Here is a 215,837-nt window from a genome sequence, read left to right as displayed (position 1 = left end):
TGAGTGGGGCACCAGCTCTCCTCACACCTCTTTGCCCCCCCCGTTAAGATCTCCCTAAAGACAATTGCATGGTACCTTTTCCTTTCAAAGCTTTTACAGTTGGTCACTATGTGGAAAGGGGCCTGAAATCTGAGGAAGGTTTGAAAATTTCAGAAACCTGGGAAACTTCTGCCAACCCTGGTCCATGGAATGAAAGGGCAGCCAGCCTCTCCTCTTAGATCTGGCCTGAAGACACCAACCAGGACAACCATTCATGTTCCCCTTTACCTCTGTATGGCTACATTTGAGCACCTCCCAGTTGGTTTTTCTCACCTCTGTATTTCCTCAGCCTCATGCAGGAATAGCCCCTTTATGGAATGATATTTTAGGAGAGTCACCAAAGAAGTCCCAGTAGGGCCAACTCCTAATCCCCCCTTTCCTAGAATTAGTTGCATGGATTTGGGGTTAAAGAAAGTTGGAACACCAGTAGGGGACCCACAGTCTCTCCATGGTATTCCAGAAAGAGTGGATAAGAGGGCACAGACATTGTGGCACATATGGGGTGGGTACCCCCCAGCTCCAGATCCTTCTTTTGTACTACCACTCCATTTCCACCACCCCACCCAGATGTGAATACCCAGGTGGAGGATACTGAGATATCAACAGAGTTTATAATACAGAAGAGTTGTTGAATTCAACCTTTTAAGAATTTCAGTGTATTGATGGACTCAGTGGGTTTGTCCACTGAGTGGTCAATACACATAAGCCAGTGGGTTTGTCCACTGAGTGGTCAATACACATAAGCTCAGAATCCATTACTTTGAGAGATGGATGTGAGAGGTGTGAGGAATGAAAAGAGATGACCAGAGCTTGACAGGATGGTGATGGGGAATTGAAGCTGGGCACAGAGGTGGGAGAGGCAGGGCAGACTTGACGGACTGACAACTGCTCCCTCTTTTTTTTTTTTTTTTTGCTGAGTTTTATGGTCTTATTAACACAAACAAAATGTGTGCATGAGCTGTCTATTCATTTTCTTCACTGCACAGCCTGGCATTGGGATTGATGACTCTGATGGCCAGCTGGGCTGCTCTTTCCACAATGGCTTTGTGGTTCTTGGAGGAGACGTTGTGAGCAATCTCATCATAGTAAGATTTGTTGCACATCAGCAGCACTTCAAGCTCCTTGACCTTGTGGACCAGGAACTTCCCAAAGCTGCTGGGCAGCATGTGCCTTGTTTTCTTGTTGCCCCCATAACCTATGTTGGGCATCAAGATCTGGCCCTTGAATCTCCTGTGCACTCTATTGTCAATGCCTCTGGGTTTCTGCCAGTTCTGCTTAATTTTGACATATCAGTCTGACCGGTGCCAGATGAACTTCTTGGTCCTCTTTCTGATAATCTTGGGCTTTGTGAGGGGTCTGAGGGTGGCCATGATGCCTAGTAGGAGATGGCTGCCACCTCCAAAGGCAGTGCCGAGGACAAGAGCTCCCTCTGTTTTCTTGATGGCTTCTCAGCCGTTCCCACATACATGACCCCTTGGAACTCTGCTTCCAAAAAACTATTCATAGGGGAAGAAATGGGTTAACCACAGATTCTCCTCCTGGCTTTCCCTCATGCCAAGCAAAGGAGCCCTCTTTGAGTTAAGGGTCTGACTGATGTAATTAAGGGGATGATGGACAAGGCTAACAAAATTGACACAGAATCAAGAGCCTACTCCCAGGTCCAGTTAAGCTTGTCATTAAAACAAAAAACACACCTCTTCAGGGTCTCAGTAGTGAGATCTGGGACCAGCTGGGAAGGTGCTGCTTTCTACAAGGAGAAACTATATCTTTTATTGGAGAAACTACAAAGGTTTAGGAAATCCAACCAGTGTTCCCCACTCTGTTTTTCTGACTCTTCTTCTCTGGTTTGATCCCTCTTGGCCATCCACTTCCAAACTTTCTACTCTGGAGCCATTCCATTCCTCTCTTTTGAAGCAGCCATTCCCTTATACCCCATAAAGCCCACCTTATGTTCTTTTCTTCCCCAACATTTACAGGGGAGGCCTACTCGCTGGGGAACTCACTAGGGCCTGACCAGTTGGTGGAGGGAGGAAGTGGGTCACTGATGTGTCCATCCTCCCTCTCCTAGGCTTCCCATGAATCACCTCTTGCCCATACTGACCCTCCACTATCCCCAAAGGGCTATGAGAACAATGAACCAATCTAGTCAGTGATGAGCAGTCACTTGGTTTCCCCTCTGGATAACTCTCCAGTGATATCCAGGTCAGTGTCCCCTCTGCCTTGGCCCAGGACACTGACCTGGCTATGCTTGGGTCCCCTCTGCCTCTATACCTCCAATCAGCCTTCCCTTTCCTTCCCCCACTGTAGCCTTCCCACGTCCAGCATCAGGGCTCTGTGGGAAGGGCTCTATGCTGGGGAAGGCTCTATGCTGGGGAGGCTCTGCCCCCCAGTTCTGAGGCTCTAGGCTTCTCCTAGAGCCTGTGTGGGGTGGCTTAGGGTGGGACAATGCCCATTTCTCCCTGGTACAAAACAAAAATAATAGAGACTTTGAGAAGACTGCATGTCACCTTGGAATCTGAGTGGCTGCCAAAGCCTGAGGACTTGACACCTATGAAAGACCTGGACAGTCTGCCCCTCCAGAACCTTTAGCTCAGCGAGGCCCAAATGAGGTAGACTGACCTCATTCTTGGTGCAGGCCACCCCCTCACTCCCCTTTCCTCAGCTCTTCACAGCTCCTTCCTTTTTCCTTCATTTCTCAGATAATGGAAAGCTCTGGGAGACCAAATCTAGACGAGCTGTCCCACTGGCTCTACGTTCTGGCTATAATTCTGGTGAGAGGCCCCAAGGGACCTCTCTGTCCTCCAACCTCCAGCAATCACACCTGAGAGCGTCCTCTGCTCTCCAGAGTGAGAGCATTTCCCTGCCTCCCCCAGGTCCCTCTTCCCGTTCCCATCTGTCTGTCTCCTCTCTCTTCTCCTGGTCCAACCTCATCCTTTTACTCATCTCTCTGCCTCTGTCTTTCCTCACCTTTGTTCTTGCTCCTGTGTAGCAACCTTTGGAGCCAGGCCCGGGCTCTCCCTCTGGGAACTAGAGGAGAAACCACTCCAAGGCTTCTACCTACAACTGGTGAGTGACCCTGGTCACTCAGCCCTGACCTCACAGCCTGATTCAGCCTCCCTCCCCACCTGAATTTTTGTTTACCGGCAGAAATGCGGACACATGCAGTAATAGTGTAAGCAGTTTACAGTTCACACAGTCCATTAGCCTTGAAATTGTGATTCTCAAAAAGTTTTATATTTAGGAAGATTCACCTTCATTTCACATTTTGTACATAAAGTGAGACTATTGATTTTGAATAAAGCCCAGCATCTTATTCCTATATTTCAAATTCATGTAAAATATGACCTCACTGTGCCTTCCCAGAAATCTCTGCTGTGCCCTCAACTTCCTCCTCAGTTGGCTCAAATTATCCAGATCAGTCTGGTAGCTAGGGCAGAGTTCCAACCCTGGAGAGGAAGCATCCTGGCAGCTCAGGTCCCTCTTTCTTCTGGGTGATACTGTCCTAGTACAAGACCAGGGTCACTTTGCCTCCCCTTGATTTGCTCCCTGAGTTCTACCCTGACCTCCTCCTCTCCTGCCCTCAGAGAACCTTAATTTACCACCTTCAAAGGCTTCTTCAGTCTTAGTCAAGAAATGGGCAAGTGTGTGCTTGTTTAAGGGTAATGGTGGAGCTGGCGGTGATGACAGTAACCACCAGGGGGCGCCTGTGCCTAAGAAGAGATTGAGTGGGGCCCTGGGGAGCCACTCTGAGGATTTTTCTTCCTTTCTTCCAGGCAGTAAGGGTGCCAGGCATTCCAGCCTGAGGGGGCTCCCTCTAGAGCTGGGGGTCTAGAGCTGCCCCCTCCCCACTCTCCAACTTCCTCTCTTTCCCTGACCACCAAGGGGAAGTGTGAACCAAGTTCTGGTACATTTGTACAGTGTGGAACACTTCCTTAGGACAAGTTCCCTTGATGGCTGGGTCAGGGTATGGGGGGAAAGCAGAGTGGTTTGGATACAGCCCACTCTGGCCACCAATTTCCTACAGGAGAAAGGGATGGGCTTTGATCTCTGGCCTTTGCGGGTTGGAGAAGACTTGGGTTGCTGTAGTCTTTTTTTTTTTTTTAATTATTTTTGCTTGTGTTGGGTCTTCGTTGCTGTACGCGGGCTTTCTCTAGTTGCGGGGAGTGGGGGCGACTTTTTTTTTTTTTTTTTTTTGCGGTACGCGGGCCTCTCACTGCTGTGGCCTCTCCTGCTGCTGCGGAGCACAGGCTCTGGACGCGCAGGCTCAGCGGCCACGGCTCACGGGCCCAGCCGCTCCGCGGCATGTGGGATCTTCCCGGACCGGGGCACAAACCCGTGTCCCCTGCATCGGCAGGTGGACTCTCAACCACTGCGCCACCAGGGAAGCCCGGGGCTACTTTTCTTTGAGGTGTGCGGGCTTCTCTTTGCAGTGGCTTCTCTCGTTGCGGAGCACAGGCTTTAGGCGCGCGGGCTCAGTAGTTATGGCTCGCGGGCTTAGTTGCTCCGCGGCATGTGGGCTCTTCCTGGACCAGGGCTCGAACCCGTGTCCCCTGCATTGGCAGGAGGATTCTTAGCTACTGCACCATCAGGGAAGTCCCGGGTTGCTGTAGTCTTGTGTTCCAGTCATTGGGTGGCATGGAAACTGTGGTCTGTGTCTAAACAGTGAATCTCCTGGTGAGGGAAGGGAATATGGGTGGCAGTAGGGAGATGAAAAAGGGAGGATTGGGCTCCATGGCCATATAGGCAGGTAGAGGAGCCTCAGGATTTGCTTCCTCTCCTTTGCCCAGACTGCATTCTGGTCTTGTGTTGCTTAGCTTCACTTTCAAGCTTTCTAGAGACTACTGCCAAGTGAACTTGAGAGTAGTATGCTCCAAAGATGAGGCATACCTGTGGAAATGAACCTACCCAAGGACCTCAGGCCTTCCTACCACCTCCTGCCCAGGGACTTTGGACCTGGAATCTTGTCCACTGCTCAAAACCTTCAGCCCCAGAACTTCCCCCTTTACCCAGGCACCCAAGATCAAGGAACTCAGAGCTCCTAGATCTCCCATATCCCCAGGTCCCAACATCCTGTCTAGGGACCCTCTCTACTTTCTGATCCTAGAATACTCCCTGCCAACCAAAGACCTCAGACTTGGAATCTCCACTCACCTATTTGGAGCCCTCTGACTCAGGAAGACCACACTGGGCCAGCTCTCTGGTGGTCCTCTCACACATTCCACCAGAACCCAGTCACACAATGATATCTATATCCCCGAGCTGTTCTCCAAAGTCCTGAGACATGGTTGGGGGTCACTTCACCCTCCTCACTGGAGCTGGAGCATGAGCAAGGACAAGAGCAATCAAGTACCAAGTCTGTAACAGCAGGTCAAAGTTCCCATCTAAGCTCACCTGCTCTCCTCAGAGCTGCCAGGCTGGGTGGCTCCCCTACTTGTGGGTGGCTCTGAGGAAATTCCTTGAGCCAAACAATTCCAAGGAAAAACCTGGCCCCCTTCTTTTGCCCATGCCCCCAGAGACCCACTGAGTACAATTCTTTTCCCTCCAAGCACAGAAAGAGGCCCAAGCCAATCTCAGGCTGAGAAGAAACAACAATGAGGAACTTCCCTAGCTGTCCAGTGATTGGGACTCTGCGCTTCCAATGCAGGGGGCGTGGGTTTGATCCCTGGTCAGGGAACTAAGATCCCACAAGCCACGTGGAGTGGCCAAAAAAGAAAACCCAAAAAACAACAACCATGATTCAGCAGGATCATGAACAGGAAACAGATTCCTGCTTTTGTCCATCCCCAGCTCCCCACAGAGGGGCCATAATGGGCCCAGCCTCCAGACTAAAGAGGAGGATGAACCCCACCCAAACCAGGGCTGAGGTAGAGGCCAAGGGATGACCTGTCCCTAGTTCTGGGCCTCTGGGAGGAGCAGAAGCTTAAGGGTCAGTAGCTTGACTCTTGATGTTGGTAGACAACCTGGCTTAAGGGCCAGGACAACAGCCATCCAAATTCTGGATGAGGTCAAGTTACCATCCTTAGACTTTCATGAGGCTGAGGAGCGATCCTAGGACTTGGCTATACACACAAGCTACCTCAGGACCTTCATAAGGCTGAGGAGTAACACAAGCCCTGTATAAGCCTGAGGTGCTGCCCCCTTCCTCGAGACTGAGGAACTGTCCCTAGTCCCATATGAGCCTAAACGGCCACCTTAAGTCCAGGATGAGGCTGAGCAGAACCCAAGCTGCAGGTCCTAGCTGAGGGCAAAGCTAAGTGGTAGTCCTTACCTTGGGCCCAAGCCTTGGACAAGGGATACCTGGGGCCCCAAGGTGATGCTGAGTAGCAGCATCAAGAGTCCTACCCTAAGCCCAGAACCAGCCTGAGGGGTCACTTGGGTAGAAGCGGGCAGAGGGCCTAGGCCTCTTCAAAGGTGGTCCTGCTGACTAAATTCAGATGAACAGAAATATGTTCTGGAGACGCTCTTTTTTCTTAGTTTTGGGAGTCAGCCTCCAAGCAGCCCTCCTCCAGTGACTCTTGTTACTAAGCCAGAGGGCTCTGCAGGTAGCTCTCCTGTCTGTGGTAAATCTTCCCCTTAACAAGTGGCTGCTCCAGAAATCCTGGGGGAGACAAGCATGGGCTCAGGGCCAGCACAGGGAACAGAAGAGTCTTGGGGAAAGGAAGTGTGTACCTCTGCAGATCCCCCTCCTCACAACAGGCTAGAGAAGCTAGCATTGAGCCAGGAATGAGAAGTGCTTGAAGCCCAAGCCGGTAGCAGCTATTGGGCTGTACAGTGAAGTGGTTCAAATCTTAGAGCTACTACTTTCTAGCTGACTGACCTTGGTCGAGTAATCTTTCTAAATCTCTGTTTCCTCACCCGTAAAATGGAGATAATATTAGTACTTTCCAGATGGGGTTATTAGAAACATTAAAAGAGGGACTATTTAAAGACTAACAGAGTGACTGGCATACTTCAAATGCTCATAAATGTTAATTATTTTCATTATTGGAAGTGGTCACTTTAGCCAACAGATTCAGATTTAACCACTCCCTCTATAACCAACTCTATGAGGCCCTCAGCTATTGAAAAACACATCAACCGTGTATGCATTTCTGGAGTGTTTTCCAACACCAACCATCAATTCTCTGTGGACATCAATAGGGTGTGCTACAAGTCAACTCAATTCTCATACTAACTACCTGGAGTTAGCACAGATCCCACAGGTTAAGGGCTCAATCCCACAAGACTGCCCTCACTTCAAATGCCAGTCACAAGTCACTGGTACTTCTGATCAGCTGGCTATAAATTGGGAGTTCCCATGCTATAAATTGGTTTGATAATTTGCTAGAATGGCTAACAGAACCCAGGGAAATACTTATGTTTACCAGTTTATTAAAGGATACAACAGTGAGATGGAAGAGATGCACAGGGCAAGGCATGGTGTGAGGGGTGTGCATGGGGCTTCCATGCCCTCTCTGGGTGCATCAGCACCTTAATGTGTTCACCAAGCCAGAAGCTCATCAAATTTCCCTGTTCAGGAGTTTTTGTAGAGCTCAGTCTCTAGCCCCACTCCCCTCCCAGGAGGTTGAGGATGGAGCTGAAAGTTCCAACCCTTTCATCACTCGGGTCTTTCTGGTGACCAGCCCCATCCTGATGCTAGGGGTCCCCACTTTAAGTTACCTCATTAGTGTGAATGCAGGTTTGGTCTAAAGGGGCTTGTTATAACAAAGACATTTCTTTTTTTTTTTGAATTTTATTTTATTTTATTTTTACACAGCAAGCTCACTGACTGTTAAATTTTATTTATTTTTCCAACACAAAGCATAGGGAGCTGGAATAAGTCCCACCACCTCAAAGAGTTTCCCTATTTAATTTATTTTAATATTTCTTGTAGGCAACTTTTTTCTGTTGAAAACTTTGACCTTTGGGAAGTAACAATTCAAAACTTAAAAAATATTTGGATATAATATTAACTAAATCTCCAGTTCAAATCTGAAATTTTCTGGTAATTTTTTTTAGCTTTTTCTCTCCCCCTGCATCTGTGTTCATTTTTATGATAATGGACACTTTAATTTATCTAATAAATATGTTCCCAAAATAGGAATCAGATCATATTTAAAATGTAGTGAGGATTTGCTGTTTAAATGGCTTCTACTGTAAATTTATTTGCAGTGTAAGTTATTTGACCTTAATTTATCTTTGATGTATGCTTGGATTTTAATCTATTAGGTTTGTCTAAATCAAGGCACATCAATTAACCATTGGATCTATTCCTGTTTATTACTCTCATAAAATCTAAAGCTATCACTTTGAAATTTAAAATCCAGAATCTCCTGTGGTTAGCACCATTACTACTAATAGCAATGTAGAGTTTTTCTTTTTTTTTTATAATTTTATTTTATACAGCAGGTTATTAGTTATCCATTTTATATGTATTAGTGTCTATGTGTCAATCCCAATCTCCCAATTCATCCCCCCCACCCCTACCACCCCGCCAGATTCCCCCTCTTGGTGTCCATACGTTATAACAAAGTTATTTCTATCACTCAGGAAATTCCAAGTGTTTTAGGAGCTTTATGCCAAGAGAGAAACCTGAGGATAAAGACCAAACATATTTATTATACATACATATATATATATATATATATATATATATATATATATATATATAAATTGCTCCAGAAGAGAGAAGAGTATTGTGAGTATTGCACACACAGGTCCCACTCTGGCCCCCTCCAACTCCTAGGCACCTTTCCCTGATCACTGTGTCCTAGAAAAAATTTTCAGCCTGTGTCAGTCACACAGAGGCCCTGTCCAGATGGTGCCCATGCCTCCAGGCCTGGGTGGTCTGATGCCTGGAGGGCTGTCATAGGTCCCCGAGGTGGGGTAGGGGGTGGAGTGCCTGGGTCCCATAGAATGTCCTCATATCGGCTTAGAACTGGGCCAGAGGGTCGTCCTTGAGTCCCAGTCTGCTCCAGCAGGGCTCTGAGCAAGCCCACAGTGAGAGGGGGCTCTGCCCCAGGCTCAGGGAATGGGGCGGGGGGCTCCAACTCATCTGGGAGGTGTGTCCGCAGCAGAAGCAGGAGCTCAGCTGGAGCTAGGTCTGGTGGGCACAGGCGGCAAAGGAGGGGGAGGTGAGCATCAAGCCGGCGGTGCCGGGCAAATTCAGCCAACAGCAGTTTGAAGATCTCACTTCGAAGCAGGGGGCTGGAGGGGCTGAGGGCCAAGCCAGCCTCTAGAGCCCGCTCCCACTCTTCCTTTTGCACCAGCTGCCCCACAGCTTGGAGCACAGCTTTGGGCCTCCCACTGCCCAAGAGCAGGTCTAGCTCCAGTGCTTCAGGCCTAGTCCCCTCCTCACCTAGTACTTCCAGGGCTCGGCGATAGAGGGGCAGCCCTGGGCCCCCTGACCCCCAGCCAGGCCCGCCCTGCTGCTGTGCCAGCTCCACAAAGGGTGGCAGCCATCGTGGCTCCAGCCGGTAGAGGCATCGGCACAGGAGTTCAAAGAGGGGCAGTATCCCACTGGGTGGTTCCTTTCCACCTGTTGTAACGCCCAGTACCTTCTTCCACACGTCAGGGGGAGCTTGGGACCTCAGCCTACCATTCCCATCTGGCTGGAGCTGCAGGGCCCTGAGGATGGCACCCCAGGCCGCTGTAGGGAGGGCTTGGAAAACGGTGTTGAGCTGGGCCAGCTGGTCTCCCATCAACTCAGTCCTCAGCAGCCGTGCCACTTCGTGCTCTGCCAGCTCAGTCCAGCCAGCCTCCTCGTCATCCCCAGCCACCAGCTGGGCTTTAAGCTGCTCTAAGCCCCGGTAATCCCGAAGCTCGGCCCTCAGTGTGGTCAATAGTGTTGATGGGGACACGTGGCCCTGGAGGATGGAAGCCAGGGCCTGAGGTGCCCGGAATGTGCTGTTGTGTCTCAGTTCCTCTGGGGTGAGCCGGGCACCCCGCAGGCTCCGCCGCTGGTAGTACTCGCAGGCCTCCTCAAACACCAGATCTTCAGCTGAAGGCAGCGCAAGGCCTTGTGGGGCTTCCCAGCCTACTCGAAACAGACCCACGGCTGAAAGCAAACGAAGACCCCCTCGGGTCTCCAGCTCTTCCTCATTTTCCATGCCAGGGGCGGGGGGTTCCAGCAGATGTACTCGGTCTGTACTTAGGACCTTCCTTTCTAGCAGCTGCCCACTGCCCATGTCCAGCAGTTCCAATGTGGAGCCCAGCACACAGGCCAGAGTGCCATGAAATGTGCCCAGTGCTGCAGACCCTGCCAGGCTGGCAGGTGCCTCCTGAAGGGTGCCCACAGCCCGGGTACCACCGTGGGGCTGCACCAGGCTCACAGTGCCCCTGAAGTCAAGCCACAGCAGGCCCTGGGGAGTTGGGGCCCAGGTGTGTACAGTTAATGGCTGCCTGGGGGACAGCAGCCCAGGAAGGCCTCGGAGCAGGGTCCTGAAGTCCCATGGGTCCCCTCCTCCAGGATTCAGGCTTTTACTGTGGGAGAGGCCAAGACATGGGGCAGCCACCACCACCTTGCCCTTGCTTGGGCTCCAGATGAGCAGAATGTGGCCCACGCCAGGCCAGGTGGTGGCAGTGGGCACCAGAAAGAGGTCCTTGCGGGAGGTCAGCAGCCCGAAAGGGGGGCAATTGTGCAGCAGGATGTGTGTACGGCCCAGGTTGGTGCCGGCCTCCCCGCTGGGCTCCAGGGTTCGGACGCACACACAGTGGCTGAAAGCCACTGCGGGAGGCCCTTCGCGGTCCTCAGCGCCAGCCTGACGCTCCTCGCACCACACCAGGCGGCCTCGGGGCGCCGCCACGGCCACCACACGGGCTCCACCGCCAGGACACAGCTCGGTGCTCTGCAGCAGCCGCCAGCCGGGCTCCACCCCCGTGCCCCACACCTCGGCTAGGCCACTCTCCCACACTAGGACTAGCGCCGGTCGCGCCGGCCACGGTAGGAAGAAGGCGTCTAGCGGTGAGGGCTGGCCAGCCGGCCAGGCACGTTCCAGTTCCGCGCCGGGTCCACGCACCGCGACCAGCAGTTGCGGGTCCGGTGCCCCCGGAGGTCGCAGCAGCAGCAGGTGGCGGCCGTCCGGGCTGCAGCGAACTCGGACGGCTGGGTCCCCGGCCAACAACTCCCGGAGCCGGGCCGCGCCGCTGAAGTTGTTCAGGTCCGAGAGCAGGCGCAGAGTTCCCGCACGCTTCATGGTGCCGCCCGCGTCGGTGCACGCCCAGGCCCGCCGCCCCGTGGGGCGAGGCCCGGGTCTCGGTGCCGGGTTCCCAAGGGAGGTCAAGACTGGGGTTGAGACTTCCGCTCTTCGTTGATGAGGTGAGCCAAAGCCGGGCTGAGTCGGCCCCGCCCCGCCCCTCACGGCTAGCTCGCGACTGGAGCCGGTATATGCCCTGCCGGCACAACACCGCCCACCAGGGGCGGGGCCGCAGGAGCCTCGCGGGGGTGGAGCCGCGGAGCACACAATCGTCTCAGCGCTCCGACCTCGCGAGTCCTGGGGAAGCTCTCAGAGACGGGACGTAGGCCCGCTGCTTCAGGCCCCAGGAAACCGCGGAGTGGCACAGAGTATGAATAAGGTATCTGGCTTCCAGCCCGCCCAGCATCCAACTACCAAGGCTTCCCTTCCCTCCACACCTCGCTCTCTCATCACAGTTTATTCATGAAATTTTTATTGAGCACCTACTAAGTGCCAGGCTCTGAGTAGACAACCCTGAACAAAAGAGAAAACCTCAACTTCATGGAGATGACAAACTAGTGGAAAAAATAATAATAGCTAGTACTTCCATAGCCCTTACTGTGTGACTCCCCCACCCCACCCCGCCTTTTAAAGATAAGGAAAATGAAGTACAGAGAGATAAAGTAAATTGACCAAGATCACACAGCTATTAAGCAGTAGAGATACAGGTGGGATTTCAACCACAAGCAATCTGGGTCCAGGGTCAATGCATCAAACCACTGTATCAACAGTTCACCCAAACTAACATTTTGCTAGAAAACAAAATTAACACATACTTTAATGGCACTGAGTCTGTGTGTAATCTCTTTAGCACCTACAAATTGATATGCAGGAGTCCTTTCCACCCCAGATTGCCTTCTCAGGTGCTGTGGTATTCCTCTCTTCTCCTCCTCCAGTCCCTCCTTCATTAGCTTGCCCCTCCCCCCCTTTCCACGCAACTTCCCTGAGAACGGCATCCATTTCTGTTTCATCATACTCATTCTGTCCTCTTGCTCTCAGCATGGAAATACTCCCCAGTCTGTCCTGTCTTGGAAGTGACTCTTTCGTTCTCATCTCCCCCAACCTTTACTCCTATCACTCTCTCTCCCTCTCATTTCACAGTCAAGTTTCTGGCAAAGATCTAGCATTTGTTGCCTCTACTTTCTCTCCTTCCATTCATTTCTCAAACCAATACTTACCCGCAGTAGATTTTCCTGAGGTCTTCAAGGCATTTTAATTTCCTTTTCTCTTTTGAGACATTTGACAACTTCCTTATTGAAAGTCTCTCCTGTAGTTTCCACAGCATCTTTCTCCTCTAATTCTCCTCTTTTTTAGATAGCGCTGTCTTCAGAACTTTTATTGCCATTGGTTCCTCTTTCTCCACCATCCTTTAAATGCTGGTTTTAAATGCCATATTGGGCCCTTTTATCTTTTTTTTTTTTTTTGCGGTACGCGGGCCTCTCACTGTTGTGGCCTCTCCCGCTGCGGAGCGCAGGCTCAGCAGCCATGGCTCACGGGCCCAGCCGCTCCGCAGCATGTGGGATCTCCCCGGACCGGGGCACGAACCTGTGTCCCCTGCATCGGCAGGCGGACTCTCAACCACTGCGCCACCAGGGAAGCCCCCTTTTATCTTTTTTCCTCCCCATATTATTAATATTTTTTTAGCCCTCTTCCTAGGCCATTTCTTCCCTTCTCATGGCTTGAACCATTACCACTAGGACAATGGCTCCAAAATATTTATCTACACCCCAGAGATCTCTGCTGAGTTCCAATGAAGGTATCCAAATGTCTACTAAATATTTCTGCCTGGATGTCTCATAGACATTTCAGTCTCAACATGTTCTAAACATCATCTTCCTCCCCAAATTTGCTCTTCCTCCAGCTGTTCCTAGTTGCCATGGGATTTCTTTCATTGTTATAGCCTCACTTAAAAACACTACATTTAGAAAATTGAAGTATTGTTGAGTTATAGTATTGTGTAACACTACATATTTTTGGAGTATTTTTAGCCATATTTCTTTCTTTTTTTAAAGTTTATTTATTTATTTTTGGCTGCATTGGGTCTTCATTGCTGCGCACGGGCCTTCTCTAGTTGCGGTGAGCAGGGGCTACTCTTCATTGTGGTGCACGGGCTTCTCATTGTGGTGACTTCTCTTGTTGTGGAGCACGGGCTCTAGGCGCACGGGCTTCAGTAGTTGTGGCTCGCGGGCTCTAGAGCGCAGGCTTAGTAGTTGTGGTGCACGGGCTTAGTTGCTCCATGGCATGTGGGATCTTCCCAGACCAGGGCTCGAACCCACGTCCCCTGAATTGGCAGGTGGATTCTTAACCACTGCGCCACCAGGGAAGTCCCTTTAGCCATATTTCTGATGGATACACACGTGCATATTTCTGTTGGTTACAAAAGCATGCATATATGTATACGCCACTGTATTTTTAATTTTTTCTTCCCGTTTTATTGAGACATGATTGATGTACAGCATTGTATAAGTTTAAGGTGTACAGCACAATGATTTGACTTACATATTACAATTAATTTAGTGAATATCCATCATCTCATACTGATACAAAATTAAAGAAATAGAAAAAAAAATTGTTTCCTTCTGATGAGAACCCTTAGGATTTACAGCAGTGTTAATTATACTTAACGTGTTGTACATTATGTTGTATCCTCACTTTTAGAGTAGAGCCTGGCACAAAGAAAGACTTCAATAGATGTTTGGTGAAAGAATGAGTAAGCTTGAGTAGGCACATGTTTGTGTGTGTGATATCACTTAGGAACCTTTTGTTTAAGAGTTATAGAATAGTTACAGAAATACAGAAAAAATGAAATATACTAGAAGAACATTGGTGTGGGGTGGGTCACAGAGTCTGTAGGAGACAGGAAGAACAGGCTTGGAAAATGTGCAGGAACCCAAACTCTCTGAAGACCAGGAAATAGGAAGCACAACTGTTTTTCTGAAGGAACCATACAGCCAGGACACCACAGCCCCTGGTGCTGCATGAGTTGGTCACTGCATTTGTGGACGGCACCTGTTATGAATGAGTTCTGACCATCTTTTCATCTCTGCATCTCTTGATCAAGAGCTGAAGCCCTTGGAGGTTGCACCTAGTGGCCAAGCCCAGGTCACATGAGCTCACTTATCTTGGTTGCCCAGGGCCTGGTTTTCCATCAAGACTCTACCCAAAGGAAAAGGCCCCCAGAAAAGGAGGGGAAGGGTTCAGTGCTGGATAACCAAACCAATATAACATAGGCCTTTTATTATCTCTATTTTCCAGATAGGAAACTAAGGCTTAGAGAGCTCATGTAATTGTCTAAAGTCATACAGCTGGTAGGTAGCCAGCCTGGGATTCATTTCCACAGTATCACAGAGGTCACGCTCTTACCTACTCAGTCTGTGGACTTATAAACTTACCCTCTGCTGAATCTGTATTTAATTCACTTCCCACCAGTGTATTGTGTTTCTTCACCTTCACACTTTCACCTTTCCTTTTCTTCTCTAAGACTTGACTTCATCTTCATCTTCTCCCAAAAAGCCTCTGAAGATTGACAGGGAATTTTCCATTCTCTGAATTTTCAGGGCATTTACAGCTTGAGCTTTTCTAAGCTTACCTTCGATAATTCACTGTTTGATATTTAAAACATTTAATTGTATATCTATTTTTCTATCTATCATCTGTCTATCACTTTGTTACAATATAATCTCAGAATTGTAATTGTTTTTCTTTTTACTACTCCCAGAATTGGGTATTCAGTAGGTGCTCAACAAAGATGTGCTAAAAGGAAGTCAGGTATGGAAAGGGTTCTTTCAGCTGTACAGGAGGCTTCTAACTCATGTTCAGGAACAATAGTTCTTAGGGTTCACCTCAAGATGCCTATTACCACTTCTCACTCTTTTTTATATCCTATTAGGGTACAACTTTTTACCACTAATCATGTTTTATGCCACTGTGTAAACAGACAAGAAAAATTAAAAGTTACCTGGGCTTTTGGGCTATTAAGACCTCTTTCCTGATAGATCTGGGTTTAAACTCTTCTTCACCTCTTACTAACTCTAGAGCATTAAGCAAGCTGTTTAATCACTCAAAACCTTTTTTTTTTTTGTTATCTGTGAGGTACCAACTTTATAAAGTCATTATAAGGAGACACATACACACACGCACACACTGCCCGGCATGTGTTTTTTCTTGGGTTTTTCCAGATTCTTTTTTTTTTTAATTTTATTTTCGGCATGTCTTTTTTTAATCTTCCATTTTGCGTGTGAGAAAACTGAGACTCAGAGAGGTAACTTGCCAAGTTGACACAGCTTTACACGGTGCTTTGTACATAGCAGGCACACAATACATATATGTTGATTGAATGAGTTTGTTTCCAATCTTTCACTTACAGAGTTGCAATAAAGAGCTTGGAACATATATCTTTCCAAACTTTGCCAGTGTTTCTAGAGGATATATTTACTCCTGGAAGTGGAATTGCCGATTTCAGGGTCTGCCATATTTAAAGAAACTGCTAATTCAACTTGCATCCAGTAGACTCTTGATACAAGTTTCTTTTGCTAATTTCTTTCTCGTGGTGCATTTCGGGAATCGTAGTCTTTGTGATGGTTGCTGGGAATCGTGGTCCGAGCCAGCCTCAGGCAGTCGGAGCGGGCGAACGTATCACGCGGCAGGCTTTAGGATCCTGCGGGGCACGGCGGGCCGGGGGAAGGGTCTGGGGAGGTTGGGAGCGCGTCCGTGAGCCCGGAGCAGCTGCGGCGTCGGTGGCGTCGGGAGCGAGCCGGTCCGGGAGCGGCGCGGGTGGTGGAGGAGGAGGCAGGGTAAGCGGCGCTCGGTAAGCGGCGCCGGCCCGGGCCGGTCTCCGAACCTGGCCAGCCTCTGCGGGTACTGCCATACTAGGCCTTGGCCCTGAGGCGGCCCTGGAGGCGGGGCCTGCGCTCGCTAGGGCACGACAGGGGTTATGGGGGGAGAGGGAGGGAGGGCAGCTGCTGAGGAGCGCAGAGGCTGCGTGCGGCGGAGCGGAGCGAGAAGCGGCTCGCTACTCCATCTGCCGTTCCCCTCACCCTCCAGTGCCGGTCACACGCCTCTCGCTCCGGGTCCCTGCTGGGCCCTCCTGGCAGCCGAGGCGCTGACCTTTGACCCATCACGAGGCTGACTCCGACCACTCAGGCTACCTTAAAGGCTTTCCTCCCAGGTGTTTCCCACCCGAGTGGCCTTCTGCCCAGCCTGTTTGTGGGGTGAGGGCGTGGGGCAAGACCTCGGAGAAGGGCTAGAGGAAGCCCTGTCTGCCCGAAGTCATCAGGCGTCCCGGAAGGTCCCCGTCTCCTCTTTACAGTCTCTGATCCCCGGGCTTCAGCCCACCCTTTACACACAATCATTGAAGCTACCGTGTTTTCTCTGGTTACTCGGTGTGGACCTGGGAAACGAACCTGTTTCCAGGCAAGTGTAGGGAAGAAACAGGAGATAAAAACTGGTTCCCTCGGGAAGAAGTATCAGAAACTGAGAAGTGTTGCCTTTCGACATGGGGAAGTAGAAACTTGGGCAGGCCCGAATAAATGTGAATCATCCGACCCTCCCCAATTCTTCCTCTCCAGAAAAAGCTTTGAGTTCAATGAGAGCTGTTTCTTTGCTATTCTATACTCTCTTTGACTTTGTAAACCAGGGCAAATAGGGTTTGTGTCCCTGCTCTTAATTTAGCACAAGTTAATTGGAATTATTTTGGGTGTACCTTCAGTTGGTCTTGTGTGCACAGTAGTTCCTATGTGAGGGCTTTTCCAGGTATCAGATCAATCAGTCTAGAGAAAGGTGGATCCTTCTAGTTAGGATTGTGAAGGGGGAACTCTCATTCCTTCCTTAATGAATAGGGGAGCCTTTAAGGTATTTTCATTGGATGTTTAGGCATTATAATTCATACACTTGTTCGACATTTGAATAATAATAATAAAACCTCTTGAAAACTCAAAACAGTGTTATGAAAGTTGGACTTTTACATAGAGCCAAGTTCAAGAATCCATAAAATTTTGGGAAAATAACCAAATAACCAATTGATCCAGGATATATGAGGGCACACGGTATATTAAACACACATTTATTGAGCACTTACTAAGTTTTCTTTTTAATGCATTTTTGGCTGCGCCGGGTCTTAGTTGCGGCATGTGGGATCTTCGTTGCGGCATGTGGCATCTTTCATTTTTATTTTTAATTAATTAATTAATTTATGGCTGCATTGGGTCTTCATTGCTGCGCGCAGCCTTTTCTCTAGTTGCGGCAAGCGGGGGCTACTCTTTGTTGCAGCACGCAGGCTTCTCATTACGGTTGGCTTCTCTTGTTGTGGAGCACAGGCTCTGGGCACACGGGCTTCAGTAGTTGTGGCACATGGGTTCAGTAGTTGTGGCACACGGGTTCAGTAGTTGTGGCTCATGGGCTCTAGAGCGCAGCTTCAGTAGTTGTGGTGCATGGGCTTAGTTGCTCCACGGCATGTGGGATCTTCCTGGACCAGGGCTTGAACCGTTGTCCCCTGCATTGGCAGGCGGATTCTCAACCCATGTGGCATCTTTTAGTTGCAACATGCGGGCTTCTTAGTTGTGGCATGCGGACTCTTAGTTGCGGCACGCATGCAGGGTCTAGTTCCCCAACCAGGGATCGAACCCGGGCCCCCTGCATTGGGAGCACAGAGTCTTACCCACTGGACCACCGGGGAAGTCCCTATTGAGCACTTATTATGTAACTGGCACTGGGGTTAGAAATATGAATATTTTTCTTCAAGAATATCAGAGAGAGATATTCACATGAAAATTGTAGTGCTGTGTGTTACATATCCATTAAAAGGAATTTATATGGTGTGAAGGAATATTACCATTGCCTGGAAAGTCAGGGAAATGTTTGTAGGGAGGAGATACTTGAGTTGGGTGTTGGAAGATGGGTAGGAGCTTGCACAAGTAAAGAAAGGCATTCCAGATGGAGACAACAGCATGAGCAAAGGCATGGTGAAAGTGTGAGGAAAAAAAAACCCATGACGTTTAAGTGTCAGAAATTTGTCCAAAACAGGGTGTGTGGTGGGGAAATTGCCAGGAGGTGAGACTGGAAAGAGAGTAGGGAGCTATTGGAGCGTTTTAATGCTAGGGAGTGACAAGTGCAGATTAAGGTAAGGAGAAATGAGGTAGTGAGACTAATTAGAGTTGTTGCAGCTGACTGAGAGTCTGAATAAAATGTGGCCGTGGGAATGAAGAGGAGGGGAATGGATTTTAGAAGTATTTCTAAGATAGCTGCAATAGGATTTAGTGACTGTTTGGGGAGAGACAGTGGGCTAAGTTTTCTAATTTGAGAAATTGGGTAAATGGGAATTTCATTGACCAGGGTATGGATTAGTAAAAGTAGAGCAGACTTTTTTAAGGTTTGGGTGGCTATAAAAAGAGGTATAGGGGAGATAGTCTGGTATGCTGAAATCAAGTTGTTGTGGGATATGCACATGGAGATGTTACTAGGCAGCTGGAAGTAAGGAGGCCTGGTGAGCTTGATATCTTGGCAATAGCTTGGAGTAAGTGAGGACATATTTGAAAAAAATCCTGGGAAAATAATGTTTATTTTATTTCTTTATAAGGAAATATTAGAATATGCCCTTCTTCCACTTAATAGTGAGCTTCTCAAGGCAGGGACCATATACCTCAATAATTTTGCATCCCTTTTCCCGTTATACAATGCCTGTGTTATTATAAGCTCTCAATAAATGTTAGTTAAGCTAGCAGGAAATCAGTTTACTTGGCCAGGTTGAAGTTACCTTTTGGGCTTTCTTTAAGAAGATTATGGGAGTCTGTCTTATAATTTTCATTTTATACTTAGGTGGTATTCATGAGGCTTGTATGGGTCAACAGGAAAGGAAATGAAGAAGATATGAGTGATGTGTTGCTGCTTGAGGAAGTTCAGGGCTTGAGCAGGAGATAGACAGTATTAATTTATAAGAGGCTCCTGCTCATTGAGAAGAGGATCTTACAATGAATTCTCATTCTGGGAGATGTCAGAAAAATGTGATTTTCAATTAGAGTTTCCTGAAATCCTGTCAATTTGAAGTTGGTTCCTTCTTCTGAAGGTGCAAGTGCATTCCTTCTTGTATAAAATCATTTGAAAGGGAACCTGAGATGGTCATGTTTATTTAAACCTCTTCATCTATATTATTAGTTTGTGAAAGTTGGCAGACTCAGTAGATTCTGATGGGACCAGACTGAATTCTCTTTTGTGAAGCTAGTTCACTTCTAGTAGGTACAGACTATGGCTGATATCCAGAGTAGAGATTGCAGAAGTCCTGGTTTTGCCACTTGCTGTTTAGTCTTGGGAAAGTCCCTGAGTTAATTCCACTTTCAAGTGTAGCCTAAATACTCTGAGGTGAGCGCTGTTCAGAGCACACACAAGATATAGATGCTGCCCCATAGTGGCACATGTGCTTATTACTGAATCAGGCTGGTTCTATCCTAGCATCTAGAAAATAAGGGATGATGCTTGTCAGATGATGTCCTGAGTTGACTGACTTTTCTTGGATCAAGTGGGAATGTTGATATTATGGATATCAGTTTGGAGTTTCTATAGAATTTTAACTGAATCTGGATTTTGAATGTTCTACTAGTTAGCACCTGCTTTTTTTGCACTAACAAGATATTCTCATAGGGAGAAGGGCTACCAGACAGAAAGATTTAGTGGCTGTACCACTTAAAATCCGTTACTTTGGGCAAAGTAACATCCTCATTGTAAAATTATGGTATTAGTACCTACTTCATTTGTTTATTGTAAGGATTAAGTACAGCATATTTAAATCACTTAGAATAGTGCCAAGTACATAGTGACTACTCAGTAGTGTTATTTATTATTATATACCACCTTGAGTGGGAGGCTGTGCTCTGAAAGATTTGGAGGAATGAGTGGTGAATTCCATCCCCAGTAATTAAAAAAAACAGAAATGATAGAACAAAAGGGTGGACAGTTATGGAGCCTGTGGAAGGAAAACCACATTCACAGAAAGATAGCCAAAATGAAAAGGCAGAGGACTTTGTACCAGATGAAGGAACAAGATAAAACCCCAGAAAAACAACTAAATGAAGTGGAGATAGGCAAGCTTCCTGAAAAAGAATTCAGAATAATGATAGTGAAGATGATCCAGGACCTCTGAAAAAGAATGGAGGCAGAGATGGAGAAGATGCAAGAAATGTTTAACAAAGACCTAGAAGAATTAAAGAGGAAACACCTAGAAGAATTACAGAACAAACAAACAGAGGTGAACAATACAATAACTGAAATGAAAAATACACTAGAAGGAATCAATAGCAGAATAACTGAGGCAGAAGAACGGATAAGTGACCTGGAAGACAGAATGGTGGAATTCACTGCCGTGGAACAGAATAAAGGAAAAAGAATGAAAAGAAATGAAGATGGCCTAAGAGACCTCTGGGACAATATTAAACACAACAGCATTCACATTATAGGGGTCCCAGAAGGAGAAGAGAGAGAGAAATAACTGGAGAAAATATTTGAAGAGATTATAGTCGAAAACTTCCCTAACATGGTAAAGGAAATAGCCATCCAAGTTCAGGAAGTGCAGGGTAGACCCAAGGAGAAACACACCGAGACACATAGTAATCAAACTGACAAAAATTAAAGACAAAGAAAAATTATTGAAAGCAACAAGGGAAAAACAACAGGTAACATACAAGGGAACTCCCATAAGGTTAACAGCTGATTTCTCAGCAGAAACTCTACAAGCCAGAAGGGAGTGGCATGATATATTTAAAGTTATGAAAGGGAAGAACTTACAACCAAGATTACCCAGCAAGGATCTCATTCAGATTTGATGGAGAAATCAAAAGCTTTACAGACAAGCAAAAGCTAAGAATTCAGCACCACCAAACCAGCTCTACAACAAATGCTAAAGGAACTTCTCTAAGTGGGAAACACAAGAGAAGAAAAGGACCTACAAAAACAAACCCATAACAATTAAGAAAATGGTCATAGGAACATACATATTGATAATTACCTTAAATGTGAATGGATTAAATGCTCCAACCAAAAGACTGAGGCTTGCTGAATGGATACAAAAACAAGACCCATATATATGCTGTCTACAAGAGACCCACTTCAGGCCTAGGGACACACACAGACTGAAAGTGAGGGGATGGAAAAAGATATTCCATGCAAATGGAAATCAAAAGAAAGCTAGATTAGCAATACTCATATCAGATAAAATAGACTTTAAAATAAAGAATGTTACACAAGACAAGGAAGGACACTACATAATGATCAAGGGATCAATCCAAGAGGAAGATATAACAATTATAAATATATATGCACCCAACATAGGAGCACCTCAATACATAAGGCAACTGCTAAAAGCTATAAAAGAGGAAATCGACAGTAACACAATAATAGTGGGGACTTTAACACCTCTCTTACACCAATGGACAGATCATCCAAACAGAAAATAATGAAACACAAGCTTTAAATGACACAATAGAACAGATAGATTTAATTGATATTTATAGGACATTCCATCCAAAAACAGAAGATTACACTTTCTTCGCAATTGTACGCAGAACATTCTCCAGGATAGGTCACATCTTGGGTCACAAATCAAGCCTCAGTAAATTTAAGAAAATTGAAATCATAGCAAACATCTTTTCTGACCACAACACTGTGAGATTAGAAATCAGTTACAGGGAAAAAAACGTGAAAAACACAAACATATGGAGGCTAAGCAATACGTTACTAAGTAACCAAGAGATCCCTGAAGATATCAAAGAGAAAATCAAAAAATACCTAGAGACAAATTACAATGAAAACACGATGATCCAAAACCTATGGGATGCAGCAAAAGCAGTTCTAAGAGGGAAGTTTATAGCTATAGAAGCCTACCTCAAGAAACAAGAAAAATCTCAAAATAAACAATTTAACTTTACACCTAAAGGACCTAGAGAAGGAAAAACAAACAAAACCCAAAGTTAGTAGAAGAAATCATAAAGATCAGAGCAGAAATAAATGAAATAGAAACAAAGAAAACAATAGCAAAGATCAGTAAAACTAAAAGCTAGTTCTTTGAGAAGATAAACAAAATTGATAAACCTTTAGCCAGACCCATCGTGAAAAAGAAGGAGAGGACTCAAATCAATAAATTTAGAAATGGAAAAGGGGAAGTTACAACAGACACTGCAGAAATACAAAGCATCCTGAGAGACTACTACAAGCAACTCTGTGCCAATAAAATGGACAACCTGGAAGAAATGGACAAATTCTTAGAAAGGTATAACCTTCCAAGACTGAACCAAGAAGAAACAAAATACGAACAGAGCAATCACAAGTAATGAAATTGAAACTGTGATTTAAAATCTTCCAACAAACAAAAGTTCAGGAGCAGATGGCTTCACAGGTGAATTCTTTCAAACATTTAGAGAAGAGCTAACACCCATCCTTCTCAAACTCTTCCAAAAAATTGCAGAGGAAGGAACACTCCCAAACTCATTCTGTGAGGCCACCATCACACTGCTACCAAAACCAGACAAAGATACTACAAAAAAAGAAAATTATAGACCAATGTCACTGATGAACATAGATGCAGAAATCCTCAACAAAATGCTAGCAAACAGAATCCAACAACACATTAAAAGGATCATACACCATGATCCAGTGGGATATATCCCAGGGATGCAGGGATTCTTCAGTATACACAAATCAATCAATGTGATACACCATATTAACAAATTAAAGAAGAAAAACCATATGATCATCTCAATAGATGCAGAAAAAGCTTTTGACAAAATTCAACACCCATTTATGATAAAAACTCTCCAGAAAGTGGGCATAACTCAACATAATAAAGGCCATATACGACAAACCCACAGCAAACATCATTCTCAATGGTGAAAAACTGAAAGCATTTCCTCTAAGATCAGGAACAAGACAAGGATGTCCACTCTTGCCACTATTTATTTATTTATTTATTTTTAAATTTTATTATTTTTTTCCTGTACGTGGGCTTCTCACCGTTGTGGCCTCTCCCGTTGCGGAGCACTGGCTCTGGACGCTCAGGTTCAGTAGCCATGGCTCACGGGCCCAGCCGCTCCGCGGCATGTGGGATCTTCCCAGACCGGGGCACGAACCCGTGTCCCCTGCATCGGCAGGCGGACTCTCAACCACTGCGCCACCAGGGAAGCCCTCTTGCCACTATTATTCAACATAGTTTTGGAAGTCCTAGCCACGACAATGAGAGAAGAAAAAGAAATAAAAGGAATACAAATTGGAAAAGAATAAGTAAAACTATCACTGTTTGCAGATGACATGATACTACCTAGAGAATCTTAAAGATGCCACCAGAAAACTACTAGAGCTAATCACTGAATTTGGTAAAGTTGCAGGATACAAAATTAATGCACAGAAATCTCTTGCATTCCTATACACTAATGATGAAAAATCTGAAAGAGAAATTAAGTAAACACTCCCATTTACCACTGCAACAAAAAGAATAAAATACCTAGGAATAAACCTACCTAAGGAGACAAAAGACCTATGTGCAGAAAACTATGAGACAATGATGAAAGAAATTAAAGATGATAGAAACAGATGGAGAGATATACCATGTTCTTGGACTGGGAAATCAATATTGTGAAAATGACTATACTACCCAAAGCAATCTGCAGATTCAGTGCAATCCTTACCAAATTACCAGTGGCATTTTTTTACAGAACTAGAACAAAAAAATCTTAAAATTTGTATGGAGACACAAAAGGCTCCGAATAGCCAAAGCAGTCTTGAGCAAAAAAAGGTGGAGCTGGAGGAATCAGACTCCCTGATTTCAGCCTACACTACAAAGCTACAGTAATCAAGACAATATGGTCCTGGCACCCAAACAGAAATATAGATCAATGGAACAGGATAGAAAGCCCAGAGATAAACCCACGCACCTATGCTCAACTAATCTATGACAAAGGAGGCAAGGATATACAGTGGAGAAAAGAGAGTCTCTTCAATAAGTGGTGCTGGGAAAACTGGACAGCTACATGTAAAAGAATGAAATTAGAACACTCCCTAACACCATACACAAAAATAAACTCAAAATGGATTAGAGACCTATATGTAAGACTGTACACTATAAAACTCTTAGAGGAAAACATAGGAAGAACACTCTTTGAGATAAATCACAGCAAGGTCTTTTTTGATCCACCTCCTAGAGTCAGGGAAATAAAAATAAACAAATGGGACCTAATGAACCTTAAAAGCTTTTGAAAAGCAAAGGAAACTACAAAGAAGACAAGAAGACAACCCTCAGAATGGGAGAAAATATTTGCAAATGAATCAACGGACAAAGGATTAATCTCCAAAATATATGAACAGCTCATGCAGCTCAATATTAAAAGAACAAACAACCCAATCAAAAAATGGTCAGAAAACCTAAATAGACATTTCTCCAAAGAAGACATACAGATGGCCAGGAAGCACATGAAAAGCTGCTCAACATCACTAATTATTAGAGAAATGCAAATAAAAACTACAGTGAGGTATCACCTCACACCAGTTAGAATGGGCATCATCAGAAAATCTACAAACAACAAATGCTGGAGAGGGTGTAGAGAAAAGGGAACCCTCTTGCCCTGTTGGTGGGAATGTAAATTGATACAGCCACTATGGAGAACATTATGGAGATTCCTTAAAAAACTAAAAATAGAATTACCATATGACCCAGCAATCCCACTACTGGGCATATACCCAGAGAAAGTTGTAATTCAAAAAGACACATGCACGCAATATTCATTGCAGCACTATTCACAATAGCCAGGTCATGGAAGCAACCTAAATGCCCATTGACAGACGAATGGATAGAGATGTGGTACATATATACAATGGAATATTACTCAGCCATGAAAAGGAACAAAATTCTGTCATTTGTAGAGACATGGATGGATCTAGAGACTGTCATACAGAGTGAAGTAAGTCAGAAGGAGAAAAACAAATATTGTATATTAACACATATATGTGGAACCTAGAAAAATGGTACAGATGAACCAGTTTGCAGGGCAGAAATAGAGACACAGATGTAGAGAACAAACGTATGGACACCAAGGGGGAAAAGTGGTGGGGTGGTTGTGGGGGTGGTGGTGGGATGAATTGGGCAATTGGGATTGACATGTATACACTAATTTGTATAAAATGGATAACTAATAAGAACCTGCTGTATAAAAAAATAAGTAAAATAAAATTCAAGGGCCTCCCTGGTGGCGCAGTGGTTGAGAGTCCGCCTGCCGATGCAGGGGATGCGGGTTCGTGCCCCGGTCTGGGAGGATCCCGTGTGCCGCGGAGCGGCTGGGCCCGTGGGCCATGGCCGCTGGGCCTGCGCGTCCGGTGCCTGTGCTCCGCAGCGGGAGAGGCCGCGGCGGTGAGAGGCCCGCATACCGCAAAAAAAAAAAAAAAAATAAAAAAAATAAAATTCAAAAAAACCCCTAAAAGAACAGAAGAGTGGTGGCCTGTCCTGGAGCTCTCTATGAAGGGAATTTAGAGAGGTGGCTTCAAGAATGCCGGCCTCACTTTACTTTAATTTTGGAGGTATAAAAAACTTGGAGTGACTAGCAGTAAAAATCCATTAAAATGGAAAGGAATTATATGCTGGTTTTAGAGCCAATCTATAGAGTGCAATTGAGGGAACCTGTGTCCCATGCTACTGAGAGAAGCTATGGCAGGGAATCATGTGGAACAGCAGTATGTGAATGCAGCAAATGAGCTAAATCCTTGGGGCCTTCAGCAAGGAAGAGGCATGTTAGGAGCTAGTTTGAGAAACGAAGGGCTGGTATTTGGAGGTAGAAATGCCTTGCATTATAGTGCTAGTGTTTACCTTGAGAGTATGGGATGCCTTGCAGAAGAACATAGGGAGCAGATAACTTTTGCCTAAAGATTTTAAAAAAACACCTCGCATCTAGAGGAACTAGGGAACTTTTTTTAGGAGAGTCCTGGAGGAGGCTATTTCTGGCTTTATAAACATATTGCCCCCTCTTGTGTGTTGGGTGAATGGCTCATTGTCAGACAGTGGAATGGTAATACCTGACTCAGCCACATCTCCTGGGCAGACAGGGTTTTCATCTCCTTCACTAGGCATTGTGGATTACTATAGTCAGTGTGTTTTGTAGTGATCCTTCACAGATGGGCAAACTGTGGCTAAGATCCTAAGGAAAGGGGATGCGTTGGTGAGTTAATATGGGGAGAATGAGCTGGAAGTAGGTAAGGATTGCTCCATTGCCTTTTCTAGAGATGGCAGAAGTTTTATTCATCCTCTCAAAATCATCTTCTGTCCAGATGCTCCTTTCTTTTGAAGGCCTGATTTAAGGCTCAGATGAGTACTTCTCAGACTTTAGTGAGCATCAGAATTATTTGGGGTAGAGTTTTGCAACCTCTGCATTATTGACTTATTGGACCAGATAATTCTTTGTTGTGGTAACTGTCCTGTATACTTTAGGATGTTTAGCAGCATCCCTGGCCTCTACCCAGTAGATGCTGGTAGTACCTCCCCTCCCAGTTGTGACAACCAAAAATGTCTCCAGGCATTGACAAATGTCCCCTGGGAGGCAAAATTGCCTCAGTTGAGAACCACTGACTGGAGTGATTATTAAAAATGTAGACCTCTAATCCTTATCTTGAAAAATCTGTTTCAGTAGTGGGGAGGGGGGCTTAGGAGTCTACATTTCCAGGAGGCATGCGAGGAGATTCTGAAGCATGTGATCACAGCTCTGCAGGGGTAAAGCATTTTTTACAATATCTTTCCATTCGTAATGACGTTTTGGTGGAGAATTATCCTCAGAGCACTGACTTAGCTCAGTTAAAATAGTATCAATTAAATCCTGTAGTGGATATCAGTGTATTTCAGCCTTTTTAAAAAATTTTTTCTGTTTACCATATTGAATACATCTGTCAACTTGAATAGAAACTCAGATTCCTCTCTAGTTTTTCCTTCTAAGTTTTCTACTATTTCATTAATTTGTCTGTCTCTTTTTCACTTTACCATTATCAATATTTATATACATATGCATGTATCAGACAGTTATCTTTTACTTCCTACCGTGGCACATCTACCTACGGGCAAACTAGTGATGAAACTCCAGATATCTGGACATTCCAGAGTTTGTTCATTAAGGTCCGCGAGCATATACTTCTCGTCCTCACTTACGTGGAACCTCTTCAGTTTCTCTGCAGATGCTCAGCTTTGTTTATGTGTAGGTTACTCTACTTCTGCTCCTTCCTGCTCAGTATAGTACAGTGGTTAAAGGCTGAACTCAAACATCAGGCTGTCTGGGTTTGAGTCCCTACTTTCACTTATCCTGGCAAATTTTTAAATTTTTGTTTTTTAACCACTTCATGCTTTAGTTTTCTTATTGTTAAGTTCCTGGATCATAGGTTTGTTGTGAGGATGAAATGAATTAATGTATATAAAGTGCTTAGAACAGTGCTCGGTATGTAGCAAGTACAAAATAAGTGTTGGGCTTCCCTGGTGGCGCAGTGGTTGAGAGTCCGCCTGCCGATGCAGGGGACACGGGTTCGTGCCCCGGTCCAGGAAGATCCCACATGCCGCAGAGCGGCGGGGCCCGTGAGCCATGGCCACTGAGCCTGCGTGTCCGGAGCCTGTGCTCTGCAACGGGAGAGGCCACAACAGTGAGAGAGGCCCGCGTACCGCAAAAAAAAAAAAAAAAAAAAAGTCAACTCTTTGGTGGTTATTTTAGATCAGTGTCCTATGTGTGCAAGGTGGGTCGCTATTAGCCTTTGTTCTAGTGTTCTGCATGGGTATTGTTAAATTTTCATATATGTATATGAGCACATGCATTATTTTAGATTGAGGAATAGTGTACATAATGTGAAGTGTATGACTTGATAATTCTTTTACACATGTACATATTTGTGTGACTTCCACTCAGGTCAAGATAAAGCACGTTTCTGGCACCTCAGAAGGCTTCCTTGTGCTCCTTTCCACTCATCTCCCCACCCAGGGTAACTACTATTCTGATGTCTGTCACCGTAGACTAATTTTGCCTTTTTGAGTTTCATATAAATGAAATCATTAGTTTGTACTCCCTCCCTCCCTTCCTGCCTGCCTGCCTGCCTGCCTGCCTGCCTGCATTGGGTCTTTGTTGCTGTGCACAGGCTTTCTCTAGTTGCGGCAAGCTGGGGCTGCTTTTCGTTGTGGTGGCTTCTCTTGTTGTGGAGCATGGGCTCTAGGCATGCGGGCTTCAGTAGTTGTGGCATGCAGGCTCAGTAGTTGTGGCTTGCAGGCTCTAGAGCGCAGTCTCAGTAGTTGTGGCGCAAGGGCTTAGTTGCTCTACGGCATGTGGGATCTTCCCGGACCAGGGCTCGAACCCTGCCTTGGCAGGTGGATTCTTAACCACTGCGCCACCAGGGAAGCCCCACTTCAATAAGTTTTACAAAAACCTTTCAAAAAGGGAATGTTTGTACTATAGGCACTCTGGCATTTCTGTTTCTTGAACATGCCAAGTGTGTTCAAATCTTGGAGCCTTTGCACTTGCCATTGCCTCTGTCTGAACACTTTTCCCAAGATTTTCACATGGCTGTTTTCTTTCTGTTATTCTGATCTCAGTCCACATATCACTTCCCATAGAGGCCTTTAATCTGCAATCTTGTAGTCCCCCTAGACAATTTGTCTTCAAGATACTTATCATTGGGGCCTCCCTGGTGGCGCAGTGGTTGAGAGTCCGCCTGCCGATGCAGGGGATACGGGTTCGTGCCCCGGTCTGGGAGGATCCCATATGCCGCGGAGCGGCTGGGCCCGTGAGCCATGGCCGCTGGGCCTGCGCGTCCGGAGCCTGTGCTCCGCAACGGGAGAGGCCACAGCAGTGAGAGGCCCACATACCGCAAAAAGAAAAAAAAAAAAAAAAAAAAAAAAAAAAAGATACTTATCATTGTCTCAACTTAACTTGTTTGTTGTCTTTCTTCCTCTACTAGAATGAAAACTCTGAGAGCAGGGATCTTTTCTGCTTGTTCCTGCTGTATCCCTAATGCTTAGGTGATCAATATTTGTTGAATGAGCACCTGATCTGTGCATGTTTTTTTCTTCCTAGATGATGGGCACATTTATTTTTATTAATTTTCCTTCTTTCCCCTTCTTCTTTTCTTTCTCTTCTCCTTTTTCTTTTCTTATATACTGGTTGAAATGTTTTGGGATGTTTACCTCAGCATCTACCTACACTAGTGTTTTGGAGCATCCCTGAACAGTGAAGTGAGGGTGATACTTGCTAATAGTGCATTACAAGTATGAACCTAGAACTCCAGACCATTACATTGAAGGCCTATAGAGAGCTGTTCCATGCCCTCCCCCCATTTATTGAAATATAATTTACATATAACATTGTATAATTTTAAGATATACAATATGTTGATTTTATATACATATATATTGTGAAATGGTTACCATGATGACGTTAGTTAACACATCCATTCCCTCACATAGTCACTTTTTTTCCTTTTTTGTGGTGAGAACATTTAAGATTTAATCATAGCAACTTTCAGATATACAATACAGTATTTTTAACTGTAGTCACTGGGTTGTATGTTAGACCCCCAGAACTTATTCGTCTTATAACTGGAAGTTTGTACCCTTTGACCAACATCTCTCCATTTGCCCCATCCCCCATCCCCTGGCAACCACCAATCTAATCTACTCTATTTCTATGTGTTTGACTTTTTTTAGATTCCACATATAATTTTTTTTAAATAAATTTATTTTATTTATTTATTTTTGGGCTCTAGGCTCATGGGCTTCAGTAGTTGTGGCACGTGGGCTCAGTTGTTGTGGCTCATGGGCTCTAGAGCACAGGCTCAGTAGTTGTGGTGCATGGGCTTAGTTGCTCCGCGGCATGTGGGATCTTCCCGGACCAGGGCTCGAATGCCTGTCCCCTGCATTGGCAGGTGGATTCTTAACCACTGTGCCACCAGAGAAGCCCTGGTAGTTTTATTTTTAATATTTGGGGAACCTCCATACTGTTTTCCGTAGTGGCTGTACCAATTTACATTCCCACCAGCAGTGTACAAGGGTTCCCTTTTCTGCACATCTTTGGCATGACTTCTTTTTACAGATTGGCAAATTCAAGCCAGGAAGGGAAAGGAAACTTAAGGTTATAGAACAAGTGTATAAGAATTGGGACTAAAACCAAAGACTTTTTTAAAGATTTTTTTCCAGTTTTATTGAGAAATAATTGACTGACATCACTGTATATATTTAAGGTATACAGCATAATGGTTTGATTTATGTATTTTGGGAAATTATTACCTCATCAGATTTAGTTAACCTCCATCATCTCATACAGATACAATACCAAGACTTTTGATAGATTAACTGGTAACTCTGGAAATCAGAGTGAATTTCTATTAGATTAATTTTCTGATACTAGAGTTGGCATGTATTGTGCTCAAGAAGACAGTAAAATAAATGAATAATTAGTTAAGTGTAACTAGCATTCCTTGCTTGTAAGACATTGGAAGTGTTTGGCTTTAGGTTTTTGACATTTGATTATTTTATCCTGTAGGGATGTGAAGTGATGTGCATTTAAGAAGTGTGTGGCCGGATTGCTTTAAGATATAGTTCTTAAAAAGTTGTATGACTTTGGTCTTTCAGAGAGAAGTTGTGCTGCAGGTCATGGGACCAGCAGTCCTGAGGTTTAGGAATGAAAGACTTCATTGATTTACCATTGAGTTCGGGGGATTTGAAGCCATTCCTAAGTTTGGTGGTAGGTGAAAGTAGTATTGAAAAGTTGCCTAATTCTTTTTTATACTTTGTCTACTGTATGTCTTATTTCTGAGAAACTATGTTAATGTCTAAGATGACATTTCTGTGGGATTGCTGTGGCTTTGCTGTGTTTACTTCTTCGCTAGAAGGATTTAAAAGCCTAGATCAACAGAGGTCATAGCGTACTCATAGAATGCTTCTTTCTCTTCCTTGTAGTCCCATAGCATTTTCTTTGTACTTTTACTCTATTTCTCATGATTTGCCTTGTGCTGTGGGTTATTCTGTGCCTGTCTCCGCTAAGAGATTGTGAGCTCCTAGAGGATCCGGTCTGTAGTTTCCTCTTTGTAACCCCTTAGTGCCTAAACTAGTGCTTTATAATATTTAGGTGTTCCCTGTGTGTTTGTGGTATTTCAGGGATGCTAAGAGAATCATTAGATGATACGTCTAGTCCAGTCCCCTAGTTTTACTTGTAAGGAAACTGAGAAGCACAATGATTTACTCAGTGTCATCTAGTTGGTTGGGAGAGCTGTGTTCTAGTCTCAGTTCTGCTGGTTGTTTGTTCTGTTATGTCTTGCTGCTCCTCAGCTGGTACTCGTTCTCTCTACAGCAGGGGAGGATTGTGAAAGAGGAAAGAAACACTGGGAGGATATAAACAGATTACACTCACATTACTGATGTATTCCAGTTTACTGCTTTACCAGTCAGATATTTTACTTTCAAATTTGGAAGCACAAGCTCAATTTCTGAGACCCCAGAAAGACTTTTGTAAGAGTTCTACACTTCTTCCAGTCTGTTACCCTAGAAACACCCTTCTTTGCTGTGTTCAATGGGTAGAAGTGCTGGCAGAAGGAGGAGACTTTATGTTGTCAGTTTCTAGTCACACTTAAGACAGCTTGGGTGGTAAGTTCCAGGTGCCTGTGATGATGACAGAGAGTAATGTGTTGAGGCCCTTGGTTGAATTTCCCCCTGTTCCAAATGGAAGGAGAGTGATGAAAACAATTTAATTTCTTAGGAAATTTGGTACTTTGGGTTGAAATTGTTTTTCCCTCCTCTCCTATTCCCTTTTGCTTATTAGAAAGTATTGATTCTGAAATAGAGAAAGTGAATTTATTAGATTTGGGCTGGACATTGATTAGCAGTAACCTAATTATAAGTCCTCAGAGGGAGATGTTTGTAAACATGTGCTTTTGACATCCAGGGACTTGTGGTTCCCACTATTCTTGTTAATCAACTGGTTGAAGCTGAGCACATGAAAGGTCTGTATCCACTAAGCTTAGAATTGCATTGCTTTTGATTTATTTTAATAGGATCCTCTTGATTTCCAATTTATTTTCCCCCAATAAGGACATCTTCCTCTTGACAACCTATTTAAAAGACACAAGAATGTTTTGAATGGAGGCTGTATTTCATGCTTTAAGGCAAAGCCATGATCAATATAGTATAAATTGCCTGAAAGAATCTTCTCTTTTTTTGTTGTTATTTTTTCCTTCAGTTTTCTCTGGATCGTAAAGGAATATGAGGGCTTAGTGAGGCTTTGATAGAGACAGGTCTAACTAAAATTTTAGGTCAGACCTAGGACTGCTCAGGTCTCTGCCATTTAGAATCAGTCAGTGATAAGCATACACTGAGCATTTACCATGAGCCAAGTGCTTATGGAAAAAGTGTAAGATATAGTCCCTGTGCTAAGGATGCTTAACATCCAGTTGAAATTTTCTGTGCTTTTAGTGCTCAATAGTGAATCTCCTTTTTGGCTATATGTATTAGAGATAGATGATGTTTGAGATACAGTCTTTTATGCTACTGGATGCATCTCTTCCTTAAACAAAATTTTGATTTTGATTTGAAAGGTAGTATATATTTTCCAAACATCATTGAACAGAATTAATTTTCTGCTGCTTTGGATTTGTCTGGAAGTGAAATCGGTCTCCTCACTACCATCCATATTTGCTACTGGGTGAGATTAAGTTTCACAACTAGAGCTTAGGATTTAAGAGAAAGAGAGGAATTTTGTCAACAATAGAAAGAATCTGGGAAGTGAGAGAATATGTGTAAATCCACATGGAGACCTGTGGGATTTCAAGTTCTCATTTGAAAAAAATTGAGAATTCCTTGAAGCAAGATGGGAAAATTTGAGCATGATTCATGGAACTGCTTTTATATAGATTTAAAAAAATACACTGAAGTTTGATCTGCAGTACAGTGTTACAAATATATGTATAATTAAATTTGAGGGACTTCCCTGGTGGTCCAGTGGTTAAGACTGTGAGCTCCTAATGTAAGGGGCCCGGGTTCCATCCCTGGTCAGGGAACTAGATCCCGCATGCCGCAATGAAGATCCCGTGTGCTGCAACTAACACCCAGTGGAGCCAAATAAATAAATATTAAAAATAGAAACTTGAAAGGAATATATTGTTATTTTTGGTTATTTTGAAATTAAATTTAACTTTTGGTCTTTTAACTGCTGTTTTCTGCCTTGGGTCTCTTTCCAGAGGAATTTCTGAAGATGGTCAAGTGCAGTGTGATTTATGAGGCAGTGAAGGGCAAGTACTTTGCAGTGAGGAGGACCTGCTTACTTTGGGGAAATCAATGGAGCACGTCAGTCTGCAGCACACTTCCTGTCTTAATGGTCCTAAGCTCAATCAATACTTGAAGTTTAACTTCATCATCAGTCTGTGGGCAGCGTGTGCTTTGCAGCCTTCCTTCCATCAACGTCAGATATATGGCCAGACCTATTACAGATGGAGCTAGTTACACTTTCCTGCTTGGTTTTGCATCTTCTTTAAGTCTTGTCCACTGGCATGTTTTAAGGATGTAAAATGTGTTGTGCTGTAAGCCAAGTAATGATTTAAACCTTGAAATTACCTGGTTAGAGAAGGGGGCGTTGGACAGATGCACAAAATCTATAGCATGGTTGTTTATCATTTCTTCTTCCTAAAACATTTCCCACTGAGAGGTATTTCAGTAGATTCTCCAACATCTTAGAGAACATTTCTAGCACTAACTGTGGCTTTCTTTTCACAGGTTCTCTAACCATGGCACAGGTAGAGAAACGAGGGGGCTTGCTCAGGAAATCTTCAGCCTACAAAAAACCACTGAAGGAAAAAGTGGTGCTGATGTATGATGAGATCTTCATGGTAAGGCCTGGAGCCCTGACATTGGGCACAGGTTGACTCCTTAGTTTCTTGTTCCAAAATGAGAAATAACCTCACCTCTGCCTGCTACCTTCTAGTTCTTCAGAGGGAGAAAGAGAGAGAACAAGGGTGAGGGTGAGCTCTCTCATGGTAGAAATTATGATCATGTGTTATTATTATGTTGTTCTTATAGATTGTAGCCTTGAGCTGGGTAAAACAATTGAAAGGAGGGAGGAAGGCTCAGGAAACTTCTTTTCTGATATCTATAAGACTTTTCTTCCTTATGATTTTTAGTTCCCTGGCCAAGGATTGAACCTGTGCCCCCTGCAGTTGAAACGTGGAGTCTTAACCACCGGACCATCAGGGAAGTCCCCTTATGATATGACATAAGGACCTTTCTATCCTAGATGTCCCTTGAATTTCCTTTTGGTCCTAGAATTCTATCTAATTCAGATATTTAAAAAAGATGCACTATTATATTCCATCTCAAGTTGTTAGTGGACAAAACAATTGCTTAGTTAGACTATCTCATCTTCCAATCCTATGAGAAGACTGAGGAATTATTAGCAATTAGATTAGGGGATTTCTTTGGGTCTTCAGAACTGCTTATTGACCATGGTCCAAGCCTGTGTTGTAAAATGTACCCTATCAGAGAAGGTTAGAGTGATTAGATACCCTGCAGATGTACTTGACTTCTGAAATCCTGGTCATTAGTAGTACATGTAAACATTTAAAACATGTAATACTTGTAAAAGGAGTTAGCCATATCTTGTGTAAATCTTGTGGACTCTCTTTCCTAGAAGGAGGATAATGATAATATCTACCCTACTTGGCTCACTGGGCCATTGTATTTCATGTAGTGAATGGGCTTTGAAAACTGAGCAACATACAAATACAGGGGGGATGCATCATAATATGACTAATTGATTCAGATGGCTAGGTTCACTTCTCGCTAAGAAGAGAAAAATTTGAGGGAGATTCTTGAGTTCCTACTATGTGCCTGACATTGTTCTGAATGCATCACCAAATACATTAGCTCTAATTCTGACAAGAATGCTGCAAGAAGGCTATGTTTTTACATGTGCCATGTAAAAGAGCATGATAATGAGAAAACTGGCAGTCACAGCTAGAAAGTGAAAGAGCTGTGATTTGAACCCTAGTGTCTGACTCCAGAGTCCATCCTTGTTCAACTTTGCCACATGGCCTTGGATAAATAATTTGATCAAGTAAAACTCTAATTCTTGGCAAGCCTTAGAGACAAAGTTTGACATGCAGACAGTTAATACAGAATTGCCCAGGGCAGTATAGGTGGCTATACAGAGAAAATGAGTGGTTATTAGGATCCTATTAGGGCTCTTTCTATGTTAAGTACTAAGCTTGGTATACATATGACTCCTGCTTGAGAGAGCTTTGAGCATGGGAAATGCCAGCTCCATGAATTCCCTGTTTCATATATAAACAACAAAATGATATTACAGAAGTGTGAGGGTCAATGTGTGGCCCCTCTTGGGGAGCAGGACTTGAGCGAAAGGGATAGAAAGAATTCACTAAATGAGAACCTTATTAGAAGGCCAGAAATGTTGCTTCTTTATGTCATTCTCAATTAAAAAGCCAGAGGAGATTCCTAGGGTAATATTTTCTTATTTGATGAGAAGTTCTTATCTAATGAAGACATTAGTTCTTGGTAGTAATTTTAAAAGGTCAATTTAAGGTAAGGTGATAGCAGGTAATTGACATACTGGTTTTATGTCATTAGCTTTCCTGTAAAGTAAGGGTTCTCTTTTTCTTATTTCACTCACTAACCAGAAGCCTCTAACTTCCTAGAATTTCTGTTTGAAAATTAGTGCTAAGAAAATTTGGATTTTAGCACCATAATTTTGCTAATTATGGACCAATTTGAAGTAAGAAAAGAGAATATTACAGGCTCTGTACAGAGGACTAAATGCATACGGAAGGGCAAGTAGAAGCAGGATGTTGTAAAAATCATGGCAGTATTACTTAGATGATCTGGGTTCTGGCTCCTGCACTTGTGTAAGTCTTGTGGACTCTCTTTCCTAAAAGGAGGATAATGATAATATCTACCCTACCTGGCTCACTGGGCCATTGTATTTCATGTATGTGAATGGGCTTTGAAAACTGAGTACCATACAAATACAGTGGGGCTATATCATAATATGACTAACTGATTCAGATGGCTAGGTTCTTTTCTTGCTAAGAAGAGAAAGATTTGAGGGAGGTTCTTTGAGCCATTTAACTTTTGGTGCAGGGAATATATATCCATGCACAATGTCTTCCATTTGGGGAAAAACCCCCCAAAACTTGTTCCCCATTATAGCTGTTTGGAATGACCAAGCATTTTCAAAGTTAATTGTGAAAGGTAAGGTTGATTATGTGTAGTGACCCTTTCAAATGTGTTCTTAATGCTTTGGTGTTAGCTGGGGATATTGAATATACTTATCTTCTGGTTTCAGACAGAGGACCCTAGTAAGTGCAGTCCTCGATTTTGGGAGGAGCTCTTCCTTATGAAGGTAAGACTTGGTGACACCTGTGGATTTTCCTGGTAACTGAGATTGCCTTCACATGTGTTCTAGGTGCTGCAGTAAAAATGCACTCAGGCCCTTATTGTTTCCTCGTTAGGTGAATTTAGAGTACCTAGAAGGCAAGCTGGAATCTCTTGATGGTGAGGAGTTAATGAAGATCAAGGACAATATTAATTGCTTATTTCAACACTGCATCCAGGCTCTGGGAGAGGAGCATCCAATTCGAGTGGTCAATGCATTGCAGGTACAAGGCTGGGAGACTGGGGAAGTCTTGTTTAACAGGAGAAAGAAATTGTAATACATCTATTGGAACTTGAGGAACATAAAACTACCCTGAGTATGAGGCTTGCTTTCTTTGTTTTTTCTTTATTTCTTTAAGTAATCAAGCATCTATGCCATGTTTGTTTAGCCATCTTCCTGGTTAAACAAATTGATGCCTATAGTAGTAATCTTGTCCATTTGTATAATTTGATCTAATGCCAAGGCGGATTGTTTGACAGAATTTTTATTATTACTTGAGGACAGGAAGAGAGATAGAGGAAACTCTGGCAAGGTTGATTAGTCTACAGCAAAAATCAGAAGACTTTCTTAATTAAATAAACAGTATTTTCTTAACGTGAGGTTTCAGAAGGTCCTTGACTCCCTGAAGTTATATGTAATATTTTATGTGTAAATGTACGTTATGTGTACATGCACTTTTTTTTGGAGAGAGGGCTTTTGTCAGATTCTCAAAAAGGTCTGTAACTCTAAACACATTAAGAATCACTATTCTTTTTTTTTTTTGCGGTACGCAGGCCTCTCACTGTTGTGGCCTCTCACGTTGTGGAGCACAGGCTCTGGACGTGCAGGCTCTGTGGCCATGGCTCACGGGCCTAGCCACTCCGCGGCACATGGGATCTTCCTGGACCGGGGCATGAACCCGTGTCCCCTGCATTGGCAGGTGGACTCTCAACCACTGCGCCACCAGGGAAGCCCCAAGAATCACTGTTCTTAATGCTAAGTGGCATGATCATGAGGAAGATTCATTATTCTTGAACTACATTCATTATTTCTTGAATTACTGTTACATGCTAAGCATTGAGCTGGTGGGACACATTATAGGCTTTTTGAGGGCAAAGACAGTATCATTCAATACTTTGTTCCTAGTGTGTAGAACAGTGCCTGGCAAATAGCATTCTAGAAGTAAATTTTTTTGAATGGATGATGGGCAAAATTTATAGAGTTTATAGTCTAGTAGCTCCAGTGTAGCCTAGATTGGGCTGAGTATTTAGGGTAGTGATTGACAAGCTTAGAATATGAAGAACTGATGACAGCATAAAGGATTTTGTTGGAACTTTTGGTAGATTGGGTTTAAGTTTCTAACTTACAAGTTGGGCAGATCACTTTGTGAGCCCCAGTTTTCTCATCTGTAAAATGTAGAAATTAGCTCTTGAGCTGATGCCCCAGAAAGAAGGACCATGTTTATCCTGTAGCTTTGTTAACCCTTGGACAGTAAATTCTACATTTCGAGCATCACAGTTGTAGTGACTCATTAACTGAAAGTTGAAATGAAAGTTGGAAATTGTACTTCCTGTAATTACAGTGGCTCACTGTGGGGGCATGAATTATAAACTGATTTTAGTCCAGTGAAAATAAATTGACATTAAGCCACTTGGTGACCCATAAAAATATAGTACATTATTATAATACCTGATATTTATTGAGCTGTAACAAAGTTAAGTTCCAGGCACTATTCCAGGAATTTTAACTAAGTTCCAGGGACTATTCTAAGTGTCTTACAGTATTAATTCACGTAGCCATCACAACATCCCTATGCGGTTAATGCTATTATCATTCCCATTTTATAGCTGAGAAAAATGAGGCACTGAAAAGTTAACTAATTTGTCCAGGCTCACACAGCTAGTAAGTAGTGGATGGGGATTGTAATGAATTTTTAAGATTTGAATTGATTGGTTGTTATCATACAGGGACTTCTATAGTTATTAAAAATGATAAACTATTATGTAAATTCTAAAACTAATTTTAAATAAAGGAAAGCTCCACAAATCCCATGATTCAAACTCAAGAACTGTTTCTTATTTTTGAATATCACCTTCCAGTCTTTGTCTGCAGTGTAATTTTTAAAAAGTGGATGGCCAGAAAAGAATAAAAAAAGAGGATGGCAACAATTTCAGTTGCTGTTCCTCTTTTCATTTCTGGATTTTTCACATATTAAGACCCAGACTGTGTTTTGGAGCTCAGAGAATAGAGCAGTTGAATGTCAGCTGTGTAAGGAGAAGGTTCTGAGGTTGCAGTATGAGGCTACTGATCCAATGCCCTTTGCATTTTGAGACTTCCTTTCTAGAAAGAATTCTTTCTCTCATCTCTGCAGACCTTGTGTGCACTCATTCGAGGAGTCCATCAAAAAAATAAGTCTACCTCTGGGTTTGACATTATCAACATGCTGATGGGCTTTGACAAGGCGGAGCTGTGCATGAAGGTGAGACATAAGCTGTAGTTGTGCCTGTGGATGTCTGCTTCTGACAGCTGTTCATGGATCATCTGCAGACAGTTAGATGCACTAGAAGATTTGGACTCAGACATAGATGATTGAATTTTTTTTTTTTAATTTATTTTTGGCTGCATTGGGTTTTTGTTGCTGTGCGCTGGCTTTCTCTAGTTGTGGCGAGCGGGGGCTACTCTTCATTGCAGTGTGCGAACTTCTCATTGCAGTGGCTTCTCTTGTTGTGGAGCTTGGGCTCTAGGCATGCAGGCTTCAGTAGTTGCAGCACACGGGCTCAGTAGTTGCAGCTCACGGGCTCAGTAGTTGCAGCGCGTGGGCTGTAGGGCGCACGGGCTTCAGTAATTGTGGCTTGCGGGCTCCAGAGCACTGGCTCAGTAGTTGTGGCACACGGGCTTAGTTGCTTTGCGGCATGTGGGATCTTCCTGGAGTAGGGCTTGAACCTGTCTCCCCTGCATTGGCAGGCGGATTCTTAACCACTGCACCACCTGGGAAGTCTCTCATATGGTAATTCTATGTTTAACATTTTGAGGAAATTCTAAACTGTTTTCCAAAGTGGCAGTACCATTTTACATTTACCTCAGCAATGTGTGTGTGTGTGTGTGTGTGTGTGTGTGTATGAAATGTCTATTCAAATCCTTTGACCGTTCGTAGATTGAATTATTTGTCTTTTTATTGTTGAGTTATAAGAGTTCTTTATATATTTTGGATACAAGTCCCTTATCAGATATTGATTTGCAGTATTTGTCACTATCTTGAATGAATGTTGTTCATAATATGAACTTTGAACAACCTGTCTTCTCTCATTCACTACATTTAAAATAAAGAAATCTGTATGCCAAAGAATCCTTATAGTGATTAGTTTATTTTTAAAAGTTACAAATATGTGGGACTTCCCTGGTGGCGCAGTGGTTAAGAATCTGCCTGCCAATGCAGGGGACACGGGTTCGGTCCCTGGTCCAGGAAGATCCCACATGCTGCGGAGCAACTAAGCCTGTGCACCACAACTACTGAGCCTGCGCTCTAGAGCCCGTGAGCCACAACTACTGAAGCCTGCATGCCTAGAGCTTGTGTTCCACAACAAAAGAAGCCACTGCAATGAGAAGCCCGTGCACTGCAATGAAGAGTAGCCCCCACTCCCTGCAACTAGAGAAAGCCCATGTGCAGCAACGAAGACCCAACACAGCCACAAACAAATAAGTAAAATAAATAAATTTATTAAAATAAAAAAGTTACGAATATGCAATTAGGAATACACAAAGATTTAGTACCTGGAGTCAGTTTTTAATTCTAGCCTTCTACAGTCTCTCTCTGTCTGTATATATGGTAAAATCCCAGATATCTTTTTCATTCTTACAGTTTTCACTACTGCCTATATACTGCTGATTACTAAGTCTCTATCTTTAGCCTTAATTCCTCCTGAGTCTCAGACCTGTTCTCTTTAAGCACTTGCTGAATATACCCACTTACACATACCTAAGTACCTCTTGTTTGGCATATCCAAAATGGAACTCATTGTTTTCTCTACTTCTGTTCTTCCTCATTCATTCTGTGTCAGAATGGGGATACCTGTCTTCCCGGTTCCCCAAGCCAAAAACCTGAGAGTCACCCTTGACTCTTTCCTATCCTTCATCTTTCATATCCAGACTATCACCATGTTCAGCTAATTTTACCTCAGCTCATACTTCTCAGATCTGTTTTTTCTTTTTTTCCCCTACTGCCAAAGTCCCCATTATCCCTGAACTGTTGCAGTGATGCCTTCATTCTTTTGACAAACATTTGTTATGCTCCTCTGTGCCAGGCATTGGGGATACAGAGGCAAATAAGACATGGCAACCATCCTCAGAAAATTGATAGGTTAGTCTTCTTTTGTCTCCCTCTCTCCAGCCTTACCATCTTTAAATCTGTCATCCACACTGACAGCAGAGTGATGTAACTTAACACTCAAATCTTCCTTGGTTAAAACCCTTCATTAGTTTCCTATCACTAAAAGGATAAAGACCAAACTCCCTCATTAGCCTTATAAAACTTTTGTGATCTTCTTTCTATTTATTTCTCAAATTGCATCTCTCATCACTGTGCCTCACTCTTTATACTTCTGTAATAACAAACTGCCTGTATTCCAACTGCATGTCCAGGGCCGTTTCATTCTTCATGTGTCTTTGATCATGCTAATGCCTGTCTAGAGTTCCTTTCCTCCTCAAGTTTTAATTAATTCCTACTGATTTTTCAAAATACAGCCTGTCCCTGAGGAGTCCTGGAATAGGTAACTTCTGAGCTAATTCCCTTCCTCCATATATATTACTGTCATAGTAACCATTAAAACTGTTCATTTGTTTTTCTCTCCTATTAGACTAAAAACACCTTGAGAGCAAGGGTCATTGTCTTATTTTTTTCTTATTTTCTTTGAAAGCACAATATGTAGCATATAGTAGACTCTTACTACATATTTGTTGAGTTGAACTGAAGTAGCTTATTTTGAAACTTCACTTGACCTTCCAGCACACTAAATCCTTTTTTTTAAAAGATTTATTATTTATTTATTTATTTATTTTATTTATTTTTGGCTGCGGCGGGTCTTACTTGCAGCATACAGGATCTTCATTGAAGCATGTGGGATCTTTCATTGCGGTGCACAGGCTTCTCTCTAGTTGTGGCCTGCGGGTTTTCTCTCTCTAGTTGTGGTGCACAGGCTCCAGAGCACGTGGGCTCTGTAGTTTGCGGCATGCAGGCTCTCTCATGAGGTGCGAGAGCTCAGTAGTTGTGGCGTGCAGGCTTAGTTGCCCCATGGCACGTGGGATATTAGTTCCCTGACCAGGGATCGAACCAGCGTCCCCTGCATTGTAAGGTGGATTCTTTATCACTGAACCACCAGGGAAGTCCCGCTAACTCCTTATTCTCCGTTCCTTTTCCTCCTTTATTTAATGTAAAATATTTCTTTTTTTCTTCCTTGTAGTATCTAAAGGTTTCGTCTTTTGACTGCATTGGATAAAACAGTTGGTTGTTAGTACAAGTGTTAAACTCTAATCACATTGTCTAGTAGAATCGACCAGGATGGATATGAGCTAGCTTTGTTGGATAGTGCATGTGGCCAGCTGTAGTGAACAGCTAGCTGAATGAACAGCTAGTAGTGATGTTATTTATCTCTTTGTTGTTTGTTCAGTGTGCCTGCATCAAGTGATATGCTTTCTTTATCAAATAATGAAACATACCTGGTTGTTTAACCATTATTATTAACCTTTAACTTAATCATTTGTTTATTATTTAAAATTTATTTAATAGAATTTAATTTTATTTAGTTTATTATTTATTGTTTTTAATTTGTATATTATTTAACTGTTATTAATCTTTTAAAAAATTTCATTCTACTCTGAAGGTTTATATGAGGGTGATAGGCTGCAAACATTCATTTGCTGGAATAGTAAATTCTTTATTTTTCTGTGCGGTTGTTCTAAGCATTTTTCCCGAAATAGCTAGACTTAGTTAGAAGTCTTCCTTTTTTATGTCTAGTCTTGCAAGGCCTAGACCTCAGGGAATGATATGGTTGCTTCATTTTATTTTATTTTATTTTATTTTTTATTTTTTATTTTTTTTGCTGTACGCGGGCCTCTCACTGCTGTGGCCTCTCCCGTTGCGGAGCACAGGCTCCGGACACACAGGCTCCGCGGCCATGGCTCGCGGGCCCAGCCGCTCCGCGGCATGTGGGATCTTCCGGGATCGGGGCACGAACCCGTGTCCCCTGCATCGGCAGGCGGACTCTCAACCACTGCGCCACCAGGGAAGCCCCTTCATTTTATTTTATTCACATTACCCTACATAACATAACCCAGAGTTTGACAAAGACATGGTGGAGATGTTCTTTGATATGGTTTAATACTTAATGTTTCTCTTTCTCAGAACTTGATGGAGAGTTTGGATTCATTGCTTTGTGCAGAAGGTTCTGAAAGTCTGAAGAGCTTATGTCTGAAACTTCTCCTCTGCTTAGTGACTGTAAGTGACTTATCTATATGTTTCTTTGTCAAGGGTGTAAATTGACAGCAGGGGCAAATTTGAATTCTTGAGCCCAGAGTTAGAAAGGAAAAGAGAAAAAAAATCTCTACTGGGCCATTACATCACTCTGTTGTGTTTGTGTAGAAGGAAGTTGTTTGTATGGGCTTTTGCTTCCTAGAAGTTGCTCTTTGGAGCAACTGCTGACATTTTTAACCTGTACCAGTCCTGGAGAAGTGCTGTCTTCTGGATTGTCAGATTTTGCCCTTCTCATCAGGTCTCATTTGGAATCAGTTTTTGTGATTCTGAATATTTTTATTTGTTCTGACTTTGATTTTATAGCTGGAAGCTGGCCCGTACCTTCTAGTGGGAGGAGGGTAGGGTATTATTCATTTACTTCAAGTGGTTTCCTTTCCCGGCCACTGCTTGAAGACTTCTGGATCATAAAGTTCTTCCTGTGCATCTGGGGAATGAAACCCAAGAAACTGTTAAGCAAATGCTTTTGTGAGGGTATGAGACAAACAATGAGAAGTTCAAAGATTTAGGAAGTTTTAATTTGCTATTTTCTTACCCTTCCAATGTCTTGTCTATTCAGGCTCAGGTGGCTTTGGGGGTGCTTTAAAATCTGCTAAGTATCTAGTAGAATGTTTTAACATTTCTGTTTCTCTTAGATACTAGGTGAGGAGATATACATGAGATATCAGAGTGTCTTAGTGTAGACTTTAAATAGCCTTTTATTATATTCAGGTGACAGATAACATCAGCCAGAACACTATCCTGGAGTATGTAATGATCAACAGCATATTTGAAGCAATTTTACAGGTAGGTCAGTTCCCTTGTCACCTCTTTCTTTTTTGGGTAAACCACCTCCTCAAGCACTCTCACCATTTCTGGTTCTGGTTACAGATACTCTCCCACCCGCCAAGTCGTAGGGAACATGGGTATGATGCTGTAGTCCTCTTGGCTTTGCTGGTGAACTACAGAAAATATGAGGTAAGTGGGTCCCTTAATGGAGAGCTGTTACCTTTCTATAATCTTCCTAAATGTGGCCACTCCTAGAGGGTTTTGCTTAATGTAGAAGACATATTCTTGGCAAATGGCTTATAGATTAATTTTGATAAACCAATTCTAGAAGTCCTATATTAGATGCCTGGGGTAGAGGATATAGCTGTTTAAAGGAATCCTGTGGTGTAACTTCTAATAAAGTGAGTAAATCTCTCTTAATGTAATGGTTCCCAAACCCAGCTTATCATTAGAATCACCTAGTTATCTTTTTTAAAATATTTATTTATTTATTTATTTATTTATTTGGCTGTGTCAGGTCTTAGTTGCGGCACGCGGGGTCTTCGTTGTGGTGTGCAGGCTTCTCTAGTTGCGGTGTGCAGGGGCTACTCTTTGTTGCGGTGGCTTCTCTTGCTGTGGAGCATGAGCTCTAGGTGTGCAGGCTTCAGTAGTTGTGGCTCGCGGGCTTCAGTAGTCGTGGCTTGTAGGCTTAGTTGCTCTGCGGCATGTGGGATCTTCCCGGACTAGGGATCGAACTCGTGTCCCCTGCATTGGCAGGCAGGCCGGCAGCCAGCCACTGCGCCACCAAGGAAGTCCCTCAGTAGTTACTTTTTTTTGTGTGTGTGTGTGGTATGTGGACCTCTCACTGCTGCGGCCTCTCCTGTTGTGGAGCACAGGCTCCGGACACGCAGGCTCAGCGGCCATGGCTCACCGGCCCAGCTGCTCCGTGGCATGTGGGATCCTCCCGGACCGGGGCACGAACCCGAGTCCCCCGCATCGACAGGTGGACTCCCAACCACCGCGCCACCAGGGAAGCCCAGTAGTTACTTTTTAAAAAGAAGACATTTCTGGGCCTTACTCTTTATTTATTTATTTACTTATTTGTCTGTGCTGTGTGGCATGTGGGATCTTAGTTTCCAGACCAGGGATCGAACCCATGCCCCCTGCAGTAGAAACACGGAGTCTTAACCACTGGACTGCCAGGGAAGTCCCTGGGCCTTACTCTTTACACACCAAATCAGAATCTCTTAGGGGGTGAGACCTAGATATCTTTCTTTTTTTTTTTAAGATCTCCTTTTGAACATGATGATCAGCCAGGATTGGGAACCACTGACCTAATGCATCTATTTTGAAAGATTGGACTTATATATTGGATTTCTGCAATGCAATCAATCCATTTGTATAAATATCAACTGTTGGTTTGGGAACTCTTTCTGATGTTCATGGGAGTTGAAGACAGAGCCTTGTCCATATTAATTCTGGAGTTCTTTTTGCCACTGAATTAGTCAGGGATAGATTTATAGGTTTTGAGATAAAGAGGTGAACTCAGAGATTTATACTTGGATTGGTGCATCTACTTGATTCCCCTCAAAAGGTAGAATACACAGAAAAGGAAAGGGGCCACTTAGGGAAGACCAGGGACCTCACTGTGCTTTGTAGGAATAGGGAGCACTTGGCACTGGGTCCTGGACACTAGGAGTACTTTACTGAACCCAGAAGTCAGGAGCTGCATTGAGGCAACTTGACTTTCTTCATTTAATAAGTAGTAATACTATGAGGAATGGGCCAGCTGGAGGGAATGTTTTCATTTTTGAGCTTCTGGATCTTCACTTAGTGATTTTTGATATGATTACTAGCCAGGTCAAAAGTGATGGGTAACATAAAATATGGAGCTTATTCTTATAAATAGGTATATGAAAGAAAGGCTGACTGTGAGAAAGGAATACTTAAAGAGGGACTGGGATATGTGGAACAATGTTAACGTGTTATAAATCCCAGGAGTTGATCGCTTTCATTGTCTTGGAGGAACTGACAAATGGTGTACAGCGCTACTAATAAATAAGTAATTTATCACCAACACCTGTTTTGCTGGTGATCTGGAAGGGCCGGCATGGTAGCCATTTTGATCTCTGTCATGTGTAATAGCCTCTGGGGCCTTATTACAACAGCAGGAAAAATAGCTGAGGAAAAATGCTGAAGGTAGTTAAAGCGAGTTATGTGTGAAAGGAAAGAGCCATCATCAGTAATGAATATTTTCGGAACATTCTGCTGGATGCAGGCCACTCTGAGGCAATGGCTTGGCTTCTCTAAATGTGAACTGAACCCTGGTTCAGCCCAGTAAGACTTTCTGAAATGTCAGCCTGAAAAATTGGACATGGCCAAGGAACTGGAGAAAATCATATTTCTGGAGTGGGGTATGCATCTCTAGTCTGTCAGAAACCCCAGAAGAATTAATACAGTAGGCGAGGGCAAGCTGGTAGGCATAATTTATCTGGCTTTGCAGCTTTTGATATGTCAATCACCAGAAACCATTAAGGAAACCTGGTGACCATGGAGCAGGAAGGTTTTTGATAGGAGCATGAGGAATTCCAGATGAACATAGCAAAACCAAAAGCTGGTGAAGTTTTATGCAAAATACGAGAGGGTGTGCTAGGGAGAACAACATTCTAGTTACCACCACAATCGATCCCATGACCAGTGGGGTAAGTTGTAACCTTTCCAGAAAGGTGCAGAGAGCACCAGAGAGGCTTGGTGTCAGCTAAACACAGAGAAGGGAGATTAAGTGTTGGACTTAAGGAATGGAAGTAGTTCTTCCTCACTTCAAATAATGCATTCCATTTTAGTAATTTCATCTCAAGAGATAGAGGAGGCCAAAAAAAAAAAGGTCTAGGGAAGAGCAATGAAATTTGTTAAGTATGGTTTAGATCAAGTAAAGGCTGGGCCCTATTAGAGTGATTCTGTGAAGGCTGACTGAGTCTGTAATCCTGTCTTGCTGATGAAAAGTAGATTGCCTTGAGTTTTAAAACATGACCACAACAGGTATATAGTGTTAAGGAAAATCAGTGTCTGATGGTTAGAAATTTTCACAGCATTAAGATCTTGGCCTTCTGGGTTGGCCAGCTCTTCTGAGATGAAGTGACTCAGCCCCCAACTGCTGCCCTGAACATGATGTTTCCCAGAAATTACAAAATTGTTTATGATGTCCGGTTGTAAGTTGTTCCTTCTCTTTTTCTTTCTCTCTCTCTTTTTTCCCTACAGATCTTCCTTTGACTGTGATAAAAATGTCAAAGGAAAAAAATATAGCTACCAATAATTGAGCCCTTATCATATGCCAGATACTGTGCTAAGGATTTTACTTGATTTAAGTCTCATAGCAACCCCAAGGGAGAAAATATTTTTCCCCATTTTACAGATGAGAAAATGGAGCTTAGGTTTATTAACGTGTCTAACTTCTCACAATTAATAAGTCGAGGATCTAGAACTTAAACCCTTGATTTTAGCCACCTTGCCTTTTTCCTCAACTGTTGCTAATGCATAGGCTGTTCTTGGTAATCAGGTGGTCCTTATTATTACTTAGTCTACTTTTGGGAAGGTGAGTAACTAGGGACTTTTCAAAAATTATGCCAAGAGACAGTGGCCTGTTCTTTCTACTGTTGTTCTCATTTGATGGCATCTCAAGGTCAGCCTACTGCTGATTTTCAGTTCCAAGGATCCACTTGCTTTGGATGTTGTCTGAAGTCTTTAGCGTCAGCAGGATTTGACTGTTAGTTATAGGAAGAAGTATTGAGAGCCTTCCTCTGTCAGATCAAGTAACAAATGGAGTGAGTTTTACCTCCTTGAATTGTATTGTAGAAAACCTTGTAAACATTTGGGCTGTTAAAAAAACAAAGCTTCTCCTTCTCTATTCCAAGTTGGCATTTGAAAGATGCCCTCAGAAACTTGATTAATAAAGTCTGTGGGGCGGGGTGGGGTTAACCTTTCAGTTGGGTTTCCAGGCTTCTCAGTAATGTTTTCTTGGTTGCTGTAAAAACTGCCAATCTGAGAACTATTGTTTCTAGCTTCCCCTGGGTTAGAATTGGTGCCTGATCTGTAGTAGGTCTTTCCTCACATACTACGCAGGGGTTGTTTTCAAGGTGAGCACGTCATTGGTTCTCATCCCACTGGTAGGAGATGGCCCAGTTGCTTAATGAGTTTAAATATATATCTATTTCCATATGCTGCCCAGCTGAGATTGAATCTGGAAAAACTCAAGAAATCTTCCAATATTTTAAGTAATGGGACAATCATTAAATCCTAGTGTCCTGACCAGACTGTAGTTTGGGTAATTACATCTTTTTTTTCAGTTCGCCTGCAGTGTTATTTGGATATTGGATCTATAAATGGCCTCTCTGGCTGTTAAGCAGCTGCCACTTCCCACCCCCAAGGTGGCTTTGTTTTATGGGTGGGTGAATCAGTCCTTGGATATAGTTTGTGGAATGGTTAGGGAGCCTTTGGGATGAGAGTGTAAGTTAGCAACTTATAAATTTGTGCCTTATGGCAAGGGAGCTTTTATGCTCCCCAAAAGACAGCTGTCCCTATGGACTCAGTAAATTATTGGCAGGATAGGACAAAGTGAGTGTTGTGGAGCGTTCACTTACTTCTTAGAAACAAATAAGAGGGAAAGATGGGAGAAGTGGCAGACATAGGCCTGAGCTGATTCAGTCTAGAGGAAAATGTGGGTAGAATAGAAGTGTGTGTGTGTGTGTGTATGTGTGTGTGTGTATGTGTATCTGTGCATGCTTGGTGAATGCCCATGCACACTGAGAGATTTACTGGAAATGGAGGAAGTCACCTGGCAAGACAGTTGGGCATAGGTATTAGGAGCATCACTCTAGAGAGAGCACCTTATGGAAGCATTTTTGTGAACACTTTGTTAAATAGCTAATGGGTTCTTAACTAGGTCACACTCACCTGGAATCTCTTCTCTTGTTTAATAGTCTGTGAATCCTTATATTGTGAAGCTGTCTATTGTGGATGATGAAGCCACGCTCAATGTGAGTATCTGGATCCTTGTGTATTGTTTTAATTACTTGCCTTTGGTGGCCTTACTTTTAGTAGATATTTAGAACAGAGAGTAGGGAGCTATTGTGTTAATTTCATCTGGCTATAAAGAGGGAATAGATATTTCTTTTTAGAGCATCAGTGCCACTGTCTTACTGTTTTCTATTTTCTCATCATGGAAGGAAGGTGTGAGGGGATATTTGCTTGCTAATCATGATGAAATGGTCAGTTATATTTCATGTTGTAGTGTGCTGAGGTTGATTATCCTACAGAGTCAAGAAGTTACATTTCCAAGAATAAGATTTAGATGGTATGTCAAATCACCATAATGTACACTTTAAATATCTTACAATTTTGTGTGTCAATTATACCTCAATAAAGCTGAAATTAAAAAAAAAAGAAGGCTTAGATGACTAAATGTTGTGAGATTTCTTCTTGTAGAACCAGCCAGATTATATTTATAGCCTGCCTTGGTGAAGCTGAAACCTGGAGGATGATATATATCTGCTACATATATCCATGGAGGTTTGGGAAATAACATCTGATCTCTGAATATAGGGAGGAAGAAGATGTCCAGGTGTCTGGCTTTATTTTCTTTCCATCTTGCCCTCTTCATTCTTCTAATTTCTCTTCTGAAAAAAAAGCATACATGATTCATCCTTGTGGCCTTAATTGATCTTTGTGATACGCTGAGCAGTTTCTAGGGGGAAAGTTGATAAATTACTTTAATATTTATTGGATGCTTCTTCCCATTACATTCCTCTTTTCCTGTGCCCTGAGAGTAGCTTGTCTTTGTTTTTTAAAATAAATTTATTTATTTATTTATTGTTGGCTGCATTGGGTCTTCGTTGCTGTGCACGGGCCTTCTCTAGCTGCCGTGAGCAGGGGCTGCTCTTCGTTGTGGTGTGCGGGCTTCTCATTGTGGTGGCTTCTCTTGTTGTGGAGCACGGGCTCTAGGCGTGCAGGCTTCAGTAGTTGTGGCTTGTGGGCTCTAGAGCACAGGCTCAGTAGTTGTGGTGCATGGGCTTAGTTGCTCCGCGGCATGTGGGATCTTTCCGGACCAGGGCTCGAACCTGTATCCCTGCATTGGTAGACAGATTCTTTTTTTTTTTTTTTTAAATCAATGTTGGGGAAGCAACAACAGGTTCTTCTTCTTTTTTTTAAAAAATTAATTAATTAATTAATTTTACTTTTGGCTGTGTTGGGTTTTCGTTGCTGCGCCCAGCCTTTCTCTAATTGTGGCGAGCCGGGGCTACTCTTCGTTGCGGTGTGCAGGCTTCTCATTGTGGTGGCTTCTCTTGTGGCGGAGCATGAGCTCTAGGTGCGCGGGCTTCAGAGGTTGTGGCTCACGGGCTCTAGAGCACAGGCTCAGTAGTTGTGGCGCATGGGCTTAGTTGCTCCGCGACGTGTGGGATCTTCTTGGACCAGGGCTCGAACTCTTGTCGCCCGCATTGGCAGGTGGATTCTTAACCACTGCGCCACCAGGGAAGTCCCTGCACCTTCATTTAACGTGGGACTCATTGTCACTTTTATTATGGGTTGTTTTAGAGACATTCGAGAGCTTTTTGTTTGAAGATTCTAACTCACTCTTTTCTTTTGAGGTGAAAATGATCCCAGTGAAATTGTCAGTGGTCTGAGCTGGTCTGTTTCATCCCTTGTTACTCTATTTTAATTGTATCTGGAACCCTTAAGTAAGATAATTAGATAAGAAAAATCTTTCCAAAGAAGTTCCTTTTGATTCTTTGACAGTGTCTCTCAGAATTCCTGTCCTGTTGCCTACTTTCAGGTAGAACTTCTTGGGCTTGGACCATGGCGCTGTAATTAGTGTTTTCCGTGGTCTAGTCATAGTATCGCCAACAGCCCCTTATCTCACCTGTGCTATCTTTTTTCTCTCTAGGGAATGGGGCTTGTGATTGCTCAAGCTTTATCTGAGTATAACAGGTAAGTCCACCTTTCCAGAAGGGAAGGGTCTAATTTTCATTTGAATTGGTTGAGTAGGAAACAGGTTTGTTAAGAGTTCTTGCGTGAACGTCTCTTACCTATCCTAGAAGAGTATTTAGAGGTACAACTGCTGGCAGATGCATTTATTCTAGCTGGGCTTGATGGCTTTAGCAGCAGTTGTTTTTAATACTGGGGAGAAGTAGCCACCATGTTAGTGTCCATCTTTTGTTTAAGCAACTCTTACATTCAAACATTCTTATGCAACCTTTGGTATTTTATTGCAGAGCATTTTAACTAGTTTTCCAGCCATAAGCAAGCTCTTCCATTTAGCCCAATGTATCATATAAATACCGTTTTCTATGTAAAAAAGGTTGTGAAACACTGCTTTTTGTATGCTTAAAAAAAAAAAAAGAAAAGAAAGCACTGAATTAGTTCTAGTTTGACAGATACTTCTTTTTCATCAGTAATCAACTGCAGCTTCCTAGAGTCCCTGTCTGTTCTGGGGGCTCTTTTCATTGATGCTTGCTTTCCCTCTTGCTGGGGATGGGGAAGGATTTGGTATTCAGTGAATGGAAACCAGAAGTGTATCTAATCCTGGCAAGAACCAGGCAGGATCTTTCTTACTCCCTTCCAGACTTGCCTTATACACAATTGGGTACTGGGATTTCAAATCTGTCCCATCTCCGCAAATAGTTTAGCTCACAGATTTCCCTCCTTTTCCTTCAAAAACAAACAAGATTTTCACTGTTACAGCCTTAATTTTACTGTCACACTTTTCAAGTAATAGTCTGTTTGGGAAATAACTGGATCAGCCATATGTTAGAGCAGTTTCACACTTTTGCAGCTTGCTTTCTAAGACTCTCCCGAAGTAGCTGGGCATTTTGGTACACACTACCTCAAGAGCAGATGGGTGCCTCTTAGCTTGCAGGAGAAACTGCAGTGGCTGGGTTGTCATAACGCTTTTGTTTTTTGGAGTCAGTGAATTCTGCAAATGAGCTGCTCTGATTACCACTTAGTATGCCAAGGACAAAGACATGTGATAAATAATACTAAAGTTGAATTTAGTTATTTTTGTTCAGGCAGTATAAAGACAAGGAAGAAGAACACCAGGGCGGTTTTTTCTCTGCTTTAACAAATATGGTAAGTCCTACTTGTTTTTTCTCTCCTGCTCAGAAATATATGAGATCTGCAGGGGTAGACAAATTTAGACTCAGACGTTTATTTATTTATTTTTTGCGGTACGCGGGCCTCTCACTGTTGTGGCCTCTCCCGTTGTGGAGCACAGGCTCCGGACGCGCAGGCTCAGCGGCCATGGCTCACAGGCCCAGCCACTCCGCAGCATGTGGAATTTTCCCGGACCAGGGCACGAACCCGTGTCCCCTGCATCGGCAGGCGAACTCTCAACCACTGCGCCACCGGGGAAGCCCCAGAAGTTTATTTATTTATTTTTTCTAGTATTTATTTATTTGGCTGCCCTGGGTCTTAGTTGTGGCATGCAGGCTCTAGTTTCCTGACCAGGGATTGAACCCGGGCCCCCTTCATTGGGAGCGTGGAGTCTTAATCACTGGACCACCAGGGTTAGAATTTTTGTTTTTTTCAAATTAATCAATTTTTTAAAGATTACAAAAACAAAAACAAAACAAAAAAAAATGTTCATATTAAGCCAGACTTTTGCTTCCTAAAGAGTTGGCTTTGTTTGAGGACTGATGCTATGGAACACAGAATAGGAGGATTTAGATCCAAGTCCAGCCCTGAGTGATCCTTGGCTGTCTGCAGTGGCCCCTTCATCTCTTGTAGTTGGTCCTGGAGTCGAGGGATTGGTGCAGTGATCTGAGCCACTCATCTAAAGGCTTAAGGTCTGGGCTGAGAGGTCCATAGTTTAGGAAAGTTATTGGTTCAGTTTGCAAGACTCCTGAGCGAGGTATCTCAACCTTAGCACAATAGGCATTTTAGGCCAGATAATCTGGGACTGATTTTTAAGAGATAAATCTAGGAGTCTTGGAACTTAGATTCAGAAAGTCTGTCTTCTTGGGCATTAGTATTCAAGTAATCAGCCCTAGAGCAAGACATTTTGAGTTCATTGCAAGAAACAGCAGTCCCCCCATCTTGTCCCCCAAAAGGCAACTTTTCCCCCACAATATCTATGCCTTCCTCATTCTCAGAGCCTACTGTCAAGGAAAGGACTTGATAAACTCTTTAACTCTGAAGCACAATGGATAATCCCTCAGATGTCAGAGCAGTGTGAGTGCTCTATTGGTGTTTGATTAGATGAATTAGATATAATTATATTGCTCCTAGGGACCTTTGCCTTCTAGCCGAGAAGAAAAAGTTTTCTACCAAATAAATGAAGCTCCAGCTGCATGGTTTTGGGCATCAATAAGTAGGTGGAAAAGGTATTCTTAGATGGATGGGCATCTATCTCAGTGCCTCTGATATCACACATATTGGAGGCAATCTACTCCATTTACTTATTCAGCTGCCCTAGCTAGGACACAAACAAAAGGTTTTATGATGTAAAAGATGGACAGTAGGTTTCATTTAGACAGTTCTGGTCTGAAACCCAGATATTGCCCCAAAGATGGCTCTGTGTTGGATGAACAGCCTGCTTTCCTTGTTCTTTGTGAGTTAGTTCCTGACTTCAAATAAGCAAATTCAAGGACAGATGCAAAGTGATGAGGATGTTTAGGTTGTCGTTTACTTGTTGTCAGTGGTTACTAAACTTACGCATTAAAAAGGAGAGCTGGACAAAAGTACTGGGATTGTTTTTTTGTTTTTTTAAGTCCCTTTAAGTAAAGACAAGTTAGGGAGCTCTCATTGTTTCATTTATTACTTATGATTATTTTAAGGTCTTCAAAGTGAGCTGGTTTCGTTGTGTGTGACTGGTGGGCCAGGGTTCCAAGCAGCTTGTTTTTTGACTGATTAAAGGCTTGTAGGCACAGAGCACCTCTCACATTTCCCTGCTATAACTCTGCAATTCCCCTTTTCTTCCACAGGTGGGCAGCATGTTCATAGCAGATGCCCATGAGAAAATCTCAGTGCAGTAAGTGGCTGACGTTCTTGTGCGGTGACTTGAATATTAGTGTGGGCTCTCTCACTGGATATGAAAGTGTGAAACATTACCTCTGCTAATCTTTTACAGATTCAAACTTTTTTGGTGATTTATCAACTGTTTCTTGAGTTTTGAACAATAACGGAACCTTAGAAAACTCTGCTTCAGTCACATGTATTGAGCCCCAAGAAGCTGAAAAACTGTTCCCAGCTGTCTCTGGAATTAAATGAAAGAGGGCTTGGTGTCTGAGCCAGTTAAAGACTTAACTGGATTGGGGTGGAAAAGCGAGAGGGGGGAAATAGTGAATGAAGTAGATAAGAACTAGTTCTAAGGAATTAAAGTTAAAGCTCTGACTGTATACCCTTTACATAAGCCCCAAAAGGAAATAAAGGGAGTATTAGAAACTCAAAGGGATTTATAATGAGGAGCTGGAGTGAAATGTTATCTTGAGGGTTATACTCTTTTAACTTCTTCATTATAAGAGACTCTCCAATTTGTTCTCTTTTTCTTTAGAACCAACGAGGCCATCCTTCTGGCACTTTACGAAGCTGTTCATTTAAATCGCAACTTTATCACAGTGTTAGCCCAGGTTGGTTATGTTAAAAACTTCAATTCTTTTTCTCCCTGAATTTCATACAGGTTCACTCCGTTGAAAAGCCTATCTGGCTGTGCCATGTAAACCCTACTTTGCATTGGTGAGTGGTAGTTATAAAGAGTTGCATCAGTTGCCTTTGCTTCACGCTCTCCTCAAATATGTATGTTTCCATCTGGTGCTGAAATGGATCTGATAACATGCAAAGTTAATGGTCTTGACCAGTGTACTGATTTTGCTAACCAAATGAGTTGAGATTACTTCATTTTGCTCACCGGAAATCCCTTGGTATTATCTGCCCATATGGATGTATATAACAGGCTTTCTGCTTTCTAAACCTTTGTGGAATTACAACCGGAGATAAAATAGGCCACGTCACTTATCTTATTATCTTACCCATGTCCAAAGAAGAAGAGTACAAAATATATTGTGCAGTGTAAGGTTAGCTGTTAACCAAAAAAAAAAAAAAAAAAAAAAGTTTACAAATACTGAAAGCAGAAAGTCATAGAATCCTGAGTGCTGGATCACTTGCCTAGGGGATAGCCTCGGTAGTTGGTACAGAAGAGAACTTAAACAGGTTGAAAACTTGAGTGATGCTCATGAAAGCTGTCTTAAAAAATTGATAAAGTGTTTTTATTTTAAAGCCAGACTGTTTAGAATATGTATGAAGGTTTCTTTTAAAGGAAAGTTTGCTTATGCTTTTTTCTCAAAGGGCAGATGTGTATGGGATCCACTGAGTTTCAATAACAAAAAAAATAAGGTCAAAAAGCAGTGTGCTGGTTTGAGGGTCTGGCTAAGAGGGACTTATCATTTTTCATGACTGATAACATGAGACTTTACCCACTATTCTCAGGGTGTTCCTTGTCTGCTCTTTGAATTCTATAACTGATTTTAAAGGAAGAAGTGAGATGGGTAAAATTTGGTAAAGTTGTTGGGGAAGAGAAAGGAGTAGCCACAACTCAGCCCAATTTTCAAGAGCTGATGTTGGCAGGGATGGCTAAGGAAGGTAAGGGAAAGAGGAGTCATCTGTTTTGGTCCCCAGTGGATGTCTCGCCCATGTCTCTGCCTCCCAGCCCCACATGCTCTTGTTTGTTGTGAAATGGGAAGGCTGCCCTCTGCATAGCTCTTTTTATAGTACCTGTTATCTCCTTGGCTCACCTGCATTTATTAGTCAACTATGTGGTCATTAGAACAGTCTGTAGATGTGTTTTAGGTTGATCTGATAAGAATAGTCCCTTCTCAGATAGGTTCAAATAGGACAGAAAGTGCCCTTTTGTGTATGTGTGGAATAATTCTGTATATTTGTTTATCCCAGTTTTTTTTTTTTTTTTTTTTTTTTTTACGCTGGCCTCTCACTGTTGTGGCCTCTCCCGTTGTGGAGCACAGGCTCCAGACACGCAGGCTCAGCAGCCATGGCTCACGGGCCTAGCCGCTCTGCGGCTTGTGGGATCTTCCCAGACCGGGGCACGAACCCGCATCCCCTGCATCGGCAGGCGGACTCTCAACCACTGCGCCACCAGGGAAGCCCCTATCCCAGTTTTTTATTCATATGGTTCTGCAGAAAAACTTACGTAATGGGAACTTAGTTGTTTAAAGAAAACTAGCCTGCAGAGCGTCTCATTAGAGTTTAGCAAGCATCAACAGTAATCAGGTACTCATAGGAACTAAATGTAGAAGCAGTCCCTCCTCAGTGAGCTTTCTGTCTAATTATGAGGCCAGGAATACCAGAAAGGATAAGCAGAGGATACCCAGAACTGGATTTTCTCTTTCTTACCCTTATCTGTGCTCTCGTTCAGAGTCATCCAGAAATGGGCTTGGTGACAACCCCCGTCGGCCCTGCTCCAGCAACCCCAGCCACACCGCTGGGGACCACTCCGCCCTCCTCTGATGGTAAGTCCACCATCTCCTTTGTTTTGTGGACGAATATGATCTTGAAACTTCAGGGGTGAGCAGAGTTCTTTTGGTTTTTTTTTGTTTTTTGTTTTTTTTTAACAAAAAGCACAATTGTTAATTCTTTTGCTTAAGAAATTATCTGAAGAACTGTCCTTCAGGATTCATGAAGCTCCAAAGAAAAGTCTGGAAAAGAAAGTCAAGTGCTTTTTTCTGTAAAGAAGCTACATAACTCCAGCTTGTCCTCCTCAGGGAATGGTTGTAGAAGCATAGAATGCTAGATTTAAAAGGGACCTTAGAGGTCAGTGATGTCTGTCCTGCCAAACTGTCAGGGTACTTGTGAGGCTCAGATGAGATGTTTTATGAATATCTCACTGAAATAAATGTAAAATAGTAATATTATCTCTTGTTATCATTTGACAAATGAGGGAATTGAGGCCAGAGAAATAAGAGGTTTGCCTAAGGTTAGTGAGAGTTGAGACTAAAAACCACAACATGGATCAGGGCTGGGACCATGCCTGTTTTGTTTACCACTAATTGCCCAGCACAGTGCCCGGCATGGTCACTGCTTAGTAAATATTTGTTGAATAAATGGATGAGAAAGTGAACCTGGGATTTGCTCACTGTTATGTGTCTGCCAGGTACACCCAGTTAAAAAATGACTAGTGCATAATAATTGGGAGTTTGCTGGGTATTTAAGACCTCCCTCCCTAAAAAAATAACAAAAAAATCTCCACTTACCACTGGCACTTAAGAAAAGGGTAACAGAAAAGAAATAATAAATTTTGCCTGATAGACTTTGTGTCAGCCTGAATTGGTTCTATTGTCAGCTGAGTGTGTTTGATGGAATAACTTAACCTAAAAATAATCTTCATTAATATTTGATGTTTTGCCTCAAATGTTGACCTCATTTTGGATAAAGAAGTACAGGAAATCTAACTTTGATCCTTTCTTTGTGCCTCCCTCCTGTCTGTATGTGACATGACCGTCTTTGATCTGTTTTTTCTCCTTCAAAGTTTCATATAACACCTGTGGCATTAGCATTTCAAGATAATACAAGCATTATTGGTACAAAAGCATGACTGGGAGGTGCCACTGATATTCAAGTCTATGGCAGCAAATTGGATCTGTTTAGAATTGAAAGTCAAATTCCAAAATACAGGTTTCCCCTGCTGTCTGAAAGTAGAGCTCTCTCATATGAAACCTTCTGTAAGCCGAAAAGGCGTAAAGCAAAGAAGCAATTACCTGAGGACACATCTTGCTAACAGGTTTACAAAGGAAATCTAGATAAAGCACAGATGCTCACAGACACAGTTTAAAGCTGTGGCAGCTTGATACTTAGATGCTGCGTGTAGCTCCTGGGGAAGGAATTTGGTGGTGCCACTCTCAACTGCCTGGGATGCTCGCTGCCTCTGTTACAACTTGCTACAAAACAAATGCTAAACACGATGTTCATTTTTTGCCTTTTTTCTTTCTTTCTCCCCACCGCCCCCAACTCCTGTCTCTTGTTACATTCATTTCTAGTTGTTAGTAGGTGGTAGGATTTTTTTTTCTACTTTTCATCGTCTAAATGTGAGGGAAAAAAAATGGAACGTGTATACTTTCTTTAAATTTTTTTTCAGTTTTATTGAGGTGATTTGATATGCATATACATTGTGAGAGAATTCCCCCCATCTATTTAATTAACACATTCATTACCTCACATATTTATCTTTTTATTTTTTGGAGGAGGTGAGAACATTTAAGTTCTACTCTCTTAACAGATTTCAAATACAACATGGTGTTATCAACATAGTCCCCATATTTTACATTAGATCTCCAGATTTTATTAATCTTACAACTGAAATTTTGTACCCTTTTACCAACCGCTTTATATTTCCCCCACCCCTAGCCCCTGGCAACCACTATTCTACTCTCTGCTTCTATAAGTTTGACTATTTTTTTTTAGATTCCACATGTAAATGATGCAGTACAGTATTTGTCTTTCTCTGTCTGACTTATTTCACTATGAGTAATATTCTCTAGTCCATCCATGTTGCTGCAAATGGCAGAGTTTCCTTCTTCCTTGTGACTGAATAATATTCCCTTGTATATATATATATATGATATCTTCTGTATCCATTTATCTGTAGATGAACACTTAAGCTGTTTCCATATCTTGGCTACTGTGCATAATGCTGTAATGAACACGGGAGTGAAAATATCTCTTTGATACCCTGTTTTCATTTCTTTTGTATATATACCTAGAAGTGGGATTGCTGGATCATATGGTAGTTCTGTTTTTAATTTTTTGAGGAACCTTCATAGTTGTGGTTACACCGATTTACATTCCAATCAACAGTGCACAAGGGTTCGTTTTTTTCCACATCCTCACCAATACTTGTTATCACTTGCCTTTTTTTTTTTTTGGGCCATACGGCTTGTGGGATCTCAGTTCCCCGACCAGAGATTGAACCTGGGCCTTCTGCAGTGAAAGCGCAGAGTCCTCACTGCTGGACTGCCAGGGCATTCCCTCACTTGTCTTTTTTTTTTTTTTTTTAATTAATTAATTAAAAAATTGTAGTATAGTTGATTTACAATATTACATAAGTTTCAGGTATACAAATAGTGGTTCACAATTTTTAAAGATTATACTCCATTTATAGTTATATGAAATATAGGCTGTAATCCCTGTGATATATCCTTGTAGCTTACTTAGTTTATATAGTAGTATGTACCTCTCAATTCCCTAACCCTATTCTGCCCCTCCCCACTTCGCCTTTTCTCTTTGTTACTTTTTTTAAAAAAATAAATTTATTTATTTATTTATTTTTGGCTGCGTTGGGTCTTCGCTGCTGCCCGCGGGCTTTCTGTAGTTGCAGGGAGTGGGGGCTACTCTTCGTTGCGGTGTGCAGGCTTCTCATTGCGGTGGCTTCTCTTGTTGCGGAGCACGGGTTCTAGGCGCGTGGGCTTCAGTAGGTGTGGCTCGTGGGCTTAGTTGCTCCGCGGCATGTGGGATCTTTCCGGACCAGGGCTCGAACCCATGTCCCCTGCATTGGCAGGCAGATTCTTAACTACTGCGCCACCAGGGAAGTCCCGCTTTTTTCCTTAAAAGTGGAAATTCTCTTTGGATTTCTTTCCATTAGCAAGAACAGATACTAATGTAGGTTTTTCGTAAAGGTGAAGTGGCTTATGTAAAAATGAGCTTTCGAAAAGCGGGGCACGCCTGTATCTTAATGAGAAGGAACATGTAGCAGGATTGCCTACTTGTCTCTGCTTATTCAGGTCACCAAATATCCCAACGGAAATACTGATCTTTCTCTTTAACGATGCAGCCTGCCTGGTTACCATGGATATCAAAAGGCGTGTATGTAGGTGCATGCGTGCGTGCGTGTGTGTGTGTGTGTGTTTATCTGAGTTCCATGTAATGTTGGGGTTTGGATGCTTCAGAGAACTGCCTTTCAAACTGTTCATTGGGAACACTTCCACCCACACACTTGATTATGCAATGGCAGGATTTGTGCTTACTTACCTACAACCAGTGAGCTTTTATTTTTTCTAGTGGGAAGATTGGAGTCAGCCCACTTTCAAATGACTGTCTCCCTTGACAAAGGCTGCTGGGAAGAATTATGAAGCCAAAGATCAAGGAATAAACTCTTGCTTAGGAAGGAGATTTTAATTTGTGAGGGATTTTATTCTGTCTCTTCTGTTTTGTTCTTTTTCTTCTCTCCTAACTCATTTCCTTTCTGTACGAATCTAAGTATTATAACCCTGTTTTCAAGTTTTGGTTTTAATTGGTTTTTAATATAACTGGTGCTCAGTAGCCTAGTTATATTTAAAGGTATGTCACTGGAGCCATTATTTTTTAAAAGCCAGCAGTTTAGCTGTAACATTTGTTCTCAGTTCAGACTTGACATTTGACAGCTCAGCCTTGGCATGAGAGGACTTTCCGGTAAACTAAAAATACATATACTTCTATATTTCTACATATTATATAAGGCAGTTTTTTAGTTATTGCTGTGTTTGAGTGGGGAAAAAAGTCCCACTAACTAGTTAGATGCCTCTTTGTATTGGACAAAGGAATGATTATGGGCTCTGAGCTTCAGAATAGGCTGTAGATTGAAATGACAGTCTCAGGTCATTAACCCATAACATGAATTAAGACCTTTTAGTCTTTCAACATAAAAATATATTTGTCTTTTATTAGTTCTTGGGGGCTGAACTGTGGGAAAACAGCCAAGGGTTAGGCATGCTAATTTCTCATAACGCTTTTTGCTGTGCTTGCTATGTATTTTGGATCCATAATATGCAAATGTTTCCCATTGTTAATAAATGTTCTCTGTATAGATCGTAATAACTCCAGGGGGATTCATTATGGTTATGAATACATATTATGAATAATATCCCAAACTCAGCTGAGTCTTCGTAGGTGAAAATATAACAGAAAGCTATAGATTCTCTAGTTTGTCTGGGCTATCGTGAGCTTCCTTTTGCTTATATATTATGTCTTCGACAGTGTAAAAGTACTTAACAAGATGTCTGAGTCTCGTGTAAAGTATTAGAAACTTGGGAAATCTATATTAGGGCTGTCCTTTGTGGGTCAGCCTTAGTCTGGTCCCTTACTGTTCACTGGGACTGTGACACAGAGAATGTGAGTAGGGGTAGTTTCTCTTGGAAACATCAAGCAGCTGGTTATATAAAACTCTGTCCCAATCAGTAATGTCCACCTATCTTTAGTCTGGTATTCCTTTTCAGGTTCCCTTTCAAGTGGGGAAGGGATTAAAAAATAGTATTTGAATGTAGTTCTGCCTTAACTTTTTTTCCTTTCCATCTTGGGTATTTCCAGCCTAAAGCCTTATTCTCAAAATTGAGCAATATTTCTCCATATTAGGAATGAATTGTCATTTATTTTAAGCAGTAGACTCATCAAAGCAAGGCTCATTTATATTCAGTACAGCCCTTTCACTTAGGTACAAATTAAATTGCTTTTAAGAAGGGTCTTGAACCCTTTTGGATTACTTGGGGCTAGAAAGTGGAATCAAAATACCTTTCTTAGGATGTTGGGAGAAAAGCACTGTTCTGGAGACTGGCATTCTTAGGTAGGAGAGAAGGGCATTGGGCTTAATCTTGGGGGTAGGAAGGGCTGTAGAGGCCTAGGAAGACTAGATAAAGGTTTTATGATAAGCACTCGGTCTTTCCTCTGTTGTGTAAAAAGATTATTTCGTGATTTCCTTGCCTGCTGGCAAGTTGGCTGTCTGTATAGGTAGAAGTGTTAGATGGAATATGTTATAGGCTAAATGCATTTCATCTGTTTTATTCTAGTTATAAGTTCTGTGGAACTCCCACTGGATGCAGATGTACAGACCAGTAATCTACTGATAACCTTCTTAAAGTATAGCTCGATTGTCATGCAGGACACCAAAGGTAAGGCATGCTACTTTGGGGGCTCAGGAAGCAGGAGGTGGCAGGTAGCTGCTTAGCTAGAGCAAGGGGCAGCATTAATACTTTGAAGCTTGGACAAGATGAACCATTGAGACCTCCTGTGCAAGGTGATGGTCCTGATTACTGGCAAACAGTGATTTCTTATTGCCAGATGACAATTAGATGGTGTTGGGGAAACCTGGAGCTGGAGGGGGAGTGCTCCAAAGTAGAACAGGAAAAAAATTGATCTCTACAAAAACTAGCAAGTCTTCTTAGCAGATTTTGATAAGTGGATGCAGACTCTTGTGTGTGGGAAGTGAGGGGATTAGCATGTTTCAGGGAATTCCCTTTTGAGGACAAGAACTGAAAACATCAGCTCATAGTGAGAATTAGGACTGTTGTACAGAGTACGGTAGGAAGAGGTGCAATTCAGAGGGACTGTGTTCTTTAACACTTAAAACAGGTGTGTCAGTACTCATCCTTGAAATGCAGAATGGAAGTGGGAGAGAAATAGGTATTAGAAAATTTTGAGTTTACTCTGTCTAGTGTCCTGTTCTTCCTCTGTTGATGATTTTTCTATGATCTTTTAATCGGTGGTAGGGTAGTGGAATAGTTGGGCTAGAAGAAGGGATTGGGAGGAAGCCCAGCAAATTCTGTCCAGTATATACATCTCAGGGTTTTTTTTTTAAACCTAGTTTTTTCTTTATACCAGATTTATATGTTTACAATTTTTATTTATTTATTTCTATTATACTTTTTATTGTAGTAAAATTTACCATTTTAACTATTTTTAAGTGGCACTAAGTACGATCCCATTGTTATGCAACCATTACTACCATCCATCTTTAGAGCGCTTCATCTTGTGAAACTAAAACTGTACCCATTAAAAACTTATTCCCTATTCCTCACATTCTCCCCTTTTCCCAACCCCTGGCAACCACCATTCTGCTTTCTGTCTCTTTGGATTTGACTACCTCATATAAGTGGAATATATCCCAGTTTTAAGTTTCTCTGGAAATGAGCCTTTTATTTCATGGTGACACTGAGGTAGCATTTTTCCTCCAATTTTTTTTTTTTTTTTTTTTTTTTGCCGTACGCGGGCCTCTCACTGTTGTGGCCTCTCCCGTTACGGAGCACAGGCTCCGGACGCGCAGGCTCAGCGGCCATGGCTCACGGGCCTAGCCGCTCCGCGGCATGTGGGATCTTCCCGGACCGGGGCACGAACCCGTGTCCCCTTCATCGGCAGGCAGACTCTCAACCAGTGCACCACCAGGGAAGCCGTTTCCTCCAATTTTTTAAATGAAAAAACTCCAGTAAACAGAGAAGCTGAAAGGGTCATACAGTGATCAGTCATACACCCATTAACATTTTGCCATATTTGGTTTATCTTTAAATTTCTGTTATTCTTATTTTGCCTGAATAATTTTAAAGTAAGTTGCAGACGTCATTGTACTTCACACCAGAAGTACTTCGGCATGTATCTCAAAATTAAAGGCATTTTCCTAGGTATCCATCATTAAGGCTAAGAAAATCAACAATAGTTCTTTTTTTTTTTTTGGCCGTGCCACACGTCTTGCGGGATCTTAGTTCCCTGACCAAGGATTGAACCTGGGCCACTGCAGTGAAAACACCGAGTCCTAACCACTGGCCCACCAGGGAATTCCCAACAGTAATTCTCTAATATCATGTAATAGTCCATATTTAGTTTTTCCCAATTGTCCCCAGAATGTTTTCCATAACCGATAGTTGTTTTTTTTCTTTTAAATATATAAATTTATTTATTTATTTATTTATTTTTGGCTGCATTGGGTCTTCATTGCTGTGCGCCAGCTTTCTCTAGTTGCAGCGAGTGGGGGCTACTCTTTCTTGCTGTGCGTGGGCTTCTGATTGCAGTGGCTTGTCTTGTTGTGGAGCACGGGCTCTAGGCGCATGGGCTTCAGTAGTTGTGGCACATGGGCTCAGTAGTTGTGGCTCACAGGCTCTAGAGTGCAGGCTCAATAGTTGTGGCACATGGGCTTAGTTGCTCCGAGGCATGTGGGATCTTCCCTGACCAGGGCTTGAACCCGTGTCCCCTGCAGTGGCAGGCGGATTCTTAACCACTGCGCCACCAGGGAAGCCCATAACCAATAGCTTTTAAACTACACTAGCATTTTATTTTATTTATTTTATTTTTATTTTTTCATTTTTAATAAATAGTTTATTTATCCAACAGTTTCAACCCTGATATTGAAGACTGTTGCAGAGTTTGTTTTTTTTTTAAAATAAATTTATTTATTTATTTTTGACTGTGTTGGGTCTTCATTGCTACACATGGGCTTTTCTCTAGTTGTGGCAAGCGGGGCTGCTCTTCATTGCAGTGTGCACAGGCTTCTCATTGCGGTGGCTTCTCTTGTTGCGGAGCACAGGCTCTAGGTGTGCAGGCTCAGTAGTTGTGGCTCACGGGCTTAGTTGCTCCGCGGCATGTGGGATCTTCCCGGACCAGGGCTCGAACCCATGTCCCCTGCATTGGCAGGTGGATTCTTTTTTTTTTTTTTTTTTTCGCGGTATGCGGGCCTCCCACTGCCGTGGCCTCCCCCGTTGCGGAGCACAGGCTCCGGATGCGCAGGCCCAGCGGCCATGGCTCACGGGCCCAGCCGCTCCGCGGCATATGGGATCCTCCCAGACCGGGGCACGAACCCGCATCCCCTGCATCGGCAGGCGGACTCCCAACCACTGCGCCACCAGGGAGGCCCATGGCAGGTGGATTCTTAACCACTGTGCCACCAGTGAATTCCCGGTGGTGTGATTAAACTTGGTTTTTATTGTTCTTTTTTTGTGCTTTTCTGAATTAAAAAAAAATGTTTATAATGAAATATGCCTTATTTTTGTTTTCAGGAACAATTTTTTTTAAGTGGAGAGATAGCTGCAGGCTTTTCTACAGAGTTGCTTATCAGCTTAAGGGGAAAGGGAAGATAGTGCCAGAGAAACTCTGGCCAGGAATAGGTAGAAGAGTCTTATGAATCTAATTTTGCAGGCAGAGGCATTTCTCTTCTGGCCTAGGGGCTCTGCTGTAAGCTCCTGGGAATGTCAGGTAGGAGCATGTCATTACTCTTTTGCACTGCCTAGCACCAAGGAGAAGCAAATGTATTTCTTTGACCACACCCTCATTATGCCTTCTTATTGTCAGGTTTTAGTTGATAGATTCCATCTTTGAGGAAGTAACAGGTTAATGTCAGGGTGTGTACTGTTGGCTAACTTCTACAGCACTGTAATCCGTTAATAGATCTCTCCAGAATGGACTTTAGTCTGGGTCCCGTCAAAGCTAATTTGAAACATCATAAGCCATTTTTCTGGTTTGGATATGCTGGTATGACCTTCTTTTTTTCTTTTTTAAAAATATTTATTTATTTATCTGGCTTTGTCAGGTCTTAGTTGTGGCATGCGGGATATTTGCGTCAGCATGCAGGCTTCTCTCTGGTTGTGGTGCATGGGCTCTCTAGTTGTGGAGCGCGGGCTTAGTAGTTGCCACTCATGGGCTTAGTTGCCCTGCGGCATGTGGGATCTTAGTTCCCTGACCAGGGATCAAACCCCAGTCCCCTGCATTGGAAGGTGGATTCTTAACCACTGGACCACCAGGGAGTCCCAATGACCCTCTTTTTACCTCCATTTCACCCCCTCACCCACAAAGGTCCTGGAAAGTAAAGAGGTTTTGATGGTTCTGGTAACTGGCAGTGATGGAGTAGCTCTTTCTGGGTCATTTGTTTGGGCTTAGAGCCCTGTTATTGAGGTTGCCTTCTTTTTAAATAACTAGAATGTGAGTTCTGGGAGACCACAGACCTTTGTTTAGTTCAGTGCTATGTCTCTATTGCCTAGCACAGTGCCTGCCACATAGTAGGTACTAAATAAATATTTTAGAGTGAATAGCTTTGGCAGGAAGAAAAATGATCAGCTTTTCTGGTCATAAGTAGTGTTCACAGTGCAAGGAGAAGCATGAGCTGGACCCTAGTCTCCAGTTAATTTCTTTCTGATTCATAGCCAGTTTGCTATGAACAGGTATAAAACTTTTCTGGATTTTGTGGTAGATGGGTAAAGGTGGTGGTGCTTTTAGCTAGTGGATGAGGAGGGGTGGGAAAGGGAATAGGTCTGATTATTCAGAAGCAAAGGGCTGATATGGAAACAAAGGGCATAACCCTGACTTGGGCCATGGTATTAGTGACCATTACAATAATTGGATGGTTCTCAGGAAGATGGTTAGCTATCCATCAGACTACCAGAATACTTACGAAAAAAATCTTATGGGGGAATTCTTTTGCCTAGAAGAAAAGCAAGGATTACTCTAGTAGAACCTTGATTTTCATTCATGAATTTTGTGGGGAGAGAAAGTGTGAATGTTCTTTTTGATGATACACATCTTTATTCTCTATAGAAACATGGTCTGGATGATTTAGAGAGAAGGGTTTATTTTTTCTTTTCAGATGAGCACCGGCTTCACAGCGGCAAACTCTGTCTGATTATCCTTACGTGTATTGCAGAGGTAGGTCTCACCAACCTTCTGGTATTAGCTAATCTCTTAACAAAGTGCTGTCTTTTTCTGCACTTCTTCCAAGTTCCTGTCCCCTGACTTTTAGAGTCCTAAAGTTTAGGAGAGAAAATCTTCCCACTTTGTATTATCTCCTCCACTAGAATGTAAGCACCACTAGAATGTAAGCAATAGGAGGTACTTTGTCTTCTTCACCAGTGTATTCTTAGTGTCTGGCACATAGTAGAGGCTCAGTATTTACTGCATGACCTAATAATGAATTGTGATAGGATAACTGCTATAACTGGAATATTCTAGTTCTTTTTTTATTTTATTTTTTTAAGATTCTAGTTCTTCAGAGTTTGAAACTCTGAAGAGACTTATGCCTCTTCAGAGAAAACAGTCCTGCCCTTTTGAAACTGTTCATGTTGGGTCTTTTGTATTTAGCAAAATGAAAAAAGGAGCTCAGGTTTCTGTGGGGAGAGGTGGAGACAAAAGCCGAAGAGGGGCATTGGAAACTGAGTAAAGTGGGCTGATTGCAGTTTAATGAAGAACAAGAACCCGAGGGGAAAAAAGAAGAGATGCTTGGGCTTTGTAAGGAGACACTTTTGGTTGGATTAATTAGGCCTGAACTCACCCTAGATCTTGGTGGCAACACAGGTATGGCAGAAATTGAGTCAATTTAGAGCTAAGTTTGTAGTTTCAGACTCCTCCTTCACTTACTCCTTATTCTGATCTTTTCTCTCCTAAGAAAAACAGTTAAGGTGTGGTCCATGTGGAGTAGAGACCTCTCTCAGTCTTTCCATTTTTATGTTCTTGGTGAAAAGATGACCTACTTTTCACCAGGTTAGGGGTAGCTGGTTATAGAAGAGCTGCTTATTAGCAGTGGGCCTCGTGTAATTGCTTTTCAAAAATATTTCTAAGAAAATCTTTAAAGGAATTGTTTTTCACAAATGGTAACAGTTCCTGGGAATTGGAGTCTGTAGGCACGTCAGATCTTCAGAAGAGATGTTGGGAAAGGGCCAAGGGATGTTTATTACTGATTCATGGTGAGAGGTTTTTGATTTTCCATCAGTCTTCAGCAAAGCCAGGGAGAGACGGGGTCTTGCCTACTGCCACGTTGCCTGTGTAAGCAGCTTTCTCTTGCTGTGCCAAGCCCGTTCCCGGCGGAGTGTAGACCTTTCTTCTTTTTTTTTTTTTTTTTTTTTTCTTTTTGCGGTATGCGGGCCTCTCACTGTTGTGGCCTCTCCCGTTGCGGAGCACAGGCTCCGGACGCGCAGGCCCAGCGGCCATGGCTCACGGGCCCAGCCGCTCCGCGGCATATGGGATCCTCCCAGACCGGGGCACGAACCCGTATCCCCTGCATCGGCAGGCGGACTCTCAACCACTGCGCCACCAGGGAGGCCCTAGACCTTTCTTCTTAATCGTAGATCCTCATGTGGAGCCTGCACATGTATCCTGAAGTCCCTATGAAAACCTTCAAACTGTCACAAACAGAGCAGGCTCCTTGGGCAGATGGGAAGGAAGAGAGAATAGGAAAACACATTCCTCTCAGCATTTGCCTCAAGTGCCTGTGCCTTAATTTTTATTGTTTGTAATTTGCTTAGAGATTTTTGGCCCGTTAGAGACACACTGGGAAATTGCACCCAAGTGAAATCTCATGGCTTAAGTGGGGCTTGACATAAAGGCTCTAGGCTCATCCCATTAGCTCTCTAACTGGTCCTTGAAAGGAGTTCTTTAAGTCCTACAAATCCTTGGACTTTAAGATTATAGATTATAAACTGAGTTTCTTAAGTATAGCACTCATTCCTTACTTTTTATCTATGTTTCTATTTTTATTAGGATCAGTATGCCAATGCATTTTTGCATGATGACAACATGAATTTTCGAGTAAACTTACATAGAATGGTAAGTGTGACTTTTGCTTCTTGTTTTTTCTTAGAGGAATTTTTCTGCCAACACAAAATGGATCCTACTAGAACAAGTGTGGATGGAAATTTATGCTAAAGGGCTCTTGCTTAACTGCCGTTCAGAAGGCCCATACTAGTTGTTGGGATTTTTTGTGTGTGTCATGGAGGTGTTACCTGCTCAAGAGAGGGTGGAAAGATCCATAATCGTATACCCATGGCAGTAATATTATAATGTATCAGGGGACTTCCCTGGCAGTCCAGTGGTTAAGACTCTGCAGTTCCTCTGCAGGGGGCATGGGTTTGATCCCTGGTCGGGGAACTAAGATCCCACATGCCACCCGACGTGGCCAAAAACAAACAAACAAACAAAAAACAAACAAAAAGGAACTTCCCTGGTGGCACAGTGGTTAAGAATCCGCCTGCCAGTGCACGAGACATGGGTTCGATCCCTGGTCCGGGAAGATCCCACATGCCACGGAGCAACTAAGCCTGTGTGCCACAACTGCTGAGCTCGTGTGCCACAACTAATGAAGCCTGCGCACCTAGAGCCCATGCTCCGCAACAAGAGAAGCCACCCCGATGAGAAGCATGCGCACCGCAACGAAGGGTAACCCCTGCTTGCGGCAAGTAGAGGAAGCCCACGCACAGCAGCGAAGACCCAACGCAGCCAAAAATAAATAAATAAAATAAATAAATTTAAAAACAAACAAACAAAAATACCCCAAAAAGTATATCTTGACTAGAGATATACTTTTATACAAGTATATACAAGATAGAATGTATCAGTAATGTAGATTACAATAAGGAGATGGGCCTAAGCCTTTTGCTTTCAAAATGTAGTATGATCTTTGATTGGTTGATGCTAGATTCTGCTTTGATTTATTCATCTGAGAGGTGGGGGAAATAAGAGTATGAAGGATCAGGGAATTTCCTAAAACTTGGAGGTATGTTCAGAAATATCACATTGAGGTTTATATTAAAACTTTCTTTAAAAAAAACTTTTTTTTTTAACTGCTACTGTTGCTGCCTTTACACAGTCACATTTTCTTTTTTTAAAAATAAATTTCTTTTTATTTATTTATTGGCTGTGCTGGATCTTCGTTGCCGTGCACGGGCTTTCTCTAGTTGCGGTGAGCAGGGGCTACTCTTCGTCGCGGTGCGTGGGCTTCTCACTGTGGTGCCTTCTCTTGTTGCGGAGCATGGGCTCTAGGCGTGCAGGCTTCAGTAGTTGTGGCACACAGGCTCATTAGTTGTGGCTCACAGGCTCTAGAGCGCAGGCTCAGTAGTTGTGGTGCACGGGCTTAGTTGCTCCGTGGCATGTGGGATCTTCCCGGACCAGGGCTTGAACCCGTGTCCCTTTCATTGGCAGGAGGATTCTTTTTTTTTTTTTTTTTTTTTAAACATCTATTTTTCCTCATACTATATCTTTGCCTTTTTGATAATGCTAGGCTTTTTTTTTGTTTGTTTGTTTGTTTGTTTTTTGTGGTACGCGGGCCTCTCACTGCCGTGGCCCCTCCCGCTGCGGAGCACAGGCTCCAGACGCGCAGGCTCAGCGGCCATGGCTCACGGGCCCAGCCGCTCCGCGGCACGTGGGATCCTCCCAGACTGGGGCATGAACCCGCGTCCCCCGCATCGGCAGGCAGACTCCCAACCACTTGGCAGGCGGATTCTTAACCACTGCACCACCAGGGAAGCCCCCAGTAGTGATTTTATTTGCATGAAAAACATGATGGTGAGCCATTGGATGTTAGTTCAGATGTCTACTAGTTTCATTTCTTTTTTATGTGAAGCCTATGAGACACAGGAAGAAGGCAGCAGACAAGAACCTTCCCTGTCGTCCTTTGGTATGTGCAGTACTGGGTGAGTATCATCAAAATTGGCATGTTTCTGGGCCAGCGATAGGTTTTCATGATTAACATGAGGGATAGATCCTTGTTGATGTGCGCTTCCTCCTCAGAGAAGAAGTTACTAGTTAGGTTTCTTCCCTGGCCTAAGAAACCATGTTTCTTGTTGAGTTTGGTAAAGCAATCCCAATGAATATAATGCTCAATTAAAGGGTGCTTTTGTTCAAAGAAAAAGATCTTTGTAGGGAGACAAATGTCTAAGTCTAACCTTGATACATGATTTAAATTTGTAAACTATCTTATACCTGATCAAGATTTCAAATTCTTCCCTCCCTTTCTTGGTCCAAATTGATGTCTCAGCTGGCCAGGAGGCTTAAAGTTCAAGGTTCCGACATACAAAACTTCCTCTGAGTAAATTAAGCTGAGAGGAGGCTGACAGAGCTGACAGCTAGGGGGCTGTATTGTAGGTAATTTAGTCTGCCCAGAATTCTGCATTTTCCTCAGGCAAATGATCTGAACTCTTAATCCCATTTCACCTGGGTATTCAGCCCTACTTCCTAAATCTACTTGATTTTAGAAACAGTAATTAAGGCTATGTAATATTAAGCCTCTATTGACCCAAATCTCCCCAGACCATTTCAGTCAATACCTGTCAAACTGAGTGTGATAGGAAGACGAGATAGACTGACATAGCTTTAGAGTTTGAGTCTGATTACACGGATGTGATCCATAGTTTTTTTCTCTGCTTGCCTCATCACTTGGTTCTCAGAATATGATTTCCCTCTGGCATTTTGCATTAGTGTCATGGTATGAAATATCTGTACAATGAAATCTCCCTTGTATCTGAGTTTATTGGCAGGTCAAAGTATCCTTCTGGAAGTAGGAGAGAACTAATTTTCTTGTTACCTTACAAGTGGCAGGTGGTGAAAGTGTTGCAAAAAGTGCCTTATATAAAATAAAGTGCACTGAGAAGGTTTTTTTTCCCAGCCCAAAGGCAAGCAATGAATTTCATTCTGATTGATCTAATTTTTCTCTTTTTCCCATTCAGACCTGATGGTAGAGTTTATTGTAACACACATGATGAAGGAGTTTCCTATGGATCTCTATGTGTAAGTACCGTGGTTCATTTAATGTGTGCAAATCTGTTTTATAGAATGGAGTGATGGGAAGTTTAATAGTCACAAAATTTTTATGTACACTTCAGGAAAAGCACATTTATATGCGGAGAAGTGTCAGGGAGTGTTTTATGGCCTGTTTTATACATTTTTCCAGAAGGGGGGAAAAGTACAAACTACGTATCTTCATTATCACTTTTAGGCACACTGCATGAAGAACAGGGCTGATGAGTTGAAGCAGTGATCATAGGTGACTCCTGTATCCAAGGATATGGAATACTAGCAGACCACTTAGTCATCCCTGGGCTTTGGCATCAAAGGAGTCACCAGTATTTAAAAGATATGGAAAGGCCAGAGGGATAGATCTTTTGGTTCATTCTTAGCCTACACTGTACTAGCAACATAGTCAGAACTCTGCTAGCTAGGCAGATTATGTATATAGTGGCCAGGCTGGAAGATTCCTGCCTCCTGAGGAGATCTGATTGTCTGTCACAATTCTTTACAAGCAGTATAACTAGAGATGACTGAAAATCTTCATATTTTAATAAAGTTTAAGCCTTTAGGCTTTCTCTCTTCTTTGCTATTTCAGCATTCTTCTTATCGTCAGTGCCTAACAGCTAGCTGTGCCATGTTAGTGTGATCTCAAATGTATGTATTATCTTTATTCCTTAAAATGCATCTGAATTCAGTCTGACAACAGAATTAGTACCTCCACTTTTTTGAGTAAGAGAGAAGTTTGGTGCACAGCAAGCTTAGTATACCTCATTCCAATGCTAGGCCTGGGATCTAGGGAGATATGAAAGATTTTACTCTGACTAGAGTAGATCTCCAGCTTTTTAGACTGTTTGTAGGCTACATATTTTTGGTTTCCTAGATATGAAATAATGATACAAATTTTACTTTTAGGTAAGTAGGTTGTGGTTTGCATTTTTCCATATCTTTTGGGTGTTTAAAAGTTAGTCTGATCCTTTATTTCAACTCAAAGACCATGAAAAGCTGCTTTTTTTAAAAAAATAACACTTACCAGATGAGTTTTCTGCTTGTTTTAGATGGGATCGCTGAACATCAGTACCTCAGGGATCAGATTTGTTTTGCTACAGATTATATTTTTAGCTTGTTTATCTAATGTTCTGGTTCTAGGATATGCTCTTTATTTTGTAGTATATTATTATAGTCTTAGTTTTCTCATTTTCCAAGCAAGGAAACTGAGGCTCTGGAGGTTGGGTTATTCTGTTAGTAAGCACCATTGCCTGGACTTGAACCCAAACTTTCTTAGAGTAAATCCTAAGCTGTTCCCACCCCTTCTCAGGTGTATTATCTATTGCTATGTAACAAACTACTTCAAAACATAGGGGTTTAAAACAAACATTTACTACCTCATAGTTTTTGTGGCTCAGAAATCCTAGCGGCTTAGCTGGGTAGTTTGGGCATAGGGTTTGGCAGAGGCTGCAGTCAATGTGTTAGCTTTACTGGGGCTCTACTGGGCTGTACTGGGGCTGGAGAATTGCTTCCAAGCTCACTTACATGGTTGTTGATAAATCTCAGTTCCTTGCCATGTGGGCCTCTCCATAGGGTTGCTTGACATGGCAGCTGGCTTTCTTCAAAGCAAGTAATCCAAGAGAGAAAGAGAAGAGTGAGAGCCCAGGATGGAAGCCATAATGCCTTTTATAACTTAATCTCAAATGACATGCCATTTCTGTTGGTCATACAGACCAAGCCTAACACAGTGTGGGAAGAGACTCCATAAGGTTGTGAATGCCAGGAGGTGGGGACCATTGGGGGCCATCTTGCAGGCTGGCTACCACAGTTCCCTACCTAGTTAGGTTGCATCACCAAGATTCAAACTCAAGTCTGTCTGACCCCAGAGGCTGTACTCTTTCTTAACTACTACTATGATAAATGACAAAGGAAAGATTTGTACAGGGTGACTAATGCTCACTGGGGCATCAGAGGGGGCTGTGTTTGACCTGAGTCATGAAGAAACAATAGGAGTTTTCCATGCAGAGGAGTGGGGGAGGGACATCCCAAGCAGAGGACCAGCATGTTCAAAAGCTTGGAGACTTGAAAGTGTGGCATGTTTGGAGAATAGAAAGTAATTCAGGAGGATTAGAGTGTAGGGTACATGGAGGAAGGATAAGAGAGTAGAAAAAATGTTACCTGATTTAAGTGGACGATGGGTGTAATAGTAGAAGATGAGGATGACATGATAAGACTGTATATTCAGTACTTAGAGTTATGTCATTGTCCACCCAAACCCTCACATCCCGGCCAGTGAACCTGATCTACACTAAGTATTTTAACTCCCTCTCCCCAGTAGTTCCTGCCTTTTTTTGTTTTGCCTTGCTTTCTCAGTTCTTTTTCCACCTGCTTCCTGATTGAATGTCCTGAGGTTAGGGAAGATGGAGAAGATAACAAGCTGACAGAGGCTGGGCAGAAGTTCCTACCCTCAGGCTGAATTCACTTTCTTCATTACTACCCATGGGCATATTTCCACATCTCCCTCCTGCAACTTCCAGCCTTCTTTCCAATTTTTGGCATTTGGAGCATCAAGTCCTTTTTAGGTGAACTTATCTGCTCCGAGCTGGGCATCAGGCCAGGTTGCTGCTCTCACTTCTCATTATGTAGTGCTTTTCAGCAACATGCAGCGCAATGAGAAATTGAAAGCAAAATGAATTTCTACCATTTCAGATAAGTGTATAATCTTCCTGGTGAAATATGAAGAAATATGGAGCATGGAAAGACTTAATACTCACGTCAGAATCTGTGTCAGAAACGAAATAGTTTCATATCTGTGTATGAATGCTGTAGGTAAAGTAATAATGGGGGAAGGTGCTTATATGAAAAGAAAGAGGGGCTTCCCTGGTGGCGCAGTGGTTAAGAGTCCGCCTGCCGATGCAGGGGACATGAGTTCGTGCCCTGGTCTGGGAAGATCCCACATGCCGTGGAGCGGCTGGGCCTGTGAGCCATGGCCGCTGAGCCTGCGTTTCCGGAAAAAAATGAAAGAAAGAAAGAAAGAAAGAAAGAAAAGTCTTGCCTGGAGCAGTAAGAGGTAGGAAAACCCAACAAATGAATTTCTTCTTCTGGATGTCTACTCTGTGATTCTTGCCGCCACTCCCACTGCTGGCCCAGGATTTGGGAGTTAGGGGAAATAGTCTCTGGGGAGAGTAAATTCTCCTTTAAGTTACTCTTACATGTAAAACTTGGACTCTCTAATCAGGGATTCTCAGACCTGTGGGTAGAGACTTCAGTGGACCCCACAAGAAGATTTCAGGTTAAAATGAAACTGTCTTGTGTTGAAATAGGAAACCACTACATGCATAAAAGAAACACCCTAAGCAGTCAGTTTAGAGTCATTCAGCCAGTATATATATATTTATATATATATATATATATTTTTTAATATAGTTTTAAAATTATTTATTTATTTATTTGGCTGTGCTGGGTCTTAGTTGCAGCATGCGGGATCTTTGTTGCAGCATGCGGGATCTTTAGTTGTGGCATGTGGGATCTTTTAGTTGCAGCATGTGGGATCTAGTTCCCTGACCAGGGATTGAACCCGGGCCACCTGCATTGGAAGCGTGGAGTCTTGACCACTGGACCACCAGGGAAGTCCCCAGAACTGAATTTTTAATTTAACTTTTAATGTAAATAAAATTTAACTTTTATTTAAAATTTAATTTATATTAAAAATAAATTTAAATAGATCTAAAGACTTAAGGTCTTTAATTTTATGTTTTTGCATCCTATGTTTGCAATTTCGAATGGAGTAGTCTAATTTTGGTCTACTGGTGCATCCTTCCTCTCAGGAAAGATACTCAAGGGAATGGTATCAGTAGTGCCTAATTGAATATTGACCTATATGTGGTTATAGCTCCCTTTTCCTAGTGATAGGGGGAATTAGTGCAAGCAGGGTGTGTGGGATGGGGAGAGGGGATTTTTTTTTTTAACATCTTTATTGGAGTATAATTGCTTTACAATGATGTATAGTTTCTGCTTTATAAAAAAGTGAATCAGCTATACATATACATATACCCCCATATGTCCTCCCTCTTACGTCTCCCTCCCATCCTCCCTATCCCACCCCTCTAGGTGGTCCCAAAGCACCGAGCTGATCTCCTTGTGCTATGCGGCTGCTTCCCACTAGCTATCTGTTTTATATTTGGTAGTGTGTATATGTCCGTGCCACTCTCTCACATCGTCCCAGCTTACCCTTCCCCCTTCCCAGGTCCTCACGTCCATTCTCTACGTCTGTGTCTTTATTCCTGTCCTGCCCCTAGGTTCATCAGAACCAGTTTTTTTTTTTTTTAGATTCCATATACATGTGTTAGCATATGGTATTTTTCTCTTTCTGACTTACTTCACTCTGTATGACAGACTCTAGGTCTATCCACCTCACTACAAATAACTCAATTTCGTTTCTTTTTCTGGCTGAGTAATATTCCATTGTATATATGTGTCACATCTTCTTTATCCATTCATCTGTTGATGGACACTTAAGTTGCTTCCATGGCCTGGCTATGGTAAATAGAGCTGCAGTGAACATTGTGGTGCATGACTCTTTTTGAATTATGGTTTTCTCAGGGTATATGCCCAGTAGTGGGATTGCTGGGTCATATGGTAGTTCTATTTTTAGTTTTTTTTTTTTTTGCGGTACGCGGGCCTCTCACTGTTGTGGCCTCTCCCGTTGCGGAGCGCAGGCTCCGGACGCGCAGGCTCAGCGGCCATGGCTCACGGGCCCAGCCGCTCCGTGGCATGTGGGATCCTCCCAGACCGGGGCACGAACCCGTGTCCCCTGCATCGGCAGGCGGACTCTCAACCACTGCGCCACCAGGGAAGCCCTATTTTTAGTTTTTTAAGGAACCTCCGTACTGTTCTCCATAGTGGCTGTATCAATTTACATTCCCACCAACAGTGCAAGAGGGTTCCCTTTTCGGGGAGGGGGGATTTATCTACCAGAAAGCTGCAGGTAGAAGTTCATTTCTTTCCCATGTGTACAGATTCATATCCAGTGTCTTTTGTGGCCTTAGCAAAAGCTGCCTCATTAAAGGGTATCTGTGGTGAGTTGCACCATATTTTTAGGCTTATTCCAGTCTTTCTCTTTTTCTCTTACAGGCGCTGCATTCAGGTAGTACATAAACTACTTTGCTATCAGAAGAAGTGTAGAGTACGCCTGCATTATACCTGGCGGGAGCTCTGGTCAGGTAACTTTCTCTTTTGAATTCATCCTCTTTTCCTATATCTTTTTTTTTTTTTAACAAATTTATTTATTTATTTGTGGCTGCATTGGGTCTTCATCATTGCGCATGGGCTTTCTCTAGTTGCGTCGAGTGGACTTCTCATTGCAGTGGCTTCTCTTGTTGCAGATCACAAGCTCTAGGCGCGTGGGCTTCAGTAGTTGTGGCACACAGGCTCAGTAGTTGTGGCTCATGGGCCCTAGAGCGCAGGCTCAGTAGTTGTGGCGCACGGGCTTAGTTGCTCCGAAGCATGTGGGATCTTCCCAGACCAGGGCTCAAACCCGTGTCCCCTGCATTGGCAGGTGGATTCCTAACCACTGCACCTCCAGGGAAGCCCCTTCCTATATCTTTTATGAACCCCTAGGCCTGGGCACAAGCTGAATTTTTTTAAAAAACTTTTTAGTTTGTTTAGGATGCTTCTATTTTCAACTCTTCTTTTTGTCATTTCAGCCTTGTTCTAATCCAAACCTGGCTGTGTCACATACCATTATTTCATACTTTCTCTCTTGTTCCTTCTCCTCCCTGTATTTTTTTGTCAGCTGGTAGAAAAAATTAAATATTTGAGTTCCATTGATTCTTCCAATGAGGAGTCAGTACAAACTTGGATTCTCCCTTGGTTCCATTTGGTAGCAGCATATGGACTATAGGGAGGCTTCTCTGTGTTTCCTCAGGATGAGTAATCTCAGGAGGGATGTCTTAGGGAGAGGAGGTGGGGAGGGGGTGGAGAGATGGGGGGGAATCCTGTACTTTGTGTTATATCTGGCATTATTACTGTTTACAGACAGTGTCAATTTTACCACTCCTCCTGTGCCAGAGACAAAAACAGCAAATTAGTGTTTACTTTTGTCTTTGTATCCATTTGGTAGCTCAGTAAAGTCACTCCACCCCTGTAGGAGGGAAGTGGCTCTTCTCTAAGGGTACAATTAATGCTGGCTTGCCACCCCTTTCTTTTGTGCAACTAAATTGGAGGTTTCAGAAAAGCAGAGGAGACATTTTTCCTGAGGCATTTGCTTGCTGATAGGTCCTGTGGCTTTTGTGACCTGATGGTACAATAAAGTCTTCTCCAGATGATTATAGTGGTAAATTGTTGCCCCACCCTTGGCAGGGCTTCTCTGTATTCTGAGCAGACAAGGGTGTGTTAGTGTCAGAGGCTTTATGAGAAATGGGCCAGTAACCCCACACCCTCCCATGGAATTCATCTCACTTGTTGTGACACATGGTTTCCTCCCAACCCAATTTGGCTTTCTAAATTTAGTCCTTCATAATGGAAAGTAGAGATCTTTAATTAATGGATTAGCAAGTTTTTTGCAGTTACTGCCTATGGTGGTGAAGGGGGAGTAGGAGAATAACAGTAAGTGGCAATAGTGGCATTTTGATATTTTAGGAGAAGAGTACGATTATGTGAGAGTTTGAAATTGAGGGAATGTCAGAAGAGCTAAAGAGAGATCAAAAGCGATTGAAATGACTACAGTTAGTAGAATTTCTTAGGTCAGAACAGTGCTTTTTAATATTAAGGACTATTTGGTTGCCTATGGATACTTGTATGATTTTTAGGTTCTAAAAATTTAGGATTAAAGAGAAAACACAAAAATGATGCAAATCTCTGGATATTGGTATAATTGTAGGACTTAGAACAAGTACACATGGTTTATGTCTATAACTGGGATGAAGTTATACATTGTAGTACTAAAGAGTTGGTGGTAGTAGTTATTATTTCTGCCTGCCTTTGTTCCTCTTCTGGTTTTATTTTCTGTTTTATTCTATTTTCTTTTCTTTCTATGCTGGCCACCCTGTCTCTGGCCCCTGGGATCTCTCTGGCTTTCCTCCTGTCCTCTTCATCTGTTGTCCTCTTCCTCATTGTCCTGTCATTGCCTTTTCCATTGCAGTCTGCCGTTCACTCTGGTCCGTGTCCCTGGGGCCCAGGGCTTCCCATCACTCTCCTACCTCCACCTTGCATTCTGTCCTTTGTGCTGTTGTTGTCATACATTTTACTTTTACATACGTTATGAACCCCAAAATACATTTCTGTCATTTTTATTTAAACAGGCAATTATCTTTTTTTTTTTGCGGGGCGCGGGCCTCTCACTGTTGTGGCCTCTCCCGTTGCGGAGCACAGGCTCCGGACGTGCAGGCTCAGTGGCCATGGCTCACGGGCCTAGGTGCTCCGCGGCCTGTGGGATCTTCCCGGACCGGGGCATGAACCTGTGTCCCCTGCATCGGCAGGCGGACTCTCAACCACTGCGCCACCAGGGAAGCCTGGCAATTATCTTTTAAAGAGATAAAGAAGTGTCTTTTATATTTATCTTTTCTGGATCTTAGCGTTCACTAACCTAGCTAGAAAACTATGAGGCGAGAGATCATTCTTTATCCTATGTTGGTCAGTTGACTTTATTTCTTTGAGTACTTTATGTCGTGTTCAGCTCTATGTATAATTATTTGCTATCTTGGGACTTCCCTGGCAGTCCAGTGGTTACGACTTCGCCTTCCAATGAAGGGGGTGCGGGTTCAATCCCTGGTCGGGGAGCTAAGATCCTACATGCCTCCGAGCCAAAAAACCAAACATTAAAAAAAAAAAAACTAAAACATTAAAAAAAGCAACAACAACAGAAGCAACATTGTAACAAATTCAGTAAAGACTTAAAAAAAATTATTTGCCACCTCAAGACTGACTGATTGGCATTCTGAGGCCCTTGATACTTTGAGAGGAGGTGTATATGAGTGTCATTGATGAGACTTGGAGGGCTGCTTTTTCCTAAGGCATAGGCATTTGTACTAGAGTTCTTTGCCAAGTGAGGTTAGCTCCTTTTCCTACGTAGACTGGGTGAGCCCTCCTGGAACCTGGCTCCGTGTGTTCATACATGGAGTATATACAGTGAGATGCAGAGCAGCAGGTGTTAAGGAAAGCTGCAAAATACTAGACTACATCTGATGCATCAGAGCCTATAGTAATGTATAATATTGCAGTCAGTGAATATAAATGGGGCTGTGGTGGACCCACCCACTCCTTGGCTGGTACTGCCCCTCATATGTTGGCTTGCCCGTGTTTTCACTCTTTCTTTGCCTTCTAGACTTATGGATTTGAGGGAGGTGTGTGAAACTCATCATGGCAAATATGCTTATGCATACAGATGCTTGCCCATACATGTGCTGCAAACATTAGTTGAATTATACTTATAAATAAAACTGGTAGGGTATGTGTTGTTAGGTCAGACACACGGGAGACCTAGGGTGTCTAGGAAGCAGTGGACTGGGGTGTTATTTGGAATGGGGGCGTTTAGTCTCACTGCACTTTGAGTGGTGATTTTTATTCTTATACTGTTTGACTACAGTAGCTCTTTGTTATTGGGGAGGTAGCCAGAGGTCTCCCTCCAAATTCCCATATGGGATTCTCAGGCTTGGTTTTATGGATGAGGAGGAACCAGCTGTATTAGTTGGGGGTTTAATCCTGCCTGATATGTTGGTTTTATAGATATAATCCGTGACCTACTCCCTGCTGCCACTGTCTATTTATATGATGCCTGTCACCATGGTATCTGAGTACTGCAGAAATATATTTAGACTAACCTCAACTTGAATATAGAAAGGAAGAAGTCTTGCCTTTCTCATTGCCCTATTTTCAGCAGTCACTATTTTCCACCAAGTTATGGAAAGTTCAAAAGCTCTTCTCTGACCTCTAGGCTACCCAGATCTCCTATTTTGAGTAAAAGGTTAGGTCTTAAAACTCTCCTCTGATGAGACAGAAAACTGAGTTTTAGGGTAAGATCCTAGTGAAATAGTTCTTTACCTTGGAGAATATAATGAAAGATATGATCTTTGCATCCAGAAAAATGTCCATTTGCACATACGTATTTTGCATATAATTTCAGAGAGTTCATGGACCTTCTTCTGAAGCCCATCCATGATCCCATGTTAAGAATCCTGTCTTAATTTTAGGTTCCATGGCCTCCCAATTCTGTTTTCACAGAACATCTTAATACTGGGTTAAATAGTTTTTCTTTATTTACTGACTGCTGCATTCCTCCTGGGAACTTTAGCTTAGTATTTTCTCTCAACTTCTGGAGGCTAAAGACCTTGTTAGTCACTATGTTTTGTTTCCTACACAGGAAACAAATACACTCTGTGTGTTTCCTATACATTCTTACAGGACTTTGGGCTTCTATTTTAGCATATCATATTGTTGTGCTATGTTTGCATATGTCTGTACAATGATTTGCTTAAATATCTATCTTTACTCTTAAAAAAAATTCCTGGAGGGCAGGGCCTGTGTTTGTTTGTTTGTTTGTTTTTTGCTGTATGCGGGCCTCTCACTGTTGTGGCCTCTCCCGTTGCGGAGCACAGGCTCCGGACGTGCAGGCTCAGCGGCCATGGCTCACGGACCCAGCCGCTCCGCGGCATGTGGGATCTTCCCGGACCAGGGCACGAACCCGTGTCCCCTGCATTGGCAGGGGGACTCTCAATCACTGCGCCACCAGGGAAGCCCAGGGCCTGTGTTTTAATCATTGTTTTATTCCTAGCATACTACTTGGCTTGTAATAGGGGCTCAGAAGACATTTGAATGAATAAATGAATGGATGCATGGGTATGTAGAATTTCCATTAATGATGAATCAGCATTCTCTTAAAGCAGCACAGTGTTGTGTTTGGACCTCAAAAAAAAAATCAGGATATTTGTTGGCATGTTTCTTTTTCTTTCTTTTTAACATCTTTATTGGAGTATAATTGCTTTACAATGTTGTGTTAGTTTCTGCTGTATAACGAAGTGAATCAGCTCTATGTATACATATATCCCCATATCTCCTCCCTCTTGCGTCTCCCTCCCAACCTCCCTATTTCACCCCTCTAGGTGGTCACAAAGCTCTGAGCTGATCTCCCTGTGCTATACTGCTGCTTCCCACTAGCTATCTATTTTACATTTGGTAGTATATGTAAGACCATGCCACTCTCTCACTTCGTCCCAGCTTACCCTTCCATCATGTTTCTTTTGAGCTGACTTATCACCTTTTTATCTGAGTTGTTGTTGTAAAAGGGAGCTGTGGTAATTTCTCTTTCCTTTGTCTCTTTCTTCCTTACCTACAGATACATGGATTGCTTTTAACCAAGTGAAAATGGAAACTTAGATGGTTTCTAAGCCATTAACCAAGTAATGAACAGAATGTTTAGAGGGAAGCATGTAGTTGTTAGAGAGGGAAATACTTGAACGGAACTTCATGGAGTCAGCTTATTTTACTTCCACTGCAGGCAGAAGGGGCATTGGGGAGGCAGCCTGCATTTAAATAGTGTAGCTTTCCACAGTCTGAAAACATGGGTTGATTTAAAGGCAGGTTTATATTGGCGTTTTATATTTGACATTTATCTATGGATCACAGTCCTTACCCTTTCCCTCTGCTGCATCCCTGGGTGATAAGTCATTATTTTTATCACCATTTGTTGGAGAATGTATAGAAGGATAAGTGACTTGCTAAGGATCATGGAACAAGATACTAAACAGAGTCATGATTAGAACTTAGAGTTTCTGACTCCTAAGCTCAGAAGCAGATCACTAGGCAACATTTGCCTCCCTGCAGAAAGAGGGGCCCCCAAAGCCCCCAAAACAATCTGTTCAGCTTCACTGTGCTAAATAGCATCCAAGCATTCACAGCTTTGTGAAAAAGAGAGAAACTGTACATGGCCTTACCTTTCAGATACCTACTGGGAAAAATAGAAAACCCAGAGAGTGTCACAGCTTTCTGGATCCAGCTGGCACTCTCATCACTGACAGAAGCCTATGACTTCATGGTTAGGTACACCTTGAGACTGGGAATTGAGAGCCTTTCATTGGGAGCTTGTTATACTGTAGTTGTTATACAGGATTGAAAATTATCAAGAGAAAGACTGACCTGAGCTGTAGATTTCTTTGGCAGTTCTTGTATAGGTATAGCTTTGACAGATTGCCAACCCCTCCTGATTTGGGGAGACTATCCTTTGAGTTTTTAATTGTCTGCTTCTTTTAGTTTAGTTACTTTTTTAAGCTATTTATTTTGATATACTTATAGACTCACATGAAGTTGCAAAAATAGTACAGAGAGTTCTTGTACCCTTCACCCAGCTTCTTCCAATGGTGATATCTTATATAACTCTATAATATTGCTTCTTTTAGTTTTGAAGAGGGTATCCAGGTGGGAAAGAACGTAGCAGTAAACAGCTAGAGTATATGGGAAGAGGAATTTCGGCAGCTGTTATTGCTATTTTGTTCTTAAAATTGCTTTTTAAATTGTTCTTCTTATTTCCCCCAAATTTTCTCTGATTTAGGGGAATATGTTACAAGATGTATTCTAGGCTTGGTGTGCCTAATTAAAACTGCTCTAGCTTCCATGTGCAAAAACATGGAGGCTTCTTTCTTCTGTGGATAATCAGTTCCTCTCAAAATTAGAATGTTCTAATATAGGGTCATTAGAAGGTATTTCTCTCTTCATAATTTTATTATGAAAGATTCTGTATAGCAGTGTACAAAGCCCCAGGATTGAAAAAGAATGCCAGGAAACCATTTTTTTCCTTCAAATCATCACATTTGGCTAAATCCAAAATTTATACTATTTTGAATCTTTCTCTTAGAAACTTGGCAAAAGCAAAAGATAAGAATTTCCAATGAGTTTAGCTTGTTAGAGGGAGAAAAAGATTCCCACCTAAAAGCCCCTTAAAAGAGTGAGAAATCTCTGTTCTTTTCTCTGCACATGAAGGCACTTCCTATCCAGAGAAATGTCACCTCTCATAGACCCATTAGCATCTTGTCAACTAAAAGAGGCAGAGGAAAGAATAGTTGTACTTTTGTTGCTCTGTCTGTACTGGTTGTATAGGAAAGTATCATTTGGTTTTATAAGGTATCATCGTTCCCTGGATCTCAAGTGAGCAGGACAAGTCTGTTAGTGGTTTTCCCTAAAACTACTTTCTTGGTTTAACCAAGAAAGTAAAGTTCTTGGTTCTACATCAGATGGCTCCACTGAGACATGGTCTCATTGACTACTAGATTTCTTCAAGGGTGATTTTTGACTACCTTTCAAATGGGCAATGTTGGAAAAAATAAGCAGGTGGTATAGGGCCCTAGAAGAAGCCAGTGGCTTCTGAGCATGCTTAGTTAGAGGCAGCTGCACAGGAATGAGGTGTATGGGATCTTGCTTTTCTGAGTCTAAGTTCCACATGGGAACTTTCACATAAAAATTCATTTTCATGGTAAAGAGGGTGGGCGGTATCTCTGGGGATTGCAGTGTCCCCAAGTAAAGGGGGAATTGGAGATAGTTGAGAATTTTATTTTCTCTTTTAGCAGATACACTTTAACAGCAAGGAAAATGGTAAGACAGAACCTAACTTCCATTTAAAGAAAGGATTTGTTCTTTTTTCTAGTTCATCTAGAGAGGTGTGGAGCCTTTAGATAGTGCAGCTTGTTGACGTACTGACTTATTATTGTGCTAAAATACACATAACATAAAATTTACCGTCTTAACCATTTTTAAGTGTATGTTCAATGGTATTAAATACATTCACACTGTAATGCAGCCATCACCACCATCGTTCCCCATAAATCTTTTCATCTTGTAAAACTGAAACTCTTCTGTCTTTATGATTTTAACTACTCTAAGTACTCCATGTAAGTGGAATCATACAGTATTTGTCTTTTTGTGACTGGCTTGTTTTACTTATAATGTCCTCAAGGTTCAAGAAATCAGATTCTCCCCCTTCCTGCAGATTTAGCTATTTTTTTGTTATTATAGTTATTTTTTTGCTGCACTGCGCAGCTTGCGGGATCTTAGTTCCCTGACCAGGGATTGAACCCAAGCCCTTGGCAGTGAAAGCACGGAGTCCTAACCAGTGGACCACCAGCGAATTCCCTGTTGTTTTTATTTTCGATTGTAGGCTGTCTCTGTGCTGAGGATCAGCCTGAGGTGTAAACTTAATGTTTTCTTAGGTCTCTTCTGAGCCTTTTCTTGGGCATATGCAGTCACTCTCTAATTTTCCCTGAATATGCAGTTGTTTCTGAATGTCCTAGTTTTTTTTACTTCTGAATGCCTTCTTGGTTAATGTTTATATTATCCTAGTATTTACCTTTTTTTAAAAAATTGAAGTATAGTTGATTTACAATGTTGTGTTAGTTTCTGCTGTACAGCAAAGTGATTCAGTTATACATATGTATATTTTTTCCATTATAGTTTATCACAGGATATCGAATATAGTTCCCTGTGCTATACAGTAGGACCTTGTTGTTTATCTGTTCTGTATATCACAGTTTGCACCTGCTAACCCCAAACTCCCAATCACTCTCTCCCTTACTCCCCCCGCACCCCCCCCCACCTTGGCAACCACAAATCTGTTCTCTAGGTCTGTGAGTCTGTTTCTGTTTCTTAGATGGGTTCATTTATGTCGAATATTCTAGTTTTTAATGTCTGGCTCCTGAAAGGGGAAAAGCAAAAAGTGAAGGTGGGGAAAAAAGGGGCACTGGCCCCTTAAATCTGGAAGTCACTTATCAGGAGGGGGAAGGGCTTGCAACAATGAGGGGAGGTGCAACAAAAATGGCTGCCCACCTCTTTGTCTGCACCTCTGTGATCAGAAGCAGCAATCAGTGATCATAGCACAGATCCCCAGTATTTGGAAGACAGGTCCCTTTTTGCCCACCCTAGCTCCTGCAAGCTGTGTGCAAGCTGCTTCAGAAACAGGTGCACAGCTGCTTACCACAGGCCCGGGATTGGGTGATAGGTAGCTGCTAATGTACTAAGAGTTGAAATTGACCAAAATGAACCAAATTTACCATCCAAGTTTTCCTCTGGATGTTGCAAACCTTCATCAGAGTCCAGAGTTCTAAAATAGTTACATCAGACAGATTCTGCCAGTGCAGTTATTGCCTAGGTGGGAAGAGAGATTCCTGGCGTTTCATGCTTTGCCACCTTCCCAGAATTCTCCCACTGGATATACTGACTTTTGTGCTCTGTTCACCTGGAGAGGCTCATAGCATAGAGCCAAAGCCATTTCATTTTCTTGTTTGATTCATTGGTCTCTGTTTCAGTGAGATGCTTGGGTTTGCAGCCAGACAGTTGCCTGTATTCTGAGAAGCCACCTAGTGTATTTTTAAATTATTCTGCTGGTAAGCGTTGGTTTCTGAGTCCTTCCTGTGCCACTTGGCTGACCGACAGTGAGCCTGCTGATTGCTGGCAATGTCCCCGAGTAAGTGGTGATTTTGTCCAGAGTTGCTAGAATTGGCTAGAGTTTATAGTGCCTCTGGGGTTTTGGAGGCATTGACTTGTTACACTAGTGCTATTTCTGGCCTGTCCTTTGAGTTCTTCTGCCTCTCTCCTAAGCAAGCGGGGAGCTAGGTATTTCTCTTCTGTCAGTCACTGTGAAATTATCCATTTCCCCTAATGATCGGGTTTTGACCTGGGATCTGTGGCATCTCATCCTAGCTCCATGCGAGGCCACAAAATAGGGCCTAGATGAGTCCTGACTTTGCTTTCTATCTCTTTCTCTTCATAGCATGTAAAAGCTGTTCAAACAGACAGCTCTCTCTGACCTGATTCTTTGGAGACATTTGTTTGTGCTCTGCTGGAGGCTCTGTGTTTCCTTCCTGTTTTTAATCTTATTTAGATGTCATTCACTTGGTTTTGTAATTAAACCTACCCTCTGCTTCTCTGAGACAGGCGCTGAGCTACCACTTAATTGTATCTTCCTGTGGTTGGCTTGTTCCTCTCTGCACCTGGTTTACTTCAATGTCCGGGACAGGTTTTAGTTCTGGAGAAGTTCCCATATCCATTATTCATTCCACTCTCCTACACGGCAACATGGTTTGCTGCTTGCTACTTGCTACCTTCTTTTCCTCCCCTTGAATTCAAAGCAGGATAGGAAAAAGTCTGGGAAAGTCCTCATTGTGTGGGGTACATTAATGCTAGGAACAGTTCTGTGAACAAGGTTTCTTGTGGAGTGACAGGGCCCAGTGTAAGACAGCAGGATTCTCAGGTGGGTGGTGCTGAGCTCTTCTCATTTGAGAAACAGATTGGCTGCTTTTGCCTCTGGGAATTCACTTGGGACTCAGGGAACCATCAAGGTACTCATTCTTGGCGCAGCTTCTCAGAACCTGCGCACTCTGCTTTATTCCACTTGAGTCTGCATACAGAAAAGTCAGAACGTCTGTACACTGCTGCCGTATTTGATGCACAAGATTCTCCAAGGAAAGAAACTAGGGCCAGAGCTAAGTAGGAGCCTGACACTTGCCTCTAGTACAGGGTCAAAAGAGGCAGCTGGGGACTTCGCTGGTGGCACAGTGGTTGAGAATCTGCCTGCCAATGCAGGGGACACGGGTTTGAGCCCAGGTCCAGGAAGATCCCACTCGCCACAGAGCAACTAAGTCCATGCACCACAACTATCGAGCCTGTACTCTAGAGCCCGTGAGCCACAACTGCTGAGCCCGCGTGCCACAACTTCTGAGGCCTGTGCGCCTAGAGCCCAAGCTCTGCAACAAGAGAAGCCACTGCAATGAGAAGCCCACGCACCGCAACAAAGAGTAGCCGTCGAGAGGGGGGTACCCTGCTCGCTGCAAGTCGAGAAAGCCTGCGTGCAACAACTAAGACGCAACAACGAAGACCCAATGTAGCCATAAATAAATAAATAAATAAATAAATTAATTAATTAGGGGAACAAAAAGAGGCAGCAGTTGCAGCCAATTTGTAGTTCCTGAAAGCAAACCCAGAAACTAAATTTTCAAAGTGCCTGGTGGAAAAGACTTTCCAATGAAGAAACAAGTGTGTATGGAGCACCCACTTCCCTACAACTTAAACTTATTGAATGTGTAATGTAATACTTGAAATGTTTCACTGACACAACTTCTCTGTTTTTCACTCAGTGCAGATTAAGAGTGTTTGGAGCCAGGTCTCTTGATCCTCATTTAGTAGAAATAGAAAAGATTAGGAGGCAAACCCAGGATCCCTAAGGATTTCCTAGAATATTGTTAGTATAGTTGACCCTTAAACAAGTTGAAGGTTTGGGGTGCTAACACTGCCCACTACTCCCTCCAACCCTGTCAAAAATCCACCTGTAACTTTACAGTCTGCCCTCCGTATCCACGGTCTCACATCTGTGGATTCACCAACCACGGATCATGAAGTACCATAGTACGCATTTATTTTTAAAAATACAAATATAAGTGGACCCATGCAGTTCAAACCCATGTTGTTCAAGGGTCAACTGTACTTCGGTATATTGTTAGCTTTGATTATAAACTGATTATTATTCTGAGGACTGCCATAGTATTGTCTTGAAGGCTGTCCAGTGTTCATTTTCAATTTGCATTCCTGCTCAAGATCCATGGCTCTCTGTTGATTGAGTATATTTGGCTCCTTTTCTTTTCCCCATCAAAAAGGAAACACCTTTGTATGTTTAGCCCTATACTCAGTATTGTGTACCATGATGTAGATTTCAGCTCATCAGTTACACTGAGGTTACAGAAAGTTGGGATGGAGTGTTTGCAGGGCTCACGCTAGTGTCTGTGGAAAGAAAAACATTGGCCTCTTGTTTGTTAATTGGTAAAACATACATAAAATTTACCATTTTAAGTGTACAGTTCATTGGCATTAAGTACATTCACATTGCTGTGCAACCATCTCTACCTTCCATCTCCAGAATTTTTAAAATTTTCTTAAACTGAAACTGTATCCATCAAACAATAAGTCTGCATTCCCCCCTCTCCACACCCCTGGCAACCACCAATCTACTTCCTGTCTCTATGAATTTGATTTCTCTAGGCTCTGCATATAAATCGAATTATACAGTATTTGTCCTTTTGTGACTGACATTTTTCACTTAGCATAATATCTTCATGTTTCATCCATGTAGTAGCATGTGTCAGAATTTCCTTTTTCAGGCTGAATAATATTCGAATGTATGTATATACCACATTTTGTTTATCTATTCATGTGTCAATGGATTCTTGTATTGCTTCCACCTTTTGGCTATTATGAATAATGCTGTTATGAATACTGATGCACGAATACTTGAGTCCTTGCTTTCAACCTCTTGTTTTTGAGAGTGTGCAGGTTAAAGTGTCTTAGGTCAGTGGAGTGAAATCCTGAGACGCTTACAAGAGAGATGGACTTGAACTTACATGATTTTTCTTTTGGTCACTTGGATGTGTGAGGGGCTGATTAAGTGGAGTTTTGACTAAAGTTATGGTTTGGGGTGGCAGATATAGGTATTGGCCCTAGATAGCTTGCTCCCGCACACTCTACAAATGTTTGTTTTTAAAGATTTATTATTTATTTATTTATTATTTATGGCTGCGTCAGGTCTTAGTTGTGGCACGTGGGATCTTCGTTGAGGCATGCGGGATCTTTTCGTTGCAACGCGTGGGCTTTTCTCTAGTTGTGGCATGCAGGTTTTTCCTTCTCTAGCTGTGGCGCGAGGGCTCCAGGGCGAGTGGGCTCTGTAGTTGTGGCACGCCAGCTCAGTAGTTGTGGTGTGCAGGCTTAGTTGCCCCTGTGGCATGTGGGATCATAGTTCCCTGATCAGGGATCGAACCCGAGTCCCCTGCATTGTAAGGTGGATTCCTTACCACTGGACCACCAGGGAAGTCCCAACAAGAGTTTTTTTTAAATGAAGTTTAGGAGGAACCAGTACAGTTTCATAGACCTCAGCAGGGGGAGTTCATGGACCTTCTTCTTGGTATGTTGCCCTTAATGTAACTTAACTTCAGCTAGTATGTGGCTTTGGGTAACTTATTTAATCTTTCTGAATTTCAGTTTGGTTATCTGTTAATTGGGACCACTAATACCTACTTCATTGGATAATTAATAGGATTCAGTGAGAATGATGTACTTTAAGTGCTTTACATGAGGCCTAGCATCTAGCAGACACCTAATAAATGTTACCTCCCTTGCCATTTATGACTTTTGTGTTTCTCCCTTTGAAAAGAGATGAGAATACAGTTTGGGAGAGGTGATTTCTGTAGTTAAGTGTCTCTTTTTAAGGTATCAGGTGGAGCACAGTAGAAAAGAGGAAGGTTTGAGATACAGTTGTTTCTCCATATCTGCATCCACAGATTCAACCAACCATGGATCAAAAATATTTGAAAAAAAAATTCCAGAAAGTTCCAAAAAGCAAAACTTGAATGTGCTGCATGCTGGCAACTATTTACATAGCATTTACATTATATTAGGTATTATAAGTAATCTACAGAGATGATTTAAATTATCCAGGAAGATGTGTGTAGGTTACACTGCAAATACTACATCATTTTATATAAAGGACTTGAGCATCTATGGAGTTTGGTATCTGTGGAGGGTCCTGGAAACAATCTCCACGCCCCATCCCCCCATCCCCGCTCCCCATCCCCCCATCCCCGCTGTGGATGCCGAGGGACCACTGTACTTTGTGTGAGCTTCTGACACAGGTGTTGACTTGTAGTTGTTGTCATTCAGCAGAAAGATGTGATGAGTTTCTCTATATGATATATCTATCTGGCATTGGTGTTTTGGGACAGCCTACTCCTGGGGCTGTGAAGGATGGGGGCCAATGAGAATTGTCTGTTAAGGCCTGGAAGGTCTCAACCACCAAGCTTGTCCTCATCTGAAAAGATTCTGCAGTAAGCTGTGCCATTCTGTTTTTTTTTAAATTAATTAATTAATTAATTATTTTTTGGCTGCATTGAGTCTTTGTTGCTGCGTGTGGGCTTTCTCTAGTTGTGGCGAACAGGGACTACTCTTTGTTGTGGTGCAGAGGCTGCTCATTGCGGTGGCTTCTCTTGTTGCTGAGCACGGGCTCTAGGCACGTGGGCTTCAGTAGTTGTGGCACGTGGGCTCAGTAGTTGTGGCTCGAGGGCTCTAGAGTGCAGGCTCAGTAGTTGTGGCGCACGGGCTTAGTTGCTCCGCGGCATGTGGGATCTTCCCGGACCAGGGCTCGAATCTGTGTCCCCTGCCTTGACAGGCCGATTCTTAACCACTGAGCCACCAGGGAAGTCCCTGTGCCATTCTGTTTTGTGGATGAGTAGCCACTGCTCACCTAATGGGCAAAACTGTTTACACAGTAATGGGTTTCTATAACATAGACCCTTTTTCTTTGGAAACCTCTCAGACTAAGGATCATGTCTTTGGTGAGGAAGAGCTTGTGTTAGTCTCTTCTCCCCTGCTTCCTTTTAAAACTATTATTTAAAAATTAGAAACATGGTAAACCAAAGGGTTAAATTGAAAAGAAAAAAAAAGTCTATCCTGCCCCTCATATCTTCACAATGACTACAACACGTATTGTACTTGATACCAAACTCTTATAGACATATGACTAATTAACAATACTACGTTTATACAACCAACCCCTTATCTTTTGTAGTTATCTTAACTCTTCCCTCTATGTACTGTTACTTCTGTGACAGTTTGGTTGGTTATGTGCCCAGATGGCACCAAGTGGAGAAGTGGATCAAGGACAGTTTTCTAAAAATGTGTGTGTGTGGAGAGTGGTGAGCCAGGAGTCAGCCAACATGAGCTCTGTGCTACTTGTGTGTTGGCACCGAGATCCTGAGTACCAGATCTCTGCTGTCCTTGAACCTGCCCCTGGCCCAAGGCTACTCTCTGGCCTGCAGTTAAGCACTGTTCATAGCACTATACCATAATAGCTTATGAATAAGCCTGGCTATTAATTGTTTATACTCATGTTTTTTTTTTTGTTGTTTCAGTTCTGATTTTGCATAAAGAAGGGAGATCTTGGGCCTCCCTGGTGGCGCAGTGGTTGAGAGTCCGCCTGCCGATGCAGGGGATACGGGTTCGTGCCCCGGTCTGGGAGGATCCCATATGCCGCGGAGCGGCTGGGCCCGTGAGCCATGGCCGCTGAGCCTGTGCGTCCGGAGCCTGTGCTCTGCAACGGGAGAGGCCACAACAGTGAGAGGCCCGCGTACAGAAAAAAAAAAAAAAAAAAAAAAAAGAAGGGAGATCTTGGCTCCATTTGAAGTCCAGATCTGATCATATTCCATGTTCAGTACATAATTTTGAAGGAGGCAACCCTGAGTGAGGGAAATAGGAACAGTTTTAGTTGACATTTATTATTATTATTTTTTAAAGATACTAGAGAGGAAGCAGAAACAGAAAGGGAGATAGAGGTGTGTGAAAGGTGAGATTTAAAGGAGAGAGATAAGAGCCGATGTAGAGGGCCTGCTGAGGCAGTTTATGCTGAGAAAAGCTATTCGGTATTTTTTAGTGTTGAGAGTGAGTAGAAGAAAGGTAATAATGAGGTGTTAAACATCTTTACTCTAATAAGTAGTTGAAGACCAAGAAAAGGAGGGGATCAGATACATGAAAATAACCTTGGAGCAGCCAGTAGGTGGAGAAAGTTATAAACCAGAGTCTAGAGAAGTGTTGGTAACAGTATAGTCAGCAAGTCCAAGCACACCATTTATACATAAGCTTCCTTCCCTTTAACATTTGACTGCATCTAGCACCTTTATTTGTTTAATCTTTGCTTTTTTTTTTTTTTTTTTTTTGCTGTACGCGGGCCTCTCACTGCTGTGGCCTCTCCCGTTGCGGAGCACAGGCTCCGGACGCACAGGCCCAGCGGCCATGGCTCACGGGCCCAGCCGCTCCGCGGCACATGGGATCCTCCCAGACCGGGGCACGAACCCGTATCCCCTGCATCGGCAGGCGGACTCTCAACCACTGCGCCACCAGGGAGGCCCTATTTGTTTAATCTTATCTTAATGGAATGGTAGAAAGAACACTAACCAGGAGACCAGGTTCTAGTCCCTGCTTAGTCACTAACTAGTTGGCGTGGTGGTGGGGGGTTGTTTTCGAATCCAAAAAATGAGGGAGTTGGATTAAATGACCTCTAAGGTCCTTTCTAGCTCTAAAAGTCTAAAATCAGCTATGTCAAAGCCTCACAGACTTTGAACTCCCATCACTTCGGGTCAGAGGATAGAAGACAATGTGTGTGTAGTGATGTGTGTAGGACACTGAACAGTTGATAGAATGAGTGCAAAGTCAGATGTTGAAGGAAAAAAGAATTAATTTATGAGATATTTGGGACATTCCTTCCTTTTTTTTTTTTTTTTGTGGGACGCAGGCCTCTCACTGTTGTGGCCTCTCCCATTGCGGAGCACAGGCTCCGAACGTGCAGGCTCATGGCTCACGGGCCCAGCCGCTCTGCGGCATGTGGGATCCTCCCGGACCGGGGCACAAACCCGTGTCCCCTGCACTGGCAGGTGGACTCTCAACCACTGCACCACCAGGGAAGCCCCCTTGGGACATTCCTTCTTGAAGAGGAATCGTGGTCCCTGATGTAAGAGGCTTGTGGGAGCCAATTTTAAGGTTGCTTTGTTCATTTTAGCTGCCTGTTAAATTCCCTCTAGAGAATGATAACTTCCAGGTAAGAAAACCCTGGCTTTTTTTAGAGGGTAGGGGGTCTGACCTGAATGGTCAGGGGCAGAATGCAGGTTTCCCCTGACACTGACTCTCAGAGTATTGAAGTGCTGGACTCTCCTTCTCAATACTGTTTGGCTCTGCTGATGTCTGCGGCAGTTGGGACACAGGCCACCTCTTGGCCTGTGCGAGAATTGCTCTTCCTCCCCTCATATTTATTATCACTTTGTCATCCCTGACTCTGAATCCCAGAGATCAAGACTAGCTGTAGTCTAACAGAGGAGCAATAAATCATTGCTCTCACTTCCTTTTCTCCAGGTTTCCTACCCCTTAATTACCGCATAACCACTGCTGAGGCTGCATCTTTGTGCTGTGTGTGCCTGGGACAAAAGCCCTCCTTGATTGGACATGTGCAAAAGCAGCTTTGTCCCTATCTAGCCATTATGTTTTGCAGAGTGCCACGTGTGTTACCCATCCTTTTCTCTTGTCTCCAGTGAGTTTAAGGGTCTTATTGTCAGGTGATTTATCCATTAATAGGGCTTTTCTAAGCTCTGGGGTTAGGGGGTGGACTGGGCAGCCCCTACTCATTAAGGTGAGAGGTTTGGGCTGGATTAGTGGTTGTTCCCCCCCCGCCCCAACTGCCGTGCTGCGCGACTTGCATGATCTTAGTTCCCTGACCAGAGAGTGAACCCAGGCCATGGCAGTGAAAGCGCTGAGTCCTAACCACTGGACCACCAGGGAATTCCCTTGGGTTAGTCATCTTTATGTGGATTTTAGCTAGTCCCCTTCATTTTCTGGGCTCCTAGTAGGAGCTAAGCAGGTTGTGTGATCCAGAATGGGCTCCCATGGAGCTTTTTTTGGGTCCAGTCCAATAGATCACTTGTTAACAGACAACATCAAAAGGGCCAGCTGCCTATCATTTGCCTTTCCATTATGAAACCTCAGAGAACTTGAGTCAGGGTGAAGAGTTCATAAATGAGGATGCCTATCTCCTTCATCCCTAGCAAGGCTTCTTTTTTTTTTTCGTATTTGAAGGGAAGGTCCAGGCTTTAGAAACAGAATGTAGACAAGCTCTTGTACTTTTGCCTGCTGTTTCTTTACTGTACCTGTGCTTTTAGAGGATTGAGAGTGAGGGGTGTTGTGTGGCAGGCAGCAAGTGTCTGGAGAGACTGACTTCTACTCGTCATTCCCTGCTGTTTCAAATCAAAGCTCACATGTCTTTTCTAAGAGTAGTAAACTTCACACAAAGCTTATACAGCATGGGAGAATGGATTTCTTTGCTGGCAAAGAAGCAGATATGATCTTAGAAAAGGAGAGGTCAAGCCTTTTTTGTGTGTCTGTGGAAGTAGGAAGGGTTGAGGGGGAGAAGACAAAAGGAACATCAAATACTTGCAGCTGCTGAGCCCCTTCTTTATAGTTCCCCATCAAACAGGGGAAATAGGTACAGGGGCAGTAGTCATGATGGGCAGAGAAGCAGAATTTATTTTATAGTCTTAGTTGAGAGAGTATAAGGCAACTGGTAAATTATTTTATGCTTAATATTTATTTGCAAAACTGTCTTTAAAGCTGCACTTTAACCTAGGGACTTGGCAGTCAGTCAGTCTCATGACTGAGATTGCGTGGGTTTTAGCACTCTCTCCCCTCATTAAAGATTACAAGGCAAAAAGGGGACCTTTTCAGTAAATGTTGTCACAGTCGAGAGAGGACAGAGCCAGCTGCACTTTTGTTTAAATACTTAGTATAGTTAAGTTTTCCTTCATGAGCTCCTTTCTTTTTTTTTTTTTTTTTTAATTCCTAGGTATTTTATTCTTTTTGTTGCAGTGGTAAACGGGAGTGTTTCCTTAATTTCTCTTTCAGATTCTTCATCATTAGTGTATAGGAATGCAAGAGATTTCTGTGCATTAATTTTGTATCCTGCAACTTTACCAAATTCAGTGATTAGCTCTAGTAGTTTTCTGGTGGCCTCTTTAGGATTCTCTATGTATAGTATCATGTCATCTGCAAACAGTGACAGTTTTACTTCTTCTTTTCCAATTTGTATTCCTTTTATTTCTTTTTCTTCTCTGATTGCAGTGTCTAGGTCTTCCCAAACTATGTTGAATAATAGTGGTGAGAGTGGGCACCCTTGTCTTGTTCCTGATCTTAGAGGAAATGTTTTCAGTTTTTCACCATTGAGAATGATGTTTGCTATGGGTTTGTCATATATGGCCTTTATTATGTTGAGGTAGGTTCCCTCTATGCCCACTTTCTGGAGAGTTTTTATCATAAGTCGGTGTTGAATTTTGTTAAAAGCTTTTTCTGCATCTACTGAGATGATCATATGGTTTTTCTTCTTCAGTTTGTTAATATGGTGTATCACATTGATTGATTTGCATATATTGAAGAATCCTTGCATCCCTGGGATAAATCCCACTTGATCATGGTATATGATCCTTTTAATGTGTTGTTGGATTTGGTTTGCTAGTATTTTGCTGAGGATTTTTGTATCTATATTCTTCAGTGATATTGGTCTGTAATTTTCTTTTTTTGTAGTATCTTGGTCTGGTTTTGGTATCAGGGTGATGGTGGCCTCATAGAATGAGTTTGGGAGTGTTCCTTCCTCTGCAGTTTTTCGGAAGAGTTTGAGAAGGATGGGTGTTAGCTCTTCTCTAAATGTTTGATAGAATTCACCTGTGAAGCCATCTGGTCCTGGACTTTTGATTGTTGGAAGATTTTAAATCACAGTTTCAATTTCATTACTTGTGATTGGTCTGTCCATATTTTCTGTTTCTTCCTGGTTCAGTCTTGGAAGGTTATACCTTTCTAAAAATTTGTCCATTTCTTCCAGGTTGTCCTTTTTATTCGCACAGAGTTGCTTGTAGTAGTCGCTTAGGATGCTTTGTATTTCTGCAGTGTCTGTTGTAACTTCTCCTTTTTCATTTCTAATTGTGTTGATTTGCGTTCTCTCCCTCTTTTTCTTGATGAGTCTGGCTAATGGTTTATCAATTTTGTTTATCTTCTCAAAGAACCGGCTTTTAGTTTTATTGATCTTTGTTATTGTTTTCTTTGTTTCTATTTCTTTTATTTCTTCTCTGATCTTTATGATTTCTTTCCTTCTGCTAACTTTGGGTTTTGTTTGTTCTTCTTTCTCTAGTCCCTTTAGGTGTAAGGTTAGATTGTTTATTTGAGATTTTTCTTATTTCTTGAGGTAGAATTGTATTGCTATAAATTTCCCTCTTAGAACTGCTTTTGCTGCATCCCACAGGTTTTGGATCATCGTGTTTTTGTTGTTATTTGTCTCTAGGTATTTTTTGATTTTCTCTTTGATTTTTTCAGTGATCTCTTGGTTATTTAGTAACGTATTGTTTAGCCTCCAGGTGTTTGTGTTTTTTATGCTTTTTTCCTCTGTAATTGACTTCTAATCTAGCATTGTGGTCAGAAAAGATGCTTGATATGATTTCAATATTCTTAAATTTACTGAGGCTTGATTTGTGACCCAAGATGTGATCTATCCTGGAGAATGTTCCATGTGCACTTGAGAAGAAAGTGTAATCTGCTGTTTTTGGATGAAATGTTCTATAAATATCAATTAAATCTATCTGGTCTCTTGTGTCATTTACAGCTTGTGTTTCCTTATTAATTTTCTGTCTGGATGATCTGTCCATTGGTGTAAATGAGGTGTTAAAGTCTCCCACTATTATGGTGTTACTGTCGATTTCCTCTTTTATAGCTGTTAGCAGTTGCCTTATGTATTGAGGTGCTCCTATGTTGGGTGCACATATATTTATAATTGTTATATCTTCTTATTGGATTGATCCCTTGATCATTATGTAGTGTCCTTCCTTGTCTCTTTTTTTTTTTTTTTTTTTGTGGTACGCGGGTCTCTCACTGTTGTGGCCTCTCCCATTACGGAGCACCGGCTCTGGATGCGCAGGCTCAGCGGCCATGGCTTACGGGTCCAGCCGCTCCGCGTCATGTGGGATCTTCCCGGACTGGGGCACGAACCCGTGTCCCCTGCATGGGCAGGCGGACTCTCAACCACTGCGCCACCAGGGAAGTCCTTTCCTTGTCTCTTGTAACATTCTTTATTTTAAAGTCTATTTTATTTGATATGAGTATTGCTACTCCAGCTTTCTTTTGATTTCCATTTGCATGGAATATCTTTTTCCATCCCCTCACTTTCAGTCTGTGTGTGTCCCTAGGTCTGAAGTGGGTCTCTTGTAGACAGCTTATATATGGGTCTTGTTTTTGTATCCATTCAGCAAGCCTCTGTGTTTTGGTTGGAGCATTTAATCCATTCACGTTTAAGGCAATTATCAATATGTATGTTCCTATGGCCATTTTCTTAATTGTTATGGGTTTGTTTTTGTAGGTCCTTTTCTTCTCTTGTGTTTCCCACTTAGAGAAGTTCCTTTAGCATTTGTTGTAGAGCTGGTTTGGTGGTGCTGAAATCTTAGCTTTTGCTTGTCTGTAAAACTTTTGATTTCTCCATCAAATCTGAATGAGATCCTTGCCAGGTAGAGTAGTCTTGGTTGTAGGTTCTTCCCTTTCATCACTTTAAATATACCATGCCACTCCCTTCTGGCTTGTAGAGTTTCTGCTGAGAAATCAGCTGTTAACCTTATGGGAGTTCCCTTGTATGACATTGGTCTTTTTTCCCTTGTTGCTTTCAGTAATTTTTCTTTGTCTTTAATTTTTGTCAATTTGATTACTATGTGTCTCGGTGTGTTTCTACTTGGGTTGATCCCGCCTGGAACACTCTGTGCTTCCTGGACTTGGGTGGCTATTTCCTTTCCCATGTTAGGGAAGTTTTCGACTCTAATCTCTTCAGGTATTTTCTCGGGTCCTTTCTCTCTCTCTTCTCCTCTGGGACCCCTATAGTGCAAATGTTGTTGCATTTAATATTGTCCCAGAGGTCTCTTAGGCTGTCTTCATTTCTTTTCATTCTTTTCATTCTTTTTTCTTTATTCTGTTCTGCGGCAGTGAATTCCACCATTCTGTCTTCCAGGTCACTTATCCGTTCTTCTGCCTCAGTTATTCTGCTATTGATTCCTTCTAGTGTATTTTTCATTTCAGTTATCTTATTGTTCATCTCTGTTTGTTTGTTCTTTAATTCTTCTAGGTGTTTCTTTAATTCTTTTAGGTCTTTGTTGAACATTTCTTGCATCTTCTCTGTCTTTGCCTCCATTCTCTTTATGAGGTCCTGGATCATCTTCACTATCATTATTCTGAATTCTTTGTCTGGAAGGTTGCCTATCTCCACTTCATTTAGTTGTTTTTCTGGGGTTTATCTTGTTCCTTCATCTGGTACATAGCTCTCTGCCTTTTCATCTTGACTGTCTTTCTGTGAATGTGGTTTTGTTCCACAGGCTGCAGGATTGTAGTTCTTCTTGCTTCTGCTGTGTGCCCTCTGGTCCATGAGCTCCTTTCTTATCCAGAGCTGAAGCAGTAGGTTCTACAGTATATCTGGCACATCTGTTGACCAGTTAGAATTAAAACATTTCCTTCTTAGCAGTGATGTTTGAAACAGTTACATAACTAAAACTTGGTGACTTGGGATGCTAGCATCCTAGGGTGAGAAGGGGACACTCAATAAACTGAGCAAATTTGATGTGGAAATCACCATGCAGGAGTAAATTTGGAACACCAAAATGTCCATTTTATAGTCAAATTTCTGAGCTCAATTGCTGTTTACGAAGTGGCAATAAGTAGATTTTTAAAAACCTGTGGGCAGATAAGCAGACATGTGCTTGGGAAGGTCAGTGCTTTCTTCAAATACACCTACTTTGCCTGCTTTTAAAAAGTCCTTAGTAGCTGTGATGTACTCATTCTAGCCCTCTTTGGATTTCTGTAGAGCTAGTTTACTTTCATTGCTTTCATTTAAAAACTTTATTGATTATGCTTTGATTACCTTATTGATGCCTTTCCTTCTTTTTTTTTTCTTTTTTTCTTTTTTAAGCCTTGATAAATTTGCTGAAGTTCCTTATGTCAAATGAGACCGTACTTTTGGCCAAACACAACATTTTTACCTTAGCCCTTATGGTGAGTAGCAAAAAAATATATTTATTTTTATGAAGCTGTACCCTAAGGCAGAAATGGGCTGGTTTGAGACAGGAGCTGGTATTTTAGGGATTAAGCCATTGGGAAAACCAGGCCTTTATTTTCCCTTTGGATCAGAATCTCTACACTGGTGCTCCCCACTTTCACCTATGTCTTTGGAGAACCTGGGGCTCTTTCATGAGATAATGGTAACACATCATTATATGATGTTCCCACCACACAGATATAAGAGGTGTAAATTAATTTCAAGAGCATTGATAATACTAAAGAGTAGAAAATAATTAGAAAGTGGTGAGTTTTGAGTACTTATTACTTTATTTTAATATAATTTATTGAATTGCAAGTTTATATAAGTTAATTTTTAATAATGACTGTAATAACCAGCTCACAAAATTTCTGAAAATTTAACAGTTAACTCTTGCAAGATGATAAGAGCTGGTTATAGCACACTACTGATAATATCCTTCTGGTCTTCATAGTATGATACCTGCTTATGGGCTTTTGCTTCTTTTTTAGATTGTGAACCTATTTAATATGTTTATCACATATGGCGATACATTCCTGCCCACCCCCAGTAGTTATGATGAACTCTACTATGAGATTATCCGCATGCACCAGAGCTTTGACAACCTGTACTCCATGGGTAAGCTGTCTTCTTTTTATTCCTCTCTCCCCATCAGCTGTGATTTTTGGTATATGAGAGGAAAAGACTACAAAAGATTCTCCAAGAGTTGCTTGGTGCCCTTGCTTGGCACAGAACTGTGTAGTCTCCTTTTCTCAGGCAATGAGAAAGTATATGTGGACTCCTTTGCCTTCAGGAACTCAGAATTCATCTCAGTGGAAAGCTGGTTAACATCCCTGTAGCCCTTTCTTGATGTTTGTGAAAGAGAGAGAATAGGGAGGCTTGTGGATTTAGTGAATACCAGTGAGATCAGAGTGAGAGTGGGTGGGAGTTGACAGCAGCAAACAAAAGAGCTTGGATCCCAAGGGAACATTGTGTGATTTGAGAAGGTACAGGGTTTTAAGGAGTTTTAATGTACCTAGGTATTTTTAGCATAACTCACAAGAGGAAGTGGGCATTAGATAAAAATCTTTCTTGCAAACCTTTTGGTAATTGGCTCACTGAAAATTTACTCTGTAGCTGTAATGAGTATAACTTACTTCTGAAAGAGGTCATGTATCCCTGTAAGTTTGAGTGAAGAGGCTACTCAAACCTACCTAGGTTTGAAAGGTCTTTATAGTGCCCAGAAACAGAAAGCCACTCAATAAAGCTGTCTGTTAAAAACCTCCAACTTATTAGCTTTATTGGGATGTAATTGATATATAATAAACTGCACTGTTTTTTAAAAAAAATTTTATTTATTTTTTGGCTGTGCTATGCAGCCTACGGGATCTTGGTTCCCTAACCAGGGATGGAGCCCACGCCCCCTGCAGTGGAAGCGCAGAGTCTTAACCACTGGACTGCCAGGGAAGTCCCAAACTGCATTCTTTTAAAGTATACAATTTTTAATGTTTTAGCATATGTATATGTATATGTACATGAAGCTGTCATTACAATCAAGATAATGTACATATCCATCCTCTCCCTAAAATTTCCTTGTGTCCCTTTATGTCCCTTTTACCACCTCTATCCCTCACCCCCCCATCCCTGGACAACCACTGACCTGGTTTCTGTCACTGTTGATTAATTTACTTTATCCCTTTCATTGGGTCTATTCGTGAAAACTTCATATTTTGCTTGGGACTCCTGTATCATGAGAAAGGTAGAGGGGATTTGGAACAAATACCCGGAGAAAGAGTAGAAGCAAACTGTGGAAAAGAAGGATTGCCTAGGAGGTCAGAATTTTTTCTATTTCCCTGCTCTCTTATTCTCAGTGTAACAGCTTTAGCATCAGGTCAGCTCCCCTCAGAATATTAAGTTCCCATTGTCACATCAAGACACACGTCTCTTTTTTTTAGGAGCTAGGAAGTCTTCCATGAGCACCCTGTGGCAAACTTCCCATTGGCAAAAGGTGCTCAGAGTACCCTGGTGTGGTTTGCATGTACCCGGTTTTACCAAAGTCCTTGTTTTCAAGAATGTAGGATTTTCCAAGGGTGAAGAGTTACCCCAGAGGCTTTAGCACCCATTAATAGATGAATAAAGATGTCTTTCAGTGAGGAAAGGAAAGGTAGTTGGAGTGGAGGAGATATTTTATAGACGTCTGACTTACCTGCTCAGCTGTGCCATATACACAAATGAGATAAACACTTGTAGCCACAGCAATAAGATAAGAGAGGACATCTGGGAATGCTCAAATCTGCTAACAGAGTTAAAATGGTAACCAAGAAAGTACAAATAGGAAAGTGAAAATTTCACTAAATGAAACACAACAAATAGGAGGAGGTGGCATGTTTCAGTGCTCTCCATTTTGTATAAAGTATGAGGAAACTTCTGGTGGAAAAAAACATTTGTTTTAAGTCAAGTTTTTTGAGGTATAATTTACATATATGGTAAAATTCACCCTAAATGTACAATTCTGAGTTTCAACAAATGCATATGGAAGTGTAATTATCACAGAAAATCAAGATATAGAAGGGTTTCACTATCTCAAAAGTTCTCTTGTGCTCCTGTGCGGTCAACTCTTCCACCCACCCCAATCCCTAGCAACCACTGATCTGTTCCATGTCCGCATGGTTTTGCCTTTTCTAAAAAAATATATGGAGGAAATCATACAGTCTTTTGAGTCTGGCTTCTTTTTTTTTTTTTAAATTAATTCATTATTTATTTATTTATTTTATTTTTGTTTGCTTTGGGTCTGTTGCTGCGCGCGGGCTTTCTCTAGTTGTGGTGAGCAGGGGCTACTCTTCGTACGTGGGCTTCTCATTGCTGTGGCTTCTCTTGTTGTGGAGCACAGGCTCTAGGGTGCGCAGGCTTCAGTAGTTGTGGTGCACTGGCTTCAGTAGTTGTGGTGCACGGGCTTAGTTGCTCCGCGGCATGTGGGATCTTCCCAGACCAGGGCTCGGACCCATGTCCACTGCATTCGCAGGCGGATTCTTAACCACTGCGCCACCAGGGAAGCCCTGGCTTCTTATACATAGTAATTTGTTTGAAGTTATCCGTGTTGATGCATGTATCAGTAGTTCATTCCTTTTTATTATGGAATAATATTCCATTGTGGGAATATGCCCCCTTAGTTTATGCATTTATCAGTGGAAGGACATTCGGGAGGTTTCCAGTTTTTAGCGATTGTAAATAAAGCCCCTGTAAACATTTTTGTACACAGTTTTATGTGAACACAAGTTTGCATTTCACTTGATTACATACCTATGAATGGGATTTTTGGGTATTATGTAAGTATATGGTGAACTTTATAAGAAACCGCCAAACTGTTTTCCAAAGTGGATGTACTATTTTACATTACTTACAACAGTATGCAAGAGTTGTAGTCACTCCATATCCTAGCCGGCATTTTTTTTTTTTTGGCTTCTTACAGGTGTGTAGCGATATCTCATTATGGTTTTAATTTGCATTTTCCTGATGAATAATGGTGTTGAGCATCTTTTCCTATTCTTATTTGCCATCCATATATCTTTGGTGAAGGACTTGTTCAGATTTTTTGCCCATTAAAAAAAAATTTGCATACCCGTGTTTATAGCAGCACTATTCACAATTGTCAAAAAATGGGAGCAACCCAAATGTCCATCAACAGATGAATGGATAAATAAAATATGATATATACATATAATGGGTTGCTATGCAGCCTTTAAAAAGAAGGAAATCCTGTTACATGCTACAATGTGGATGAACGTTGAGTATACTATGCTAAGTGAAATAAGCCAGTCACAAAAGGTTTCCACCTATATGAAGTATCCAAGGTAGTCAAATTCATGGATACAGAATGGTGGTTACCGGGCGTGGTGGAGAGGGTGCAAAGGGAGTTGTTTAATAGGTACAGAGCTTCAGTTCTACGAGACAAAAAGGTTCTGGAGATCCGTTTCACAACAGTGTACATATACTTTACATCATTGAACTGTACAATTAGAAATAAGTTAAGGTGGTAAATTTGATGTTTGGTGTTTTTTACCACAATAAAAACATATATACTAAACTCTAGACTTTATTTGGATTCTGCTAATTCCTCTAATGTTCCTTTTGTATTCCAGGATCTCATCCATTGCTACATTTACTCGTGATGTCTCCTTAGTCTCTTTTTATCTGACAGTTTCTTAGTGTTTGCTCATTTTCATGGCCTTGACAGTTTTGAGGAGAACCTTCTTCAATTTGGGTTTGTCTGATGACTTACTCATGGTTGGACTAAGGTTATGCGTTTGGGGGAAGAATGCCACAGTGTCAGAGTGGCCTTTTCATCACATCAAGGGTATATGTTATTAACATGACTTAATCACTGGTGATGTTAATCTTGATTACTTGGTTAAGGAAGTGTTTGCAAAGTTTCTCCTCTGCAGGATTGCTTTTTCCCTCCTGTTCCGTGCTCTGTTCTTTGGAAGCAAGTCACTAAATGCAGCCAACTTTAGAGTTAGTGTTGTACCACTTCAGTAAAATATACAAGCTTTGCTACTATATAGGGTTCTCTAATCACCAGCCCCCCTCACTTACTTTGATATTATAGTTGTCATATGTATTACATCTACATTGAAAACCCCACCAGACAATGCTATAATTTTCACTTGTGACAATCATCCAAATCCTAAAGAACTTCAGAGGGAAAAATATATTTTTTATATTTGCCTATATGTTTTCCATTTCTTTTGCTCTTTTTATTCCTGAAGATCCAAATTCCTTTCTGATATCATTTCTCAACAGTCTTTAAGAATTTTCTGTAGCATTTTTTTGGGCTTCTGGTGACAAGATTTTTTGTTGTTGTTTGTTTTCTTTCATTCCGGAAGGGTATTTTTGCTGGATATAGGATATTGAGTTATAGTTCTTACCTTTAAGTACTTTGAAGATGTTATTCCTCTTTTTTTGGCCCGTATGGTTTCTGATAATAAATCTGTGTTCATTTGAATCATGTTTCCTTGTTTGTAATATGTTGTTTTTCTCCCGCTTCTTTTAAATTACTTTTCCTTATCTTTGGCTTTCAGAAGTTTGATTATGATATGTTTTGGCCTGGTTTTTCTTTGTGTTTATCCTGTTTGGGGTTTGCTGAGGATCTTGAATCTCACCAAATTTGGGAGTTTTCAGCCATTCTTTTTTAAAATTATTTATTTATTTATTTTTGGCTGCATTGGGTCTTTGTTGCTGTGTGCAGGCTTTCTCTAGTTGCAGCAAGTGGGGGCTACTCTTCATTGCAGTGCATGGGCTTCTCATGGTGGTGGCTTCTCTTGTTGCAGAGCATGGGCTCTAGGCGCGCAGGCTTCAGTAGTTGTGGCACGCGGGTTCAGTAGTTATGGCTCACTGGCTCTAGAGCGCAGGTTCAGTAGTTGCAGCGCGTGGGCTTAGTTGCTCTGCGGCATGTGGGATCTTCCCGGACCAGGGCTTGAACTCGTGTCCCCTGCATTGGCAGGCGGACTCTTAACCACTATGCCACCAGGGAAGCCCCAGCCATTCTCTTTTGCAAATTGTTTTCTGCCCTTAATTTCTGTCTCCCTTTCTTCTTGGACTACAATAACACAAATGTGAGACTTTCTGATACTGTTACACAGGTCTCTGAGGCCCTGTTTTTCCCCCCATTTTTTCCTGTTCTTCATATTTAATAATTTCTTATTGTTCTGTCTTTAGGTTTACTGATTTCTGTGTCAATCCATTCTGCTATTAAGTCCATCTAGAGAATTTTTTATTTTACATAATACATGTTTTACTTCTAAATGTTTTAATTGGTTCCTTTTTATAGTTTCAGTTTCTCTCCTGAGCAGTTCTACCTTACCATTCATTCAGGAATGTTTGCCTTTTTCTAATGGAGCATATTTGTAATAGTTGCTCTAAAACTCTTTGATAATTTTAACATCTGTGTCACATCAGGCATCTGTTTGTCTTTTCTCTTGAGAATTTGTTACATTTTCTTGTTTTATTGTATATCCTGGTTCTTTGTATGTCCTGGTTCCTTATAAGTTGAGTAATTTTGGATTACATCCTGGACATTTTTCTTACGTTGTGTAGACTCAGGGTTCAGTTATAATCTGGAGGGTTTTGGGGTTTTTTTGGGTATTAGTAGGCAATCAATCCAGTTAGACCACAGGTTCTTTCTCACTTTCTGTAGGTAGTGGTTCCAATATCAGTTCAGTTTTCAAAGCCCTTTCTATGCTACTTTGGATCTGGTCCACATACTCACCACTCAGGAGACTGGACTGTAGTTCAAATAGCAGTTTAGTTTTTAAAGGGTTTGCTTTGCTACTTTGTATTTGTTCCATGCTTGGTCAGCTCCCCTGAGCCTAACTTTCATATGCGGACTTAGAGGAAAACTTTCTCCTGGTCTGTCCAGGATTCCCTCTATGTTCTCTGGGTAGCAGAAGCCCCTTTTCCTGGTTTCTGTCTACAGAAAGATGAGGTTTCTATTGAAGTTTTAGCCATCCACCCAACTCCTCTATCATGCATCTCTGTGACTGTCTGAATCTTGAGGCAAACCTGCAAGAGAAAAATAGGAAAAAAGAAACCCTGAAAACCCACTTTTGTGGGTGTTTCTCCAAGTTTTGACTCCCCTCTATAATCTGTCTGCTTTTGTTTAATTTTCAGAGCCCTCAGGTAATACTTTTTATATTTTATACAGGATTTTTAACTGTAATCAGCAGGAGAGAGAGGCTGAAGTAGGCTTACTCTGCCACACTGGAAGTGTAGTCTCACTTTCAGTTTTTAAAGACATTTTTGCTGAATATAGAATTTTTCTTTCAATACTTAAAAAAATGTCATTTTGTTGTTTTCTGGCTTGCATAACTCCTGATGAGAAGTCTACTGTCATTCTTAGCTTCATTTCTCTGTATATATATTTTTTCTCTGCATGCTTTTAACATTTTCTCTTTATTGCTGATTTTCAGTAGTTTATCATGTGCCTTAACGTGGTTTTCTTTATTTTTCCTGGAGTCTCGTGAGCTTCTTGGATCTGTGGATTTCTAGTTTTCATCAAATGTGGAAAAGTTTTGGCTGTTAATTTCTTCAAATATTTTTCTGTCCCCTCTCCTCTTTTCTTGTTTTGGAACTTTAATTATATATATGTTAGACCTCTTGACAGTGTCCCATAAGTCACTAAAGCTCTGTGGGTATTTTTTCCTTTCTTTCCATTTTTTTTTTGGTCTTTTCTCTCTCTTTCATTTTATTTTATTTATTTATACTATTTATTTTTGGCTGCACTGGGTCTTTGTTGGGTCTTCGCACGGGCTTTCTCTAGTTGCAGTGAGCGGGGGCTACTCTTTGTTGTGGTGCGCGGGCTTCTCATTGCAGTGTCTTCTCTTGTTGCAGAACACGGGCTCTAGGTGCATGGGCTTCAGTAGTTGTGGCACACGGGCTCAGTAGTTGTGGCTCGCGGGCTTAGTTGCTCTGCAGCATGTGGGATCTTCCTGGACCAGGGCTTGAACCTGTGTCCTCTCACTGTTGTGGCCTCTCCTGTTGTGGAGCACAGGCTCCGGACGTGCAGGCTCCGGACGTGCAGGCCCAGCGGCCATGGCTCACGGGCCCAGCCGCTCCGCGGCATGTGGGATCTTCCCAGACCGGGGCACGAACCCGTATCCCCTGCATCGGCAGGCGGACTGTCAACCACTGCGCCACCAGGGAAGCCCAGCAGGTGTATTCTTAACCACTGTGCCACCAGGGAAGTCCCTGTCTTTCATTTTAGATAGTTTCTATTCCTCAGTCTTTAAATTCACTGATCTTTTCTTCTGTATTTTTTCTAATGTGCTGTTAATCTCATTAATCTCAATTCATTTCATCCTAGTGTATTTTTTGTTTCATAAGGCATTTTCTTCCCTAGAAGTTCTACTTAGACTTCTTTCTTTAATATGTTCATTTCTTTCCTCATCATGTTTATATTTTCCTCAATCTTCCTGAGCATATGGAGCATTTTTACAATAGCTGTTTTAATGTCCTTTTCTGCTAACTCCATCATCTCTCTTCATGTCTAGATCTGTTTCTATTGACTGATTTTCCTCCTGCTTATGGGTCATATTTTTTTCTGCTTCTCTGAATGCTGGTAATTTTTAAATTGGATTTATAACATTGTAATATTAATGTTGTAAGTGCTTGATTTTCTTATGTTTTTTTATATAATGTTGGACTTTGTTCTGGAATGCAGTTACGTTGTGTGGAATCAGTTTCGTCCTTTTAGGGTTTACTTTTAAGGGTTGTTAGGGCAGGTTGAGAGCAACTTTTATTATGGACTAATTTGGCCCCATTACTAATGCAGTACCCATCTGCAGATTCTACCTGATAACCCATGTATTAGTAGGTTTTTCCACTCCTGCTGGTAGAAACGCAAATTATTTTATTTGTGGAGCCTTCCATGAGTGCCACAATTTCTTCTTTTTTCCAGTGGTTCTTCACCGCCAGCTTTGAGTAGTTTCCTTTTTCCCTGTGTGAAGATTGGTGCTCAGCAAAAGACGTAAGAGGACCCTTCTACAAACTTCCATAGTTCCCTGTCAAAATCCCTCCTCTACAGTACTCTACCCCACAAATTCTAGGTGCTTTGGCCTGTCCAGTTGCCCATCTCTATGTCTTTGGCTTGGCAGACTTCTGGATTCTGTTCAAGTTCCTCCTCCCTGCCCTGTAGGCTAGAAACTTTGTCACATAGTAAGCTGGGGTAATCATAGGGTTCACCTTGTTTGTTTTCCTTCTTCAGGGATCACAGTTCTATATACCTGTTGTCCAGTGACTGAAAACTCTTGTTTCATATATTTTGTTCAGTTATCTATTGTTTGAGGTAGGGAGGATAATTATATCTTGATACTCCATCATGGCTAGAAGAGGAAGGCTCACTGAGACTTTTTTGATAAAGGCACACATTTAATATTCCTATGGTGTTAATTTATTGCAGTGATATCCACTGAATAGGAGGGACCTCAACACAAGCTGCCCTGAACCATAAATGATACCATATTTTGAGCTGTTTTTTTCATTAAAAAAAAAAAGATAATTAGAAAAGAAAAAGCAAGGTAAAAAAAAATTTTACAATCTCTCCTTTCTAGTATGACCACTGTTTTCATAGTTGTATATTAGTCTACTTGTATGCATAGTTTTACATAGTTGTAATTATGTTTTCCTATTTCGTGTTTTTTTAAACCGTCAGAACATTTTCCTATTTTTTTTGTAGTTTTCTTAGGTCTCTTTCTCTCTCTCTTTTTTTTGCATATTATGGATGTAGTTTATTTAACCATTCCTTCTTTTCATGGAAATTATGGTCCAGTTTTTGCTATTACTTAACTCTCTTTCTTTAATGGCCACATAGTATGCTATTTTTGTGTACCATAATTTACTACATAAATGATAACCTTAGCTTGAGGCATTTAGGGCATTTTGAGATAATTTTGTGTTTAAATTTGGTAACTTAGAAAAGAATGTAAAAGCCTATGGCATTTCCAAGGGAAATGCAGTGATGAGGTTATCTGGGTGCTTGTTCACTAAGAACAGAAGTGACAGGATATTAACAGAAATAATACATGGACAGAGTTAAATACCTCTCTGAGGTAAGGAGAGTAAAATTCAGCTCAATGCCATAAGTGTTAGGTCCTCACCATCAGAGAATTTATGATTTAGTGGAGAGTCTAGTGAAAAACAGATGTATCTAAACAGTTTTTGCAATTGAGTTGAAAAAAATACATCTGACCTGCTTGAAACAATTTTGTTCATTACGTGAATAAATTTGCACAAACACTAGGTGAAACCTGAGTTCAGACTGTGGAGTTCTAACTTGAAACTATACCAAGTTCCCCTTCACTAAATCTTGTAACTTAGAAAAGCAGCTCTCTGATAATGTTTTATTAAGGCTTCCATCTTCTCTTTCATAAAATTGCATGAATTTATAAAAATGAAGTATTGCTAGAATATAGATGCAGAGCAGCCAGATGAACTTTCTTTCCCTATTACAGTTATAGGCCCTCCCTCTAGTAGAGCTGCTGCTACTACTCCTCTTGCTAGAGGAGTACTGGTCAGGAGTAGGTAGTGATGGTACTCAGGTGTAAAGTTCCTATGCACATTGATTACACATTGCTTAACGTTACTTAGGCTGTGACTTCCAACCTTTGAGAAAGTCTCAGGTACATTCTTTTATTTGTTTGGGAGACCAGTCTATTTAAATTCATAATAGCTAATACTTATATAACATTTACTATGTGCCATGCACTGATCTAAGGCTTTATATGTAACTTATTTGATTTTCATGATTATCCTTTCATGTAAGTATTGGTATTATTCTCTAGTAAGTGGCAGGGGCTGGACTGGGACTCCGACAGTTGGCTTCAGAGTCCACACTCTTAACCATTCACTATGTAAGTACAGGCTGTAGAACCATTCTCTCTAGGTTTAAATTCTAGCTCCATTACCTACAACTCTGTGAATGAACTTGATCAATTAATTATTTGTCTCCTCTGAGTCTCATATGTATGCTGTATTGCATATAACCTTTGTCCAATTTCTGGCACATAGTAAACTTGCTACATGTTTAGCTCATATTAGTTATTCACTCGTTAAAAACATATGCTTGGAGTGCCCACCATATGCTTTGCTCTTTCAAGGAGCACTTGTGCTGGTTTGTATCTTTTCTAAAATAGTGTAGGTACTGTAATGTGTGACCATGAAGCTCATAGCTGATAGAGGATATGATGATCTGTATTTCCATCATTCCTTCTCCTGTGAGTAAGGGTGGAAAAGAGACTTTGGTCAGAGAAGGGAAGAATATTCCTGTTGATTCATGTTGCAGGTCACGCAGTTAAGTCAGAGGAGCTAAAACAGGTTACTCCTTGATTGAAACATGACCATCTTCTGTCTTGCAAGGTTATTTGTCCTGTTTGACCCAGTTTAGACCTTCAGGAGAAAGACATACTGTATGTGGAGCAGGAGGGGCCACTTACTCAGCTGGCCAGTTCCACTAAATCAGCCCCAGCCATTAGGGAAATGATAAATGTGGCAATCAGGTGACTCATCACCACCCCAGTGTAGATTTTAAATGAATGCAAAAACTAGCAGGGAGTTGAGAGAGGGGAACCCAGGGCAGAGGAGGAGTAGAATATTTTGATAGAAAGTGAGAAAAAGAGGAAAAAGTTTGCGGTAAAGATAGTTGAGAATAAGCCCTTAACGTTTTTTCCCTAGATGAAGATGTCTTAAATAGAAGATTGGCCCGGGCTCCGTTTGGTTATTCTAATAGTGATATTCTGCGATGTGTCTTCATTCCTCATATTTGTGTTTTATACCAGGGGTCTGACACATCTTTGTTCTTTCCTTTTTTACAGTCCTGAGGCTTTCTACCAATGCAGGCCAGTGGAAAGAAGCAGCTAGCAAGGTGACCCACGCGTTGGTTAATATCAGGTGAGGAATGAGGATTTATCTCTTTCAGAGTTCCTTGTCTCATCCTGAGGTTTATTGTACCTTTCTAAGTGGAGTGTGTTGAACAGCACCACTATTTTAAGCCCTGATGTCTGTAGGAGTGGAAGAAATTGTCATATTTGATCAAGAAAAGCAGGAATGCATGTGACTTTCATTTTGTCATATTGAAATAGCTCACAGTGTTTGCTCTTCTCTGAATTTTCTTACCAAGATATGGTTGCAAGCCCTTTTCAGCATCTTTGTTGCCAAAGTGTTTTCTGTGTATAGGTCATCTGAAAGCTGTTCTGTGGCAATTTTTTCTGTCATTCTCCAAGAGTTGAATGAATGACTCATGGGTATCTGGAACTTTGACGTTTTGCTTTACATGGCTATTTCTATTTGTGGTAAACAGAGCCAAATGGAGCTCATGGGGCTAAGTCATTTTAGGTTTCTTATGAAACAGCAAGGCAATTATAGAGTGCTGTATGTATTGGATAAAATTGAGTCAGACATGGAGTTGGTTTAGGGTTTTGAGGAAGTAGCACACACTCACAGGAGTGAGCTGTTTGTAAATGGAGAGAATGTGCCTTCAGTATTATGAAACCTAAGGCTGACTTTTCTTACATGCCTTGCTCCCTTTGTGCCTATAATTTTTCATTTTCTCAACAGTTATTATATTGCTCTTGCAAACAATTGAAAAATTAACATTGAGTAGAAGAGGCAAACCCAACAGATGGGGAAACTTGATTTAGCTCCAGATGTAAGCCTTGCCAGACATTTCCAGTAATAGTAATGCACATTTACAACTTGGTATAGATTCTAACTTGTGACAGAGCTGGGATTGTGTTTGTTTCTATATCTTTCTTTTCTTGCCCTTTTTTTTTTTTTTTAAGGTAAAATGTCCTGTCCCTGCAGTGATGTACTAGTGTTTGGCAAATCTGGGAACAAAAGAAAAAGTGTGAAATGTGTGTGTTGGGAGGGCTGGGATGAGGGAGCATGGGGGTGAGATGTGCCAACAAGATTGTATTGAAGGTATTGAAGGTTGATCTGCCTTACCTGACCCGAGACATTTTGTAGTAAACACGGTTTTATAAATCTCACAACTAAATACATAACTGCATCGAGCAAATAAGCCAGATACTGTAGTAAGGCCTTATGATAAATGTGATTTTCTGTAGGATTCAGGAATTACAAACTGCTTTCTCCCAAATGTCCCTTTGTGACCCGAGGGCCGTATGACAAATGTGAGTGTTTGAAAGAAACACCAGATTCTGGGCTACAGTATGAAGTGCATATGGGTATAATTTATGTTGTGTTTATTTATTCATGTACTTATTTAGGCTTTCCAGGCAGTTCCTTTTCATCTGGGGCCTGTTTCCTTGATCACAATCCTGTATACTTGCTTTCTCTCCTACTTTGTTGCTTTTCGTTTCAGTGGCTTCTGGCTTGGCTGCTGTCATTCTTCCCAAGGGCCATCAAACAGCTGATTTAAGCTATTGGCCTGTCCTTTTTCTGAATAGCCCAGAAACGACTGGCCTGAGCCTTGAGCAGATAACCATGACCTCTTCCTTCTCTTTGTAGGTCTCTATCAGGCCTACCTATACCTCCATTTTCATTCCTCAAACTTCTTTGATGAACTTGCTGCAGAGAGTAATTATATCATCCTCACTGTTGCTAATGAATTAGACTTGGAGTATATGTAAAAAGTATCAAAGATCCAGTCAGTTTTTTCAAGATATTACTGGAAAGATGTGTTAGAATATCACTTATCACCCTAAAGCCAGATCAGGGGGAAATACTGGTGATGCTGAGCCTGCAAAAGTTTACTTTTTTCCTTTTTAACATTTATTTTCACTTAATAAGTGCTAAACTTGTTGCTGCTCTTTCTTAAACCGCTGTCTTCTTCAGTCGTCGAACTCTATAGCATGCATTATAAACTTTAAAAAAATATACTTTTGGGCCTCCCTGGTGGCGCAGTGGTTGAGAGTCCGCCTGCCGATGCAGGGGATACGGGTTCGTGCCCCGGTCCGGGAAGATCCCACATGCCGCGGAGCGGCTGGGCCCGTGAGCCATGGCCGCTGAGCCTGCGCATCCGGAGCCTGTGCTCCGCAACGGGAGAGGCCACAACAGTGAGAGGCCCGCGTATGGAAAAAAAAAAAAATATATATATATATATATATATATACTTTTTACCAATGAGGAAACTGAGTCTTAAGGATATTTGAATTGCAGAAATCCCACAATTGTTGTGTGGCAAAGCTGAGAATTAATCATAGGTCTTCTAATTCACAAGTCCAGGGCTCTTTCTTTTATATAGTAACACCTCCTTCTATAGTGTTACATCAAAGGTTACTATGGAGGTAAACAGAAAACTCAGTATGATGTATTGAAAGGGGCATGGGCATGGAAATTTGAGTTAGAGAAACTGGGTTTTTAATTTTTGTCTCTACCACTTAATACGTGATCTCGAGCAAGTTATTCAGCATCTCTGGACCTCTTTCCACTATCTATAAAATGGAGGTCATGATGATATCAATTGTTTTACAGGGAAGTGGTTGTGAGAATTACATATAATGTAACGTATGTTAAAGTATTTAGTAAACTATAAAATACTGGTCATTTCATTTAGCGTAATGTCTGTACGGTTCATCCCTGTTGTAGCATGTGTCAGAATTTCCTTCCTTTTTAGGCTGAGTAATATTCCTGTTTATTTATTTATTCATTCATTCATTCATTCATTTATGGCTTCATTGGGTCTTTGTTGCTGTGCATGGGCTTTCTCTAGTTGCGGCGAGTGGGGGCTACTCTGTTGCAGTGCACGGGCTTCTCACTGTGGTGGCTTCTCTTGTTGCGGAGCACAGGCTCTAGGCATGCTGGCTTCAGTAGTTGTGGCACACGGGCTCAATAGTTGTGGCTTGTGGGCTCTAGAGCGCAGGCTCAGTAGTTGTGGCTCATGGGCTTATTTGCTCTGCGGCATGTGGGATCTTCCCGGACCAGGGCTCGAACCTGTGTCTCCTGCATTGGCAGACGGATTCTTAACCACTGCACCACCAGGGAAGCCCTGATATTCCATTTTGTGTATATGCCACATTTTGTTTATCCATTCATCACTGATGAAACCCCAAGTGGATTGCTTCCACCTTTTGGTTGTTGTGGTTTTGGTTATTTGTACATGGGTGTACAAATATCTGTTCAGTTCCTGCTTTCACTTCTTCTGCGAATATACGCAGAAGTGGAATTGATAGATTGTATGGTAATCTTATGTTTAATATTTTGAGGAATTGCCATACCATTTTTCTGGTTTAGCATTCTGAGCCTTCCTTAGAATGTTTCCTAAGTATGTCTTCATTTATCCCTTCTGTAAATGTTAAGATGTTACCTGTAAAAGATGTTTTGCTTTTCTTTGTAGGTAGGCTGTGTTGCTTTGAATAAGGGTGCTCCAAGGAGGATTATTTTCTCCGAGTTAGTATTCTCTTAGCTGAGGGCAAATAAGTGGTATGACTAAGAAGTCAGCATTCCACTGAGCCAGTGGTAATGAGTGCTGCCTTATGCTCCTTAGCTTTGCTTCTTAAGAGCCTTGTGTTGTACATCCATGACACTGTCAACCTTGGGTGGTTTAGAAAACAAGAGACTGTCGGAAAATTGGACCTGTGGGTCTCCCAGGGATACTATGGGATACTTAACTTCTGAAAATTGGACCTGTGGGTCTCCCAGGGATACTATGGGATATTTAACTTCTGGCCACCAAATTGATTATCAACGACAGAGTGTATAAAGGCTTAGTAGTAAAGTGGTGATGGTATGCAACATTTACTTATGTTGTTTGTAAAGGTTGTATTGATCCCACACCTGGAAAGGATTTCTTTCTTTCTTTTGTTGATCCTACACCTGGAAAGGATTTTCTTTTCTTTTCTTTTCTTTCTTTTTCTTCCTTCCTTCCTTCCTTCTTTCCTTCCTTCTTTCTTTCTCTCTCTCCCTTCCTAACTCCCTCCCTCCCTCCCATCCTTCCTTCCTTCCTTTTAAATTTGCCTGCACTTCACGGCATGCGGAACTTCCCCAACCAGGGATCAAACCCCTTCAGTGGAAGTGCAGAATCTTAACCACTGGACCACCAGGGAAACCCCCTGGAAAGGATTTCTAAGGCAGAGTGAACAAACTCTTAGCCACCTCTCCTGTAGTATGTATGTTCTTTGATAATCACGGCAAGGGATTGGGTTGCATGTGAAATTTTCAGATACCTAACAGCTGGGAGGGCCTCCGAGACTGGTTTGCCAGTTGATGACAGCTACAAGTTATGTCTTTGGGATCTTCTGGAACGCAGTGCATGCAATGGCAACCCTAACAGTATCTCACCAACAGTGAAAAGCAGCAGAAAGGCTGCAGATCTTTCTTTTTTTTGGAGTTTAGATTGTGACAGTGAAAATTAAAAGTACTTCTACTTGCTTGGAGGCCTAAATTTGCTCAAGTGTCAGTCTGTTTGCTTTTTACTTGTCTTTCGTGGCTTAGTCATGCTAGTTCTTTAACTGTCAAAGTTATTTGTGTTTAAACAATTTGTCTCTCTCTTCCTGTTTGATCCTTCAGAGATTCTTAAAATGCAGCTGCTTAGAAACTGCTATTTTTATTGGAACACCTGATGTCATTAACATACAGGGCCCTATGTTTGTTCCTCCCCATCAGAGCGTTGTTCCATTGCTTTGCCACAAGAAAAATAAAATAGTATTGCTCCCCCTTTAAAATTCCACTTGGTTTAATTGTTACTTCAGCTGCCTTCACATATCTACTGATCCCCAAAGGAAAAATACCCTGAGGGGCTATGTGCAGGGCTGGAAGGAAAACATTTAGAAGTTTTGCTTGGAGACTTCTATGCTAAATATTTCCTGTCACCACTTAGCAGGCTACCCTAGTGAGGTCCTGTACTTTAGGGAAGATGTCTGCTGACTATTAACCTAATTAGTCAAAAGAGAAAAAGAAAAATGTTAGACTAAAATCTGACCTTCATCTAACCAAAGAACTTTCAAGGTAAGTAATTTGAAGCCCTTAATGAATCTCTTCACGTTAGCATCTTATTGCTTTTCACTTAATGAGCATTTTATTAGCACCAAGATCACAATCCTGTTCTCTTGTTGCTCACAGAAACAGTGGCTGAATGACTGCAAATAGGTTTTTCTCCTGATCTTTAATTTTCTTAAGGTGGATAAAGTTTGATCTATGATATTACTCTATGGTTAATATATTAATTTTTCCTTTTATTTGGAATGCATTAAGCTAAAGTTTAGTTTGTCTTTGAGAATGACTTTTTAGATACTGCTGGGGTTAGTGACAAGCCTGGGGTTTGGAATGAGAATTTAGTGCATTTCTTTGTAAGTCTCTTAATTGTTCCCTAGTGAGATTGCCTCTTGTCCCCCTGTTTGCTCCACTGGTCTTTTTGTTCCGATGCTGAGGTGTGCTCCTCCCTCCTGCTTAAGTGCTTATGTAGCTATTTTCCTTCATCCTAAAAAATACTCCCTCAAAAAAAAAAAAAAAAAAAAGGAATGCTTCAAATGTACACTCTGCTGGGGACTCTAAGGACAAGAAAATCTCTCAGCACCCTCTGGATACGGGGGTTCATTGAGAATAACACCCTTTGGAGTGGGATGTGTATAGAATTCTGACTGTCATGGGGGTGGGGGGTACGGAACACCCTCAGGCAGTATTCAAGGCCACTGTTGATGGCCACAGAGTTAGAGTTGGGAAGGGAATAGAAGGTCTCAGCCAGGCAAAATCTCCCCAAATCCCTTTGCCCATGCACCTGTTTGGGCTACAAAATTTGCCTCTTAGTCACAGCTCTCTTATCAGAATGGATACTGACGAGTTGAGAGGGGGAGCAGTTTGATGCCAAGCATTTCAGCTGAAAGATGCAACTTAGTCTAGTGAAAAGTAAATATGGACTAAAGTGACTAATGATAGAAGCAGAGGCATTGGGCAGATGGCTCTTGAGTAGCAAGGAGTACATGAACATAATCTTCTAGTTCAGTTTTCTGCTCTAAAGTGGCAGGCAGGCTCAGATTATCCCCGGGGTCAGAGTTTATCAGTAATGACCTTTCTTCTGTTAATCAGACCCTGCAGATCTCCCATTACGGAGAATGAAAAGCATTATGCAGATTAAAACAAAGCACCAAAATGAGGCTGCTATAATATCATTTCCCCAATGCCTGGGAACATTACATATTATTCTAATAGTTGCTGTTCCCTAATCTCTTAAGACTACAGCTAGAAATGAAAAATCAAACACTGAATCCCATGTGGTTAATCATCTCTTTCACCCTAACTTGGTTTATGCTGCAAAGTGGGGTTTTGCATTAGGTTGTATCTAAGCTTGGTGAACTGCAGTGCAGTAAAGAAGTCTTGGTTTAGGAGATTCAGATATTTATAATGAAATATTAAGATTTTTTTTGTTGGGGCTGCTGTGACTTTAGCATATAAAACCCCTCCTTACCTCAACCTGAAATTCCCTTGGGGTCTTTCTCCATTTTGCTTTTTAAAAAAAAATTGTGGGAAAATATATGTAACATAAAATTTACCATTTTAACCATTTTTAAAGTCTACAGTTCTGTGGCATTAAGTACATTCACATTGTTGTGCAACCACCATCATCACCACCAGCCATCTCCAGAACTTCTTTATCTTCCCCAACTGAAACTCTGTACTCATTAAACAATAATTCCTCATTCCCTTCTCTTCCCAACCCCTGGAAATCACCATTCTACTTTCTCTGTCTACTCTAGGAACTTCATATGAGAGGAATTATACACTATTTGTCCTTTTGTGACTGGCTTTTTTACTTGGCCTAACATCCGCAAGGTTCTTCCATGTCATGGCATCTATCAGAATTTCCTTCCTTTTTTTTTTTTTTTTTTTTTTTTTTGGTGGTGGTACGCGGGCTTCTCACTGCTGTGGCCTCTCCCGTTGCAGAGCACAGTCTCCGGACGCGCAGGCTCAGCGGCCATGGCTCACGGGCCCAGCCGCTCCGCGGCATGTGGGATCTTCCCAGACCGGGGCACAAACCCATGTCCCCTGCATTGGCAGGCGGACTCTCAACCACTGCGCCACCAGGGAAGCCCTCCTTCCTTTTTTTTTTTTTTTTAAAGACCAAATTCAGTCTTCCGTCCTATATATGTACTACATTTTCTTTATCCATTTATCCATTGATGGACACTTGCATCCTCCACCTTTTGACTACTATGAATAATGCTGCTGTGAACATGGGTGTAGAAATATTTGAGAACCTGCTTTCACTTCTTTAGGGTATATACTCAGAAGTAGGGTTGCTGGATCATATAGTAATTCTATTTTTCGTATTTTGAGGAATCATTATACCTTTTTCCACAGCAGCCACACCATTTTACATTCCCATCAGTGATACACAAAGGTTCGAATTTCTCCATAGCCTCGCCAGCATTTGTTATTTTCTATTTCTTCTCAATCATAACCGTCCCTGTGGGTGTGAAGTATATCTCATTGTGATTTTTGATTTTCATTCCCCTGATAACAAGTGGTTTTGAGTATCTTTTCATGTGCTTATTGGCCATTTGGTATCTTCCTTGGAGAAGTGTCTATTCAAGTCCTTTGAGGATTTTTAAATTGGGTTGTGTTGTTGTTGAGTTTTAGAAATTCTTTATGTATTCTGGATATCAATCTCTTATCAGATATATGGTTTGCAAATATTTTCTCCCTTTCCATGGGTTGCCTTTTCATTCTATTGATAGTGTCCTTTGATGCACAAAAGTTTTTAATTTTGGTGAAGTCCAGCTTACCTATTTTTTTCTTTTCCTGTCTGTGCTTTTGTTGTCATATCCAAGAAATCATTGCCAATGCAAGTCATGAAGCTTTTCCCCTATGTTTCTTGAAGAGTTTTATAGTTTTAGCTTTTACATAGGTCTTTGATCCATTTTGAGTGAAGTTTTTTACATGGTGTATGTTAAGAGTCCAACTTCATTTTTTTTGCATATGGATGTCCAGTTTTCCCAGCACCCACTTTGTTCTTTTTGAGATAACCACGACTCTGATTTCTTAATCTGAATCAGGCTGAATTTGGAACTTAACTGATAAGGTATAGAAATGGAGACTCCACGTTTTTTTCTGCATGTCTTCATTCCTTTTGGTATTTAGGTTTGCTTATTCTTCTGCTTGTTTAAGAGCAGGGATTCTAGAGTTAGGTTGTCTGAGTTTAAGTCTGAGCTCTACTGCTTACTTTGAATAAGTTATTTAACTACTTTTTGCTTGAGTTTCCTCATCTGTAAAGTGAGGATAATAATGGAACCTGTGTCATTGTTGAGATGATTAAGTGACAATATATGAAAAGCACTTAGAATAGTGCCTGGCACATAGTCAGTGCTATGTAAATGTTCATTATTATTATCTTTTAAAAAAAATTGCCATCCTGAATGTGCATAGCTGGGGGTCTTATCAGCCTTGGTTCTGATGATCTGCACAGGACCTCATTCTAGACAAGCGAGTACCTAACATATTCAACTTTGCTCAGTTCCCTTGGCCCCACCTCATGTGGACTTAAAAGGGACCAGAGATCAAAATGATATGATTACAGGCTGACATTAGGGGAACACTGAAAGTTAGGCTGTTAGTCTGTCTCTTGGCATCATTGATGGGAAAATAGTTTGAATGGAGAGTTTATGTTTTCCATCACTTCTAGCCCTTTGAGATGTTTGATCATGAAACTTTGGCTTTATTATTTTCAGGTGAGCAGTCTGCCATCTTGTTATCACTGTAGTAAAAGAGAATGTCCTCAAAATGAATATGAGGGGATTTCCCTGGTGGTCCATTGGTTAAGACTCTGAGCTTCCACTGCAGGGGGCACCGGTTCAATCCCTGGTCGGGGAACTAAGATCCCAAAAGCCATGAAAATGGAAAAAAAAAAAAAGAGAATATGAAAGGAAACTAACCAATGTGTTGTTATCTCTGGTTAGAGAGATTATAGGTGTTTTAACTTTTTCTTTCTAATACTTTATTAAAAACAGTTAGCTGTGGTTTGTTTTTTTGGTAGATGCTCTTTATTAGGCTAAGGAAGTTTCCTTCTATTTCTGGTTTCTTGCTTTTTTTTTTTTAACATTAAAGGGTGTTGGGTTTTGTCAACTACCTTTTCTGCATCTATTGAGACGATCATGTGGTTTTCGCTTATTCTGTTGATATGGTTATATTACATTAATTGATTTTCAGGTGTTAAACCAACCAATCTTGCATTCCTAGGATAAATCTCACTTAGTTATGGTTTATAATTCTTTTTATATGTTGCTAGATTCAGATTGCTAATATTTTGCTGAAGAATTTTTGTGTTCATATTCATAAGAGATATTTCTCTGTAGTTATCTTGTGATGTCTTTGGGGTTTTTTGGGGGGGGCGGGGGAAGGAAACTTCATTCATCCATGCACAAAAGTTGTGATATTAACCGAAGATGGTGGTGAAAATTTCTCAGCATGCTCGCTCTGGCTGAGGCCAGCCTGCGGTGAACCTTGGAACCTTGGAAGCTAATTCCGGTGTCCTGAACCGTCCCCACGTGGGCCAGGAGGTGCACTGGGGAGGGAGGAATCTGTCCCCTCCCCAGCAGTCTTATCTCATCCAGGGATGTTCAGAAAAAAGTGTTGCTGGGTCCCTGGTCCGTGATCCGTGGTCTGTGGCCCGGAGTGGAGAAATGCACAACCAGGAGGATCAGGTCTGGCAACGAGTCCCCGCTGCCCAGCGATCCCTATGCACCCACTCACTCAACTGCCAGTTATCGGGTGATGTCTTTGGTTTTGATATCAGGGTAATGCTGGCCTCATAGAATGAGTTGGGGAAGTGGTCCCTTCTCTTTTGTTTTTTGGAAGACTTTGTGAAAGATCAGTATTAATTCTTCTTTAAATCTTTGGTACAGTTAATCAGTGAAGCCACCAGGGCCTGGGCTTTTTTTCACAGGTAGTTTTTTTGAGATTGTAATTCATTCTCTTTGTTTCTTATAGATCTGTTCAGATTGTCTGTTTCTTCTTGAGTCAGTTTTGTTAATTTGTGTCTTCCTAGGAATTTGTCCATTTTGTCTAAGTTGTCTAGTTTATTGGCATACAGTTGTTCATAATGTTACTTTTTTTATTCTGTAGGGTCAGTAGTAATGTTCTCTCCTTTATATCTAATTCTAGTAATATGAATTTCCTCTTTTCTTTGTTAGTCTAGCTAAAAATTTGTCAATTTTGTTGATCTTTTCAAAGAATCACCTTTTGGTTTCATTGATTTTTCTTTTTTGTTTTTCTTTTTTCTATTTCATTATTTCCACTCTTGTTTTTTAAAATTTTCTTCCTTCTGCTTGCATTAGGCTTAGTTTGCTCTCCCATAAAACAAACCTCAATAAGTTTTAAATGATAGAAATAATACAAGGTATATTCTCTGACCACAATAGAATGAAATTAGAAATCAACAATAGAAAGAAATTTGGTCGGAGAACATACGTTGTATAATTTCTGTCATTTTAAATTTATTAAGGTTTGTTTTATGGTGTAGCATATGATATATCCTGGAGAATGTTTCATATGTACTTGAGGAAAACATATATTCTGCTGTGGTTGAGGGTACTGTTCTATGCTAGATCTAATTGATTTATAGTGTTGTTCAAGTCTCCTACTTCCATGTTAATCTTCTGCCTAGTTGTTCTATCCATTATTAAAGAATGGGTATTGAAGTCTCCAATTTTTATTGTTGAATTGTCTCTGCTTTTATTTCTTTCATGACAAATCTTTATTTTTTCATTTTTTTTACTTTCAATCTATTTGTATCTTTGAATTTAAAATGGTTCTCTAGTAGATGGCATATCATTGGATCTTGTCACTTTATTCAGTCTGATAATCTCTACCTTTTGATCGGATTGTTTATTACATTCATATTTAATGTTGTTATTGATATAATTGGACTTATGTCTGCCATTTCTCTAGATTTCTGTGTGTCTCAGGGCTTTTTTGTTCCTCTGTACCTTCTTTACTGCATTCTTTTGCATGAAGTGGACATTTCTAATATAGCACTTTGATTTCTTTAATGATTCTTTTCACTATTTCTTTAGTGGTTGCTCTAGGGCTTACCAATATACATCTTATCAGAATTAGAAGCTGTTCAAATTTATAATATAAATTTGTGAGATATAGAAACATTACTCTTATGTAGCTCTTAACGTATACATGCAACACTCACTTCAGTAAACTTTATTTGCCAAAATAACACACCGAAAGGAAGAATTTCACATATTTCCTGAGAAAGGATGCATTAGAAACAGGACCCTAATTTTGTCTGCTTTTTCATATCTGGAGCTAGGACTAGGTGATAGTGGGGGAAAAGTCTGTATTTAGAGTTTAGATACATACATTTCCTTTGTGAGAGATTTTCTCACATGTAGATATTAGTCACAGCATTCTAGAACCTGCTGTATTGTTTGGTGAACTAATAGCCCACAGCTATTTCTTTTTCTGTACTCAAAATGTGAGCAATCAGAGCTTATTACTGCCTACATGTTGAGCTTTATATCTAAGAGTACAGGTACAAAAGTAATAGGACTAATTGGTGAACAGTTGTTTTGGAGGTATATAATTTCTGAGAGGACACAGTACTTTGATGTGGAGTGCACAAAAGAGTTCTTAGGTGCATTCTTTTATGTCTGAAGTCAGTGTTGGTTTGTGGAAGAAATTCTTGTCCTGTGCCATATCTTTTACATCTAATTTTCTCCCAGCAAGGTAGGAGCTGCTGATCATGGCCTGTTTTTATTGGCTCAGATAAGGGACTGTCTATGGAGTATGACTCCTAGGAGAAAAGGAGTCAACTTTGAGCCCAGCCCTCTGTCCTGGATCCAGCTACTGGAATATGAAATAGAAGGAGCTCCTCGGTGGGTTCCAGGTGCACACTCTGAGAGTATCAGTTAAGGCCTTCTAGGTGTGGGGCCTCACCCTTTGTAAAGGCTAGTGTTTCATAGGAATGTGACAGCCAGCTTGAGGAACCTCATAATTGTGAGTTAGTTGGGAGAGATCTTATATGTATCTGATGACCTTATTTTGTTTTTGTTTGTTTGTTTTTGTTTTTTAATGCCAACTCTGTTTATTTTATTTTTAAATTAATTTTTATTGGAGTATGGTTGCTTTACAGTGTTGTGTTAGCCTCCACTGAACAACAAAATGAATCAGCCATGCACATACAGATATCCCCTCCCCTTTTTTTTTTTTTTTTGCGGTATGCGGGCCTCTCACTGTTGTGGCCTCTCCCATTGCGGAGCACAGGCTCCGGACGCGCAGGCTCAGCAGCCATGGCTCACGGGCCCAGCCGCTCCGCGGCATGTGGGATCTTCCGGGACCGGGGCATGAACCCGTGTCCCCTGCATCGGCAGGCGGACTCTCAACCACTGCGCCACCAGGGAAGCCCCCTCCCCTCCCTTTTGGATTTCCCGCCCATTTAGGTTACCACAGTGCATTAGGTAGAGTTCCCTGTGCTATACAGTATGTTCCCATCAGCTGTCTATTTTATATATAGTATCAATAATGTATATGTGTCAATCCCTGTCTCCCAGTTCCTCCCTCCCCACCCTTTTCCCCCTTGGTATCCATACATTTGTTCTCTACGTCTGTGTCTCTATTTCTGCTTTGCAAATAAGATCTGATGACCTTATTTTGAACGTTGTTTTGGCAAATGCTTAGACAGTCTTTTTGCTTGTTAATTACACTGATATTTTTCTCTTTCTTAATGAATTATGCCAAGTACTTACTTGAGCCTTTTGGAGGTGGCTTTGAGGGACTGCCTTTGTGACTGAGCCAGTGATAATGGAGTAGCTGCTTTCTGGTGACTAAGGTCATTGAGAGTACAGGGTCTTGAGGTAAGTTGGAAGGGCTTTCTTCTCAGCAGACAGTTGCAGATAAAATTGCTAAGAACGCTGGAGGAGAAATGTATGATTGGCAGTTTGCTCTAGAATGTTCTAGCCCTCGGTCCCAGGTGTGTGAGTGAATGGCCCCCATGTGGCAGGAGAGCAAATTCTCTCCTCTTTCTTTAGGTACACAGTCTCACAACATTCTCTGTTTCGTAAATATGTATTTACATAGCAAAGGCCTTTGGTTTGTACCTGTCCCATTGGTTATTCATTGGATTTCCTACCTATAATTTTATAGGTAAAATGGTGTGGTAAATTAGCTTAGATTTTAAACCTAGCATTAACTTTTTTATGGGTATCTGAGATGAGCCATCTGATGTATATTTTTCATTCTGCTAGTCTTTTAATCAGCAGGACTTACCGTATGCTATTTCCAGTTTCTGTAAATAGGCATCAAAAACCTGAGAAGAAACACATTGAGAGAGAGAAAGAGAATGAATGAGAGGAAGTGTGGTGTGTTTGTGTGAGATAGATTTGGGCTTCTTTCTTTAAAAGCCTGTGGTTTTAGGAGCATTTCTTTATTCTTCTCTTTCTGTCACTGCTTCCTTATTTTTATAACTCTTTCTAAATACTAGGAGTTGAGAACCAGAGGGGCAGTCAAGGTGACCTAGAATTGCTGCTCTATTTTAGCAGGTCAGGAAGAAAGGTGTTTCCAACTGACTCATTATAAAATGGGGTCATAAGGGTGGGAAGGGGCTAGAGTCTACAGCAGTCCAAAGCCTATCATTCCTGGGCTTTTGCCCTTTCCCAGACAGCTCTCTCCATCCTCTGGCTCTCTGGAGATGGCCTGCCTTTGCCGGCACAACTGACCCTGGTCCTTTAGGGATGGGCTGCTCCCTAATTATTATTGATTCCAAGGAAAGAAAAAAAAACCAAACATTTTGTTTTCACCTGAGAAAAGGTTGTTGCTCTTGTTTTCCAAAAGGAATTCTTGATAGGAAATGTAGATATTTAATCATGGCTTAGTTCTTCACAAAATGCTGGCTTCTAATTGTAACTTATATAAAGCCTAGCCACAAATGGGATCAGTAGGCATAGTTTAGGTCCCTAATTCCTTTCCCTTTTACATCCCATATCTAACATACTTTAAAAAGTAGTCTTTTAAAACTGTGGGTAGTTCATCTTATCCCTTATTTTTCCTTCTTCATTTACCTTTTCCAAAAGTCAGAGTGGAACTCTGTTCATATAACTCAGGTACTCTAACCATGTTGAACTGTAGACTGTTAATCTGCTGATGGGATGAAGAAGCCCTTACTATTGGGTAGCAATATATTATCCTATCAGCAAACCCAAACAGGCATCTGAACAGCAGGTGAAACTTTAGGTTACTTTGGATTATTGTGAACAAAAAGAGAAGTGTTCTTGGCCATAGGAGCTTAATCATTCTGAATTCTCAGATTATACCAGAATGGCTAAGGTCACATACCTTTCTCTTTTCTATTTGACTTTGATCTTGCAGGTTAGCAGTGCTGGGTCACAGAACCTTAAAAGCTGAAAGAATTTAAGAGGCCATCTACCCCAGTCTCCTTCCCAAAGCATAAATCTCATTTGTTGGGGTGATATCCAGCCTTTGCTTGAAGACTTAGTGAAATAGTGCTTAATACTTTAGGCTATAGACTATTCAGTTTTTAAAGTAATTAATTAATTAATTAATTTTGGCTGCCTGGGTCTTAGTTGCGGCACGTGGGGTCTTTGTTGCAGCACGTTTTGTTGTGGCATGCAGGATCTTTAGTTGCAGCATGTGGACCCTTAGTTGCAGCATGCGAACTCTTAGTTGCGGCATGCATGTGGGATCTAGTTCCCTGACCAGGGATCTAACCCGGGCCCCCTGCACTGTGAGCGTGGAGTCTTACCCACTGGACCACCAGGGAAGTCCCTATTCGGTTTTTTAAATGATGAGAATCTCTTCCTCACGTCGAATCTTCCCTTTTATAACCTGAACCTATTAATATTTCTACCTTCAGATGCAACACCAAAAAATTTACTCTTTTTTTAAATTAATTAATTTATTTTTGGCTGTGCTGGGTCTTCGTTGCTGCGCGCGGGCTTTCTCTAGTTGCAGCAAGCCGGAACTCTTTGTTGCGGTGCGCAGGCTTCTCATTGTGTGGGCTTCTCTTGTTGCGGAGCATGGGCTCTAGGCACGCAGGCTTCAGTAGTTGCGGCACGTGGGCTCAGTAGTTGTGGCTCGCGGTCTCTAGAGCGCAGGCTCAGTAGTTATGGCGCGCAGGCTCAGTAGTTGTGGTGCATGGGCTTAGTTACTCTGTGGCATATGGGATCTTTGCGGACCAGGGATCAAACCCATGTCCCCTGCATTGGCAGGCTTATTCTTAACCACTGAGCCACGAGGGAAGGCCCTTTACTCTGTCTTCTATGTTGACTTCTTCAGAGGGCTAACATGTATACTACTGCCCTTCTGTAGGCAAAACATCCCTCAGTTTTTCTTCATATGACATGGTTTCTAAATCTCTGGGGTACTGTGATTGTCTTTGGATATATTTTATCTTCTCCATTTACCTCCTAAAGTGTGGTGTTAGCGTGTGCCTTGTACCAAATAAGCATTCAGTAAATGTTTATTGGATCAGATGACACCTAGAACTGGATTCAGATGGGATCTTAGTAGCTTAGATTGTAGAGAGACTCTTAGCACCCAGGATATGAACCTATTTCATTTGCAGTCTCCAGTTGCATTAATTTTTCAGCAGCTGAATTTCATTGTTGGTTCATAACAAGCTTAGGTCCCACTAAAACTTTCAAATCTGCTTAAGGTGACCTGCAGTCAGACTAACTCTCCTCCATCCTGTAATTGTTTGGTTGGTAGTGCTGTTTTGCTTTGTGGTGCTGGTTAGTTTGTTTTAATGCTACTTGCTTATTGTAGAAAATGTTAAAACAATGAAGAAAAGAGCAAAGAACAAAGTAAAGTAAAATCTCACCATTCAGAGATAGCTACTATTACTGTTTTGGTGAATCTCCTGAACATCTCTAGTTGATTTTTTCTTTTAAACTAACCTAAATGAAACTCTTTATCCTTATTAAATGTATCTTATTCATTACAACCCATCAATCTAGTTGAGTCCTGACTATGTCATTCTATGTATTGGTTTTCCTTTGTAGCTTTGTATCATCGGCATATTTGATAAATACTCTTTCCAAATTTTTGTCCAGATGCTTTGATATAATCCCAACTCTGCTACTGATTTGGGGGTGATTTGGGAATAATCTCTCCTCTTTCTGGGTTTTGGCTTGCTGCTGTTACGTAAAATGGCCTTGAAGACTGAAAATTTTTCTTACGAATCAACCGCAAAGCTCTTTGTAAAGAATAAATTTGTGAAGAAAAAGCTGTGGGTGGGGAATGATCAGCCAGGGCCAGACTAGAAAAATAAATCCTTTTATAGACAAGTCAGGGACAACAACCTTCATGGAGTGGTTCAAATCTTCCTCTATCCTCCTACTCCCCCAGCAGAGGGGTTTACCTATTGAAATTTAAAAAAAAGGGGGGGGGGGAGGAAAGGAGGGAGGGAGGAAAAAGATTATAGCAAGCATTACTTCTTATATTGAGAAATTAAAGAGAACATACAGGTAAAGAAGATTTAAAAGGCAGTTTGGAGTGAGGGTGGGTGAGAGAGCTTTACTGAGAAAGAAGATGCTCTTTACCGTTTTCTCTTTTAATTAGTAAGCTTGGTGGTCACAGTAAAGGCTCTTCTGAGCCTGGGGTCCATAGGGAGAGAAAGTGTGCAACTCACTGCTGCCTGCTATTTCTCCCCTAAACAAGCTTTGCCTGTGTGTTGCATTTCCCCTGGGTTCTTAAAGAAGGTGTGTGATAATCTAAAACTGAAACTGAGGCAGCGTTTTAAGCAGGCAATTAATGACATGATAAGAATTTTTAGCTCCAGTAGATTAATTGTTAAATGAATTGTGTCTGAATTTTACTGTGATACCAGCCTAATTATAAATATAGTATTTATAGTAGAAGACAATAATAAGCAGAATTATGTACTCAGTGATCAGACTTTAGGAGTTTCTAACACGGAGGAAAGATTTTCTTCTTAAACTGTCTCTTGCTGTTCTTTTTATGTAGGTTTTGATTAATTTTACCTTGATTACACATGTTTCCCTGGAGCCTAGATATTGTGCATGCTCTAGCAAAGCAGGCTCCTGTTCTAAGAGGTTTAATGAACTTTTTTGTTCTAATTGGTTTCTATATAATTTCTTGTAAAATCAGTAACATGTGAGTGGGATGTCAAACACAGGGTGCACTAATGCATTTTCACTACCCTATACACCAAAGGACATTAGTTTCTCTCTTATTTGACACTATTTTCATATGATGAAAATTCTCAATCTCAAGGAAGCTCTAGAGACAGTTGGTTCTCATTGGTCTCTCCTCTCCTGCATTCATCTTGGTGACACCTCTGAAAAGGCAGCAGGAGTACCCATCTGTAGTTGGAGCTCATTCTGAGTAGAAGGGGGCGGAAGATTTCTTACCAGGGTTTTGACTGTATCTCATCTTTCTTATGCGGTAATTTACTAGATGGAATTCAGATAGCGATGAATTGAAATCTGTTCCTTTTGCCCATTTAATCTGAACTAATTTCCTATTTTAGAAAAATGGGGACTTCCCTGGTGGCACAGTGGTTAAGAATCTGCTGGCCAGTGCAGGGGACACGGGTTTGAGCCCTGGTCCGGGAAGATCCCACATGCCACGGAGCAACTAAGCCCGTGCACCACAGCTACTGAGCCTGCGCTCTAGAGCCTGCGAGCCACAACTACTGAACCCCGTGCGCCTAGAACCCATGCTCTGCAACAAGAGAAAACACTGCAATGGGAAGCCCGCGCACCGCATGAAGAGTAGCCCCCGGTAGCTGCAACTAGAGAAAAACCCATGTGCAGCAAAGAAGACCCAACGCAGCCAAAAATAAGTTAATTAAATAAATAATTTTTTTAAAAAAAGAAATAAGGCCCTGATTGTTTAAAAAAAAAAAAAAACAAGAGGAGAGAAGGAGTAAAGGAGATTTCTTTGACTTAAATTTCACTGCATTAATATGCCCCCCCCTTCTGAAGATCAAAAGCAGTTCCTTCTGTTGTCAGCTATTGAAGGTCCTTCCTTTGGGGCTTTGGTAATATCTGTGACCTATAATTGTCACTTGTAATGCTAAGCATTTTCTTTTCATGAGTCATTTAGCAATTATCTATGGTTTTGACTAAACTGACCTCAATTGAAAACTCTTGAGGTTAAGATCTCCATGCCTATTGCCATGTACCTCTGCCCCATTACCCTCAGCTCTTTGGGTGCTCAGGGACTATAACTTGATTTGAAAAGCTCAGTGTTCTTTTTTGGGTTTTTTTGTGTGTGTGGTTTTGTTTTTTTTTATGGTACGCGGGCCTCCCACTGCCGTGGCCCCTCCCGTTGCGGAGCACAGGCTCCGGACGCACAGGCTCAGCGGCCATGGCTCACGGGCCCAGCCGCTCCGCGGCATGTGGGATCCTCCCAGACCGGGGCACGAACCCGTATCCCCTGCATCGGCAGGCGGACTCTCAACCACCGCGCCACCAGGGAAGCCCTGTGTGTTTGTTTTTACAAGAAATCAGTGTTCTACTAAACCTGACAATTCACTGTCTACTGGAAAATTTTGAGTTGGGATAACAAATTAGAGTTTGGGATACATTGCAGATGATAAATGTGACTTCCTTAAAAGGAAATCCATTTGTTTTGCTTAGTGTTTCTGTGATTAATTACTTGCCAGATTAAATTGCTCCATAAAAATGCATAGTATTTTGTTCAGTTGCTCTTCATGGTGATTAATTAGGCCATACTGTTGCTTCGTATGTTAATTATGCTGACTTTTTTTTCTCTTCTAGTTTAATTAATACAACATTTATTTGAAAGACAGCTTTTAGGACAGGACACTGTTTTAGGAGGAACAATGCCCAGAGTTGCTTTTAGGCTGGTGTTAGGGAGTAACACCTCAAATTTTCTGAGAGTGCTCTCTTTTGGTCCTTGTCTGTATCCGTGATTTGCAGAGAGTACACTAGGAATAAGTTGGGAAAAGCTCTGTTTGGTTTTTCTGTAGTTATTAAAGGTGATATGCTGAAGATTCTTGGCTCGACTGAAAACTGATTAAGAATATAGAGGAGGGCTTCCCTGGTGGCGCAGTGGTTGAGAGTCTGCCTGCCGATGCAGGGGACACGGGTTCGTGACCCGGTCCGGGAAGATCTCACATGCCGCGGAGCGTCTGGGCCCATGAGCCATGGCCGCTGAGCCTGCGCGTCCAGAGCCTGTGCTCCGCAACGGGAGAGGCCACAACAGTGAGAGGCCCGCGTACCGCAAAAAAAAAAAAAAAAAAGAATATAGAGGAGAGACTACTGATGCAACATGTATTATTAAACAAATATAAAGTTAAATTGTGTGTGTTTGTGGCTTAGGAAGGAGCGTTGTTTCCTAGGATGCTGCAGGGTGCTGATGAGAAAGTCAGGAATATTTAACATTTTTATTAATAATCTAGGGCTGAAAGTAAACAGAATGATAATGAAGTTTGTAAGTGATGCTGATTTGGAGATGTTTCCTATGTGCAGGAGGGCAGAGAAATGATGTAGATGGACCAGGAAGAGAAGCATCACAGAACTAGAATCACAGCTATTCCATTGGAAAAATGCATATCTGCTGTATAGAAATAGCATAAATAGAATCAGGCAGATATTTTCATAGTAGTCCACTCCTAGTAATTTACCCAAGTGAAATGGAAACCTGGCTTGAATAAATGTTTATAGTGGCATTATCCATACATTCTCTCAAAACTGGAAACAACCCAAATGACCCTCAACTGATGAGTGAATAAACAAACTTTGGTACACCCGTATAATGAAACGCTACTCAGCAATAAAAAGGAATGAATCACTGATACATGCAGCAACATGGATGAATTCACCTGCATTACACAGTATGAAAAAATCTGGACTCAAAAGTATATATAGTGTATGGTTTGATGTATATGATAGTCTGGAAATGGAAAAATTATAGGGACAGAATTTAGATCAGCCAGGGGCTGGGGTTGGGAGGAGGGGTATGGGGGAAATTTCTGGGCGATGAAACTGTTCTGTATCTTGATTGTGATGTTGATTACATGACTGTATGCATTTTTCAAAACTTACAGACTGTACACTAAAAGGGTAAATTTTACTGTATGCAAATTTTACCTTAATTTAAAAATTAGATCTTCACAGGGAAGGGTAAGACATTAAACTTTTGACTATCACTACCGTAGTTTATATGTGGCAACTTTTTGAAACTGATTTGAGTAACAGGAGCTAGCATTTGGATTTTCTTCATGTTGCATCCAAATTCCAAGGGTTTTTTTGGTTTTTTGTTTGTTTTTGAGTGGAATCAGACATGGAAGGGTGAGTTGCAGTGGATTTCTTTAGGTGTCAGCATTATATAAACCTGTATACTGGTAAAAGGGTTATTATTATTTTTTTTGAACTCTGTTGTTTTTATTCACTATATATGTTTGAATTTTTGTTCTTTTTTTTTTTACAAATTTATTGGAGTATAATTGCTTCACAGTGGTGTATTAGTTTCTGCTTTATAACAAAGTGAATCAGTTATACATATACATTTGTTCCCGTATCCCTTCCCTCTTGCATCTCCCTCCCTCCCACCCTCCCTATCCCACTCCTCCAGTCGGTCACAAAGCACCGAGCTAATCTACCTGTGCTATGCGGCTGCTTCCCACTAGCTATCTACCTTACGTTTGGTAATGTATATATGTCCATGCCTCTCTCTCGCATTGTCGCAGCTTACCCTTCCCCCTCCCCATATCCTCAAGTCCATTCTCAAGTAGGTCTGTGTCTTTATTCCTGTGTTACCCCTAGGTTCTTCATGACATTTTTTTTTCTTAAATTCCATATATGTGTGTTAGCATATGGTATTTGTCTTTCTCTTTCTGACTTACTTCACTCTGTATGACAGACTCTAGGTCCATCCACCTCATTACAAATAGCTCAATTTCGTTTCTTTTTATGGCTGAGTAATATTCCATTGTATATATGTGCCACATCTTCTTTATCCATTCATCCGATGATGGACACTTAGGTTGTTTCCACCTCCGGGCTATTGTAAATAGAGCTGCAATGAACATTTTAGTACATGACTCTTTTTGAATTATGGTTTTCTCAGGGTATATGCCCAGTAGTGGGATTGCTGGGTCATATGGTAGTTCTATTTTTAGTTTTTTAAGGAACCTCCATACTGTTCTCCATAGTGGCTGTACCAATTCACATTCCCGCCAGCAGTGCAAGAGTGTTCCCTTTTCTCCACACCCTCTCCAGCATTTATTGTTTCTAGATTTTTTGATGATGGCCATTCTGACTGGTGTGAGATGATATCTCATTGTAGTTTTGATTTGCATTTCTCTAATGATTAATGATGTTGAGCATTCTTTCATGTGTTTGTTGGCAGTCTGTATATCTTCTTTGGAGAAATGTCTATTTAGGTCTTCTGCCCATTTTTGGATTGGGTTGTTTGTTTTTTTGCTATTGAGCTGCATGAGCTGCTTATAAATTTTGGAGATTAATCCTTTGTCAGTTGCTTCATTTGCAAATATTTTCTCCCCTTCTGAGGGTTGTCTTTCGGTCATGTTTATGGTTTCCTTTGCTGTGCAAAAGATTTGAAGTTTCATTAGGTCCCATTTGTTTATTTTTGTTTTTATTTCCATTTCTCTAGGAGGTGGGTCAAAAAGGATCTTGCTGTGATTTATGTCATAGAGTGTTCTGCCTGTGTTTTCCTCTAAGAGTTTGATAGTTTCTGGCCTTACATTTAGGTCTTTAATCCATTTTGAGCTTATTTTTGTGTATGGTGTTAGGGAGTGATCTAATCTCATACCTTTACATGTCCCTGTCCAGTTTTCCCAGCACCACTTATTGAAGAGGCTGTCCTTTCTCCACTGTACATTCCTGCTTCCTTTATCAAAGATAAGTTGACCATATGTGCGTGGGTTTATCTCTGGGCTTTCTATCCTGTTCCATTGATCTATCTTTCTGTTTTTGTGCCAGTACCATACTGTCTTGATTACTGTAGCTTTGTAGTATAGTCTGAAGTCAGGGAGCCTGATTCCTCCAGCTCCGTTTTTCGTTCTCAAGATTGCTTTGGCTATTCGGGGTCTTTTGTGTTTCCATACAAATTGTGAAATTTTTTGTTCTAGTTCTGTGAAAAATGCCAGTGGTAGTTTGATAGGGATTGCATTGAATCTGTAGATTGCTTTGGGTAGTAGAGTCATTTTCACGATGTTGATTTTTCCAATCCAGGAACATGGTATATCTCTCCATCTATTTGTATCATCTTTAATTTCTTTCATCAGTATCTTATAATTTTCTGCATACAGGTCTTTTGTCTCCTTAGTTAGGTTTATTCCTAGATATTTTATTCTTTTTGTTGCAATGGTAAATGGGAGTGTTTTCTTGATTTCACTTTCAGATTTTTCATCATTAGTGTACAGGAATGCCAGAGATTTCTGTGCATTAATTTTGTATCCTGCAACTTTACCAAATTCATTGATTAGCTCTAGTAGTTTTCTGGTAGCATGTTTAGGATTCTCTATGTATAGTCTCATGTCATCTGCAAACAGTGACAGCTTTACTTCTTCTTTTCCAATTTGGATTCCTTTTATTTCCTTTTCTTCTCTGATTGCTGTGGCTAAAACTTCCAAAACTATGCTGAATAAGAGTGGTGAGAGTGGGCAACCTTGTCTTGTTCCTAATCTTAGTGGAAATGGTTTCAGTTCTTCACCATTGAGGACGATGTTGGCTGTGGGTTTGTCATATATGGCCTTTATTATGTTGAGGAAAGTTCCCTCTATGCCTACTTTCTGCAGGGTTTTTATCATAAATTGGTGTTGAATTTTGTCGAAAGCCCTCTCTGCATCTATTGAGATGATCATATGGTTTTTCTCCTTCAATTTGTTAATATGGTGTATCACGTTGATTGATTTGCGTATATTGAAGAATCCTTGCATTCCTGGAATAAACCCCACTTGATCATGGTGTATGATCCTTTTAATGTGCTGTTGGATTCTGTTTGCTAGTATTTTGTTGAGGATTTTTGCATCTATGTTCATCAGTGATATTGGCCTGTAGTTTTCTTTCTTTGTGACATCCTTGTCTAGTTTTGGTATCAAGGTGATGGTGGCCTCATAGAATGAGTTTGGGAGTGTTCCTCCCTCTGCTATATTTTAGAAGAGTTTGAGAAGGATAGATGTTAGCTCTTCTCTAAATGTTTGATAGAATTCGCCTGTGAAGCCATCTGGTCCTGGGCTTCTGTTTGTTGGAAGATTTTTAATCACAGTTTCAATTTCAGTGCTTGTGATTGATCTGTTCATATTTTCTATCTCTTCCTGATTCAGTCTTGGCAGGTTGTGCATTTCTAAGAATTTGTCCATTTGTTCCAGGTTGTCCATTTTATTGGCATAAAGTTGCTTGTAGTAATCTCTCATGATCTTTTGTATTTCTGCAGTGTCAGTTGTTACTTCTCCTTTTTCATTTCTAATTCTCTTGATGTGAGTCTTCTCCCTTTTTTTCTTGATGAGTCTGGCTAATGGTTTATCAATTTTGTTTATCTTCTCAAAGAACCAGCTTTTAGTTTTATTGACCTTTGCTATCATTTCCTTCATTTCTTTTTCATTTATTTCTGATCTGATTTTTATGATTTCTTTCCTTCTGCTAACTTTGGGGGTTTTTTGTTCTTCTTTCTCTAATTGCTTTAGGTGCAAGGTCAGGTTGTTTACTCGAGATGTTTCCTGTTTCTTTCTTTTTCTTTTTTTTTTTTTCTTCAGTACGCGGGCCTCTCACTGTTGCGGCCTCTCCCGTTGCGGAGCACAGGCTCCGGACGCGCAGGCCCAGCGGCCATGGCTCACGGGCCCAGCCGCTCCGCGGCATGTGGGATCTTCCCAGACCGGGGCACGAACCCGTGTCCCCTGCACCGGCAGGCAGACTCTCAACCACTGCGCCACCAGGGAAGCCCTCCTGTTTCTTAAGGTGGGATAGTATTTCTATAAACTTCCCTCTTAGAACTGCTTTTGCTTCATCCCATAGGTTTTGGGTGGTCGTGTCTCCATTGTCATTTGTTTCTAGGTATTTTTTTTATTTCCTCTTTGATTTCTTCAGTGATCACTTCATTATTAAGTAGTGTATTGTTTAGCCTCCATGTGTTTGTATTTTTTACAGATCTTTTCCTGTAATTGATATCTAGTCTCATAGCGTTGTGGTCGGAAAATATACTTGATACAATTTCAATTTTCTTAAATTTACCAAGGCTTGATTTGTGTCCCAAGATATGATCTATCCCGGAGAATGTTCTGTGAGCACTTCAGAAAAATGTGTATTCTGTTGTTTTTGGATGGAATGGAATGTCCTATAAATACCAATTAGGTCCATCTTGTCTAATGTATCATTTAAAGCTTGTGTTTCCTTATTTATTTTCATTTGGGATGATCTGTCCATTGGTGAAAGTGGGGTGTTAAAGTCCCCTACTATGAATGTGTTACTGTCGATTTCCCTAAAAGGGTTATTTTAAGAAGAAAATCACATTTAAGGAGCTTTTGGACCTTGTTGGTAGCCATCAGACAAAGATGAGCGAATCATTTCCCCAATTTATGGATTGAATCCCATTATTTTGAGTTCTGTGGATTTAGTTTTTGTTTTAAGGCTTTGTTTATTTATTCTGTCTGGGCTCTTCCATGACTGAGTTGTTGTAAGACCCAGAATAGAGCCCAGGGTATTTCTGTCCCAGAGCTAACCTCAGAGACAACTTCTTTACCTCTCCACATTTGGACTGGAACAGAAAGCTTCATCACACTATGGATTTGTGAGGCAGGTTTGCAGAATGTCAGGGACCCAGGGATAGGTCAACCACTAATGCCAAATCACTGCTGAAAGCGGCTGTGCCTTTTTCCTCCCCCTCCCCCATGTCTCCAGTGATCTGAACTGTGTGTATCGTGCTTGTTTCTCATGTCCAGCTTGAAGCACTTCCCTGAATGCCAGACTCTTCAATATCTATTCAGTGTCTCTAAACATAGCCCCGTGGGGGAAAATTATGTGGTGGTCGTATTATTACACTACTTGCAGCAGTAGTGCTTAATACAGCTCCGTGGCTGCAGCTTAGCGTGCTAACTGCTGGCTCCCCTGAGCAGGTGTGTGGCCCTCATTCTGGCCCAGACCAGGCAGGTTACGTTTAGCAAGATGCTGATTCCATGAGTGATTTGCCAAGCAAGTATCTCTGAGTCTTCCAGTGTTCATAGCTGAATGGTTTTTAGCACTGGACCTGAAGGGGCTGCTGCGCCCCCAGCCGAGACCCCATCGGTTAAAACCTCACATTGATTTGTATCCCTAGTAGTAAAATCTGTCCCGTCTCCTAGTGTCATAAATAATGCAGATATACTAGATGAAGGCTGCTGTTGGAGCAGAACTCTAATCATTCTGTTCAGTGTTGAACTAAAACTAATTTAATCAGAAATGGGGTTTTCTCATATACACATATCAAGTGGTCTCTTGTTTTCTTATTCTGACTTAGCATGTTCACCTATACTTGCAGGGTTTAGCAAGTAGTAATTTAAAAGATGTAATTAACTTTGTAAAAAAAATGACAAGTTTTAGCAGGGAAAGGAATTATAAGATGACATTTAAAATTCTTGACTGGATAAATAGGGGATAGTGAAACGCTGTGAGATAAAGGTTTATGTCAGCAGCGTATCATATCTTAATCCTCTCTCTCTCTCTCTCTCTATATATATATATATATATATATAATTTATTTATTTATTTATTTTTGACTGCGTTGGGTCTTTGTTGCTGCGCACGGGCTTTCTCTAGTTGCGGCGAGTGGGGGCTACTCTTCGTTGTGGTGCACAGGCTTCTCTTGTTGTGGAGCACAAGCTCTAGGTGCGCGGGCTTCAGTAGTTGTGGCACGTGGGCTCAGTAGTTGTGGCTCGTGGGCCCTAGAGCACAAGCTCAGTATTTGCGGCGCATGGGCTTAGTTGTGCTGTGGCACGTGGGATCTTCCCAGACCAGGGATTGAACCCCTGTCCCTTGCATTGGCAGGCGAATTCCTAACCACTGCACCACAAGGGAAGTCCCTTGATCCTGTTTTTATGCCCCTTCCACCCAAAAGGGATCTAATGTGCAGTTTACTGACTGTACATAGCACAGCATTTCATCCAACTGGGAAATGCAGATCCATCTTGGCTAACTCTTAATTAGTCAATAATTACTTATTTTGTATTTCCTGTGCTCTTATTAGCTCCTGACCTGCATCAGCAGTACCATATGGCAGGACTTCATAGGATAGAATGTGATTGCAGTTAAGACTTTGGAAGGACATCTGAAGGCCAGGGTACAATCATGTTGTACCCAAGATAGAATGTGACCAAGATAGCTGTGCTCCCACTATAGCTCCTTTGAAAAGTTCCAGGAGATGACGGACTACTGCTTATCACTCATTATTTGCTTCCGGAGAGTTTCTGAAGTGTTCCCTCCCTCCTGTGCAGTCATGGAAGTCACTCCAGGAGAGAGGAAGACACTTTAAGCACTAAACTGGACATGTCTGTTGAGGACATTTGCCCACTAGAGTCTGATTGCCTTTGACTTTAGTCAAGACTGATGTTCTTCTTTCTGTCTGACCTTTTAAGCAAGGGCTTTCTCCTAGATCAAGAACTATCCCCTCCCTGCGCCATATCTTGGATATCCTTCCAGAGATAATGTGTACATGTGGAAGTATGTTTTGTTTTGGGGTTTTTGTTTGTTTATCAGTCATTTGGGAAATGCAAAATTTGACATCTATTGATTTAAAAATCTCAGCATAATATGAATAGAAGAGCTTCCTGTACCCGATAAAGGGCATCTATAAAAACCTTTAACTGTCGTACTTAACAGTGAAAGATGGAATGCTTTTGCTCTAAGATCAGGAACAAAGTGGGGATGTCTGCCCCACCTCTATTCAGCATTGTGCTGTCGATTCTAGACAGTGCATTCAGGCAAGAAAAAGAAATGGAATGTGTCTAGATTGAAAAAGGAGACAAACTGTCTTTACTTGTAGACAACATGATTGTCTAAGTAGAAAACCTGATGGATTCTACAAAAAGTTACTAGAATAAGTGAGTTTAGCAAGGTTGTTTTCCCTTGGTAGTAAATTCCAGAGGTGAAGTTCAGTTCTCTTTTTTATTTTATTTTTTAAAATTAATTTTTATTGGAGTGTAGTTGCTTTTTACAATGTTGTGTTAGTTTCTACTGTACAGTAAAATGAATCAGCTACAGATATACATATATCCCCTCTTTTTTGGATTTCCTTCCCATTTAGGTCACCACAGTGCAGTAAGTAGAGTTCCCGGTGCTATACAGTATGTTCTCATTAGTTGTCTATTTTATACATAGTATCAATAGTGTATATATGTCAATCCCAGTCTCCAAATTCCTCCCACCCCACCTTGGTATCCATACATTTGTTCTCTACATCTCTGTCTCTATTTCTGCTTTGCAAATAAGATCATCTATCCCACTTTTCTTTTTTCTTTTTTTTTTTTGTGCGGTACGCGGGCCTCTCATTGTTGTGGCCTCTCCCGTTGCGGAGCACAGGCTCCGGACGCACAGGCTCAGCAGCCATGGCTCACGGGCCCAGCCGCTCCGCGGCATGTGGGATCTTCCCAGACCGGGGCACGAACCCGTGTCCCCTGCATCGGCAGGCGGACTCTCAACCACTGTGCCACCAGGGAAGCCCCTATACCACTTTTAATTCTTCCTGCTAGTGTCAGTAACAGTCAGTGAGATACAGCATTTATTCACCAAAGACTAGATACGTTTTAGAGTATTTCAACCTTTAGTGTTTTTAACTTACTAGGGCCCCATCATTGTACTGTTTCTTATGTTGAAGTGTAGACCATGGGAAGAGCAGGTGGACCAGTAAGAGGGGAAACATTTGCAACAAGTTCTAGACAGCATGGTCCAATATAAGTATATTATCAGCCAACAAGTTCTGGACAGCATGGTCCAATATAAGTATATTATCAGCCACATACAACTTTATTTTCAAACAGGTGAAATTAATTTTAATAATATGTTATTTACCCACGTGTACCCAAAATATTATCATTCTAACATGTAATCAATATAAAAATTATTGAGATATTTTATATTCTTAATATATTTTATAAAATCTTTGAAGTCAGGTGGCTATTTTATACTTACAGCACAACTCAATTCAGATGATATATTTTCATTGGAAATATTTGATCTATATTTAGATTTCATAAAATTTACAATTGAAAAAGTAGAGTTATATACCCAAGTTGTTCCAAACATACTTAAAAGTTTTCCAGGGCTTCCCTGGTGGCACAGTGGTTGAGAGTCCGCCTGCCGATGCAGGGGACACGGGTTCGTGCCCTGGTCCGGGAAGATTCCACATGCTGCGGAGCGGCTGGGCCCGTGAGCCATGGCCGCTGAGCCTGCGCGTCCGGAGCCTGTGCTCCGCAACGGGAGAGGCCACAGCAGTGAGAGGCCCGCATACCAAAAAAAAAAAAAAGAAAAAAAAGTTTTCCAGTAACTGAACTGCATACCTAAATGTCATTCCTCTTTAATATTTGCATTCTCATTGATAAAACTGGTTCATCATTTTTAGAATTCATTTGACTTCAAAGCTACATCTGTCCAGGTTAAGGTAATTCACTAAACTCTTGTCTTAACACCAAATTCAAAAAGGTACAGCGTAAATTGTTAAGGTAACTCAAACTTTATCCATATCGAAAAAATGTTTTCAAAAATTCTTGTAGTTTTTGCAGTTAGCTAGTGCTGTCAATTACAATTAAAATTTTCCATATTTTGATTCATACTAGAAAAATGTGTTAGTTATCATTGATATTATGAAAAGTTTCAATGTCAGCATAAATACCTGGCCAGATAGGTCACAAAATAAGCTTTTCCTTTCCTTGGAGCTTCAAATTTAACTCTTTAATTTAAAAATGTTTTTTATTATTGAATATTTGACAGGCATTCCTTTTGTTTCAAGAACATCTTGAGTTGAAATTAACAGTATAGTAAGTCTTTTGTAAACCTCGCCACAACTCAGCCAGTGAGCATTGGCAAAGAACTCAGGATCATTAAATTCATTGTCTTCTAATTCTCTTAACTGTTCCATAAACCTGCAATGTTCATAGCTTTAGCAGGTATGTACTAAATTATTTTAACAACTGTATCCATGATACAGAGTCTGCTTCAGAAAACTATGGACAAATATTTTTAACATGTACCATGAAGGATGAAGCAGGAGGGGAAAACTTTAGTCTTGTTTTAAAATTCCTATAAGGAATTCCCTGGAGGTCCAGTGGTTAGGACTCCACGCTTTCACTGCTGAGGGCCCGGGTTCAATCCCTGCTCAGGGAACTAAGATCCAGCTGCGCGGCAGGGCCAAAAAAATAAAAATAAATAAAATGCCAATAAATCTGGACTTTCAACCTAACATAGCACGAGCACCATTTGTGTGCTGGAATTTAAAAAAAATTCTTGTCAAATTCCTTATTGACAGATATAGAAGATTAAAAAATATTTATGCCACAAATTCAGAGATTTGGGCTGCGAATTGACAAAATTTTTTACATATTTGGAAGTTACTTGAGACAAAATGTACCCAAAGTATTTATTAATTGCGTAGTGTCATCTAAAATCTAGAGAAAAGTAATTTAAAATATTTTTGAATCAATTGATTTTTAAAATTAATTAATTAATTTATGTATTTATTTTTGGCTGTGTTGGGTGTTCGTTGCTGTGCTCAGGCTTTCGCTAGTTGTGGTGAGCGGGGGGCTGTTCTTCGTTGTGGTGTACGGGCTTCTCATTGCAGTGGCTTCTCTTGTTGCGGAGCACGGGCTCTAGGTGCACAGGCTTCAGTAGTTGTGGCATGTGGGCCCAGTAGTTGTGGCTTGCAGGCTCTAGAGCTCAGGCTCAGTAGTTGTGGCACACAGGCTTAGTTGCTCTGCAGCATGTGGGATCTTCCCCGGCCAGGGCTCGAACCCCTGTCCCTTGCATTGGCAGGCAGATTCTTAACCACTGCGCCACCAGGGAAGCCCTGAATCGATTGATTTTTGATATCGTTAGAAATGTCATATTCTATAGGCAATTGTTTAGTGGTTTAATTGAAGATCTTTCACTTTTTATAAGGTAGGGTTTTTTTCCTCATAATTGTCTGATAAACTTTCAATAACTGAAATAATAATTTCTTTTACCATATCTCCATCAAAAAAATGGTATAGTAGGGACTTCCCTGGTGGTCCAGTGGTTAAGATTCTGTGCTTCCAAGCAGAGGGCCTAGATCCCACATGCATGCCGCAACTAACACCCGGCGCAGCCAAATAAATAAATATTAAAAAAAAATACCCTGATAACCATTAAAAAAAAAAAAGGTATAGTAAGTAGCCAGGCTGGTATAGTATATGGTATAGTAGCCAGATGCAGGCTCAGATCCTGTTAAAAATCATTGAAATTTTTTTGGACATTTAATTCTGATTTCAGACAACCTGTTTTGTTGATTCATTTTTAATGTTTTAGTGTTAGGAATAAACTTCGTATTTACTTTATATTTGCTGACATTTGTTAGTAGTATTTACTTTATTATCTTGAAAAGTTGTTTACACAACAAAAAGCCTTTTTGTTTCGCCTTGCTGAAGCAAAGTGCAGTTGCCATTCATTATGAAACTTACAACATACCTTCTTCCAGTCTTTCTTTGCTGTTCTGAAGTAGTACTGTTATTTGCATCTCTGCTCAATAATGCGTCCGTGGTATGCCTTCATTTTGAACTTAAAAATCTGTTTATATTTACATTTTAAAACTAGAAACGTAATTTGACTATCATTAAAAGCTGATCAGTATTCTACTCTAATTACCAATTCTGATGTGTGTAGGTATCACTGTAACTCAGTAGTTCTCACGTGATGCGATTTTGCCCCCCAGGGGACATTTGGTATGTTTTGGTCATCACGACTTGTGGGGGGTGAGGGAGTGCTACAGCATCTAGTAAATAGAGACTAGGGATGCTGCTAAACCCAGGAGAGCCTCCCACAACAGATTATCTAACCCAAAATGTCAGTAGTGCTGAGGTTAAGAAACCCTGCTGTGACTCATGCTGTCTGCATAAAATATTTAAAAAATAAACTACATTGTTAAATCCGTACATAGAAAGTCATTTGAACTGAATCAATACATTGGTATCAGCTAGATTGGTGATGTGTTTATGGGTAGTACTAGAAATGACACACATGCCCGACGTACACTGTAATAGAGCAGCAATACCTTATGCCATACAGTGATGAAAATGAAATGAAGTCCTTCTAAAACAACGTTGTATCTAATGGAATAATATTTTACACTGCTTTAGTTTATTTAGTTTAAATTAATTAAAATAAAAATTCAGGGCTTCCCTGGTGGTGCAGTGGTTGAGAGTCTGCCTGCCTATGCAGGGGACACGGGTTCGTGCCCTAGTCTGCGAGGATCCCGCATGCTGCGGAGGGGCTGGGCCCGTGAGCCATGGCCGCTGAGCCTGCGTGTCCGGAGCCTGTGCTCCGCAATGGGAGAGGCCACAGCAGTGAGAGGCCCGCGTACAGCAAAAAAAAAAAAAAAAATTCAGTTCCTCGGTTGCACTAACTATGTTTCAAGTGGTCAGTAGCCACATATGGCTAGTGGCAACAGAAGAGGTCTAGAAAATTAGACATGATAGGTTGATTAACACCCATCCTCACACTATAGGGCAGGAGTAAGTTGACTCCTTACTCACCTTAGGGTTTGATGTGTGGTGTTCTAGCCTGGTTTCTGTAGGCACTAGATATCTCTCCTTTCTTTCTAAAAATAAAGAGACCAACACATTGTTTTATTAGAATATAATTCTGGGTTCTTAACCCTGCTTTTTTTTTTTTTTTTTTTTTTTTTTTTGCGGTACGCGGGCCTCTCACTGTTGTGGCCTCTCCCATTGGGGAGCACAGGCTCCAGACGCGCAGGCTCAGCGGCCATGGCTCACGGGCCTAGCCGCTCCACGGCATGTGGGATCTTCCCAGACCGGGGCACAAACCTGCGTCTCCTGCATCGGCAGGCGGACTCTCAACCACTGCGCCACCAGGGAAGCCCAACCCTGCATTTTTTCTAAGGTCATTTACCACTGAAAAACAGGCCTGACACCGGTGGCACCTTAGATTCCCAACTGTTCCTATATCCCACTAGGATGAGACTGCTGGATCACAACTATTACCCCATTTCCTGAGCTTCTATTCACACTTTGTTGAAATTAGGTAGAGAATGAAGAAGTGTTCATCATAGTTTCTCAATAAATGCTTCCTTCTTGCAAAAGCACCTTTCCATATCTCTGGAAGAGCAAGGAGTTAAAAAACACAGCAAATCATAGAAATGTTTAAGGGTACCTGAGTAGGATACACTCAAAGGAGCTAAGGCTTGTTTCCGTTGTCAAACAGGATGTCAGGTCGTCTCCCCTTTGGTAATAACATTTAAAGCACAGCTTGGTAGTAGCTCTTTGAGGTCTAGTGTTGTGAAGCTGTCATCTTTCATCCCTGCTTGTTCTACCTTAGGCCAAAGGTTTTAGTCTAAACAGGTGGAAAGTCAGATATAGAGTTAGTTTAAGGGGAGGGTACCTACCTTGTATCGTGGGGCATATAACTGACTTTTTTTTTTCCTGGAATGAGAAACTAGTGTTAACTAGTAGAATGTGCTGTTCTCTTTATTTATTTTCTTAACTGTTTTGAGCCTGAATATCTGATTCTTTGCAGCTACCTAGGTGAACAAGTTTTACAGTTTTTACTACAAGCATGGTCTTGCCTCTTGAACTTCATACCCTACCTAGAGGTCCCACAAGTACTTCAAACTTGACATTCCAAACAATATGCCTTATTGAATATACCAATTTAAGAACCATATCCCCCTGTGTTTACCATCTCAGTGGTATCATCGTCTGTTCAGTTGCCTAAAGCAGAAATCTCAAGGTTGTTTTAGAGTCATCTCTCTCCTTTACCCAATCAGTCAGTAGGTTCTTTAAGCTTTAGCTCCTAAATATTGGTTTGGCCAAAAAGTTCGTTCGGGTTTTTGTACGATGGTACAAAAACCCGAACGAACTTTTTGGCCAACCCAATATTTCTCAAGTAAAGTCTCCATTTCTACAACTACCATTTCAATTCAAGGCCTCATAACCTCTCACATTTATTCAGTCACTGGAGTTGAATTTCAGAAGTGCAGGTCATAAACACTGCTGATGGGAGTATGTTGGTACCATGTTTGAGGGCAGTTTGGCAATATCTAGTAAAGTCCAAGTTGCCCAAACCTTACAATACAGTAATTTCATTCCTTGGTATATATCTTTGAGAAACTTTCCCAACTGATCACAAGGATATATAAATAAGAACACGTGTTGGGACTTCTCTAGAGGTCCAGTGGTTAACACTCGGCACTTCCAGTGCAGGGAGCGCGGATTCGATTCCTGGTTGGGGAACTAAGATCCCACGTGCTGCGCAGTGCGGCCAAAAAAAAAAAAAAAAAAGAACACGTGTTAAGTATTGTTTTTTATTGTTTTTAATACCAAGAAAATTGGAAACCACCTACATTTCAGGCAACAGAATGGATTGTGATATATTTACACACTGGAATCTTATATAACACTGAAAATGGATTAGAACTACACAAATCAATAGTAATCTCACAAATATAATATTGAACAAAAAAGTTGCAGAATATAAGGTAATACGCACATATTAAAAACAAAAACCATTTAGAGACATACTCATATTTAGCAAAAGAATAAAGCTGTGTATAGGGATGATAAGTGCCAAAATCAGGAGAGTGTTTCTTCTGGGAAGAGACAGATATGCAATCCAGAGAGGTACATAGAGAGTTTGAAAGGTATTTGTAACACTTTCTTAAGTTGGATATTGGGTAAACAAACATTCAGTATATTCTTTTCTGCATTCTTTTCTATGTCTAAAATATTTCATTAGAAAAATCATCAGATTTTAAACCTTGTGTGATTCCCCATCATTGATAGGGATAGGATAATGTCCAGATTTCTTCAAATGACATCTTTCTAGCCTTATTTACTACCACTCTTCCATCTATCCTAAGATCTGGCTGAATTAGACATGGCCACAGAGTATCAAATTTCAAACCTCTGTGCCTTGCACATGCTGTTTATCTAGAATGTCTTCCTGTTCTTTTCACCTAGCAAAATCTTATTTAATGCTTCAAAATCTAGCTCAGATGTCACCTTTCTTTAAAGCTTACTGGATTCTTTGAGGCCGAATGCCATAGGACTTTGTACATTGCCATAGGACTTTGTACGTTTCTCTCTTAGAGCACTTATCACATTGAGGTATAGTTGTTTACATGTCTGTCCGTCACTAGATGGTGAGCTTCTAAGGACAGAGACTGTTTGTTTGTTTTACTTCTGGAATCTCTGCCCCTAGCACAGTGCAGTATGGTACAATACATGTTTGTTGGGTGCATGAATAGATGACTGGAATGAATGGTTCCAAGGCTTTATATTGCTACCATTGTCTTCTAGAATCATCAGCTGACCTGAGGTCCTAAAAAGCTAGGGAAGTGGATATTGAGGTGCCTAAGAAGTCCTTGTAGGAAGCCCCCCCACCCATAGTACTTCCCAACTGTGTCTGTGGAGCCCTATTATAAAAGTCTGCTTCAGATCTTAATAGACAACAGTCTTGGCAGCTTCTGGGTTAACCTAGTATAGCCAGGAAGTATACTTTGGAAATGTTAGCAGAGTCCACCTTTCTCAATGATGAGGTGAGTTATTTATCCCAACACAGTAGAATTTACTAACTTCTGATTCCCTCCAGGGTAACAAGAGGACAGCCAAAAGGTTTCAATTAGCTGAAATGGGGCTTTGAGACAACTAAAGCCACTTTAAAGTGCATTACTGATAGGATTATATATTGTCTTTCTTCCTTTTTTTTAAGTAACAAGTCAGGGCAATTAATGCTATTTTTATCTTGCAGATTCACTGAATTTTAAGGATGATTTTAAGGATTCCTTAAAAAACCCTCTTATTGGCTGAGTGAGGGCTGCTGTCATTTATGTAAGCTAGAGGCCCTGCTGAAGGAGTCTGTGATTCTGAGTGTGTTTCACATGCTAATGTTATAGCTGTCTGGATGCCTTACTGCTCTTGGCAGTGAGGTGTTTTTTTTCAGGCCCTTTGTGAGGTTAAAGGTTCTCTTGTGTGCTTCCTACTGAGGACCTTCCCAAATGTATATTGTCTTATAAGCCAAAAGGGAACCAAGGAAACAGTTACAATTAACAGGCAGCTGCAAAGCAGAGCCATTTAGTCTCTTCAGTGTGGTTTGGTGGAGATCAGAGTCTAGAGGCTTCAGTCTGGCTTTAAGTGAAGCAGCTGCATCACCAGCTGGAGACTGGCACACTGTAGAGGGCGGGCACAGCACAGCTGAGATCCATCCACTCCCATATAAGACTGCAAGGCCTCATCCACTCCCATATGAGACTGAAAGGCCTGACTTCAACTTTGCTAGTTGCTTCGTGTTTACATTTAGTTTAGGGGAGAGGAGGTACAGAACTTGCCATGAGCATCTTTGAGTCAGCACTGAGCAAAAAGATGCAAACAGGGCCCCCACAGGCAAAGGTCTCATGGCTTTCACTAAGGTTTCCTGCTACCCCTTAGCTGGAAGAGATTCAAAACAAGATCCTAGGAAAGGAAGCTATAACTTTTCTCTTTGGTTTACTGGGAAAACTTGGATGGTGATTTTTTTTTTAGTTGCATTAACCTTAATTTAACTTATCTAGTAAGGTTTCTTTAGCCTGACTTAGTAAAAATCGGGTAATAGTCTCCATCTCTGTAAGAAAATGTGTCAAGACATTCTTATCTTTCCTTGCCTGATTAAATTAACTCATATTTCAATACTCTGCTCAAGCACCATCTCCTTTAGAATGCCTTTCCCAAGTTCCCAGGTTGGGCTAATGCCCCTCCTCTGTGTGCTCATGGTACCTTTGGTCTACTCTTTGTCAGTCTAGCCCTTACAACATCGTAATGAGATTGTCTGTCTGTGTCTCTTCCACTAATCTGTAAATTCCTTGCTACCTGGGATCAAATTTCATTCACCTCCCCCATTGCCTAGTAGGTATTCAGGTGTTTGTCAGACAAACCGAACTGTCGAGTCATGGGCTGTGCTAGCAAACCCTTAGCTTCAGATACCATAGGACTTTCTTCTAGGGACAGTGTTCCTTCACTATGTAAGAAAGCAGTCAATTTGCAGAGTAATGGAGGGGGAGCAGATATAGAATTTCTCTCTTTCTAAAATGGTGCATACAGGATAAACAAAGTCCTGTAATCACTTTAAAACGAAATCTCACCTTTTCAGGAGGAGAAAAGCTTACCATTATTTCTGGTATATTGGAGAGAAGGCAGCTAATAACTTCTTCTTGAGCATAAAACAATTAAACGCAGCCTCCCGTAGAGGCAGTCTGCCAGAGCCGACCGCCTCACCCTCCACATGGGCTTCATCTTCTTACTCCGGATTTCATAGACTCTCCCCCAAAGACCTTCATCTTGTTGCACTATTATGATGAATGTGTGGAGCTGGCTCTTACCCCCTGGTTTACTAGCTATTATTGGAGGTGCTGTCAAAGAATCAGGCCTCAAATTTATCCTCCCATTAAGTCCTCTCCTGGGCAGCGCTGCTTGGTTCTGAGTAGCAGTCATCTAGTCTCCTCTCCTTTTCCCACCTCCCACTGCCTTTGAATGTAAGGAAACTGCAGGCTCTGTTGCAAACAAAGAGGTATGGTAGAAAGTAAGGTTGTAAATCATTTTTACCACAGCTCTTTGTTTGCACTTGCTCTAGGCCTAGAGAGAAGCTCAAATACCTGAGGGCCTGCATGTGCTGTGAGACCTCCATCAATTTCGGTCACAAACCCATTCCATGTCATTTCCTCAATAGGTTGGTCATGTCTGTCTCGCAGCAATGTCTCTGGGATCTCCCCTCTATAATGAGTTAGAGATTCATTGGTTTCTAAACACACGGGCCTTACCTACTTGCCTGTCTACTCTTAATTACTCCTCTGAGTGATAACCACATGGCCTCTGATGAGTATTTTTGTGTGTGTGCGTGCGGTATGTGGGCCTCTCACTGTTGTGGCCTCTCCCGTTGTGGAGCACAGGCTCCGGACGCGCAGGCTCAGCGGCCTTGGCTCACGGGCCCAGCCACTCCGCGGCATGTGGGATCTTCCCAGACCGGGGCACGAACCCGTGTCCCCTGCATCGGCAGGCGGACTCTCAACCACTGCGCTACCAGGGAAGCCCTGATGAGTATTTTTAATGTGTTATATGATTTTTAAATTTGTCCCCGTATGTGTTTTTTTAATTTGTCCCTGCAGGGACTCTTACACCCTTCCTCTTGTAAGGGTTTCTGTTGAATAGACGCTCTCTGGGTCTCTGACTTAGTAGGCTGCCATTTAGTCAGTTTGAGGCTTTTATTTTGACTCTTATAATTATTTGCAGAAAAAAATAGGGCCAAAGGTACATTGGGTACCATTTGTAAATCTTAGGATGATTGATAAATACCCATTTCCTTTAGCAAACAGTGGATTTTGTTCAATAATACATAGTGATTAGGTTGTTGAGAAAAATAGTTTTAGAGCTAACTCATTAATAATGCTGATATTGAGACTGCTATTAATATTGAAAAAACAATATTCTTCAGTAATATTTCTTTTCCTGTGGAGAAAGTATATTGCAACGAAGTTTTAACTTTTCCCCTTTCCAGTGAGAGATACCATCAACTTCACCTAAGCAGAATGGTTCAGAACATTGAACAGCTTATTTATTCTTCATTTACTTCTTGATTTACTAAACTATCCTATTCTCCTTACTTTACTACCCAGCTCCCCTGCTTTTTCTCCGACACCCATCCTTTCTACCTCTCAAGGCTCCTTTCTCTAGCCAGCCCTACCACCTGCCCCTACTATTTACATCCAGTCTTCTTACGGTAAATCACTTGTGCTAGGGCTTCTCTGAAGGCAACAGAGCACGGATAGAGCAGGTGAAAGCAGCCTGCTTTTTCAGAGCTGACAAGAAAGGCAAAGCTCTCCGTCACAGTGGGAGGGCGAGCAGTCAGGGCCGAGTAACGCTGCATCTCAGTGGTTAGCACCTGCAGGCTCAGAGCTGACAGTGCACTGTAATAAGATTCATCTCTGTTCACTTAACTGATGTGGGCTTTATGGTAAATGTTCGCCTGCTTAATTACTTTGGCAGAGTCGCTGATTGCCTTTTCTGAGGAGTTCTAAAAGATCCCCCTGGGATGGAGCATAAACCCCTTTTCATGTCTTTAATTTCATTCTTTACTTGGAGTACTTGAAAACCAGTATGTGATCCATATGGCCAGTATCCTCTCACTCCTTTACGTGAACATCAGAACCACTCCTTTCTAGCATGGTGTCTGTATGGCCCACACTGGACCAACTCAGAAATCTTGACAGCCTTCTTCCTTTTTTATCCACGTGAGATCCCCATTCTTCCCTCTCCACCACTGATGTATATGCACAGCTCTTCTCATTTAGTTTGGAATCCATGTGTATCTTTTTCTCTAACCAGTATGGGATCCACAGAATATTTCCTTCTCTCCCCAGTCTAGCATGTGATCCATTAAATTAATTTTCTTCTATTTTTGAAGTGATAGGAAAAGAAGCCTAAGTTAGTTACTATTTTTTTTTGCCATCCTGCCCCCCCATGCTCAAAAGTTATAAATGCCTTATAATAAATTGATTAATTGCACAAATGGGAATGAGGTATAATTAAAATACTTCCAGTTTTTGGCGCACGTCAGTTTTTTTTCTTTAAAGTTCTCAGGTCACATTCAAGGGATTGAAATGTTCACCATTAATTAAAAGTAGATCACTTCTTGGGGCTTTGAGCTATCTCCACTGCCTCAGAAGTCCTCCCAGGTATGTTTTAGGATTTTCCTGTATCCCGAGTAGGGCAGAAAATCTATTAGACATTTTTACATGGCCCATTTTGTTCCTTTATATTCACTAGTTTCTGAGAGTGTAGAGGGGCCTTGCTTCTGGAGACAGGAAATCCAGGGCTAAACTACTAATTGCAGAGGCTATCAAAGGTTTGCATGCTATAGCCCCAGGAACTCTGCCAGCACCTGCTGGCCTGCAACTAGAGACAGAGTAAGGGAATCTGTAGCACAGAGTAATGGAATCTGAGCAGACGTAGGCTAATCTTGTAGGTGTTTTGTCCTAGGAAAGTTTTGTGGCCTCTGTTCATTTATTGAGAGAAAGCTTTGATAAAAAGCAGGCATTTCTAAGGGGCATGGATTAAGTGATGTCTTTTATGGAAATGTAGATGGTCCATTTGACTTCTGTGGTTCCTTTATCTCCTGTGGTTCACTCTTCTCCATTTACATTCATTGTGATTATGGAAACAGTGAAACAATGTCAGGCCAGTATCTAAAGCAGGAAGGAATTCTGTTTCTGTCTCATGGCAGTGCTGGAAGAGATAATTTAGCCAAAGTGTAAAGCCCATGGCATCTTACTTGGCTTAAATCTATGGTTTGGGGCCACAGTAACTAGAAATTAGCTCAGTTTTCAAGCAAAGTAGCTATAACCAATTGCTTAATTTCTAGCAGGTGATGAGGCGGAAACCTACTTTGGGCAAAATCATGCATCAAGGTAGAAAGCTCAAACTGCCAAAATGTGTAGCCATGCACAGCTTCAGAAAATGAGGCCACTGCCCCTCAGGCCATGTACGTTTCATACACATTAACTCTTTCCTCTTTCCTTCCAGTTAATGAATTGTGAACTTTCATTTGTCCAATGCAGATACTGGAAAAATGTTGTCCAGTAGTTGTAAGTTACCTAGTGTGACACATGTGTTTCTCACCTAGAAATCAAGAGGAATACTGACTTAAATCATTCTCTAATTTAAAACCTGAGGGTTACTATGGTGTAGTATGAGGCATTCTCTATTCCATTTCCTTCAATCAATAAATTTATGTGTACAAATAAATCAAGTTCTCTTGGCCAATTTACAGACTTGGATCATTGAATAAAGCAAACAACTAGAGGCATTGGCCAGTAGCTCATCCTTCCTGATGGTTGTCAAAATGCCTTCTATAGTAAGGGTCCATTTTTGTGTCTCTGGTCCTGAAAAGAATGGCCACAGGAACAGCAGTATAAGGAAGGGGATAATTGGCCTGAAAGGGTTAAAACCTAGTACATAAGGGATAAGTTGGAGGAAAACCCTAACAGGTCACTTGCTGAAGTTTTGACTAGATAGTGTCAAAGTGAAAAGGTTAAAAGGTATTCTTATTTGAGGTTTCATTTTGTTTAATGTTAATCAGCAGAGTCTCTGAGGCTTGTAATACACTGCTGTTAAAAGGCATCAAGGGAAATTGCTTTTTTGGTTGCTGTTGAATTGTATGGGCTGAAGATTCATTGACTTCATGAAGAGGGAAGCTTATTACTGCATGAAATGGGAATATATGAGGCAATTCTGAAGGTGAAAAGAATTGTTAGTTTAAAGTTAAATAACGTGGACTTCCCTGGTGGCCAGTGGTTAAGAATCCGCCTGCCAGTGCAGGGGACACGGGTTAGAGCCCTGGTCCAGGAAGATCCCACATACCGCGGAGCAACTAAGCCCGTGTACCACGACTACTGAGCCTGCGCTCTAGAGCCCACGAGCCACAACTCCTGAAGCCCTCGCGCCTAGAGCCTGTGCTCCGCAACAAGAGAAGCCACCGCAATGAGAAGCCCGCGCACCGCAACGAAGAGTAGCCGCAGCTTGCCGCAACTAGAGAAAGCCCACATGCAGCCAAAAATAAATAAATAAAATTATAAGAGAAAAGCGTTTATGAAACATTAAATAAAAGTTAAATAACTCAACCTCAGGTGGACCATTTTAATCACTGCCACATACCACTCAGTCATACCTTCACCCTTTCTCAGAGGCCAGTCTTGTAACCTGTATGTTTGAAGGTTTCCCAAGTTGAAGCAGTTATGAATATGATGGTTTTCTTGTCTTTTTTGGGGGGGCCGTGCCACATTGCACGTGGGATCTTAGTTCCCTGAGTAGGGTTCGAACCCGTATCCCCTGCAGTCCTGCAGTGGAAGCGTGGAGTCCTAACTATTGGACCACCAGGGAATTCCCCTGGTTTTCTTGTCTTTAATTCCAGATATCTGGGAATATGCTCTGTAGTGTAGATCACTAGACTGCTCTTTTGGGTCTAGGAAAAGGGAAGATGCTTGAGGGGGGAGAGTTTCCTTTAGGGCAAGTTATGGTTATATAGGAAAACACAAAGGAAAGCTTTGGAAAGGAAACCCAACCAGATGAAGAATACCTCTCTGGTACTCAGAGAGGTTGATGTCTTGCCCAAGGTCGTGCAGCCTAGAAATGGGGGAATCAGGATTTTAACTCTGGTCTAATGCCTCTAAGGCCTTGCCTTTTACATTATATACATCATGTTGTTCAGGGAAACAATGGTGCTTTAACTGGGCTTTCCAAAAGGAAAAATAAAGCTTTGGCTTTTTAGTGATAAAGAAAAATAGCATTCCATGTGAAGAAAACCATGTAAGCAAAAACATGACATCCAGGTGTACATGTTTAAGCAAGTATTTGAGAATACAAGACTATAGCTCTTATGAGGCTGGGCTTGAAATCCAAACGTATTGTTATCAGGCTTCATATTCACCCATAATCAGACTCTTTAATGTAAATCTGGTAGCCTTATAGGAATAATTTTAGGGTGAAACTTTAGGAATCTTCCTAGTATGTACCATGTTGAGTATACCAGTTGTTTCCTCCTTCCTTGGAATCAGAGCTTATAGAAACTTTGCCTGTAAACAACCCTTGCCTGTTTTTCTCCTTTATGCCTGAAGGATTTACATAGCAGCTTTTAGAGATGGTCGGTTTTCTTCAAATGTCTCAGTAAGGAAACAATCACCATGTTCTGAGCTTCTGGATGAAACTATTATTTATTTGTTGTTTTATAAAAGACCCTTAAAGGCTTCTGTCTGTGGGAGATAGCTGGGATTGTGAGAATTTGCATCTTAGGAGGATTTACTTTAGATTCACATTGGATATGAGGAAGAATCCACATTTTCTCTTAAGCTACATTGCCTAGTAACATTTCCATGTATTTCCTGGGTAAGTTGGGCATTAACTATGTCTCACCCAGCATCCACCCAGCGCTGGGGGAAAGAAAGCTGCTTTGCAGAGTCATGAGTCAGAGAGAATAAGTTAAAAATGGACCAATAAATCCTCAGCCAGTTTGTAGCTCAGCCTTGCTGTTCCATCTGTCCACTTCATTTTGCTTCAGTTTATATAAGTGACCCCTGTCTTCAGCAGTCAGAAGTTGACAGTTGCATTGGAGGGTGGCCCAGATTCTTGCCCTTAAAGGTGCTTTGGGTGCAAAGCCATCCCTTACTGTGGCTGACTTTAGCAATTTCCCTTTCTGTGACATTGTCTGTTTCTTATTCCTTTTCCTTTTTGGGACTTTCCAGTTCAATAGCATTAGGAGACCCAGTACCAGAGTATAACATACTCCCCCACTCCTCTTCCACCCCCTACCCCCAAATAAACAAACAAAACTTCAGGCTTACTTTTAGAAGATATTGGATTACTTTTATAAGAAATGCCAGAAAGCTTTTCCCTAAGCCTCCTGGTATGACTTGAAAGGAAGAGAAAGCTTTACTGTCTTCAGTGACAACTTTTCTTCCTTCACTGGGGGACAGCTGTTCATGTCTGAGACACCTTTTCTTCTGGGATGGGGATAAAACATTTTTATTGTTATTTTCATACTTTTGGAGAATAGCTGGTGATCATGGACCTCCTTACTTGTGGTAAGACTGGACAAAAACCTTCTTAGACTTTCATTTATTCATTTATTCAGTTTTACTAAAGGCTTGGGAATATATTGGTGAGCAAAATAAATTTGGTTCCTGCTTTCATGGAGCATTTAGTTCCAGTTTGAGGAAAGCTGGAGGTTTGTTAAGAAATTATATTCCCATTCCCCACTCAGTTCTACCTCCAGACTCCTTTCCCTTTCCTTGGGCCTTATTTCTTTAAATCCTCTTCCTAGTCTTGGATGGATGGCTCTCTCTGGGTAATGTGGGCAGCTCCAGCCATTTCTCAAAAAAAAAAAAAAAAAAGAAGTGGTCAACAGTGTTGAGAATAGGAGAACCTTATTTCTCCCCCACCAGTGTACCCCCAACATTTTTTTTCTTTTTTTTTTGGCTGCATCGGGTCTTAGTTGCCGTGTGCAAGATCTTCGTTGAGGCATGCAGGCTCTTCCTTGCGGCACGTGAGCTTCTCTCTAGTTGTGGCGTGTGGGTTTTCTCTTCTCTAACTGTGGCGCACAGGCTCCAGGGAACGTGGGCTCTCTAGTTGTGGCTCGTGGGTTCCAGAGCACATGGGCTCTGTAGTTTGCGGCACACAGCCTCTCTAGTTGAGGCGCACGAGCTCAGTAGTTGCCCCGCGGCATGTGGGATCTTAGTTCCCTGACCAGGGATTGAACCTACATCCCCTGCATTGGAAGGTGGATTCTTTACCACTGGACCACCAAGGAAGTCCCTAATTTATTTTCTAGCTCTACAAATTTGCCTATTCTGAACTTTTCCTATAAATGGAATGGTACAATGTGTGGCCTTTTGTGTCTGGCTTCTTTTACATAACGTAATATTTTCAAGGTTCATTCATACTGTAGCATTTATCAGTACTTCATTCCTTTTTATGGGTGAATAATATTCTGCTGTAGCTCTACCACATTTTATTTACCCATTCTTCAGGTAATGGACATTTGGGTTGTTTTTTGGCCATTATGAATAATGCTGCTATGAACATTTGTGTACAAGTTTTTTTTTTTTTTTTTTTTTTTTTTTTTTGCAGTATGCGGGCCTCTCACTGTTGTGGTCTCCCCCGTTGCAGAGCACAGGCTCCGGACGCGCAGGCCCAGCGGCCATGGCTCACGGGCCCAGCCGCTCCGCGGCATATGGGATCCTCCCAGACCGGGGCACGAACCCGTATCCCCTGCATCGGCAGGCGGACTCTCAACCACTGCGCCACCAGGGAGGCCCTGTGTACAAGTTTTTGTGTAAACATAATGGGTTCATTCTTTTGGACAAGTATGTAGGAGTAGAATTTCTGGGTCATAGGATAACTCTGTGTATTAACATTTGAGGAACTGCCAAACCACTTTCCAAAGTAGCTGTACCATTTTACAATCCTACCAGCAGTGTATGAGAATTCTAATTTCTTCCTGTCCTTACCAACAGTTGTTGACTGTCTTTTGGTTATTGCTATCTTAGTGGATGTGAAGTGGTATCTCACTGGGTTTCTCATCAGATACATGATTTGCAAATATTTTCTCCCATTCTGTGGGTTGTCTTCACTTTTTTTTTTAAATTTATTTCTTTATTTATTTTTGGCTGCGTTAGGTCTTTGTTGCTGCGTGTGGGCTTTCTCTAGTTGCTGCGAGCGGGGACTACTCTTCATTGCAGTGCGTGGGCTTCTCATTGCGGTGGCTTCTCTTGTTGTGGAGCATGGGCTTTAGGCGCACAGGCTTCAGTAGTTGCAGCTCGCGGGCTTCGGTAGTTGTGGCTCGAGGGCTCTAGAGCGCAGGCTCAGTAGTTGTGGTGCAGGGGCTTAGTTGCTCCGCGGCATGTGGGATCTTCCTGGACCAGGGCTCGAACCCGTGCCCCCTGCATTGGCAGGCAGATTCTTAACCACTGAACTACCAGGGAAGTCCCTCTTTTCACTTTCTTGATGGTATCATTTGCAGCACAAAAGTTTTTAAACTTGACCTACTTTTTCTTTTGTCAGCTTGTGCTTTTGGTATCCTAAGAAATCATTGCCTAATCCAAGTTCATGAAGATTTACTCTCATGTGTTCTTCTAAAAATTTTATAGTTTTTAGATCTTACATTAAATCTGTGTTCCATTTTGAGTTGTTGGGTTTTTTTTTCGCCACACCACATGGCATGTGGGATCCTAGTTCCCCAACCAGGGATCGAACCCATGCACCCTGCATTTGAAGCACAGAGTCTTAACCATGGGACCAACCAGGGAAGTCCCATTTTGAGTTAATTTTTGTGTCAGGTATGTGGTAGTGGTTCAGCATCATTCTTTTGCATGTAGATTTTCAGTTGTCCCAGCATCATTTCTTGAAAAGACTCTTCCCACTTAATTGTTTTGCCACCTTTGTCAAAGAGAAGCCTTAATCTATTCATAATGGCTGTTTTCTCATTCATTGCCCACTCACACGTTCCTCTTCTTCCCTACTCCTCCTCTCCTTTCAAGTCCCCTTTTCCAAAATACTTCTTAGCATGAAAGCTTTCCTTTGGCAAAGCTAGGTTTTGTTTAAATACCTGAAGGGCTGATATTAGATAAAAAACAATCTCAAAATGCAAACAGGGAATTCTCTGGTGGTCCAGTGGTTAGGACTCTGCTCTCACTGCCGAGGGCCCAGGTTTGATCCCTGGTTGGGGAACTAAGATCCCACAAGTTTTGCAGTGTGGCCAAAAAAAAAAAAAAAAAGAAGAAGAAAATAAAGGGAAAATGCACATCTCTTTCTTTGCCGTGTATGGTGCTACAAACCCTGCTGCTGATAACCCATGTGGCTACATTTGTGGCACTTGTGATTGGAACTTTGTGGCATAGGACCCTCAAAATGATCCCCTTCTAGAAGAGAAGGATACAATTACCTGAAATGTAAAGGATATAAAGAGAGGAAGTCACCAGCAGCATGAGAAGCTGACTTTATCCACTTTACTACTTTGCTAAGACTGACTCTGGCTTGGGGCCTGCTTTGCCCAAATGCCAGGGTCTCTGCGGAGAGTAGAATATCCACGTATTTGTCTTCTCAGCTGCCATAACAAAATACCACAGACTAGGCAGCTTAAAAAATATAAATTTATTTTCTCACAGTTCTGGAGGCTAGAAGTCCCAGATCAAGATCCAGCAGGGTCAGTTTCTGGTGAGGACTCTCTTCCTGGCTTGCAGACAGCTGCCTTCTGGCTGTGTCCTCACATGGTGGAGAGAGATCAAGCAAGTTCTCTGTTATCCCTTCTTTTTTTAAAATTTTTATTATTTTTATTTTTATTTATTTTTATCTCTTTTTTTTATCCCTTCTTTTAAGGACACTAATTCTGTTGGTTCAGTGCCCCACCCTTATGACCTCATTTAACATTAGTTACTTCCATGAAGACTCTCTCTCCAAGTATAATTATGTCAGAGGTTAGTGCTTCAGTGTATGAATTGGTGGGGTGGGGGCAGATATTGTCCATAACAATTCAGTACAGACCTAGTGAAGATGCCCTGATTAAGCCTGTCCTAGCTTCCTGCTCCTGCAAGACTCTTCTCCCTGGTCTCTTCAGTTACCTTCTTTCCTTACTGACCTTCGTTTTCTACCAGGCTAGTCAGGGGCAAGGAACTTGTGTCCTTCGTGCAGTATTTACCTTCTCTGAACCTGCCCTTTTTGGATGGAATGGGTAGGGAGGGACTTGAACTCATACTTTGATCATTCATCTTCTTTTTATTTATTTTTTTGTTTTTAACATCTTTATTGGAGTATAATTGCTTTACAATGGTGTGTTAGTTTCTGCTGTATAACAAAGTGAATCAGCTATAGGTATACATATATCCCCATATCCCTTCCCTCTTACATCTCCTCCCACCCTCCCTATCCCACCCCTCTTCATTCATCTTCTGATAGAAAAAAATTGCTATTTCTTCTCTGGAACCTCAAGTTTTAGACTTTAGCACTGGACAGTTGGTACCTGTCAGGTGTTGATCAGTGAAAATGAGAGAGCTACTTTAGAATCTCTTAGTAGACCCCTCCCCCTTCTCCCAGATGTTCGGAAGAGATGCTAGTAAATCTTTTTTAAGGTGATATCAGTGGGAAGGAAAGCCTAATGAAAAAAGAGAGATTCCTCCTTCATCCATAAATCTGGTATTTCATCTTTCTCCTACTGAGAGCTAGTCAGGCATAAGTTTAATTCTGGGACCGTGGCCAGGTGGGGAAATGTGAAATCACAACCCAGGTGAACGCTGGTAGCCTCCAAACTTCCTGGTGAAGGAGAAACTAAGTATTTCAGTCACTGCAAAGGTATGTGTCACTCAGTGTGGGCTGACTTAGCCTGGTTTTGGTGTTTTGTCATCTCTTTGCTGTCTCAGAACATATTTCCATTTCAACAGTATGAAGTCCTGAGAACTTTAATAGGAAGCTTCCAAACCCTCTCTGAAATACCCTGCTAAAGAGCATGGAGGGAGAACAGCCAGTGTCAGTCTATTTTTCTTACCTCTTAGGCCTAGTGCCCTGTACCTGCTATCTTCAGAAGATCAGATTATTACTCAGATTTTACAGATAACAATCCCAAATAAACAGCAAGAAAAGTAAAGCAGGGATGTATACTCTGTATCCTTTGTGGGTACTGAATTAGAAATTACTAACTGGATGTACAGTGTTCCACCTCTCTCAGGTTTCTAAACAGTCCCTTAACTTGCCTGGTGGGAGACCTTCCATCACTTGCTGAGATCTGAAGCTCTGGGACGAGAATGTCACAGGGCGGGTTGGAAGATGATTTTATCTTCATTCCAAATATAAATTCTCAGACTGGCAAATCTGTCATACCCTCAGGATAAGTTTGCCCAAACAATATTAGCATATATGCCCTGCAATATCAAGCACAGGGCATCCACAGACCCAACTGACACTTGGCAGGTATAATGGTGAGAAGGGAAGGAAATAAGTGTACTTTTATTTTTTTTTAAAGAGTCTTTTTTTAACTTTATTTATTTTTGGCTGTGTTGGGTCTTCGTTGCTGCACGCGGGCATTCTCTAGTTGCGGTGAGCAGGGACTCTTCATTGCGGTGCATGGGCTTCTCACTGTGGTGGCTTCTCTTGTTGTGGAGCACGGGCTCTAGGGTGTGCAGGCTCAGTAGTTGTGGTGCACGGGCTTAGTTGCTCCGCGGCAGGTGGGATCTTCCCAGACCAGGGCTCGAACCCATGTCCCCTGCATTGGCAGGCAGATTCTTAACCACTGCACCACCAGGGGAGTCCCAATAAGTGTACTTTTTGAAGATAGTACCTTCCAATTTTTTTCTTTCTCTCCCCCATTTCCTCTCTCCTCCTTTTCTTGCTCTGAGCGCCTGCCCCCCTCTTTCTTTCTTCCCTCTTTTTCTTTTTCCTTTCTCTCTCTTTTCTTGCTTCCTTGCTTTATTTCTTGGCAAGAAAATTCCTCAGATAGAAAGGGAATAGAATTACAGCATCCCCATCTGTTCCATTCCCAGGGATTATTTAATTGTCCAAATTTCACCAGCTTCTCTGGATTGCTAGCTGGGCCCCAGTGGCTGCTACCATCCCGCCCAGACAGACATTAGGGTTTTTTGGAGTTCTCTGTTTTCCAAACCTAGGCAAACCAAAACAAAACAAAAAAACCCTAGTTCAGTCAAGTCAAGATTTTTTTATATATATAATTTAATTTAATTTATTTATTTATGTATTTGGCTGCTTGGGTCTTCGTTGCTGGGTGCGGGCTTTCTCTGGTTGTGGTGAGCGGGGGCTACTCTTTGCTGCGGTGCACGGGCTTCTCATTGCAATGGCTTCTCTTGTTGCTCTAGGCTTCCCCTAGAGCACGGGCTCTAGGCACGTGGTCTTTAGTAGTTTTGGCACGCAGGCTCGGTAGTTGTGGCATACGGGCTTAGTTGCTCCGCAGCATGTGGGATCTTCCCAGACCAGGGATCGAACCTGTGTCCCCTGCATTGGGAGGCAGATTCTTAACCACTGCACCACCAGGGAAGTCCAAGTCAGGATTTTTTTCAAAAAATTTTTTTTACTAAGAAATTTAAAGGAAACTTAAAAAAAAAAAACCTACAAAAGCATGAAATAGATGTATTTACAGAATGCAGATTCTGTTTTCCAAAATAACTGAGATCTAATTGTAGATTGATTTGTCTATTGTATTTCCTTTCCTCAATCCCATCACTTTTGCATGCTGGACCCTATGACCCAGACTCTACACTGGGTTAACTAAGTTAGTACTGCTGCTAGGTTTGGTGGGTTTCTTAGTTCCCTAAACCTGCCCTCCCATCTTCTCATTGGGTTTAGCCTCCTGGTTTTCTTTTCTGCTCCTGGACTGTTGTCATCCTTGCCAATACCCCCAAACGTTGCCTTCTGAATGAGAAAAATATTTGACACCCCACTTGGTCACAATGGATATTTGGGATTTAGACCAAGCCCCACAACCTTAACTTGCAGATAACATCTCTACCTTTCGTCCTAGCCTCTAGAAAAATAAGTTAGCAAAACTTGCCTCTTGCTTCTGACCCATGTCTGTCCTATTTGATTTGTTCATTCATTGAATATTTATTGAGCACCAGCTTGTGCCAGGCGTTGTGCTAGATATTTGACATTGCTTTGTTATATAAATATTGCAAGAATCCTCTTAAGGTTTAGTTCACTCTTTCAACAAACATTTATTGTATGCCTACAATGTACCCTTCCTAGATACTGTGCTAACTGCTAAAGTAGATATTATTATTCCCGTTTTTTTCCTCTGGTGAGACATACAGCTTCCCAAAATCGTTCAGGAAAACAAGTGGTCAAACTAGGATTCCAAACCATAGTGGGTTTTTTTTTTTGAAGTTTCTGGCTTATACTTATATTAGATTAAATGGTTTTATAATCCTTTACTATCAGTAAGTTATATTAAAAGAACATATTGATTTCTATTATGCTATCCAGACATACACATTTTAATAAACTGTTTATTTTGGAATAATTTTAGAATTACAGAAAAAGTGCAAAGATAACGCATAGAGTTTCTGTATGCCCCTCAGCCTAGTTTCCCCCATCTTACATTACCATGGAACATTTATCAACACTAAGAAATGGGCATTGATCTATTGCTATTAACTAAACTTCATATTTTATGTGGGTTTCACCAGTTTATCCATTAATGTCCTCTTTCTGTTCCAGGATCCAATTCAGAGTTATCACATTGCATTTAGTTGTCTTGTCTCCCCAGTGGTCTCTGGTCTGTGACAGTTTCTCAAGTTTTGTTTTTCATGACCTTAACAGTCTCGAGGAGTACTGGCTAGGTATTCTGTAGAATGTACCCCAGTGTGGGTTTGTCTGATGTTTTTCTCACGATTAGATTCTGAGATTATGGATTTTTGAAAGTATATAACAGAGGCGAAGTGCCCTTCTCATCAGATCATACCAGGCGTTACATGACAGCCACATGACATCACTGGTGATATTCACCTTCATCGCTTGGTTAAGGTAGTATTCGCTAGGATTCTTTACTGTCAAGATACTATTTTTCCCTTTCGCTACTCTTCTTTGGAAATAAGTCTAGCCTACTTTCAGTGGGAATGGGAATTAAACTCCACCTCCTAAGGAGGAGAGTATCTACACATGTTATTTGAAATTGTTCTGTTAGAAATATTTGTCTGTTCTCCACATTTCTTTAATCACTTTTATATCACTATGGACCCATGCTAACCTCTGGTCTAAAACCTGTGCTTTTTCTGCTGTACCGGACAAGAAATGACAAAGACCTATACTAAGACATTTGTTTCAGGAAAATTTATTTCAGATTTCAGAGGTTTTTAAAAGGTAGATTTGATAAGACTTGGTGACCTTGAATGTGACAGAGTGGTGGAGAAGGGAGTGTTTGAAAACAACGCTCAGATTTTGGTTTGAATGGCTGGAAATAAAATTTTGGTTTGAAATATTAACTAACAAATATGATGATTGGTCGTAGACTTTGATAAAGCTTAGCTTCTTCGGAGACTGTATTTAGCCTATGTGTTACTGAATGCCCTGTTCTCCCAAGTAAGAGCAGAGCAAACTACTACTTTTCTTTCTGACTGAAACACCAGGGCCCCCTAGTGGACAGCCCCCCGGGTCCTGTTTCTTGTCTAAAGGATGCTTGGTTTTGTTTTTTGTTTGGTTGTGAGGTTTTTCCCTAGTTCATTTGCAGAGCAGAGATGCTTGATTCTGTTCTCTGTCTAATAAATTATTAAACCCTTCCCATTTTAAAGTAATCAGTTCACCCCGTGTGACCTCATGTTCCTAAGAGGACAGTTACTCTCTGACAATTACTCCCATGCTCTCATACTTTAAACCAGAAGGTAGTTGATACTTGTTTTTAACTCATTTATCCTCTTATTCCATCTGGTGCTATATTAATGTTAATTCTTTGTTTCAGAGCCATCATCAACCACTTTAACCCCAAAATTGAATCCTACGCTGCTGTGAATCACATATCCCAACTGTCGGAGGAGCAGGTAAGCCACTACTTTCCTCATAGTGACCCTAGTTCATGGCTAGCATCAAGCCCTCTCTGATGGCAGAGGGGTTCTATGACTGAGCTTCTAATGGGAGTGGCAAGAGCTAGGCTGCTAAGAGGAATTAGTAAGGGATTTGTTGATAGTACTTTAAATAGAATGATGGCTTCTGTTTTTGTGGCATATGAAGGGTTTGCTTAATTATGTAGAAGATATGTAGGTGAAATTTTGAATTGTTATTTTAGAGTAGGTGATATGGCATTTCTTCTTTTAATTTTAGGCAGAGAGTCATTTTGACTTTTGAAAATAAGAAATGAAAACTTAGCAATGGTTGAAACTGCCAATTAGAAAAACCCTGAGTTCAGCTTAATTTGATGCTGTTTGGCTCCTTAAAACATGAGCCCTCCTTGGGGCAGATTTTCCTTAGTAATTGAGTTCTAATTTGCCTTGAGCAGTTATTTTGGAGCAGGTTTTTCTGTGGTATGGACCAAGTTGGAGATGCAGATAGTGTTGTGTGTTTGTTTTCCTTGAGTCTGGCCTGATTTCCTCTTCTCCCAAAATGCCTGTACTCGGCCCTGCATTATATAAAATTACAGATGGGGCTTTAGCGTGGCATGGTATTAAACTTGATGTTTCAGAATGAGACTCTTGAGTCCTGTTTTTAAAAATACAAAATGAGACATGTATTCACACAATCTTCCTTCCTTCCCACCTACTCCCAAGTTGGAGGGCCTGGGTATTCATGAGGTGAGAGTCCAGATATAGGCTCCAAGCCAACTGAAAAAAAAAACCACCTATGCTCTGCGCTCCCTTTTTTTGCCACTGAGCCTCTTGCTGGCAGGGCCAGCCAGCTAGCTGTTGTGTGATTGTGTGTTCAGTGTTCCTAAAAGCTGTTCCGCTCACCAAATGAGGCACCAAGCAAGCCTTTTGCCTAACAGACAGCTTCTCAGTATTCCCACCAGTGGCTCTTTCCTCAGCCAGATGGATAGGACTCAATTAGTCTATCAGTTATTCCCCTTGACATATTTGTTCTCTTTTGTGAGGCCAGCTGTGAGAATCCATCCTCTTATTTAAACCGCTTTGATAAATGGCTTTCATTTTCTTTTTTCCTCTTCTGCCTATGGAGCAGTCCTAAGTCCTGTATAGGACTTTGATGCCACTGCTCTCTGTGAGGTGCTTCAAGATCCTACCTTTTCCCTGTTGGACCAGTTCAGATCAGTTTTATTATATCATTTTTATGCAAAAGAATTCAACATCTTGAGTTTTGTATAGTGAAAGAATGGGTGACTTTCTTACCACAGTGAGCTCTGGTTAGTCTAAAAGCTTTAAAAAAAAAAAAAAAAGGAAGACACATTTTCCCAGTCAGCCACGTGCAGTATTCATCCCCCAGCAGCTTGGGAAGGTCAGGCTGAAATCTTCCTACAGCAGTAGCAGCCACAGACCAATAATAAAAATCCATTCTGGCGCATGAGGCAATCTGGAAAAGGATGATTAGCAAGCACGTGTCCTCACCCTTCTCCAACTTCTTTCAAAGTTAAATGAAGTGATGAAAGTGACTCTCAGTAAGAGTCCACAAGCCAGAGATGAGGCGACTTCTATAGAGTTGGGAGAGTACACAGCCCTATTTGAGAATGAGGAAGGGATAGCGCTCTCAAAGATTTATTTTCTTAGTCAGTAAATAATTGCATGCCTGCTGTATACAAAGTGTGGTCCTGGGTAGTAGGGATCAGTGGTGAATAATCTAAGTGTAGTCCTTGCTCTTATGGAGTTTTTGTATATTCATTGCCTCTCTTAACAACTCTTTTCACTTGGGTAGTGGGGGAGGGGTGACAACTATTCTGGGACCCTTTTCAAAACTGTCCTCAAAATAGTTGTTGCTTCTCTTCCCTAACTGACTCTGAAGGGCAATAAATGACAGCATGAGGGTGCACTTGGTTTTATTCTCAGCATATCAGATTAAAAGTATTTTGACTCCTTGTTAATCTCCAACATGTGTTGGAGCACTTCTCTCCCCTCAGTTATGAACATTAATGCTAATGTCACTAATGTGAAGTGTATTCACAGCTTCTCAAAGAACTGGCTTTGGGATGCAATAGAGCCTGGTGGTGCAGTGGTTAAGACTCCGCACTTCCAATTCAGGGGGCTTGAGTTCAATCCCTGGTGGAAGAACTAAGATCCCACATGCCACTTGGCCAAAAAAAAAAAAAAAAAAAAGAAAGAAAGAAAGAAAAAGAAAAATAGGGCCTGCAGTTGTTAGCAGCATACTAAGTAGAAAGAAAAAATCGGGAACTTAACCCCCAAGTAGATTCTAAAGTACTCCTTCTTTTTTTTTTTTTTTTTTTTTTGCGGTACGCGGGCCTCTCACTGTTGTGGCCTCTCCCGTTGTGGAGCACAGGCTCCGGACATGCAGGCTCAGAGACATGGCTCATGGGCCCAGCCGCTCCGCGGCATGTGAGATCTTCCTGGACCGGGGCACGAACCCGTGTCCCCTGCATCAGCAGGCGGACTCTCAACCACTGCGCCACCAGGGAAGCCCTAAAGTACTCCTAAAGTAAAACCTAAAGACCATGGATAGGCATTAACTGGGATTTATAGCATTTAGTAAGATAGCAGACAAGAGAGGGCTCTTTGCTAGATCTGCCTGCCTAGGCTGCCATTTTCTTCTGGCAAGAAGTTTAGTTCTGGCAACCCCGAGACACATTCTAGTGTGTGTTTGAGGCATTTCAAGATGATGTTTGTAAATCCATTGTTGCTTAATAAACAAAGCCCAATCTCTCACACTGGGGTTTCTTTTCAGATGTCCAGAAGATAGATGACATTTTTTATTACTTCTCATTGGCTTCATGGAGGGCAAAGCTTTTTAATCAGTTAATACCCTCAGTATGACTGAATGGTCATTCATTTTCTAGTGTAATAAACTGCGTGCATTTTTATTTTGTATACACAGGTGTCATATTTGTCTGGAGTTGATTGTGAAGCTTGCCCATTTTGACTCCTTTTGTGTGTGTGTGGTAAAATCTGCATAAAATTTACCATTTGAATAATTTTTAAGTGTACATTTCAGTGGCATCAAGTGCATTCACATTGTTGTACAACCACCACTACTATCCATCTCCAGAACTTTTTCATCAGTCCATGCTGAAACCCTAAACCCATTAAAAAATGACTCCTCATTTCCTGTACCCCCAGCCCCTGGTAACCACTATTCCACTATTTGTCTCTATATATCTGACTATCCTAGGGGTCTCACAGATAGTGGACTCATACAATATTTGTCCTTTTGTATATGGTTTATTTCTCTTAGCAAAATGTCTTCAAGTTTCGTCCATGTTGTAGCATGTATCAGAATTTCATTCCTTTCAAAGCTGAATAATATTCCATTGTATGTGTATAGCACATTTTGTTTATCCTTCTAACCATCGATGGACATTTGGATTGTTTCCACCTTTTGGCTATTGTGAAGAATGCTGCTATGAATGTTGGTGTTTTGAGTCCCTGCTTTCAGTTCTTTTGTTTATATACCCAGAGGTGGGACTGCTGGATCAAATGGTAGTTAATTCTATGTTTAATTCTTTGAGAAGCCATCATAGTGTTTCCCACAGTGGCTGCACCATTTTACATTCCAATTTTTCCACATCCTTGTCAACACAGGTTGTTTTCTGATTTTTTCGATAATAGCCATCCTAATGGGGGTGAAGTAGTATCTCATTATGGTTCTGATTTTTATTTCCCTAATCATTATTAATGTTGAGCATCTTTTTATGTGTTTATTGGCCATTCATTTATCTTCTTTGGAGAAATGTCTCTTCAAGCCCCTTGCCCATTTTTTAATTGGGTTGTTTGGATTTTTGTTGTTGAGTTTTAGGAATTCTTTATATATTCTAGATATTTATCCTTCATCAGACACATGTGATTTGCAAATATTTTCTCCCATTCTGTGGGTTGCCTTTTTACTATGTTGACAGTGTCCCTTGATGAACAAGTTTTCAATTTTGATGAAGTCCTGTTTGTCTGTTCTTTGGTTGCCTGTACTTCTGGTGTCATCATTGCTAAATCCAGTGTCATGAAACTTTTCCCCTATGTTTTCTTCTAAGAGTTGTATAGTTTTAGCTCTGACATTTAGGTCTTTGACCTATTTTGAATTAATTTTTGTATATGGTGTTTGGTAAGGACACTTTGACCGCTTTTTGTATTTCACGTATCTTTATGAATAAAGTTTATGGAGAAGGTACAACTTGCTTTTCCAAGAACTGTGAAACTACTCCCAGTTTATTCCCTACTAGGTTTCCTTGTCTTTAGTACATCTTATAAAAATTGACCTTCAGGCCCCTTGCCCACCCTCAGCTGAGATTTAGCTCCTTTCTCTTCTCAGTACGGCTTGTTGGTAAGCATCTGTCCCTAGCTGGTAGAATCATTTGTTATGCCCCTATCCCTACCAGTGACACGCACCCTGATTTTTATTCTCTCCCGAGGATAGCTGAGTCACACAACCTGTGGCATTTTCATAGATAAATCCCAATGACCCTTTTGTTTCTACTAAATAAATGCGGAAGGAAGGTATTTAAGAGAAACTCTAGACCCCAGACTAAATCTTGGGTTTGGATGCTTTGAGGATATACTGTCTTGATGATGCAGTGCTCCCTGCAGATAAGTATGTTAAAATAGAAGAGCTCTTCAGTGGGTTCTCCTCCCTATCCTGTCCTACCCTAAACTCTTATATACTCCCTGTCCTTTATTCCTGCTTTTCAAATTAGGAAAAATACTTTTTTATTACTGGCTGCATCCTACTAGAATTGGGTCTACACTCAAGAGATCTGTCATGAAATTTTTTGGAATACTAGCTCACAGGTTTTTAACCCGAAGTCCAAGAATAGGCTTAAGAAAATTACTGCACACTGAAATTGTGTAAAATTATGCATATGTCTTTTTTTTTTTCTTGAAGAGGGTCCATCTTTCTTAAAAGTCTCAGTCAGCCTTTGACCCCTTCAACACACAATTTTTTTTTAAAGAATCACTGGCTTAGGTGTCTTGAATAGTACCTCATACTTTCCTTACCCTGAAAGCCATCAGACCTTTGAAAATGCCCACTGAGGATCTTAAGCACCTTTTAGACTATTCACTATTTGTTTTGGTTTGCAAATGCTATGACATTGATTTATATCAGCTCTAACTTCCTTATAGGCAAAAGAGGGATTCATAGCAGAACTTTACAGAGGATTCTCTAGAGCCCTGAATATCTAGAGTACCTAGTGGCAATTTAGGATTCAAGTCAAAACCTTCCCTGAGCACCTGATTCCTTAAGCTTTCAGTCACACTCATGACCAATTTTGTGCCATTGAAATATCCCATTGGAAAACAAGTAAATGGCCCACTTTTACTTTCTTCAGCCTTCATTCAGCTATCAGTATTTTAGCATTTAGTGCTTTGTGCTTTAGATTGAGCCAGGCATTTGAGGGATACAGAGGTATGATAAAGGGCCTTTGTTCTCAAAGGATGGAGTAAGTGGAAAAGATGGCTTAAGGCAATTTATTATCAATAGCTGACCAGTACTAGCAATAGGATCTGTGGGTTCCTGTTGGAGAAAGATCTCTGCAGGTTGTGATGATCAGGAAAGGCCATGTGGAAGAGAGAAGAAGTGAGTTGGGCCTTGAAAGAGGAAGGATAGGAATTGGATAAATGGAGAGGCACAGATTGTAAAATGTACTCAAAGCCAGGACCTGAAAAGGACAGAAAGAGTGGAGAAGAGTCCCAGAGTTTCTATGCCTTGTCCTTGGGTCCCAGGGCACCCAGGGGCTGGATGCCTTAGAAATATGTATGATTCAGTCATTTAAATTGTTAGCACATCTTCCATAAACCCTAGTGCACTGACCCTCATCCCTGTCCTAATTGTACTCCCTTTGATTCAGTTCACAAGTGTTCATCTCAAAGGCCTAGTATGAGCCAGCCTCACTGCTACTAGGCATATGATTAGACCTACTGAGCAAACCTATCTCTCTCTTTTTTTTTTCCTGGTAAAAAACACATAACAAGTTTTTTTTTTTTTTTTTTTGTGGTACGCAGGCCTCTCACTGTTGTGGCCTCTCCTGTTGCGGAGCACAGGCTCCAGACGCGCAGGCTCTGGACGTGCAGGCTCAGCGGCCATGGCTCACGGGCCGAGCCGCTCCGCAGCATGTGGGATCTTCCCGGTCCGGGGCACGAACCCGTGTCCCCTGCATCGGCAGGCGGCCTCTCAACCACTGCACCACCAGGGAAGCCCTTAACCATTCTTAAGTGTACACTACAGTAGTGTTAATATATACATTGTTGTGCAATTTATCATGGGTTCGAGCCCTGGACTGGGAAGATTCCACATGCCACGGAGCAACTAAGCCCATGCACCAGAACTACTGAGCCTACATTCTAGAGCTCGCGAGCCACAACTACTGAGCCCACATGCCACAACTACTGAAGCCTGCAGGCCTAGAGCCTGTGCTCCGCAACAAGAGAAGCCACCGCAATGAGAAGCCCACGCACTGCAACAGAGTAGCCCCCGCTCACCGCAACTAGAGAAAGCCTGCGTGCAGCAACGAAGACCCAACACAGCCAAGACAAAAAACAAAAAAAACCCCTGAAACTCTGTGTATTGAACAACTCCCCTTTCCCTGCCCTCCACCTTGCCCCTGGCAACTACCATTCTACTTTCTGTTTCTAAGCGTGAGCAAACCTATCTTGATGCTGGTATTCCTTTAAACCAAGTGCCCCAGGGTCTTGCTAAAAAATTTTCATACAAATTTAGGAATTTTCCGGGAAGATCACAAAGGTGGTCTGCTGGCACCCCCATGTGCCACAGGACTATAGGACAGTGTCACCAGATGCCTCCCATTATTTCTTCAAGTCTCCACTCTCACTAAGGCTTTGGATTTTGGTTTCAGAGGAGGCCTTGTATAATGTCGTATGTTATAAGAGGTATCTTTGAAAGTATTATGATGAAACAGAGAATCATTCATCTGTAGGAGTAGGTTAAAGTCAATTAGGGAAACAAAAAATGCTTCACATCTGATTGAGTGAAAGTTGCATTGGAAGCTGAGTATTTCTTTTCATCTATTAGTCATCTTTCTAACCCTTTTTGCTTTTCTCCTGATCCTAAGATAATAGCCACTATAAATAACTGCTGGGTGTTTAAAGATCCTAACGAAACCTAACTTTATTTTCCCAGAGAACAGTGAGATAATGCTAATAAGAGGAGAGCCCTAGTCTGTGGGGCAAACATTGTTAGTGTGTCTGGGTGGCATCCGTTACTTGTGAACATCTAGGAGGAAGCACAGAAAGATCTTGGGGAGATATCCTAAAAGCTTCAAGGCTTATGAGGAAAATGGAGCCTGGTACTTCAACTTTAGAGTTCTTGGCCCTTGGGGTGCTAGTAAATGTTTAACAACTGGTAGGGAGGTGAGTGGTTGGAGGGGACTGATTTGTAGTGCTGAGGGTGAATGCTCCCACCATGGCTACATGGTGTGAAGCCAAGTGGCTCTCACAGTGCTTGAAAATTTAACAATCATCTCTCACAGGCCAAGCATGTGTAAGTCAGCTCCAGCATACCACTGGTTGTTGAGGAAGACTGAGAGAAGGGGGCTGTAAAGCTGTGAGGCGGGGCTTTTTGAGCAGGAGGTGAGTGTGGGTCACTTTCCCCATGGAGCCACCTATATTGCCTCCCAGGGCAATCGAGTCCTCTGAGCAGCCCATTCTGAGAGCCCCTGTTATGTTTTCTCATCTTAAAACAGGGCCTTGGCTACCATACAAGGCAGCCTTGGCAGAGACATATGCTGGTGAGCTGAGATTTAAGACTCTCACGATAGCCATAACTCAGTTTCCTGTACTTGGCATTGTGTTTTTGTACAACAGCCTGTAGTTTTGCACTGCCTCTCTCTAACCCTGAGTGATGGTTGCTGTGGGAACTCTGAATACGAGCATGTGACACAAGCATTGGCTGTCTGGCCCTTCCTCTCTTGGTGTCTTTGTTTAGATTCTGACATTTCAGTTGACCTATTTGGCAGGAAAAAGTTTGATATGAGTTATTTGTTCACTGGATTCACCAAAGCAGAAAGACACAAAGTCAGAGGCAGAGGGATTTTCCTACAAGCTGCTAATAAACCTTGGAAATCAACTTTATGTTACATAGGGCATCTTGAGAAGGTCCACTTAAGAAGGTCAGCTGATTATGTGCTGCTAGGATGTCCACTCTCTTACTTGGACCAAGAGGTAAGCTGCACTACCAGAGACAGGGGAGAAAGCTGGATTTTAGCTCCTCTGAATAGGGAAGAAAGTATCTTGGATTTTAAAAAGGACACAAATAGATAAAAGGAAAGGAACAACTAGGAGTTTCTGAGCTAGGCACTTTTACTTAGGCTATGTAATTAATTCTTTAATCAATTGTTTGAGGTAGGTACAGTTATCCTCATTTTATAGATGATGATGCTAAAGAGACTTAAGTAATTTGTTCAAGATCACACAGCTGTTAGTGGTAAAGCCATAGTGTGAACGTAGGTCAGTCTGACACCAAAGTCTGAGCTTTTCATTGGCTGAAGCACGTGAGACAACTGGAGTTTGTCAATTATCCTGAAGGAAGAGGCAAGTCAGGATAGGAAGGTGCAGGGAGAAACAGAGAGAATGGGGATAACAGGGTTCATTCCTAAGGGGTGGGGAAAGGTCCTGGTTTGGGAACGCGGCCCATTCGGTTAAGGAAAGAAAGTACTGAACAGGGGCTTGGAGAGTTTGCCTGCCAGTTAGGCAGAAATGCCTAAGTAGAGGCTCCTGGCACAGTATGATAACTTTATAAATGAGGGAAAAGTCTCTTTATTCCATACAAGCATGTCAGAAAAGTCACTATGAGAAATAAAGCTTTTCCACACACCAAAGGAAGATGACGAATTTTTTTAAAGTTCTTATGTACTTATTTCTTTTAAAGATAATATATTTATGTGGGTCAAAACCAAAAAAGTAGCACACTGAATTTTAATTATTTTTAAAGTGGTAGTTCCATTTTGTTTAAAAAAATAAAGGGAAAATGAAGATTCAAAATTAATGTCCCGCAGCCAAGCTAGATGAATGCAGAGGTCACTGGTGAAGAGCCCAGCTTATTATTCATGTCTGCCACTGTCAGCATTTCCTTCAATTAAGTATGAATTTTGAAATGCCCATCACATAAACTTTCTGGTCTTCCTCAGTCAGGCTTCATTGTCGGTGAAACTTCATTGGCAGTGCATGAGAGGAGTAGCTTTGGAGCTCGTAGGAACTCCAGTAGTTGTCAGCTTTTCAAGAGGTTACAGGAGACAGCAGCCCTTGCTTTCTTGGTTTAAGGTAAGAAAGACCCTTTATCCCAGCTACTAGATATACAGGTAGGACTTCACTCTTCAGTTTATTTATTTATTTGGCCGTGTTGGGTCTTAGTTGCGGCACGCGGGATCTTTCCTTGCGGTGTGCGGGCTTCTCTCTAGTTGTGGCATGTGGGTTTTCTCTCTCAAGTTGAGGCATGTAGGCTCAGTAGTTGTGGCACGCAGGCTTACTTGCCCTGTGGCATATGTGATCTTAGTTCCCTGACCAGGGATTGAACCCACGTCACCTGCATTGGAAGGCGGATTCTTTACCACTGAACCACCAGGGAAGTCCCTTTAGTTTGTTTTTTAGCCACCTCCTTCCTTCCAAATAGATCTTCGTGTACTTTTGTTTTATTTCCATTGCAACCTCTCTCCCAGGAGGTAGCTCAAAACTCTATAAGGTGTGCTTGGAAGAGTATGGTTTGCCACTGTGATAGTAACACTGGAGGCCAGAACTGTCACTATGCAAACTGTTATCTCTGTTATAAGCTGTGTTAATTGGAAATGTTTTTGCTAAGTACCATAACAGCACTTTGACCTTTCACAGTGACCCTGCTCAAAAAGAAGTTACAGTCTTAAAAATGACCCACCCAGCTAGAAGGGAAACTGTGGAGAGCCCACAAATGGGATTTCTGTTAAAGAATTTTGTCTGTTAAGGAGGGATAGATAAGTGAGGCCTGGCAGTGAGGCAGAGACCCCATATCAGATTGTCGGAGAGACGGTGTTTTCTTTTTCCCTCCCTGAGATGTGATATATTTCCAAGAAAAGAAAGCTCAAGTAGGGAGAACAGAGATCTACCTCTTGGTTTCAGCTGGGTGGAGTGTCCAGCCTGCAGTAAGCCATAGAGAGGGAGAAGGCCTGATGCAATATTTGGTAAACATGTCTATCATGTTCCCCCACCGCTATTATCTTGGCTGCCTCTTGGTGTGATTGCATACCTTGCTTGTGCAGGGTAAGGACCTGGGCATGTTGGATCTGTAATTAGTGCAAAGAAAAGCTTCACAAGCTTCACCCCTGGAAACAAGGGGGTTTCTAGGGCTTCAACCAAATCAAGTCAGGGAGGTGGGGCAACTACCCAGGCAAATTAAAGAAAGTCATTGTCACCACTCCTTTAACAAACTGATGGCCTTTCACGAATCACCCACTGTGAGTTTCATTATCTGGTCAACCTTTCTGAAAGGCAGAGCCAACCTGTCAGATCAATAAATTTCAGGGCAGTCAAGAGCCCTTTGTTTGGTAGCAGGCTTGAAAGACATGGATGGACTGGAGAACTGGCCAACTTAAATTGGTTCTGAAGGGACTTCCCTGGTGGCGCAGTCATTAAGAATCCACCTGCCAATGCAGTAGACACGGGTTCGAGCCCTGGTCCAGGAAGATCCCACATGCTGTGGAGCAACTAAGCCTGTGCGCTACAACTACTGAGCCTGTGCTCTAGAGCCCACGAACCACGACTACTGAGCCCATGTGCCACAACTACTGAAGCCCGCACGCCTTGAGCCCGTGCTCCACAACAAGAGAAGCCACTGCAATGAGAAGCCTGTGCACTGCAACGAAGAGTAGCCCCTGCTTGCCGCAATTAGAGAAAGCCTGCGCGCAGCAAAGATCCAACGCAGCCTAATTAATTAATTAGTTAGTTAATTTTAAAAATTGGTTCTGAAATTGAGTTTGGTCCTGAAGTATATGAGACGAAAATAGAAAGGGGAAAAAATCTTCTGCATATTATATACAAGTTGGCTGTATAGAGGAAATAGTTATCTTTTAAAAGGCATCATCTTTTTTATCATAAGAGATTTGTGTCAACCTTTTGTATCCTTGTTTCCAAACAATTATATTGGATGATTGTGCCCTGGAGAGATATTCATGTTATCTTGGATAGAAAGTCACTGTAAGCCCCTAGTGGAGGGGAAGGATGCTCACTCAATTGAGGCCTATGAGTTTGTTATCAGGTTACTATTTGTTCTAGCTCCTGTACTGTTGGCTTGTTTTCTTTTTTTCAGCCACTTTGAGCTAAAGTGTTCTGAAAAAGAATCAATTCTTGCCTCCCAAGGAAGTTCTCAGAACCTGCTTTTGTCTAAGAATTCTCTGCTTCTGGGTGTCCTTGGTTCGTGCAGCAAGGAATGGGTGCCCCAGCTTCACATCCCCCAGATTATTTCTTTTCTGTGCAGAAGGACAGAGGTTTCTGCTCTGTGCCAAGCCAGGGGATATAAAATGCAAAAATCATACATGCCCTTGAGGACCTCACAGTATAAGAATCAGGATCACTAATTTCTTGCTTAGACCTTTGCTTCTGTGCCCTCCTGTAGACCTCACTCAGCTGATGTATTTGGCGTGCTTGTAGCAGCATCCCCCAGCCTTTTATAAACCTAAGAAGGTTTAGGTTTGTAGGTACCCTAGTGAAAAAATACCTCATTATAAATCCGTAAGTGGTTGGCTGATAACCCTTATTTGGAGTGAGTTTCCACAAGGAGAGCCATGATCGTCTCATATCTTTCACCCCTGCTTCAGTTTCATAAAAAAGGCAAAAGTGGAACTTTCATTAAATGTCCTTGGTAAAGGTAGGACTCTATAAGTTCCTGAGCTTGGCAAATGATTGAGTTTGTCAAAAGATCCATCTACAGTACACCCACTTAAAAAAACCTCATGTGGCTACTGCCCAGCTGAAAATGATTTCAAACACTGTTGATTGCTACCTGTAGTCCCTTTAATTTGTCAGGGAGGATTGCCAGGGATGGAGAGGTAGGGAGGAGTAGCACAATGAGGGGAATCTTTGGCCTTGTGGAAATACCAGGAACTCCTGGCTTACAGATCCTGATATTTCAGTCTGAATCATTCTTGCCCCAACCAAAAATGGAATTGTAAGACCAAAAAAAGACAAAGTTTACTGCCATGGCCCTACTTTTTTTTTTTTTTTTTTGCCTAGTCATGATTTACTGGACTTAACTTTTTACTTAACTTTATTGAGATGTAATTAACATATAATAAAACATATTTGTGTAATCATCAGCATCACAAGATATAGAACCTTTTACTTCCATCACTCATAAAAGTTCTCCTTTACAGTTAGTCTTATCTGCATATCTGAGCCCTAGGCAACCACTGATGTAATTTCTATCACTATAGATTAGATTTGTCTTTTCTTTTTAAAATTTATTTATTGTTTATTTTGGCTGCACTGGGTCTTAGTTGCAGCACGTGGGATCTTCATTGCAGCATGCAGACTTCTTAGTTGCAGCATGGGGGTTTCTTAGTTGTGGCATGCATGCAGGATCTAGTTCCTCGACCAGGGATCAAACCCGGGTGCCTTGCACTGGAAGCACGGAGTCCTACCCAGTGGACCACCAGGGAAGTCCCTAGATTTCTCTTTTATAGAATTTCACATAAACTCTGTTGTGTCTGAGATTCATCCATATTGTGACACTTCTAGCTGTTTACCGAAGAGGAATGAAAATATATGTCCACCCAAAGACTTGTATACAAATAATATTCATAATAGCATTATTCATGATAACCAAAAACTAGAAACAACTAAAACAACCAAAGCAACCAGCAACTGAATGGGTAAACAAAATGTGATACATCCATACATACAATGGAATATTATTCAGCCATAAAAAGGAATGAAGTACTGACACCTGCTACAACATGGATGATTCTTGAAAACATATGCAAAATGAAGGAAGCCAGTCACTAAAGACTACATGTTGTGTGATTCCATTTATTTAAAATGTCCAGAATAAACAAATCTATAGAGATAGAAAATAGATTGGTGGTTACCTAAAGCTGGGGTTGGGGAGTAAGTTGGGAAATGATGCTAATGGTTATGAAGTTGATGAAAATGTTCTAAACTTAGATCATGGTGATAATTGCCCCTTATGTGAATATACTAAAACTATTGAATTGTACACTTAAAATGATTGAATTTTATGGTATGTAAATTATCTCTCAATAAAGATTTTTTTAAAAAGAAAGAAAAAGAAACTGCCAAACTGTTTTCAAAAGTGGTTGTACCACTTTTAATTCCCACCAACAATGAATAAGAGTTCTAGCTACTCCATATCTTTGTCACACTTGGAATTGTGAGTGTTTTTAATTTTAGCCATTCTAGTGGGTAGGCCGTGCTCTAGTAATACTGCATAATAGTTTTTAAAATTACTGTTAATTTATTTTGTGTGATGTTGAGCAGCTGATCATTTGCCTGTTTTTAAAATTTGAGTATTATAATATTTATGAGTTTTTGTATCGATATATTCTGGATGCAAGTCATTTGTCATATATATGTATTGCAAATATTTTCTCCTAGTCAGTTGCTTGTGTTTGCAAGTTATTAATGGTGTTTTCAAAGTCCAGACATTTTAATGAAGACCAACTTTAATTTAATACCATAAAGATGAATTTATTAATTTTTTAACACTTTTTGCTATTGTGTTTTATTTAGTAAATCTTTGCTCACTCCTAGTTGTGAAATTTTTCACCTGTATTTTCTTCCGTACGTTTTATAGTTCTGTCTTTTACATTTAGTTCTATGCTCCATGTCAAGTTAATTTTTTGTAAAATGTTTGGTAATGGTAAATGTTCATCCATTTCCCCCCACCCCCCCACCCCCTGCCCTGCAATATCCTGTTGTTCCATTGTCATTTGTTGAAAAGACTATTCTTTCCCCCATTGAAATACCTTGGCACATTTGTAAAAAATCAATTCACCATATATATGTGGGTCTATTTCTGAAGTATTAGTTCTGTTCCATTTGTCTAATATATGTCTAAATTTATGCCCTACACTGTCTTACTTTAGGTCTATAGTAAATCTTGAAATCAGGTAATATAAGTCCTCTGATTTTGCTCTTTTTAAAAGTTGTTTTGAATATTTGAGGTCTTTTGCATTTCTATACAAAGTGTAAAATTAGCTTGTCCATTTCTACACAAAAAAAAGGCTGCTAAGATTTTTTAAATTTAATATTTATTATTTATTTTTGGCTGCGACGGGTCTTAGTTGCGGCATGCGGGATCTTTCATTTCAGCATGTGGGCTTCTTCGCTGCGGTATGTGGGCTTCTCTCTAGTTGTGGCATGCAGGTTTTCTCTTCTCTAGTTGTGGCTCACAGGCTCCAGGGCATGTGGGCTCTGTAGTTTGCAGCACGTGGGCTCTCTAGTTGAGGCTCGCGAGCTCAGTAGTTGTGGCGCGCGGGCTTAGTTTCCCCATGGCATGTGGGATCTTAGTTCCCTGACCAGGGATGGAACCTGCATCCCCTGCATTGGAAGGTGGATTCTTTACCATTGGACCATCAGGGAAGTCCCAAGCCTGCTAAGATTTTGATTGGAATTGAATTAACGCTATAGATCAACTTGGGGGAGAATTGACACTTTAACAATATTATATTCAAATCCGTGATCATAATATACCTATTTATTTAGATATTTAAAATTTTCTCACCAATATTTTGTAGTTTTTAGCATACTGTTTTGCATCTGTTTTGTTCAATCTATCCATAAATATTTCATTTTTTATGTTATCTAAATGGTATTTTTTATTCTTTTCCATTATGGTTTATTACAGGATACTGAATATAGTTCCCTGTGCTATACAACAGGATCTTGTTGTTTATCCATTCTATATATAATAGTTTGCATATGCTAATCCCAAACTCCCAATCCAACCGTCTGCACCCAGCAACCACAAATCTGTACTCTGTGTCTTTGAGTCTGTTTCTGTGTTGTAGATAAGTTCATTTGTGTCATATTTTAGATTCCATATATAAGTGATATCATATGGTATTTGTCTTTTTCTTTCTGATTTACTTCGCTTAGTGTGATGATCTCTAGGTCCATCCATGTAGCGGCAAATGGCATTATTTCATTCTTTTTCATGGCTGGATAATATTCCATTATATATATGTACCACATCTTCTTTATCTACTCATCTGTCAGTGGACATTTAGGTTGTTTCCAGGTCTTGACTACTGTAAATAGTGCTGCTGTGAACATTGTGATGCATGTATCTTTTCGAATTATAGTTTTGTCCAGCTATATGCCCAGGAGTGGAATTGCTGGATCATATGGTAACTCTATTTTTAGTTTTCTGAGGAACCTCCATATTGCTCTCCGTGGTGTCTGCGCCAGTTTACATTCCCACCAGTGTAAGAGGGTTCCCTTTTCTCCACACCCTGTCCAGCACTTGTTACTTGTAAACTTTTAATTTTTTCTTGCGGGAGCTTAGTTCGCAGACCAGGGATCGAACCCAGGCCCCTGGCAGTGAGAGCACCAAGTCCTAACCACTGGACTTGCAGGGAACTCCCTGTAAACTTTTTAATGATGGCCGTTCTGATGGGTGTGAGGTGGTATCTCATTGTAGTTTTGATTTGCATTTCTCTAGTAATTAGCTATGTTGAGCATCTTTTCATGTGCCTATTGGCCATCTGTATGTCTTCCTTGGAGAAATGTCTATTTAGGTCTTCTGCCCATTTTTTGATTGAGTTGTTTGTATTTTTGTTATTGAGTTGTATGAGCTGTTTGTATATGTTGGATATTAAGCCCTTGGTCACATTGCTTGCAGATATTTTCTCCCAGCCTGTAGGTTATCATTTTGTTTTGTTTATGGTTTCCTTTGCTGTGCACAAGCTTATAAGTTTGATTAGGTCCCATTTGTTTATTTTTGCTTTTATTTCTATTGCCTTGGGAGACTGACTTAAGAAAACATTGATATGATTTACGTCAGAGAATGTTTTGCCTGTGTTCTCTTCTAGGAGTTTTATGGTGTCATGTCTTATATTTAAAACTTGGAGCCATTTTGAGTTTATCTTTGTGTATGGTGTGAGGGTGTGTTCTAAACTCATCGATTTAAATGTGGCTGTCCAGCTTTCCCAACACCACTTGCTGAAGAGACTGTCTTTTCTCCACTGTATATTCTTCCCTTCTTTGTCGAAGATTAATTGACCATATGTGTGTGGGTTTATTTCTGGGCTTTCTCTTCTGTTCCATTGATCCATATGTCTGTTTTTGTGCCAATATTAGGCTGTTTTGATTACTGTAGCTTTGCAGTATTGTCTGAAGTCTGGGAGGGTTGTGCCTCCTGCTTTGTTCTTTTTTCTCAGGATTGCTTTGGCAATTCTGGGTCTTTTATGGTTCCATATAAATTTTAAGATTATTTGTTCTAGTTCTGTGAAAAATGTCATGGGTGATTTGATAGGGTTTGCATTAAACCTGTAGATTGCTTTGGGTAGTAAGGCCATTTTAAGAGTGTTAATTCTTCTAATCCTAGAGCGTGGGATATCTTTCCTAAATGGTTTTTTAAGCCTTGATTTCCAATTTTTTTGCTAATATATAGAAATAGAATTATTATTATTATTTTTCGGTACGCGGGCCTCTCACTGTTGTGGCCTCTCCTGTTGCAGAGCACAGGTTCAGGACGCGCAGGCCCAGCAGCAATGGCCCATGGGCCCAGCCACTCCGCAGCATGTGGGATCCTCCCGGACCGGGGCACGAACCCATGTCCCCTGCATCGGCAGGCGGACCCTCAACCACTGCGCCACCAGGAAAGCCCTGTTTGTAGGTTTTTTGATGATGGCCATTCTGACTGGTGTGAGGTGATACCTCATTGTAGTTTTGATTTGCGTTTCTCTAATGATTAATGATGTTGAGCACCCTTTCATGTGTTTGTTGGTAATCTGTATATCTTCTTTGGAGAAATGTCTGTTTAGGTCTTCTGCCCATTTTTGGATTGGGTTGTTTGTTTTTTTGATATTGAGCTGCATGTGCTGCTTATAAATTTTGGAGATTAATCCTTTGTCAGTTGCTTCATTTGCAAATATTTTCTCCCATTCTGAAGGTTGTCTTTTCGTCTTGTTTATGGTTTCCTTTGCTGTGCAAAAGTTTTTAAGTTTCATTAGGTTCCATTTGTTTATTTTTGTTTTTATTTCCATTTCTCTAGGAGGTGGGTCAAAAAGGATATTGCTGTGATTTATGTCATAGAGTGTCTGCCTATGTTTTCCTCTAAGAGTTTTATAGTGTCTGCCCTTAGATTTAGGTCTTTAATCCATTTTGAGTTTATTTGTGTGTATGGTGTTAGGGAGTGTTCTAATTTCATTCTTCTACATGTAGCTGTCCAGTTTTCTCAGCACCACTTATTGAAGAAGCTGTCTTTTCTCCATTGTATATTCTTGCCTCCTTTATCAAAAATAAGGTGACCATATGTGCGTGGGGTTATCTCTGGGTTTTCTATCCTGTTCCATTGATCTATATTTCTGTTTTTGTGTCAGTACCATACTGTCTTGATTACTGTAGCTTTGTAGTATAGTCTGAAGTCTGGGAGCCTGATTCCTCCAGCTCCGTTTTTCTTTCTTAAGATTGCTTTGGCTCTTTGGGGTCTTTTGTGTTTCCATACAAATTGTGAAACTTTTTGTTCTAGTTCTGTGAAAAATCCCAGTGGTTGTTAGGGATTGCATTGAATCTGTAGATTGCTTTGGGTAGTATAGTCATTTTCACAATGTTGATTCTTCCAATCCAAGAACATGGTATATCTCTCCATCTATTTGTATCATCTTTAATTTCTTTCATCAGTGTCTTACAGTTTTCTGCATACAGGTCTTTTGTCTCCTTAGGTAGGTTTATTGCTAGGTATTTTATTCTTTTTGTTGCAGTGGTAAATGGGAGTGTTTCCTTAATTTCTCTTTCAGATTTTTCATCATTAGTGTATAGGAATGCAAGATATTTCTGTGTATTAATTTTGTATCCTGCTACTTTACAAGTTCATTGATTAGCTCTAGTAGTTTTCTGGTAACATCTTTAGGGCTCTCTATGTATAGTATCATGTCATCTGAAAACAGTGACAGCTTTACTTTTTCTTTTCTGATTTGGATTTCTTTTATTTCTTTTTCTTCTCTGATTGCTGTGGCTAGAACTTCCAAAACTATGTTGAATAATAGTGGTGAGAGTGGACAACCTTGTCTTGTTCCTGATCTTAGTGGAAATGGTTTCTAACTGAGTATTTTTTATGATTCCATTTTATGTCCAATATTGACTTCTTAGCTATACCTCTTAATTTTTTAAATTTTTATTTATTTATTTATTTATTCGGTACGCAGCCCTGTCACTGTTGTGGCCTCTCCCGTTGCGGAGCACAGGCTCCGGATGCGCAGGCTCAGTGGCCATGGCTCACAGGCCCAGCCGCTCCGTGGCATGTGGGATCTTCCCGGACCAGGGCACGAACCCGTGTCCCCTGCGTCAGCAGGCAGATTCTCAACCACTGCACCACCAGGGAAGCCCTATACCTCTTAATTTTATTATTTTAGTCATTGTTCTAGGTTTTACAATACGCATCTTTAACTTACCACAGTGTACCTTCAAAATATATTACAGGACTTCATGTAATGTATAATAACCTTGAAATAGTGTGTTTCCATTTGTCCCCCTCTTGTTCTTTGTACTACTGTTGTCAGACATTTTTCTTCTAGGTTTCTTATGAATTTCACATTAGATTGTTATTTTTTGCTTCAAAGATTCAATTATCTTTTTTGCTAGTTTTCAAATTTATGCAAAAATTTCTTACACTTATCTGTGTATTTACCATTTCCAGTATTTTTTATTCCTATTTATAGATCCAGATAATATAATTGTCCTTCTACCAGAAGATCTTCTTTAAGCATCTCTTCTAGTTGTAGGACTGTTGGCAACACATTCTCTTAGATTATTTGTTTGATAAGGTCTTTATTTCACCCTCATTTCACAAAGATTTTTTTGCTGGATATAGAATTCTGGGCTAACAATTTTTTTTCTTTTGGCACCGTATCATTCCATTGTTTTCTGGCTTGTATAGTTATTGACAAGAATTGTGAATTTTTATCTTTGCTCCTCTGTACATAATGTGTTTATCCCCCTTCTCGTTGCTTTTAATATTCTGTCTTCAACATTGATTTTCAGCAGTTTTATTGTGATGTGCCTTATACCTTCCACTTTGTTCCTTATTATGTTCATGGTTGTCTTTAAACACTTGAACATAATTATAATAGCTTTTTAAATGTCCTTGCTAATTCCATCATCTCTTTCATTTCTGGGTCTATTTCTATTCATTGATGTTTCTCTTGGTTATGAGTTACATTTTCCTGCTTCTTGACATGTCTGATTTTTTTTTTTTTTTTTTTTTGGCTGCATTGGGTCTTCGTTGCTGTGCGTGGGCTTTCTCTGGTTGCGGCAAGCAGGGGCTACTCTTCATTGTGGTGCGCGGGCTTCTCATTGCAGTGGCTTCTCTTGCTGTGGAGCACGGGCTCTAGACACGTGGGCTTCAGTAGTTGTGGTACACGGGGTCTAAAGCGCAGGTTCAGTAGTTGTGGCACATGGGCCTAGTTGCTCCGGAGCCTGTGGGATCTTCCCGGACCAGGGCTCAAACCCATGTCCCCTGCATTGGCTGGCAGATTCTTAACCACTGAGCCACCAGGGAAGCCCAGACGTGCCTGATAATTTTTTATTGGATACTGGGCATTGTGAATGTTATATAGTTAAGTGCTGGATTTTGTTATCTTTATTAAATAATGTTGGACTTTATTGAGGCAGGTAAGCAAATTATTTGTGGAGTGCCAGTGTTCTCTTGAAACTCCTTTTTTTCATGTGGTGATCTTTTTTTCCAGTGTTATTGAGATATAATTGACATACAGCACTGTTTAAATTTACCACAGTAACTTTAGTTAATATTAGTCATCTCCTGTAGGTACAAAGGTGGTGGGGAATGGGGTGTTCCTTGAGATATAATTGACATATAGTACTGTTTAAATTTACCACAGTAACTTTAGTAACATTAGTCATCTCCTATAGGTACAAAGGTGGTGGGGAATGGGGTGTTCCTTGTGATGAAAACTCTTGGGATTTACTCTGTCAATAATTTCCAAATATACCATACAGCAGTGTTAACCATACCATACAGCATGTAGTACATTACATCCCCAGTACTAATTTATCTTATAATTGGAAGTTTGTACCTTTTGACCACCTTCATCCATGAAATTTCTTTTTATCTTTGTTAAGGTAGGTTTATAGTGGCCTTTAACTCTAGGCCTAGTTTAGTTTTATAATTAAGGTGTGACTGTTCTGATGCCTCTTTTGAATGCCATACATACTCAACAGGTACTTTTCATTCTGCTTGGTCAAAATTCATACACCTTGCAGTCCTGTGTGAGCTCTGGGAATTGTTCAGCTTACAGATCCTTAGTCATTTTTTTGTTCGAACTGGTTGAATTTTACCTTATACGTGCGATGCTTATTCAGCAGCAGATTCAGTGGGAACCCTACATAAATTTCTGAAGCTCTGTTCTTTGCCTAACTCTTTTCTTTCTGGTAACCTGCTTCACAAGTGCCAGCCACCTCTGCCTCTCCAAACTCTAGTGTGTCTCCTTAGCCCAGCAAGATTTTCATGCTCAACTTATGTTTTCTTTCTCTCAGGATTCCTGTCCTGAACTGCCTTTTATACAATGTATGAAAAGAGGTATTTCTTCCCTAGTTTTCAGTTACTCCATCATGAATGGAATTGGAAGTCCTGAACTACTTTAAAATATTACAGTATACCCTGAGTTACCCAACTAAATTTTTTAAAATTCATACACTTTTCAGAGAAACTTCCCTTGAATTAACTATTAATATGCATTGTCCATTTTACTTCATTCTCTTTCTTCTTTCCTTCCTCTTTTTTCAGTTACTGGAGGAGAGGTTTTTTTTAAATAAATGTATTTACTTTTGGCTGTGTTGGGTCTTTGTTGCTGTGCACGGGCTTTCTCTATTTGTGGCGAGCCAGGGCTACTCTTCGTTGCAGTGTGCGGGCTTCTCATTACGGTGGCTTCTCTTTGTTGTGGAGCATGGGCTCTAGGCACGCAGGCTCAGTAGTTGTGGCTTGCCGGCTCTAGAGTGCAGGCTCAGTAGTTGTGCTACACAGGCTTAGCTGCTCTGTGGCATGTGGCATCTTCCCAGACCAGGGCTCCAACCCATGTCCCCTTCATTGGCAGGTGGATTTTTAACTGCTGCGCCACCAGGGAAGTCCTAGAGGAGAGTCTTGAGTGGATTTTGGAAACAATATGTTATAGTGAGCATTTTAATATATTTTTAAAGGTAATCCACTAAAACATCTCTCTTCCCTTTCCCCATTTTTTCCTTCTATTCTTGGGCCAGAGTCCCAGCCTTACATTGATCATTTACAAAGATTCAACTCTCAACTCTCTTAAAAGAGCAAGAATTGAAACTGAAGCTCTTGGTTGGCTGATATTTTGTCCTGATAGTTAACTGTCTTCTTGGTCATCATGACTCTTTTAGGCTATGTCCACCTGGAGAGAATTTTGCAATCTGAATTAGCTGAGTAGGATTAGGTGGTAGGCAAAAGAGAAGAGACTTTGGATTCCTTAATTTTCCCTGTCTTAAAAGATGTGATACTGTTTCAACCAGGCTGCCTATTCACTGGTCAGTTATGCAGCTGACTGCAAACCACACTTAGTTCTACTGGCCCAACTGTTTATGTGCTTATATATGTGGGTATGCCCTTACATGGTGGTTTATCTTGATTCCCCATTTGCTTGTTAGCTCCTTAAAGTCAGGACTTGGGCTTTAGAAGCCTATAAGAGTGCTGAGAACAGTGCACTGGCTGGGTGTACTGTCTAATTCTAATCTTATCATGAGACTTTTCCCCCCACACCGGGCCGTGCGCAGCTTGCGGGATCTCAGTTCCCTGACCAGGGACTGAACCCAGGCCACAGCAATGAAAGCCGAATCCTAACCACTAGACCACCAGGGAACTCCCCTATTGTGCAACCTTGTCCTTTCCTTTTTGGTTGGGCCTGAGTGTTACTAAATTAGTCCACAAGCATGTTGAATGTTTACTGTGCCTTAGGACTGTGTTAGGCTTTGTGGAAAATCTGTAATGTAAAACTGGGTGCCTTCCTTCAGGGTGCTGAGAATCTAGCTATGATGCAATTTCAGTGAGGAAATCAGTAGTAATAGCATGTTTGTTTCTTCAGGAGAGAGCCTGCCACTCAGCCTGCCTGTACCTGCTAAAGCACAAACCCTAAAGCAGGGTGTTCTTTCCTCCACCAGAAATCCCTCATTGGGAAGCCTGTAGAAGACAGATTCTCTTCCAGAAAGTGGGAGAAGGGAAAGGTTTTTCATTTATGGCAGGGGTTGGAATTTCAGGTCCTAAAAAGCAGTTATTCATGGAGTCATTTTAAAATGAAAGAATAATAATAATAATAACAGGGCTTCCCTGATGGCGCAGTGGTTAAGAATCCGCCTGCCAATGCAGGGGACACGGGTTTGAGCCCTGGTCCGGGAAGATCACACATGCTGCGAAGCAACTAAGCCCATGCGCCACAACTACTGAGCCTGTGCTCTAGAGCCCACGAGCTACAACTCCTGAGCCTGTGCGCCACAACTACTGAAGCTCACGTGCCTAGAGCCCGTGCTCCACAACAAGAGAAGCCACTGCAATGAAAAGCCCGTGCATCACGACAAAGAGTAACCCCTGCTCGCCACAACTAGAGAAAGCCTGCATGCAGCAACAGACCCAACACAGCCAAAAATAAACAGAAAATAAATTAATTAAAAAATAAAATAAACTTATGAAATGATTCTCAACCCAGTGTAAAATTAAAATAATAATAATAATAACAGCTATGGTTATTATGTACTGCTTGTGTGTCAAGCAGTATACTTGGCGCTTTATATATATTACCTTATTTAATCTTCTATATGATGAACGTTATTATTATCCCCATTTTACAGATGAGGAAACGGGCTCACCCAGCTCCACCCTGCTGCTAGTATGTGGTAGAGCTAGGGTGAGTCCAGGCAGGCTGGCTCTAGAGCCGTTCTCTTAACTACGTTATTTTGAAAATTAATAGCTGTTGGTTGAGATTCTTTTTCAGGGCCTAAGCACTACTAGACCCAGACTGTGACCCACCAATGTCTTTAATTGGAGAACATCTTTGCATTGCTTTTTTTTTGGCTGCATTGGGTCTTCATTGCTGCACGTGGGCTTTCTCTAGTTGTGGTGAGCGGGGGCTACTCTTTGCTGCAGTGCATAGGCTTCTCATTGCGGTGGCTTCTCTTGTTGAGGAACACAGGTTCTAGGGTGCATGGGCTTCAGTAGTTGTGGCACACAGGCTCAGTAGTTGTGGCTTTTGGGCTCTAGAGCACAGGCTCAGTAGTTGTGGCACACGGGCTTAGTTGCTCTGCGGCATGTGGGATCTTCCCGGATCAGGTTATCGACCCCGTGTCCCCTGCATTGGCAGGTAGATTCTTAACCACTGCCACCAGGGAAGTCCCTGCAGTGCTTCTTGTTTAGCTTTAACTAATCCTGAATTTGGAAGAATAAATATGGATTATGGAGGAAGAAGAATTGGCTTTTTGCTTCTCTATCATCAGAATTCCTCTTACAAGCTGTCCAGCACGTGACTGCCACTTAATTGTGAGAATGCCACTGAAGGGCTGTCCTTAGACTGGTGGGATTGCAAGATTAGGGAGAGACCTTTATTGCTTCTGGGAGAAAAGAAACACATTGAACACAGTAAACACATAACCAGTTCTGGGGAGGAGCTGCTTTGGGAAAGTAGAGGAAGAGTGAGAGGCCAGATGAGGTCCTTTCAGAGAAAATGAAATATTCTAGGAAGCCCACAAGCCCAACAACTGGGGAAAGAAGGTGGGCTGTGCTAGGGTGTAGACTGTTACCTGATTGATTAGGGCGGGATGTCCGCCTAAGAAGGGCCTTTGAAGTTGCCAGGAAGTCAGAAATTGAGGCGGCAAATTATGGTAAAGCCTGAGGCCTTTAGGTACAAGGGTTCTGGGGTATTACCCTCTGCCTAACTACTACCCTTGCCATGTCCCAGGCCAGTGTTGAGTGTGAGGGAGGCCCAAATGGGACATAGTCCTAAAGTCTTAAGCTACAGAAAGGAAGATCCCAGACAAGGAATGTATCCCTAGTGCTCTGAAGTTCCGAATGGGCTGGGGCCCAGACCTGAGCTTAGAATGTTTTCTTCTCTTGGAAATTTAAGAGAAGTGATATGGGCAGGAAATGGCAGGGGCTGGGTGAACACAAGAAAGGGCCAGGGAAGGAGAACGTGACTCTGGGCAATGTCTGGACAAGGGGAGAGCTGAGATCAGGTACAAAGTCCATCCGGGACTCTGGTTTCCTTCCAAGGAGCTGATAGCTCAGGGGCCTTCTCTGCTGTCACCTCCCTGCAAGAACCTGAACTAAGCTCTTCCAGGAAAAGCCAACTTTATTGGGAAAGAAAAAACCCCTGTTCTGAGCAATATCTTATACCTTCCCCTCTGCCCTGGCAAGAAGAGAGAAAGCCCAGGTGATCAGGGTGGCCTTGCCTGAGGCTCTCCTTGCATCTCTTGATGTGCTGTTTCTTCTTCTCAGGAGTCAGCTTTAGCATGGTATTCGTCTTTTGGCACCTGACACCCCTTAGCAAAGGCTGAGCCCAGGTTGCTGGGTCATAGCCATTGCTGAAGCTGCCCAGAGTTCAGGGATTGGAAAAGCATGTATTATTTTATTCTGCCTGATTCCTGGGAGCTGGTTCCATCTTGCCTTTTTCTGGAATTTTGCCTTTTTCTGGGCTTGAGCCATTTACTTCTGAGCCAAGACCTTGGCCGTAGATATTTCAGCCAGTAGCACAGCCCACGTGCACGAGGGGCCAGACTACTTCGTGGGTGACTGGCGTTGCTGGGTACTGGTCGTCTTGCCGACAGAGCTGACAAATGGAATTAGAAGCAAAGGAGCCAGCCTATACTAGAGTCTGTAAGACATAGTTTAGCAAAGTGACCTTGAGGAGTGGGGTGTCTGGAGGGAAAGAGCCTGCATCTGGACCAGACCTTTGACCTAGCTGTCCCTCCCAAACTCAGGAACACAAGCCTGTGTTCTCCATCCCTACTTTCTCCTCAGGAATTCTTGGCAGGCAGAAGTGTTTGCCACTAGGTGAAGTCTGCCCTGGCACAAGACTGAACTGGTGAAGGGAACAGCCCAGAGGCACCTTTGTACCCCTCAGGAATCCATTCTCAGTCCCTCTGCTCAGTCCTGACTCCAGCTTATTCCCTTCACCCCTACGTTCTGTTGCAGCTAAGCCTCCCTCATCACACTCCCTCCTCCCAAGACTCCCAACTGAGCTGGGAGCTCTCCATGACATCATACACTTCCCTCCCAGGTCAGATCAAATTGAAAAATAGCTATCACACAGATTGCCACAGTGAAAATTTATTCACTCTCCTGGTCTCTCCTTTCTACCCAGCTCACTTCTTCTAACTTAATGTAGAAGATCTACATCTTCTGATGTAACTAATCATTGTATAACCCAAATATAATTATCTTCAAGCTGGCAAGATAGTACTACACTCTCTAAATACTAGTCTGGTCTTGCTAATAATAGACGTGATATATACAAAATAGTTTTCATTACAGTGGGCAGCAGGGGGCTGGGCTAGTTCACCTCTAAATATTCGTGATGTAACTGATTGTCCTTGTCTTTGATTTATGGTCTGATAAGCCGAAGTCATATCAGGACTGGCTTTGGTAGTCCTTTCCTTCTGGAACCACAGAGATCCAAGGTTCCTGGAGTTAGTGGAGGTCTGAATCCACCCCCATAGAAAGCAGAGGCATAGTAGGGGAGGGAGCCCTCATCAGAACAAAAGAGGATGAGATAAGCTCTAGCTTAGTTTAGAAAGTGTCTCCTACACTCCAAGGCTAGGATGCCTGAAAAGTTCCATCCAGGCAATGGATAAGAAGACTGAGTTGGCATTGGGAGATGAAAACAAGTGGCAGATGGTGCTGAGGAACATCCCAGGACTGAAGAAATGTGGTTCCCAGAAAAGGAAAAGGAAGGAGACATTGGCAAAGTCTTACTCAGCAACTGACAGCCTGGCCAGAGAAGGCTGCAGGATATGGCTGAGAACGCATCTTTGGTATCAGGGATACTGAGGGGCTCCGACACTCACTGTTCTGTCACCTCTTCTCATGCTTCTTTACCATACCCGCAGTAAACAGCCCTGGTGACCAGTCTGGACTAGTCAGGAAAGGCAGGAGATGGAAGAGATTAGAAAGTGGTCCCACCTACCATACAGCATAGGGAACTGTATACTCAATATCTTGTAATATCCTATAATGAAAGAGAATGTAAAGAAAAGAATATGTATGTATGTGTGTATATATATATTTTGGCCATGCCACACAGCTTGTGGGATCTTAATTCCCCAAGCAGGGCTTGAACCCATGCCCTCGGCAGTGAAAGCGTGGAGTTCTAAACACTGGACCGCCAGGGAATTCCCTATATATTTTTATATATATGTATAACTGAATCACTTTGCTGTACACCTGAAACACACACCATTGTAAATCAACTATATTTCAATAAAAATTAAAAAAAAAAAAAAAAACATGGCCCCAGAAACCTGAGGAATCACTCCCCATGGCCAGGCTTTTTTCAGGGTAATAAGTAGTGAGCAAGGTCTCTTGGGGGTGTTGTCTCAGACTAAATCCAACGCAGTAGGGCAGCAGGAGGGGCGTGGGGGCCAAACGACCTAGGGTTCGTGTGGACTAAGCCCCACCTGGCCCTTGACCTCCCCAGGTGCTAGAGGTAGTGCGAGCCAATTATGACACGCTCACACTGAAGCTGCAAGATGGCCTGGACCAGTATGAGCGCTACTCCGAGCAGCACAAGGAAGCCGCCTTCTTCAAAGAGCTGGTGAGTGTGCCCCGCCTCCATCTCTGCCTGTGTCTCTTAAGGGCCCTTTCCCAGCCACTGGGTTCTACTGTGCAGGTGGGCAAAGGCTGATGAAATAAGATTGGAGGGGCCTGCTTGGATTGGGTTTGCAACTTATCGCCCAAAGCAGTCCAGGAAGGACCAGGCAGTGAGAGATGAAGATACTCCCCAGAGTGCTGGTGCCAGGCTGGGAAGGGGGAGAAGCCTGAGGCAGCGGTGCCCACCTCTCCCCTGCAGCCATGGTGACAGCCCTTGCACAGCTCCAGCTGGGCCTGGAGTTTGACGTGTGTTCCCAGGGGCAGCTCTGGCTCATTACTCCTTATCCTGTCCTCAGAGTAACTAGTGAGAGTAATTGATTCTTCTCCTCCTTATGTAATCACTTCTTCCTAAGTTCCTAGCTGGGTCCTGGTCTGAGTGCCCTTCCGGTCTAGTTCTCCAGTCTTCACTCGCTGCCCCCATTCCCACTCGCCAGTCACTCAGCTTCCTGCAGCCCCTCCCTTGGCCGCCTGCAGCCAGTGAACATCTGCTCTGCCCCCTACTCCGTCTCCCGGTCAGCATTTCCACGGAACCGGACTTACCCTGTTGGTGGTCCCTGTCCTGTCCCGTGCTCAGAAGATGCTCTCAGGAAAAGCCCAGCCTCCCTGTATTCCTGCCACTCCACCTGCCTGGTTGTGCATGATCATCCCGGCTGGGGGCTGAGACCAGGGCACACAGGCCTGTGTCCCGACTTCCCATGTCCTCAGACCTCCCACTGCTGGGGCAGAACTTGCATCGGCCCAGCTTTTACTTACCCATGCCCAGTCCATGATGAAGGTGCTAGATTTTAGGTCACCTGTCTTGTGCTAAACCCAGCCCAACTCTGACCCTGACATGGCATTCCTGGGATTATTGGGTTTCCCCAAGATGAGGCAGATATACTCTGGGCTGAGTTAGTTGGGAACAGGGAAGCCACTAGTGTAATAAGAAGATAGCAGAGTACAGTATTTTTATGGGGTGGTCAGCAAGTTATTGGGAGATGAAGAGGATTGTGGAGGAGAGAGTTCAAGCAGCTCTCGAGGCTTTTGGGCACTAGCCTGTGCCTTACTCATTTCTCCTCGTATCTGTACCTCTGGCACAGGGAAGCAAAGAGGGTCTGGTTAGGTTTGGAGCTAATGAGCTTGAGCTGCCTGCTGTTTGCCATGCTGCCCTTTCCTCTGCTTCCTGCCTGATGATTTCATTAAGTTTCCCATAGCAAAGCAGAAGTTGAAGAAAAGCTCCCTGGGCTTTGGGGCCTAAGACAGATACACATTCTTTTTCTCCTTCCTCCCCTGCTTTGTCTCTCATTCGATGTTCACTTCTATTTCCCATGAATGAATTTCCTTCCAGAGTCTGCTGGATTCCTCTTAGAACCCACTCAGAGCAGGGAGTTTGGCCTTCTGACCCCTTTCCCACAGGTCTTTTCTCCTGCTGACACAGGCAGGACTTCCTGCAAGGTTCTTGGTCTGTGGGTAGAAAGCATAAGCAGTGGGGACATAGCAAGGATACAGCTAGACTTTCCTCTCAAGTGGGGAGGCATCTTTGTGCAATGGAGAGTGCTGGACTAGGAGTTGAGAAACCTGGGTCCTACTTTCACAGCTGGGACTCACTGGCTGTATGACCTGATCCTGGCTATTGGCCTCCTTGGATCATACTCCTGCCATCCAATGACAGACAAGGGCTGCATGTCTAAATGTTCTTTCCAACCCAGAAAAGTAGATAAATACAGAAGGAGATTGAGGAGACTCGAAACACATCCAAAGAGAGGTAGCTCCAGAGCATGAGTCCTCTGGCCTCAGTTTCTCCTCCTCCATTAGACCACTGACCAGATCAGGCCCCCTTCTGCCTGGCTGAGGCAAGGACAAAGCCCTGACCTCAGCCCTCCTTCCCTGTCTGTGCTTGTTTCTACCTCATCAGGTGCTCAGATGCTCTTCTCACATCCACTAGGATTCCTGTCTCTCAACTTCTGTTTTCTTCCGACTATCACGGAATTGTTTGCTCTTACCTGCAGGGATGATAGATGTTAAGGGTTCATTTCCTAAGAGAGAAACTTCTAGCACTGCATCTTGGCCTTGTGCTTCAGGCACTGCCCTCTGCTGTTTGTAACGGACTCTCTCCTGTTTTCTCTCTGCCTGTGCCCCCCCACCTTCCCTCACCTTTTCCCAGGTTCGATCCATTAGCACCAACGTCCGGAGGAACCTGGCCTTCCACACACTCAGCCAGGAAGTCCTGCTCAAGGAATTCTCCACTATCTCCTGAGGCTGCCATGCATACCTGGGCAGCCACTGACTGCCCTTACCCATGAGGCTTCCTGGGCTGGAGGCGGGGGCGAGGGGAGAGGGCCTGTTCCCAAAGCTGGAGAAAAACACAGATACCGAGGTCTCTCGGTGAAGGCCGCACTTCAGTGGAGCTCGGACAGCAGGGGCCAGGATGGGCAAGCCAAAGATAATCTTATTTGGGGAGAGGATGGGTGGGCACAGGGAGACACCTTCAGAAATGTGGGGACTTCCAGGGTGGGCTCTCTGAACAACCCCTCATATTTCCAATTGAGATTACAAGTTGTGGCTACTGACTAATTTTCAGGAGCTGTTGGGTAAGCCTTAGGGTGATGCCAACACCTGGGGTTCTCCTAGGCTTCTGAAAACAGACTAACTCTCAGATGTAGGGGGAGCCAGTTCTGCTTCCTTTGTGCCCAGAAATCTGTGTCCCCTGCCCCCACCGGCACTTGACCCTTAGCTCAGGCTTAGGGTGGGGTAGGAATGGGATACGTTTTTTCTATTTTCTGAATCCAGAGCTGACTCCTCTGCTGTCTGACCACCACTTTGTGGATTAGATTCTTGGCAACAGGAGTACCTGTTTGCGTTGCCCTGCCTTCCAGCCCATTGACTCGTAAGCACTACAGGGTCACCACCTTAGCTTTTCATTTTCAATCTGGTTTAAATTGTCTTTAGGGTGTGTGTGTGAAATAAACATGGACAGGTTTTCTGGAGCCCTCAGGTGCCTACTTTGCTGGTTCCCTTTCCAGCAGTTTCCCCACCTCCTTAGCTACCCCCTCCTCTGGGAGCCTTTCTTGTGTCTGCTGAGCTCCCCTCCACGTGTTCCACCCCCTCACCCGGCTGTTGTTTACATCCAGCCTGCGTGAGAATTTCCTCTGGGGAGGAATCTGTTCCTGCTGTGGTCTGGTGTCTGGAAGGGAGAGAACTTGCTGGGGCCAGGCTCTGAAACAGGCCAGGTGAGCATCATGGAGAAGCCGACCTTTGGGAAGTTGGCCTATGGTCCCTTCTCTGGACAGCCTCCTTGGGACTACTACTGTAGGCTTTCTTGCCCCACAGCTGCCTTTGAAGTAGCTGCTGCTCTGAGATCCTCCCTTTCTAAAGCACTTTCTAAAGCCCTCAGGATGGTAGGGGGCAAGCAGCACAGGAAGAATCTGGGAGTAAGTACCAGAATCCAGCCGTGAGAGCAGGTCTGGGACCTCCCCGGCTGCTATTCCACTTGGCTTCAAATCTTTTTGGGGTACTCGCTCTCCCTGGGAACCAGAGTTCCGACTCCAACATTGAGCAAATTCCAGAGAATCCACCATCGTGCTGCCATGTATAGTTGTAGATTCTTAAGGTATCAAGGGCAGGGTCATCTCTGATCACTAGATGGATAGTCCAGCCTGGGGCATTTAGTGTTTTCCACAGTGATAAACCCCAGAGGAGCAGGAGCTGGAAGCGGGTGGCAAGTTGAAGTTATTAAAAATTGATGTGTGTGGGACAGTCTTTTTAGTGTCTTTTCTGTTTCCCCTTAATCTCTGTTACCCAGAACCCCTTTCTCAATGACAGAGTTAAGGTAATCTCCCAGGTGCTGGTCTCATCTGGTTAGGGAACCCCTTATACGCTCTGTTTCTCAGTCTCCTGGTCCTAGTGGAAGCCAGTTCAGTTCAGAAGTTGTAGCCTCCCTTGCCTTTTGGGTGGAAGGAAGGAAGAAGAAAATCCCTTTACCTCAAAATGTGGTGTTAAGGAGGCCAGCCAGCCTATTTGGGCTGCTTCTAGATTCCTGCCAGCCTTTCATGTGAAGTGAATAAGGGCAGGTCCAGGGCATGAGGCAATAAGCAAAGCACTCCTTGCCCTCCATTTTAAAATCCCATCTCTTGGCCCATTTACATACACCTATTCTAAGAACTCCAAATAGGAATCCCATCCTTTCTTAGAATTTAACCCCAAAAGGAGCCTTCTATGCCCTGTCCATGCCCCAATGTCTATACCAGGTCTGTGGAGGACCCTCCAGAGTCAGGGAAGAGCCAGGAGTAGGGCATTGCTCCCAAACATAATCCTTCCTTCGGCTGCTTGTCCACTTCTCATGCTTGAACTCTCACCACAATTCCTGCTGGGTTAATTGAATCAAGTGCTTGTAAATTAATCCAGCTGAAGAGATTAAATGTGCTGGGGTCAATTTAGCTGAAGCTTTCCGTCTCAGCAGGTCACTCCTCCAGAGGAGTCATTGGGCAGGCAGGATTACCTGGGACACTGCCACCATACCATCAAAACACATCAGACATTGCCCCCGCCCCTAATCCTCATGGTGGTTGGGGGGCTTATGGGCTAGGAGCCCAGGAAGGATCATGGGGGAGATCAGACTAGTAGGCTCAGTTGTTCAGTAGCCATTTCTGGGAGCTGGAGGTAGCTGAGCTTTGTGCTAGCCGCTAGCTTCAGAAAAAAGAGCTAGTCTAAGGGAAGGGGGCCTCATAACAAGGGCACTTCTCTCCCACTCTTGCCTGCATCCCCAAACCCCTCAATCATTTCCCAAATCTTCTGGAAAACAGAAGGAATCTAGGACAGGGCAGGTGACAGAAGAGAGCAGGGCAGAAAAGTTGAAAGAAAAAAAAAAAAGGAACAAAAGAACAAGAAAGTCTTGAGAAACTGACCTGGCTCACTCTTTCTTTCCTTTTTCTTCCCAGTTGGCCAGCGGGGGTCATTAGATCAGGGAAGAAGGCACCTTGAGAGTGAATAGGGCCCACAGACAGGGTCCTGGAGTGGGTGAGGGTAGGGGTCCTTCCAAGAGAAGAGAAAATTGTAGTCCACTGGCCTGAGACAAGCCTGCGTTAGAGGCTGAGTTGACCTTTGCATCCCTAACCCCCTTCAAGCAGGGTGGGCACTGGTGGGGGCCAAAGAGACTCATACATGGGTGGAGAACAACAGAGAAAATAGGGGCTGACAGGGAGACTGAACAGGGGACTCATACATACCCGGGCCAGTGCTGAGGGTAGGGGAAGGAGTGCTGAGAATCGGGGGCGGGGATTCCTCCTAGTGGAGCCTTTCTGGCCCTGTTCCCTCCTCCACCCGCAAGACCCGGGGCTTCAGGTTTAGGGGGTAGTGTTGCCAGAGAGCTCGTCTCCCTCCCCGCACTTCTCAGCTCACCCTTTCACCGGGTGCCTCCCCCGAACTGCAAAGAGGAGGGGGCGGGGGTAGGGGGAGCCAATCCCGGCAGCGCCAAAGGGGGGAGGTGGCGGTGACAGCCGCGGGGAGGGGGCGGGAGGAGAGGCGGCTCGGCTCCAGCTCCGGGCTCTTCTCCGCTCCACTCTGCCTCCGGCTCTGCGCTCACCTACTGCCCAAGCCTCCCGCTCCTGCCCCAGGATCCCCAGGTGGGCCCTAGACCGCGGCGGTCCCCAGGCTCTTAGCCCAAGCGCTGACTCTCCAGCCCACAGCCCCCGGCAGCGCACTACGCCGCCAGGGGGCGCCGTGTGAGTTCTCTGTCCCAGCCACCCGGCGCCCCCTCCCACGGCCCACGTTGGGACGGGAGGGGGGCGCCGGGGGCCATGCGGGGCCAGGGCCGTAGGGAGAGTTTGTCCGATTCCCGAGACCTGGACGGATCCTATGACCAGCTCACGGGTGAGTCAGTGGCTTGGGGGTCGGGGGAAGGAGGGTAGATTCCACCCCCCCAGACCCTTAAGCCCCTCTAACCCCTGCCAGGCCCTTACCCACACTCTGACCCATTCCCAGGTACCCTCCCGGCTGTTCTGGGCGGCAGGACACTGAGGTTCAAAGCCTTGGGTCCCGCGGGGGGGGGGTGGAAGGGTTGGGGGCAGAGCACGTGGGCAGGTGGGGAGAGGCAGCAGGTGTAGGCATGCATGACACAAGGCTAGGAGGGTGTCTATAGTGGGAGGTGTTACGTGCGAGAGCGCCTGTCATTCTTTGTGTCTGTGTGTATATATGTGTGTGCGCCTCCCACAGCTGGTTGCCATGTGCCCTGGACTTGGTGACAGCCAGGGTGAGTGTGATTGTGTGTGATTGTGCAATTGTATGCCTTGTCAGATGTTTCAGTGAGGTTGTGTAGGACCCTGATTGTACTAATGAAGTTGTTTTAACCAAGTATCTCTGTTCTGTGTGCAACTCTGTGCTTTGAGTGTGTGATTTTCTGTATGAAGAGGCATGTGACTACCAGTATGCGTCAGGTCTTCACTTTATGGTGGTATGTCTCTTTGTAAGACTTTATGACTGTGAACCTCCTGGGACAAGCATGTGTTAAAGTGGGTTGTGTTGTGTTTTAATTGTGAGACTGCGGGTTATATTGGTGTTTGATACTGAATGTGTACTTTCATGTGGTGATGTCTGCAGTGGGGCTCTGTGAGTGTCTATGGTATGTCTTACCCTTGCTGCCTCTCTGGCTTCCTGGGGCAGAAGGGGGTCTTTAGTGCACACCACTGCTTCCCCACGTTTTCCACAAAGAGCCCGGGTCGACCCAAGGAAGGACTCTGGTATCCATCTACCCAACCTGGCTTCCGGAAGTGTCACCAGCTCCTGTGGGGCGGCTTTAGTTAATGCTGGATCGGATCAGCACCCCCCCACACAAAGTATTTAGAGATCATTCTTACAACTGAAGCTCCTTCAACCCCCAACAGCCCTCCCAGAACTTCATCCAAACCCAGAGGAAAACAAACCCTCTAGCCTCCCCTCCAGACCCAGAGATAGAAGCTCTAGGCCTGGGAGGTGCCATGTGGCCTCCCCTTCTAAGTATCCCCCCAAACCACTTTGCTGCTCAGGCATCCTCTCTCTCCCACACTGGGGAGGTATGTGAGACCAGTACATCTGTGCCTGTGCATATTCCTGGGTTTGGTAGGCAGATCCACGTGTTTGTGTGGGTGACTGTGTCACCTTGTGTACATTTCCATATACGTGTGTTTCTGTCTCTCATTGTGCAGCCTGCCCAAGAACTCCAACAGAGAATGGGAGTAGGGAGACTGTCTCCCCTGTGTCTGAAACAAACTGGGGAGGTGAAGGGAGGCCATGATCCTTGTCTGTCTTGAGGAGAGTGAGGTTAAGACTTGGGGATGAGGAGAGGACTAGGTTGTAACGCCTTGAAAAAGTGTCTCCCCGACTAACACACCCTGGGGAGGTTCTCGTCCCTATGCCCAGACTCCCAGAAGGGGGAGCCCTTCCACTCAGGCAGGCCCCAGATGTGCCCTAGATGTGCCTCAGGCCTGGATGGATTCCAAAGGTCCAGGTGACTAGCTCTGCTTTAGACTGTGTTCTCACCAACTCAGGATCCTTGAGAGTAGTAAGGCCCCCAGCGCCCTCATTAGCACCACATTAATCAGTGTTTTCTTCCTGCTTTAACTGATCCTCCCCTTTAGTGGAATCATCTGCTCCCCACTTGGCTATTTGAATCAGAGATTGGGTGGGAGTGGGGAAGCCCTTGTACGGGAAGGTGCAGGAATAGAAGTGTGAATACCAGCTCTGTATGACTTTTGCTCTCTGGGCCTCATTTTTTTCATCTGTAAAATGGGAAATACTACTTCCCACCTGCCTGCCCCCCAAGGGAAATAGTTCAAATGTTGACAAGCGTCAAGAATCGTGTTCCACGTCATCAGCATCCTCGCTGTAGATAGCTCCACACGCGACTTGGGAAGTAGAAATAAGACTACCAGGAGCTCTCCTTTCGAAGGAGGGCTTACCTTACAGCGGGAGATAAATGGGGTTGGGAAGCCGGTGTTAAGGCGGTGGGTGCCTGAGCTGAAGCCGGATGGGGAGTCGTTGTCCGCGGTGCTGAAGCGCTTGCAAGGCGAAGTGCAGCAGGGCCAGCCAAATTCCCAATGTTCCTTCCTTGTGCAGGCGGGATTCCTGGAGGTATCGGACCTGGGGGTATTCTTGGCTTCAGTCATCCCGGCCTATCAGGCTGACAGGGAGGGGGCGCTAAAGTCATACCTCAGGTCATTCTGGGTTGCCCCAGCCTCTTTCCTTACCCACTCCCACCCCAGGCTCAAAACAAATTTGGGGGAGACTTTTAGGAGAAAACAATCTGAGCCCCACCCCGCCCCGCCCCGCATCTAGCACCTCCGGGCCCGGCAGGACCTATTGGCAGTACGGCGAGGTGGGAAAAGGCAGCGATCCGCTGCGGTCCTGTCCAAGCCAGAAGCAAGGAAGGAACTGGAGAAGATGAGGAGAGAGTTGGGACCTGGCTGGCCAAGTCCTGAGCTCGGGCCCCGGCCTGGGATCTCCGGAGTTGCGTCCCTCAGGCCATAAATATTGTTCCTGGACTGGCGCGCCCCCGTGTGGTTTTAGAGGAGCCATGCTTGCGGAGCTGATTCCAGATGAGGATGTTGCTAAATCAAGTGGCAAGGTTCCATGGAGTTCAGGGGTGACTCTCGCCTCGTAAATGTAGGATTTTCAGCCAAAAATACGGGATCCCAGTCGGAAGAGTGGGATCCTCATAGGCTCTGTCAGAAGTTTAAAGGCGTTATTGGGTCCTGGAAGGGTTCACTTTGGGTATAACCAGATAGGGATGAGTCCAGGGCCAGGACTGTGGGTAGGGGGTCTTCTCCTCGATGCATCTGGCAGACAATCGGCATATGAGGGGAGAGTGTGAACCCGCCGGACCAGGACACAGGGACACAAGACAGTTACAAGAAAAAGATATTCAGAGCCAGACGACAGAGACCAGTAGGGCACGTCCCTGCCGCCCCTTTGTCACTCCAATACACTGGTCAGTTCCTCCTCTTCCCTCCTACTCTCGCGCCCATTGGTCCAGGAAGTATGGAAGTGTGGGGAGTTGCCATGACAACTAGGTCCTCTAACCCCTTCGCATCTCTGTGTCAAAATGGGAAGAGGGGTGTGACAGGCAGAGAATGAGGGGATGAAGCGGGGCAATGAAAGATATGTTCATTCCCTCTCCAGCTCCTTTTTCAAAAACCGTGGGTGCCCCCTTCCCCACCGGAAATTCAGAAAATATTCCCAGAGAAGGCTGTGAGGGAGAGTCCTGCCGCCCCTCCCCCCCGGCCCCGCCCCACCCGAGTCTGGGAATTTGGGGGGCGGGTGCTTCAGGCGCTGGGGCCAGGGTGAGTTCCCCTCGTGTGGCCGGGAGAAGACGGGAAGCGGAACGAGGCTCTATTGCCTGAGATCCTGGTCCTATGGGTCCGGCCCTCCCGCGCCGCCCACGCAGGGCCCACTCCGTTGGGGGCGGAGATCAGAACGCCCCGGGCCTTGGGGGCGGAGCTTGACCTCTGTGCTCACCGCAGGACCATGAACAGATGCCCCCGCAGGTGCCGGAGCCCGTTGGGGCAGGCAGCGCGATCCCTCTACCAGCTGGTGACTGGGTCGCTGTCGCCAGGTATGAGGAAGGGAGGAAAGGGCTGGACCCCTCAAAAAGTAAGCGAAGTGGGATAGGAGCCTTACAGAGGTGGGGAGAGAAAGGGCCCCTCACAGAGATGGAAGGGGCAGGATCCTTCAAAGAAAAGAGTTTAAAGGGCAAGACTCCACTCCAAGAAGTGGAGCTTGGGATAGGGTCCCTTAAAGAGAAGATGAAGGACATAGGGGTCTTCAAAGAGGAAAGGAGAAGGGGCATCATGGTCCCTCACAATGGTGGAAGAGGGGGCAGGGCTCCTTACTGAGAGCAGAGGTGGGGGCCTCAAGCAGGTGGATGTAAGGGGCAAGGCCCCTCACAGGGATGAAGGGAGGAAGCTTGCAGCAGAGCAGGGAAAAGGCAAAGCTCTTTACTGAATTGCTTAGTTTAATGGGATCTTAAGATGACTAGGGGCAGTGTGCAGAAGGAAAAAATCCTGAGGTGGGAGTGGACCAACATGAACTCAGCTAGTGAGTTTATGCATGATGGATGGATAGACTTGTATGTCACCGTTTTGTCTATCTCTGGGAGTCTGTATTAAGGGGGTTTGTGCCTCAATGGGGTTGTGATCACTGGGGCTGTGCATCCCTAGGGTTATGTATCCCTGGAATTCTGTGACACTAAGGCTGCATGTACCTGGAGTTCTATGCTTTAGAGTTGGGGTGGGGGTTCCTGAGTCACACTAAGTTAGCTGTATAGACTTCATAAGGTTGTACCTTGGTGTGGGATTTGTGCAATTTATGACATGGATTGTGGGTATCATATCATGGCACTGCTGAGATTATGCACACCTCCACTTGGGTTTCCTTAGATCTGCCTGGGCAGGGCCCACAGAACCCAGCATCTCCACCCCACCTGACCTGGGGAGACCAAAACATCCTAGCCTGGTGGCATTCTGGGATCTGTAGTTCTCTGGCTCTCTGCACAGTATCCCCTTGAGCCCCTGGAGTATAAGCAGGCCTCTCCTTACAATGTGCTCCCAGAAGGAGAGGAGATGGGGCTGAGCCAAAGCCATGCTTGGATGTCTCTTGGGAAGCATGTGTCCTCCAAGCCCCCTGCTTGGGCCTGTCTCAAGTGACAGATGGCTGGAGCCAGGCGGGGCCGGCTCTCAATCATAGCAGGCGTGACTTCCAGGCCCTAAAATAGCCCCAGGGCCTAGGGAGGTCATTAATTACCTGATGCAGCTGGGGGCTGCTCTGTCTTCTGGCCTGGCTGGGGATGGAGTGGGGCTGGAGGGCTCACAGAAGGGTCTTTACTGGTTGGGTTCTTCACTAGGGGAGCAAGGGCAGACGGGAAAGTGGGACAGTTACATACTATGGGCCCCCTTCATTAGGCAGTATTTCTCTGGGTTTGAACTTCGGGAGGTAAATAGCTAAATGATAGGTGTATCTCCGTGGTGAGATTTGAGGGATCTAAGGGAGGGCTCACCTAATGCTTCAAGATAGTTTTCCCTTCAGCCCTCACTCTGCCTGAAGTGTTTTCCTTAAGACTTCACTCCTCTGGGTGAAGAGCAAAGTGGCACAGGGATGCCTGGGGAGGACAGACCTGGGCAACCTTCTCACAGAGCCCAGAGACTTGAGAGGTCTCTGAGTGGGGGGGGAGAGAGACCCTGAAAAACAACTTGCTCTTTCATTCCTATCAGATCCTCTCACCAGAGGCCTGGTTGATTTAGGACCTTGAGTCCTGTGAGGCTGGGTCAAGGTCTCTGAAGGTTGAGGGTGAGGGTGAGAGAAGGAAGAGGAGGGTCTGCACACAGGGCAACCGGCTAAACGGCTGTCAATCTGTCCACCTGTGAATCAGCAGCAGAGAGCAAGGAGATGCTGCTGTTCTGCCTCTTTCCAATCAAATAGCCTGGCTTGGCATTCGAGGCTCCATGGAATCTGCCCCTTTCTGGGCTTATCACTCATAGCTCCCCCGATACGAACTAAGCTGCAGTCACTCAGGATTCCACACACATTGGAGAGACAGCCTGAGGGAGCTGGCAGATCACTGGTTCTGGTTCAAGTTTCTATCTATCCTTTATCATCTGTGTTATCTTGGGACAATCACTTCTCTGAGCTTCAGTTCCTTCATCTGCAAAATGGGTATACTGCTACTCAATCTGACCATTTCAGCTGTAAACGCAGGAATAATAGACCCTACCCCTCAGGTCTATTATGGGGACTAAATGAGATAACATGTGTAAAGTATCAAGGACACAAAACATGCTCAGTAAATGTTGGTCCTTTTGTTAAGGTAGACTGTTGACATTTTAGCCATTTAAGACATTTAAGAACCAGCTCAAAAAATACCCTCTCCAGGTTTTTCCTGGGCTCCCAGTTAGAAGACTAGAGCTCATTTCATGGCCTGCTTTGAACAGTTCCTACCACGTAGTAGGCACACAACAAATATTTTTTGAATGAGTAGGTACGTTATAGTTCTGTCAGTGGGCTGTCTCTCCCTGCCCAGGAGAGCCAGAACCCGGTTTGGTTCACCTTTGTTCCACAGGCACCAGCTCAGAGCCTGGCATTCAATTTGTATAGGTCTGGGCTTCCCTGGTGGCGCAATGGTTGAGAGTCTGCCTGCCGATTCAGGGGACACGGGTTCGTGCCCCGGTCCGGGAAGATCCCACATGCCACAGAGCGGCTAGGCCCGTGAGCCATGGCCACTGAGACTGTGCGTCTGGAGCCTGTGCTCCGCAACGGGAGAGGCTACAACAGTGAGAGGCCCACGTACCGCAAAAAAAAACAAACAAACAAAAAACCAAAAAATTTGTATAGGTCCAATTTTTTAACATCTTTGCCCTCTAGGAGCTTGGAATCTAATTGAGGAAACAGGACTGATCCAGAAAGACCTAAGTTCAAATTTGCAACATCTCCTCTTAGCTAGGTGACCTTGAGCAAGTTCCTTTACCTTTCTGGGCCTCATTTACCTCATCTGTGAAATGGGCACAATACTATTCACTCTGCCTACCTCATGGGGTTGTCATGAGAAGACATGGAAATAACAGTGTTTGTGGAAATGCTTTAAATTGCTAAGATATGTAAGGGGCAATATAATATTATTAATAGTGGCAGTAAACAATTATAAGCAATTACTCTGTGCTAGGAATTATTCTAACAGCTTTCCGTGTATTAGTTCATTTAGGAGGGCCCAGCAACCATATGAGGTGGAAACCGAGGCACACAGAGATTAAGAACTTTCCCAGTTAATTCCAAGGGGCAGAGCTGGGATTTGAACCCAGGGAGTCTGGCACCCTGGCCCACACTGTTACCTACCATGCTACGCTGCCTCCTTTTACTGTTCCCACTGATAACATTACAGACTTAGGTGCTGAGTTTTGAGGGCCCAATGGGCTATCGTAGAATTTCAGGTATCTGGGGCCTGCTGAGGGCTGGAGGCTCTGAAGGGAAGGGAATTTAAGCTGTCTCTAAAGGACAGGTAAGAACTGTAGGATAGGAGAGCAAAAGGGAGTTCATTCCAGGCAGAGGGAATAGCAGGAGCAAAGCCACAGAGACAGCACTGAGTTTGGTGTGATTGGGGGACAGTGAGGAGGCGAAACTGGCTCAAAAAAAAGGGATCTGCCGATGAGGGTGGGGGAAGGGTATTAAATGCCAGGTATGGATTTTGGACAGTGAGAGGGAGATGCTTGCTCATTTCATCTGTAAATCTGTAAGCTCCAAAGCTGCGAGAAGCCAAAAACAGTCCCTGAGTTGACTTCTTCCTGGGGGAGAGAGGGGGGACAAGCAGAGGACCAAGCCTGCCAGAGGCATACCCTCCTTCCCAAGGATGTTGGAAGGGTTGGTGGAGCGGGAAGGGGTAAGATACGGTGTGAGATGGATGCCTGACCCCCCAGTGGTGGCCATGTAGAACTGCAGATCCGTGAACCTCAAATGCAGCAGTAGGGACTAGCCCCCATCCCCACCCCCACCCTACAACTGAGGCTGAAACACATCCCAGAGCTGGACGAGGTGGCAAGGGTCCCTTGGGTTAATCCCCCTAAACTGGGCCTCCTGTGTGGGCAAGCTGTCTATGAAAGGAGCCAGTGTAGCGTGGTGGTTTAGAGCACAGGCTGAGTCAGGCTGGGTTAAAATTGAGCTCTGACACTTATTGATCTTGGAGATTTTCTTAAGCTACTTTTGTCTAGTTTTCCCACCCATAATATGGGGATAACAGTACCTCCTTCATAGGTTTATTGTGAAAATTCAATGTGATAATGTCTGTAAGCACATAGCCCATTATCTAGCACATACTGAGTGCTCAATCCCTAGCCAGCTGTGGCAGTAACCCAGAGACTATCTTCTGGCCCCCTGGTTCTGCAAGCCTCTCCCCGCCCCACTACAGACACCACCGCTGCCATCACCACCACCTTGAGGGAGACCGGAAGATGGGGGAGGGGCTCCAGGAATACAGTGGGGCTGTGTGGCTCCCTTGGAAGGTTCAGATTTCCCTCCTACTCTGGGTTTCTCCATCAGCTCAGTAAAGATTCCCAAAGAACAGGGAGGGTTTTGGCAGCTCCTGGGTGAGGCCCCTGCCAGGAGGAAAGGAAGAGCACGTCCCTCCTCTCCCAAGGAGCTTGATTCTCTGGGTCCCAAAGGCAGCTGCAGTAAGTCCCCTCCCCAGAGGGTCATGATAGGGCTAAGGGGCTATTTTCCTGCCCAGGCTACCGGACCTAATCCTCTCTCCCTTGGGCCTCAGTTTCCCTGTGGCCTGTGGGAAGAGAGTGCTTCCCGCCTCTCAGTCTCCATGGCAACCGCAATCGATGGTGGTGGTGTCCTCCTGACTGGAGAGGTCACCACCTTCTCCCTTATATTCTCATACACTTTCATGCAGATACAATTACACAGCCACCATAGACCCATACTCCTAATTATATGACACATCCATACTACCAATCTTCAGACCCACATGCCACAACCCTGCTAAAATACAGATACCTCACACCCCATACAACACTCAGAAATACTCCAGTACACTCTCACACACACATATGGGTATGGTTACATACCCATATACACCACACACACCCCTAAGACAGGTGCACAATCATGTGTAAACACAGACACACGTAAGAGGAGGTATACATACTTTCCATACACATACAGGAATATACACACAAGAAAACACTCAGACACCCATAACATATTCTGACCCACACATCTATTACGTATGCATGTGCAGCTCCTAGTTTCACACACACGCACACACACACCCTGCCCTTCCCTGCCTTCTCTCTAAGCACAGGTCTTCCCTCTGCCCCCTCTCTTAGGCACAGAGTAGCCACAGGGTGTCTGAGGGAAGCTGTCTCAGGGGCAGAGGCAGGGCACTGCCCCCCTACTCTGGTCTGGCCTGGCCCATAGCCTTCACACCAAAAGCTCCAGAGGAGATACCAATCCATAGGCAGGAGTGGCCCCGTGAAGAGGAAGAGGCTGTGGCTTGGAGGCTGTGGCTGGGAGGCCTGTGGGGAGGCGGGGGGATGGGGAGAGGGAGGAGATCTGGGGAGCGAGAGGGGGAGGGAGACTGCGGGCAGTCCTACTCAGGCTGGGGAGCCTGAGGGGGAGGAAGTGTGAGTAGGGAGGGCCAGCCTCAGCCTGCGGGGCCATGCCCCCGGCCCACCATGAACCTGGAAGGGCTGGAGATGGTCGCTGTGCTTGTGGTCCTCGCCCTGTTTGTCAAGGTCCTGGAGCAGTTTGGCCTCTTTGAGCCTGTCTCCTTGGAAGGTAACCCAGGTGTCTGGGCATGTCTGGCCTGCTGGCTACAAGGACAGTGGCCCGCAGGGCTGGGGAGAAGATTACTCTGACTTTATGACTGGGGTGAGGGCTGCAGGGGTAAGCAGGTTAGTGATGGGATGGGACATCTGGGGGAGGGGAGGAGAGGAGTTGGGGGAACAGGACATCTGGGAGAGGCAAAGAGGGGGACTCAAGGAGTGGATCTGGGGGAGGTGAGGAGGGAATCTGGGGGATTGGGTGTCTGAGGGAGGTGAAGAGAGAGAGGACCAGGAGCCAGGGAGGTGATGAGGGGGTACAGCATGGGGGGACTGGGATTGAGGATAAGGGGAAACTGGGGGAAAAGAGAAAAAGTCTGGAGACAGGCAGGAATAGAGGAAGGAGGTTCCAGGGGTCCTGAGATAACACCAGACTTCTGGGGAGTCCCTTTTGGGGCCAGGGACCCACAACGGCTCTGAAGATGTGTGTGACTCGCCACACCTCCATCCTTGCAGGCGTGGGTTACAGGGTGTGTGTGGACTCAGTGTGTGAGAGATACAGGGGGTGTGGCTGTGTGTTCACGTGTGTGAGAAAGGACAAAATGTATGACTACTTGAGCCTGTGTATGTGACAGGGGTGTGATTTAATGTGTCTGAGTGACAGAGTGTGTCGCTTTATGAGATGGCAGATGTGACTGTGCCTGAGGGGCACAGAGTGTGTGGCTGAGCCTCTTTGGGCATCTGATTGTGTGTGTGGCTATTCCCAGAGTTCCCTGATGATATACCAGCTCCATACCCAAGGCTAGGGATGGGGTGGGTTCTGGAGGGACAGGAATGGGATCACTGTGAATGAGACATTCATAGACAAATCTGGTAGGAGAGTGAGGGGTGGATCAGATCAGGGACCCTGCCTCCCAAGCCGCCTTGCCTCTCCCAGGTCCTCTCAGGATCTAAGGGCAGAATGGGCTCCAGAGTCTAGAGTGGGAAGTGGGAAGGCAATTCTCCACCCAACCCGAAAGTCAGGTGGGGAGAGTGATACTGGAGGTAGAGAGGGGAACATGTTCTGCCTCCCCAGGGAGTTTTAGCCTCTCCCTCTTCTTCATGCCGAGACCTGTGCAGCTCCATAGCATGGCTACAGGAAAACAGGCAAGAACCATGATAAGAGGACTGCAGGGTAGACACCTGGGAGAACTGAAAAAATGTGAAAGGAGCTAGGGAAGAAGGTCCGTGAATTGCCTGCTCTAGGATTCCGTAAGAGCAGAAAACTCCTAGTCTACCCTCCATCCTCTGCTGATTTATTGGGGTGGGGTCCGGTGGGTCGCAGGGATTGGTCCTAGATGAACTGGGATTCATCCAGTCCTGAAAAGATGAAGTCAGTCGGGCTCTAACTTTCCATCCCCTTTAGACTATTGGTGGGAAGGGGGGAGGCATCCTGTCTGCTGAAGGCACCCCCTTTCTCTTCCCACCTTCAGAGGAGCCTAGAGGAGACTGAGTCCTTGGAGCAGGCAGGGGACCAGATGGGGGGATGTGTGAAGAGGGAGAGGTTGGGAGAGGTGGGAGTAGCCATCCCCCAGTCCAGAGGCTACTACACCACCAGAGGCCCCAGGCACAATCGGCTTCGGGAAACCAAAGTCCAGGCTAATGGAGCCCTGGGCCAGAGGCCAGGCCGCCATCGATCCCTCACCCAGCTCACTGCCTCCCCCCCACCTCTCCATAGCTCCTGGGGAGAGAGGACAAATGGGAGGGAGAGGAGGCGCTGACGTCAAGCAGTTCCCTTCTGGGAGCACAGCATCTTCCTGAGGGTGGAGCCGGCTTGGGAGGCAGGGCCTGCAAGGGAGCTGAGGTGCCAATCTACAGCTAAAGGAAATCGGGCCCCTCCAGGAATGGACTGAGGCCAGCTTCAGTCAGTATGCCAGGTCCAGTGAGCTCTGGCCCTGGAGTCTGGAGGTGGGTGCAGCCAGGAGACAGACACAAAACAGGAACTTGGAGGGTCTCCCTGGGATACAATTAGAGCCGTAGGACTCATGTGTTAATAAGAGGAAGTGAGGGGAACTGTGATCAGTGGGCTCTGGGTAGTCCCACATTACAACAAAATACTCATTTCCAAGGTCTGTCATTGCCTCAAAGTTTGCTATAATTTCACCTTCAAAGAGTAAGCCATACTGGAAAAGACTGGGAAGGGACACACTTTTAGGGTGGATGAGTTCTCTGAGAACTCTGTTCTGCTGGCAGGAAGATTCTAGGTGCCTTGGAATGAGGGGTTATAGGCAAGAAAGGTGGGGGTGTACCCAGGGCAAATGCAGGTTCTGTGGGTGAGGTGCAGTCTTAGGTATCTGGGTGCCATGGGCACCTAGGTCACAATATGATATGGGCATGTGTGTGGTGACCTTGATATGTCATGGTGACCACACTGTGATGTGATGTCCCAGGGTCATTGTTCTTGTGTGGTTTGATCATGCTGTGTGTAAGATGGCCTGTATGGTTCCTAATGTATGTCTGTCATGTTTTTGCCAGGTCAGTCACATTTGTATATGTTTGTATTAAGAAGTACTAGGTCAAAGTGTGTATGTCTGTGTGTGTGTGTGCATGTGTTGGGAGGCCACTGGGTATGAATGAGGTACTAGGTATCAAGCGGTCCTTGTGTGGCATCCATCACTCTGATTTATCATACTATGTATACACACCTGTCACTGTGTGTGTGTGAGAGAGGCAGGCAGCCCCCGGGTTGGACATCACCCTCAGAGGTCCAGCTGTAGCACTGGAGCCGAGGACACTGGGTCAACAAAGACTGAGGCCAATGTTACTTCCCCCCCGGCCACCTCGCTGTTCCCAGCTGGGTCCCTTTATACAAGGTGCCGAGCCACCTTGGTGGACTTTCCATGCCTGTGAAACCCACTGGACTCCTCTAACTGGCCCCAGCTACTCTCACCATTACCCACCCCCCATTTTCCCCCAACACCCGCCCCCAGCCGGGGTTGATCTGTGATGGTGGGGAGGGTACAGGGAACAGAGGGACAGTGGGGTTAATGTACCTTCCTGGGGTCTTCTCTCTTCCCAGGCCACCCTCCAGGGCCCACTAAAAAAGCGCTGAAGCAGCGGTTCCTCAAGCTGCTGCCTTGCTGCGGGCCCCAAGCCCTGCCCTCAGTCAGTGAAAGCAAGTGCCTCTCCTGTGCTTCCGGGGGTGGGGCCAGTATGTGTCGGGGTGTGACCGGTGTGAGGGGAGCCGGCCTGCGTGTGTGGGGGCGTGACCAATGTGGCGGAGGTGGGCTGGGCACTGACTGACCAGGAGTGCGAGGGGGCGTAGCTACGCAGCGCGCAGAGCGGAATGTGTGGGCGTGGTCAGTTTGGAGGCGGGGCCTGAGTGTGTGGGCCATCTGGGTGTGCGAAATGGGCAGGATCTGGGTGTTTGGGCGTGGTCAATGTGACAGGCTGAGGCCACTCTGAGCCTGTGTGAGTGTGGCCAGTGTGGCAGGGGTAGGACCAGGCGGCTGTGAGGGTCTGTGCGTGGCTTAGCTGGGGTTAGTGTCTGGCCGCCCTCCCCGCTCCAGGGCATGTTTTGGGCCTTGAGATGTAGGTCACCAGTGCCTTGACTAGATGGATGCAAGTGTAATGATGGAGCCCGCCTTTCCCCAGATGCCAGGATACTTGAGTTTCCTAGTACCAGCCTGGTCCCCAGTTGAGTGACCTCGCTTTGTCTGTAGGCCTCAGTTTCCTCATTTGGGCTTTGTCCACCTCACAGGATTATACATACTGCATCTTTGCAAGCTATAAAGGCCCGGTTTGTACTCATTATTTGAGAAGGTCGTTGTGTTTGATTCTGCTGGGTCCCACAATGGGGGTCGATTCGGAAAAAGGGCAGGGGGATGTGAGCGGGGTCCGATTCGTGTGTGTCTGTGCTCATTCGTTACGTGTGCCTCTGTGCGCGTGGGGGGCTGGGGTGTGTGCACTGTAACACGCAGGTCTGTGAGATTTGCTGTGAGTGTGAGGGGCGAGGTGTGTGCAGCTGGCCGGGTCCTCCGCTTTCTCGGTGACAGTTCGCTCCCTTCAGCATTAGCCGCCCCAGCCTCCTTCCGCCCCCACAGACCCCGCCCGCTGGACCCAGGTGACTTACTCTCCTGGTGGGGGCGGGGGCGGGGGACTTCGGGAGCCTGGGGTGGGGGCAACTGCCTGGGGACTGGATGTTGGGAACACGGGCGGGGCTGATACGGGGCCAGGGGTGGTGGCCTTCTCTAAGGCACACTAGGGCTGTGGCAGGAGTGGGGTGTGGAGGGGGCTTGGCTGGAGCTGGGCGGGGCATGGCTCGGGCATGGCTGGGATAGGCGGGGCTTGGCTGGAGGGAAGGATCTGGGCGGGGCAAGGGTGAGACTGGGCGGATCTGAGTTGGTAAGGGGAGGCCCAGAGCTCGAACCCTCAGAAGCCCCCTCTCCAACCCAATTTTCCTACTCCTGGCCTTCTGGGACGAAGACGGGGCTGGGGGCCTTTCCCTCCAACCAGGGATCAAGGGCCCAGAGGCCAGCGCTGACTCAGACCCCGGGCTCTGGGGCCAGGCCTGGCCTTGGCCTGGGCCCGCTGATATACCTCGAAGCCGACCAGCATCTTCTTTCCTTGCCTTGATGTCCTTGGCTCTGGGTCCAGGGAACTGGCAGGCTGGTCTCCAGCGTCGGATATGGGGGGATGGATGGTTCAGTGATTTTGAAGAGGGGTCGTGGGGGACAGGCCTGAGGCGCGGCTGTCCCCCCCAACCGCCCCCACCCCGCAGACAGCGTGGAGGATGAGTTTGAACTGTCCACCGTGTGTCACCGGCCCGAGGGTCTGGAGCAGCTGCAGGAGCAAACCAAGTTCACGCGCAAGGAGCTGCAGGTCCTGTACCGGGGTTTCAAAAACGTGAGTGCAAAGCTGAACCAAACTGGGGAGGGGCAGGGCCTATCCAGGACTTTTCTGAAAGGTTGGCCTGGAGGCTTTGAGGAGTGACAGGGGAGGGGAGGAGAAGGGACAGCTCCCCTTCCACCACAGACCGAACTTCTAGATAGGGGTTCCTGCTGGTTTGAGAAGGGGTGGAGCCTGTAGATTGGTCTGTCAGTTCTGTGTTTTTTATTTGTGCTCTTGGGAGAAGTCTTCCCTCCAGGAGAAGAGCTACATGGTGAGCCCCCTGGAGACACAAAGATTTCCGCTCTCTCTGGGAGTCTCTGGACAGGGAGGGTTGGGTGGGAACATGGGGGGGTAGGGGCGGTGAGTGGAAGGGGGTTTTGTCTCTTCCTTCAGTCTGGTTTCCTTCCCTACGCTACCCCTAGGAATGTCCCAGCGGAATTGTCAATGAAGAGAACTTCAAGCAGATTTACTCCCAGTTCTTTCCTCAAGGAGGTGAGGGGACAAGTCCTGAGAGGAAGCAGCTGTCCATCTCTAGGCTGACTTGGGGAGAGGGCTGGAAATGCCAAGTGAATGGGGTTTGAGGAGCCCCATAGAGGTAGGGAGGTAGGAAGTCCTCTCCTGTCTGGAAGCCAAGCTTACTCATCCACACTTATCCTGCAGACTCCAGCACATATGCCACTTTTCTCTTCAATGCCTTTGACACCAACCATGATGGCTCAGTCAGTTTTGAGGTGAGCTGGAGACTGTGGGCCAGGGAAGCATGTTTCCTGGGGCTTCAGGGCCAGGCCAAACCCAGAGAGAGGGTTGGGTGAAAGGTATCAGAAGACCCATTTTCCCCTGCCTCCTTCCTAGGACTTTGTGGCTGGTTTGTCAGTGATTCTTCGGGGAACCACAGATGACAGGCTGAACTGGGCCTTCAACCTGTATGACCTCAACAAGGATGGCTGCATCACCAAGGAGGTACAAGGCAACTGAACAGCTGGAGGGGTTGTATGTGTGTGGGGAGGTGTAAAGGGCCCATAGGAGGGAAATGTGACCCACATATACATCACCAGCAAGGGGTGGGGTCTGCCCTAGGCTCTAGGCCTTCTAGTTTGGAGGCTGGAGGCTCTGAGGAGGGATCCTCTTCTCTCTCGGCCTAACAGGAAATGCTTGATATCATGAAGTCCATCTATGACATGATGGGCAAGTATACATATCCTGCACTCCGGGAGGAGGCCCCAAGGGAACACGTGGAGAGCTTCTTCCAGGTGCCTGGGACTGGGTAGGCTGGGTTTTAGAGTGAAGGGAAGGAGGTGAGGTCCCAGAAGGGAACTTACCTGAGTTCTGCCTGCCTCTCTCCTGTCATCCCTCCTGTTTTCCCTACCTGACTACCTTTTTGCAGAAGATGGACAGGAACAAAGATGGCGTGGTGACTATTGAGGAATTCATTGAATCTTGTCAAAAGGTACAGGGCCTTGCCCTCTACATTTCCCTGGTCTGGACTCAGGGCCTGATTCAATGATGTAAGAGGAGGCTCCTTTGGGCAGAGTACTATTTCCCTAACTCACCGCCACCTCTGAATCTTTTTCCTTCATAACTTGGGGAGGCCTGTCCCTTCCCCACCTCTCTGGGTGTCTCCTTCCTCACTGCCTCTCTCTGTCTCTGAATGTCCCCATTTCTGAGTCAGTGTCCTTCTCCCTGTCTCTGATAAGCTCTTTTTCTTTCTCTCCAATCTGCCTCTCTCCCACCATGGCTACAGGACGAGAACATCATGAGGTCCATGCAGCTCTTTGACAATGTCATCTAGCTCTCCAGGAGAGGGGGTCAGTTGTTCTGGGGGGACCATGCTGTAGCCCTAGTCCAGGCGGACCTCACCCTTCTCTTCCCAGGTCTGTCCTCATCCTAGCTCTACCCTGGGGGCTATAGGAATCCAAGAGCCTGGGGATTCAGTGGTCCAGATTGCTGGAGCTGAGGGGGCTATAGAGTGGGCAGAGTGTATCTGTGGGGTGTTCCCAACTCCCAACAGCTCCCCCTTCCTGCCTGAAACTCAGTGCTGAGGGTGCCCCTGCTATAGGAATTGAGTGGTCCTCCCCCTTCCACCCCCACTTGAGAAACCACAACGCTAGACAAAATGTCTCCTGCTATGGTGCTTCCCCCATCCCTGATCTCATAACCATTTCCCCTAAGACTCCCTTATCAGAAAGGCTGTTCTGTCCTTGGCACTGACTGGCCTTTCAGACCAGGGCCTTTGAGAGCCCTGTAGGAGGTGGACAAGAATGTAGAGGGAGTAATCTTGGGCCTGAGCCAGTGCTTAGGTCCTAGGAGGTAGCTGGGGTAGAGAACAGAAGGGCCTGGGGATTATCAGTGAGAGCATGCCAGGCTATAGCTTTGAGCTCTACAGGTCTGCCATTCCAAGCTGTCAGAATATGAATTTCCAGCCTCTTCAGAAGACCTTGTTTCCTTGGAAATACCCCAGAAAATTTCCAAGTATCCCAGGAGAGTCTGGGATCCTGGTGTTTGGCTCATCCCTGGAATTCCCTCCTCTCCTCCCTTCCTGTTTGTGTAGTGGTGGTGGCAGCAGAGGGAAGATAGGTGGGAGCTGTCTTGGCTGATACCTGCCAAAGTTTCAGCCTACCCTCTCTGATGGCTGCAACGTAAGTTTTCATCTGCCATTTCCTCTAGACTTGGAGGCATAGAGTAAGTCAGGGACCACACAGTGGATGCCTTCGAAGAAAAAGGAAGGAAGGAGGCAGGCATAGATTTGAACCCAGTGTGGGGGCATTTATTAGACTCTGTGATATACCCAGGCTCTATTCCTGCCCCGACATAGCCTCCTAATTGCCCACCCAGAATCTCCTCTTGCTCTATTCAATCTACCCAGAGATGCCCCTGAGCACACCTTGAAGGCAGGGACCATAGGACCCAGGTCCCACCCCACTGTCAGCACCCCTGCCGTGCCGCCACCCCTAAATATATCTGCTTGTCCCATTTAGCTCACTCTCCCAGTCAGCTGTGATCTGAGGGGGAGGGTCCCCAGGGAGCCCCCTTTCCTAACAGAACACTGTTGACTGCTTTGCATTTTTGGTTCCTCTGTAATTTTTGTAAAATAAGAAGTACACCAGATCCAATAAAACACAATGGCTATGCACAGGCTCTGTCTGCCTTTTTGTCTCTCCTACCCCGCACATAACTCACAACCCATAATTCATACAGCCTTTTGGATTCCAGAGAAAATGCTTCCTTTCCTATAGTATGGCCAACCCTTGGCAGGAGATCAAGACACAGGTTCTGGAAGGGTTGGAAACCTACTGGACCTCAGAGAGGCCCCCAAATCTCCCTCCCACATCCTTAGAGGAGACAAGGAAGAGAAAGGTGATTGATGTACTGAAGACTATGCCAAGCAAGCTGTCTTTTGGCTAAACATTCTTACAAGTCAATCCAGAATTTCCAATTTACAGACATCTTAGTTAATTTCAAAGTGCTTTCTTTTGAGAGGGGAATTCCCTTTAGTTTCTAATGAAAGTTCCTTTGTATAAACATCCCAACCTTGCCTCTAGTACGGAGGTACATTTGTGTCTATACTGCAGCCAAGAATGATGGGGGAGCAGATGAAGTGGACCCAGGGCAGGTCACCGTGGAGCAGGTGACACAAGGGGTAATAGAAACTTCCTGTGCGGGGTGGGAACCTTTCTTTGTTCTGCTCCTGGAGAGGGGCTGCCAATGGTAAGTTGCTCCCATCCTTTCTCTAGGGCACCATTATGTGATGATTAAGCTTCACTATCCATAGGAGGGGGATCAGGCCTTCTCTCCCAACACTGTACATGTTGACAAGGTCAAGGGAAGGGTATGGGTGTCCAAGAAACAAAACTTACTTCCAGAGTCCATCATTTTGTCATCTGGTTTCACTGCTCACATTATCACACAACTGTCTGCTCCTTAGGTCCTTGGGTTTCTTTGGGTCACAAGCCCTCTGAAGGATCTAATTAAAGTTGTGGGCCCACTGTCTAGAAGAAGAAGAAAAAAAAAAAACACTTTTCCATATATTTTTGCGTCCCTGAAGCCCATCCATGGGCCCTAAGTTAAGAACCTGTGATCTAGTCAACCTCTCAGCCTTCCATTGTACAGAAGAGGAAAAAGGCCCAAAGAGTGGAGAGGACTTGCTCAAGGTCACCTGGTGAGTTTATACAAGGATTGGTACTTGATTGATACTACTGGACCCAATCCCTCAAGTCTCTGTTCAGGGTGGCCTTGGGGCACAATAAAAATTTGTGTGTGAAAGATGGATGCTGTGCATGTCATGCATAATCCAGAAAAGGTGACACTGTGACAGGCTCTCATGTTGCCCTATACTTTTCCTTCATGGTACTTCTCAGTTTGTAACTTTATATTTAAGTATATTTATTTGAGTGATTGTCTTTTTCGATATATTGTAAGCACCTGAGGGCTCCTTGAGTGCCCAGACTAGGTTTTTTTTCCCCCCTCCCCATCCTATCCTGGGGCCTGGCACATAATAGGCATTCTATAATTGTATGAATAACTGTAAGATTTGGATAAATGGACATGGTTAGTGTATGTATATAACTGGGTTAGGTATGGAGACAGTCTCTATATTTTAGGGTAGATCCAAGCTTAAGGGAAATTGAAGTCTGAAGCTGAGAATTTCTAGGAAATGAGAAGTACCCCAGAATTTCTAGGAAATCAGAAAAAAACAGGAGGTTGGCATTCTGATCATTTTTTTCTGGCCACTGGTTGGATTCTGAATGTTGTTAGCTGCCCCATCTCAAAACACTCTTCTTTATTGCCTTCCAGTATTTCATACTCTCCTGGTTTTCCTTTTACCTTTCTGGACATCCCTTCTCAGCCCTCCCTTGATGACTCATCCTTCTCAACTGGAATATTAAACATTGGGCCCCACAGCTGAGACCTGAGCCTCTTTTCCATATCACATCCAATCCCATGGCTTTAAACACTATCTGTATGCAGGCGACTCCTAAGTTTTTATCCCCAGAATTCTCTGAGCTCCAAGACCCATATATCCAATTGCCTATTTGACATATCCATGTGGATCTGTAATGGTCATACTTAACATGTTCAAAATGGAGCTTTGATTCATGCCTTCCCAGTCCTCGCCATCTCAATAAACCATCTACCTAGTTGCTCAGGTCAAAATGTAAGAGTCTTCCTTTCTTCCTCTCACTCACTTTCCCTCTACTCCCCTTTAGTTCATCACCAATCCTGGGGAATTCCCTGGGGGGGGGGTGTCCAGTGGTTAGGACACAGTGCTTTCACTGCCCAGGGCCAGGTTCAATCCCTGGATCCCTGGTTGGGGAACTAAGATCCCGGAAGCCGCGTGGTGGGGCCGGAAAAAAAAAAATCACTAATTCCGCCATCAAAGGTGCACCATCTCTCTCCATTGCTGTTCCTAGTCTAAGCCACTATCATTGCTTAACTAGATTATTACTTATTCTTCCATCTGAAGAAGACTCTTCCTTGCTGTGGTTACTCTTCATCATATCACTAGATTTCCTCCCTTCATAGCACTTATCACAAACTGAGTTCCTGTGTGTGTACTGAATTTGTTACTGTTTCCACAAGCAGAATGTAAGCTCTGTGAGAGCAGGACCCTATCTTGTTCATACCTCAAATGTTTATCGTAGGCCTACTAGGCTCTGATTCCTGCTGTAGGTGTTGGGCGAGTAGAGGTGTGGTACAGAGAGAAAGTGTGTGGCAAGAATTGCCCTTCAAGTTTGAGAAGTACAGATACGGAAGGTGCATCTTGCCTGGGTCATAGACCCCAGAGTGTTGGCTATGGAGAGTAGATGAAATTGTGGCTGATGACTTGCTAGAAGTTGCCACAGTGTAAAGTGTGAAGCAGAGAGGAAAGTGTCATGAGACTGAGGGCTGTGGTCAGCTGGAATGACAGCTCCCAAATCCCCCAAAGGACCACAATATCCAGTGAAGCTGCTATGGCCCCCAACTGTCATCACAGGGGGTCCCCTAAGAAAATACTTGCTCCTAACCCCCATCTTAACACTCCATGACTAAAAAGAAGAGGGACTATAAGAGTCCATGGAGCTACAAGTTGGGGTAGCGCTGGAGGAGTCTAATATGAGATTCAAGTGTAAGATGGACAATGCTAAGTCTTAATAATCAGAATGAGACTGAGATGCTTATTTCACATTTATACCTCACATGTAGCCACAGATCTCTCAGCCAACAAGTGCATTATGACAGAACCAAAGGGAGCCCTGAGAACATATAGCAAGGGGACCCAAGCCCATCTAGGGCTCAGGGAAGGCTTCCACAGGAAATGATGTTTATGCTGAAGCCCAAGGGGTCCCACTTCTCCTTTACACACACTTCACACTCCCCATTCCCAAACAGGCCAGGCCTTCTCGCCCCTTCCTACATTTGTACTCTACTTGCCTAGAGTGCTCTCTTCTCTTCCCCCCTACTCAACCTGGCTAACTGCTATTTAACCTTTATGACCCAGCTCGAAAGTGAAGCCATGGCCGCTGCCTCTCCCCAAAGGAAGATGAAGTCGGTCCCTCCTCTGAACTCCCACAACACTTGGGTACACCGTGTGGGTATTATGTGTGTACTCGCTAGTCTGCACCACCATGCCGTGAGCTCATAGTAGTCCAAGAGGCCAGCACGGGTCAAGCTCTATAGGTGTCTGCTGAATGAAGGAATGTAGGAATGATTCAATTTTTAAAAGGGGTTAGCGCCAAGCTGGAGGTAGGGGAAAATGTTTCAAGGCAGAGGAATGAGCTGAGCTTCTTGGAGTGTTGTCTTCATAAAACCGAGCCTGGATCGGGCTGATGTAATGAACCAACCTGTCAGAAGAATCTCAGTAGAAAGTAGGTCAGTTTCTTCCTGTCTCTTTAAGAACTAGAGGCTTGATTTCCGCGCCTGCGCATTGAGAGAGTAAACACCTCTCTTTTTCACCCACCCCCGCCCTATCCACATCCTTATTGCCCCAACCCAGCCTCCTCCCATTCTCCCCTTCTTCGGGTGGGGTAATGGTCCGTTCCAGGGAGTCTGGCTCGTTCTGGAGGGTGGCGAGCATACAAATGGTACATTCCACTGCCTTCATTACCTTCCGCTTTTCGCGTCTTGTCTGTTCTACTTCC

General features: G+C 43.1%; 3 protein-coding genes and 1 pseudogene across 13 annotated transcripts; 2 read left to right on the top strand and 2 right to left on the bottom strand.

Annotated features, from left to right (window-relative positions):
* Nucleotides 1–837: 837 nt before the first annotated feature.
* On the bottom strand, nucleotides 838–1,428 carry LOC309792553 (large ribosomal subunit protein eL32-like; annotated as a pseudogene). The gene has a single exon. The product of its transcript is annotated as a large ribosomal subunit protein eL32-like (transcript).
* A 7,100-nt stretch (nucleotides 1,429–8,528) lies between these two features.
* HPS6 (HPS6 biogenesis of lysosomal organelles complex 2 subunit 3) lies at nucleotides 8,529–11,213 on the bottom strand (the record flags this gene model as incomplete). Its single annotated transcript, XM_082601439.1, has 1 exon — nucleotides 8,529–11,213. The coding sequence occupies one exon, from the start codon at nucleotides 11,211–11,213 to the stop codon at nucleotides 8,802–8,804; it is 2,412 nt and encodes an 803-aa protein (XP_082457565.1). The 3' UTR covers nucleotides 8,529–8,801.
* Nucleotides 11,214–11,236: 23 nt separating this feature from the next.
* ARMH3 (armadillo like helical domain containing 3) lies at nucleotides 11,237–192,334 on the top strand. Of its 5 annotated transcripts, none has more exons than XM_082601457.1 (26): nucleotides 11,237–11,335; nucleotides 33,994–34,106; nucleotides 36,575–36,631; nucleotides 36,741–36,887; nucleotides 39,015–39,122; nucleotides 43,041–43,133; nucleotides 43,878–43,952; nucleotides 44,037–44,123; nucleotides 48,890–48,946; nucleotides 50,851–50,894; nucleotides 51,974–52,034; nucleotides 53,888–53,934; nucleotides 54,457–54,532; nucleotides 56,332–56,425; nucleotides 61,727–61,828; nucleotides 66,280–66,338; nucleotides 68,166–68,231; nucleotides 70,024–70,093; nucleotides 71,126–71,186; nucleotides 76,305–76,393; nucleotides 98,710–98,792; nucleotides 99,327–99,453; nucleotides 110,178–110,253; nucleotides 161,418–161,496; nucleotides 188,424–188,540; nucleotides 190,740–192,334. In XM_082601457.1, the coding sequence occupies exons 2-26, from the start codon at nucleotides 34,005–34,007 to the stop codon at nucleotides 190,830–190,832; spliced, it is 2,070 nt and encodes a 689-aa protein (XP_082457583.1). In that variant the 5' UTR covers nucleotides 11,237–11,335; nucleotides 33,994–34,004; the 3' UTR covers nucleotides 190,833–192,334. The 5 variants fall into 5 exon arrangements, with proteins under 5 accessions (XP_082457583.1, XP_082457581.1, XP_082457579.1 ...); XM_082601455.1 differs by lacking the exon at nucleotides 11,237–11,335 and adding an exon at nucleotides 11,509–11,592; XM_082601453.1 differs by lacking the exon at nucleotides 11,237–11,335 and adding an exon at nucleotides 15,901–16,045.
* A 1,575-nt stretch (nucleotides 192,335–193,909) lies between these two features.
* KCNIP2 (potassium voltage-gated channel interacting protein 2) lies at nucleotides 193,910–211,819 on the top strand. 6 transcript variants are annotated; one of them, XM_082636539.1, is made up of 10 exons: nucleotides 193,910–194,443; nucleotides 206,912–207,022; nucleotides 207,902–207,955; nucleotides 208,613–208,737; nucleotides 209,145–209,214; nucleotides 209,383–209,453; nucleotides 209,575–209,682; nucleotides 209,868–209,972; nucleotides 210,107–210,169; nucleotides 211,387–211,819. In XM_082636539.1, the coding sequence occupies exons 1-10, from the start codon at nucleotides 194,371–194,373 to the stop codon at nucleotides 211,540–211,542; spliced, it is 936 nt and encodes a 311-aa protein (XP_082492665.1). In that variant the 5' UTR covers nucleotides 193,910–194,370; the 3' UTR covers nucleotides 211,543–211,819. The 6 variants fall into 6 exon arrangements, with proteins under 6 accessions (XP_082492665.1, XP_082492663.1, XP_082492664.1 ...); XM_082636537.1 differs by having other exon boundaries at nucleotides 207,857–207,955; nucleotides 210,464–211,819; XM_082636538.1 differs by having other exon boundaries at nucleotides 210,107–211,819.
* The last annotated feature ends 4,018 nt before the right edge of the window (nucleotides 211,820–215,837 follow it).

Source organism: Mesoplodon mirus (assembly GCF_964341445.2).
Source record: "Mesoplodon mirus genome assembly, chromosome: 2".
NCBI classification, from domain to species: Eukaryota; Metazoa; Chordata; class Mammalia; order Artiodactyla; family Ziphiidae; genus Mesoplodon; species Mesoplodon mirus.
Note: the sequence above shows the minus strand (reverse complement) of the source record. Positions and strands in the feature narration are given on the sequence as shown.

Bases quoted from the DNA above. Each gene is read 5' to 3' on its own strand.
- ARMH3 (XM_082601457.1), top strand. From the start codon at position 34,005: ATGGCACAGGTAGAGAAACGAGGGGGCTTGCTCAGGAAATCTTCAGCC. The intron at 71,187-76,304 runs GTAAGTACCGTG...TTTCTCTTACAG, and splicing joins TTTCCTATGGATCTCTATGT to GCGCTGCATTCAGGTAGTAC. The intron at 76,394-98,709 runs GTAACTTTCTCT...TTCTTTTTTAAG, and splicing joins CTGGCGGGAGCTCTGGTCAG to CCTTGATAAATTTGCTGAAG.
- KCNIP2 (XM_082636539.1), top strand. From the start codon at position 194,371: ATGCGGGGCCAGGGCCGTAGGGAGAGTTTGTCCGATTCCCGAGACCTG. The intron at 194,444-206,911 runs GTGAGTCAGTGG...CTCTCTTCCCAG, and splicing joins ATCCTATGACCAGCTCACGG to GCCACCCTCCAGGGCCCACT. The intron at 207,023-207,901 runs GTGCTTCCGGGG...CGCTCCCTTCAG, and splicing joins TGAAAGCAAGTGCCTCTCCT to CATTAGCCGCCCCAGCCTCC.